The sequence below is a fragment of the Callorhinchus milii genome, unplaced genomic scaffold (assembly GCF_018977255.1).
Source record: "Callorhinchus milii isolate IMCB2004 unplaced genomic scaffold, IMCB_Cmil_1.0 Scaffold13, whole genome shotgun sequence".
NCBI classification, from domain to species: Eukaryota; Metazoa; Chordata; class Chondrichthyes; order Chimaeriformes; family Callorhinchidae; genus Callorhinchus; species Callorhinchus milii.
Genome location: NW_024704754.1, coordinates 14,313,236 through 14,601,593, shown reverse-complemented (window position 1 = coordinate 14,601,593; position 288,358 = coordinate 14,313,236). Strand labels below are relative to the sequence as shown.

Sequence of the window (288,358 nt, the reverse complement as noted above, 5' to 3'; positions counted from 1 at the left end):
CGTTTGATAAAGACACATTTACTGAAAAGGAAGTGTTCCATTTCCTCAAAACAATAACTTTATTTATTTAGCGCCCTTCACGCAAGGTAAGGTCCCATCCATCCTTCATACTGTTGATGTTACTACAACCACAAAATACAGCACAAAACCTTTTGTTAAATTAAAATACATTAAAATATGGAGAGAAATTTGAGGAAAAGTTTGGTATAATAAAATTAGTGTTAAATCTAGCAATCTTACCTAGCAGACTCTAGTGTGGTATCAATAGTCTTTAATATCAAAGATTCATTCTATTTGTTCCAGGTCCGCTTAAATGTTATCTCTTTCTTAGATCAGTGAAACTTTTTGCCCTGATGTGTTACTTCCTACAGAGCAAGATGCTGATTTGCAATGGTTTTACTCAGCGAGTGCAAATGGTAAAGTTAAGTTATACTGTGGGTCCAAAATTCCAGTCTGTTTAAAAAAAGTAAGATTGAGTAGAATGGTGTAAAATGCTTAAATTCGTTTTTAATTGGGAAGCGTTTTTTCTCAGTGATTCAACTCTGAGACGCTACCCTGCATGGAGGGTACATAAGTATGAGTTGTTGTTGTTTCCAAGTTAAGAAGATTTAATTTAAGAATGTATTCACAATAAATCGAAGTTTTAAGACAAAATGGCTAAGGCTAGGTGGAATTTTTAACCTGCTATGCACATAATACAGCGCTTCACAGAATCCTCTCTGTATGAGAACCAAAGTATTCAGCCTTTTTCAATTTCATTTCACTATTTCTCCCGTGTGGAAGTCAGGATTGGTCTCAATATAGCACCTGATCACTTCTGTGAGACGTCTCAAAGCGTTTCACAGAATATATTGTAAAGCGAATTGACTGTATATTTTGTGGGTGAAACGTGGCAGCCAATTGTGCACAGCAGTGTCCTGCAAACAGTCGTGGATTGGTCTCAATCACCCCAACTTTTATTCTGTCCTTTCAATGTACTTTCTTGCTACACACACCAATTGGATTATAGACATATTTCCAGGACCACAAACATCCCTCAAGACAATATTGACTGTGCTACCCTCCATAGTTTTGTGCTGTTTTTGTACCAGCAGATACTTTGTCTCTGGAATTGCTTATCAGATCTTTTTGTCTTATTCTCTCATTTCTGGATTATTATTTTTGTATAATGGTGCATTGCTTATTCTCTTAAATTCAAAATATTTTTACAGGTTAACACATCTTTCAGATTAAACGTTTTAAATGGTAAGGATTTATTTCGCTGGAAGTTGATTCAATGACAAGATGACATGAATTGAAGATTACAACTGGAGCATGAATGGGGGACTAAGTAAAACAATATGGTTTGAGTCCAGGATCCAGTAGCAAAAGAACAGTCTGCTAATCGACTCAAGGCCCACCCAATCCACTCAGACCCATCTATCTAAATCCTCATCACCCATTGGGGGTAATAAGTCCTTCAAAAATAAATAAAAATAATTTGGTCACTCAATCACGACTGTTTGTGGGACACTGCTGTGTGCAATTGGCTGTTGCGTTTCACCCACAAAATATACAATCAATTCACTTTACAATATATTCTGAGAAACGTTTTGAGACGTCTCACAGAAGTGATCAGGTGCTATATCAAATGCAAGGATTATTATTATTATTATTATTGCATTCTAGCTCCATTAAATCTATCTGTGATGTTTGAGCCACTCTGCAGAAACCCATAGTGGGAATATCCTTATTTATTTTATTTTAGCTTATTTTAGCCGGTTTATAATTACAATACAATAGTTGAGAAGGCACCTGATCACCAGCAGAGATTTGCTGTAGATTTTGCATCACATTCATCAGAGGACAAATAGACTAGGTTGCCTTACATCTACTGTCTGTAGTATTCAGAAAGATGGGCCATGTCTATCAACAGGTTGACAGATATGATCTGTTGACAGATATGGCCCATCTTTGTGAATCCATCCATCCTCATCACCCATTGCATTCTAGCTCCATTAAATCTCGCATTAAATCCAGCTGTGATGTTTGAGCCACTCTGCAGAAACCCACAGTGGGAATATCAAGACTGAAAGCTACAATATTTGTGTTGATTTATTTTTGAATTTCAACATATTACATAAATAACACCAGTTAACTATTTACAAATGTCACTTTGTAGGTTCAGTACTCATGAAATGTGTCTTTTTTTNAAAAGATACAAGTCTAATCTAAATACACTAAAATATAATAATAATCCTTGCAATTGATATAATAATAATAATTATAATTATAATTCTTGCAATTGATATAGCGCTTCATCATGTCTTCAGGACATCTCAAATCGCTTCACAGAATATACTGTAAAGTGAATTGACTGTATAAAGTGTAGGCGAAAATGGTGCCCATCATACCACTGAGAGGTCTCAAAGCATATAAAGCGATGTGACTGTGGGTGAACACGGTAACCAATTTATACACAGCAATGTCCCACAAAGAGCCATGGAATGAGGGATCAATTTTATTGGGGGAATTGTTTGCCAGGCCATCAGGAGCAATTTTCTTCTCTTTTTGAATAGTTCCATGGGATCTTGAACATTCACCTGGACAGCCAGATGGGACTTCAGTTTAACATCTCATCCAAAGGAGGACACCTCAAACAGTGCAGCACAACCCCAGCACTGCATTGGAGGGTCAGCCCGTTTCGCCCATAACATATACAGTGAATTCACTTCACATTGTGAAGTGCCTTGAAGACGTGATAAGGCGCTATATCAAATGCAAGGATTATCATATTACTATTATATCCTTCCAAAGTGAAAGGTCCCAAATGAAATGCAAACAATATTATTATTATTATTTTATTCCCCTAACAACAGGGATCATCCTCATTACTCTCCTTTGCATTGCTTCTACGGCCTAAGCAGCCTCAGTATTATGTGGTTGTAGGCTGACCATGCCCCAGCTCAGGCTCCCAGACAATTCCATGAAGTACTTAGAGCCATCCTCCTGACATAAAAGGAACCATCTAAATGTAAAATTGTTGTTGTTGTTCCTAACTTCTGGCTATACTTCAAGCAATTAAATATGCCTATTTAATTTCTATTCTAATAGCAACTTACAGCGTGCTAGGATTATTCTCCTTGGAGCAGAGGCGGTTAAGAGGAGACTTCATAGAAGTTTTCAAAATTATAAGGGGATTCGATAGGGTGAATAAGGAGAAACTATTTCCACTGGCGGGTGAGTCGGTAACCCGAGGACACCGATTTAGACTTGTTGTCAAAAGAAACAGAGAGGACGTGAGGAGAAATTTGTTCAGATCTGGAATGCATTGCCTGAAAAAGTGGTGGAAACTGATTCGATAAGAACTTTTAAGAGAGAAGTAGATAATTATTTGAGGAGACATGTTTGCAGGGCTATGGTGAGAGAGCGGGGAGTGGAATTGATTTGGAAAGCTCTTTTCGAAGAACTGGCACAGAAACGATGGGCTGAATGGCCTCCTTCTATGCTTTATAATTCTATGATTCTATGCCTGTTCAGTTGAATATTAAGGAACACATACACTGTTTGAAGGGGTTTCCTTCAACCCATTTGTGAAATCTAGGATCAATCAGTGAGGTGGATTTGTAGTGAAAAGGGAAGCAGCTACAGAGTGGGAGGATTCCAGGCTACACTGACCACCTTGGAGCCAGGTAGCAGAGAGGTCCAGGAACACAAAGCAGCAGAAGGAGACCTGGTTGTAGGGAGAGAGCGAATGTAATTTGTAATTTTGATGAGGGATGTCATCAAAATTACAAATGGGAGTGACAGGGTTATGGAGCATAATATAGGAGAGGATACAAGCTGCAAAGTTCTGGATAGTCTGAAATCTGTGTAGGCAGGAACTGGAGAGTCCAGCAAACTGGCCATTCAAATTGTCTAGTCTGGCTGTGACGAAGGTGTGATAAGAGTCTTAGTAGCTTGGAGGAGATTTGGTGGGCAGTTCAGAAATGAGAGATAGTGGAGGAACTATGAAGGACAACTGTTTATTCGTGTCTTAAATGTTTGTGACATTTAACCTTCTTACATCAAGAGAACCACTTTGTCTGGCTCGACAAAGGTTTAATATGCTTGACAATATTACCTTAGAATCTAAGGCTTAGATAAACACATAGCGAATGGCAGAGATCAGTGAATTATTGTATTCTATTATAGTGTCTTCAAAAGGGGAAGTTGGAGCCCACTGCATTTCTACTTTGGCCACTTCATCACTAATATCTACATTATAGCATGATTCTTCATGCTATCTGCCAGGCTACAATCCGTGCTTTCACAAATCGTTACAAGGATTGAACATCTGCTATTCACAAACAAGAAATCAGTATTCTAATAGCGACTTACAGTGTGTGATCACTTACAGGTTGTTTTTCATTAGAGGACGATCCCCAAAACTCTGGTGAAAGGTAAAAAGGCAAATTGACCTTTGCAGGGTTGGATCTGTGATTGTTTTCCTTCTTTTATCAGTTGTCTATGGAATTGTGTAGAGTTTCCTACACAATCTACCTCTGCCACCTCTCAGTGTCATCCAATGCATCACTCTTCATGTAAAATAATTTAATCTGAACTGTCTGCTCATCTTTTCTATTTTGAGTACATCTCCATCTCTGTCTCCAGTCTACTGTAACTTGCAGGACTTTTGTTGTGTTGGTAAAACAAATGAGGATTGTGTACCTCATGGTTTGAATATAAAGCAGAGTGAAAACTCATTCACTTCCTGCCCCTCGGTTTACTTTCCTTTGCTCAGGTAAGTTTTTCTGATCTCCTTGTTGGTTTCACACAACCTCACTGGTTCCTTATGAAGCAGATCAGAACAAAGCTTACTTTATACAAGATAGTCGCAGAGGAGAGACATTTGAATAAAAGATACCCTGAATGATGCAAATCTTTTCTTAAATGCAAAGTTTTGGACATGTCCATTCTTTCATTGTCAAGGTAAGGTATTTATTTGTACATGAAGATAAAAGTTCAGAGAGTGAGAATGGGCAAGCCTGTGGTGGTTCACAGAACATTGACTGCTTATATCATTGCTATGTATAAGTGACTGGTTTATTCAGATTTAATAGTTTCATAAGTAGAATCACAAGAGATTAATGAGAAAATCTCAAAGCTTCTGAGCAGCATTGATGTGGTAACTATCTTAATTCTGCTTCATCTGAAGTAATGCTGTGTGGGCACCATCTTCTGAGATCAATAGCAACATAATGAGAGTTGCAGAATTAAGTGAGTAACTCGAGAAGAGAGTGGATTTTGCATGTGTGCAGCTGCCACACATCCAGGCCACACAACACACTCTCCACTAACTACAGCTTCCATCCTAAATGTTCATCAAAAGACGCCCTGCAGGAAGATGGAGTTAGATGCTCTTTATTGCAGTTCATGTCTCTTGCCACATTTATCAGTAAAATTGGATTACCAGTTGGCAGCTGCAGGTAGACAAGGTTCTGCAGTGATTAAATATGCAGACTGGCTGCATTCATGGTGACAGACCTCTTCTTATTCCACTGTAAGCACCATCTGTTTGATAAGTGCTTTCAGCTTAGGCAATTTTATGTGGAGGGAAGCATGACAGAGCCGACTTTGAAAAGCAGCCATGCAAAATGTCAAGCGGTATTGTTGCAGCATCACCATCTTATCAGGAAAGCTATAAATACATTACTGTACAATGAACATGTTATTTGCTTGCAGAATAAGTAAAAGTTCCCGAGAATTGCAACGCACCATTCATCAATGATTAAGAGCAGTCCATGTTTTTCAATGTAAAGTGCATTAATATTAAGCTAATTCCCCTCACCGTCTTTATTCTTCTCAGTTTTCCCCTCTCAGAGCGTTTCCCCCAGGTTTATTCTCTCAGGCTGAAATGGATTTTGAAGGAGAGCTTGATCTGATCTGGCCCCTGAACTTGCTCATCTGGTTTCAAAGCTATTCTCTAAACAGATGACCAGAGATACAATGCTGCTGGGCTGCCTTGGTCCCATCAGTGGCTCATCCTCAAGCAAGTATGGCATACTGACGGAGCTTTACAGCAGCTCATAGTGGGACTTGAACCAACAATCCACTCCCTCCTAGGTATGAAAGATACCACTTCTGGACTGCTCCACAGTATAAACTTTTTCAGTCTTCCACTTACATTGGATGGATTTTGCCGCTGTTTTGAAACACCCATTTATCTAATTCCATATTATGAATTGGATCAGAAATACTGTAGCAAAGTAACCGTGAGCATTTATTGGCCCTCTGTAATATAAACTGTCCTGCAACTTTACATCAAAATGACGTATTACATAAATAAAGAATACTAAAATGTTTCCGATCTCTGCACTGTGAATTTCTGTGAAATAATAATCCTTGTCTTTGATATAACGCCTTTCACATCGGGAGGCGCTTCATGGGAGTTAATGTAAATTGCTGTGACTGCGCATTTGTAGGCGGACATCACAGCCAATTTGCACAGAGCAGTGTTCCACAAATAGCCATGGAGTGAAATGACCAATTTTATCTGGAGGATTGTTGACAGTGAAACCGGGAGAAACTCCCTTCTCTTTTCAAATAGTTCCATGAGGTCTTTAATTTCAACACAGATGGGATCTTAGTTTATTATCTCATCTGAAGGATGCGATTTCTGACAATGCAGTGTTCCCCTAAACCTGTATCATAGTATAGAGTATTCCCTAGACAGGGAATTCAAAGTCCCCTGTGTGAGGCTTTAACCACTGACTTAGATGGAGAATACGGCCAACTGAGCCAGGCTGATACTTTTAATATTTAATAGCCATCTGAATTATTTTATTGGCTTCTGTTGCAAAATAAACAATAAAACAAAATGTTTCAGGACCAGTGAAAGACCACAACACAAATCCAGGTAGATTTGTCTCAGTGGGATTTGAACTAGCTAAGTGTTTGTATCTTACCGCTTATACAGGTGCTTGTCTCAAACATGATACAATTCAAACCATCCCCTTGGCTGATACTCTAGTGCTTGAAAAGGGGAGAAAGACGAGAGCAGGTTCCTTCATCTATAACTTGTCTTCACAATCAATTGGACCGTAATGTGATTGCCTTCAATTCCTACTTTCAACAAGCCCATTGGTGGTGGAAACTCCAAAAACAAGATTATTGAGAGAAACACACGTTCTTCTAAACAAATCAGTCTGTGCTCATCAGCTTCATCCTCTCTCCACTCGGTTCTTCAACTGAGTGGGGAATCTAAGACTGGTGCTTCTCGCTTCTAGCATCTCCTTGTCAGAGCCTGCTCTCACCTGTCAAAGTGGATATTCCCAAGCTCACAAGTGAGGTACAGATAAAGAGATCCCATCAGTCCGTTTGATTTCATCGTTTTAGAATGCTCACCAGTCTGTCGTTAGCCTGAGAGCAGCAAGGCCTGCACAGTCAGGGGGTAAAGTGCAAATCTGTCCTCTGCGGAGAGAGCAGCCCCTGAACAAACACCGACTGCACAGGTTGGAGTGATACCATTGCCAGAGCTGCGGCAACAATAAACACGAAACAATTATTTGGACTACTTGCGCAGCATTTAAAATTGATTCCCTGGTCAAGATGCCATAAATGATTCATAATAAACACATTCAAATGGAAAGCGCAGCGTTTTAAAAAGTTACCTCATGTGTGACAGTGTTCATTTGAATTCAAACTATTTGGACAAATAAAAATGTACTGGAGTGGATAGTAGGCTTAAAATTAAAGGACACTTAAATTTGGAGGATACAGAGCGAGCGAGACTCTTATCAGTAATGATCTGTACTCACAAATAGCAACATGTTCGTCCGGTTTATCTATAAAGCTCCGTTATATTTAATTATTTAAATCCTTGATTTTCAACATTTATTCATTTGAAGTTTTTGCACTAAGCACCAAATGTTACGAACAGCATTTTAATGGAATAATTTTGCTTTGATCCCTGTAGCAGTCGCTGAATAATTTATCACAGGTTATTGCCTTAATTCAGGAGAGGAATTGAGCAATAAAGGCAGATGAAAACACTACAGTTGAAACACCTAAGGGCCTGCTGACTCCTTTGACATGGGTCTTTTGTTGGAATTATTTAGAGGTTATTAAGACGTGTCTTCAGAATTAAGAGCACACTGTAAAGCTTACGACAGCCATCTTAATTCTAAAGACAAAACATAATGACCCTTAACCTGCTGCCTCTTGGTTGGTCTGTACGTAGGCATCATAAAGGCTTTCACTGCTACAGCTAATATCTCCTGCTGGAGAATATCGTGTTTGGACAGGGCTTTTTCTCGAAACACTTTCAGGGTTCGTTAGTGATTCACAAAACTGTCTTGAACAAAAATATTCTAGGTCTGGAGGGTAGATTTTTGTCAAATTTCATGTATTTTCTCGGCGAAATGAATGCTGCATTTTTATTAATTTAAAAAAGAGTATCTGGAACAAAATTTGCCTATTTAAATTAAAAGTTTAATTCTTATCGTCAGCTGCGCTGGACCAAAACAATGAGCAGATGCAGTCGTTCAAGGAGAATTTGGTTCATTTACGAAACTTTTAAAGGAGACCTGTTTTATCAGGAGCAAAAAAGCTTTAGGTGCCATCTATCAGCTGAAATATCTCTAGTCCTAGAGTCTCAGGGGTGGGGAGGGGAGGGTTAGTGCTTCTCACAGGGAAGAGATTTGTGCCCATCAAAACTGTGTTCAATAAGTATAAATATCTATAAATATGCTATATGGTACAAGTGGGAGCAGTGTTCCATTCCAGCATTGGCATCCATCACTTATAGAAAAACAAAATTCAGTAAGAAATATGGAATCATAACATTTTACAGCACAAACTGAGCCCATTCAGCCCATCATGTCAAACTTCAACAGACTTCTTTGGAGAGACAAAAAAACAGCTAGGGTTGTTCTCTATCAAGAGATCTTCTATGGGGAGTTTTGTGTGTATGAATGTCAGGTGAGGACAGGATTGAACTCGTCTTTTAATTTGTCTCCCACATTTGAATAGCCTGCTGACACTCACTGTCAAAACAAAGACTTGAATTTTGGTGAAGGTACTGGAGAAGCTAAAAAAGGAGTCATATACCTCTGGGAAAGGAACTGAGGAGGGAGGGAGAGGGGAGAAATCCACAGAAGCGTATGTCTACACCACAATGCAATATTTGAATTAAAGGGTTAATCTTGCATGTCCATCAGATAAATCTCACGTCTTCATTCCCGTATGTGATTATTCTACAGTGTTTTGCCTCACTGTCCTCGCGATCCTGACTTCCTCGTGGCCCCAGCGACTTTATTTATAATTCCAGTAATAGATAGCTGGCAATGAGTTAAAGGCAGTAATTCAATTGAAGGGTTCTGATGACCTCCTAAACTGTGGGAGCAAGCTAGAGCACTTTATGAATGTCAGCAGAAGCCTCCATTTAATTAGTGCCTTAAACTCACTGACAGCTATTTGTTCTTTATAATATGCTTTATATCGAATAGTTCATTGAAACTTTTTTTTGTTTAACTTTTTATGCTGTGGTTCAGAGACAATGAAATCTAGTAAAACAGTAATGCAGATCATGATAGGTTAGCAGCACAATTAGATCTTAGGCAGGTGAGGCTCTAGTAATGAAGGTTTTTAACCAGGAACCCAGGGCTGCCGATCATTAAATGATCACAAGCTCAAGACTTTGGTCAGGAGAATAAGATGATGCGCTTAGCAACAGAATGCCAGAAGTAAGTCAACTCTCTGTGCTGGTCTCAGTAGACCCATTCCTGAGCCAGGTAGGACCCCAATACACTAAGGGTGTTTTTGATGACAGCCAAGCCAGCCTGGCTCATCTGCAGTATTTGGAGGAGCAGACCAGTCATTGGGAGCAGAGTTTTTTTTCACTCAGCTCATGTTGACCCCGCAAGCGAAAACCTTGATGGATACAGTGGTCCATCTGAACAAGCAGCAGCAAGCTTGCCAGGCAATGCTTTCAAACTGCAAAGCTTTACCCCCTAAAGTATACTCTGGGGTGCCCAAACCTTGGCTCTCACCAACTGGTACCTAAGCATCTGTGGAATTTGGTAAGCAGGGTGTATCCCTCAAGGGGTACATTCTATTTCAGACACAGGAAAATTTCCATGCATGAATGGTATACACATGTGGAACATCCAGTCTGGTTTGGATACCCCTAAGCATGATGATGGGTTTCCAGTCACTTGGCTGACCAAAAAGAACAATGAGCATCTAATAAGACTTTTTATAGAGGTTAATTTTCTACAATCTGATAAAATTCTCAATGTAGTTGATGAAGTGGGGGCTTATACTTTCACCCCTGTTCATAAATGAACAGTCAGTGTTTAATAGGAATAATAGAAATGAGAAATAAAATATCGCAGAAGGTGGATTATTTAAATTTACCCCATTAAAAAGATTTTTTAATGTAAACTTTTTTTAAAAACTTTTCAGAGAGACTTTGCAGATACGTAGCATCTCTTGTCTAGGGCTGTTGTTTGTCAAAATGAAAACTTATTCTTAAATCTTGGAGCAAAACTGACCATGTGGGAAATTAAAGCACTTCACCCAGTGGCCTGCAGGGCAAAATGAGCTGGGATAATAACTCTGGCCTTTGCTTCCCATTTGTACCAGAGCAAAGACCTTGTAGATGCTACATTTGCATTGGAGTCATAGCATGTTACAACAATAATTTCATTTCACCAAGCAGGGAGAAGGAGGGAGAGAGAGGTGACCGCAGACACAGGTAAAGATGTGAATTTTCAGAAGACTGTTCAAGACAGATAGAGAGGGTTTCAGGCCAAGGAATTGCAGAAAATAAAGGCATAATAGATGGAAAGCTCAACTACCGATGGTGGGCTGGAGGGAATGAGGAATGTGCAACAGGCCTTGGTTAGCTGAGTAAAGGTGGATCAAGAGAATGAAATGGGAGATGATTACAGTGGTCGTGGGGAGGAATGAGAGCAAGTAGGAATTTTTACTTGAGGGTGAGATCGTGAAGTCGATCTGCGGAGAGAAACATACAGTGGAGTCTGGTGAGGATAGGATGATGGACAGGCAAAGCTGAGTGCAGATAAAGAATTGAGCAGACAAATTGTTGATGGATTGGAGCTTTTGGATGGCAGAGTTGGGGAGGCCGATGGGGAAGACTTTAGAAAATATACTAATAAGGATTTTTCTACATTGTGTGTAAGATAAGGGATGAAAGGGATGAAATTGTGGTGAAAATGAAGAAAAATGGTTGTCAGAGACTGAATGTAAAGAAACAAGGAGAGCAACCAGGATGGTTGAGATAATCAGAGGTAAGAACGTATTGGCAGGAGCTAAAAAGGATGGCTTCTGTTTCATCCATTTTGAGCTGAAGGAAGCTTAGGTCATCCAGGACTTATGTCTGACAGACATGCAGTCAGAACATCAGTGGACCAGGAATACAAGAAGGAAGCAGAGAGGTAGATTTAAGTGTCATCAGTACGCATGTGAAGCACCATAGATATGATTCATTTCAGTCTGCTTATGTGTTTTGAAGGGGAAATTCAATCTGTTCCAAAAATTTACGAGATCATGACTGATTTTTAAATCCTATTTCTTATCCTTTATTCCATTCACTTTAATATCAAAAATGTCTATCTATTCCCTTTTAAACTAGCCAATTGATTCTGCTTCTCAGCTTTTTGGGCCAACAGATTTTCAATGTTTTACTATTCTCTGTGAGGAATTGTTGAGGCAAACATTGAAATATTCCTTAAGGCATTCCTTGTTTTAACTGTCTCCAAGGTGATATGTTTGGTAACAGGTTGTTGGAATCAAGCCAGCCCTCTGTGGTGGTCTTGGTGTTCCTGTTCCTGAGTAAGTGCACAGTATTCCAGGGCTGATGATAGCACACCTATCCTGGCTCATTGGCAGGACCTGGAAAGGCAGACCAGTCACTGGGAGCATGGACTCTTCCCACTCAGCTCCCATGTTAAGCCTGCAATCAAAAGCACTGTCAGGTAGGATTGTCATAGCTGGACAAGCAGTGGGATAGCTTGCTTGCCAGATAGCAATATCCATGGCAAGCTATGAGGTTTTAGCTGGTTGGACTCCAGCAGTTCTCTATCGTATACCCTTGGCTCTTGTCAACCTGCACCTAATACTTTCCGGAATTAGGTAAGCAGGTTGTGTCAATTGTAAACAGAGACACAACTTCTCAAGTTGCATTTCGTAACTCAAATCCCTCATTGTTGGTAATATCTGAGTGAATCTACACTGAAGCCTTTCCATTGCTTTTACATTCATATTGTACTGAGCCATGGTTGCAGAGCAAGGCTGGCAATCTAAGGCCAGCTCTGTGCCCAATGGCCACAGACTCCAGCAATTAGTAATTTTGTAATTCCTATTTGCCAAGCAGACAGGAATCGTGCATCTGTCTGCCTTCTTCACTGGTCATTGGATCTGTGATAATAGACGGCTGGTGGCAAGTTGTCGGCAGGAATTCCTGACAGACAGCAGCATTTCTGGACATGGGTAGAGCCCAGAGTTTGAAAGTGATTCAAACTAAAATGTGATTATTCTCCAGAAAATAGCTTGATTATCTGATAAACATGCAGGGCACTGATCATGGTGGATGTGGTGAATATGTAACCCAAGTGAAAGCATTGGCAATAGGTGAGTAGAACTGTAGCATTACCAAGAATCTTTAGCTTGATCCAAATCTCTGCTGTATCAACGGTTTAGGATAGACTCTAAGAATGTATTACCTGCCTGCCTGATAAAGATCTCATGGCACTATTCAAAAAGAGAATGAAGTTTCTGTCAGTGTCCGGCCCAACAATAATGCCCCACCTGAAATTGATCGTTCACTTCATGGCTATTTGGATTATAACTGATACTCAATACTATATTCTTTACTGGTACTGTGATTCAGGAAGAATAACAATAAGTTGATTATTTTTACTAGTATAAAGGGCGGATGAGCCAATGCCACCTCGGAGAATCTAAACTTGTCTGGGTCGTGGGATTAGCTAGCTGGGTCAGAGCCAAATAGTGCATTACGCCACCATTAGTGGGTATGGCATTCAACAAGCAAAAATAAAATGCAACCGCGTCACCAGTAAATCTGGTTACAAACAATGCTATTGTTCCCCCTCCAATATGCACATACACCACATACATGTAGGCACATTTGTACACATTTGTATATATCTATTTGAACATACATGCACCATAGGCACAAGTGAACATGCATATTGTTCTGTAAAAATTCACAATTCTGCTCAGGAAGAATAAGCAGCATTTCCACATTACAATATATAACCAACCCTCATGATTTGTAACTGAAAAGTAAAGCTTATTTGTTGATTGGGATTGGGATGGACGAGTTCTTGGAGGAGCAAACGCCGACATGAAAAAAATGAGCCAAGTGGCCTCTTACATTATCATACATTTATTTCTATAGCAGATAGTGGCTCTGCCATTTGGTATATAGAGAACAGATTTGTGCCTATGTATCCTTTGTGGAGAGCTGATGAGTGGATGGGTTTGGTACACAATATTGCCATTCCCTCTGCCAACAAACTTTGAGAAGTAAACAAAAGCATTATAAAAATAGAGAAAAAAACATGTTCAAGACCTTATAAAATATGTTTATACTGTAGGTGCAATGTGATGTGCAAGGTGAAATGTACAATGTACATAGTCAGCTATGTAAATGGATAATTTACTTGATCCACAATGCCTCACTTCACTCTATAAGCACCTCTTATAGTTTACCTTGTGTCTTGCTTGCTTACAAAATAGTTATTCAGCTACGTGGCTCTCCCCCTTTGGTTAGCAGTGTACCAAACTATAACACTTCCAGTTTAAGCCAATTAAAGTCAATGTTACACAGTCAAACTCTCTCCAGAAGCTGCAATCATCCCTATTATTTTCAGTAAAGCTGATATATTGCAGGCCGTGTCCAAATATAAGGCTCAATTTTCTTGTTCATATTATATAGAATATTGTTCTCTTGTTGTGCTTCAGAAGGGTTTCTGCACATGTTTTTAAAAAGCCTTTAACCGTGGGCGACAACAGACTGAGATATGACTATTATTGTCTCCTCGCAACTCCATCTGCTGCCTTATAACATGAAAACCAATTACTGTGTGTCGTCTTTTCTTCCAACAGTCCATTTTGATTGGTTTGTCACATGGTCTGAGAGGGATTGCCTTTAGTCTGAACATGAAAACCTAGCTACGCCATGCCGTAACCTTGTCATGGCACTACAGCAACAGAATTAAACAAAGGTGCTGCCACTGCTCTCTCAACTGAATGCCACCACACTGTAGGGAAGGAAAAAATGGCATTAACCAGTGTTATTCTACGGGTCAGTTGTGGTGCCCTCAGATGCAAGCAGTAAAGTCTCCTAGTGCTCTACACTTCTACAAACATATATTATGTAAGCAGGTTGCGTCCCTCCAGGGAGAGAGTGTGCATTCCATTCCAACAATCTATCTCTGGGATTTCCATGTGTAGATGGGACGGTGATAGGTTTCCACAAGTTTCACACACCTGACTGACACCCCTCCAAAAAAATGCAAACATATACACTCATTGGTTGGTGAGTTGGTATCTAGAGAGCGTAAATTAAAGGTTATTACCAAAGAAAAGGGAGGGTGTGTTTTGTTTTCACACAGATTGTATTGGATCGTGCTCTTCTGGAAATTAGACATACGAAAGTATAAATGTGTGTGAGGGAAAAGAGTTGGACTAAAGTAATAGCTCTTTCATAGAGGTGGCACAGACACCAGAGGTCAAATGGTTTCCTGTGCTGAAAACATCCATGATTTTACACACCATGTGTTCAACACTCAGCCCTATCCTCAGGCCAGTTGATCTCTCCTATTATTTTGCATGTTAATAGTGCAACCGGGCTGTGGGAAATGTAGTCGATCTATCTGGAGATGCACTGAGATGGGAAATGATGAGCACACACAGTTTTCCTTAAAATGTATATTAAATCTTTGCGTGAAATTTGGACCATCTGTAACAACAAAGTTATCTGTCCCTTCTGGATTGTATATTTCTGTGTGGTAGCTGGGGGGAATGTAACACAGGGGACCAGTATGTAGGGACCAGAAGAAAGTCACCAGCTGTGATGATTGTGTGTGTTTTTTTGGGGTCAGCCGGGTGTGTATCTGACACATGTGGAAACTCATCACCGTGCTCAAAATATCCAAACCAAGCTGAGATTTTCATGCATCCCACCTACACATGGAAATCCCAGAGATAGAACGCTGAAATGCAATGCACACTCTCTCCCTGGAGGGATGCATCCTGCTCACCTAATTCCAGAAAGTATTAAGACTCAGGTTGGCAAGAGCAAGGATTGGGGACCCCAGAGTGTGATTGTGCCAGTCTATGACTTTTTATGATTTTTTAGAGTGATCCACTGCTGGATCAGGCCAGCCTCCTCTACCTGGACAGAGAACCATGACTGCTCCAGTTATTACTTCTCTCCCATGAAAATAAAGTTGCTGTATATACTGTATGCATCACAACTCAATATTGTGCGGACAAAATTCCCAGGAGTTTTTTTGTTGTCTTTTATATATTATCCCTTAAGAGTTGTGCTTCCGAACATATTTTTTCTACGAGGAGAAAAACTAAGGACTGAATAATTTAATAGCCATGGAAGCAGAGCAATGGAAACAAAGCTACACTTTGCCTTTACCAGCAGGTGGCAAGACAGAACACAGACAAAACTGTTCTGATCCAGAAACCATTGCCTGAGAAAGCTTCTGAAACTGCCTGTTCAATCATTGTCAGTGAGCGAGGGTGTCTGAATAAGCTGAAATTACTGGTCCATTGCTAAGTGCATTGGAACACCAGTGTTTAGCCCAGACTGTAGCTGGACTCACTAACTGTTCCCTGTGCTCCTTGGAGACCAGTATTTTCATAATTGTATCGACAAGCACAAAGATGAATATGATAAATGTCATTTATTTAGATTAGACAGGATTTAATGTGTTGTGCCTTCTGGCCAGAATAAGCAAAATCAATTCAATATAACGCATATGTGTATAAAGTCCTTCTGTGCAATGCACAGTTAGTAAGTACTTTAAAAAGAACAAATACAACTTATTTTGGGGGTAGAAAAGGATAGTTATAAGGAGTGGCTCCCAAGATTGACATAACATTATATCTTTAGTGTTAAAGATCATGCTGCATGTGTAGTGTTTAAAACTAAAACCATCCCTCTTACGAGTAGACACTGTTCTACAGATTAAATCAATTTTTAATTTTTACTTATAAATTCATTCTACCATCATAAATCTAATGAGCCTAGTTATTCAATCAGCTTGGTGGCTTTATAATACCAGCCATTATTGTACATCTAATGCTTTGTATCCAGATAACAAAAAAATTATAGTTAAATAGAGATTACAGCACAGAAGAAGCTATTTGTCGCTTCAGGCTTACTGGTGCCACTGGAACTACCCTTTATCCGGTCATTCCTAAACCCTTTTATATTTTCATTCTTCAAGTGTGTATCTAACTCCCTTGTGAATGATGTATTTGACTCAGATTTGATAGCCTTCTTGCTGATTCATCCAGTAGGTGAAATAATCTGTCGCTATTAGCACTCTTGAACCCTTCCATAAATTTGAAGACTTCAATTGAATCTCTTCTTAATCTTCTCTGGTCCAGTTGGTTGAATATAACTGAGTATAACTGAGTAACAAAAAGATGAGAAATGTAAGTGGTTGAGTAAACATGGATTGATTGGAAAATCCAAAGAAATACTTTTTAGGCAATTTTTTTTTGCAATTGGATTGTTTCCTTCTCCTTCACTCAATTTCTTTAAAGATAAGTGTAAAGGTCATCCACCTGTAAAGTGGTTTCGCCCACAGTCAATTCACTTTGCAGTATATTCTATGAAGTGCTTTGAGAATTCTTGAAGACGTAATGAGGTGCTATATCAAATGCAAGGATTATTATTATTATAAGAAGCTTCCCTCAGTACTGGACTACTGGGTTGAGTTGAAGGACACAAGGTAGTTTAGAGTTGAGAGATTAAATACCTGGAACTGTTTTACTTTTCCCAGTTGGCCAGCATGGCACAGGCAGAACAAGTAATGCTTTTATAGTTTTGGTAACAGTTTCAGCTTTGATTTTTCCAACTCAACAATATGCAGGAATATGTGAGAAAGCAAAGTGAAAATTTGTAAAATGAATTTTTGCAGCTTTATAGCATTCTAACACATCAACAACAACAAGATTCCATTTATAGAACGTCTTTCACGTCGGGAGGACGTCTCAAGGCGTTGTACAGTTGGGTCAGGACCCGAGCAGGGGGGAAATGGTCAGGGTGAGGGGCGGGAAGGGAGGGGACGAGGAGGGGGTAGAGAGTCGAGAGGGGAGTTGAAGGCACGGTCAAAGAGAAAGGTCTTGAGACCGGCCTTGAAGGAGGAAAGGTTTGAAAGTATTTTACAAGAGAGTACTATCATTGTGTTGGTTCCTTTTGCAAGCAACAATGGCAGTCATTTACACAAGGAATGAAATGAATGAATAAATAACGTGGAGAGTTGTTGGCTGGGATTTTAGAAGAAACTTCTCTTTTCCATAGCATTAATGGCTACCCAAAAAACAAAACAATGACCACCTGAACAGGCAGACAGGACTTCAATTCAACATCTCATCCAGGTAATGCAACAGAATATTCAGTTTGAAGAAGCAAGAGTGACACAACTGAATAATGCATTGATGGTATTGGAGGGGTGGAGCACAGGTTCATATTCCACACATGATAAATCTTATCAGGTTTGACTGTTTTCCATGAGGTGAAAACAGAGCAGACTGCACAGCAGCTTGATCATCATCTGAAAGAGAAAGATCTGTTAATGTTTCAGGTGCGACCCAATTTTCACAGATCAAGACTGGTTCTGTTTCAGTTTTCGAGCAATTTTCTTTTCTGTCTCTACTTCTCAAGTGGTTCTGAAAGCGTAGCATTTAACTCACCAGGGTAGACACTTCACATTTCTGTTAAGAGTGTTGCTGTTCCAGACAAGTGACTACATGCAACAAAATTAGTATTAAAGATGTGTTTAATAATAGTAATAATTCAACAGCCAAGTGACCATAAAGTAACATCAAGATCAGCCCTTCTGTAAAATTAGACTGTCACTAATGTCTAGCATTTGACCTTCCCACAAGGGCACCCAATAAAAATCTCCATGATCTTTCAGCATTTAGCTCATAGCTTGCCTGATCTCTCAAAGCACTGTTTCTGCAGGAACCATTGGAGAGTTATTAAAAATAATAAATCTCTGATGTTTTCCATGGAAACAGTGGAGTGAGAGGTCACATCTCAAAATCTGTGGCCGGTACTGAGAGGCAATGTAGAAAATGACGGAGACAAACCCATGGACACGCCACAAATGAAGGTGGTACTCTGCGTTTGGAATCGGGGAGGGGAGAATACAACAATAATAATAATGATAATCCTTGTATTTGATATAGCGCCTTATTACGTATTCGAGACGTCTCAAAGCGCTTCACATAATATACTGTAAACTGAATTGACTGTATATTTTGTGGGCGAAACGCGGCACAACTTGCATGTATAGGGCACTCTTCAGGCAGGGAAGTGACTCAGAGTGTTTCAGTATAAATATCATATAAATGTATTTTCCGGAAGTAAAGAAATAAATGTAGACCAGGCTCACATTATGTACCTTAAAGACATGAGCAATCACACCATTCGTTCGTAATAACTCCATGCCATCTCACATTATGCTTTCTACAATAAATAGCCTCATAGACTATACAGCCCAGAACAGGCCATTCAGACCAACTGGGCCATGACAGTTTTTAGATCCTATGCACCTCTACCCTCCTAATATCTACTTCCTCTACTCCTCTCATATCCCTTGATTCCTTCTCCCTCCTTCAGCCTGCCAAACAGCTCTTAAACAAAATACATATCATCAATACATATCATTCTTGGAACCTCCTCATCTGGTCTTGAAATTTCTACCTCCACCTTGAGTGGATCATTAGTATTGAGATATTACCCATGTGAAGAGCACTATATCAATGCAGGTTATTGTGGTTGTATCATCCATGAACACATATTGTTTTTTATGGTTCTATTCTGACATTTCTCTGTGTTTCTATCCCTCAGCTTTGGCAAAGTGTCAAGCACAATACATTCCAGTTAATGTTGTATTTTCTCAAATATGTTTTGTATATATATATATATACACATATTGATTTACAAGATTAATGATTCTGCTGACAACAATGTCAGTTAAGGTCATACATCTCATTTAAAAAACTTGTTCAACCTTAACAAAATAATATATAACCATTGATAAACTGATAAATTGGACATAATGTAGTATCATTGGATCTTACATGGTATACATTTTGATGTAGATTTGGTCAGAAATTATTTGTCCAATGATGAAGAATGAGAAATATTTATTTTTGCAGTACTTGAGAGACATTTTGCTCTTATAAATCTTTGTGCTTCATAAGATCAGTTTTGGTGAAGAACAGCCTTTAGCTCATTTGATCTCATCCTACTGTCTTCTCAGTAAACTATCAAGTTGTTTCTTAAATCCTAGTGTTCTGGCCTCTATCACTTTCTGGTAACTCATTCCAATTATTGATTATCCTATGTGTAAATAAATACTTCTTGGTATCTAACCTAAAATTAATCATCGAGTCCATGAACTTGTGCCATCTTGTTAAGCCTTGGCAAATCTGAAGGTACTGTTAACTTTCTGAATTCCATAAGCATCTCCTACACTCTATAATCTCATTCTGAAATACCCCCTTTTCAAGGATGAAGAGCTCTTGCTTATCAAATCATAGGTCCTTCCTCCAACACAGGTAACTCTTTGTTGCTCACCTCTGCACTAACTCCAGGCTTGGGAGATCCCTTAAGTTGCAGCCACCAGAATTCTACAGAATTGGAGCCAGCTCAGCTCCCAAAAGACTCCACTTACTTCTCCCTTCCCACCACCCACCGAGGGCAGCAACCAGGTGGTCATTTGACATCTGATAAGTGCAGGTTTCAGTCCTCACTAGGTGAATAGCAAGTACCGAGAACTCCCTGAGCAGCACAACTCATCATGATATGCTTGTTAAATTCATAAATTCATAAACACAGTATATGGGCCAATGCATATCTCATTGTATGCTTGCTGATTGAATGCGCCTGTTCAGAAGTGCTGATAAAAGGCAGTCATTAGGACACTTAATGAATTTGTAACATTGCTTTGACTAGGTTTGATTAAGTATACTCTATGCACTTGATCGCATGTGCCTTGTCAGTAATGGTTAGGGATAGTTTGCTGATCGAAAAGATCAAAAAGAAAAGTGAATCATTTGGCCTGTAAAAAGATAGTGTAAAAGGAAGCAGATCAAGTGATAGTTCAGTCTGTCTCTCTTTATTGTCTCATGTATCTGACAACTTAGATATTGGCTAAATGATAACTTGCCTGCATTCCGTTTTCATAAGAGAGCTGAGGAGCACATTACCAGGCAGCACTGGGCAGCGTGAAAGGTATCTATCGCTTGACATGCCCTTTGCCTGCACTGACTTAGCTGCTATAGGAGTAAATATTGTGACATGCACTGCAGGCAAGAATGAAGCCGCAGGAAAAGTTAAAGTGAGCTAATTGGTCTCACCACATTAAAGGAGCTCATTGTGAGAGTGCAGCTGAGCACAGAAATACCTGTCAGTCATCTGGGCTGTTTCATTGGCTCTATTATATAAACTGGAGAAAGGCAGAGTGCAGGGAACGGCAGTAGAGAATGGAGCAGGATGTGGGTCCCTGATATCACTACAACAGCTGCCTCTTAAGAGAATTTTGTTTTTTTCACTTAAAGTTGATTGCAACAAGTCTCTCTCACAGAGAGAATGGGAACAGGAACTTTTGTAGTATTGTTGAGATACAACGATGCCAATACTAAATTTGGTTGTTTCTGAACTATTCAAAGGAAGGACTGAGGCCTTGATCACATGTGCCTTGTCAGTAATGAGGAGAAACAACCACTAACAATCCAGCCAGTCCAGCCTCCCCTTTATGTCTGAGCATTACTTGCCCCTTGCATTGATCAGGCATCAGTTATTTGCTTATCCCTCAACAGCATGGGCAGGCTCTCAGTGTGAGCTGTTCTGCTATATCTGATATGGTCCACATGGTGTTGATAACAATACTGAGTATATGATGGCACTCTACGCTATAATGGTACCACTGTGCACACTGTGAAGACTGCACTTCGCTGGACTGCTTTTAAGCTTATTCAACAAATGGCTTGGCATCTCAATCTTAACATGATCATATTAATCGCCTCCTGGTGTGGGACTAAGCCTTACAGAGTGGAAGACTGCAGTTTCAATCCCTGGTCTGTATTGAGTTAGTGTATTTCACCCAGGGCAGGAGTTTAGCTACAAATGGCTTTTGTTGCATTGGGCTATGGAAAGGGCACCCACTTCTGATCATTGTCCATATGCCTGCTACAAAGTGTGGCCACTGGTTGGGAATAGGATTGGGCAATGTTGTGATGCAATCTGAAGTTCAATTGCCTGGCAAAAACACACACATAAATAATAGTTACTTCGGCAATTGCAACATGCCCCACATGTCTGTTCCCAGCAATTGCTATATGCAATTGGCTGCCGCGTTTCGCCCACAAAATATACAGTTAATTCACTTTACAGTATATTCTGTAAAGTGTTTTGAGACGTCTCAAAAACATGATAAGGTGCTATAATAATAATTCTTACATTTGGTATATCAAATGCAAGGATTATTATTATTAATTCCATAATATAATCAGACTTGTTATTTGTAAAGAACAAATAGCAGTCATTTACCTTGCTGCAGGTAAATCATAAGGTTACAAGACTGGGAACTGAGAATATATCCTGAATGGTGGATGTTCCCAGGAACTGGGGGATTCATCAACACCCTTGAAACTTTGTGTGTGACCCAGATGGGTGACTGCCATTCGAATATCAAGAGGGATTTTAAGAAGCAGAGAGGGTAGAGCACAGGATGTTTTACAGGGTTTCTTTCTGCTTGGATAACTATTGGAGTAGGTGCAATAAAGTATGACTAAATTAATCCATGGGATTAGGACCCAAACTATGCGGAAGATTGTAGGAACTGGCGATGATTGACAGCACTCCCAGATCCTAATCAAAATAGACTAATTAGATTTCAAAACCTTATTCAATAGGGTCAAAAGATACACAAAGTGTTATGGTCTCAATCTCAGAAGAAGAAAGAGAACAAACAGTTTAGAGTAACTGATTTCCACAGGGGATGGCCAACATGTGAAACAGTTAGTACAAAATGGCATTAGGGGCAGTTTCAAGAGGGGAACTGAAGAAGATTGGGGGTGATGTGAGATACGGAGAGACAATGTTTGAAAATAAACCTTGGACAGTGGACTGTAGTGAAATTGAGGAGATCCTTTGCAATTTCTACTGTCACCCGCTCCCCACCTCCCCCTCCAGCCTCTAACTATTCCTCCCTCCACACTTTTGACCCTGTCTTTCCCTCTTCTCTCACATCTAGCATTTCCCAAATAGAGCCCACCACCTGCTCCATTGACCCCATCCTTATCCCTCTCCTTACCTCCCAGCTCCACCTCCTTGCCTCCCTATTAACAAACATCATCAATCTATCTCTGTCCACTGGCACCATCCCACTCCCTTAAAAATAGCCATCATCACCCTCACTCTCAAAAAACCTCAATTTTAAAGACTTCCAAGGTCTTGCTCCTCCATACCACTGTGACCTATTTAAATGTTACCAACTGTCCATTTCCTCCACTCTGTGGGCACTGGCCTGCTCCTTGTCCCCAGCCCTGCCCGCTCCAACAACGGCAGTAAGGCATTCAGCTTTTCTGCCCCCACCCTCTGGAACTCCATCCCGGAGCCCCTCCGCCTTATCCCCTCCCTTGCCTCCTTCAAGGCCCATCTCAAGACCTTCCTCTTTGATTGCACCTTCGATCAGCTTCCTACCTCCACCCCTCTTACCTCCCACCCCTAGCTCATGCGCAAACACTTCACTGTCCAGTGCCTTGGGACTTCCTCCCGACATGAAAGGTGCCATATGTTTAAAACTGCTATATGCAATTTGTTGTTGTTGTGGTCTTTTCTGGTCTTGCGTATTCTTGTGTTCTTTTAAACATCTGTTATATGTTGCAAATACCTTTTCTTTTCCAACGAAAAGAACAAAAACGACACTGTTCTATGTTGACAGACTCACCAAATAGATAGTCTGAAAATATATGGTGCAACTGAAATATATATTTTCTCTTGAAAGGATATATTATTGTATTAATTAAACAATATTGATCTAGCCAGGTGAACTAAATCAATAAATTGTTCTGTCCCTCAGCCAGTCCATCAATTCACTCATCAAATTCAGGGTGACCAGTTACTAGCTTGAATTAAGGATCTGAGCTTTGCTACAATGCTAGCCTGGGGGTCCTTCATTTGTGTTCCTGCAGATGTACCGCCGACTAAACATTGCCATCAATGCCTCATAGCTTTGCCGCCCACCTCTGCAATCTCCTGCATCCCTATTCCCTTGACCGCTCCCCCTGCCCTGCCACCAACTCTGGTCTGGTTTATGACTCCCACTTGTTCTATCAGGGTCTTGGGATGTCCTCTGATGTGAAAGGTGCTGTACAAATGTAATTTTGTTTTGTATATTTTGCGTTGTACCCGACCATTGGTGGCCAAGTTTTCAGCCACTTGTCCTTTGGAACTCTCTTACCATATCTCTTCACCTCACTTCGCCTTTCAGCTTTCCAAACCTGCCCCAAGACCTGTTGGCTGGACTCGTGACTGCAGCTTTGGCCACATGTCCACTATCACCCTATCTCCCTCCCAGCTTAGGCTCCCATTCTGTCTTCAAAAGGACATATCCAATATTTAAAAGATGCTGCGTAAGTTCAAGTTGTTGTATCTCCAGCCTGGTCTGACTGATCAAGCGGTAAATGAGAGAGATGTATCCCTTTAACTGCATTGAGAAAGACAGTGAGTATATTTAAAATTGTAGGACTTGGAAAAACTTATTTAGCTTTTTGTCTAAAGCGCCTTAGAACTCCCCTTGACGTGAAAGACGCTATACAAATGTGATTTTGTAATTTTGTATTTTGTAAAATTTCTCTGATTTTGAAAATTTATGACATTAATAATAAATAATGTCTTTCTTTCCCGCTTATGCAATTGACTGTCTTCTCCGCAAAATATTCATTGTGTTTTTATATATTGTAGGTCACAGAGGCTGAACTTTGATTCATTCTCACGAAATGGAATTTTGCTTTCCAGAGAAAAACGCAAATGATTTTTATTAGGAAATTTATAATTCTTTCTTTCCCATTCAGTGTATGTGTATATGTGTTTGTGGGAGATTGTGCATCCCTGTATATGATGTGTATGCCAGTCAACCATATGTCTTTGTGTGTGAATTTGTGTCATGTGTGTGTGTATGTGTGTGTGAGGACGTGTATCTTTGTGTGTATGTGTGTGTGAGGATGTGTATCTTTGTGTGTGTCTGTGTTAGCTGATTATGTATGTCTCACTATTTGCCATGGTGTGCGTGTGAGTGTGTACCTCTGTATGTGCGTGTTCATGTTTTGTTATCTTGAAGTACATATGAGTGAGACAAATGATACTCAAACATCATTAAGCTAATAAGGTTTTTCATAAAGCGATTAGCTTTGTATGTTACTCACGGCTGAAACGATTCTGTGTATTGTCTCAAACTAAAGCCAATGCAAGGAGGCTGTTAGTTCCACTTCAGACCGTCTGCAATGTCCTTCCTTCTGTGATTGATTCAGATGCTTTTCTGAAATGAAATTGTAAGGAAAATATTTTTGAAACTTGCAGCATAAGTACATCAGAGGAGCTCTCTACAGCTTGGTGTTATTGAGGTCCTGTCACTCAGATTCTCCTGTTTAACAAAGGTTAGAGGTCAGGCACATCACTGCTGAAACTCTCCCGTGGATCATGTTGCTTGGCTTATGCTGCCTATTTTAATGTTGTCACCTGTCAACATGTTGGAGTTCCCTTAGATTTGCATTAGATGTAATAGATTGAATGTGTTTTCTTTCCTCCTCTATAAACCCCAGTTCATGTGAGCTAGAACATAGGCAATAACACAGGTGAAAATCATTCAATGGTTTAATGTTAAGTTTACATAAAATCTTGATTAGACTCCATTTGCAGAATTGTATTCAGTTCCGGTCACCACACCACAAGATGAATATTACAGAGATTTACTAGAGATCAGTGGATTCAGCTATGAAGAAAGATTGGATAGGGTAGAGGTTTTCTCTCTGAAAGATATGTTTATTATAATTATAATAATAATAGTAATCCTTGCATTTGATATATAACGTTGAGACGTTTTCAAAGCACTTCACAGACTATATTTTATAGTGGATTGACTGTGTATTTTGTGGGCGAAATGCAGTAGCCAATTGCACATATCAGTGTCCAACAAACAGTTGTGGATTGAGTGACCAAATTTTTTTTTGGAGGGAGTATATAAGATTTTAATAGGATTGCACACCCAGATCAATACGTCTGGAAGCACCAAGACAGCAGAACAGGAGGACATAGGTTTAGTGTTGAAAAGGGCAATTTCAGAATTATCAAAAAGAAGTATTTCTTTAACCAGAGGGTAATTAATACATTACCAGGAAGGCTGGTTGAGGCCAGGACCGATTTAAAAAAATATGCCTTGATGGGAGGATGGATAGAGAAATGAGCTGGGAGCAATGATTAGATAAGATGGAGGTCGTCGGGTGTATCTGGAAGGATGAGATCAAATGGGCCGATTGTTTCATCTGAACTTCTTTTGTGAAGATTATTTTTCATCTCAATCCTAAACAATTTTATCCTAAGCTGCTGAATGTATGATTCTTTATGCAACCTTAATACTGATGGTTCCATCTGACTAGCAAAGCTCGCAACAGTTTGAGGTGTTATTTATTTATCTTGAGATCATAGCCACAATATCCTTCACTACAATGGTAAGGCATTGGAAGACAAGCGACCGATATGTGACAGAGAAATTTCAGACTTCTGATGGTGGTTACCCACATATCTTACTTTTCCATCCAAAATAATGCTGGCCTTTGAATCACTGAGAATACTTTTTTTTTTATCTTGATAGGTATTACTCTCTGTGTACATTACTTAGGCCCAATACCTAAGTCTTTTTGTGGAGCTAAATAACTCTTGTAATGCATGTAATTTCTGCTTTTCATTTCTATCATTGTTATATTGCTCTGTACGATGAATGTGTGACTGTAACACTTCATGTATAGGGCAACCCCATTATGAAAAAGCTTCACTAGAGTGTGGGTTTGTTTAAAACATGGGAACTACTGTGACAGATGTGCCACACACCTCGAACAACAACTTCAACAACAAGTTGCATTTATATAGCACTCTTCACATGAGGTAGCGTCCCTGGCCTCCAGGATCCAGTGCAGACTGGCCGACTTCAGCACACACATACGCAGAGCACAGAAAGTTAACGGTTAAGTCAGAAGCAGAAGGCGATGTCAGCAGCAACAACAGCAGGAAATTGTATTTGTATAGTGCCTTTCACGTCAGGAGGACGTCCCAAGGCGCTGGAAACAACCTGATGACCAGGAAGTGGGGCGAGGGGCCAATTATTTTATAACACGGTGTCTAATTGTTTGGATCTGAGTCACAGAGTTGCTTTGTAGGAATAGACTATTTCCACTTGTCAGCAGATAAGGAATGAGAAAGCACAACTTAAAAATAATCACAAGGTTTTAAAGGGGTGGTTAGAAAACATTTCTTTCTACAACAATTGTTTAGATTATGGAATGCCCTACACAACAAGTTCATAAAGCAGATTCCATATATGAGTTCAAAGGACATTAGATGTTCAAAAAGAGGAATATTGAAGAGTATGAGGGTGAGCAGAAGACTGGGATAACAGCCAGTAGATGTGTGTGACTAACAGTTTGTGTGGTGGATGTGCACATGATTGTTAGGTAACGGCATTCATTTGTACTTAGAGACGCGAATGGGATTTGTTGTAAGGAAGATGCTTCAATATCAGATGACTGACGGCCAGATGGCAGGTAATTCATGACTTTCCTGCCTCACTGAAGGGGTTAATTGGATGACAAGTTAGTTTAAGCTGGGGCATTGTTGACACTCACTCCTATTCCATTGACAACCTTTCTTTTTCTCTGCCATAGGTAACTAGATCCTATCCCTCAGGAAGATCCCCACAGATCAGGTTTATCCACTGAAACTCAAGGGCATCACCATCTGCTTCACAGTGCTGAAGGCATCTCTTTGTGGAAACTGTGTCAGCTTTGGTGTTTTTGAGCTGTACTTGGACAATGCATTACAGACCTTTCTAAAAAATGCTGCTGTCAGGGTCTCACAGTGACCTGTTGGTAAGTGGCTCTGTATCCTAAAGCTCTTCCTCTAGCATCAGTGATATTACGACAGTGTGCTGATATAGATCTTTAAAGATAAATGGCTGATAGTGTTCGTTGGTCATGTTTCTGGTATCTGACTGACCAGAATTTATGCATTTCTGGCTGGTATGTCAGACGCTAAAGCTACTCTGCTTTCAGCCATTGTAGTCCTTGTTTTCAATCTGTGGTGTCCAGCACATAAGGGTTTATTATCTGTGGATGTACAGTTAGTCAGGCAGGAAATTTTAAGTGTTTTCAATTTGCTTTTTTTTAAAAAGAAAAGGGAAGCGTCATTTTAATCATGGCCCCTTTTATTTGTATTTTATTTAAAAATTGTTACTTTTCCAATTTCCAATGGCAATAAAAAATCAAACACAACAAAAGTTGGAAGGGAAACTAGAATCTTATAAATGCAATAGATAATAGACAATAATTATATATTAAAAAGCATAAAATACCATAAATATAAATATATTATATATAAATACATTCTTAAAGGAGGGAAGAGAAATGTCTAGAGGTGGAAACAAGTTGCAAGACCTAAGGTGGACAATATTCTGTGACGAGACAACAGAAAGGAGTGGCTAAGATACCTAAAGGGAGGGAGATCAGGGAAGGTACCTCAAGCAGGTGTGAAGACAGGAGTTCATATACTCCAGGTCAATCAAGAGTCCAAATGTCACCCATTTGGTAAACCAATTCTACTGCAAGAGCACTCTAAGGTTCATTGGAAAAACCTTCAACATCCATCAGCTCCCAAGCACAAAACTGTAAAAATAGTTCTGGAGAATTTGTTCTGAGCCAAGCAGTGAGAATGAACTGTTTATTCTCAATGGGTCAAACATATCTCTGAGCTACAAATGACAATTTTTTAAAAAAGTACTCATTCGACAATAATAAAAATAATCCTTACACTTGATATAGCATCTTTCATGTCAGGAGGATGTCCCAAAATATGCTGCAAAGTGGACTGACTGGGCAAATGCAACAGCCAATTCTGCGCATAGCAATGTCCCGCTTATGGCCATGGAGTGAATGATCTCGTTTTAACATCTCATCCGAATGACAGCACCTCCGACAATGCAGCACAACCACAGCACTGCATTGGAGTGTCAGCTTAGACTATATGGATTTCAAGTCCCAAAGTGGGACTGAAACCACAACCTTTGGAGTCAGAAGAAGGAGTGTTACTAACTGAACCAGGCTGACTCACTAACACATCAAAGAACTGTCTAGCAGCTGAGCAATATGGACCAGGAAAATCCCAAATTCGAGGCTCTGTTTGTGCCAATCTCAGCTGGAACAGCTGTGTGTATTACAATTGGCATTCATCGATTTCAGGAATCCAAAATCAACCACAGTTCTAGCTCCTGATCGCTGTCCATAGTTATCCAAAGAGAGGTTACTATCCATCCCTGCTGGATGGTCCACATATGTGGGTAAGTGTGAACATCAGTTGAGGACAGGATCAGTTGCTAAGATTGACCTTAATAAGCAGATTGACCTTTCATTCCCTTTCTACTGGGTGTGGCAACTCATCTAAGTGACATTCTTAACAACATGTATTGCCACCAATTTGCTTATTGAGGCATTCCAATCGAGATTGGAGGAGATAGGACAAGAATGTCAATGGATAAAAGACAAAGAGCAGCAGAGCTGTGATTGGAGAGATGTGGATTACCCATCTAAACACTCAGATGACATGAGTTCATGACTCAAACATTACACTGTGAGTGGAGAGAAGGTTAGTAACAAAACCATTGATATTTACAGCACAGAAGGAGATTATTCAACAACAATTTGCACTTCTGATGTGAAAGGCGCTATACAAATGTAATTTGTTGTTGCTGTTACATAGAGTTTACAGTATATCCTGTTGAGTGCTTTAGAATGTCCTCCTGACATAAAAATCACTATACCAAATATAAGGAATATTACCTATCACATAGGGAGAATGTCTCAAAGTATTTTGCGAAGATGGAATCGGAGCCCAAATTGGGAGAGAAATTTTGGGTGGAGGGGGGGGATAGGGGGCAGTTGCATTCAAAGAGTGACACAGGTTTTGAAAGCAGAGAGGGAGGGAGTGAAGAAGTGGAGAGATTTTAGGATGAGTCCTAGGGGCAGATCAAAGTGACAGACTCCTCACTCACTCTTGCCAACTTGTACTCAATACCTTTCTAGATTAGGTGAGCAGTGTGGATCTCTCGAAGTAACGACAAATGGAAATTCCCATGCATATGTGAAAAATCTGATAGATATTAGTGGATGGAGAGTTGAATTATCAGCATTGGAATTTAGGAGCTTATTGGTGTAGGAAATTCATGAAATGATGGCAGGGAATCAGAAGATGAACCATCGCTGCATCACACAGAGGCGGATTTGAATGGAATATAAACAACATGACGTTAGTACATTATTGCACAATAGGATCTTGTTAAGAAATTAAGTAAGCATCAGCTCTCACTACCCATAATCCTGAGAAGAAAGATATGTAAAGATGGGGCAGAGATGGGGGAGAGGAAAATGATTGTAAATTAAAATCTTTAAAAAATCTAATTATTGAGCCATTGACTGCATGATACAGAATATAATAGGGGTAATTAATAACATTGGTGAAACATGCCTCTCTGGATAAGGTTTAGGTAGTTAAATTGACCTAAAGCTTTGGCATACATTATTCATCATTTTTCCACAAACCTCTTAGATTGTGATTAATTAAAAAAAGGATAAATGACTGAGGCTCAAAAGATTGGGATATTAGTGCTTGGCCCCAATGGAAACTGCTTTTCTCAGCTAATTGGGTTTTTATGTTTCTTTTGAGAACATATTTTGCACAGATATGTTTAAATAAATCCAAGGACCTTGATTGTTCATCGGAAAAAGCCTTAAATCCACAGTGAATAATTAACATCCGGATGCACTGGAAACACATTCAGCACATTGAGAGAAGCAGAATTAGTAAGCAGTGTTTTGGAGGCCTGCACTGAGACCAAGAGTGATCTTGATGGATGGGACCAGAATGAAAGGCAGGCAGTAATAACCTCTTGCCTCCAGCATTACTTTGGGTGAATAATCAGAACACACAGTGATGGGATTGGAGAGAAGGGTTAGAGATCTCTAAACAGTACAGATCTCATCGAATTCTAGCAGACATAACATTCACTGAAATTAATGAATGGCAGCACAATTCTCCTGATGTACCTGGAATGTTATCTTAATCAATTAAACTGTGAAAGGGTAAAGTATTACTGGCATCTACAATTTAATACATTAAAGGTAATTTGTCTTAATTGTAGAAATACTGTATTATAGCCTCAAGTGCCTTGAAGGCCACATTTACAACAGATGATAAATTTTATAAGGTGCTTTATTTCATTATAGAAACAACTTTTGAATATATCCTACTTTCTATTTCGCCTTAATATTCATTTTAATTTCATGGAAGGTAGTTTTAAAAGACTTTTGAGAATAGCCCTGTATGGTTTAAGGAGTGATGATATCATCTCTTCAATAGACTTAATAAAGAAATACTCTGTGGTGTATTCCTCCAGTTTCCACTTTGTATTGTTAATGAAGCTAATTTATTTTTACTTACAAGAACAAGCACTCCTCTACAATATAACTGGTTTTAACTGGTTTATGGCATAATTAACTGGGTTGGTTCCTTGTCATCTTATCAGCCATGAAAGCCATTGATGGCAAACACTTTAAGAGGCCAAACAGAATGTGAATTATAAATATATATATAATAGATATACTGTTTGAAAAATGCCATAAAATAATTACATGGCTCAGTAAATTCATTGTGCTGACTTGGGAGCTGGTCTCGAATGTCCCAGGTTTCATATCAAATTTGTGTTAACTGATCTCTCCTGGTGACAGAGGTGTGAACACAGAACTGGTAATATATTAATAATAATAATCCTTGCATTTGATATAGTGCCTTATCAGGTCTTCGAGACATCTCAAAGTGCTTCACAGAATATACTGTAAAGTGATTTGACTGTATATTTTGTGGGCGAAATGCAACAGTCAATTGCACACAGCAGCATCCCACAAACAGTTGTGGATTGAGTGATCAAATTATTTTTATTTATTTTTAAGGAATTAATACCCTGGCAAAGTGATCTGCCAATTGACTAATAATAGGTTCCTACTTATTGCTAGATAAACAGAGGTGTGAAGTAAGGAAACATGCCTAACGCTTCTCCCTGCCCAGGAATCAAACCCAGGGCTTATCGCTTGCCAGACGAATGCTCTAACCACTAAGCTACAGGACTCCACAATGAGTCAGAGTCCCCATTAGACCTTTCTGAATTTTGTTTTGATTTCACATTCACCTTCCTTTCATTGCAGATATTACACTGGCAATCAGCTGTGGGTTTGCTACTAAGGTGCCATTTTACGAGCAAGAACCATATGAACTTAGGATCTGGTGTTGGTGTCGGCATCAAGTCCTGGATGAGAGCTAACTTTCTTCAGTTGAACATCAACCGAGACTCTTCTGATTGGCTCTCGTCAGCACCTCCACACCTCAGGCGCTGACAGTATCACCATCTGTGGATGCACACTCCACCTTGCTAAGCCAGTCCAGAACCTTGGCATCTTATTTGACTCTCAACTATCCTTTCTACCCCACATCTGTGCCATGACCCGCTCTGCCTTCCCCCACCTCCGCAACATCACCCGGCTCCACAGTGCAGTCTCACACCACAGACCACCGAAACCCTCATATACGCATTCATGACATCGAGGCTTACATCGAGTATACAAGCTCCTTGCTTGTTGGCCTCCCCAAATCTTCCCTCCATAGGCTGCAGATCATTCAGAACTCTGCAGCCTGTGTCCTCTCCCACACCAGACTCCATGACCCTATCACCCCCATCTTCGCCCAACTCCACTGGCTTCCCATCACACAGAGGATACAGTTCAAGATCCTGATCCTCACCTCCATGGTCTTGCTCCCCACTACCTCTGCAACCTCCTAATCCTCTACCATCCTGCCCACTCCCTCTGCTCAGCGGGCTCCAGCCTGCTTCACGCCCCCACCTCACCCGCACCACCATTGGCAGGCGGACCTTCAGCCACTCTGCCCCAACCCTCTGGAACTCCATCCATAGTACCTCTGCCTCGACCCCTCCCTTACCTCCTTCAAGACCCATCTCAAGACCCTGCTCTTCGACTGTGCTTTCAATCACCCTGCTTCCCCACTTGCCCTCCACCCTCCACAATCCCAACCCCCAGCTCGGGTCCAAAACTTTCAGTCTTGGGACATCCTCCTGACGTGAAAGACGCTATATAAATGTAATTTTGTTAGTGGTGGTGAATTAACATTGTGTAACAGAAAGAACTGAACCTGTATTCTGGAATGAAATGTTATCAATAATATTTATAATACATTTGGTTTAGAGACTTTCACATTGGGATGATGTCCCAGAGCTCTTCGTTGGGTATACTGTAAAGTGCAGTAACTGATTTGTGGGCGGATATTGCAGCCAATTTGCACACGGCAATGTCCAACTAACAGCCATAAAGTGTATGACTAATTTTATTTTTTCTAATGCCCTTTTCTTTTCAGATAGTGCCATGAGATCTTTATCACCCACCTGAACAGGCAGGACCTCGGTTTTAAAGTCTTAGCCAGAGGGCTACCAAAAATCAGAGCATGTGGAATTGTGAGAGAGATAGCAGGATGGATTGAGGATGGTTAGAAAAATGAAAGCAAAGGGTAGGAGTTGAGGACAGCATTTCAACAACAACAACTTTCATTTATATAGCATCCTTCATGCAGGGTAGCAATCCGGAGCGCTCTGTCTGGCAAGAGGTAGAAAGTAGTATTCGGTAGGATGTCTATTGTTCACTATATCTATAAATAATTTTGAATTCAGGTATAGGAAACGTGGTGTCAGAATTTACCACTGGGGAATGATAAATAGTGAAGGGGATTGCAGAAGAATGCAAAATGGAGAATGCAACAATATCATTTTCTTGATTGAATATTTCTTGAATTGAACGGGCACAAGGCCCTTGGTTTGGCCTGCATTGGCTTAGACTATGTGAATTCAAGTCCTATCGTGGGGATTGAACCGACAACAACACCAACTTGCATTTATATAGCACCCATCACACCGGACAGTGTTTCGTAGCTCTTAATACAATCCACGACCCACTCTCAGACGTGAGAGTGCTACCATTGAGCCAGGCAATGTACCCATTTTACATCCTAATTTAATATCCATTATCTCTCTATTGGGTGTATTCTTAACAACCCAACGTCACAACAAGCAATAGAGTTGTGCAGATGAGCGGGGTTGCTAGGTTACTTGGGACACAATTTGATCACTTGTTCTTCGTAAGCATGTGCACAAATAGATTTTTTTTAACAAGTAGCACCCAAATAAGTTTTATGTACAGTGTAGGTTAGAAACAGAAATAGAATTGACAGAGGTAGATAGAGATTAAACTAGAAACAACATTGATTCGGAGTGAGAAAGAATATGAGCAGCATAGGTTAGTCTCACACAGGTTTGGGAAATTGAACAGGATTTTTTGGTCTCTAAACTTTGACAGAGAGGTGCTTACTAATATTTCTCCTGGTACTTTGTAATTATTTGTACTGTTGATACATAGTAATATCGCAGTAAATTCAGGTTGGAGTAGGTCATCTAATTCGATGGCCATACAATATCTGAGAAGATTCCTTCTACAAATACATCTCCAAATCTAATCATCTCAATTATTTTGTTGACAGGAGCTTGTCTAGTTTGTTTCCAAAACCTTTTACACTCCTCTGTGATCCAATCCTGTTTTAAATTGTTACAATGCAATTCTGTGGAAGTTCACAACAACAAGCTTAAATGGGAAAGAAATCAGAGACGCAGTCCTAAATTTCTCTCAGCTGCTCTCCATCAAGTACTTTCACACTTTGAATAAAATGTTGTTGTCCAGACCTTTATAGTCTTTCAAGGACATAATCATATGCCAAGAAATAATAAATAAATATGGAACAGGAAATTGTTTGTTCCTCACTGGAGAATTGAATTTTGACCCATTGATGAGAAATACTGGAAAATATTGACATGTGTGGACAAAACTTATTGTGTCTATTTCTTTTACACCTTTTGAATATAAGATGTTTTAAAATGTTGAGCTGCCTGTACACCTATTATAATGGTTTGGTCTTTGTACTCTTCCCTGGAAGTGGCTAAGTCACAACTAGCCCATGGTATCCTCTCCAGTGTTTATAGTGACGGGGCCTTCGAATGTCTGCAATTTAATCAAAATAACAAGTGATTGACAGGTACTGAATGGCCACTCAGAAAAAATTGTTCTTAATAGGTGCCCTCATGTACAGCCTTCTGTACCAGTATGTTTCTGTGCATTTCCTTCCAATGTGTTTATTTGGCTTATTAGAGCCAAGCCATTGAACAAGAGCCTGCATGACACTTTATCTCGCCATCTCACCTGAACCCTGCATTAGTTTGGTTCTGAGTAATTGATAGTTGGCTGTTGATGATAGTTTCTACACCCTTCATGTGTTTATCAGCACTCATGGATCCATTCTCATATAGCATGAGAATTCCCACCACTCCTTACTTGTATGACCGGTTAAAATAACATAATTAAGGACAAAACACAAAATACTGCAGATGCTGGAAATCTGAAACAGAAACAGAAGTCGCTGGGGACCCTCAGCAGGTCAGGCAGCATCTATGGAGAAAGGAAAGTGAGTCAATGTTTCGGGTCCATGACCCTTCGTCAGAACGAAGTAATGAAGGACAGATTGTTGCCAGCTCGAGTATAAGTTTAAAGATTATTGAAAGCCTATAATTAAAATAATAAAAATATGAAAGGCTTATCCATTAATGCTTGAACTAAAGCAAGCCTATCAGTAACGAGAGCACAACTCCTGAGAGTTCACTGGAAAAATGTATCACCTCTTGTGATCCTGAGCCATATAACTCTAAGGTTAGTCTGTGCTAAGTTACCCGATAAGATTAGAAGTTGGGAGCTCCATTTAGTTTCAAGGTCTGGGCTCAGCAAATTGGATTCATCACAGATCACTGCATAATTTTTACATATGAGTGCACTGACATTTTGCATAGTGTTTGGAGAAACACTATCAGATGTGCTGCGAGGTAGGGCTGTTTTTTTTCAGATGAAACATTCAACCCAAATTGTACAAATTGTACAAGTGAGAGACCTGAGTTCAATTCCAGGCAGGTCAGGGCGAAACCTTGGGCAAGTTTCCTTACTCCACACGCCTAATAATAATCCCTCCAAAACCGAAAACAATAATAAATTGGTCATTTTCAATCCATATGACTGTTTGTGGGACATTGCTGTGCGCAATTGGCTGCCGCGTTCGCCCACAAATATACAGTCAATTCACTTTACAGTGCGTTCTGTGAAGCGCTTTGGGACGTCCTCCCGACATGAAAAGCGCTATATCAAATGCAAGGATTATTATTACATTATTACATTCACCTAGAGATACAAAATCACAAGTAAAAATCATATGAAGCACTTTGAGATGATTCAATGTAATCAATTGCTATAGCAACTGCAAGGATAATTATTATTATTGGATCTTATCTGTCTGTTTTCAGATTCGTAAAGTGCCCATGAAACTATTGAAAAAGGAAAGGGAGCTTCCCTCATCTTGGCCAACAATCCTCCAGATTATTAAGTCATTCATCTCATTGTGTTTAAAATTTTAAACGGCCTTGAAAAAGTAAACCCAGAACAATATTCTGGAGGGGAGATCAGATGGGCCGAAGGGTCTTATTCATCCAAACTAGTCTTGTGATCTTGTGTTGGCTGTTTGTGCTACATTCTGGGTGCAAAAATGGTGGTACCAAAATCAGTCACTCGACCTAATAGTCGTGAGCTATAATATATTTTAATTTGATTAGGTTCTATGAAAAAAGAAGTCTTTCTAATAGTAACCTGGGTAAAAGCTGCTGGCATCTGTAGTATCGTAGCACTTCAAGGTGAAGTGGGAGAAAATTTGGTGGAATGAACAATAAGATTAATTGAAATAAGAAAATACTAGAAGCATCTCTGAAGCACTTCATTGACTGTTAATATCATATCAGTTCTCAATTTTTAAATGTAGGTATTTAAAATATAATTTGAAAGAGGAAAAACATATATTTTACTGCATGATTATTCTTTCATTATTTAACTTTTAAAACTGATGGAAAAACCTCTTTACCAGAAAATGGATTGATCTAATCGCCAAGTACCGTATAGTCCAGCAAATTCCCTCCGGTCTCGCCCTGGCCCGTATGCCCTGTTACGCTTCAGTGCAAACATGATAACAATCAGAATTCTCTTTTGAATTTCTGGTGAGCTTTCAGACTGCCACAAAAAGAATGCTCCAACAATTCTCAACTGGAATTGGTGAATCATATTGCCATCTGTGCCTGTTTATGGGACATTGCTGTGCACAACTTGCTTTTCACGTTCCTCCCCCACAAAATACCTGCACTTTACAGAAATTCCTGTAAAGCGATTTGAGATGTCTCAATGGTATGATAAGCAACAACAAAATTACATTTGTAAAGCGCCTTTCACATCGGGAGGATGTCCCAAGGCACTAGACAAGCACTATATCAAATGCAAGGATTATTATTATTATTATTGTCTGATAGAACAATGTCGGAAGCTCTGGAAGCTGTTTCATTCTCTTTTTGCCCCGTGCCTCCTGTCTCAGTCACAATTCCCTTATAGAGGACAAGCAAGTAAGAGAGAGATTTTATATTCCTCTCAGCTTGCAAATATTTCAAACCTTAAATATCATATTAAATCATCTCCTTGTTCACATTATAATTATCTCCAATTTTGCATAGAAGAGTTTACTTTTCAGAGGGTAATTATTTTCTTAGGTTTGGCATACTAAACCTCCAAGCTTAGTTTTGTCAGGGCCTTGCTATCATGTTTTATACATAACAAACAGTACAGTGAAGAGTGTGTGAGGTTATGCAGCTAACCTTTTAAAGTATTGTGTGTTTGCTCCATTAAATACCGTCAGGCTGAGGCAGGGACGTGATTAGCAGGCATGCATACTGCTATATACGTTCTCTGATTATTGTAGATAATACTGTAATGCAAAGATCCTTCCCATTAAGCCACACTGCAAGGTTCTACCTTCTGTGTAAACCAGCTTAATGTAAGAATAGTGTTGATTTAACTGTATTCACGATCAAGTTCATTCCGATGCATTTGGTTGAAATATGCAGGTTCCTGTATTAGTGTCCAACAGGATGTTTTCCTTTGAGGTTGTTTTTTTAGCACAATGGGTGAGTGAACATGGTTTAACCCTTTGAGAGTATGTTGAGCTTTCCAAATAATACAACACATGTGAATATTTTCATTTCACTTATTTCATGAATGTAAAGGGAACTGAGTATTGGCCGATACTAATGCAACTCCCAGCACTAAGGGACACAACTCGCTCTCTATTCACATCTGTGCACAACAAAAAAANCGGAACAACAAAATGTTGATCTCAAGTAATAATATTCCTTACATTTATTTCTTTTCACGTCAGGATAACATCTTGGGACAAAGGATTTACTGTAAAGTGTAGTGACTGTGTATATGGCAGAATCATCTGTAATTAGAATAAATGATCATAGGATAGGTTTGATGAAGGAAACCCTTCGAATCATTTTATCGCATACTCACATGTTTGTCTTTCCAAAATGGCATTAAGCTGTTTCTTAAATTTCCAGGGGTCTGACATCTAATCTGATATCTTTAGATAATTATTTGAAGAGAACAAGTTTGCAGGGGTATAGGGTTGACTTGGGTAGCTCTTTTCAAAGATTTGGCACAGACACAATGGGTGGAATGGCCTCCTTCTGTGCTGTATAATTCTATGATCTAACACCCTTCCTAATACCAAATTCCTGCTGTTGACTACCCTCTGTGTAAAGAAATACTTCCCAAAGTCTGTACTAAACATCCCATTGAATCCGTGTGACCTGCTGCCTTGGCTTATCTCTATACATAATTTTGGAAGAGGTCAAATTACAGGCTCAAACTGTACAAATGATGTGACTTGGGTGGAGGCAGAGAGAAAAAATTTGGGTGGCATCTACATACATGAGAAGTTGACCGCTTGTCTGTGGATGATGTCATCGAGGAGGAGCATGTAAATATTGAAGACGACCAAGGACTGAGCCCTGAGGAACGTCGCACAAGATGGTGCGAGGGCTGGAGGAGAAGCCATTCATGGACACAAAGTGGAAATGATGGGAAAGGTAAGAATTGAACTATGCAAGGACAGGACCATGAAGATTGAGCTGAGAAGAGAGGTGGCGGAGGAGGTTAACAGTGTAGAAGCAGCAAGAGGTCAATGAGGATGAGGAGACAGAGCGGGCCCTGTTCACAGGTGGACACAATTTATCAATTGTGGGCATCGGGGAAATCCAGTTGGAAGATTTCATAGAGGGAGCGGCAGGAGAGGAAGAAGCACAACTGGGAAGCAATGACTCATTCCAGGATCTTGGGAAGAAAAGATTGAAGATGGGACCATAGTTAGAGAGCAGGGAAGATTTTTTGAGTAGTGTATGTTAATGGCTGTTTTTAAGATGGTGGGAATGGTGTCAGTGGACAAGGAGAGGTTGATGGTGTCTCCCATGCCGTGTTGATTGATTGATTGATTATCACCTAATTCCATTTTAGAACTTATTTTCTTTCAACCACAGTTTTTATGAGGGAGTCCCTCGCCTTAACAGCCTTCTCTGTATATATTAGAGCCCATTCCTAACTCTATGCAACTCTTCCTAACTCTATGTTTTCTCTTGAGGTTAAATCATATTTTTAGTCTTATGCTGTTATCTGCTGTTCATCGCTGAAATCTCAGCACCCAATCTCAGCACTAGTCCAAATCCCTGACTGTCCAGTGCCTTGGAACATCCTCCAAAGTGAAAGCCACAATACAAATGTAATTTTGTAGTGTGGGGGAAGGTCCCTAAACTCTCTTTATTTATGCCATGGATGGAACATCGGTTCCTTGAAAGATAAAAGGTTAAAATCAAAATAAAACCCAAGTGATTCTTCTATGGGCAGAAGAATCATGTTTCATAGTAACCACACAACTGTTACTTGTAACTCTGGGAAAAATGAAGAAATCACCGAAGATTGTTCACAGGAGAGGGATCGCATTTCAGAAAGGTTAGCTTGTAGACACAACACTGCTTATCAGAGATCTGAAAAACAATTTGCACGTCTACTGTTGTATCCATGCTTTTGCAATCCAGGCTGCTAGATTCGTGCTGCAGGTCAGATGCCTGACGCCAACTCTGTGGTAACCATAAAACTGATCTATAGTTCATTATGTCAAACAGTGTCCTGTGCACACTTCCTTTCATGCTGGTGTGTCTTTGGAACCAAAATCTATCCACTATATTTGTAAGTGTTGAAATTGTGCTCAATAATATGTAAATTGCAGGCTGATCTCTGGCATATTCCTGTGGAGTCCTGCAGCTTAGTGGTTATAGCACTCGCCTCGCAAGCGAGAAGACCTGGGTTCAATTCCCGGCAGGGCGAAACGTTGGGCAAATTTCCTTACTCCACATGCCTCTATTTATCTAGTAGTAAGTAGGAACCAGGTTGTTAGTCGATTGGCAGATCGCTTTTTCAGGAGTAATAATTCCTTCAAAGTAAATAAAAATAGTTTGGTCACTCAATCCACGACTGTTTGTGGGACACTGCTGAGTGTAATTGGCTGCTGCTTTTCGCCCAGAAAATATACGGTCAATTCACTTTACAGTATATTCTGTGAAGCGCTTTGAGATGTCTTGAAGACGTGATAAGGTGCTATATCAAATGCAAGCTTTATTATTATTATATTCCATCACTCATGATTTACAAACAGAACATGTTATACAAAACAGTTTCTCCTGGTGATTCTGGTCAAGAATAACATTGGTTGGTCATTCACTTCATGGCAGTTTGTGGGATATTCCTGTGTACAAATTAGCTGCTGCATTTGCCTTCAAATACAATCACTACACTTCCCAGTAAATCCTGTGAAGTGTTTTGAGATGTCTCGACAACATGGTATATCAAAAACAAGGATTATTATAACCTTTAATATTTCCTCTTTTTCAAGTTTCAAGTTCTGTTTAACCTAACATTTAGTTTTTTTTAATCTTGGGAGAATTAAGCTTGACATGAAGACACAAATAATTCCTTATTTCTGTCCAAAGCTACAAACTACCATATTGCCGGTGTCACGTTCTCCTTCCAATATGCCCATGCAACCTCCTAGAACAGTATTAAATGCCCTTGGATCCTGCAATGTTTCTGCAGACAGAAACCCTATACAATTGTGAAATAAAGTACAAAGCCCACAGTCGCGACAGTGGACAGGCAGATTGGGAGTCCAAGACTCATTACAGAGACATAATAAGTCCTCTTTATTCCTACTCCCATTATCAGATATAACAATCTTGGAAATTCAGGGTTTTCTTCACAAATCCAACTGTAAATTTGTAAATTTACAGGTTTGGAAAGAAAACCTTGAATTTACAAGATTGTTATATCTGATAATAGGAGTGGAATAAAGAGGACAAATTGTGGGGCCCATTCAAATCAGCAGCAATGATTAATCCTTTCTAGGTGAAACATTCAGCATTGATTGATTAAATGCTGAACCTTTCCATTTCCAGCACCTTTTCTTTATTCTAATATTGTTACTACTAATCAATATCAACTGTAAGGGTTGGAAAGGACAGAAGGGTTGAAACACGCGCTGGATCCCTGGTGTCCTCAGTCCTTTAAGCACTTTTGATTTATAGGTTAATATCCAGCATAGGCCCTTAATAAGGTCATATTAAAGGGAAAAAATTAAACTGTAAGTTACATCAATCAAAACTTGTTTGAAAGTAGACATTTTAATTTTGTTTCCTGCATTGCTGAGGCCGGTAGTGAATTGCCCAGTGTTTCTTATACTTCTGCTGCATCTTTGAGACATCTCGAAGACGTGATAAGGTGCTATCTCAAATGCAAGGACTATTATTGTTAGCTTGTTAAAACACCAACCACCCCGCCGTCGACATGAAGCCCCCATCATGTGACGTAAATGTTTTTCTCAATGAGAATCATGGCGGTATCCTGGCAAACATTAAATTGTCATAACAATGGCATCACTCCAACTAGTTGCTAAGCCTTGACACAAGAAGACAAAAGGTCGGATTGAAAATTGGCAGCACTTTGAGGTTCACTAACCTGATTTGTGCATCAACCAAACCGACAGCATTTTTTCCCCCACTGAAGCTTGCTAATTGTATGGCTGAAAAGTCCATCCTTCTTTTCAGCGTGGGTTGATGTAATCTCAGATGATTGCAGTCACTCTTTTCCTGTGTGCTTGTCACATCAATAGGCTCCAGATTACTGGTGCATGGAAGAGTGAATCTCAGGAGAACATTTTCCAGAACTTGTTTTTTCCTATCAATCAATGAAAGAAAACATCAGATAAACTATCTGGTTGAACAGTCGAGATGCTATCAACTTGGAACTGAGTGTGGTTTGCACACACCTCCACTGAAATTGGAAAAATAGGTAACATGGGAGCAATTTTCAGGCCTTCCTGATATTGGGCCTGAAATTGCACCAATTGGAATCTTGTCTCAGAATTCAAGATCATCTAGAATAGTGAAAAATGCTTCAAGTCAGACTGCAGAAGATCAGCTTCCAAATTAAAACTGAATTTAAGAATTTAAATTAAACTTACAATACATAAAAGTTTCATTTACACTATTTTAAAGCAAAAAGGAGTTTCTCCTTATGTTCTGGCCAACGATCTGCAAATAAAATTGTTCATTCACTTCATGGCCGTTTTGTGGGACATTGCTGTGTGCAAATTGTCTGGTGTGTTCACCCACAGAATGCTCTTCTAAAGGGTTCCCACCTATTGGTTTTCAACTGGCCTGGCCATTTTGTGTACTGCCTTGTAAGGACTTAATATTTTTTTTACACACACCCCCCCAAACATGCATGCCTTTTCCAAGAAGGCCACCTCTGCTCTCATCACCATTACAGGTCATGGTTTTACCAAGATGTCTGCCCCCTCCCTCCTTCCCCACCATGTATTACTCACTCTGCCTATTACCAAGATAGCCATCCTCCCCTCACCACCATTGCGGATGATGGAGCCTGTAGGGCCTCCCCCAGGGTGCCAGTGACTGTTTTTTTTTTAAATCCCGGAAGTGGCAACCCTACTGTACAGTATGCCAGGATTGAAGACAACACAGAATGGGTGCAAAACATTCTACAGGGGGAAGGGAAACATCCAGATCTCATGGTCCATGTTGGAATCGATGACGTAGGGAAAAAAGAGCTGAGATCCTACAGGGATCAGAAGCTAGGGCAAAAGTTAAACAGTAGGACCTCAAAGATCTCTGGATTACTCCCAGTGCTGCGTGCAAATGAGTATCAAAACAGCAGATCCAACATATGAATACATGGCTGAAGAAATGGTGCTCAAAGGAGGGTTTCAGGTTCCTGGAACATTGGGACCACTTCTGGGGCAGGTGGAACCTGTACAAGGTGGATGGGTTACACCTGATTAGGGCTGGGACCAATGTCCTCGCAGCGAGGTTAACTAGTGCTGTTGGGAAAGGTTTAAACTAATTTTGAGGGGGAAAAGGAATCAGGATGTAGCATCAGGGAGGATAAAAAAGTTGCATAGAGGGCTGTAGGCTTAAGTTTCCACATGGGGATATGATGTGTGGCAATACAGAGACTTGGCTCAAACAAGGTCAGGAATAGGAGCTGAATATTCCTGGCTACAATGTACTCAAGAGGGATAGGGAAGGAAAAAAAGGAGGGTGGGTGTCAATATTGATTAAAGACATGGAAACGGCCCTGGAAAAGGACAATGTGCTAGAGGCTCCAAAAACAGAATCTATTTGGTTAGAATTAAGGAGCAGAAAAGGAGTTGTTACTATGTTAGCTGTATAATATAGACCACCAAATAGCAGGAAGGCGATAGACGAGTAAATCGGCAAGCAGATTTCAGAAAGATGCAAAACCAATAGAGTAGTGATACTGGGGGGCTTCAATTATCCTAATGTAGACTGGCAAAATAACAGTGCAAAGAGCAAGGAGGGGGAAGGATTCCTGAAATGTGTGCAGGATAACTTTCTGGATCAGTATGTTTCCAGCACAATAAGGAAGGAAGTAGTGTTGGATCTAGTTCTGGGGAATGAAGTGGGGCAATTGGAGTAGGTTTCAGTCGGAGAGCATCTGGACAACAGTGATCACAACATCATTTGGTTTAGAGTACTTATGAAAAGGGACAAGGAACAATCAAAGGTGAAGATACTCAACTGGAAGCGAGCTAATTTCAATGAGTTAAAAAGGGACCTAGCCAAGGTGGACTGGAAAGAAAGATTGACAGGTAAAATAGCTAACAACCAACGGAACCCTTCAAAGAGGAGGTAGATCGGGGACAGAACAAATACATTCCCTGAATTTTATTCTGAAAGTACAGAGGAGAACTGAAAAGGGAAATAAGAGGGACAAAGAGATTATATGAGGAAAGATTAGCAGGTAACATAAAAGGAAACACTAAGATATTTTATAAGCATATAAAGAATAAAAGGTTAGTTAAAGGTAGGGTGGGTCCAATTAAGGACCAAAGAGGAAATCTTCTTGTGGAGGCAGAGGGCATGGCTGATGTACGGAATGAGTACTTTGCATCTGTCTTCACAAAAGAAGAGGATGCAGTCAATGCCACAGTATCGGAGGAGAGGGTAGAGAAATTGGATACGATAAGAATAAACCGAGGAGGTACTAAAAAGATTGATAAGTCACTGGGTCCAGATGGCATGCATCCTAGGTTATTGCGGTAAGTAAGGGTGGAAATAACTGAGTTTCTGGCCGCAATTTTTCAATCCTCCTTGGACACCGGGGTGGTGCCAGAGTACTGGAGGGTTGCAAATGTTACTTCCCTGAACAAAAAGGGGCAGAAGGATGAACCCGGGAACTACAGGCCAGACAGCTTAACGTCAATAGTCGAGATAATTCTAGAGACTATAACCTGGGACAAAATAAATTTTCACTTAGAAAAATATAGGTTAATAAAGGACAGCCAACACAGATTTGTTAAAGGCAAATCATGTCTAACAAACCTGATAGTTTTTTGATGAAGTAGTTGGTGTAGTTTATATGAATTTTCAAAAGGTATTTGATGAAGTGCCACATAAGAGACTTGTAACCAAAATAGAAGCCCACGTATTAAAGGGACACTGGCAGCATGGATATAGAACAGGCTGGAAGACAGAAAGCAGAGAGTGGTGGTGAACGGTTATTTCTCTGACTGGAGGGAAGTGTGCAGTGGTGTTCCCCAGGGGTCAGTATTGGGACCACTTCTGTTTTTGATCTTTATAAATCACCCGGACTTGGGTATTGGGAGTACAATCTCCAAGTTTGCAGGTGATACTAAGCTAGGAAAAGTAGTAAACGGTGAGGAGGATAGTAGCAGACTGCAAGGCGACATAGACAGGCTGGTAACATGGGCAGACACGTGGCAGATGAAGTTTAATGTGGAGAAATGCGAAGTGATACATTGTGAGAGGAAGAATGAGGAGAGGCAATATAAACTAAGTTGTACAATCTTAAAGGGGGTGAAGGAACAGTAAGACCTGGAGGTTCATATAAGTAAATTTTTGAGGTGACAGGACAGGTAAATAAAGCTGTTAAAAAAGCAAACAGGATACTAGGTTTTATAAATAGGGGCATAGAATACAAAAGTCAGAAGTTATGATGAACCTTTATAAAACACTGGTTAGGCCTCAGCTAGAGATTGTGTTCAGTTCTGGGCACTACACTTTAAGAAGGATATCAAGGCATTGGAGAGGGTGCAAAGGAGACTTACCAGGAATGGTACCAGGAATGAGGGAGTTCAGTTGTCAAGAGAGGCTGGAGAAGCCGGGATTATTCTCCTTGGAACAGAGAAGGTTAAGAGGAGACTTAATAGAAGTTTTCAAAATTATGAGGGGATTCGTTAGGGTGAACAAGGAGAAACTATTTCCACTGGCGGGTGGGTCGGTAACCTGAGGGCACCTATATGAAATAGTTGTTAAAAGAAACAGAGGAGAGATGAGGAGAAATTTTTTCACACGAGTTGTTCAGATCTGGAATGCATTGCTTGAAAAGGTGGTGGAATTCAATAACAACTTTTAAGAGAGAAGTAGATAATTATTCGGTGAAGACAAGTTTGCAGGGCTATGGGGAGAGTGCGGGGGAGTGGGATTGATTTGGATAGCTCTTTTCAAAGAGCCACCACAGACATGTTGGCCCGAATGGCCTCCTTCTGGATTGTATAATTCTATGATTTTATGATTTCCTGTGAAGACATCCTCCTCACGTGAAAGGCACTATATTAAATGCAAAGATTATTATTACTGTTATTGCCCTTGGGCTAAAAATTCCATCAGGATATCCGGCATATAGTGTGTGTGTGTGTATATATATATATATATACACAAACCTGAAAGGAAACACCATAGTAATCAAATCTTTGAAGTTATTAGGCACAAGAGCTACCAGTTTGTAGACACCAGAGTGTATTTTACATAGAAACTTTCAGCCCTTCAAGCCTGTTCGACCATTCTATTAGATCATGAGTACCTCAACTCCATTTACCCATTTTTTCTCCATATTCCTTGATACCCTTTCCTAACAAATATCTGTCAACCTCAGTCTTGAAAATTCCAATTGACCCAGCATCCACAGCCTTTGGGGGGAAATAACGCTTTGTGTGAAAATATTGGGTTACTGCTCAATCAGGAAATGGACCAAGATTGCCACAGAGTGTTGACTCGATTCTGACATTCCATTGCCAAATATGACATCTTGGAGCTAACTCAGCTCCCCCTTACCTCCCCCACCAAGGATGATAGTCACATGTTGATCATTAGAGATCCAACAAGATCAGGCTGTCTCCCACGCCCCCTTAATCAGAAACATGGAAGTCTCATCGAGTGTGCAGCAACGTTGTGGGCATTTACTCTTAACAGCCAGCAAATTAGGGTTGTGCCTGTTGTTATCTATTAGAGGACTAATAGTCTGGCCAAACGTCTCCAGTGTTGCATCTCAAAAATAAGATTAAGACGATAATCTGGGAGTGGGCAATTTGCTCGTGGTTTTTAAAGCTCCATAGACTTTGTTTATTTAATTGTTGAAATCAATAGAACTCCAAATAATAAGTAGTTCTAGCAAAACAAAATCACGATTTTTAATCCATTTTGCTTTTTAGAAGCTGGAATGGAAAGTTTAATGTGTGCAAGTGAAATTGATCGCTTCCCATCTCTGCCCTTGTACTTTTCTAAATCATCATGTTTGTGTTCTGCACTCCAGTGGAATACATCTCTGATATCCAGTTTATAAACTTCTCAGTCAAATTTGACTACACCACATGCTCTGGTATCTCACTGAGGGAAGTAGTTTGAGATCCAAGAACAATCAGTATTTCTGCAAATCATTCTTTCCAATAGTCTTATAACATGATTTTATGATCAAACTCAAATTATTTCAAATTGATTTCAACGTATGTACACCAGAAACATTCTATGTCTCTGTGGGGAATTCTAATTAATTAAATGGTCTCCCATTGTGTAGCATTTTCAGAAACAACCCATCACAAGCACTCACATTGCACAGAACACATTGTGAGAGACAACATCCACCCCCAAGAGACTGCAGTCCACCCCCCATTACACTCCACACAACAACAACAAGTTTCCATTTATTGAGCGCCTTTCACGTCGGGAGGACGTCCCAAGGCACTGTACAGTTGGGTCAGGACCCGAGCATTGGGGGGAAATGGTCAGAGTGAGGGGAGGGAAGGGAGGGAGCGAGGAGGGGGTAGAGAGTCGAGAGGGGAGCTGAAGGCACAGTCAAAGAGAAAGGTCTTGAGTCCGGCCTTGAAGGAGGAAAGGGAGGAAGCGGCGAAGGCACTGGGGATAGAGTTCCAGAGCCTCGGGCTGAGAGGCTGAAGGCCCGGCCACCGATGGTAGGGCGGTTGGGGCGGGGGATGTGGAGTAGACCAGAGCCAGAGGAACGGAGGGTATGGGCAGGTAGGTAGGGGGATAGTAGGTCGGAGAGGTAGGAGGGAGCGAGGCCGTGAATGGCCTTGTAGGTGAGACACACCCCCAGACACTACACTCTCCCCACAGCGACTGCACTCCCCCAGAGACTACCCTTCCCCCCTCCCCCCCACAGATTACACTCCCCCCCACCTCCCGAAACTACACTCCCTCTCTGAGACTGCACTCCTCCCTCCCCCAGGGACTACACTTCCTCCCCCAGAGACTACACTCCCGACCCCCTGACTACACTCCCCCCACCCACCGAGACTACACTCCCCCACCCCGAGACTACAACCCTCCCCAGAGACTACACTCCCACCCCACCATAGACTGCACTCCCCCCCATCATAGACTACACTCCTTCCCCCGAGACTACACCTCCCCCAGAAACTACATTCCCTCAGAGACTACACCCTCCCACCCCCCAAGAGGCTACACTCCCCCTCACAGAGTACACTCTGCCCCCCCAAAGACTACACTCCACACCCCGAGCACAATACTCAATTTCCCCCCTCTCTGACACACTTCATATGACATTGTTTTTCAGTATTTAGGACCGAGTTTAAGATTAGATTAAGACTGTACTGACTGGTCTCTAGGATCACAGAGCTGACCTGGTGAACGTATTTTCAAAAAAAAATGTTTTCAAGAAAATATATTTTATATCGTTTCACACTGTTTCATCTGAACTCCCCCCACTTTCAGTGCCCAGATTGTAGATTATTCTCTCCTGGGAATGGAGACAGATGGGCGCATGGAGATTGAAGCCCGATCACAAACTGGTACCCTTTTCTGGTTTTGATGGTGGAGATGGGAAGGGGTAAAGATTAAAGCTGAGGAATGACTGATTTAACAGGTCCAAGTGTCACCGCTGATCAGCCCCAATCATGTTTCTCCTGGTGAAGCACTACTGGACCATTCTCAGTCTGATTGCTGTCTGTCAATCTGTATCAATGAGCCTGTTTAATCCACGGGCTACAAAAGTATTGAGAGATTGACAGAACTTTGTCATTAAAGCATTCAAGACCTGAGCAAGGTATTCCTTTGGCCCTAATTTCTCAGCAGTAATCACTTAAGGCATTACAAGCAGTCCTTTATGGTGAGTGCTTGCTTTTAGAGTATTCAATTATTAATAACATTGGTCTCTTGTAGTCAGCATAAATATGATTAGAATTAGTGCTCGACATGTCATACTGAGCGCCTCTTGTGTCAGCTATTCAGGGCAGCTTTACCTGACATCATCTCCCGAGGTCAATGATAACTTTGACCTTTTCCCTCACACAGTTTTTCTCAGTCTCCGAAGCTCTTTTCAATTGATTTGAAATTTTGACTCTTCCCTTTTATGAGGCAGTAAAATTGATAATTATTCAGATGGGAGCTGAACACTGAGTGAAAAATCAATGGCACCAGCTCTCTGTTGTGTATAGAATTACTTCGGAGACACTGGATGGAATGGATGTCCAAGGTAAAAGCAGCAGGCAGGGATTATGGAGAGGATTAGCCGGACAGCATTGAAAGGTTGGGGGCAGCTTTGAGCCATGAGGAGCAGGCCAACAGGGGGGTAATTACCAGTAATGATATGACTCATTGATCATCTGTTTACATCTGAATGCCATCAGGTTATAAATCTTAGCGAGATGGAAGCTCAGCCACACTGGTTACCAGCATTATGAGTCTGTTTGTTTGCTGAGATTTGTTTTTTTTAAAAAAAGTTTTGCTATTGATTATTCATTGGTTAGCCATCAAATGTTTTAAAGACAATTAGTCTCTAATGAACACCCTATCTGCAAATAACAAGGGCTGCGCCTTTCAGGACTTTAATGCCTCATAAGTAATGTACAGCCATTATTAAGGTAAGAGTTAACAGCTGTAGAAAGGAGAATTTGATGACTAATATAACACCACATGGTTTACTGAAAATGTGTCAGCTTCTTAATACCCCTGTGTGCTTTGTCTGCCTTTTTTTGTAGCGGTGGGGAGGGCACAGTTAAGCTTCCTGGCTGACTTGTACCTCTTTATATTACAGATTGTTTGCAAAAACAAACCTGCCTCTGTAGAGTTAGCAAAAAAAGAGGGTGCAGTTAGTGAAACAGAACTAGAAGCAATTGGGAAGTTAGGAGCAACAACAACAATTTATATTTACATTGGCAATTGTTGAGGGGATATCTCAAAGGATCTCACACAACTGACTCGGAGTCCAAGATAGGGAAAGGAGGGAAGGAGAAAAGAAATCGTAAAGCATGGATTGAAGATTGGAGAGGGGCAGGCAGAGTGACAGCAGGATGGAGATCCAGTGAAAGGGGTAGATCACTGAAAGCTCATCCACCGATTAAGACTAAACTCAACAGGCTTAAACATCCCGATTTATTCTGCCTCTGTAGCTTTCTGGTCCAGTGTGTTATCCTTTGGATAAAAACATGTAGCAAAGAAATGAGTTCTGCATCATTGCCTTCATGAAAGCCATGCCAAGATTGAATACAGGTTGGAAAAGGAACCATTTCATAATGCTAATAATAATAATCCTTGCATTTCATATAGCACTTTTCACGTCTTCTAGACATCTCAAAGCGCTTCTCAGAATATACTGTAAAGTGATTTGACTGATATTTGTGGGCGTAAATCTCACCAAAGGTGTTAAAGATCAGAATTCCATTCAATAATTATCCATTGTTTTTGGATATGAACTTCCTCTCTCCATTCTCTTTCCATCTTAGCACATTAGTTTGTCCTAATGTCGCTCGTATTTGTCATCTTTGTTCCCACTAACTGTTTCCCAAGGTACATCAAATCCACTTTGGATCTCTTATGAAATATCACACATTTTCTATTTTGCAAAATTGAATATTTGTCCAAAAGGAAAATCTCATGAAATAAATTAAAAATCTATAATACTCACAGCAGAAATAATGCATCTAGTGTTTAGACATTGTGGAGTCCTGTAGCTTAGTGGTTAGAGCACTTGCTTTACAAGCAAGAGGACCTGGATTCAATACCCAGGCAGGGCAAATCGTTGGGCAAGTTTCCTTGCTCCACATGCCTCTGTTTACCTAGCAGTAACTAGAAACCCAGTTGCTAGCCAATTGGCAGATCATTTTCCGGGGGTAATAAATCCCTTAAAAAAAAGTGGTCACTCAGTCCACGACAGTTTGTGGGACAATGCTGTGCTCAACTGTCTGCCGCGTTTCGCCCACAAAATATAGTCAATTCACTTTACAGTACGTTCTGTGAAGCACTTTGAGATGTCTTGAAGATGTGATAAGTCGCTATATCAAATGCAAGGATTATATTATTATTGATTTTAACTTATTTTTTCAACAGCAATAACAAATTACATTCATGTCGGAAGGATGTTCCAAGGCACCGCCCAATTAAACGTTTGCACCCGAGTTGATCTGAGTTTGATCCTTGCGGAGGGAGTGGACAGGTTGGTCTGGTGTTAATAGGTTGCAGAGGGACTATGGAGAAGCAAGACAGGGAGGGCTTTAAAAGTGAGAATGAGGATTTTAAACTGGATTCCCCTGAGGGATGGGAAGCCAGTGCAGCTGGGCGAGGATGGGGGTGAATGGTTCACAGAGGAGGAGACAAAGTACAGGAGGAGACAAAATGCTGCAGAGGTTTGAATTTTTTTGCTTTGTTTTTTTCCAGCTAAAACCACAGCTTGCCATTGAAAGCACTGGCCTAGCAAGCTTTCTCGCTGCATATCTGGGCTAGATTGGCTCGATTCTGACATTCCGTTGCCAAACATGTAAGATCCCACTTACCTACCCCCACCCACACCCCTCACCGGAGGACAGCTACTATTTGGTTAACTTCTCAATAATAGAATTCAAGCTTTGAACTAAATTAATTACATTAAAAGATTTCAATGAGAAACTAGTGAGCTCGATTATTTCCCTTTCACCTGGTACCGGAGGTAACCTTATTGGAGCGAGAAACAGTGAGAAGGATATGAGCCGACTGCAGGAAGACATAGACAGAATGGTAAAATGGGCAGACACATGGCAGATGAGTTTCAATGTAGAGAAATGCGCAGTAATGCATTTTGGTAGAAAGAATGAGGGGAGGCAATATAGGCAATACAATCTTAAGAGGGGTAAAAGAACAGAGAGACCTGGGGTGCAAGTAAATGAATCCTTGAAGGTGGCAGGACAGGTAGATAAACCTGTAAAAGGGCAAATGGGATTCTAGGCTTTATAAATAGGCTTTATAAATAAGTAGAGTACAAGAGACAGGAGGTTATGATTAACTTATATGAAACACTGGTTAGGCCTCAGTTAGAATACTGCGCCCTGTTCTGGGCACCACACTATACGAAGGATGTTAAGGTATTGGAAAGGATGCAGAGGAGATTTACGAGGATGGTATCAGGAATGAGGGACCTTGATTATGAGGAAACAACAACAACAAGATTCCATTTATAGAGCGCCTTTCACGTCGGGAGGACGTCCCAAGGCGCTGTATAGTTGGGTCAGGACCCGAGCAGCGGGGAAGTGGTCAGGGTGAGGGGAAGGAAGGGAGGGAGCGAGGAGGGGGTAGAGAGTCGAGAGGGGAGCTGAAGGCTAGAGGGGCTGGGATTATTCTCATTGGAGCAAAGAAGGTTACGAGGAGACCTAATAGAGACCTAATAGAGACCTAATTTAGTTCAAAGCTTGAATTCTATTATTGAGAAGTTAACCAACTAGTAACTGTCCTCCAGTGTGGGTGGGGGTAGGTAAGTGGGATCTTACATGTTTGGCAATGGAATGTCAGAATCGAGCCAATCTTCTGTTTCGGGTTTGATAGTCCATCTCCTGAGCCAGCTCAGCTGTAGTCTCTGGGGTGGTGGGGTGGTGGAGTGCGGATGACAGCCCAGCCAGCCTGGCTCATTGGCAGGACTTGGAAGGGCAGACCAGTCACTGGGGGCAGGCGTTCTTCCCACTCAGTTCCTGTTAACCAAAGCCCTGAAGGGTAGGGGGATCTAGCCAGATATGCAGCGAGAAAGCTTGCTAGGCCAGTGCTTTCAATGGCAAGCTATGTGGTTTTAGCTGGAAAAAAACTGTCTTCAAAATCATGAGGGGATTTGATAGGTTAGAAAGGGAAAAACTGTTTCCACTGGTGGGTGTGTCGGTGACTCGAGGTCACAGATTCAAAATAGTCTCTAAAAGAAGCAGAGGGGAGGTGAGAAGAAATTTTTTCACGCAGCGAGTTGTTCGAATCTGGAACACATTGCCTGAAAGGGTGGTCGAGGCCGATTCGATAACTACTTTTAAAAATGCGGTGGACGGGTATTTGAGGAGGACGGGTTTGCAGGGTTATGGGGAAAGGGCGGGGGAGTGGGATTGACATTACTTGCTCTATTCAAAGAGCCGGCACAGACTCGATGGGCCGAATGGCCTCTTTTTGTGCTGTACAATTCTATGATTCAATGATTCTATGGACTGATGGGAACATTGCCTCCTCTTGCTCTGTTTCCTTTAAGAGCACTTTAGTACTATTTTTAGAGAAACTTAAGTGAATGTCAAAGATCCATAGTGTAGGAGAATGTATGTAACTCACAAGCTCTTACACTTATTATGTTCTCTAATTGAAGGTTACAACTATTCATCAGGGTGAAGGGAAAGAATAGTGGTTTGGAACAGCCACAGTGTAAGACACAGGTACATTGATAAAAAAACAGGGAATTTGGATTAGTGTAGACAGTTCCAGGGTGGAACTAACACCAGATATCCCAGTTGACTCATCACTCACTCGTCAAAACAGTAAAAGGCAGCAATAAACAAGGCAAACAAATGCTAGGCTATATTGCTAAATCAGATGAACTTAGATCCCCAGACCTTATAGTCAGACAGCATAATGCTGGTCAGACCACACCTACAACACACCATACAGTTCTCGTCATCACAATATAAGGGGGCTGCCCAGATCCTAGAGGAAGGCAGAGAAGAGCAATGAGGATGATCCCCGGAGTTAGAGGAGTGCGCTATGAGTAGCAATTAGACAAGCTGAGTTCTTCAGACTTCAGATATAGTGCCTCATCACACTGTCGAGATGTCTCAAGGTCTTCTCGGGATATAAGTGAACAGACTGAGTGACTGTTTATGTCAACATCTGCACCTTGTCCATTCAATTGCAGATGATAAATAGTTAACAGGAGAATTGCAATCAATTTGAAAATCTTCCTGCATTATTCAAAGTAACGCACCTATTAACGCATGTATACGTAGTGAATTTATTTAAATACATCAGAGATACTGTTGTCCACATTCTGAAGGATCCTCACACAACACGAGGGCTTCTGATTTTTGGTTTTAACTCAAACCACCACCCGCCCCACCCCGATCCACAAAAATGAAATCAGTGTTTATCCAATAAATACCACAAAACCCCATTCTGATGCCGACCGACTCTCTCCAACTCCCCTCCGTGTGCGCAGGTGTGTATGAATCTTCGTATTGCAAGTAAGTAATAAGAGGGCATTTGCTTCGCAAGCGAGAGACCCGGGTTCAATTCCTGGGCAGGGCAAAACTTTGTGCAAGTTTCCTTATTCCACACACCTCTGTTTACTTAGCAGTGAGTAGGAACCCGGTTGTTAGTCGATTGGCGGATCGCTTTTCCAGGGATAATAATCCCTCCAAAGTTTTTTAAAACAATAAAATAATAATAAAGTAGTCACTCAATCCACGATTGTTTGTGGGGGCACTGCTGTGCGCAATTGGCTGTCGCGTTTCGCCCACAAAATATACAGTCAATCCACTTTACAGTATATGTTGTGAAGTGCTTTGAGACGTCTCAACGACGTGATAAGGTGCTACATCAAATGCAAGAATTACTATTATATTATTAAATGAAAGCCTTGAAAAACACTGATATTTTTAGAACTCCAAAAAATTGCTAAAAAATAAACCCTGAAAATTTTAAAATTCCATAAAACAGAACCCAGATTTTTAAAACACTCTGATAACATGTAACGCATTGGCGTTTGAGTTTTTCATCATGAGAAAGGACTTGAACTGGATAATGTGGTACTGGACTCATTTAAAGGAGGGAGGGAGGGAGGATGTGCTTATAGCACCTATCAAGTTAAAACAGTTCAAAGCAGTTAACAGTAATTGCTCCATTATAGTGTAGTACCTGTTTTTGTAGGCAATTTTGCACTCAGCAAAGTCCTGCAGTACTGATCATACAATATTGCCAATATTGTTCCCATCTTAGAGCAGGTTCGCTCAGACCAGGTGCATTCCAAAATTATGCCAGGTTATGGCACAGATCATTGATAGAACAACAACAACAACTTGGATTTATACAGCGCCCTCCACGCTATATCTGTGTGTAGTGCACAAGTAACATCAGCAATGACCAGACTATCCTGGGAGAACTGATCAACACCTTTTTGTAGTCCACATCCTTATAATATGCGGTCTACAGACACAAACCATTGATTTATAACATGATTAGTGTGCATTCATATGGTAACTTTATCTGAGTTTGTTTTTAGAAAAACAATACAGTAATTCCTGAAATAATCAAAATGTCTTATTTTAGCAATGTTACAAAAGTCTGACACATTTTATACTCCTGATGAAATTCCTTCTTTCCTTCTGCAGTATATATACACACATTAGGGCTGTTGGTTTTCAAGGACTAGTTTTTTAGTCCACTTCCCTCTCCCACCACCACTACCCGCCCAAGCTCAGGCTCCCACTCAGCTTTCTGAAGTGCTTTAAGGCTTCCTCCTGACATGAAAAGTATTACAGTATTTTAAATGTAAATAATGTTTTTGTTTGTGGGATTAATCGTTGCTTCTACTGGGCTGCAAATGTACGTCTGAAATCATGCCAGCATTAGCTAGTAATATCCCACACAAGCCCTTATACATAGAGGCCAGTATCTGTGATCTGAAGTGTATTCATGGGGTGATTTAGTAGTTGACTGTATTTGTACACTGAAATAGACAGAGCCCATTAATGTTCCTGAATACTATATTTGTAATAAAGGGGGAAATCGTCCAGCATTTCCATTACTCTCCTATGTGTCAGACTCTATTCACTTCCAATCTGAAACATTTTCTGTGCCGAGAGGGCAGATGTCTGAGTCTCTGCATTGTAATTTTTTGGAGATATCCAGTCTTATTAATTGTACTCATACTTGTTATATAAATGAGTTAATTGACAAATATCCATTTCATCCACTTATGTGCTTCTTACATGGTTGTTCAGCTCTCGTTTCCAAAGGAGGGAGATAATGGCCTGAATGGGAAGGAGTGTGTGCGGATTGCTGGTGCAGTGGCCATGCCTCGAGGCCAGGCAGCTGGTGTGTGTCAGTCTGGCTGCATTCTGTAGACTTAATGGAGGGCGGAGGGGGAGCCCGTGGGGTCAGGCTCTGGTCAGGTGGGTGGATACACAGTGAGAAAGGGGTGAACGGAGAAAACATTGCAGTCACAACCTCAATGCAGCTGGCACCTGCTGCTGGTACACAGTGTGATGGGGGCAAGGGTCATAAAGGCATTTATTCAGAAGCCAACCCAAACCTGAAGTGGCTCGTAGATTAATCAGGATGAACTAATTTCATTTTGTTATGTTAAAAGTGATCTGGCTTGTGCTTTTCATGCCGTGTTTACTGTGTCATTTTAGCCAGCGGGGCTGTTGCATATTAAACATGGCAGCGTGCATTCCACTTTCACCTCCATCCAGCCTGTGTCTGCTAACTGCTCACCACTATTCGCACGTACACACTTGTGCGGGGTGACATGACAGAGCAGACGATAGCATTGTGTGTTTGGTTCTGCATATGAGCCAGGAAATCAGCCACAATATATATGGCGTTAAAACTCATCCTCCCCGATGACACCACCCAGTGGAAAGTTGTAGGTTCAGGTCTTACTCTGTACTGAGGGAGATGATCTGAGTGGAGGCTACAACTGGTGCTACGATTGGCATGAACAACTTTATATTAGAAAGGTGATAAAATTAGCCCGCGTTTTCCCCTCTGATTGCCTGGCCCCATTTCCTTCTGGGTGTGTGTGTTTGTGGACATAATATTCCTGGCATTTGATATCTTATCTCATCATCGAGACATCTCAAAGTATGTCACAGGATATACTGTAAAGTGAATTGACTGTGTATTGTGTGGATGAATGCAGCAGCCAAGATTTGTAAGTGGAACAAAGGAATGTCCCACAGCCATATGATCAATTTTATTCGGGGGATTTTTGGCCTCCCTTCTCTTTTCAAGTATTTCTATGGGATCCTTAACGTCCACCTGAACAGGAAGATGGGACTTCAGTTTAACGTCTCATCCAAAACACGCACCTCCAAAATTGAATCACACCTACGTGATTCCAAGTCCGATGTGGGGCTTGAAGCCACAACCTTCTGACTCGGAGGCAAGAGTCCTACCACTGAACTAGTAGGGAACCGGGTTGTGTTCAGCAGTGATGCCCCAATAGTTGATTGCTCTAACAATACTCACTGTCATAGGTCACACATGAATAATGGCCACTTGGGAGGTCCTGGAGGGAAAATTAGGAATTGCACCCTAACAGAGTAAGATATGTTGCCTCTGCAAATCAGACCTCAAATTCCATAGTGTAAAGTGTAAGCAATTATGGTTCGTATCCAAGCTGGGGATGGGAGACTGGGGGGAAGGTGTGTGGAAAAAGTTGACTGAAAGTGCAGTTAAAGAGGTAAGTCTTGAGATACAACAACAACAACCTACATTTATGTAGTGCCTCTCATGCACGGCAGCTTCCAAAGCTCCAGAGCGAGACAGACCTCGAACGAGTCAGAGGAACTCTAGGATGGAGTTCCAGAGAATGTGGCAGATAGGGTGAAAGTCTGCCTTTCTATTATGGAGCGGGTAGGGCATGGGGACATAAAACAGACTGGTATCCGCTGAGCAAAGGGAGTGGCCAGGTAGGTGGAGTGTTTGAAGAGGAATCCTGAATAAAAGCTGGGAGCAAAATTGATGATTTTAGGCTCAAGTCCCGACCAAACATAAATACAACAACAACAACCTGCATTTATATAGCGCCCTTCACACCAGACAGCATCTCAGAATGCTTGAGCTCTAAATGCTTTGCTGTTGGCCTTCTCTGGAAGTCGGGGGGTGATGTACAAATAATGTGAGGTTGAAATCCAGCAACATTCCCTGTTGACACTTGACTTCAAGCGCCAATATCCACAGTCTAAAAGCCGCAATAATATTACTTTTTTCCTCCTATTACATCTTCAGTAAAGTTTCTCAAACAGTTATGTTAAAAGTAACGTAATTCTGAAATGATCCACAGAAGCTGATTTCCCAAGCTATAATCACAGTATGAAAATGCAAAGCAATAACATATCATTAGCTGTCAATATGGCTTAGTTGGAGGCACTCTCTCCTATGGGTCTGAAGGTTGTGGGTTCAATCCCCACATTTGGACTTTAAGCTCATAGTCTACGCTAATGCTCCGCTCCAGGGGCGGGAGAGCACTCTATTGTCAGAGGTGCCATAGACGGTGAGATGGTAAGATAGTGTCTCAAAAGACGAGATAAGGTGCTGTATCAAATGCAAGGATTATTATTATTCAACATAAGTCATATCAGTCAGGTACACAATATTTTATATGATTTACGCAAAGTCCGAGTTACAGCAAACTATATGTCGTATAAATCTGATTTAATCAATACTTTTCTCTGGGCACGTGTAATTCAATGCAGCCGTAAGTGCCCATGCGGTGGCCGGTCAAGACTGTTTTCTGCGATTCAATGTGTCTTGACCCGTCGCTACATTGGAATCACGTTGAATTGCGGGAAATGAAGCTCTTCTACGTGGGAAATGAAGCTCTTTGATGGGCCAGGGTGTAATTTCCTGCAATTCAATGTAGCCCATAAGTGGAAGTAGTGGGGGGTAAGGGTGCAGTGTTATGAGTTAATAGATAGTAAATACAACTAGTGCAAAGAAATCTTAAATGGTTTTGATAGGAAACTGAATGGGACTTGGGTGCATAGATGACTTAGGTGATTATACGATTTATAAAGATAAGACTTATGTGACTTTTACTGCATTTGAATATTGAAAGAGTACTGGATAAGACATAATGTATGCCAGCAATAAATGTTCAAAGTGAAATTGGTGTGCACAGTCAACAGAATAGTGTATTTTTTCTTGTCGTCACCCCTCACCCCCCCACCACACACACACAAAGGGTCGAATTTCCCAGCAGCAACAGACCTGCTGTAATAATGTATTTTATATCTATAAACCAAGCCCTGTCTTTGAGATTGCTGAAGAATAGGAACAAATTGGAATGACTCCCCTTGAGAACGAATTTCTTTTTAAATATAGTAATACTATATTTGGTTGGAGGAAGGTGGAAGTATCTATATGCTCTTCATTCCATTTAAAAATGTTGCAGATTGAACTTCAGATACAGCAAATTGGTAATTGCATAGTAGCAATGCTTATCATGGAGTCCTGTAGCTTGGTGGTTGGAGCACTCGCCTCTCAAGCGAAAGACCGGGTTTGATTCCCGGCAGGGCAAAACCTTGCACAAGTTTCCTTACTCCACACGCCGAATAATAATCCTTCAAGAAAAAACAAACAAGCAATAATAAATTAGTCACTGCAATCCACGGCTGTTTGTGGGACAGTGCTGTGCGCAATTGGGTGCCGCGTTTCACCCACAAATATACAGTCAATTCACTTTACAGTTTATTCTGTGAAGCGCTTTGAGACGTCCTCCCGACGTGAAAAGCGCTATATCAAATGCAAGGATTATTATTATTATTATCTAGAAGATGTGAAAAGCGCTATATCAAATGCAAGGACTATTATTATTATAGTGAAGTTTGCTCAGATAAACATTAAAGATTCCATTACACTTTGAGAAGAGAAAGGGAGTTTCTCCCAGTGTCATGGCTAACAATCCTCCAAGTGAAAAATATTGGTTATTCACTTCAAAGGTATTTGTGGGACATTGTTGTGTGTGGGTCGGATGGCTGGTTTGCCTACTATTGACTGACACTACTTTGAGACATTATAGGCGCTGTATCAAATGCAATTATTATTGTTATGTATCAGAAATCTCATTCTGTTGTCTGATCATTTATTTTTGAAGTGCTTTATTACACTGGGATCAGGAACTCCTTCCACTTGGCTCCTGTTAACGCTGCAAAGCAAAACCTGAATGGATAGGATGCTCCTAGCTGGACAAGCAGCAGGAAGCTTGCCAGACATGCTCTCAATGGCAAAGCATTTGTTGTCAGCAGGTTAACAGACGTGAGAGTGCAACTAGCTGAGCCAAATAAAGTAAATGTAATTTCAATAGAACTTTCTGTATTGCATGTGGGGCTTAATCCATAACATTCTTAATAAATAATAATCTTGCATTAGATATAGTGGCTTTCACGTCAGTAGGACAAAATACAGACTTGCAGCACTTTTCAGTATAGCCACTGTATTTTGAAGGTAAGAAGCATTAGAGAAAATTAATCATTTATGAAAATTACAAGGGAGAATAAAACAAACGGGTTCTCTAGGGAGCATCTATCCCTACTTTTTGGGTAAGTTCAGTCAACATTTGTAAGTCCCTTAGGTCAGGGTATCAAGGGATATGGGGCAAGAGCAGGTAATTGCAGTTGAGGTACAGATCAGCCATGATCTTATAGAATGGTGGAACAGGCTCGAGGGGCTGAAAGGCCTAGTCCTGTTTCTATGTTTCTATGTAAGAGTCAGAGCTCCTATAGAAAGAAGAATTATATCTGGTTTATATCTGATCACCTGCCAATTACTCAGACGATAGTGTGATAATAAGCCTCACAGGCCAGGAAGGACCCACGTACAATCGCCAGGCTATCCTGAGACAGCGAGGCCACAGTTGGGGTTGCAGTTGAACTCAGCATGTTGCACTTGATTATTGAATGATCCCACTTATGGATGATTGTCTTACCTTGAAATAAAGTTTGCGATCACTGCACTGACAGTTGTGGGTTCAAGCCCCCTATTACTAAATTCTTTAACACAACATTGTTTTTTCATTCTTAATCCCGATCACTGACTTAGATTTCTACCATCATGTAAACAGTGGCTGATAATGGAGCTATGCAATAGATAAATTTACATCATCTCCAGTGCCTTTTTAAAAATGACATTATCGATGACATAGCCTATATTTGTATGAGTAAATACCCTTCTGGGTAGTGTTTTGTTACATGTATTAAGTAGCAAGTTACTTGCTTTCTCTTTCTCTTTAAACGGGTTTCATAGCGCAAAACAATCACTTCTAATTACTCCTTAAGGTATTGGTCTTATCACGTGATATATATTTTTAACCCTGTCCAGTCCAGCTCAAACCAAAAATGTGCTTTGAAAATGTAAGACTGACTTCTGCAAAAAATACTAGTGCAATATTTATTACCAATAAAGTGAAGTATTTTACTTGTTGGCATGTGTTGACAATTGCTAAGATCTTGATTGAGTCAATATAAATTATAGATTATGGGTCAAATCCTGCTCTTAGCACCCCATTACAGAAAGGGCAGTGGACCTATGGAAAAGGTATAGCAGAGGTTCACTATGATGAAACCTAGGATGAAATTTTTTATCCTGAATGATGTGTTTTCCCATGTATCAGATACCCGTCTTTGGAAAGATTTGAGAAGTTTTTGCTTAAGATTAAAACGATTAAAGAGGGGAACTACAGACATTAAAATAATTCTAAATGTTTTTGATAGGGTAGAGAAAAAGAGAGAGAAAACCAAAAACAGGCTTAGCCCAGATCAGTTTGTAGTACTTTCTCATCTGAGTCAGAAGGTTGTGGGTTCAAGTCCCACATCGGGATTTGTAACTCATTTAGTCTAAGATGATACTCCAAATGCAGTCCTTGGGGAGTGCTGCGTTGGAGGTTCTGTCCTGTAAAGGAGATGTTAACTCAAAGTCCCGTCTGCTTGTTCAGGTGATGTGCTATTCCATGGAACTATTTGAAAAGAGAAGTTTCTCCCAGTGTTCTAACCATCAGCGCCCCAAATAAAACTGATCTTTCATTTCATGGCTTAATGGGACGAGGCTGTGTGCAAATTGGTTACCAAATTTCTTACAAATTGCAGACAGTACACTTTACAGATCCTATGAAGCACTTGAGACATCCTCCCAGTGCGAAAAAGGGCTATAAAAAAGGAAGGATTATGAAATAGAGACAGTATTTCCACTTATATTCGGTCTCAAACAAATGGGGCAAATTTGAGAATTATCAGAAGGGAAAAAAGGTAGGTAAGACATTTTACAAGGGTGGTGTTAAAGTGCTGAATGCTTTCACAATCAATATTTAAACTGAACTCAACAGGATTTCAAAGCAAATTGCATAAATATTTGAAGAAGAATATTAAGGTTATGGGTTATTAAGGAATTGGTGATAGCACAGCTGGTCCTCTGATAATGTAAACATTTTATGAATCTATAAATATCTGGAATGTCAGGCAAACTGTACATGAAACAGGTGACTTGTCAAGTGGGGAAAAAGAAGTCTGGTTACAAAAATATCTGAACATCTTCTTATGTTGTTAAACCATCTCAAAATATTTCACTGGATATTTACTGTGAGATGTGTATTCATTTTATAGTGATTATAAGTGTGAACTGTGTATTTTGTAGACAAATGCACTAGCCAATTTGCACCCAGCAATGTTTCACAAATACCCATGAAGTGGCCAGGACGTCAGTAGAACCTCTCTTTTCCTTTCAAATAGTGCCACCGGATCTTTAATCACCACCTAAACAGGCAGATGGGATCTCTAACATTTTATTTGAAAGTCGGTACCTCCACTAATGCAATGCTCCCCCAAAGCTGCACTGAAATATTAGCCTAGATGAAGTCCAAGTCCCAGCAACGGCTTCAACCCGTAACTTTCTGATTCAGAGGTGATAGTGCTATCAACTGGACCAGGCTGACAAACCTGAGAGGGTTTTAGCAACATATTATTGAGATTAATAGTTTACCCCCATGGACACACGGATGAATGTCTCAGACAATGAGGGTCGCAAAGCAGGGAGGAAATAATATAATAAAAAATCTTTGCATTTGGTATAACTCATCATGATGTTGAGATGTCTCAAAGTGCTTCAAGATTTCACTGCAAAGTGTAGTGACTGTGTATTTGTAGGTCAAAATGGCAGCCAATTTGCATGCAGCATTGTCCCAGAAATAGCCATGAAGTGAATATTGAATTTGATCTGAGGGATTGTGATTGGGACATAGAGAGAGGCTCCTTTATCTCAGTGGGTGGGGTGGGGGGAAGAGGAGATTGAGGGTGTTTAACAAAAGGATTGTCATGGGTACATTTTTAAGAGCATTTTAAAGGCAGGGAGAGAAGGAACAAGTAGGAGCTGCAAATTTGGGGAGAGAGTTCCAGAAAGCTGTGATTTTGTGGATAAAGTTTGGCTACCAATACTGGAATGGAGGAAGCGAGAAACCTTGAATAGACCAGAGTTGGAAAGATGAAGAAAGAATATAGAGAGCAGAATAGAGCTAGAGAGATTACAGTTGGGTCAAGATCCTGAATGCGTCATGATGAGTATCTTGAAGTCAGTCGAGCAAGGTTTTGAGAATCAGTGAAGCCTGGCAAAGATTGGGTCATGGGCATGCATGTGCAGGAGAGAATATGAGTTGCAGAATTTTTAATGAATTGGAGCAAATGTTGGGTGATGTTCATAGATCAAGCTCAAAGGATAGCTTTCACTCCCTGTTACAGCTGGAAATTAATTGTTCCCTTAATCTTTACCTTGGTGCAATACAAGGAAAGAACTCTGTGCACTGCTGGTACCAATGTTAAAGGCCAGAAAAGAAGGAAGCACCTGCTTAGTGGCCCGTCTTGTTGAACATGTGTGTGTGTGTGTGTGGAGAGAGTTAAAGGCTGTAATTCAGTTTGAGAGGGATGTTGATGTTCATAAATCATGACATCATTAGAAGTCCTCAATGGTTTGAAACCTTGTAATGTTTCCTGCATTATCCATTACTCTGCGTGATACTTGATATATATATATAGTTAAAGGGCTTTCGTCATCATGCTCACTCACTCCCATTTGTAAACGGAAACTGCAACGATGCGGACTTTCCCATCAACGTGTTTTCAGCAACGGAATATTTGGAGTGGGCTGTTCGTGGAACATGCGCAAACATCACCAAAACCACAATCTTCGGATGTTTCGAACAAATAGTCATTGTAATTGATACATGAACTGCTTTCCTGAAACAAAAACAGAAGTTGCTGGGTCGCTGAAGCAAAAACAGAAGTCTCTCCCAGCGACTTCTGTTTTTGTTTCAGATTTCCAGCATCTGCAATATTTTGTGTTTTGTTCCCGGGATGCAGCATGGTTTTCTGCATTCTAAACATCAAATCAACCAGAGAAATACTGAGATGGTGTCATTATGTGAAGTGTGTGGGTGGGGTGGGGTTGGGTGTGGGCAATGCCTTTTTTATTAATTTACTTCTCAATGATTGGAATTGATGTATAGATCAGCTATGAGCTAATAGGATGACAAAATAGGCTCGAGTGGCTGAATGACCAATTCCTGTTCCTATGTTTGCTATTATGCTGATATTTTATAGCCATTATCAGTGATATTATTCAGCAATATTCTCTTTCTTACTAAAATATCTACTCCATAATTTTTGGAAATCTAGATGCATTTGGAAACAGTAATAGTTTCAGGCCTCGCTTATCTATCAGGAATCTATTTTGAGGCAAACATCAATAATTTGCATTTACATAACACCCTTCATATAGGATAATTTAGTGATTCACAAGGACAGGTAGGAAAAGGGGAGGAGGAGGAAAGGGAGATGGTTTAAGAGGTAGGTTGTTAAGCAAGATTTAAGACAGATAGAGAGGGCGCGAGACATTGGGGGCAGAAGGAGTGAGTTCTGATGGCTTCTATCTTGTCCAACTTGAGCTGCATCTCTCTCTGGATGCCTTCGCACACATCCAGAGAGAGACAGCACTCACAGACACAAAGAGAGAGAGAGAGAGACACACACACATAGAGAAAGCCATTCACATACAGACAAAGGAGAGAGACAAATACACACACCCAGAGAGATATGCTCAAAGACACAAAGGGAGAGAGACACACACATATGGAGATACACATACACCCAGACAGAGAAGAGAGAGACACACACACAGACAATCTCAGCAGTGGTGCCCGGGCACCAAGCAAACTTCATTTTTACAGGTATCTCAGAGGGTTTTAGAGGATTCTGTGGAAAAATCATAGGCGCGCTTTCTAATGGCTCAGATCATAACCTATCATATGTAGTGGCAACATCCTCCAGTTATCTAGAATAGCTCTGGCAGCCTGAAGCTGCTAACATTTGTAACACGATACCTCTATCACTCACATGATAATTCATTCATTGAGGAGTTCCAATAATGTCATGATTTATGATCAGCGATCTCTGAAAATGGATTGTAGCCATTAACTCCCTTGAGACATGTCCAATGGCTTCAGAAGGGGTAGATCTTGTCTTCACCAACCTTATGGACTTTTTTTTCAAAGATGTCACATTCCAAATTGACTGTAAAATGTAGTGTGCCCAGACTTCTAAAGTACTACATGAGAGATTGCTTCACAAACTGATGCCATTGAGTAACAATACAAAATACAACAGGAAATTACATTTGTGTAGCGCCTTTCACGTCAGGAGGATATCCCAATCGGCAAGGGCAAAGATCTATTTCAAGACTTATATCATTCCCCTGCCCCCTCTGGATTCCATCCCCAGCTCAGGTGTCCTGCCAGCAGTATTGAGCACTTTGAGCCTTCTTCCCTCATGAAAGGTGTTATATAAATGTATATTGTATTGTATAACAAGGATATGGATTCAGAATTGACAAAAAGGGGTTTTGCAGGTCCTAGAGGCATTGCAAAGGAAAGCAGCGGAGGTGATCCTCAGTGTTAGGGGAAGCGAAATGTGCATTATGCAGAGTAAAATGCAGCAACAAGCTGGAAAAATGAATTGGATGATTGAAAGGCCTAACTAGCAAATGAAGGTTTTTGTAAATGTGATTCCGATAACTGAAGTTTTTATTCCGCAGATAGCAGCATCGCTTATCTGTTCACGTGCCCAAAACAATTAAATTGACCCTGTGAGATTGCATCTGCTTTTATCATGATTCCTCTAAAAGCTATCTTATATTACGCTTGGACAAATTGTGAATTATCATGTGAGTAATGTAAGTGTAAGGTCACAAATGTTAGCAGTTCAGGCAAACTGAGAAATTGCTGCTGGTGCCACTATAGGTAACATTTCAGTCTACAGGGGAGTAGCATCCATTACAGACATTTGATTTTATAGTACTTCAAATCCTATAAACTGCATATGTCATAATACACAGGTTGTGGATTTGAAATCATTCTAATGACCAAGACACAATGCAAGGAATGAGGGAAACAGAATAATCTGCATGGAAAGAGCCATTTGGCCATCATGTCTTGCCACTGCTACCTGTTTTCTGAATCACTTTAATTAATCTCACTTTCTAGCTCTTTCCCCAAATTTCTGTTTGGATTTAAAGCTCAGACATACCGGGAGCTAGATATCACATTGCTGCTGTTCGGCAAATTCTAAGGTACATCTAAATTATGATGAAACATTACTTGGAGTCCTGTAGCTTAGTGGTTGACCACTCGCCTCGCAAGCGAGAGGACCTGGGTCGATTCTTGACAAGGCGAAACGTTGGGCAGGTTTTCTTACTTTGCACGCCTCTGTTTACCTAGAGGTAAGTAGAACATGTTTGTTAGTCGAATGGCTGACTGCTTTTCTGGAGATAATAAACTCTCAAAAAAAAATGTTGTCACTCAATCCATGACTGTTTCAAGTGGGAATTGGATTGATTTGGAATGTATGAAAAGCATGTTGGACAAAATAACAGCTGGTATAAAGAGGACTTGCATTGTGGGAGGGTTCATTGGTTTGGGCTGTGTATGTGTTTGAGTAAGATAAACTTATACCTTGGGCAGAAAGAATGAACTTGCGTTTTCATCACACCTTATCGTGTTAATGTTTAAAGTGCTTCAAAGTAATTTCTGCAAGTGTAGTAACCTCTAACAATCCACAATATCTATTCATTACAAAAATTAGTTTCCCCCACAAAATATACAGTCAATTCACTTTACAATATATTCTGTGAAGCGCTTTAAGACGTCTCGAAGACGTGATAAGGCGCTTTGTCAAATGCAAGGATTATTATTAAAGGGACTTTTACTAATATCAGTGCATGTAAGGCTGCCATCACACTGTTCGAAATCTGGTGTATGTTACAGTTTATAAGTGTGAAATGATAGTGTGTGTGATGAATTAGATTTGTGGCTGAGCCATGCCTGTGACCTGTAGCAGACAGCCCCGGCTACGCAGGATGGTATGGCAGACGGATCAGGGAGCCTAATTAGACAACGCCAAGCTCAAAAGTATATTTAATGGAGGAGCATGCAAAGGAAAATTAGATTCTCTTGGATGGGGGCAAAAAAAGATTGAATCTGACACCACATATGTCACTAATTTGGCATCGTTTCTGATCATCAGGAGATTCTCTGGCCAGCATGTGGCTTTCCCTTTGTCAGCAGAACATTAACCCTTTCTGAGTTACATTTTCTCAAGCTGTTTTTTATTAAAACATTTGCACAATATCTCGGATATTTTATGTGTGTCAAGATTTATATATTGTTATTTATATTGTTAATATTTTATTGTTGCTGTCCATTGCAATGAAACTTACAACCTCCCTTGACCCAGGGGGAGGAAAGTGTTCCTGGATCTGTCAGTCGGCTGTGTGTTAATGACTGAAAATGGATGTTCATAAAATAATAATACTTTGCATTACATAATAATAATAATCCTTGCGTTTGATGTAGCGCCTTATCACATCTTCGAGACGTCTCACAGCGCTTCACAGAATATACTATAAAGTGAATTGACTGTATGTTTTGTGGGTGAAATCCAGCAACCAAATGGACTTTCAATGAAAATAAACCCCTCAAAGTGCTTTATAAAATAAAATTCAGGAGAAATGAAAGTACATGTTATAAAGGCCAATCTGCACTGGTGATGTCTAATAAGCAACAATGAGGTGAGTGGCCAATTAATGAGATATCTGCCATTTCACAGTCAACAATTGAGCACTGAAACATGAGAGCAGAACTTCAGAGCCAAAGCACCTGAGGATATAAATGTATGACACTGAACCATAAGTGTACACACATTGCAGATGGGATCAAATATTTTAAGATATGGTAAATGTCCATACTATCAAAGCAATAAGATAGCTGCATTGTAACAAGCTCTGAAAGCTCAACATTGAACATTATTGTGAAAGATTAGGAGAAGTGTGGCTACTGTGACAAAGTGTTCCCTAACCCTAAAATGCACCGATTTCAAATGAGATTGTTTAATTAAGGAATCCCTAGGTACTGTATATCATGCCAATTCAATAGACATAATCTATTTTCAGAGCAGACGTACTTCCGGTTAGCAGGACTACTCACTGTTTGAAAGACAGCACCTCTGTTTGAAGTCAACACGTTTTAGATGCCCAAAAATTCAGTCGTAGTGGATTTGGAAAAAGTTACTCTTGAATGGAATTTTATTTGGGTCATTGTTTTGGAATAAGAGATGATTTGTTGACTGAATCCTAGTCTTCAACTTTCAATAGCCTCTGCCTCTATGTTAGTAATAATAATAATAATAATAATCTTTAAGTGTTGTATCACCACATGCTTCAACAGAGACACTTGTGTGGAAGTGTTTAATGTGAATTCTTAATGGTGTCCAGTGTAATTTCTTTCTTTTAGATCAGCTACCTATTATCCAAACAGAGTCCATAAATTATTTTAACAGAGAATTAGTTAAGTGCTTGAAGAGAAGGAATTTTATGTAGATATATAAACAGGAAGGAGTGAGGACTATCATGTTTCCTCTGAGGAGAAGCTCCGCTTCTCACCCCCACCTCCAACCACTTCATAATATTCATAATGTAATACTACACAGCTCGCCAGTTACTTCATAGAATCGTAGAATTATAGAATATTACAGCACAGAAGGAGGCCATTCGGCCCATCGTGCCAAACTTGACTTAGTTGATAGGGCTCACACTGCCATAAGCTTATGGGTTCAACCCCCAAATCAGTACTTAGTTCACATTCTGGGCTATTCAGTGAGGTACTGGGGGAGCACCAGAGTGTCAGAGGTGCTGTTTTTCGAGTGAGGCATAAAACCGAGGTCTCATCTACCTGCCATTCAAGATTATATTACTCTATTGGAAACAACAATGATGTCTTTTTTAAACAATTTTGTCCAACGATCTTCCAGATAAATTAATCGTTCTCTTCCTAGCTGTTGGTGCATTCTTGCTCTGCACAAAATGGCTGCCGTGTTTGCCTATAAATACAGTCACTACTTGTAAATTACCCGTGAAGTGCTTGGAGACATTTTGACATAGAAACGGAAACATTACAGTGCAGAAACAGGCATGCTACTATTTTGAGCTATCAAATTTAATCTTGCTCTCCTCACTCCCAATACCTATTAATATTCTTCCTCTTCAAGTATGCAATTCTTGTGGACTGTGATTCAACTCTGATTTTAAAAGAACTTTGAGACTCTGATCCAACACTTGTGCTTCCAGTTGGAAGAGTGAAGCTCAGTGCAGCTGTTTGTGTTAATGAACATCACTGTGACAGTGATGGAGACTTTTGCTCTGAGTGGGATAGAGTTGCATTGTTCTGTGGGCAGAACCTGCAGCTCCCATTCCTCATCCTGCACCGAGCGATTACAAGGTTACACAGGGCCAGGCGGCTGTTACATTGATCAACTTTTGATCTGTGCCTCATCTCAATTTTAAAAGAACAACGTTCTTTTGGTATCTTCATAAAATTCACTTTTTTTTAAAAAATCACTTACATAAATAAGTTCATTTACAGTGCCTTTTAATAAATGTTGCTGATTGTTCGGAACTTGAGGGTTTGGTTGTAGCTGTACAGTGCTGGCTTCTCAAGGGTGAATCTCGACACTATTACCAACACATGAATTATTTGCTCTCGTTCTGCACGCTTTGACTTTTCCTGACCAGAGGTTAGAAGGATGATCTGTTCTATCAGTTACCGAACGAACGCTTGTGTCTTAACCTGTCAGACTATTTTGGTTTTAAAATGTAACCATGTACAGAATGATTACATTTTCTTACATTCAGTCTTAATTGTAAATAGGTGTCAATAGTGAAGAGAACGTGTGAATAATGATAATAATAATCCTTGCAATTAATATAGCGCCTTACCACATCTTCGAGACGTCTCAAAGCGCTTCACAGAATATACTGTAAAGTGAATTGACTGTATATTTTGTGGGCGAAACGCAGCAGCCAATTGCTCACAGCAGTGTCCCACAAACAGTCAAGGATTGAGTGACCAAATTATTATTTTTTTTGAAGGAATTATTTGTCCTAGAAAAGCGATCCACCAATCAACAAACAAACGGGTTCCACCTAAACAGAGGAATGGAGTAAGGAAACTTGCCCAACATTTCGCCCTGCCGGGAACCAAACCCATTGTGGGTATGAGGTGAGTGGTGAATATACCCGGAAATCAAGAAATGTTTACATAACCTGAGTCTTCGAGCAAGACTGAGCGTCCATCAGAAACACATGTCAGAGACTGTGTCAGTGCCTGTATAAGTGTGCCCATGGCACTCTGGCACAGTGCACAATAAACCGTGAGGAGTTTTCAGACAATGTCATCTTCAATCAATATAAGCCAAGGTCAGAGTTCGAGCTAAGAGGTCACAGCAGGAAAAGTGAGTAGCAGACGACATAATACCCAAAGTGCTTATTGTGACTACTACTTTAGGAAAATAGAGTGTTTAAGATGGAAATGTAGCACATCATTCCGGTTTCCAAGCTCCACACACAAGCACTGGAACTGAAGTACACACTGAACAGTTTGATTCATTATTTTTAAAGTCATTTTTTTTAAAGCAAACTTGGCATCTGGTGAATTTCTGTCTTAATCAAAGATCTCCTGAAATTACACGATTGGAAGCCTGAGATCGAGAGGCCTTATTATAATCATAATAATAATTATCCTTACATGTAATATATCGCCTTATCACATCTTCAGAAGGTTTCAAAGCGTTTCACAGAATATACTGAATTGACTGTACATTTTGTGGGCAAATTATTTCCCTGTTTGATCAGTTTCTAACAAGTCTTTTTCTTGCCTTCCACAATATTTGTGCCTCTTGCCAAGGAGAATGCTAGTTCCTAACTTAGTCACAATGGAAGGCAGAGAGCCATCCAGCAAACATTCTTAAAAGTTCCTGGGACCTAAGATGCGAAGATATTCTTCCGAATAAAATCCTCCCGTTTTTATTCACTAACTAATTTGAAGTTAAATACGGGAGACTCAAAGCAGCTATTCTGCAAGAAATGTGTGAAGAAGATTATGGCAGGAAATGCTTTGAATGAGTATTTGGTCCATCAAATCTCCAGGTGCTACTTGATGCTCTGGAGGCATCTGTGGTAATCTCAGTTCTCCTGCTCTTTTCAAATTGTGCCTTTGGAGTTTTCCATTTCCACTGGAGTTCTCCATTCTTTGGCTCAATCCTCATTGCATCCATTTTAGCTCAGAGATATCTTCTCTGATTCCACTCTCTTGCTCTTGTCTCCTTGTGTCTGTACTGGTGTTAGCTTCCCCTTTGTAGCTTACCACAGTAGTGCCACTTCAGCCCTCTTTCTCCATTATGTTTGGTATCTACAGCAAAATGAGCAATGGGAAGTTACAGAGGTGGAATAGAATCCCAAGTGCAGCACAAAGGCACAGAAAGAAGCAACAAAGAAGTAAAGAGACTGGGTTTAAATTGTTGTGTATAACACAATTCATTGAGAGAATTTGAAGTCACGTCTAGGCTGACACTCTAATGCATGCAGGGCTGAGGGAGGAATTGCTTTGTCAGAAATGCCGTCCTTCAAATAAGCCATTAAACCGAGGCCCCATCTGCCTATTGAACATTAGGGGAACAGTAAAGATCATATGACAATATTTGAAGAAAAGGGAGTTTCTTCTGGTGTCTTGGTCAACAATACCCAGATAAAAATTGGTTATTCATTTCATGTCTGTTTGTGAGACATTGCTATGTGTAATTGACTGCCATATTTGGCTACAAATACAGTACTACAAATGCAAATATGCCTGCAAAACACTTCAAAACATTTTTCACATGGTCAGGTGCTATATAAAATACAAATATTGTTAATATTATAATAGGATTCCCTAACAAAGAGTTTCCTAAATGGGGAATCATCCTGGCAACTGGAAACATTTCACTCCAATCCACAAGAGTGTCACTCCCAATGCAATCTACTTCCAGAGTGATTTCCTACTGGCAGTCAGGAATGCTAACGGGATTTCTTATTAAGAAATATTCAAATGAAATCTTCAAGAGTAAAGTATTAAATGTTATGTAGGGAATCTGATCTGTGAGTACCGGACAGGACGGTGCAGAGAGAGAGCATTACTCTGTACATAACCCGTGCTGTACATTTCCCAGCAAATACCTCTCATACCTTTATGAGCAGAAACAAAATTGCCAAAAAATGTATTTTTAAAACTGCACAAATCCTTTGACATATTACTGGCTCTATACTGGGGATCTATAATGGACTCTGGGTCACAGCATCATATTTCTTCAATTATTGATGTTTTGAAATATAACCTAATTATCTGATCGGATGCCTGTCTATAATGAGACCTGAACTCACCTGATGATTGCCTAGATATTATTCCCTTTTAAGCTTATTATTGTCATAACTAGCCATGATGCTGATATAGTGTAATGATAGAGGAAGCTTCAGATTACATTTGGTGACTGTAATCCTTGTCTTAATCCTCTGATATTAGTGTCGGTGTCGGACTCTTCTAAATTCGCATGTGCACTATTCCTCAACTAGGAATTTCCTGCATCAAATTATGGCAAATTTTCTCACCCATTGACCTCCCCTCCTTTTCAGGAAGCAGCTGACCCATCTTTTGGTACAGTTCCACTTTTGCCAGACATCATTCAGTACTTTGTCCAAGTGGCCATTCTTTGTGGGATTCTATAAACTATGTTTTGGTGGATAGGTAAGAATAGAAGGGATATAACAATTGGTAGAGAAATCCCAATATTTACAATCATTGTTTCAATTGGCATTCCCGTGGCTTAGATCAGGACATTGTGGGGTTTCAACAGTAGCTGATCTGGTTGAGCTGCTCTGTGGATCTGACTGAGATTTAGGTAAGCAAGGGCGACTTAAAGCCAACACGAATTAAGAAACAAATTTGCAGGTATTCCTTCTTGTGCTAATGAGGAAGACTGGAAATTTACCCCAGTATATCTAATGCCTGTCCCAGTAGCATGCACGCAGACAAATGAACAAGACATTATGGTGAAAATGCTCTTTTAAAATTTGAACAAATTACATGTTTAATATCCCTCTTCATTGTTACATTGCTGTGTTCAGGAGCAATATCTGAAGACATTGTACTCTGGGAGGAAAGGAGGGGGGAAGGAGCATTGCAAGCAAAAACAAACATGGTGTTTGAAATGTAAATGCTTTTAAGATAAATTATTTCCCTCCAAACACCAAAAGAAATAGCAGAGGTAAATTACTGGAAAAACTGAAGATGATAGAAGAGGGCAATAAATAAATACGCTGTGAGATGGCTCATCAGTCACTTCTCCTGAATGACCCAGTTTTGTCACACTGAAATCTGATGCCATTAACTGTATTTGTATCATGATGATTTGCATCACAGTGCAATGAAAAAGAGCACTACTTTTAAAATGATTAAGTGTGAGACCGAGGACAGGCACTGTTGTGCAATGCAATGTGACATGGCATTATCGTACTTTATGAATAACTGCAATCTTTCACATAGTTGGCAAAAAACTCCTCATTTTCACCGCGCACTAAACAATAAATCATTTTGCAGAGTATGAAACTATCCTACTCTTGCATCCTTCATTCCATCTATGTAACACATCTCCAATTGTTTTTACAAAGGGAATCATACCCCTTTGTCACTCACGAACTGTGCAATAATTTGTCATTTCTCAGAAAGTCAATCCAGTGATCTACTGGCTCTGTGTCATAACAGCACAAAGCCGGAAAATGGGGAAATCATTGTGGACAATTACCAGGAATGATAAGTGGGCCTCAAATAGTTTATTCACTACACAATGTTTAAATATTAAATCCTGCCCTAATCCACTGTGGTACCACACCAGCAATGCTGCTCCAACAACAATAACAACAACAGCTTGTATTTATATAGCACCCTTCGTGCCGCTCCAACACAATCTAATCAATTATAATAATAATCCTTGCATTTGAGATAGTGCCTTTCACATCAGGAGGACATCAATTCACTTTACAGTATATTCTGTGAAACGCTTTGAGACATCTCAAAAACATATCAAATGCAAGAATTATTATTATTATCTCAAAGGGTTTATTGTAAGGTGGAGTGACTGTATATTTTGTAGGTTTATTTCTGGGAATGCCGCAGCAGAATCCCACAGATCAATGTGACTCATACTCATTCATTGCCACGATCCAATATTTACTAAATCTGTTGTGAATGCCATGTTTTTGGCACAGTTTTTTCTCCTTCATCAATCCCCAGAATCAACTTACGAGTTCTGGTGTGGAGAAAACATATTGTTCAGAGAAGAGGTTGTTACTGAGCGAACTCAGCCTTTCTTTTTCTTTTGACATTTAATGAAATCATGGGAATCCTATATTCATCCAATCAACAACTCACCAATGGAACCAATGCAATAAGTTGATTTAAAATCATTAAAATTGCAGCACATTCGGAGGATCTGGTGCTACCTCATTCACTGCTAATCCTTGCCCTTTCCTCTTGCTTTCTTCATCCTCTTTTATAAACTTCCTTGTCAAATATTTGACCAATTCTCCTTTAAATATTATGGTCTCAGTCGCAGTGGACACTTGTGGTAAAGTATTTCATATTCTCAAAGTCCTTGTGTGAAAATATTGCTTCTACCCTGCCCTTAACTCTTTCCAGTAACAATACTGAATTTATACCCCCTAGTTATCAAATTACCAAACAGTGGGAATAACTTTTCACATTCCATCTTCTTAAACTTTTTAAGAAATCAAAATGTGTTAACCTCGTGATAATAAAAGAATCCTTATTTTTGATATAGCACCTCATCATGTCTTCAAGACGTCTCAAAGTGCTTCACAGAATATACTGTAAAGTGAATTGACTATATTTTGAGGGCGAAACAAATCACTTCCACTAAGAACATACCCAATTTGCTAGCCTATCCTTCTAATGAAAATCCATTCATCCTTTGTATTGGCTGTGTGAACCTATGCCATGCCTTTGATCTCCTTTCTAAAATGAGATGCTCAGAACTGCACCCATACGGCAACTGTGGCCTGACATCTTGCATAAGTGAAGGGAATATCCAGGCTCATGCTTAACATTGCTGTCAGTGGGATCTGTCCGTGGGTTGCCTTTGCCTTTTAATTCTCCTGCACTGTGCATCTGGTGTAGTTTCTTGCCAAATGGGCTGCAACTGGATATAGGGAGCAGGAAGCAGCTGACAGCACAATTTAAACTCAATCAGTGGTGGGTGAAGATGATAATTTGTAAAGTGTGGTAGAGATCTGAGAAAGAGGATTCATAAAAGGCAGGTGAATGGGACTAAACTGATACAATAGTTCTTTCAGGGCCAGCACAGGGTTGAGGGATCAAATGACCTCCTTCCTTGCTGTAAATTTCAATGGTTCTATCTGAGGTATGATAATTATAGCCACGGTGCTGTTGATAGCACTCTTGCCTGTGAGTCAGAAGTTTGTGAGTTGTGTATTTCTGTGTGCAATTGGCTGCTGCATTTCGCCCACAAAATATTCAGTCAATTTACTTTACAGTATATTCTGTGAAGCCCTTCGAGGTGTCTCGAAGACGTGATAAGGCGCTGTATCAAATGCAAAGATTATTATTATTATTGTTGTTTTTGTTTCTGAGGCAGAAGAAATATTACAATGGAACGAAACCTTAAATTAATTCTGTCCTCGTCTTGCATCATACAAGTGGCGAATGTCAGAACTGACTCAGCCCAACGCTCTGAAATAAACATTCCATCAAAGAATGAAACTTCTTACTCGGTATTGAATCAATGGATCACAATGAACGATGTCACTCCAGGAAGCCTGTGGGTTGTTGGTGGCACAAATTGGCTATTATGCTTGCCTACCTAAAATTCTAGCATTCATGTTTGATTATTTCTAGATCATGATTGAATGAGACATTACTTTGTTCCTGTTTACCTTGTGATGCAGTTTAAGACCTCCACAATGCACCCCACTCTGACCCTATTTTTTTTTAAAAAAGTGCATTTTCCCCTATTTTATATTTCTTCATCAAGCAATGAATTAGCAAAAACAACAACTTATATTTAAATCGCACCCTTCAGCGACTCAGAGAGCTTATGCTTATTTAGCTGCTTACCTCATTCTTTGTAAGCCGTTGCTGGCATAAAATAGCTGTTGTGGTGTTTGCCTCCATAACAGCATTCACTCCAGTGAATGAAGGGGGTAAATTCAGAAACATTATTTCAGTGAGTGAGTAGTAAATGTATCGGACAGGCTGCCTAGGGAGACAGTGGAAGCAGAAAGTGTTGTTGTTTCAAGATCAAATTAGATAGATTTTTCTTAATAATATCTCAACAACAAGAAGAACTTGTACTTATATAGCGCCCTCCACACAGGGTAGTGTCTCAGAGTGCTTGTATCTCGTAATACAATATATAGTTTGGGACACGACATATCAAGTGATTGCCAAGTGATGGTGGAAGGAGAACTAGATGGACCTTGGTCTTCTTTCGCCTAGCAAATTCTTATGTTCTTATGTTCATTTTTTAATTCTTAATAATATTCCTTGCCTTTGGTACAGCGCCTTATCACGTCGGAAGGACGTCTCAAAGCACTTCACAAATTAACTGTGAAATGGAGTGACTGTGTACATGTAGGCAAATGCGGCAGCCCAATTGCGCGCAGCAATGTTCGCTCAAACACCCATGAGACAAATGACCAATTTTTTTCAATTTGAGGGATTGTTGTCCAGGACACCAGGAGAAACTCCCTTCTCTTTTCGAATAGTGCCAAGGGTTCTTTAACTTTCACCTGAACAGGCAGATGGGACTCGGTTTAATATCTCATCCAAAGGAAGTGAAAAGCAGTTTGAGACATTTATTTTATGTCAAAGATTCTGGATAAATACAAAATGTTGTAGGAACTTTAACCATCTAAATACATAAAAGCAAGCCTTGCAGGGCATCAAGTCTACCCTGATGTTTTTCTCAAGATCAGTCTAATCTCGCTTTACTGCTTGCTCAAATGTGTTCTTTCAAACTATGTAAATACCTTCCAAAATATATATTTTTGGCAGAGTATTTTACCTTCTGCACAAAGAAATATTTTCCAAATTATCCTTTAATTCTTTTTGTGATTATTTTAAACATGTTCTTGGCTCCTGGTGACCAGGGAAATAATCTATTACTATCTTACCCAGCTTGTAGAAATACGGGATAGAATACTTCAATAAATGCAAGTCATATGTTATCATACTTGCACTCTGACTTGTGTTTTGCTCTGTGTGGAGAAGATGCCATTGTATTGATCCAACTATTACTAACACAAGATTGCAGTGCAATCCTGTTCCAATTCCAAGTATTCTTTTGACATTTGGAGCAGGTTGCCTCGATGATTAAGGTTTTAATAAAGCCACAGCATTTCTGCCTCAGAAATTGAAGGACTGTATAAGATGCTTTCCCTCTCTAATAAAATTGCGACAACCAATTGCCGGATTCCACCTGCCTAACTCCTGCCTGCATTCCATCAACCATCAGAGCTTCTTATTCACAACTCACTGGGGGATACTGAAAAATAAGTGCGGGATTGGAAATTAATTTGGCTGAAGACAGGGCACATTACAGGCACTGTCAGAATGGTAAAAGTTTATATTTCAATTTAGCAGCAAGCTTAGGGTTGGTTGCACACAAAGCAAAAGTGCAGCTCCGTGGTTTAGTCAGGCTGCACATCAGACTAGCTTTGTTCATTGTAGTGAAGGGGTTAAAAAAGTTGGCAAATTGTACAGTGGAGTTTTGTTCAGTCAGGTAAGGGTTATCACAAGGATTGGATTGACACCAGCTTTCACCGATGTGGTTGGCATTCACCGCTGGCTGTACAAAGCGTTGGGACCTCACCCCCATACAGTTGAACATATATTTCACACAGTGGCCTCCACTGATTCCAAGTGTAGAAGAATTAAAATAAATCATTATCCAAGCACAGTTAATTTGCCTTCATCCAAATGAGAGAACCACAGGGAGCTTGCCTTTAAGTCGGTTGTACCATTTTATTCAGAGGGTGGTCAACAGCTGCAATGCACTAAATACAACACCAAAAATTTATATAGGGCCCTTCACCCGGGATAGTGTTCTGGACACTTGTCAGTGGCGGAGTCTGACCCTGAGCCAAGGGGAGAGGGAGCGGGGGAGTTGACCGTAAGCACAATCAAAAAGGAAAGTCTTTAGGTGGGATTTGAAAGTGGGGAGGGAGTGGGGATGGTAGAGCGATTGAAGGAGAGAGTTTCAGAGTTTCAGAGGGCAGTGGCTGAAGGCATGGCCACTAATTGTGGAGCGGTGGGGACGAGGGACGAACAGGAGACTGGAGCCAGCCAAGCGGAGGCAGCAGATGGGGGAGTAGGGGTTAAGCAAATCGGGTAGACAGGGAGGTACGTGGGCATGAAGGGATTTGAAAGCGAGGGAGAGGATCTTGGAATCAATCCGTTCAGTAATTGGGAGCTAGTGGAGCCTGTCTCCCAATAACTAGGAAGGGTGGCTTAAACCATTCAAGCTCATTTTTCAGTGCAGGTCCCAGACAGTGATCAGGAATCTCTGGCTGATCTTCCCTTCGCTAGCTTGAGCACTGAAGCCAACAATAATATCAAAGCCCGTTTGTGGATCAAGTATAGTACAGGTTAAATACAGACTAAAGATCCCATTGCATGATTCCATTCAACACTGCAGGTCACACATCACGTATAAAGAATTTCAAGGCCATTCCATATGCTGTGTTTGCTGATGCTTGCTACCCGCAGGATGTATTTACGGCAAGTCCATCCTTCTGCTCTTTCCCCAAACTCATAAATATGTTTTGTTCTAATATTGATCTGCTTTCTTCATAGTCACTGTTATGAACTTAACAGCCATTGACATTCAGCAATTTCTTTTCTGATTACAGTGAGTTAATAGAAACATAGAAACACAGAAACAGGAGTAGGCCATTCAGCCCCTCGAGTCTGTTCCGCCATTCTATAAGATCATGTCTGATCTGTGCCTCAACTCCAATTACCCCCCCACCCCCCTTGGCCCATATCCCTTAGTACCCTGACCTAACAAGTATTGAGCAGCAGTTAGACACGTGACGAGCAGTAAGCACAACACAGACACATTTTAGTTATGCTGTCAACTAAGACCAGAGGCAGGTAACGAGGTTTATAGCAGTTTGTATTGAGGTGTACAGTCCTGTGAGCTGTAAAGGGACCACAGGGACAAGATTCGTATTTTCAGATTACCCAATAAGAAAGAACAGCCCGTTGAAACCTAAACAGATACACTGAGGCTCTTTTGTAAAATACAGTCACAAGAGTTTTGTGACTCTTTCCCTTCCCCCTCTGTTGCAGGTTTACAGAGGACGTTTCAGCGTTCAGATGGGATAAGATTGTGATGTTATGGAACACAGCAGTCCCTCTACAAACACCATGGATATGATGTCAAGCTAACACTTGACACTACCTGCAGAGCAAGGACAGACAGAATTGGATTGTTCAAAGCAATGTATTTTCTCATTGCAACTGATATATGACTGTCCATCTGTTACAGTTGCAATCTGGAGAAATGTGAGACTAAATTACTGTACTAATAACTCAATATATAGAAATTCAGGTTCAAGTTCATGATTGACACCAGTATCTATGGTGCTAATATTGTTCCACTGACTAACCTTGGTGTGTGCTGTAAACTTAACTCCTTCAATGTTCATTCGTTCAAGACTACATTATATCTTTAAAACAAATTTTTCAAATAGGTAAAGGCAAAATATAGACTTTAATTGATAGGCTAATAAAAATGTCTAGTCAGTAGCCCGTCTACAGTACATGTCACAAGATCACAAGATTGGTTCAGATGAAGAAGGCCCTTCTGTTGATCTGCTTTCATCCCTCCAGAACCCCCGCTGTCATTTCTTCCATCATCTCATCAAGCTTAAATGAGTAGGTTGTCCGAGCCTCAACCACCCTTCCCGGCAACCTTCCAGTCACTGCAATACAATACAAGTTTAGAATTATATAGTGTTTTTCACGTTGAGAGGATATCCTAAGATTCATAACGATTCTTACTTGGCACTGAGCTGGGGATGGGAGCTGAGTGGGGTAGGGAGGGGAAATATGACCAAATGTTCGATCATAGAGGTAGATGTTGAGATGTTGCCAACCTGCTGCTCACATGCCATTAGAAATCAACGGATCTGAACATGTTATGTGGTGATCACAGATCATCTATCTGTGGGATAGATGAGGAAAGGTTTATTTTGAACATGTGGACACAGAGCAACCATCTTCAGCAGCAGCTGTGATTTAAAGGGAGGGATGCGCTGGAGTTACCGCTCAAAACTCCTTTGGATTGAAAATCCTCCTATTCTTACAATTGTAAATTGCCTCAGAGTTTTGGAAAAAGTCTTAAATGTTATGGCTTTTTGTGACCCTTAAGTGATTTTTGCAGCATACTTCACTAAACACACAGACACTGGCCTACAGCTGTATGCCACCTTCTATACGTCAGATCTAACATTTTGCAGCTAATCCAGTCCACGATCACTTTTCATGCACAGCTAATGTCATTTCGCCCTCAGGTCCCTTGTTATGAAACTAGCATCCCATTAGCCTTTTGATTGCTTTCTGTACCTGTGAAGCAGATTTTATTGCTATGTGTTTGGACCCTAAATCTATTTGTTCATCTACTCCCAGTGCATTAATAGAAGGTCTCGTGAGATTATTAGTCACTTGTGGCAAATGAAACAATACTTGATTTTGATGTGGCCATCAACCATTCAACAAGAATAGAGGCTGTTTTGTTTATTCCCTGAAGCTGAGCTGGTAAGCACGGTGACTGCAACATTCACCCTTATTAAGAACCTTAATAAGGGTGAAATATGAAATATGGCTTGAGCCCTATAACCAACTATAGTGGAGTCCTGTAGCTCAGTGGTTAGAGCACTCGCTTTGCAAGTGAGAGACCTGAGTTCAATTCCAGGCAGAGGGCGAAACCTTGGGCAGGTTTCCTTACTCCACACAGAGCCTAATAATAATCCCTCCAAAACCAAAGCCAATAATAAATTGGTCATTTTCAATCTACGACTGTTTGTGGGACATTGCTGTGCGCAATTGGCTGCCGCGTTCACCCACTAATATACAGTCAATTCACTTTACAGTGTGTTCTGTGAAGCGCTTTGGGACGTCCTCCCGACGTGAAAAGCGTTATATCAAATGCAAGGATTATTATTATTATTATTATAGTAAGAGTGATTAGGTGGGCTTACAATAGTCAGTGTGCTCCAGGAACACTTTCTATACGATCTTGTCTGTGAGGAGGAATTCTTCGGTCACAAATCCTATTTCTCTTGTGCAGCACAATCCTTCATACGTATGTCATTTGAATGACATGGTGTTTGGTGTGCGGTTGCAGCAGAGCTGCAGCTGGTAAGAAATGTTGTACATTTTATAAACTTTTTATTTTATTTACAAGGTTGCTATATTGTCCATGTGGCACCTGCCTGTTATGCAAGTGCACATTGATTACAATAAAGAGACAAGGGCAGACGAAAGCCCTCTGTAAAGGAATATTACATTAAAATGAAAAGTCACTATATCGCATAAGGTAGATGTAAATAAGTGCATAGCATGGACTAGCATGAGACAGAACCCACAAACAGGTAATGGAGTACTGTATTGAATATTGTAGACTCATATTGTCATGATTGGGGGTCCATCCTATTCTTTTTAGCATTACATCAATGGCTAACTGTGCACAATAGGAGAGGACATTAAATAATTGCAGTGTCATTACCCAATGCTGCCTCCTCCTTAATGTTAAACGTACTCTCATCAGCAGGTGTCGCCTTGTATGCTCAATTATTGAGTGATGTGCTGGTATCTTGCAGATACTTAGTGGTTGCACTACCTTCTTTTGTGCCCAAAACAGGCATGAGTAGTGCCCTTGTCTCCTCAGCCAATGCAGTCAAATGCAAAGTCACTGCAAGTTTTGGCCACAAAATATACAGTAATTCACTTTACAGTATAGTCTATGAAGCGCTTTGAGACGTCTCAAAGACATGATAAGGCGCTATGTCAAATGCAAGGATTTTTATTAAGTATTCTCTATGGCCAAGCAAATTTGTTTCACTCGCAACTCTTGTTCCACCAGGGGAATAATAATAATAGTTGCATTTACTATAGTCTCTTTCACATCAGGACAACCTCTTCAAGTGCTTCACAGGTACACCGTATAATCTAGTGATTGTATTGGTCAATACAATTTGTTTTGTTTTACTGCAATAAACTCAGTATTAAAAGTGACCAATAAAAGTTTTTCAAATTATAAAGTGGGCAGGGGGAGGGTGGGGAGTAGCAGTGGGTGAGGGGGGACAGTTGATAAAATTGATCCAGATAAATTAGGCACAAGAATGGAGGGTTCAAAAACTAAATGGGAATATCGGGGGGAGCTGTTTCTGGGAAAGAGTAGAGGAGTGGGACAAATCAGATAGTCTAACTTCAGATGTAAATACTTGTGTCAGGCAGCATCTCTGTGTCCAAAAATACTGCAAAAGGTGAATGGTTGTCACTGGGTTGAGGGCAATGGATGGGGAGCAGTGATTGCACATGTAACATGGAGTGACCTACTGGATTGAAGTTTGAATCACTTTCACTACAATTCATAGAACATTTTGCTTGCTTATATACTTTGTGGTCTATTTTTTAACCTTTCTTACTAAAGATGTAGATGTATTTCAAATCAATGGGTAAATCCTATTTTGCCCAGTTGGTTGTGTCCAAGGAAGCTCTTTGTACTGAAAGCTGGAGCCCGACAAAGCTTGCAAAGTGCTTTGACTAATGGGTTTGTTAATGGATAACATAGCCCACTTCATCAAACTGCATATATAATTTCTTAATAGCTAGATACTGGATGATTAAAAGTAGTGGGTGATTTATATTAATGAGCTGAAAGGTGTTCCTTCTGTGTGATTGATATATTGTAGAATAAATTCTGAGATTCTGATTGTCTGCTCGACAGCCATTAATCCCTGATAGATTTTGGGGGATTGAAGAACTGTCAATTCAGCATAAAAGAGCACAAAAGACAGGTCGATTTGTTTACCTTGTGAGAAGTCATCTGAATTCCTTCAATCCACAAAGTGGGGAATTGGAACAAAATAACCCAGAATTTTCAAAAAAGGAATTTAAGGAGACTAGAATGTTAAAACAAGGAAGTGCCACAGCAGTTTATGACAATTTACAATTATATGGATCTTTTCACATCAGAAGGACATCTCTGGCACTTCTAGCTGTAACACAATTGACTAGGGTGCCTTCAGCTCCCCTCTCGACTCTTTAACCCCTCCTCACTCCCTCCCTTCCCTCCCCTCACCCTGACCATTTCCCCCCTGCTCGGGTCCCGACCCAACTGTCCAGCGCCTTGGGACAGCCTCCCGACGTGAAAGGCGCTCTATAAATGCAATCTTGTTGTTATTGTTGTTGTAGGTTCCCGAGCTTGGAGGAGGAGCTCATGGCTCATGAGGTGTGTAGGAACGGTGTCCAAAAGAAAGCAAAAAGAGATAGAACTAAAGATTTTGAAGGAAGGAGACAAGGCAAAGGGACATTTGGGTTGAGTTCATAGAGTGGAGGTATAATGGCTAAGATCATATCAGGAGGGCATGTCAAAGCGCTTTACACACCTTTGGTCTTGCACTATTCTCTTCATGCCTCTATCTCTTATTGATTCCCTCCCTACAACATTATAGGGCAGAGCGGTTAGAACTGAAGTCTTGAAGTATTTCTTCACACAGAAGGTTGTGAAGATACGCAGTGCTCTGCCCAAGAAGCTGTGGAGGTAAAATCATCAGTGGGGTCAGGATTAAAAGATCTGCCAAGACCTGGAACAGGCTTGATGGCTGAATGGCCTCCTCTTTTTCTAATTTCCGATGTTTCTAGGAAGAGACAATGCAATGGGGTGTGATTTTAAACCTACCAGCTCACTCCACAATACAACTCATTTCTCAGAACTATTAGTGTGAAAAATGTCTTTGGGTCTCACTTCTAACCAGCCTAGTTCACAAGAAATCCCAAGAGTGATTTGGATGCAGAATCCCAAGCTACCATCTTCCCATTATACCATTACACTGCGCTTCAAATGAGTCCAGCATCCTGGCCTCAAACACGCTTCCTACACCCATTGTAGCTGTTAATTACCCCCTGTCTAAAAGAATATTTCCTGGTATCAGTCCTGAAGTTGACCTTCTCCTGTGACCTCTTATCCTGCTGTCTTCATATATCACGAAAAGTATTATACTTTCTCAATCCCATTCAGCATTTTAAATACTTGTATCTCCATCAGGTACTTCTGAGATGTCTCATTGCAATCTTAAGGAGCAGTAACTTTTCAAGTCATTTCTTATAGCTCATTCCACTTATACTTGGTATAATTTTAAGGTTCTAGTGCAAAATAACCTGTTAATGTATAATTGGTATTTGATAACTCATCTGACAGGGCGGAGAGGGCTGGTGAGGGATGGGCATTATGTTGTGGGAGGTGTCGAGGTTCTGTGTGAACTATTATTTCAATTTTGTAAACTTTATTATTTTACTTGCCTTGGGAGAAAAGTTGAATTGTTTGCAGCTCCTACAGAGATTACAGCAATTAATACGCATGCATTGATCTTTCCACTTTAACGACTTGAATGAATATTTTTAATATATATTTAAATTTATATAATGGAATGCACAGCTTTTATTGGACATGTTATTGTAGTTTAATCTCCGCATATGAGAATGTTGTTCCCCTGAATATTTACATGTCAGAAATAAAGCGGGTTGTAGCACTTTCCAAACACCATTATTGAGTGAGATTAATATTTAATTTGTGCCTTAAACTGTTACATGCCAGTGTTTCTGAATCATCTTATCCTCACTAATCATATGTCTCTGCCTTTACTTGCCAATGAATGAATTGAGTGACTTGAATAAATTCTGATGAATTTAAGATAATCACAAAAAGGATGGAAGTGGAGATTAGACAAAAAATATTTATACCTTCTGTTTAGAATATGTAATTCTCTGACACAAACCATTGTTGACGCAAAATCCAGAATTTATTTTAAAAAGGAATTAGATTCATGCTTGAAGATGAGAAAATGTGTGTGAGCAGGAAAGTGGGATTCAATTCAACACTAGCGTAGACTTGATGGGCTGAATGATCTGTTTCTGTCCTGTAAAATCTATGATTCTATGCTTCTATAATTCTAAGAATATGTATCTGTTAATTATGTCTATACAGGGAGTCTTGTGGCTCAGTGGTTAGAGCACTCGCCTCTCAAGCGAGAGACCTGGTTCGATTCCCGGTAGGGCAAAACCTTGGGCAAGTTTCCTTACTCCACATTCCTGATGATAAACCCTCGAGAAAGAAAAACAATAATAATTTGGTCACTCAATCCATGACTGTTTGTGGGACACTGCTGTGTGCAATTGGCTGCCGCGTTTTGCCCACAAAATATAGTCAATTCACTTTACAGTGTATTCGGTGAACCCTTTGAGATGTTTAGAAGATGTGAAAAGCAATATATCAAATGCAAGGATTATTATTCATTATTTTATATCATATTTATTTATATATTTTTATTTATGCATATGTAATACACATCTCCGTCCCTCTAGTTTCAATTTTTTTTTAGAAATTCCAGTGTCACACAGACAGCTGGCTGTGACACAATTTACTTATATTTACTTTGATTTGGTGTCTGCTTGGAATTGAATTAAAGTTCTCACTTCCTTCCCAGCTCTCCATCCAAGCATTTGTAACCACTCACTCACTCACTCACTCACTCACTCACTCACTCACTCACTCACTCACTCACTCACTCACTCACTCACTCACTCACTCACTCACTCACTCACTCACTCACTCACTCACTCACTCACTCACAGTAAGGAAGTAATTATATGAAGATATGGTTGGGAAATTGAATTTAAATATCTGGCATGAGCTAAGAAATTAGAGGAAAATGTTCTACAGGTCAAATGGCCTCCTCCTGTTCTTTGTTACTCCAGTCTCAGCATCCATACAGAACCTCACCCAGTGGCTAAGCCTCCTCTACTCTGTTTCTATTGCCTATCGTGGCTGAATTGATGTCTGTCCATCACGATAACCGAGTTGTGGCAACATACAAAGTTCTAAGTCACTAGGACTCAAGGTTATTAAGGATGTGCTGGACGCACAGTGAGGAGTAAATATTGTAGAGTAAAACATCTCCACATGAAGTAACTTCCCATGTATAGACATAACTAAATTTTCGTTGGCCAGTAGTATTCATATTTTTGTGCAGTATAGAGTTAGACTCAGAGAAAGAGATAGAATAAATATAGAGATAGAGAACAGCACAGAGAAAAAAGGGTTACAATGTTGGAGGCGCTAAAGATAGACAGAGGGGAAACACAGCAACGGAGGCTAGCCTCAAAGTGGATTGGGACTGAGGGACATCACTGTGAACAATTCAGCTACTGCATTTCGCCCCAAAAATACAGTCACTGCCTTTTATTCGGATGCCACTTAAGCCGGTCGAAACATCCATCCTCAATGTGACCCACTTCAGCAGCTTCCACAAATTCTTTAAAGCACTTTGAGATGTCCTCCTGACATGAATGACACTATTCCAAATGTATGAATTAAATGTAAGAATGACAACCAATAGAAACAGCATAAAACAAAAACAGACCCCTTCCGAAACCTAGAGAACTGAGATATAGCGCACAATAATACCCAGGTCGGAGCAGCTAATGTGTCACAGTTCAAGGGTTAAACCTGGGATCTTTCTCATCTGCATGACTCACTGCCAACCATGTGATCCATTTATCCCGTTTCCAGTGAAGGATATAATTTCTTGGTACCCAGCCAAATAGATTTTCCTGAATGCGAGTGGTGGTGGTGGGTTGGGGTGGGTGGGGGGGGGTTACTTTTTGATGGCACAGTATTATGTGAGGCAACCAGTGAGGTCATTATCATTGTTACACTGAAATCGTTTTAGCATCACTTTAAAAGAAAGCAGCCAGAGGCTTCAACAGTCAAATCGTTTATCTGCTGAATTATTTACAAGACTTGGATCATGCATGATCTGTGGATTTGCTATCAGCTGCAAATAAGATGAAGTGAAGAGGAAAAAATGGAATGGGTCCCTGTTTTGTCTATTCCAACTGGGACAGACAGACATGTTGTTTATGCTACTACTAACCCAGAGGAGAGGCTTTTGTACACTTACTGAAGGAAAGTTGACCCAACAAATCCTACAGTTGTCCGTAATTTCACTAATCAGGCTCCTTCGAGTAAAATAGGCAGTTTGATCTTGTAGGATTGTAAGTGTAATTTTAAAATAGGGGATAGGACATTGTTGTGCATGAATTGTCTACCGCCTTTCCTGTATAACCTACAGTTACTATATTTTATAGTATGTCCTATAAAGCGCTTTAGGACAGTCTTCCGACATGAAATGCTTTATGCCAAATATAAGGATTATTATCATTGTTACGTAAAATCATTTGAAGTACTTTGAGACGTGCACCAATCTGAAAGGCACTATATCAAATGCAAGGACTTGTTTTACACTGTATAGATTCAAGCAAGAACAAAGGTGAGAATGAATAATAGTTGATAGTAAGAACTGCAGTTCAGTAGTAACACTGATGGGTGTGAATTACCAATTTATATAAATACATACATAACAGCTACATACTAAATTCAGACATGTTTGTGTGTAAAGGATTAAAGGATTATTGGATTTTAATGCTATCATTATGCTTCACCCATATAGACAGAGGTACACTCTTTATAGGGGTGCACAGGTTACAGGACAATACTTGTATGAAGAATGCAATATAAATGCAAGTTGTTTTGTTGTTGTTATAAGTAAACTCACAGGTAAAATCCTCACAGGTGCATACACTCCTCAGATGTAGACACAAAGTACTGTCCATATAGATACACTTCTGACAAATAAATTCTTCACAGATACACTACTCACAGGTACACTCCTCATAGGTATAGACTTAACTGCACTCCTCACAAATATAAACAGGTACACCTTCACAATCTAGTCCCCACAGATACCCTCCTACACAAGTTCAAGTATGATCTTCACAGGTATGTTTTTCAAAGATCCTAAAAAGTGCAAGAGTCCTGTAGCTCAGTGGTTAGAGCACTCGCCTTGCAAACGAGACACCTGGGTTCAATTCCAGGCACAGGGCGAAACCTTGGGCAAGTTTTCTTACTCCACGCATCTAATGATAATCCCTCCAAAAAACAAAACAATAATAAATTGGTCATTTTCAATCCACGGCTGTTTGTGGGACATTGCTGTGCGTAATTGTCTGTTGCGTTTTGCCCACAAATATTACAGTCAATTCACTTTACAGCATATTCTGTGAAGCGCTTTGAGACGTCTAGAAGACGTGACAAGCGCTGTATAAAATGCAAGGATTATTATTATTACTACTTATAGATATAATCACAGCTATATTCTTTACAGGATTAGACACAAGTACACTATTCCCTGACACAGGTGCATTATTCACAGGTAGAAACACAAGTACATTCTACACAGATATATTATTTTCAAGTATAGACACGGGTACAGATATAGGTAAACTTTTCCCAGTTATAGATACAGGAACACTCGTCATGGGTATAGACACAGTATATTCTCCACAGGTATATAGACAGTTACAATCTTCACAGTTATATACATGGTGCATTGTGAGTTAGTACTCCAAGGCAGCGCTGGTGACAGACCAGCCAGGACTTAGGGAGCAGACAGTCACTGGGACAAGAGATTTTTCCTACTCAAACTCTGTTAACCCTGTAATCCAAAGACCTAAACCAGTGGTGGCCAACCTGTGGCCCATAGGCCAAAAATGTCCTGTAAGACCATCAAGATGTGCTCCCCCCACCCCACCACCACCCACCCCCTAACATTTGCATGAGGCCAGGTAAGTCCATGCTCGATCAGTGGTGTGTTTTCATTTTTTTCTTGATTGAATATTTCTTGATTGATGGCATAATCGAGAAATATTCAATCAACAACATTCATTTTGTTGGCTGACCATAAAGGATGGTCCTAACTGGACAAACAGTGGGAAGCTTGCAGTCTATGACCTCCTACCCCACTCCTCAGCTCTCCGCCTCTGTTCAGCTAATTTGGGCTTGCTGGGCTTCCCCTGCCCTATCTGCACCACTATCAAGCCTTCAGTTTTCCTATCAAATACTATTCCTACTAACTTCTGCAACTCCCTCCATCTACCATTCCAACACGCTCTTTCTTGAGCCTTGCCTAAAATCTTAACTCTTCAAATGTGCTTATGACCATCTCAACCGAAACACCCTCCCTTATCAGGTGTCCATCTCTGTAAAGTGTTTTGAGACATTACACTAGGATGGTCACAGATATAAATGCAAATCATGTTTGCTGTTGACAATACTCTGGAAGACAAGCTATACAATTTCAGCTGGTTAAACTCCAGCAACACACACTTTCGGTTTCCAAGCCCTGGCTCGTGCAAACCATGGACTAGATTTAGATAAGCAGGGTGTGTCCTACAGGGAGAGAGTGCCTGTTCCATTCCCCATGTGCCATCCAGGTTGACAAAATACGCCTGATAAAACACACTGCAACCAGCTAAAGAGGTATAGATACAGGTTTGCTCTTTACGAGCACTTACAGTCAGAATCCGAAATGAGTGACCAATTTATTATTATTATTTTGTCTCAAAGTGCTTCACATGTTGCACTATAAAATGCAGTGACTGTGTGTTAAAACAAGATATTAGAAGGGAAAATATGCGGCATGTGATTTGATAAATATCGCCGGATTGGATAAGTATCTGATTATAAATGCCCATATGCTCTTTCCAAGTGTACTTTCCCCTCATGCTTTTCCCACAAGGATACACTTTTCAGGTGTTTTCACATTGACCAGACTGTGCTAACCCTGCAAACAATCCCAGTTACAGGGGGGTTACCTGTTGGAGCTGTGTGACCAGGCAGAGGGGACGAGGTGTGGTCTGTGCAGTGTATTTTCTTAAATCCAATCTAGACCCAGGGTTCTGGGTGGCATTGAAGGCTATTAAATGTCTATATTGAACGAAAGCTATTCATTTGCTGCTGATTTTCATCTTTTAATACGGTACAAACGCTTCCCTGTAGCTCACTGCGTGGAGAATGGAGCTCGAATATCAAGTAAAAAGGCACAGCATCGCTTAAATCGAGTCTTTGTGAATTTTTGACAAGTATTTGGGCTTCAATGCCTGTCCTTATGAGCCACTAAGTTGCTTAAAGGCGTCTCTGTCATGTTGTTACGCTACGAAAGAAATCAATGTCTTCAAATTGTGTTAATACAGCACTAAAACTCTGTCATTGGGGTGTGACTGGATAGAGACAGTCCGCTGCAAATTAGTTACATATATAAATACCACTTTTTTTAATATTAAAGTTTATGTGCTATGAAAGCATTATAATATTGCAGTGTTTTCTGACAATATAGTGCTCCTGCAATAACAGCCATACCTTAAAGGAAAAGGAAATGTCTGTGCAAACATTTTCACTTAATAATAATCTTTGCATTTGATACAATTCCTTATCACGTCTTCTTAGACGTCTCAAAGCGCTGTCCCTGAGTATGTATATGTGTGTGTAAATGTACCAGTGTGGGCGTCCGAGTTTGTGCATGTACGCCAGTGTGTGCGTGTGTGTACGCTGTCTGGGTTATGTGTGTGCGGGTCAGTGTACATGTGCCAATGTGTGGGCAGGTCTGCATATGTGTACGGCTCTGTGTATGTGTGAGTCTGTGTGTGTATGTGTGTGTGGGGGCTGTGTGTAGCGGGGGGGGGCTGTGTGTGGTGTGTGGGGGGGGGGGCTCTGTGTTTGTGTATGGGGGGGGGTGTGTGTGTGTGTGGGGGGGGGTGTGTGTGTGGGGGGGGGGGGGGTGTGTGGTGTGTGTGGGGGGGGTGTGTGTGGGGGGGGGGCTGTGTGTGTGTGGGGGGGGGGGGGGGGGGGGGGCTGTGTGTGTGGGTGTGGGGGGGGGCTGTGTGTGTGTGTGGGGGGGGCTGTGGTGTGGGGGGGGGCTGTGTGTGGGGGGGGGCTGTGTGTGTGTGTGTGGGGGGGCTGTGTGTGTGTGGGGGGGGGGCTGTGGTGTGTGGGGGGGCTGTGTGTGTGGGGGGGGCTGTGTGTGGGGGGGGCTGTGTGTGTGTGGGGGGGGGCTGTGTGTGTGTGGGGGGGGCTGTGTGTGGGGGGGGGGCTGTGTGTGTGGGGGGGGGCTGTGTGTGTGTGGGGGGGGCTGTGTGTGTGTGGGAGGGGGGCTGTGTGTGTGTGTGGGGGGGGCTGTGTGTGTGTGGGGGGGGGGCTGTGTGTGTGTGTGGGGGGGGCTGTGTGTGTGGGGGGGGGGCTGTGTGTGTGTGTGTGGGGGGGCTGTGTGTGTGTGGGGGGGGCTGTGTGTGTGTGGGGGGGGGGGGGGGGGGGCTGTGTGTGTGTGGGGGGGGGGCTGTGTGTGTGGGGGGGGGCTGTGTGTGTGGGGGGGGCTGTGTGTGTGTGGGGGGGGGCTGTGTGTGTGTGGGGGGGGGCTGTGTGTGTGGGGGGGGGGGCTGTGTGTGTGTGGGGGGGGGCTGTGTGTGTGTGTGGGGGGGGCTGTGTGGGGGGGGGGCTGTGTGTGGGGGGGGGGGCTGTGTGTGTGTGTGGGGGGCTGTGTGTGTGTGGGGGGGGCTGTGTGGTGTGGGGGGCTGTGTGGTGTGGGGGGGCTGTGTGTGTGGGGGGGGGGGCTGTGTGTGTGTGGGGGGGGGCTGTGTGTGTGTGGGGGGGGGGCTGTGTGTGTGGGGGGGGCTGTGTGTGTGTGGGGGGGGGGCTGTGTGTGTGTGTGGGGGGGGGCTGTGTGTGTGGGGGGGGGCTGTGTGTGGGGGGCTGTGTGTGGGGGGGGGCTGTGTGTGTGGGGGGGGGGGGCTGTGTGTGGGGGGGGGCTGTGTGTGTGGGGGGGGGCTGTGTGTGTGTGTGTGGGGGGGGGCTGTGTGTGTGTGGGGGGGGGCTGTGTGTGTGTGGGGGGGGGCTGTGTGTGTGTGGGGGGGGGCTGTGTGTGTGTGTGGGGGGGGGGCTGTGTGTGTGTGTGGGGGGGGGCTGTGTGTGTGGGGGGGGGGGCTGTGTGTGTGGGGGGGCTGTGGTGTGTGGGGGGGGCTGTGTGTGTGTGTGGGGGGGGTCTGTGTGTGTGGGGGGGGGCTGTATGTATGTGTGTGGGGGGGGGGCTGTGTGTGTGTGGGGGGGGGGCTGTATGTGTGTGTGGGGGGGGGGCTGTGTGTGTGTGGGTGGGGGGGGGAGCTGTGTGTGTTGGGGGGGGGGGCTGTGTGTGTGTGGGGGGGGGGGGGCTGTGTGTGTGTGGGGGGGGCTGTGTGTGTGTGGGGGGGGGCTGTGGTGTGGTGTGGGGGCTGTGTGTGGGGTGGGTGGGGCTGTGTGGTGGGGGGGGGGGGGTCTGTGTGTGGGGGGGGGGTGGGGGGTGTATTTGAGATGTTGTGGGTGACTGCCTTTGCTCTCTCTCTGGTCGCTCTGTTTCTCCAACATTTGCCCCTAAACTTTATTGCAGATGTGTCCCTTTTTATGCGGTGAATCAGTCAGTGTTTCATCCATCAAAGAACCCACTGGACAAAACCGTCCCGGTCCAACCCATCCCGAGACGTCGGGTTTGACACTGCAGTTGCAAACGCCTGAATTCTTGGCGGAAAAAAAAAGGAGAAAAAAAAAACACACATATTATTGGACAGACAAAGTTTCCGATCCCTTCGAACAACAGCACAAGAGATGGTTTTATTCGCCACTTTCATAAACCACGACGTCGTGGAAGGGTTTTTTTTTATTTGCAAATGCACCAGAAACCCCCCCCACCACCACCCCCTCCCCCCAGTGTGAGTTTTAATGCTCTGTCACTATTATTCGCTAAAATGCCCCGTGAATTAAATGCCGCACAAATGTCACGTTGTTTTGCTGAATTAAGGCAATTCCAGTCGCGTGGAAAATCCACTGCTCTTTGGGTTTGAAAACGCGAGTGAGCAAAGCCGGGGATGTGACATCTGTCAACACCTTCACCAAGCGAGCATTTACCAAATAATACAGATATCATTTTAAATATATTCTAATAAAAACATACTAAAGTCGGTTCAATATACTATTACTTACCACCCTTTTCATATTGTCCTATAGCTGACAGTTTAGGATTCGTTTAAAAGCGCATCATTTATTATTCAAACACAGCTTTGCATATCTCTCCTAACCGTCTGCTGTTGCTGATGTGAGATTTTACACACGGAAAATTAATAATAACAGACACACGCAATAAAAACACAGCCCCGGGCACAAGATCTACCATTATGCATATGCTGGTCTCTGCTCGCTTCAATTATCTGTAACAAAACGTCTTCCTATTCAGCGCTGAATTTAGCCTTTCCTGTGTCTGTCTGTCTCCCTGTCTCCTGTCTCTCTGCCTTTCTCTCTCTCTCTCTCTCTCTCTCTCTTTCTCTCTTTCTCTCTCTGTGAAACAACAAAAAAAGGCAGTTTGAGTCTGGCTATTGCCTGGGGCTGGGGATGGGGATGGGGATGGGGATGGGGATGGGACACCGGCTGCTCACACCCAATGTGCTGGTGCCTGAAAATCCAATTAGCTGAAGCACATTGAAACTAAAAACTAATGACCTGACGCTTTAGACACGCGAAAAGCAAGCGGATCAAATGAAATTAGCCCTCGTTCCCTCCTTCAATAGGATGTTCTGCATCACGAATTGTTATTTAAAGCGAAGATTTCTCGAAATGTGTGTGTGTGGGGGGGGGGGGGGGGGTGGGGGGGTGTTCAAAAAGAACGGCCTCCAGAGTTTTATATTCTCTTTCATATGTGTGTATCTCTCTCTCTCGCCAGACTCTTGTGTTTTTTCTCTTGGTATCCTTTATTTTATATACAGTACATATATATTATCAGTATCATATATATATATATCATACAGGATGACCAAGAAGTCGTGACACCATTTGTTATTTAAGTAATAATGTACCAATTAATTATTTTAATTTTAAAAATATCATTTCTTTAAGACGTATTAGACATTGCGATGGTATCACGACTTTTTGGTCATCCTGTATATAATATATACATAATATATAAAATATACAATATATAAAATATATAAGATGTAATATATAAAATATATAAGATGTAATATGTAAGATATGTATTAGCTTAAGTTAAATGAATTGTTTTGATCGGGTATTTTTGTTGTAGTGAGCGCAGAGGGGAAACAAGGGCTTTTAATAATTCAGAGCAAACGGGGTATAAAGTTTCCGAGCGCAGGTTATTCTTGCAGATTGTCTTATCGATTTGTTGTTGAGTATCTGAAAGGAAATCACAGCAAAGGTGGGTGCAAAGCGGGTGGTGGGTGTAATAATGGACACTGTCTGAGCCGCACTGAGAGCTGAAGTCAGTGTTAGACAGCACTTTAAGGCGACTGCTTTATGTGACCCATTGGAGTCCAGCGTTGTATGTCTCAGCGCTGTCTGTCTATCTGATCCACTGTGGCACTGTTTGTGGATCACCAAAGGAGAAAGTGGGAGAGAGGTGTGGAGATTGAGGAGAGAAAAAGGCAATGAGCAATGTCCCCAAACAGGTGCACACAACCCCCTACTCCGCAGCTCTGCTCTGTCTGAACACTGAGTTCCTTTCTGGTGGCATTCGGTTTCGTTTATTCTTGTCTTTATTTTTCGTTCAAGAGAGAGGTTTTCTCAGGGCCGCTGTGGTGAAACAGTCAGTGAAATCTCTATCCCTTACTATCCTGGTCCACACAGCGCCGGCAGATGTCCCCCTCAAAACTTTGTTCTCTCTTTTTGCTGGCGATTAATATTCTTTTATTTAGAGAGAGTTCAATCGGGGATATTTTACATTCAGGAGCGGAAATTAATAGTTAAATCATTTTTGCTTTCGATGGAATTATGAAGATGTTATTTATTTCAGTTGTTAGGGACAAGTAAATCGGAATAACAAACTCCCTCCCCTCACAAAGTGATGTTATGTCCCAGTGTTTGGGTGTAGTTGAGGGAAGCTATAAAGTATGCAATGTGTTTTAATCGACTTTCATTTTTCTGTCATGCCAGAACCACATCTATAATACATTATATATAATATATATGTATGCGTGCGTGTATAATGTAACCTATAACAGTATAATTAATCATACAATACAAATAATCTAATCCATAATAATGATAATATAATCTCTGATGGTATATGATAATGTGATGGCATGATAAATAATAATGAAAGTATCATATATTATAATTTAATATAGAATGATAATGTAATTTATAATGGACCATGATTATGTAAAGGTGCAATCAGCTCTCACAAGAGGTATTCGAATCACCTTTTGGGATTGTGGTGTATTTTGCGGGTCAGGAAGATGAGCGGAGCTGTGGGTTAGTGAGACTGGGGCTCAGGTCGGAGAGACAGGCAAACAGGGGATGAGTGTCCCTTTACAAACAGTCTCACCCCCCCCCCCCCCTCCACCCCAACACCCCCAACAACCCCCTCCACCCCCACCCCCACAAATTGCCAGCCCTGGGGAAACACCAACCAGGGAAGTTCGTTGTGTTGAAAAGGATCCATTTGGGGAGGAATTGTTGAATGCAGGAAAAAAAATAAAAAGCAGAGCATTTGGAGATAAATCTCTTGCAACTGTTCACCTATCAATGTGTTTCCCCCCCCCCACCCCCCACCCACCACCCACCACCCCCCACCCACCCCCACCCCTCCCCGTGCCTTCGCCCTTCAGAGCCCCTGTGTTATTGTTGGTATCAACAGACTTTGCTAAACAATTCACACTCAGGAAAGACATCTCTGCAGCTCTGTAAATAAAATAGTGAGTGCGGCGCCGCTGGCATCTCTTTTGACTAAACGTGCTTAATGTATGTTAAATATTATGGCTCGGTTGGGACATTTTAAAAAGAATAATGGGCAAAAAATGAAATCCATCCTTATAGGTCAGCAACCGATCACTTTAATGTCGGCTCAAACTGTATACAGTAAGTGCGTGGTTTCGAAATGCACAGCAACACGACATCAACTGACTTTGAACCGATTGAACTAAATAAATTAAAGTCTTTTTTCTTTAAAAAGTGATTCGCATATATAAAAAAAGAACACCGCAGCTTTATATTTTTGTATAAAGGCAATTATATGAATACTTGGAAAAAAACACGTATGCTTCTTGTTTGTGCAATTGATGTCCAATTAATGTACAATTACACGTATTAATATATATGTTTGGATGAAGCTACCTGATGCGGGTCAATGCCTGTACCTGGGTGTGTGCTCGCAGTGTCAATTCATTTGCTGTTATTTAGAGTCGTGTTTGATGAAGGAGTGTGGAAGGATTTGATGGGTTGTTTTTTTTTTGGGCGGGGGGGGGGGTCAGTCGGAAACCCATCACCGTGGCATAAGAGTATCCAAACCAAGCTGAGAATTCCATGCATCCCACCTACACATGGAAATTCCAGAGACAGGGATAAATATAAGAGTCCTCACTGCCTGTCTCTCCTCTATGGGAGACAGACTCCATCAGGCAGTGTGAGGACAGCAGATCACAGTCTGAGCTGCTTGAAAGCCACTGTCGTTCAGTGGACAAGTGCTGTGGGCTCAATCTATTCACATGTTCCCACTAAAACCTTTCCCCCGTTAGAACAATAATAAACGTTTATTTTAACGGTGGGGGGGAACAAATATGTAGTTGTTAATTCGCGTGCGTGAAATGTTCACTTTTTTTTCCACGTAATTCTGCAACGCCGGACCATTTGAAATGCATTGCCTGTCGCCATGTCATAGTATTTGTGTTAAAAAAAATCCTGATAGCGTCTGCACCGGGTGTGACATTTGTTCCCCCGATAAGCACAGTCTTCACTGTACATCTCTCCGAAGAATCTCTCAGCAAAAAGCCATTAGGAATAAATAAGAGACAGTCAGAGAGAGATGCCCTCTATGTCTCTGGCTGATGTAGTCGCTGTGAGACCCCCCCCCCCCACCCCCCTTTGCCCTGGGGCTGCAGATCCATCATGTGTGAAGGCCGACCTGACTGGGGAGGCAGAGAGACGGTCAAGTTGCCTTTCCTTTTAAACGTTAAACGAAATGAACAAACTCTTTCGTCTCGTATTCGAAATAAAGCAGGATGTGTGAAAAGATGGGGCGGGTGTTCGCCTTCCTCGGAATATCTCCCAGCAAAGTGCACCCCCTCAGTGCCAGAGCCACTGAACTATTTTGTAGGAATGTCTTGTGAAAGGAGTTTGGGCTCAGGGCTCAGTCGCTTCTCTTCTCGCTGATGTGTGTCTGCGACCTGATGTATGTCGGTTGGTGTAGAAATAAACCTCCCTACAATTTGTTATCATCCTCCCTAAATATTGCTGAATATTGTGTCTGTAACACCTGGAGTTACAGTATACAGAGGCCTGGATTGATGTCCTTAGGGTGTTATGTTTCATGCTTAAAAATGCAGGTTTAAATCACAATAGCTACAATACGTATGAATACAGTAGTTTTTAAATAATATTGATGAAATAAATGAGTATGGATGCACAATGCGTTAATTTCGTCTAGAAACGGAAGCTTTAGTGCCTTCTTCTTTAACAAGATTAAACTCTGGTGTTTAATCGTAGATTGTGAGGTTAGTTAGAGCCGGAACGAGCAGCTCTGATCATCTGGGGAGAAAATACCACACATCTTTCTGATGGTGGATGTGGATTTTCTGCATATAACACATCAAATTCTGGAGAGAAAAATCCGAATTAAATGTCTAAACTAACGTTATATGTGAAGGGGGAGTTACTGAGCAATTCCTGCCAGAATACAAGGGGCTTTCGCCCACATGTGCATATTTCTGGGGATTTCCTTAAAGTACCGAATCTCAGTTATTTGCTTTAGTGTTTTCTTTCCGAGTGATTGGGAATATCACACTTCGTGGCTTTAAAAGTCCTGACATTTCTGCCACTTAGCCAACCAAGCCCCAGCAATCACCACATTACAGAGATGGCTTTTGAAGCAGGGCCTGTTTTGTGCTGTTTTATTGCCGTCATTTAAATTATTCAGCATGTTTGTGTAATTGAATAGGAAGCTTCTGAGAAACTAATAACCTGTATCTCGTTATTGTTTTTTTATAAAATCACTGAATGGGTCTAACACATGCTGATAAAATGATGATTTTATTAATGCAAAATTGTATTCCCTCTTTTCATTTTCCTTTATAAAGAGCTAAGTAAATGTACGGCTAAACGATTGCAGGCTAACCTTATTTGATTTTTAACACTTATACTTCATATTGGGGGTCGCTAGGGAGTGTTGCCAAATTCCGGTATGTCTTTAATAAACCATTTTTTTGGTCCCCCCCTCCAAAAAAAAACACACACACACAGAATAAATCAGTTTCCAGACCCAGAAATGTGTGTGATGGCGATGTTTTAATGTGCAGAACTGTATTCCGTCTATTTATCTCTCTGAGTTCCATCTAAAGCTGATTAGAATTAAAGATGAGGAACGAACCATCCGTCTGAATTACTTTCGATTGAATTTCATGGCGAGGCACTTACTAAACACACGGTGTTACGTTTCTTCTGGAGATCGGTTATACAAAAAAAAAACAAATTAGAAAGAGACCTTTGGATATATAAAACTGACCTGTGATCCTGCCTGTAATTGCAACTCTGGTACTAACGTTTAAGAAATTAACCACAATAACAATTACGAAGCCGAGTGCTGTTTTTTTTTTATATTTAAATTTCGCTTATATCTGAATTTAAAGAAAGTGTAGTTCGGGCAATGCTGCCTTTCGGAGCTTTAATTTTCGATTAAAAAAAAGCTATTAAGGGGGCAACACACCACAGAGATGAGGCGCATTGAGTTTAAACCTCTACGTTGTAAAACCAATGATTCCCTCTGCACTGATGGGTTTTTTTTTTACCTCTTATATTTATGCGCTGTGTTAAATAATAGTTGAATGTAGTGTGTGTGGTGTTTTTTTTTTGCTGTTTTAAGGGGCTGGCATCGAATTATTTCTTTTTGTTTGAAAAATCCTGACAAATCCACACGGTCCCTTAAACCCTCCTTTGCTGTGGATTTGCCAGGCGCCGGCCAATCACGGTGTGGGCTGAGCCGGTTGGGAGCTGGTTTGGAGGAAGGCGACTTGGGGCTGTGCGGGACTGGGCTCAAAGTGATGAAGCTTCCTCTCGTTGCCCATCAGCACTGCCCAACCTGACCCAAGTCCGGCTTATGGATGTGTCTTAGTGGCAAGGCGCTTTGTCCAAGGTCCAGCTCGTAGCACCAGGAGAAAGGTTTTTGTTTTGACAAAAAAAAAAGCACCAAAGTCGCCTTGTGTGTCGAGCATGGATCAGCCCGGGAGCACTCAGACACAGCCTCAGCACGAACCCATCAGCTTCGGGATCGATCAGATTTTGAGTAGTTCCGACCAGGAGAGCTGTCTCCAGCCCAGCAGCAGGATATCAGAGCCTGGCTACTTGGGGAGTCCCATCAACGGCACATACTCTTCTCTCGCATCCGCCTTCCCGGGTATTGGGGCATACGAGGACCCGACCGGTCTGCCCGGATCTTACAGTGTTAACCTGAGTATGAATGTGAACGGCCTGGCGTCGGCTGGTGTGATCAGGGTCCCCGCACACCGACCCATTCCCCACGGCCCAGTGGGCAGCGGCATGCCCACCATGCCAGCCATGCCCAGCATCGGCAGTGTGGCCGGACTCAACAGCCTCAACTTCCCCTGGATGGAGAGCAGTCGGCGCTTTGCCAAGGACAGACTGGCAGGTACAGAGCGGAGGGTGGGACCGAGCCCCGGACACAGCACTCACGGGCCCACAGTTCACATGATTTTATTATTGCAGTTGTTATCGATATAAAATAAACCAATGTAACGGCTAGACTTTTTTTTCCAAATGATTTTTTACACGAAATCTATCTATCTATCTATCTATCTATCTATCTATCTATCTATCTATCTATCTATCTATCTATCTATCTATCTATCTATCTATCTATCTATCTATCTATCTATCTATCTATCTATCTATCTATCTATCTATCTATCTATCTATCTATCTATCTATCTATCTATCTATCTATCTATCTATCTATCTATCTATCTATCTATCTATCTATCTATCTATCTATCTATCTATCTATCTATCTATCTATCTATCTATCTATCTATCTATCTATCTATCTATCTATCTATCTATCTATCTATCTATCTATCTATCTATCTATCTATCTATCTATCTATCTATCTATCTATCTATCTATCTATCTTACACGATATATGCATATGTAGAAGAAAGAGCTCGAGTCCGAATTAACAAGTGTTTAAATATTGTGTTTCCTGTAATGTAATTTCTGGCACAATTAGAACCGCGACAATTCGACGTTTTTTTGTTCTTTCTCTGTAATTATCGCGCAGAGATAAGTAGAATAAATGTGTGTTTTCCCCGCTGTTTTCTGCAACTTCGCAGTCACGTTCTGCAGTTTATAGTTTCTTTTTTTTTTAATTGGAAAAGCTGACAGGTGTTAGTTACCCGGTGAGGTTCCCACTTTGTTGCCTGTGATTTTTTTCCTGGAATACAGGAAAGGAATTTCCTTTTAATTATTTCTAAAATAAGGTTACAAATATAAGATCGCATTGCCCGAAATATAATGTTTCTGAGCCTGACATGAGGGAACCCCCAACTGTTTCAATTGCTCTCAGAATGGGCGGAAAAGAACATCCAGCAATAAAACTAACCGATCTGCCATTCACCTTTTTCAGATTATTCTTTTTCTCATGTTTTGATTATTTTCTGAGCGGATGTTTTACATTCTAGACAAAGCGAGCTTTCTTTTTTTTTACACACACACACACACACAAAAGACGTTTAAAATAACCCCAGTAACGTGATATAGTGCATCAGTATATCGATGCAGTTAAAAAACAACGTATTCGTGTTTTCTAACAAACAAAAATCGCCGGCACTCGATTTAATTTGGGGCGATTTTGCAGAAATCGACGATAATGTGGTTCAATAATGCGGCCTTTTGTGTAGTATAATCATGGGCCAGCTAATTGCACACGAGAAGGAGCTTTCAGGTGCGTTAAATGTGCCCCATCAGGTGAGAATCCTCTGTCCTTATAGCCCTGATCTGGTCCGACTCCACTTGTAGCTTCACTCCAGCCTTGTCCTTGTTCCGCCTAAACTGAGACACAGTCACTCAGTCACCTGCTCTCGGTGAATGCCACCAAGTGTCTCAGTGAGTTGTATCATAAGTGAATAAAAACTGTCTAAAAAGCAAATTTAAACTGACCACAGTGACCAGCAAACTGTGAGTGCTGCAGAGCCCTGGTCAGAGCTGTCATTGTATCATCGGTAAATAAATACCCCCTGTAACTGAGTGGGTTACAGATATCCTGTCCCTGTGCCCCTGGCACTGGGGCTCTGGGCTGAGAGTCAGACCTGGGCGTTTATAAACACCCAGTCACTTCCCAAATACATGTACAAACGCTTCTCCCGCTGACAAGTAGCAGAAATTTCAAACGAAATGCACCTGAAATGTCACAATAAAAATATAATAAATATTGCCTTTCATTTAAAGTGAGTGTGAGATGCTCAAAACTTGTTGTCAGTTTGAGTCACCGCTAACCTGTGAAGCCAGCGACTGTGTGTGTGTGTGTGGGTGTGTGTGTGTGGGTGTGTGTGTGTGGTGTGTGTGTGGGTATGTGGGTGGGTGTCTGTCACCCTGCTTAGGCCGTTCTCGTGTGATAGTTTTATCCATAATCTCCAGGTCATAATAACACAAGTATGTTTCAGTATTAAACCAAACAAATTATTTCCTTATGTATATATGTGTGTGTTTATATTTTTTAAAACATTGCTGTAGTCCTGGCACAGATTTGGTGGCTGAAGAGTTTCCTACGGTGTTAAAATGGTCTGTCTGTGATAAGGGTGGTTTTACAGTGGTGACCAGCAGTGGTTGACTTTGCTCTGTTGTGTGTTTCCCCTATGAAGCGGCTCTCACGCCGTTCACAGTGACCAGGAGGATCGGGCACCCGTACCAGAACAGAACCCCTCCCAAGAGGAAGAAACCTCGTACCTCCTTCACCCGTATCCAGATCTGCGAGTTGGAGAAAAGGTTTCACCGTCAGAAATACCTGGCGTCGGCCGAGAGGGCCGCCCTGGCCAAGTCCCTCAAAATGACAGACGCTCAGGTGAAGACCTGGTTCCAGAACAGGAGGACCAAGTGGAGGTGAGCACAGCGCACTTCAGTGTATCACTGTAATAATAATAATAATATTAATTTGGTCACTCAATCCACGACTGTTTGTGGGGACGCTGCTGTGCGCAATCGGCTGCCGCGTTTCGCCCACAAAACATACAGTCAATTCACTTTACATTATATTCTGTGAAGCGCTTTGAGACGTCTCGAAGATGTGATGAAGGCGCTATATCAAATGCAATGACTATATAATAATAATAATAAAAATAAAATAATAACACGTAAAACACGCTTTATAGTTTACCTTCTAAGAAAGACTTAAAGCCTGAGATTTCTTCCAAATATTTAGCCACTCGGAATGTAATTGTATTTAGAAAAGTAGGACTCAAAGGTCTGAAGTGTGTGTGTCCCACTCAGTGTCCTGGAGTGTACGTGTTTCTGATACAGCAACAAAAATAGCCTTTGGCAGAGAGGCAACTGCTGAGGTTAAATGTAAAATAACATTATTTCCTTAATGGAGTAACTTCTAATGTGTTATTGTTATTGTGCTGCGAGGCATCGCTGGGAAGGTCATTCCCGGCCCCTGAATGTGGAGTTAGTTGGGTTCCTAACCCGTGATGATGATGTGTTTTAGTTTCTTGTGGGGAAATAAAAGCTTCGTTGAGAAACGGGGAGAGTGAGAGAATGAGGGAGAGAAAGAGAGAGAGAAAGAGAGGGAGGCAACGGAGAAGAGAGCGTGGAATAGAAGAGAAGAGAGGAGAAAAAGGGAGGAGAGAGAAAAGATATCTAAAAAATGGAGAAGGGAAGAAAGGAGAGTGAGAAGAGGGAGAAGGGAGGAGAGAAAGAGCGAGAGAGCGATGAGAGTGAGATAAATGTAACCGGTGGTGATGGGGTTTCGGTGAAGGTGTTTGAGTGTCGCCTCCTGTCCCCGTGTGTCTGACTGTCTGTCACACTGACCACACGCACTGACTCTGTTTTGGGTTATTCTGCACTTTATTTGTTTCTTTTTTGGTTTGTGCCATTTTACTTTTATTTAATTATTGAGTCGGGCGGCGCTGCCACTAACTCAGCGTTTACACCCCAACTCCGTTTTAATTAACTTTTCACAAGTAATGATCGCTTATTTGACTGTTATACACAATTAATTGTCGCTGCTTTGAAATAGGAGTGTGTGTGTGTGTGTGTGTGTGTCTGTGTGGATATTAGACGCCTATATTCTCTTAGGGTCGGGACACACGAACCAAACTCGCACTTTCCCGAGAATTTCACTCCAATAATTTAATGTGAATGAAAGAAACGATTGACACCATTATAACTTATCAGTCGTGAAGGACGATACCCCTCATTGTGTGAGAAGGGCGGCCCAGGGGTCCTCCCCATCTTTATAAACCCTCCCTGACACACGCGTGTACATGTACCACAGTTCTTACCAACAGAATTCAGTCTGTATCTGTGCGTAAATTTTTTTTTGTTATGAACGAAATGTACAACAACTGTCTCGTGGTTAAAATGCATCACTATAAGTGTGCAAGTGATTTCTGTGGAGCTCTCGTGTTTGGGGAGTAAATCTGAACAGTGGGCCACAGAGGCACCAGGAGAGGCGCAACTCTTAATGCTTAAAGACTGCAATGGATAGAGAGAGCTGCGAAAATATAATTCACAAACAGATATTTTTTTTATTGCAGAAGGAGAATCTATTTAGACATATAGAGCTACTTGTGCATGCTGGATTGACATTAATGACTCGTTAGTGGGGAATGACCCGCTTACACTGGTCTGTCAGGGGTAATAGATTCTGGACAAGATGAGAGCGCATGTAATAACATCACTCCGGCGGCGGCGGCGGCTTTATTGAGTAATCTGTTACTGCAGCTCAGTGTGTGTGTGTGTGTGTGTGTGTGTGTATGTGTGTGTGTGTGTGTGTGTATGTGTGTGTGTGTGTGTATATGTGTGTGTGTATGTATGTGTGTGTGTGTGTATGTGTGTGTATGTATGTGTGTGTATGTATGTGTGTATGTATGTGTGTGTGTGTATTTGTGTGTGTCTGTATGTGTGTGTGTGTATGTATGTGTGTGTGTGTATGTATGTGTGTGTGTGTATTTGTGTGTGTATGTATGTGTGTATGTATGTGTGTATGTGTGTGTGTGTGTGTGCACCACAATCTAAATAAACCCTTTCTTTTCTGATCTTGTGTTTGACATTTTGAATCTGATCCACGGCAATTTGTGACCTGGAAATGTACTTTTGATGCCTCTCTCCAGTTTGGATGTAACAGGCGTTTTTTTTTCGTAAAAGTGCTGAACGAGATGTAAACGTGCAGTTTAAACCTTAACTCGGGACAGGATTGGATTTTGTTGTGTGTGTGGCTCGGAGGAGACTGCCACAATGCAGACAATTTAACCCGTGTCTTACCCGAACAAAGTCCGAGCAGAATAATATACAGAGAGATCCAAAAAATCTTATTTTTCAGCCACCCTATTATCTAAAAAAAATCATTTCTTCCAGATTTATTAGTCATTGTCATGGTATCACGACTTTTGGTCACCCTGAACAATATATACAGATTATGTGTAGTTATATATATATCATATGTATATTATATATTATATGTAGTTATATATATATATACACACAACGGAAAAAAAATTTAAAGCATTTTATTTCCGATTTGACAATGAGCAAATATTTTTTTCCCACAGAATGCATCTATAAGAAAGAACAGTGGGCAATGGATTACTTTAATTATATGTAAATATTTATAGCCGAAATGAATTTATTTTTGTAGCGGTACATGGGTATAATTCACGCAATTTACATAAGGATATGGAAATTACATATTTGCACGAATACATTTCTATCATAGCTATATATTTCACATAATATACTCAAAAACAATATATTCCACGTATAGACGATATATAATTCACGTACTGTACAGATACAGACAATATATATTTAACATACACACATATTTTACAACACACATAAAATATTTTAATATCTTGCAAATGAGAAAACTGTGGTAAAGGTTCTCGTCACCCTGTGTGTTTGGTGCATTTGATCTGGTGACTGTGTGTATGTGTGTGTGTGTGTCTTATTCACGATGTGCATTATCAGCAGATTATTTTACCTGCAGAGATTTTAATGCCAATACATTACAATGTAGAGGACACACGATAAGAAGTACGTGTGTGGGGTTTGCGAGGGCGGATTGGTTAACAGATCGCTTTTGAAAAGGTTCAGTCTCTAACTTAATCAGTTAGGGGGGGTGGGTGGGGGGTGGGGTGGGGGGGTGGGGGGATCTCTCTCGCACCAGAGGGCATTACTGTGTGCCAGGGGCGAGTTTAAACGATTAGCGGCTGATATTGTCCGACATATACAATCAGCCTTTATGGTGAGCAGATAACCCGACGTGTTACCTGAACACGATTCGGAGATTCCCAAATTTAGCCGTATTCGTTGTTCCCATATTTCCGCAAAAAGGTTTTCTTCTCCGTGTTCAGCAATCGCTGCCCCGGGTTCAGTGTTTGCCGTCTATTGTTGTATCAGTGGCGCAGAGCAACGGGGCAGAGCATTGGAGATCTCTTTCATTTATTTAGCAATCACTTCCACAGCGAGACTTGAACCCATGTCCGTTCCTCCTGTTGTCTTTGGACAGGGAGACAGATACTGTGACTGGTGGTTCGGGATAAACAAAAGGTTATTGCTCGAGGTGTTGCCTCTCGACGTTGTCCTGCTGGCAAGTGGAGCTGTTGTAACACAACACTGCCATTGCAAATGCTACTACGCCTTTTTAAAAAATTTTTTTTTTAATAAAATGGTCTTGGAAAAGGATAAAAGCCGAGTTGCATTGTCAAAGGTTGAAAGGTGTAAAGCGATACTTGAAAGATTGTGAGCAAAATTGTGAGACCAGCATTAAACCAGCCAGAGCCACCCCATTCCCAACAGCTCCAACGCAAATAACAAACATGAACCACATCCGTTGGTTATAATTTTTGTGAATGTTGTGTTAAAATCATTGTAATTGTGCCAGACAAAGCTTATTGGTGTTACCCGCACCCAGAGGCTGTCGGGGTGGTTGGGGAGCGTTTTTCTAGGGGTTTAGTCAGTGTAACCTGTGGTTAAACAGGTTTCCGAGAGTATCTTTGGGCTCACGAATTAAATAGTTTATCAGAATAATTATCTCTAGATATTTCGGGCACTGCGGGACCACACCTGAAACCCTTAACGTTCACGCAAACGTGAAATGCAACATATATAGGAATTGTTTGTGGTATTTATTTATGTTTCAATACATTCACAGTTTAAATCCCGAAGAGGCCGTCTAATAAACAGCCAGAATGTAGGCGATGGGCCAAGTGGAAGGACCAGGTCGCTGTGTGTCTGTGATTTCCGAATCAGTAAAATAAATGGCACATTTTCCAGGATGTGTTCCCTGGTCCCAGTTCTCAGCCACTGGTCATAGCATAGCCTCCGACCTGACAGTGGTGGTGTTGGAGTGAGGAGGGAGGGAGGGGGACACTCAGAGACTGTGCAAGTTTGTTACAGGGCTTTGCTTGATCCGTGTAACCTATTATTATAACACAAATACATTTTCATTTATCATTTCCACACAGAGCCACTGTGAAAATCTACATCCTAGTGAATTAAACGTGTGCAGCCCACACAAGATGCCCAATTAGGCCACAATAATAAAATGACCAAAAAGTACATCAATTCGGTTGAAACGATTTGAATTACGACTTTACTCGATTCCAGATTCAAAGTATTTTTTTTTACACACACGAGAGTCAGTCTGTGTGTCACAAATGGGACATGTTGGAAGTCGCTGGTGCAGTTACAGGATTGTGTCAATACGGCACTTGGGCGATAAATAGACTTCAGTACACATCTGACTTTTCATTTTGAATTCTGTTTCACTGGAGGAAGAATAATATACCGAACTGTTCTCTCATTCACTTGAACACGTTCCTGGTGAAAACCATTGCCTTCCAAAACAGCCCCTTTTCTGCAGGGAAATAGATTTCCCTCTGCACAATTTCCAAATTAAATCCACATTAATTCACGCAGCCACAAGTCTTAGTACTGCCTTTTATTTTTCATATCAATGTAACGAACACACGACGTCGACACAGGATGTGTCATGTCATAAATAATCATCCTTGCATTTGATATAGCGCCTGATCACGTTGTCGAGGCGTCTCGAAGTGCCTCACAAGATGCACCGTGAAGTGGAGTGACTGTGTATTTTGTGTGGGGAAGCGCGGCAGTCGGTTAAGCACAGTAGTGTCCCACAAACATCCAATCAGCGAATGATCCATTTTATTTGGGAGATGTATTGTCCAAGACATCGAAAGCAACTCCCTTCTCTTTTGGAACAGTGCTATTGGGATCTTTAATGTCCACCTGAACAGGCGGAAGGGGCCTCAACATCTTTTGTTTGACTGCTGAAATCTGTTTATTGGCTTCTCTAAGCACCTTTCCCAGCCTTTCCCTACCCCCTTGTACACACATATATATATAGAAGTATAGCAATTTTCAACATAAAGGCTATTGGACCCACTGTCCTTGCCCTGCTCTCTCTGTTGCCTACTATCTCTTCATCATTAATTTAATTTTCCAGCCCTTTCCCATCCTCCCTCATATTTGTGCTACTCAAGTAAATTGATCATTCTTTTTTCTTCCCCCACTTCACTGGCTGAAAAATAAATTAGACGCTTAAAGAGAAATCATTATAACACGCATATATTTTTTTTTCTGCTTAGAGCTACTGTGAAAATCTACACCTGATGAATTAAATGCGCAGAATTGTTGGGAAGTAAATCAACGAATACACCTTTTTGCTGGAGGATGGGGGGATTCTATACAATGGGAAGAAGTGAGATTGATTGGTTTCCATCATGATTTGGGCCTTCAATCTTGATTAAAGATCCTGCTAATATCCGGTGGAAAAGTGGATTTAAACTTGTTCGACGTTATCATTTATTTAGAATTAGTTAGGCTGCCTAAGAGGGTTACCTGTTCTGGGATTGCAGTGGAAGAATAAGTCCCTTTAATAACAATCCTTGCATTCGATATAGTGCTTTACATAGACGTCTCAAAGTGCTTCACTGGAATACACTGGAAAGTGAATGAACTGTATATTGTGGGCAAAAACTCGGCAGCCAATTGTGCACAGCAGTGTCCCTCCCACACACAGTCATGGATTGAGCCACCACATTGCTGTTGTTATTTTTTTGGAAGGGATTAATACCCCCTGAAAAGCGACCCCCCCCCCCATTACAGGGGCGTGTGGAGTGGAGTGGAGTGGAGTGAGGACACTTGCCAAACTTGCCCTGGGAGTGGACCTCAGGTCCTCTCCCTTTGCGAGGCGAGTGCTCCCACCACTGAGCTCCAGGAATCATGAGTGACAACCCACGCCGGACCTTATAAGTCATGGAGCAATAGAAGAGAATAGTTATTAATAACACTCAGGGCTGAACGACCAGAATAACGGAGTCTCCCTCTCTCTCTCTCTCGCTCTCTTTCTCTCTCTCTCTCCCTCTCTCTCTCTCTCTCTCTAACGCTTGTTGTTTCTTCCTTTGGGTGCAGGCGACAGACTGCAGAGGAGAGAGAAGCAGAGAGACAGCAGGCCAACAGATTGATGCTGCAATTGCAGCACGATGCTTTTCAGAAATCCTTAAGCGAATCCATCCAGCCCGACCCCCTGTGTCTGCACAACTCTTCCCTGTACGCACTGCAGAACCTGCAGCCCTGGGCAGAGGATGGCTCCAAGATTACAACCGTCACCTCGTTAGTATGAGCCCGGGGGGTGGGTGGGTGGGGGGGGGGGGGGGGGGGTCGGCCACCGACCGAATGCACCAGAACTCTCCAAAATTTTTCTTTCTTTTTTTAATAATATATTAAACAATCCTAAGACAGAAATCCCTGGCCACAGGACGAGCACCACCGGATTAAAGCTGCTTGAACCAGCGCCTTCGTGGTGTGGACAGAAGATGCGCATTTACAGGATATCCAGAGCCCAATGCAAAGGAGAAATCACCAACGCGGAATGTCTCATATAAATATATTGTATTATTTTGGGGGGTGGGGTCTGTCTGGAGGTGTATCTGCATCAGCGGCTCCACGGTCAGGGCTTCAGGTTCCAACACATTGGACACCGAGTGGGAATCATTGGCCGTTTGTGTTCCATGTAATTTTTTTGTCAACAAAAAAAAACTCAGGAAAGAATTTAAAACATTTTTCTTTCTTGTGAAATGCTGGTTGCATTCACTGCACAAAACCCATATTCGTGGATGGGGAGGAGGGGGGGGGGGGGGGGGGGGGGGGGGGGGGGGGGGTGGGATGGGGGGGGGGTGAAGGAGGGGAGCCCAATACATGCTAAACTGTAGGTGGGAGAGGATGGGTGTGTGTGTGAGATGGACTGTGACTGTCTGGGATTACAGCTTTCCCAAATAACCAGCCTCCTTTTCCATCACCCTACTGACTCTACTGACAGTCCCCCCCCAACATACACACACACACACACACACACACACACATACTAAACACACCCAAATACCCCGAAATACAGCTGACTTTGTGTCGGCTGATGAGCCATTCAGATCACACACACACACACACACACACACACTGGGTGAGACCTGGGGCGGTGAATCCAGTGAGGACGTGGACCTACACAAGTTGTATTTATTCCTTTTAGAAATTTAACTTAAAAACGCCCTTTATTTCCCGTTTTCTCTCGCAGTTCGTTATCGAAACATATTTTCGTTGTTTGTTTCCCTTCTTATTTTCCAAGTGGATTGGAACGATCCATTGAAGACACTTATTGGTGACCTGTGTGTGAGGGACAGACCCCGTGATGTACAGGAAGCATGCGACTGAGATTTTTTTTTTCTAAATGTATGGATTCACATATAAATCCACCATTTAAGACCTTCCTTTATGGTAAAATAATGTATATAACAAACGCTGTACACTTATTAATTTGTACTTACGAAAGTGTGTAAATAAAAGTCTGTTTTCTTTAGAAAATCCGATTGATGCTCCTGACTTGCACAGACATATAGCACTGCACAGTCCACACGCTGAAATATATTGAGAGTTTCTCTGGGCTGACAGTTTAATGCCAACGTTAGTGATAACAGTGAGTCCTGGAAAATCCCAGTCTGAATATATCATTAATATTGAGCGATCATGAAATGGTAAGATTGCTGATTCTCTCCTATTGATTGGCAGGGCTGGGTATGGATGGGAGGCAAATTGTGAGCCTTGACTGTTAGTTAAATACTGTCTATTAAAAGGATTCTCGCTGTTTGTAGATTAATCTGCTGTCCTCTTATTAAAACACTTTAAGCACTAAATTGACGAGTTGTAGGTCACGGCTCTTTTGTACAGAGAAACACATTCGTGTTCGTTTCATTCAAAAGAAACTAATCTCTAACTGATACTTGATAATAGATATGATTCAGCAGTAACGTAAGTGTACAGCAGATTAATCTACAAATAATGCAACTGCTATCTCTTCATGGATGTCGTTTTCTCATTCCCATCCCTTTCCCCATTTTTCTTAATGTGCTGTTGCACTGACCAGTGATCAGTGATCGGTCACTCCTGGTTAGAACATCTCTGTGAGATGTTTCCTCTTAGGAAATATCGTTTTTTTTTTGTTTTGTTTTCTATTGGAGACCGAGTGGGGGAATAAAATACACAGAGAAGCCAGTTGTCCAGCAGCACTGTATCAGGATGCTGAATACCAGATTGCAAAGCCCAGATTCACTGAGGATTGCTTTCTGGTTCAGGGATTAGTTTGTTTTCCTGACAGCTGATTTCGATAACTTTGGGCATTTATCAACGAGTCGGTTTGGGTTTGCATTGGAATGGCTGAGAATACGGTACCCCATTGACATTAAAGTGAATCTCAATTTTAAACCAATCTTGCATTTCTAAAAAATGCAAATTATATCGAATAATGAATGCGCCTTTACTTTTTTTAAAAAAAATAGACTTTCTAATTCGGATTCTCAACCCAATATATCTCTAAATAATGTGTTTAAATACTAATGAGGGATTTTAATTTTCGGTCGACGGTGTTTTAAAAAAATATATCTTTATTACTTTACGTTACTGATAACTAATATCCATCTATCAATCTGTCAACTGGAGATTATTTTCTTTTTAAATGAAACCAACACAGATGTGTTCGTCTGTATCTCTGTACAGCGTCTCTGTATCTTTGTACGTGGGAACATGAGCAGAATACTCAACCTTATGAAGGATTGAGAAAAGCCACTGAACAGTCAAACACGATTTAATAACTTTCAGATAAATACTCCCCAGGTGACATCAAGTCTCCCACCAGAGGAACCACACAAGTGAACAAAGTTAGACTGTCACTTGAACTTAATAAAACAATTTTCCATTTAACATGCTGGAGCTGTGAGATCTTCCCTATCAATGCTTTTGCTGGACCCTTGTATTTAAATGAATACATAAAATACTAAATACAGGTCATTGATGCAGTTCTCAGGTCCATCTGCCCACTGTACCTCATACAATTGACAATATAAATAAAGACAGAAGTCTCTGAGAAGACTCAGCGGGTCAGGCAACATCTATGGAGAGAGGAAAGTGCATTAACCCATTCACTTTCCTCTCTCCAGAGATGCCCCCCTGACCCGCTGAGTCTTCCCAGAGACTTCTGTTTTTATTTCAGATTTTCAGCATCTGCAGTATTTTGCCTTTTGATTTTTAGCAACATAAAGCCACTGTATTTCAAAAAGAACCACACAACAGCTACACCTCAGGAAACTGTCCAATTTATATCTCTATATAGGCTTATTTTATGTTGGTGTTTACTAGTCCAGAATGGTGGAGTTTTGTGAAACGTGTTATTATAGTTTACAATGGCTGTAACCGCCTCAAACTCCAACGCCAATACTCTTTAATCACATAGAAACCTATCTATCTATCTATCTATCTATCTATCTATCTATCTATCTATCTATCTATCTATCTATCTATCTATCTATCTATCTATCTATCTATCTATCTATCTATCTATCTATCTATCTATCTATCTATCTATCTATCTATCTATCTATCTATCTATCTATCTAGATTAAAGCCAATCATTTAAATTGCCTTTAATATTGTGAAATCTTGTTAAAATAAAGTATTCTGTACTGTAAAATGCAAAGTAATGAAAAACGAAATTCGGAAAGGGAGGAATTAATTCTGCATATGGTTGCCTTTTATATGCCTTGCATTTGAAAAATGTTCTCATAGCTGTCAAATGCCAAATAAAGGATTAAAGAAACTGATATTGGGTGAAGGAGGTGGAGTGAGAGACATAGCAAAACTGAAAGCGTAGTATTCTATTAAAATAAATAGTACAAAGATACAACATTTAGATTTAACAATTGCATTTACATATAATGAGACACTCACTTCCTTCCATCCATCAAGATTTTGTCTAAATACCAGAAATGCAAGTGCACAAAGGTTTTAACAAAGAGAGCCTGATGAGCAGAAATTAAAACACTATGTTATATATGAGAGGAGGCTATTAATCAAAAAAGGTCTATTACCAGATTAATAAGTATAACTGCAAGAGATTTGCTTTATCTCTTACTTTGCATTTAGCAATCCACTTTATTGATGATGAGAAAAGCAGCTTTGCTGATCCCATGGGCCCTCCTTTTATTCTGAAGCTGACATTAATGTCTCAGCCTTTTCATCCAACTTTCAAACTAAACTTTCTATAGAATAAGCTGAAAGCCATTTCTTTGAAGTCCTAATGTGGAACATTGTCATGTCGTTAAAAGCATCAAGAAGATTTTATGTTAAAAGCAGTTCTAAATTATGGTCCCATTTATTATTTTTTGTGTCCAAAGCCAGTTGTTAATGACTGTTATAATTCACATTTTTCGAAACTCCCTTGTACCTCAGGGTGCCAGTGATTAACGCAGAAACATTTAAATGCATTTTAAAAGAACCTATTATTGCCATTATGTGCTGGGAAATGTCAAATATTCTTGGCTATTAGTAACAGAAGTTGAGGTAAAGTACTGGATATTTTCCCAGTACTATAACTGCCTTGATCCCTTCCAGTTAAAATGGCAATATCCAATTTAAAAGGCATTTAAAAATATTCTGCTTTTTAAACACTGTGATTTGAAAGAAGTTAAATGAAATTGTACTCTGAAACTTAATTTACACGTGCCATCATGTCTAGTGTGTTTTAAAAAAAAAAATTCTAATTGAGCTCAGTTACTGAGAGGATGGTTCCCAGCAGCAGTGAGGGTCAGCCTGTCACTGTCTCCAGACTCCACTAACACTCGCCATTAAGGAAAACTGAGACAGGAGGTCGCAATGCATGGTTTGGGATTGTATAGCTGCCACCAGGATCGGAATTTAACTGCTGTACTGAGGTGTGTGGACTCCCCAAAATCCACTCACAATTTAGAGCGCCTACACAAAAGGTACTTTATAAGCCAAACACTGTCCTCAATTAATAGTGGGAACAAGACACTTGAATACAATTGCAGGTTACGGTAGCCAAATCAGCCAAAATAAGTCTTTCTTTAAAAGATTTTTTAAAAAAAAAGCAAAACAAGATGCCAAAGCATGAATATAAGATTTTTCCAAAATGCTGCAAAATCTTAAATTTTAATACAAACTTAAGGCTAAGACCCAGAGAATTGCAGGCCTCTAATATCTGCAATACAGTTACTGGAAAAATGTTATAAACTCGGTTATATTCTAAAATATTATATTTTGCTTCCTTCTGATCTGGTGATTACCCGGGGAGTCAGTGTCTCAGACATTACTATCACTAACAAAGCCATCTTGGACTACTACTTCATCTCCCTTTCTGCCACCCAACCCACATTCATCTCCTACTACCCCTGGAAAATAAATCCTCCAGCCCCACTGCCCTGGAGCCATCTGAACTTGTGTCCCTCTGGGCTTCCTCCCTCCTCGGTTACTCTACTCCACGTCTCCCTCTCCACCACACTTGATGCTCTTGCCCCCTCACCTCCCGAATGCCTCCTATTCACGCAATTCATCCTGGTACACCAGCCTCATCTCCGCTCCCTCAAGGCCAGGTTGCATGCCGTTGCACACATCTGGCTCAAACCCAATCTGACGGTCCATTGGCACATTAAAACCTACTGCTCCACCCTCACCTCCCCTAAATCGTCCTTCTATTCCAACTGTGAGGAGATGCTGGACTTCCTCGAAACCAAAATCGAGGGGATCCGCCCAGCTGCCTATGCCCTCCCAACTCTACCCCCTCCCCATCTCTCTCTCACACCCAGCCCCTACACAACCGTCCCTCCACACCTTTGACCCTGTCTCCCCCTCCTTTCTCACCACCATCATGACCAAAATGAAGCCCACCAGCTGCTCCCTCAACTCCATCCCTGCCCCTCTTCTTACTTCCCATCTCCACCTCCTTACCCCTCTATTCACAGATATCATAAATCTCTCCTGTTCCTACCCCCTTAAAAACAGCTGTCATCACCCCCTCCTCAAAAAACCTTTCCTGCACTCATCCCTGCTCTCCAATCACTGCTTGATCTCCAAACTCCCTTTCCCTTCCAAGGTCCTAGAATGAGTCATTGCTTCCAAGCTTTGTTTCTTCTTCTCCCACCACTCCCTCTATGAACCCCTCCAATTGTGACAAATTACATTTTGTCCATCTGTGACCAGTTCCCTCTGCCTCCGCATCCTCCTAGACCTCTCTGCTGCCTTCGACAATGTTGACCACTCTATTCCCTTCCGCCGCCTCTCCTCTCAGCTCAAGCAACTTGTGTATAGTCACGACCCACAAACAGCTCTGAATGAACAATTTGCAGGGCACCGGCAGATTCTTCCTTCTCTTTTTGAATCGTGCCGTGTAAAGGCCATGCCTCTAAACATCCACCTGAACTGGCATACAAGACCTTGGTTTACCATCTCATTCGAAGAATGGCACCTCTGACAATGCAGCACTCCCCAGCACTGCTCTGAAATGTCAGAACAATGAGTTCAAAGTCCCAACATGGGACTCACAACCTTCTGACTTGGATATAAAACCGAGGTCAGATTACTGCCAACTGACACCTGTGCGTATGTTGTGGGAGATGCATGTGTATGGATGTCAGACGGAAACAGGATCAAACTAAATACTGAAATGGATGATTCTTGCAAATGTTTGCTGCCCTTAAAGAGATAACACATGCACTGGAGTGGCTTCCTCACCTGAGGATATTTCCTGATGAAGTTTAGCAGTGAACACACCTATGATTGTAAATGATTGTCGCCCTCTAGTGGATTCCATAGAACAGTGACTGAAATGCACAAACCCCCCACAGAGGCCTCTGGTGAGGAAGGGTACAATTTCATTTTTCAAAAGTACTGCAAAAAATACTTTGAACTTGAAATACTCCCAACTGTCAAGGTCTTCTATAAATTCAACATTACCTCTCTGCTTTTGTAATTTGTGCTCTGGGTATAAAACCAAAGATTCCAGTCACCTTTTTCTAGTCTTATCTATCTGCGTTGCTACCTTTAACAGTCTATGTATTTGCAAATCAAGGTCCTTCTGCTCTTTTACTCCATTCAACATTTTATCATTTGAGGTGCATTCCTTCCCCTATTCTTGCTTCCAAAATGTACAACTTCATAAATTGTTAGCATTAAGCTGTGGAATCGTTGCCAGTTTGGGCAGATTTGTATCGCTCGTTTAGATGCCTTTAAGAGGAAACTAGACCTTCACGTGAGGGAGAAGGGAACATAAGTGTTGGGAGGGAGTAAGGAGTGGGTGGAGACCTATGTGGAGGAAATTCTGCACTTGGAATACTGTGTGCAGTTCTGGTCACCGAAATACGAAAAGGATATTGCCGCGATTGAGAGTATACAGAGGAGGGCAACCAAAATGATTGAGTGGATGGGGTTATGGACTATGAGGAGTGATTAGATAAACAGAGCACTTTCACACTGGAGAAAGAGGTTGAGGGGCCGATAAGATTACGGTCTTTAAGATTCTTAAGGGACTAGATAATACAGACCACGATAAGCTGTTTTATCTTGTACCAAAAAGTAGAACTAGAGGGCACGGCCTGCAATTGAAGGGCGGTAATTTCAGAACAAATTTGCGGAAACACTACTTCACTGAGCAAGTGGCAAACTTATGAAACAGGCTCTCTAGTGGAAGCAGAAAATGTCAATTGTTTCAAAAACAAATTAGATAGATATCTGCTAGAAAATAATATCTCAGGATACAGCATACAGTTTGGGACACAACACGTCAAGCAACTGCCAGGATGGTGGAAGGCAAACTAGATGGACATTGATCTTCTTTTGCCCAGCAAATTCTTATGTTCTTATATAAACACCGGCATGGACTAGTTGGTCCTTGGTCAAGGTCACAAATGATATTTTGTCCACCTGTAACCAGGATTCTCTCTATCTCCTCGTCTTCTTTGATCTCTCTGTTGCCTTTGACACATTCTATCCTTCTCCATTCACCTCTCAGCTAAATCTTCACGATCCGCCCTTGTCTGGTTTCCATGAATGTCTTCTCCTCCAGCCCACGTACTGTCACACGCGGCATTCCTCCGGAATCTGGACTTGGTCCTCTCCTCTTCAATATCTATATGCTCCTGCTTAGTGACATCATCTGCAGACACGGGGTTAACTTTTACATGTATACAGATGACACCCAACTCTATCTCCCTCGATTCCAGGATCACTGCTGTCTGACAGATTGTCTGTCAGACATTAAATGCTGAATGAGAGCTAACTTTCTCCAGTTAAATGTCAATGAGACCGAGGCACTCCTGATTGGCTCCAGTCAGTGCCTCCACAACCTGGGCGCTAACAACATCAGCATTTCTGGATGTACTCGGCACCTCACTGAGCTAGAGTGGAACATTGGCATCTTGTTTGACCCTCACCTGTCCTTCAAACCCCTCGTCGATCCCATGACCCACTCTGCCTTCCCACATCTCTGCCACATCGCACAACCCCACCACTGCCTCTCCCCTCAGGCTGCCAAGACCCTCATCCACACAATCATCACATCTAGGCTTGCCTACACTAATTTGTTAGTGATAGTAATTTGGAACTTATCCCACAGCCCCTTTGCGTCGCCCGCTCTCTTGCCTCCTTCAATACCCCTCCCAAGACCTTCCTCTTCAACTGTGCCTTCGGTCACCCTTCTACCCCTAACCTCCCTGTCCTTCACTCCTCCTGATCCCAACCCCCAGCTCGGGTGCACATCCTTGATTGTCCTGCGCTTTAGGATGTGACAGGAGCTATACAAACGTAATTTGCTGTTGTTGTTGGGCTAAATGACCTGTTTCTGTGCTAAACAATCTATGTGAACTGTTCAATTTACCTTAATGCCCTTAAATAAAGCCACAGAGTTACAGCATTGACTGAAACTGCTTAGCCTATTCATCCAATTCATCCCTGCGCTGGCTGCCTAAACGATCTTTTTTTTTAGATCCATTTTCCAGCCTTTTCCCCATCCCTATTATAATTTCTCCTTTTCAGATATTCATCTAATTTCTTTTTAATGACTATGGTGGATTCTGCCTGAAATTAGTCAGTTCTAGATAGGACAATATAAGCTAGTGTTCTAAGAGTCGCTAATGAGAAGGAACAGATTGGATATCATTACCAAGAGCAAAGGGAGAAGGTTTGATAAGTTACTTTACATAGAGGATTGGTAGGCTGCATGACATGGTGTCAAGTGTGGCTCAGTTCGTAGCACTCAAGGCCTCTGAGTTACAATAATAATAATCCTTGCATTTGATATAACGCTTTTCACGTCGGGAGGACGTCCCAAAGCGCTTCACAGAATACACTGTAAAGTGAATTGACTGTATATTTGTGGGCGAACACGGCAGCCAATTGCGCACAGCAATGTCCCACAAACAGTCGTAGATTGAAAATGACCAATTTATTATTGGCTTTGGTTTTGGAGGGATTATTATTAGGCTCTGTGTGGAATAAGGAAACTTGCCCAAGGTTTTGTCCTGCCTGGAATTGAACTCAGGTCTCTCACTTGCAAAGCGAGTGCTCTAACCACTGAGCTACAGGACTCCACGAAGTTGTATTCCCCACATTGCGACATTCAGCTTGAGGCCAGTTGTGGCAAACCTTATGGCAAGGAAGTAAAATAAATGGCTAGACCAGGAAAAATCCAACCAGGTGTCAACCCTAAATGGGCTAAAGGCCCCCTTCACCCAAACTATTCTGGTGGATAAGGGCTCATGTGCACTTTCAGCTCTAGAGTAACAGTAGTAACTGTGAAGCCTCACTCACAAACCCCCACACCCAGCATGGCTCATCTCACTGATTTCCAAGATTGATAAGAATAGTCAATTATAATAATAATAATAATCCTTGCATTTGATACAGCGCTTTTCACGTCGGGAGGACGTCCCAAAGCGCTTCACAGAACACACTGTAAAGTGAATTGACTGTATATTTGTGGGCGAACGCGGCAGCCAATTGTGCACAGCAATGTCCCACAAACAGTCGTAGATTGAAAATGACCAATTTATTATTGTTTTTGGTTTTGGAGGGATTATTATTAGGCTCTGTGTGGAGTAAGGAAACTTGCCCAAGGTTTCGCTGCCTGGAATTGAACTCAGGTCTCTCACTTGCAAAGCGAGTGTTCTAACCACTGAGCTACAGGACTCCACTCACTCCATTAATGAGGTGATGGCCAGCTCGACAGAGGGCTGACTCGATTCCGATATTCCATTGTCAAGCATGTCACCTTGGAGCCAGTTCGGCTTAAGGAGATCCCGCTTACCGTCCCCTGACCCCAACCCCCCCACCCAGGGGGAGGATAGTCCAGAGGGAAAAGCTGTTAATGTGGTAAAAAGGTGTTCACTTTACAGTATATTCTGTGAAGGGCTTTGAGACCTCTCAAAAACGTGATAAGGCGCTGTATCAAATGCGAGAATTATTATTATTATAAATAATATTTGCTGTAAGTGGCACAGGCTGATTGACAGGTGGCCTATGATTGACAGGTGATCTGTGGGCGAAGCTGATCCTAGAAGGCTGACCGACAGATGGCCTGTGATTAACAGGTGGCCTGTGATTGACAGGTGGCCTGTGATTGACAGGTGGCCTGTGATTGATAGGTGGCCTGTGATTGACAGGTGGCCTGTGATTGACAGGTGGCCTGTGATTGACAGGTGGCCTGTGATTGACAGGTGATCAAAACAGCCATTATCACCCCGATCTTGAAGAAACCTTCCCTTGACCCATCACAGCTATCTTGTTACTGGCCCATCTCAAACCTCCCTTTCCTATCCAAGGTCCTTGAGAGAGCCATCGTCTCCCAGGTTGGCTCTTTCCCCTCCTCCCACTCCCGCCATGAACCCCTCCAATCCTGACCATGTGTGACCAGGCTCCCCATATCTCCTCATCCTCCTCAATCTCTCCGCTGCCTTTGACACCGTGGACCACTCAATCCTCCTCCAACGCCTCTCCTCCCACCTCAACCTTCAAGATTCTGTCCTTGACTGGTTCAGGTCCTGCCTTTCACACCTCGTCCACTTTGTTGTAGCAAACGGCTTCTCCTCCAGCCCCCGCACCATCTTGTGCAGTGTTCCTCAGGGCTCTGTCCTCGGTCCCCTCCTCTTCACCCTCTACATGCTCCCCATTGGTGATATCATCCGCAGACATGGGGTAAATTTCCACATGTATGCGGATAACACCCAACTCTATCTCTCTGCCTCCACCCTCAACTCCAGGACTACTGACGTCCTGACTGACTGCCTGTCCGACCTCAAGTCCTGGACGAGGGCCAACTTTCTCCAACTCAACATCAGCAAGACCGAGGCCCTCCTGATTGGCTCGCACCAGCGCCTCCGCACCTCAGGCGTTGGCAGCATCAGCCTCCATGGCTGCACACTCAACCTCACTAAGCCAGTCAGGAACCTGGGTGTCTCGTTTGACCCTGATCTGTTCTTTCTCTCCCACATCTGCGTCATGACCGGCGCTGCCTACCACCACCTCTGCAACATTGCCAGACTCCGCCATTGCCTCACCCCTCAGGCTGCTGAAACCCTCACCCACGCATTCGTCACATCAAGGCTCGACTACGGGAACTCCCTCCTCATCGGCCTTCCCAACTCTTCCCTTCACAAGCTGCAGATCATCCAAAACTCTGCAGCTCGTGTACTCTCGCGCACCAGGCTCCGTAACCCCATCACTCCCACCCTCACCCGACTCCACCGGCTCCCCATCCCCCGGAGGATCGAGTTCAAGATCCTCGTCCTCACCTTTAAGGCCACCCATGGCCTCGCCCCCTCCTACCTCTCTGACCTGCGGACTCCCTACCAACCTGCCCACTCCCTCCATTCATCGGGCTCCAGTTTGCTCCATGTCTCCCGCCCGACCCGCCCGACCAACGGTGGCTTTCAGCCTCTCCGCCCCCACACTCTGGAACTCCATCCCACGGTCCCTCCGCCTCGCTTCCTCCCTCGCCTCCTTCGAGGCCGGTCTCAAGACCCTCCTCTTGGATCGTGTCTTTGGTCTCCCTCCCACCTCTCTGCCCTCCCTCACCCCTACCCCACCCCACCCCTCCCCTCCCCCATGCTCGGGCCCCGACACTTGACTGTGAAAGGCGCTCTATACATGTCATTTTGTTGCTGTTGTTGTTGTCTGTGATTGACAGGTGGCCCGTGATTGACAGGCGGCCTGTGATTGACAGGCGGCCTGTGATTGACAGGCGGCCTGTGGGCGGGGCTGATCCCAGCTGGGCCTGTGATTGGTGGACGCGGCGTGGGCGGGGCTGCTGAAGAGCCTGAGCGGATGTCGCGAGAGCGGGCGGGGGTTCCGCTCAGTCAGCGGCTGGAATCCGAGAGAGATGGAGGACATGAGCGCAGTGGAGAGTATGGAGGCCCTGCGGCCTCAGAGCTTCCTTTTCGGTGAGCGCGGCGGCCGGGCCGGGCCGGGCGGGCGCGGCCGAGGGCAGTCGGCTCTCCCCGCAGGCGGGGGGGGGGACGACGCAGAGCCTTCAGCCTCGCGGCCTACTTTCGAGGCGCCGCCTGCAGTCAGCCTCGCGCTGGAGTTTCCCCTTGAGCGGCCCCCAACGCCGCCTTCCTCTCCTCTCCTCTCGCCTCCCCTCCCCTCCCCCACCCGCTGGCCATGTGGCGGCAGGTACTGTGTGCTGCGAGGCTCGAGGCCTCCCCCACCGACCCGCCCGCCCGCCGGCGCCGGTACCGCGCGGTCTGTCCTTTCTGAGGGAATTCGCTGCCGCCACGTGGTCGGCCGCGGGCTCGGGAGCTGGGAAACAGGCCTGAGGCTGGGACTCAGCCACGTGCTGCCCCCCCCCCCCCCCACACACACACACCCCACACACACACACACACCTCATCGACTTTTTTTTCTCCTTTAAACATCGAGCAGCTTCTTTGTTCCCCGCAGCAGCGGCAGCAGCGGCGGCGGCGCCTTTTGGTAATGTTTTTAGAGGAGGTTTTCTGAGCTAAGAGCGCATCTCTCGATGAACCTTTCTGAAGTCGGGTTTCTTTCTCTCTCTCTCTCTCTCCCCCTTTTTTTTTCCCCCACAAGGCTGCGAACTGAAGGAGAAGAAGGACTACACGTTGGATGTGGGCGGTGATGACAACGAGCATCAGCTTTCTCTCAGAACAGTGAGTTCCCTTTAGCTCCACGTGGTTGGGTTAAGGACCTCTCCTGTTGGGAAGGGAAGCAAAGGGGTGGGTTCTAGGGGCACAGATTGGTATTTTTATTGCAACGTACCTGTGTACTAAAAGATGAATTAGTCGGTAATCCCCTTTTCCCCCCCCAAAAAAAAAATAAAATTCTAGAGTGGAATGTTTTAAGCAGTTCACACCACGAGGGATGATGGGTCTGGCTATATTTTGTTGGCTGGTCCCCAAGTAGCTGTTCAGTGTTCAAGTCTGGGTACAAATCGCATACTTTCAGTTGATATTGTAATGAAATTAATTTTGCAGGTCAGCCTTGGTGTTGGTGCAAGTGATGGTTTGCATCTTGTAGAAGCAGAAGCCTTGGATTATGAAGGAACTCCGACCAAGGTTGTGTTGGCAGCATTGAAGATGTCTGTACAGCCCACAGTAGGTGCACTTTTTTTGGTCTGACATGTGGCAACGAGCCACCATGCTTTAAGATTAACCAGAGTTCCATGCTCACCTCCTACACATTTTGGAATGGAACGTGCACTCCTCTCTTGCCCCAAATGAATGCATCCTCTGATTAGGGATGCATGCCTGATTCCAGAGAATGTTACAGATAGTATTTGCTAATTTAATTGTTTTTACAATGGAATCCGCTTTAGGCATGCACATTGAGACGCTCCGTTTTGTCCAGCTGAAGCGGTGTCCAATGTTAACTAAAGTTCTCTTCCCGCCCAACAGAGGAACAGTGTGCTGGTGGATGGGTGGGGGAATAATTAGGGACTGTGCAGCTTTTCATGATTGAAATTCTCTTATTAACCAAAGCCCTAACAAGTAGGGTGGTCCCAGCTAATCAACGGCAAGCTCAGTGGCTTCTGCTGGTTACACTCCAGCAGTATTCCCAACACACTCTGGAGTCTCCAAGTGCCTAATACTCTCTGGAATTGGTTGAGCACGTAGATCCCTCCAAGGAGTGTGCATTCTAGTCAAGGAAATTTTTACATATAGGAGATGTGCATATCTGGTTCGAATGATGGGTACTAAAATCAGAGATAATTTGGAACTCCAGGAAGTTTGCTCTGGAGTGCTTTAATTATAGTGTTAGGTTTTGACATATGTCAAACACCTAATTACTACAACAACAAAATTACATTTGTATAGTGCCTTTCACGTCGGGAGGATGTCCCAACGCGCTGGACAGTCAGAGTTTCGGACCGAGTTTTAATTAATAAGTCAATGGCGCATCATGTCCTAGAAGCAGTTGGGTTTCCTTTTGCCAACTTGTATCTGCATGTGGCGGGAAGGAAGTCCTTGTTTGTATTCTTACCATTTATGTTTTCTCTTTATTACAGGTTAGTTTGGGGGGATTTGAAATTACACCTCCAGTAACTTTCAGACTGAAGTCTGGCACAGGTCCAGTTTATATCAGTGGGCAGCACCTGATTGGTAAGTGGGACCCTATGCGCATATACTGCAAGATTGAACACCATAGTTACTTGTATGCATTTTGTTTTTAACCCCAGCTTGCCTTGGCATCTCATTCACACGAGTTGTCTCATTGTTAACTTAAATAACCATCCCTGATAACGTGAGACAACAACAAAATTACATTTGTATGGCGCCTTTCATGTCCGGGGACATCCCAAGGCCCTGGACAATCAGACTTTCGGACTCGTCCAATGTACATTCTAATAACCTTTTAATAGCATCATACTTGTATACCACATTGGCGATGATTTACGTAATCCAGCATCTTAACTGCCCAATATTAAGAGAGAATGCCATTCCATAATTTTATGGTGTATTATGCCCTTTAGCATTGGATGAGGACTTGTCTTCTGATGAAGAAGAGGATGACAGCATGTTGGAAAACTCTTCACAGAAACAGGGAGTGAAACGGCCACCACCTCTTCAAGGATCCAAAACAATGCAGGTATAGGAAGAGGCTGTTGAACCAAAACTGAACTTGAAAGGAATGCCTTTCTCTTACCATGTACAAATTGCTAATGCAATAGGGCATGGGGCTATCAGTCTGATTCAGTTGGTAGGACTCTCGTCTCTGCATCAGGTTGTGGGTTCAGCTCCATGTTGGGAATTGGAACCCCCTAATCACTGACTGACACTGATGCAGTGCTGGGGGTGTGCACCATTGTGCTGTCCTTCGGATGAGACAAACTGCTGCTTCCCCATGTTCAGGTATTCAGAACAGGAAGGGAGTTTCTCCCTGTGTTCTGGCCAACACAGAATTTACTTGATGGCTGTTTGTGGGACACTTGTGTACAAATTGCCTGCTGCGTTTGCCATCAATTATCAGTTATTCAGTTTTGCATTTACGTCGCCTGAAGCGTCCTCTTGATGTGAGAAGCACTGTATTAAGTGGAAGGATAATGAACCCCTACATTGTGTTGGTAGGCGTTTTTTGTACATCTAGGTGTAAAATTACACTACAGGTAGTTATGCCTTGGGGTAGGTTCATTACAATTTGCAATGCTCTATGATGTGGGTGGTCGTCTTTCTCTCTCTCTCCCCCCCCCCCCCCCCCTTACTGGTGTATAGTTGTGTGTCAGCAAAACATATAAGATCTCTACATTTTTAGAAAAAAATGAAGATGGAGGTGGAAGAGGAGGACGACGATGAGGAAGATGATGATGAGTAAGTAGTTGTGTACATTGTTGCGTCTTAACGTTTCTACTAACTGCAACGCCACACTGAAGTGATCCATATGTTTTAATATTGGGTTCCTAGCTTATATTGTAGCAATCCTGCACTGAGAAACTTGGTGTGAATTTGTGAATTGTAGGGATGATGATGACGACGATGAGGACATTGATGACGATGAGGAAGAGGAGGAAGAAAAGACTCCTGCAAAAAAGGTGAGCTCAGCCTTGCAGAGATTAATTGGGATGGATAGAAGTTAATGTAATGGCCTTTCCTTTTGAATACATGAATACCAGTTCTGTATCTTTTTTTCACCCTCTTTCTCTCTTTCCAACCACCACCCACACAATCTCAATTCAGGTTCAACAGGAACACCCTCACATGCCCTCCACTAGAACTAGTTACTGACTAAAAAAGTGTACTAATCTAGAAATGTTTCAATGGCTTGCCTAGAGTTGTATTGGCTAGAAATGAGATCAGAAAACTTGAGTTGTGTGAATGTGAAAAGGGAGATGGGTATATGGGAATTAAGGGGAACAGAACTATTCTCACCAGGATTGTAGTGAGGGTTCCTTGGTGTTTTGTTTTAAGCTACATGGTGATCTATCTGTCATTGGAATATTGGTAATAAAGTATATGGCAGTCTTGGGATTCGCGGGCTTAGGTAGTCAGCAGAACTTCGAGGAACAGGGATTCTTCCCACTCAGCTCTTGTTGAGATCCACAAACCTTTGCCCTTGCCAACATGTGTCTTATACTTTCTGGAGTTAGATAACTAGAATATATCTCTGAAGGGAGAGTCTGAACACATTTAAATGAGCATATATGGAACTCTGTAGCTTCTTTTTAATACTTTTAAGCATGGTGATGGGTTTCTGTATGTTAGTCACCTAACTAAACAAAAAAGACTGCAGAAGAGGTGGAGAAATTAAATCAAAGTAACAATTCAATAAAATGATGGTCAGGCAGAGTGGCCTTGACCATCAGTGCAGAACCTCCGTGTCTTGCTCGATTCCCAACAATCCTTTACACCTGGCATCTGCTCTGACAAGCTCAGCCTTACCCCCCCCCCACCTCCGCCTCTGAAATATAGCCCACCACTGCCTCTCCTCATGTGAGATCCTAATTCATACATTTAGGCTTGACCGCAGCAATGCTGTTTCCTACACAAGCTGCATTTCAATCTCTCCATGGTCTTGCCCGATTTACTTCTACAACCTCCCAAAATCGTACTGGCCCCTCCCTTTGCTCAGTGGGCTCCAGCCTGCTTCTTGCACCCCTGCCCTAACTACCCCACCCCCCACCATCAGGGGTCAGGCTGTCAGCTTCTGCCCGCACACTCAGGATTTTTGTCCAATTGTTCCTTCCAGCTTGCTCCTTCCCTGGTCTCCTTCAAGGTCCGTATTGAGTCTCACCTCTTCATCGTTTAACTTCGGTTGTCTTTCCCCTCCCCACCCCCAATTTGGGTCCCGGGCCAGGAATATTATGTGCATTGGGACGTCCTCAATGTGGAAGGTGCTTGTATAAATATAAAATTGTATTCATTGTGACTTATATAAGTGAGTAACCAGCTGACTGGGATCCCACCATTTTGACATCCTGCGTAAATTGCTTTTACAGCCTGTGCAGAAACCACCAGCAAAGGGCACTCCAGGGATGAAAGCAACTCCAAATCAGAATGGGAAAGCTTCAAATAAGTCCACACCTGCACAGAACAAACCTGCAAAGGTAATTCTGGTGTGTTGAGCAGAATTGGATTGTGGTCAATTTAATAGATTCATTTGTCATCAGTAGTTGGCAATTTAATAGATTCTGATTTAAATATCTTTCAGTTGGCTACAGGGTAATGCGTTTTCTTAATGTTTCAGGCCCCAGGTTTAAACAAGAGACACCAGACCCCCAAAACACCCAAAGCAGTGCTATCTGTTGAGGAAATCAAAGCGAAACTGAAGTCTTCAGTAGAGAAGGTAAGCAGATGGGGGGATGTTTGCAGTTCACTGATTCTTGTACAGAACAATTTTTTAGTGAATCATTTTGATTAGAACAGTGGATGTCTTGTAGTCATCATATGAGAGATTTGTATGGACATTTGTCTTTACTAACTTAAGTATGTTTCCATCTCCACAGGGGTCTGGCCTACCCAAGATGGAACAGAAATTTACCAATTTCATTAAGCATGGTTTCAGGGTAGAGGATCCCAAGGTGAGCATTAGCTGTGTGTGCATGTTGTTCTCTATTGCTGCACATTCATGTATTATTTGCTTTAATTGTAACTTAGCCTTTCAAATCCCCTTCTACCTCTGTAATCCTGTAGCTTTTGTGTCTGGTGGAGTCCTGTAACTCAGTGGTTAGAGCATTCGCTTTGCAAGCGAGAGACCTGGGTTCGATTCCCGGCAGGGTGAAAACTTGGGCAAGTTTCCTTACTCCACATACCTGATGATAATCCCTCAAGAAAAAAAAAAAAATAGGTCACTTCATTCCATGGCTGATTGTGCGACACTGCTGTGTGCAAATGGCTGCCGCGTTTCAGCCACAAATATAGTCAATTCACATTTCAGTCTTGTTCTGTGAAGCGCTTTGAGAGGTCTAGAAGATGTGAATAGCGCTATATCAAATGCAAATATTAATATTAATCTTCCATGTCTGATTCAAATGTTGCATTTCAGCAGAATGACTGAAATGACTATTTGTTTGTGAATACGTCAACCAATTTGCACACGGCAATGTCTTGCAAACAACCAAGAAGTGAGTGACTAAATTCATCTGGGAAAGTTTTAATGTCCCAGATTTTACTTCACCATATGATGGAGGGTACATCTGAGAATGCAGTGTTCACCCAGCCATGTGCTGCAGTGTGAGCCTAGACCAAATTCAGTCATCTACTTTTTCCTTTTGTCTCGCCGTTGCCGGTTGATCTGTCATTCTCTGGAACTCCATTCCAAAATTTATAAAGCAATGCTGCACCTGAACTACTAGGATGTGGTGGGATTTTATGGTATGAATGAGCGCACTGTCAAATGTTGGCATGCGATTTCAGGAAAGTTAAACTTTCAACATTTTAACTTTCAGGTGGTCAGTGATCTATGGACCTGGAGGCAATCAATGAAAGATTCAAAATAAGTACGTTAAGAAGCAAGTTTGTCATCCAACTGCTTTTCTGTAAGATTGAAGATCCTCTCCCACGACTGGAATCTTAATTGGAACCCTTTCAATGTTTCTGGTGAACTCAATGAATTAGTAAGGCTAGTTGCATGCCTACAAAGGTGTGAATTCTGTGAAGACCATGCCAATAATGTTTATTTACTTTTAAAACAATGCAGTGGGCGTGCACGTACATTCGTCCAGAGGAGGTGTGGATTTATTCACATTGTGTTGAGTAGTTTGGTCTAGATTTCCTCAGTCCATCTTATTTTTCTTTGCACGGTTTTAAAAATTCTTGACTAATGTTATTCCACTCGTGTGTTACAATAACTTGTGGAGACGGTTTAAGTGAAGGCGTTGTCTCTATTTTGATACAAATAAACGTTCATACAAAATCTTTGTGGGTATCCTAGAATAAAATGCATTCTTCTCCGTTATCCCAAACTTTGTTGCTTCATTAGCTTTGCTGTGAACTTGGATATATTTTCCATTTGAAAATGCCCCGGTGTGAAGGGTGGTCTATAAATTCAAATTGTTTGAATCAGGGTGGTCAACCTTTTTGGCGTCTGGCTGGATGCCAGATTTGAGAAAACATCCATGGGCCACATAAGTGATATTTTTGTGTTTCCCTTCCAGAAGCGTAACTCGTAGGAATCGTATAAAAATTTTATGTTTTAAATTGTGCAACTATTACTTAATTTTGATAATTTTAGTTGCATTGCAAACTTTAAATGGGCCATGTAAAAATTCATACAGATTGCAAACAATAATCAGTGCAAGCCTGTTAATCCGGACACGTTAGGGGCATCTGTTTTGTCCGGTTTAAGGGTTATCCGAGATCAACTAAAATTCCCGTCCAGCAGAGGAGTGCCGCAGATAGCGTATAATAATATGTAATAATGTTTCACTTGAAGCAACATTAACTTACCAAACACTAAGTATTTTAACCTAGGAGTTCAAATTTAAAATACTCATACAAATTCAGTGAAAGATATTTAATTTTGTTTGGCTGCAAAATACCTTCTCCCCAGCAGAGAAGTGGCAGTGGCTGGTCCCATGGGAAGGGGACCAATTAATGGTGATTGACAGCCTTGAGGCACTTGTGAGTATTTGTGCACCACCCATTCACGAGTGGATCCAGCTCCGAGGAGCTTTCACCTCCCTGTTTCTCTGCCTACTCACTGATTGACAGCCCAACCTCAGCTGCTTGTGAATGGCTGGAGTCTGCTGTCAATCAATCCTCAACTCCTCCATCTCCATCCTGGAGCCCCTAGTGGTTGAATGGAACTGCTCGAGACATTCAACGGCGATCAGCACAGCATTTTGACTGGATTAACCAGATTTTGTCCGAATCAACCAGCATATTTAAACCTGGTAAGAATACAAATGAATCAGGGCCAGGCGTTTTGTTCGATTTACCTGAAGTCTGCCTAAAGCAGATTCCATTATTAATGTCAATGATTGCAAGAGTAATTGAATCCAGAGTGAACCACGAAAGTAATAAATGAACTAAAATCCACATGATAGTCCTAACAATGAATGTCTGGGGGATGTCCCCAAGTGCTGGACAGTCGAGGGTTTGCACTTGAGCTGATGCTGGAGTCAGGTTAAGTACAAGCCATTGTTAGCAGAGGAAGGCCTTGAAGGAAGCAAGATAGAGAGGCTCTGGGATGGAGTTCAAAGGCTAGGGGCAGAATGGCTAAAGGTCTGACCTCCGATGGTGGAGTGGGCAGGGCGAGGGATGTGGCAAGGCTGTTTCAACTTGTCGAGAATAGTAGAACCAGAGGACACGGCCTGCGTTTGAAGGGGTAAATTCAGAACAAATCTATGCAAACACTCTTAGTGAGCGAATAGTGAACCTGTGGAACAGGCTCCCTAAGGAGAGGGTTGAAGCAGGAAGTATTGATTCTTTCAAACAGTTTTCTTTTAGGAAATAACATTATGGGATATAGTACATAGGTACAATATGCGACTCACGAAGATGGAAGGTGAACTAGATGGACTTTTTTTTGTCTAGCATTTCTTAGGTTGAGTGGGTAGGGAGGTCATGGTTAGGGCGGAGCAAGACCATGGCTAGCTTTAAAGTTGAATACCAGGACTTTTAATTCTCTGGGGGTTCAGGAGCCAGTGAACTAGGCGAAAATGGGGGTGCAGGAGAGGACACGAGTTCTGAATAATCTGCAGCTTGTAGAGGGAGGAGTTGAGCATAATAATAATCCTTGCATTTTTCACGTCTTCTAGATGTCTCAAAAGCGCTTCACAGAATTTATTGTAAAATGACTATTTGTGGGCAAAACGCGACAGCCAATTGGCTTCCCTCAAACAGTTGTGGATTGAGTAACCAAATTTTTTTCTTGAGGGATTAATATTAAGCATGTGGAGCAAGGAAACTTGCCTAAGGTTTCGCCCTGCTGAGAAATGAACCCAGGTCTCTCGCTTGCAAAGTGAGTGCTCTAACCACTGAGAAGACTAGCAAACAGGGAGTTGGCATAGTCGAGCTGGGATGTTACGAAAGCGTTGATCCATAATATATGCGTCAAGTAAATTTTTATGTATTAAAATCAAACAAGATATCAAGTCAACTTATAGAGTCTGGAATTGCAAGGCACTGAGAACACAGCGGGCTCCACTCAGCCATGTGTTGGTAGCCTGGCATAGGGCAAGGAGCTGGGCATAGATCCAAGAGTGTGATTGCAGATGTTGAAATCAGGCATCTGCAGATTGAAGGCCAGGGATATTGAGCCTGGGGACTGGTGGGGGTGGGGGGTGCTACAAGGACGCGGGAAACAGGATACTGGGTGCGGAAATGGTTCACAGGCTGAATGCAATTACCCCCGGGCTCCCAGTTGGGCCACCCTGAAAGACAGGTGGAATATATAGTGACGAGCAATGGTTGTCCGCTAAAACTTCTAATCAAAAGGTAGGTACAAAGAGCTGAAAATCTGAGCCAAATAAATTTTGTGCACAACTATTTCCTTTCATCAAGGCTGGTATCAGAAAAATCCTATAGAAGATGGATGTGGTGATGTGTATTAGGTTTCCACAATTGTCTCCATATAAATGTTGGGCACATCACTGCTTGCTTCCGGCCAATCTGAGAACCACCCATTGATTCCCACCCTCCCCTATTTCCGTCAGTTATCCTTCTATCCACTCAACTGCATTGACCTGCAATTTGATATTCATTTCTTATGCATTACGTTATTGAAAGTTTTCTAAAAGTCATGTTTAATAGCATTTGCTGTACTGCTATTAACATGTAAAATTGCAGTAAAGGATAGTGACCATAGGCACCTGGCAGGAAATTTGAGGTTTTATGAATGAGTGACCAATTTTGTCAGCGCAACATTTTGTAGAGTATCATAGCCTCCGACTGGTAGGTGTACAATGTTGTCCACTCCTTGCATAACAATATATCCCCCTATCTGACATTTTCTGTAAAAGGCTTCCAGAATGGAACACAATATTCCTTACTACCCTAAAGAAGCAATTCAAAGTTTCATCCACTGTATTTCACTCATCTATGCTGTTACTTCCTCAAAATAAATTAGACGATTCAAAGCCAAATGGACATGCCTGAATCTTGTCAGTTTATTTCTCATATTTAAAAAAAAATGCAATTTATAAAGCTCCTTGCAGGGCAGGAGGACATCTCAAATCGCTTAAGACTATTGGCTGTGCACTTGAGCTGGGAGTGGAACCTGAAGAGGGCGAGGAGGGAGAAAGATGACCAAAAGAATAGTCAAAGAGGTACGTCTTTGCCACTATCATGAGGCTAACTGTTCCAGATTTGCCCGTATTGAACAATGGCATGTAATTTGCTGCACTCTATTCCCTTACAATGGTTCCTACTTAAGTATTTCTGAAAATTTTAGTCAGTGCTCCCATAGTTGTTCTTTAACTGCCTTCCGTTGCCTCCTTCAAGACCCGTCTCAAGACCCTTCTCTTTGACCATGCCTTCAGTCACCCTCCCACCACTACCCTCCACCCCTCCTGATCCCAACCACCAGCTTGGGTACGGACCCCGGATTGTCCAGCTCTTTGGGACGTCCTCCTGACGTGAAAGGCGCTATCCAAATGTAATTTGTTGTTGATGAAAACCTTTCTGCCTTGGAAATGTTCTCACTTTTTGTTTGCTTCCTCATTGATAGCTATACCTAACAACTGTTAATTACCACCTCTCCCGGTACCTCATCTCCCTTTACTGAAACCAAAAGTACAAAAATACATTGCATGTACTCCATTTCCTTGTTCACAAAACTAACTGGTCCACATTTGCCCTGATTCCCGTTTGTATCCCTCTGCATTATCCAACCTTGTATCAGTTTCTCCCTGACCTGACCAGCAGGTGGCACTGGGAGATTGCAGCCATTTAACAATCCGTGCCTTTGATATAGCTCTACAGTATCACTTCAAAATGTCTCCAAGCCTGTGAGTTCAGTAACTAACAGTATATTTAGTAGCTAGTTTATGACCAGCGAAGTTCCAAGGTCCACTATAGAGTGAATGCCAATTTTACTAAGAGTCTCCTTCCCACTGTTTTCAAGCAGCACCAAGGGATCTTCGACCAAGACAGACAAGACCATAATCTCATCCAAAGGATAACCTCTCTGATTATGCATCACTTTACCCCAGAGTATGAGCTCAGGCTCCTAATTTGGGACTTGAACCTACAACCTGACGCAGACGTGAACAACATGAGTTCTGGCTGCATGAGCAATTATTTCTCAACTTTTGAGTTGTGTTTTTCATTCTGTTATACATTCATAAACTTAAATTTGATATAGTGCCTTATCACATTGGTGACCTGTCTCAAACCGCTTCACGGGATATACTGTAACATAGTGTGCGTGTCTACACTGTGGACAAGTATGGCAGCCAATAAATATTTTTATACAGCGCCTTTCACATCTGGAGGATGCTCCAAAGTGTTTCACAGTGCTGGATCGGTGCAGGTGCTGAGAGGGTTGGGAGTTGAAAGATAACTAAGCTCAGTCAAAGAGAAACGTTTCGAAAGTCGCCTTGAAAGTGGGGAGGGGGGGGCAGCAATTCGGAGGGATATTGGTGAATGGAATTCCACAGAGTAGGGGCACATTTTCTGAAAGTCTGCCAATCAATAGTGAGGCAGATAAGGTGGAGGCTGGTTGTAATTGACCCTATCTCGGTAACCTCTATCAATCTGACAACTGCCTTTGCTCAGCGAGCGTGGGCCTGCACCATGGGCCCCCACCCTACGCATCCCATCATCAGCAACTTTTATTTTTATGCATTCTGGCCCCGATGTGTGGATTTCCATCTTTTTGTCCCTCCGACTCGTTCATTCTCTCCCCTCTTTGAAGGTACATTTCAAAATGTAGCTCTTTAACCGTGCTTTCAGTCATCTTTCCCCTCACAACCCCCAGACTATCACCTGGAGTTCAGGTGTCCATCCAGCACTGTAAAGCACTTTGAGAGGTTCTCTGGACGTGAGAAGTACTACATTACTATAAATTGTATTACAGTGGAATCAACGGTTCACAATGTTTCATAATCGTTTTATTGGTAAGGCTACTTTACATAACTCCACTAACAATGTTACAATTCTTCATTGCATTTCTCAAAACGCTTGAAAGGTAATTGATGTTAAAATGGTAATTGATGTCTCTTTTGTATTGAAGGAATGTGAAGGAAATAATAGAAGGAAATCAAATTCATTGTAAACAGAATCAAAGCATCACAAGTTTTAGTATCTAGTTTCAGTTATTGAATTGCTCTCAGTAGGTGCTTACTATTTTAAAAAGGAATTACTTATTCCACCTGCACATTCTCTAGTCCATAATGCATGTGATGGCTTCTTAAAGATAAAAACGACTGCCCAGATCAGACAATAGAAACCCAGGATACATTATTTAAAATCTCATCATTATAATAAGCATCAATGATCTCTATTTTGGTCAGCTGAGTCCTTGACACATGCAGAAACCCATCACCAGAGGGAACAGGCAGAAACAGTAAATTTCCTCTTTATAACTATTTATTCCTTAAGAATGCACATTAGTCATTAATACCTCTCAGTTTAGTAAGGTTAAACATCATATAAAATATATTCTAACGTCTTGGGACGTCCTCCCGACGTGAAAGGCGCTCTATAAATGGAATCTTGTTGTTGTTGTATAAGATCTGCCTTGTCCTTTCATTGATGTCCTCTCACAGGAAGTGACACGGCGGGCAACCAGCTTGACTGTATGATATATAATCATTTCTTCCTCACTTTTATACCCATGTTATCCACCACCTTTCACTCCGTCCCACATGTCCTTAGCTGGATATTTTGTTTCCTATTATGGCAATGTATATGCATCAGCACTTAAAGCCCAGGTGTGCACAAGTTCCTGTTTTTGCCAATTTATCTCATGAGAGTTTAGTTCCGTCCTATTTCTGTTAGCACTGATGTAATTTATTAATAAACCCTTGACATTCTGTAGTCTTTTGCATAATCTTACAGCAATATGGCACAGCCATAACATAATCTTATTATTCTCACAACAGGACCTTTGCTCAATGATCTCTTAGGTTGTCAATTAAAATGTTTTAATTCTGCAGATTACTAAAAATAATATATGCAGATTGCAATGCAAAGAGTCCAGTAAAAGATACAAAAAAAAATTATAAGTTTACCAGTGGTTCGAAATGTAGTCTTAGGTTCTCACAGATAAAAAGTTCTTTGGATTTCTTAGCCAACCTTCACATTATTTGAATAACAGAGTGAAATCTGTTTCCCACTGAAACTAGACCTATTGAATTCACAGAAATAGCAACAGGAAATATCAAATCTAGTGGAAACAGTTTGTTAACTGTAAACAGTGTAAACTTTATTTAACTTTCATTGTGAAGTAAACTTCCTGAGATCTCCACAGCAATATATTGGATCAAAGGTCCCCCTGGGAGAGACAGATACAGACACACATGGACTCAGGTCAAGCAGCAAGGACACTGTTCAAACAGCAAGATCAAGGTTGCACACCCAATAAAAGCACATCTGGCAAGCTTTCCCACTGCTTGTCCAGTTAGGACCACCCCACCTGTTAGGGCTTTTGGCTTGCAGGGTTAACAGGAGCCAAGTTTGAATATCCCTGCCTCAAGTGACTGGTCTGCCCTTCCAAATCCTGCCAATGAGGAAGGCTGACTGAACTGTCTTCAACAGTGCCCTGGAGTACTGTGGACCCGTTTGGCTCAGGAACCAGACAACCGAAACTGTCACAGAGGGCAGGCTTGATTCTGATATTCCAGAATCCAAAATGTTGGATGTCAAATTACGACCTAATTACTGTCCTCCTCGGGGGAGAGGTAAGCAGAGTCTCCTTGGAAACTCTGTTTGCATCTCCCCCAAGGAGGACAGTCATTAGCTCATAATTTGACATCCAACATTTTCCATACATCAAGGTCCCACACAGAGCTATGAGATTTAGGTAACAATTTACATTGATACCACAACAACTTGCACTTATATAGTGCCCGCCACACAGGGTAGTGTCTCAGAGCGCTTAATAGTGGCGGAACCTGACTCCGAGCCAGGAAGGTGATCGTAACATGGTCAAAAAGGAAGGTTTTCAGGCTTGAGTTGAAAAGGGGAGAGAGAGGGGGCAAGGCAGAGGGATTGAGTGAGAGTGTTCCAGAATTTCGTGGCTGAATGTGCGACCTCCAATGGTGGAGCAGAGGGTGCGAGGGTCAAGCAGGAGGCCGGTACCAGTCAAGCTCAGTGGTTAGAGCACTCGCTTTGCAAGCGAGAGACCTGAGTTCAATTCCAGGCAGGGCGAAACCTTGGGCAAGTTTCCTTACTCCACACACCTAATAATAATCCCTCGAAAAAAACAAAACAATAATAAATTGGTAATTTTCAATCTACAACTGTTTGTGGGATATTGCTGTGCGCACTTGGCTGCCGCGTTCGCCCACAAATATACAGTCAATTCACTTTACAATATATTCTGTGAAGCGCTTTGGGACGTCTAGATGTGAAAAGCGCTATATCAAATGCAAGTATTATTACAAGGCAGAGGTGCCTGGTGGTGGATTGGGGAGTGAGGAGGTTGGAGAGTTAGGGAGGTGCCAGGGAATGATGGGATTTAAACACGAGTGTGAGGATCTTGAAGTCAATCCGTTCGGTGATGGAGAGCCAGTGGGGCCTGGCCAGAACTGATGAGATGGGGTACGGAGTTTGGTCTGGGTAAATATCCAGTAGAACTCTGAATGAATAGATTTTTGGAATAGTGGAGCTGGGGAGACCGATGAGGAGTGTGTTTGAGTAATACAGTGTCTTTCATGTTGGGAGGTCTTCTTATTGTAATATTATAAGGGATTAATGGGTACCCAAGTTCGGGTGGGGGGGGGGGGCTTTGGAAAGTGGTCCTGATGGTGATGGGGGGTAAAAATGGCTGAAAGCCCAAATAAGTTTTAAAAGGGGCTTTGAAAGCATGAGAGAAGGTTCAAGGTGGAGGACTCTGGAATGGAATTTCAGAGAGTGGGGTAAGAATAGTGAAAGCTTGACCACTGATGTTGGGGTGGATGAGAAGGGAACACAAAGCAGAATATTCCTCTCTTTTCTAAATATATTTTGAGATCCTTTTGTCCACAGGCAGATTGGGTCTCAATTTAAAGTCACATTTCAGCACAGAAGTCACACAATGTAACACCCTCTTCGGTGATGTACTGCCTATGAGCTGAGCTCTGAAAATGGGGCTTGAACTTATCAACTTTCATGTCTCAGAGGTGGAAGTTCTACAACTGAGACAAACTCGGTAGGGAGTTTTCTCCTATTGTTCTGCTTATCATTTCTCCCTCATTCAACTTCATTGCTCTGCTTGCCGGTTTCCTCAACTCTGCTGATGGGACTCAAAGTCCATCCAAAACTTCACTGCCTGTCCTAACAAATTCCAACTCTTCCCCCCCCCCCCTTGACAGGCTCCATTAACTTTTTCTCACAAAACGGATCGATTTCAAAACCACAAAGACATTCTTTTTAATCTATTGCAAGGAAATTTCAGTATTTTTTTCCAACCAAATTTTTCCCAGTCTATATTGGGTCCACAAGGGCTCTCTATTACTTTTACCAAGTTATAGAATCATACAATGCAAAATTACATTTGTATAGTACCTTTCATGTTGGGAGAACATCCCAAGCCACTGGACAGTCGGGAATTTGGACTGTCCAGTGCAAATTTAATAGAATACTACAAAATAATAGTTACTATTCTTAATATGTGCTTGGCAGCGAGTGTCATAAGTTTTTCAACTGTGGTAAATTCACTTGTCCACCTTATAGTTACACATGAATAAGTAAGTCGTAAAGCTTAGTGTAAAGACAGCATTCTCAATGGCAATTTACGTTTATGAAAATGTAGCTGGCTGAGCTCCAGCAGTACTCTGAACACTCTGGGGTCACCAAGCCAACCTAATACTCTCTGGAATTAGGTGGGTGGAGTGCATGCCTTCGGGGAGAGAGTGCACATTCCTTTCAAAATGTAGCCGCATACATATATGTGGAACTCTCAGTCTGGTTTGAATACTCTCAAGTGGGTGATGATAATAATAATAATTGTTCATATGTTCATTGCACTATCAGTCAAAGCACCTTGGGAACCAGTTGATTATTAATAATAATAAACCTTGCATTTGATTTAGCGCCTCATCATTTCTTCGAGCCGTCTCAAAGGCTTCGCAGAATATAGTGTAAAGTGAATTGACTGTATATTTTGCGGACGAAACGCGGCGGCCAATTGTGCGCAGCGACGTCCCACAAACAGTTGTGGACTTGAGTGACCAAATTATTATTATTTCGAAGGAATTACCACCACCGGAAAAACAATCCGCCAATCCACTAATGAACCGGGTGTCAACTTACTGCTGGGTAAACAGAGGCCTGTGGAGTAGGGAAACTTGCCCAACCTTTCTCTCTGCCAGGAACCGATCCCAGGCCTTTCGCTTGTGAGGCGAGTGCTCCAACCACTGAGCTGCACAACTCCACTTGATAGGGTCCAGGTGTGCAACACCTGGCTTGAGCCAAACAATTCTCATCAATGTTACCTTGTTAAAGTGCTTGCCGTTTGAGTCTCTTTGAAAGCTGCTAATAATGACCTTTTAAAACTACAAACGCAACTTGTGGCTGCAAACCCAGACTCTCCTTTACCAAGATGGCCGCCTGGTGGCACCTCAGCCGCGAGAAAGACCAACCCCCCTCCCCACCCCGAGCTGCCACTGACGTCAGCACCGGCGACGGTTGGCGGGGCGCGACGTCAGACGTAAGGGTTCAGCCTGTGAATTGCATCGGTCCGACGTGCTGACATCAGACGCAAAGGGACGTCTCTCCGTAAAAGGCGGTGGCGCCCTCACCTGGCGACGTCAGCGGCAGGCTGTACCAGCGGGGACGCTCCGCGACGTGGTTGCGTCACACGCCGGTTCGCGGTCAAACTCGGGCTTCGCTTCAGTCGCTTCGCAGAGTCGCGCCGCCGCCCCCCCCCCCACCCTCCTCCCCGGAGCCGCCATGGAGCCCGACTCGGTAATTGAGGACAAGACCATAGAGCTGATGGTGAGTGAGCGCTCGGGGGAGCTCGGGCTGCCCGCCCTAAGGCACCCAGGGTCGGCCTAGCCTGGCAGGAGGAGCGCCAGGCCCGCGCCCGGCCTCCCCGGGACCGGCTCCGCGGCCGCCGGGCAGGCGGCGAATGAAGGCAGAGAGTGGGCCCCGGTGCGTCCTCTCGAGGAGACGTGTGGCCCGTGGCCAGGACTGCAGATGGGGACCAGCCAGTGGTTTTGGTGCAGAGCTGCGCTCGGGGTTTCACAGGGACGAACATGGAGGGGGTGGTTGGCGCATAAGGCAGTCAGTCCCACGCCATTTCAGTCCCTGGCCATCCTCTGGCAGCTTAGTCTGGGGCCTGGTCCCCGGCTACGCTGTCAGAGGTCACTTGCATCACTGCCTGCCCCTAATGGTGGGGTATTGTCGCCCTCCCTGGGACCTCTGGCCAAACCTGTCCCTTGTTACCAGTAATACACCACAGATGTTCAGTGGAGGCGTCTGGATATCTGGCCAGAGACCTGCTGTTTAATATCGTTTGTGTATCATTTGTTTTCAAAATGTGTGACTACCCCTGGAAGGGGGGGGGGTGTGGGGTGGGTGGGCAGAAAGAAAGGTAACAGAGAGAGCTGGGAAATCTCAGCAGGTCAAGGCAGCATCTACGGGGAAAGGAGAGTGAGTCAACGGGAGTTGGAACACTGGCAAAAGGGGTCGTGGACCCGAAACGTTGGCTCACTTTCCTTTCTCCATAGACCATGTCTGATCTGCTGAGTTTTCCCAGCTCTCACTGCTTTCGTTTCAGGTTTCCGGCATCTGCGGTATTGTGTTTTGAGAAAGAAAGGTAAGTTGGATCTCGTTGGAGCTGAGCTGATCCATTCACTTGGTAGAAGGATGTTGCAATTCGGATACGTGATTCACTGTGCTGGACTTGGGAGTCAAGGTTCCTGAGCCAGATAGATCTGCAGTCCTCTAAGGCACTCTGATAACTGACCATCCAGCTGGCGGGGTTTGGATGGGCAGATTGGTCACTGGGATTAACCTTGCAAATCAAAGCCTCAATAATGGGTGTATCTAGTTGGGTAGAAACGTGTGAGACAATGCACACAATGGCAATATATGTTGTGCCAGCTGATTTAACAGTTGCCCCAGCGAACATTTTGGGGCTGCTAAGCCTAAGCTCTTGCCAACCCAATACTTCCGGGAATTCAATAAAATTGGTGCCAAGAAGAGAATGCACATTTCGTTCCCAATACAGGGTAATTTCCAAGTGTAGTTTGCATTCATATGTGGATATACATCTGGTCTGGGTATGTCAGACATCACCTGGCTAATTTACGAAAAGTGAGTCCCCTCAAAGCACTTCACACATTGAGCTGTTTTATTAAAGTGACTGTTAGGCAGACAGCTAAGCTATGCAAGAAATGTCCTAGTAAGAATTAACCAGTATTTTGTTAATTTTAAGAGGAATGTTGGACTGGATACTTACAAATGGGTAAAAAGTCCTATTTACCTCATGTGCGTTGGTCAGTTATAGAGGCACTGCTTTAGCTGAAATTCCTTCTATAACAATCAAAAATACCAGCAATGAACAAAATCAACAATGCTTCACCCACTATTCATTCTACAATTGATTTTTTTCTCATGGGTATTGCCTTTTGAAATCTAGCTCTTGTATGTAACATTGTGTGGTGTGTTAATATACAAACGCAAAGGGAAAGCATTTCATAGTGTATAGGCTATGGTACAATTGTGAATTTCTTATTGTTTCTCAGTATATTTTCTGCAAGCAATCCGATGTTTTGATCAACTGCTACTTATTACTGGAAGAGATAAACGCATCATCAAACACAAGATGAATGTAACAAACACTGAGGCAGATGAGAATGGGAGATTATCATGTGTGAAACAACAGGCAGAAGCTGTTCTACCACCCTGTAGTGTGTGTTTAACCAGAATTATGGTATTTTTAGCTGTCAAATAGGGTAATACACTTGAGGTAATTGCTACTTTATTTATCCAACAATCCAACTATTGACACAGCAGAGTAATTTTGTAGTTAAATGTATTTTTTCTTACTTTTTCTAATTTCTTTTTTCAAACCTGAGAGTGTAGAGTGTGCAGTGAAAGCTACAAGAGTAGGTGGAAAGCTCAGGCTTCTGTATACTGAAGGTCTAGTTTAGAATGTCACCCCATTGAAAAATATTAAAGTTGAATATTGAGGAATCTTATTCTGTTTAACATTTGAGTAACTGAACTGTGTGAACTGGGCTTTAGACTTTTGTATGTTTTTGGTTTGGGCTGAAGTGATTACATTGCATAATATTGCCTCATCTTGCAGACACATTACCATGTCAGCAGTTTGATTTGACTGATAAGGGCAAATGTTTCATGTAAAAAGCAGTAATGTGAAGGAAGATGCAGAGTTGCTTAGGATAATGGAAAGTAAAATGGATATTTGGGCAGTATGATGGAGAAAATGCAGGAAAATGGGATTTAAAAATAATAATTCTTGCATTTGATATAGCATCTTGTCATATTGTCGATGCAGCTTAAAGTGTTTCACTACCCCTCTGACCTCCTCTCTCCTTAAAACAGTACCCATTGCCTTCGTTCCTCCGGGTCTGGCCTCTCCTCGTCCCCTGAGTCCTCTGCTCCACCCTCGGCGGCCGTGCCTTCAGCCACTATGCCCCGAGGCTCTGGAACTCCCTTCCTCACTCCCTTTGCTTAGCTCCCTCCCTTCCTATATTCAGGTCTCTGCTGAAGACCTTTTCAACTGCGCCTTTGGTCACCTTCCTCCCTCTCTCCTTGGCTAGGTCCCGGAATCCGTTAATGTGAAGCGCTCTGAGACGCAATCCGGCATAGAGGGCGGTATATAAACCCAAGTTGTTATTGTAAAGTGCAGGAACTGTTATTTTGTTGGTGAATCTGGCAACCAGTTTGCATACAACAATGTCCCATTACAGCCATATGGCCAGAATATAGGAACTGAAGTAGGCCATTCAGCCTATCAAATCTGTACCATCATTTCCTAGCTTATTTTTGGAAATAAAATCCTGTAGCTTAGTGGTTAGAGCACTTGCCTCGCAAGCGAGAGACCTGGGTACGATTCCCGGCAGGGCAAAATGTTGGGCAAGTTTCCTTACTCCATGCGCCTCTGTTTACCTAGCAGTGAGTAGGAACCCGGTTATTAGTCGATTTGCAGCTTTTCTGGGGAATAATTCCTTCAAAGAAAAATAATAAATTGGTCACTTCAATCCATGACTGTTTGTGGGACTCTGCTGTGTGCAATTGGCTGCTGCGATTTGGCCACAAAATATATTATGGCTGATCTGAAACTCAATTCCACCTTCCTGTCCTCTCTCCATATTCTTTGATATACCCCTGTCTATCAAATATTTATCTATTTGCCTTTAAATTCTTCAGTTGGCTGTCACCACCTCCTTCTGGGGGAGTGAATTCCATAATCCCATCAACCGCTCGGGGGTGGGGGGGGAATCCTGTTTCACTTTTAAACAGTTTAGCCTCAAATTTAAGAGTATGGACTTCAGTCCTCAACTTTCTCGCCAGAGGAAACAATGGCTACCAATTGAGCCAGGCTGACACTTAAAAGATTTGTTATGGTTTCAATAAGATAGTGGAACATACTTGACAGACTGAGTGGCATCCCTGTTGCTAAGGTTTTTGCATTTTGTTGTCTATTAAATTGAAATCCTACAAAAAACTTCAAGTAATTTTTGTTGAGTGGAGTAGCTGGTTTTCCGCTGAATGTGACAGAAATTTATGCCAGCAAGGTCCCACACAGGGATTCGCCATTTAGTCTGTTTGTTATCTAGGGGACCAGGAGCACATCTCATCCGAAATACAGCGTCTCAAACAATGTAATGCTCAGTACTGTCTGCAGCGACTCAGACATTTCCTGTCAAATTGTCCCTCAGGAACGGTTATTTCAGTTAAATGCAACTTCTCATGCATTTAAAAACTGTAAAAGCCCTCAGTTCTGCTGCATGTCCCTCTTTCCACCATTGATTGCCAAGCTTTCAGTCACTAGACCCTTGCTCTCTGGAACCCTTTCCTAAAATCAATTTGCAAAACTAAGTTTTCCTTGTTTTCTTTCCTTCCTTTTGTTCCAAGCTTTTCTAAAAAATCTATCGCTTTGACCTGGTCTTCAGCCGGCTCCCTCCTTACCCAAATAGTGGGTGTGATGGAGGTCTGAGACATGTAGATCCATAAGATCATAGGTATATTAATAGTAATCATTGGATTTGATACATTGCCGTATCAGGTTTTCGAGACGTTTCAAAGTGCTTCACAGAATATATTGTAAAGTGTAATGACTGTATTTTGTGGGTGAAACACAGCAGCCAATTGCGCACAGCAGTGTCCCACAAACAATCGTGGATTGAGTAATCATATTATTATTATGGAGGGATTATTACCCCCGAAAAACGATCCGCCAATTGACTAACAAACGGGTTCCTACTTACTGCTGGGTACACAGAGGCATGTGTGAGTTGTGTGGAGTAAGGAAACTTATCTAAGCTTGCGCCCTAACCCACCTGGGAATCAAACCCAGGTCCTCTCACAGGGGAGTGCTCTACCCGAGCTACAGGGGAGAGGTTCTCACTGGTGCTACACCTTTACAGGATGGAATGGAGAACAAAGAACCCAATAAATAAAGCACATATGCAACAAATATACTAAAGAAAACTAGTAAAAGGAAAACCAGAAAGAATGCATTTTTATAGAAATTCACAGATAATTGTCAAGTATAGTGACTGTTTTTAAGCAAACCTGGCAATCGTTTGAGCAAGCCTGGGCCCACAAACAGCCATGTGGTAAGTGATCAATTTATCTGGAGAATTGATGGCTCGGTCTCCGGAAGAATTTCCAGAACAAAAAGCAAAAGGAATGGCAGAAAGGCAAAGACTGTTACTGTAGTAAGCGTACTAATGGGGATTCATATTGGGGTGAAGTGCCATATTTACCACACGTCCTCTAGTAACTCACCCAAGTGGTCATTCTTCATGCGGGAGCCTTACCAATGAATGGCTGCATGCTATTGGCGGGCGGGCCTTCCAGCACTCTGTCCCCACCCTCTGGAACTCCATCCCTCAGTCCCTCTGCCTCGCCCCCTCCCTTGCCACCTTCAAGACCTATCTCAACACCCTCCTAATCGACCATGACTTCGATCTCCCTGCTTCCCTCCCCGACCTCCCAGCTTGGGTCCGTAACTCTGTCGACAGCGCCTTGGGACGTCCTACAAATGTAATTTTGTTATTGATTAATTGTGAGAGGAATCAACTTGAGTCCGATTCTTCACGCGTTCATCATTTGCATTTTTATAGTTTGGGCCACTGGCTTGTGATTAGGAAAGGAAACCCTAGCTCGTGTCTGTTTCCGTCAAGTTTCTTTAAGTGTCTGAGATGTGCTTTGGCATCTTGTATGTGATGTTATGACATGGCTTGCTACTGATTCTGCCAGGAGCAATAGCTGGCAGCAAAAGTGAAGGGCAACTGGTGGTAAATACAGTAAAGCTACACATAGGGTGGCCTCAAATGGTCTGGGTCTTATTCTAGTGAGTCTGAGGCAACAACCACCCAGGCCTCTCTACCTAAGCCCAGCGTTTTCTAGAAGAATCCAGTTTACTACCAACTTTTGACTAGGAAGGTAATTTCTTTAATTAGAAGCAACTCTCATTAGTGACTGAGAGCACTCGTTTTTTTCACTGTTTGACCAACCTGATTTTAAAATAAAGTGGCAATTTTGGGTGACCACCAAATACAATTCTGGAAATGATCAATACAATGATCATTTAACTCAGAACTCTGATTTTTGTATTGCATGGTAGAGGCCAATGTACAAGACTGATTCCAAAGGGCTGTGGGACCTGGTGTTTTGCTTAATACTGTTGACATTTGGATCAAAAGAAGCTTTTAATATGAATTTAAGTCCATAATATTTAATTATATTTAAGCCAAACTCGGGAAAAGGATTTTTTTTGTAAATGGAAGGCTTGTAATGGAGTTTGGTGCAGATTGTAACCTTGGCTGAATGCAATAGGTGTGTTGAGATGTATCTTTAGTGAAAGGGTGACAAACATGTGGAATAACCTGTCGAGGTAATTGAACAAGGAACTATAAAGAATTACAAATAGGAAGTAGACCCACCCGTTTGTGGCAATGAAAAGCATTCAGGATAGTAGGTGATGAGATAATTATGTTGAAGGTATGTTTTGAAAATTGGATGTTTTCTGTTATATTGCACATGATGTATAATGTAACTTTTTCTACTTGTGAGTTACACTGATTTCCTTTTGTGTGACAAATTTCTTAACTTCACATGTATTATTTATTATTGTTATTGTTTAATAATTTTAATATATAATATTTTTGTGTTCAATGTTAACCGCACAACATGGAAAGTACCCGGTTTTGACTGCTTTTTGGGTTTTAGTTTGCAGGATTGAGAACATGTCTACACCTCCAATTTTGCCTTGTGTTATAACTGTACACCTGCACTAACCTTATCAAGTGAGTCACTTCAGAGCCTGTTGATACCATTATATGTTGACACCATTTTGAGTGTATCAGTTTAAGTGTGGTTACATAAGTAAGCCTATTGCTAACACTAAACTAGTTGGTTAGTTGTCATACCCAATGCCGTTTGTTCTGTTATGTTGTGAGGGTCTGTGTTTACTTGTTGGCCATTAGGATGAGAGGTTTGGGTGGAAGATTTCATTGAATTTTCTTAAAGTGTAAAAGCAATGGCTTATTCAGTGGCTAACGATGAAGCTTTTAGTCTGTAAATGACTGGTTGTGCTTCAATTAATAATCCAAACGATGAAGCTACAATAAAATATAGAAAAGATGAGAGGTTATAACTATCATAGTAATTTCTTGCATATGTACCTTACAATAATCTTACCCATTTATTCTTACCACTCTTCCTGGAAGTCCTCATTCTTAAACAATTTGAACAATGCCCTCTTTGCCGGTTTCCCCAACTCCACTATCCACAAAATCCAGCTGATCCAAAACTCTGCCACTCACATATTCACCCTCACTAAACTCAGTACCCCCATCGCACCAGTTCTAGCCAGGCTCCACGGCTCCCTGTCACCAGACAAATCGATTTCAAGATCCTCACACTTGTCTTCAAATCCCTTCATGCCCTGGCACCTCCCTACCTCTCCGACCTGCTTACTCCCCAAACCACAACCCGCTGCCTTTGCTCGACTGGCTCCGGCCTTCTGCACGTCCCTTGGGTCCTCCGTTCCATTATCGGTGTCTGTGCTTTCAGCCACTACGCTCCTAAACTCTGGAATGCGCCTCCACTATCCCTCTGCCTTGCCACCTCCTTTCCCAGCTTCAGATCCTCTTCGACCGTGCCTACAGTCACCTTCTCCCGGCTCGGTGTTGTGCTCTGCCACTGTCAAGCGCTCTGGGGTGCTACACTGTGTGAGGGATGCTATATAAATGCAAGTTGTTATTGAATTTCACACCTCTGTACCCTCAAATTAGTGTTCATTAGTATGAAATTAATTAACTTGTTCTATAATGGGGAAAATGTATTGCATGTAAGCTGTATATGGCCGTGGGCATGCAGGTGCTCACAGATTAATGTCCTGATAAAGGATTAAATCATGCTGAGGTTTCTTGCAATATCTGTAGCAAAAGGAAGCAGAATGGGTAGAGTTGGGAGAAATAGGGCTCCAATGAGACAGAAATGTGGAGGCTGCCCTCATTTCTTTGGGTAAGCGCACTTCATTGGTGTGTTGTTGAAATGTATATTCAGCAAGGTTTAAAGTTCAATCACTGGCTTTTGCTTCATTAGTTAAATTTAGCAAGGGAAGTGGTGAGTCATTAAAATTGCTCTTAGTGTTTTTGGGTGTGATGGGGGGGGAAGTAGAGAGGCAGTGTGGTTGGGAGTGAAAGGGAAATTAACTAGAGTTCCTGCTTCTTACCACCATCTGTGAATTGCTGGAAATTGTCCATGAGTGAAAGTTGCATGAGGATTGAGTCTTGATGTGATTCCTTCTCTGGTTGATTTATCTATATTTATGTATCTAAGATCAGAGTTAGATTATTGAAGGGCTGCTGGTTCCCATTTACCTCATCATCATGTTAATTTTCATCAGAGAAAATTGGGTAGGTAGAAAGAGCTTGGTAAAAGGGTGTTATTCTGAACACAGCGGATATTTGTGTGATGTGCTTCTGTGAATCCAATCTCTTCTCCCCTCACCTGCCCTGTTTCTGGAACTGCTTGTGAACTGACTTGCGATTTGTGATCAGCTTGGTTCAGATGATAGCACTCTCACCTCTGAGTCATAAGGTTGTGGTTTCATGCTCCACTTTGAATCTAGATTGACAATGCAATGCTGGGGATGAGTGTGCTACATTGCTGTAGGTGTTGTCCTTTGGACGAGATGTTAAACTGAGGCCCTGACTGCCTGTCCAGGTGAATGCTAAAGGCCCCAAGGCAACATTTGAAACGTGAAGCGAGTTTCTCCTGTGTTCTGGCCAGCAAACCCTAAATAAAATTGGTCACTCACGCTGTGACTATTTGTGATAAATTGCTGCGTGCAAATTGGTTGCCTCGTTCACCTACAGAATACGCAATTTACGGTATGTCCTGTGAAGCCCGATGAGACATCTTGACAACATAAGGCGCTTTATCAAATGCAAATGCATTCTTAGAATCTACAACCGCCAATGAGTTCTGTCTCTCCAATTCTCCAGTAGTTGTTGCTGGTCAGCATTAGAACTGGGAAGAAAATAAATATTGTATATACCCTGATAGAAATGGAGAAATTATAGGGTGCTCAGTGTACAGTGCAATAATGTGAGGCTTAGGATGCTACTGTTGCACCAGCAGGTCACCTTGTCATCACATGCTTCTCACTGAGATCAGAAACATGTGCCTCGTCATCAGTTACTGCTGCTACTTGGATTTCAGTATGGCTTAATGTATATATGAATTTTTTTAAAACCAAATCCAATTTGAATTGTTGAAGAACCCAGATCCCATGTCTGGAGGGAACGTTTGCTGCTCATTGTCACGTAATGGTGGGAGCAAATGGGAGTGATGAATTCGAATTGTTACACTGTATTAAAATATTAGCTTAAAGGGAAAGGAATAGGTGGCGGGATGCCAGTGTTTGTCAGTTTGTTTTGAAGAAAGTTACTGTATAGTTTTAGAAAAATTGCTTTAAAGGTTTAAGTAAAAATGTTAATTTTTGAATAATGTTGTGGAGCCCTTTGACTTTGGTCTCTGCCAGTTCCATTGCTCTGTGTGTCCTGCACTGCCTTGATACGCACAGGTGCAGTGTGATGTCAAATCTCACTGAGAGATGAACTGGAGCCATCTGTTCATGGTGCAGGAGAGGTAGTATCCTGATTGATAACAACTTACATTTACATACCACCTTTGATATCAGGAGGACATCGTGAAGGGTTTCACAAAACTGATTGGGAGCATGAGCTCTTCGGGTGGGGAAGGTGCCTGGGAAGAGAAATGTAGCTGAAAGTGCTGTCAAAAGAGAGAGGCTTTAAGGCAGGTTTTGAAAAGTGGAGGTTGGGGGACAAAACTCCTTTCCCCAGCTCCGGGAAGGTGTTCCAGAGCACGGCTGAAGGTTTGCCTACCAATGTTGGGCTACTTGATGCAGGCACCTGGCTGACCGAAAAAGAAAACATATACTTTAGTAACTAGAAGATGAATTAATGATAATTACTAAAACAAATTAGATTATAATTTATTTTACATAGAGGGTTATTGTGACCTAGAGGGCCCTCACAAAAATGATGCTGAAAGTAGAGTCCATAATATTTAAAGTACAAATATTTTTTGGTCAGCTGGGTCTTTTTTGGTTGTTTTGGGTGTCTGACACATGTGGAAATCCATCACCATGCTTAAGAGTGTCCAAACCAGACTGAGCGTTGCATGCATGCCACCTATTTATAGAAATTCCCGTGTTTGGAATGAAATGTGCACTCTCTCCCCGGAGGGACAATCCTGCATACCTAATTTTGGAGAGTATTAGGTACAGGTTGGCAAGACCAAGGCTTGGTGACCCCAAAGTGGGTGTTTTGGTACTGCTGGAGTCTAACCAGCTAAAAGCACAGAGTTCACCATTGAAAACACTGTCTGGCGAGTTTACTGCTGCTTGACCAGCTAGGACCACCCTAACGGTTGGGGTTGACTTGATTCTGACGAACTGTCGCCAAGCATGTCACCTTGGAGCCAGTTCTGCTCCAAGGAGACTTGCGTCTACAATCCCTTGGATAAAAAAGAATATTATAAGGTATGGGAAGGATTGGGGAGTTCAACAATGAATAGCTCTTTCAGAGCTGGCCCAGATACAATGTGTTGAATTGTTTTGTATGCTGTAAAATCCTGTGCTGTTTGTTTAAATTTTTAATTATTTTGAAGTCGTATGTTCTTAGACAATAATTATCCATAATGAAATGCAAAGTACATTCCTCAGTAATAGAGTGTAACAGGAACCATCGAGTGAACCCTATTTTTAAGTGACTTCTACCCCAGCAGAGAAGGACATGAGAAATATATTTTTGTCTACAATATTACCTGACGTTCTGACAAAAAGTACTGATGTTACAGGTTTCCATTCAGATATGGCTGGAGGGGGGGGGAGAATTCTGGGGTTGAAAGATTGAAATTTGCAGAGTCTACTACTTCTACATGTTTCAGCATCAGAATCAAGGCCTTGTAGATTGGGTTAGGGTTGCAGATTGAATTTATGCTACTATTGGAAATGGGGTGTAACTGTTTATGCTCCAGCAGACTAACAGTGGAAACAAGATGCAGTAATTTTCAGTGACCTGGTTGAATGACTGACAAACTTTCTTGCTGAATCTGGTCTAATAATTGGGTGCTTTCTGTCCTTCAGCTTCCAATGTTTGATTCTGCCATTGATGGTTCTGGTGACAATTTTCTGGTGCAACATTTATTTCCAAACACAGGTGAACCTCAATGGCTGGGGCCAAGTTCTCACTAACTATTGGCAGGGCAAGAGGTAGATGAACACAATATTCTGATGAGAATTGTATCAGAATCCTGTATGATTTGACATATTAAGCAATCGAAGAAAATTATTTGATAAGGTGAGTTCTCGACCTTTAGACACATGGTTTATGGCAGTCCAACCTTTTGGTTGTTGAGGGCTGGATGCCAGATTTGAGAAAGTTTTGCGGGCCACAAGCAATATTTTCATGTTACAGAAACGTAAACAGTAAGAATTGTATAGAAATCCTGAGTTTTACATTGTGTAACCGTATTGCTTAATTTCACAATTTTAGTTACAATGCAAACTTGAAATAGACAATGGAAAAATTCATCCAAATTTTAAAACCATACAGCCAGTGACGAGGAATCTGTCTCTGTGTATGTCTGTCTCTATCTGCTTGTTGACTCTGTCTCTATCTTTTCCTCTCTCCCTGTGAGTGTCTCTGTCTGTCTGTGTGTGTGGCTTTGTCTCTGTCAGTGTTTCTCTATGTCTGTGTGTGTCTCTTTCTACCTGTGTCAATCTGCTTCTCTTGTGTGTGTTTGTCTCTCTGTGTGTGTCTGTATCTCAATAGTAAAGGCATTTTCACCTACATTTGCATTTGAATTTAATGCTGACTTACAGTTGAAGAAAAAATACTTTTATTTTTGGTAGTAATGTAGATTATGTTGTATAGTGCAGGATCCCCATAGCAGGTTTAATTTAGATCAAATTTGAATTTTCCCAAAGTAACCCTTCAACCTACCCATACAACAAATGGTACAAATTTTCACAGTATTTGTCAAACTTGTCTTTTTTTTAAAAAAAAGGAATTGACTAAATATATGGCAGTATCTTGCAAGTTACTGAGGACCAAAGGGATTTGGTAGTGCAGGGACACATGTCATTGACAGTGGCATCGCAAAGTGTCAAAGGCTAAAAATAAAGCTGATAGCATACAGGATTTTATACACTGTGCGTGGAATTCAAAAACAATGCAATAATACTAAGGTTTGTACAAATCGCTGGTTAAGCTCAACTGGAGTACTCGCCCAGTATTGGGCATCTTGCTTCAAGAAAGATGTTAAGGCTTTAGAGGGGGTGTAGAGGAGGTTTTCGAAATGATTCTGGGATGAAAGGCAAGAGTCATGATGAGAGATTGGTGAAGCCGGGTCTGTTTTCATTGGAGGAGAGAAGGTTGAGGGGGTATATAAAATAGAGGAGTTTTGACAGGGTAAATGGGGAGATGTTGTTTCTTTTGATGGGGGAAGTCAGTGACTTGGGGACATAGTTATAAGACAGCCACAAGAAACATGAGGCTTTTTTCACTCAGACATATGGGAAGTGGAATGCCCTGCCGAGTAGGGTGGTGGAGTCCGTTGTAACTTTCACGAGGGAAGTAGACAGGCATATGAGAGAGGGGTGTGTGGATAAGACGGGTGATGGGGACTGAGTTCAACTCTGCTCTGTTTGATGGTGAGCACTTGATGGGCCAAATGTGATGTAGATTTCTATGTGTCCTGTTGCAAAGCGACAGCAGATAAGATATGTACAAATAAGCATAGGAAGTTTGGAAGTCCTTCTGTTTGTGTAATCAAGAAAGAAACTTGCACAGTATGTGGAGGGCCAGGTTATCACATCTGTGCTGGTGTTTTTCTTCACTTGAGCCATTTAATCTATTCCCATTAATTTGCTTACACCCATTAAACTTCAATATTTCTCTTTATTTTAAATATCTTTTGAATTCATTTTTAAAAGAATTTATGAGCTCTCCCTCAACTATCATTTGTGGCAGAGTTCCATACTTCAGTCACTCACTGGAGGACCAAAACGCCTAGAGACCTAATTAAAGAGGTAAGTCCTGTTTGTATGTGTCCTTTGATTCTGAGAAAAACATTGATTGATTTCCAAAGAACCCAGTTGAAGATGCAGGTGTCTGACGTGCCTTGAATAATGCAACTACAAGGATTATTATAAAGTCTGACTATTAATACCATGGCAAAGACTGGATTCCTAAAATCAATAGGTCAGGTTTGTAGTGAGTGGGAGAAGGGAAGAGGCAATTAAACTGAAATGGGTGAATGGAATACTGCTTTTCTCAGGGGGATAGGATCAGGACGTCGGGCCACCTTCAGAGATTTAATGTATATAATACCCCGCACAGTCTATGAAGCTGCCATTCTAGTACAGTGCTGGAGATGTGTTGCATTGTCAGATGTACTATCCTTCGGATGGGCCATTAAACTGAGTTTGCCGTCTGCCTGTTCAGATGAATGTTAAAGATCGCATTGTATAATTCGAAAAAGAATGAAGTTTCTCCCTCCCTCTATGCTGGCCAACAAATCCCCAAATAAAATTGGTCACTCACTCCATGGCTGTTTGAGGACATTGCGGTGTGCAAACTGGCTGCCATGTTTTGCCACAAAAGACACAGTCAACCCACTTTACAGTATAACCTGTGAAGTGCTTTGAGACGTTTTGACGACCTGATAAGGGGCTATATCAAAACGGAAGGATTATTATTATAGTTTCAACCATGACCATTCCCATCGTAGACAAACCCAGGACTGATTCGAGAGACTTGAGGTCGATACCTTCAGAAAGTTTATTGAAAATACCCTGACTGAGTTGTCTTTCAAAATAAAGACTTGTCAGATAAAATAATAATTTTGTTCCAGGCACACCGGACTGATGTTATGCAAACATGAGGTGGATTGCTGTGTGCATCTTGTGGAAAGGAATGTTTATTGAAGGATCTTTATTTAGGGTGGTGGATTGAAACTTGCTTGTCCAAACGGTTCAGTTTTGCTGTTTACAACAAGCTAAAGATTTTACTCTTCTTTAACCATGGGTTGGATGACTGAAACATTTTTTGTTCAAGTTGAATATTATGACCTTCCAAGAAGGCTGTTGAGAGCAACTGGAAAGATGCTTGGATTCTGGTAAATGAGAAAACAGCTAAAACAAGTGTTCTCAATGTATCTATTCATGTTTTCAGAACCATTTAAACAGTTGTTTAAAATACTAGTTCCCTTTTTAAGATGTAAGAATTCTGCGTTTCTTGAAGACACTGCATTACGGTAAACACTTCCCTTTTGCCAGTTTAACAGCTGATATACTGTGTAATTGTGAAATATTTATATCAGCAAAACAAAAAGTCTCGGCCCTTCATTTAATGGGATTGTCAGACATCCAATATTTTTTTAAAGAAAACTAATTGACTCTTTTCCTCCTGAAGATGCTAATTTATACTTGAATGATGTAATATAGGACACTTAATGCTGCCTGGTTGAGAACTCATAAACTGTATAGACCGAGAATTAAATGTCACTGGAACATGGCTGATATTTTTATTGACATAAAAGATTTTTGAAAAGTCTGGTTACACTTACAAATGATAGCCCTTTAAATTAGGAACTACATCAACAATATAATAATCCTTGCATTTGATATAATGCATTTCAGGTATTCTAGATGTCTCAAAGAGCTTCACAGAAAATACTGCACTTATTATTCTAATGTACATATTATAGTATCTCAGAGTGCTTTACAGTGGCTTGGCTCGATGCTGAGCTGGAAAGGGAAGGACGGTGACCGAAGGCAGTGTTGAAGAGGAAAGTCTTCGGGTGTGATTTGAAGACCAGCAAAGAGAGGAATTGAGGCAAGGAGTTCTAGGGATTTGGGACATAGTGGCTGGAAGCACGTTTGCCAGTTGTGGATCAGAGAGGTTGAGGGATGTGCAGAAGACCTGAGGCAGCTGAGTGAAGGCAGTGGGTAGAGCAGTGTGGTTTGAGCACACCTCACCCCTCAAACTCTTGTTCATGCCTTCATCACCTCCAGGCTTGACTATGCAAATGCTCCGCTTGTCAGCCTTCCCAACTCCTCCCTCCACAGGCTGCAGATAATCCAGAACTCTGCAGCCCATGTCCTCTCCCACACCAAACTCCGTGACCCCATCTCCCCAATTCTTACCCGACTCCATTGACTCCCTATCCTTTAGAGGATCCAGTTCAAGATCCTGGTCCTCACATACAAAGCCCTCCGTGGCCTCACCCCACCCTACCTCTGTGACCCCCTACCAACCCACCTGCGCCCTCCACTCAGCCGGCTCTGGCCTGCTCCACGTCCTCCGACCCACCCACCCCACCGTTGGCAGGAGAGCCTTCAGCCACTCTGCCCCCAACCTCTGGAATTCCATCCCCCAAACACTCTGCCTCACCCCCTCCTTAGCCTCATTCAAGACCCTCCTCTTCGACCATGCCATCGGCTACCTCCTTTCCCCTCCCCTCACTTCTCCCTCCTTGACCCCAGCTTGGGTCTGAAATGCTGTACACTGTCCAGCGCCTTAGGACGTCCTCCCGACGTGAAAAGCGCTATATCAAATGCAAGGATTATTATTATTATTATTAAGGCGCAATATAAATATAATCTTGTTGTTGTTGTCAGGAGGTGCTGAAGGCATGGAGAGATTTGAAGGTGAGAGTATTGAAGGGTGCAGAGTTCAGAACGGGTGAGGATACAGGTGGTGGTGTGTTGAATTGATTGGATTTCATGAATAGTGGTGCTGGGGATACCGGCAAGGAGGGCATTGGAAAGATTGAGGTGGGAGGTGAAGAATACGTGGTAAGGGTTTCAGCTGTGTTTGGTATGAAGTAGAGTCTCACGTGGAGGAAAGTGGTCCTGATCACAGACCAGATGTCAAGTACAGAGGACAGCTGGGGCATTGAAACTGACCCCTGGGTTGTGCACTGATTCACTGAGACTGAGGGATAGATTAGGGAGGTGAATGAGGTTAGATGACATTGACGGAATCCAAGAAGGATGGCTTCCATCTTGTCAACATTCAGTTGCAAAATGTTGGTGCTCAATCCAGGCCTTGATATCTCACAAGCAAGCAGACGGTGGATCTCGAGGCATGGCTGGAGGAGGAAAAGTAGATTTGGATGTCAACTGCATGCATGTGGAAGTTGACCCCACCTTTGTAGATAACAACACCTAACGTGTAAATAGTCTGCTGACACTCAATGTTGAGTCCTATGAGGTACCAGCATGCGCATGTGGAATTCTAGCCAGCACAAGTCACTTTCCAAACAGATTGAAGGAGGGAAAATGAATACCAAATGCTTGTCTGCTCATGTTTTGGTTATAAACTCAAGTCCTGGTGCGGGGCCTGAGTTTTGAGTTAAGTATGCTACCAATGAGCTCAACTGATTCGCAAGATGCTTTGACCAATCTGAAATGAACATATGAATGTGCAGGACTGGAAAAGACCGTTTTGGTCTGCCTATGCCAGAGTTACTTTTAGAATACTTTCATGTCTCACATTCTTCATTAGATTTCTTATCCATGTACATATTAAATCTCTAAATTGTTGACACAATCTGCCTCATTGAATATTTATGATGGTTCAGGGTCATAAATTTTCATGCAATCGCAATGGATTGTGCTTGTCTGACGATTTATAGTAAAGGTAAATTTGTTCAATTTATATGGTGCATTTAGTTATGCACAAACTTCCAAGTGCGAAAATAGTGAAGTTAACGAGACTGAAAAAAAATCTGTTGTGTGTTATTCTACCCTGTCTTTGTAAAGTTATATCTACTATTCACTTCTCTTCTGAGCTTGAGGTAGTGCCCTTGTTGGACAGTCTACTTCATTAAGCATATTGGATCTTTGTAGTGAAGTGATGTGGCCACAAATTATTTATGCCTGGTTGTTGGGATCATTTGAAATTAAAACAGTGAGAACAACACAGTAATCCAACATTAACTCTGGTTTCTGAAAATTGTTTCTGTTGAGTGCCACAAAGATCAAGGTACTGAGCTCACGTAAAAAGTTTCAGTATTGCTTAAAATGCATGATGTTGGCCTTGTTAAATTGTATTGTAACTGCTGACTTTACTGTTGCTTACTCTAGATTCCATTTAAGAAAAGATTGCGATAAAATAGCTAAAAGTTTAAAAACCACAACAAAGGTTTAAGAAATATTTTGTATATAAAAAAAAGTGAGAAATTCCCAGTAAAAACCTGTTTAGTTCTCAAAGTGATCAGAGAAGCATGACCGGACGTCTCGAAGGAGTGATGAGGTGCTATATCAAATGCAAGAATTACTGTTATAAAAGTTTTTAAAAAAACAAGCAAGAGTTTACAAACATTTATATAACAACTACAACAGTTTGGGGTTCTCCATTTTAAAAAGCTGTTCCATTTTTACAAAGAGAAGCGTGTGGTTTTAGTTTTCTCTCCTTGAATTTTCTACTCTTGAGGTGTAACACGTGCTATACACCAGTTCTAAGTGCAAGGAAGAGAGAACCTCATAGATGAGCCCTACCCAGTGATTAGGAATTTGATTCCAAGCTGATTTAGCTTTCCCCCTTCCTCCCAAATTGAGTTCAGTTACAGCCACGATTGCTGCTCTGGCTGAGATTAGCTGGATCAGCACAGACCAGGAATCAACCTTCCACTCTAACAACAACTTTCATTCATGCAGAGTGCCTCATGCACGGTAGAGTCCCAGAGCACTTGATCTGTATAGCTTTGTTCAGCACTGACAGATGAGTATCATCTGAACTACTGGGAAGCATTAACAAACTAATTGTAACCACAAATTAGCGGGTTGAGGCTACAAGGGTCACAACACTCCTGGATTAGGAAGAGGGAAAATTGGCTATGGTCAGCTCCTGATTACTATTTAGAGACCCCTGCTGGAAAGTGCGTGTATCTGGAGGTTAGGCTCAGTTGCAATGGCCTTTGCGCTCATATAATCTGCCAGCAGTGTGCGCCCTTGCACATCAGTCACTTTTGTCATATTTCCCTATGGCGATGCATTTAACTTTTTATGTTGTATTTGGCATTTCTATACAACAGTGAATGTAAACTTGGCATTTGAGGCTTTGTTTTTATCAAAACATTGCTGGCAGACATTTATGTGCCTATATCCATATATTTCTGTACCTAGCACTTTCAAAAGTAAACGTTGTCCAGTGCTAAACGTGCGTTTCTTTGATAACGCATCTGTGTAGCACGATTATACATATTGCTATTCACTGTAAAATCATTAGTGAGAACTAATTAATGTCTCAAAGAGTGATAAGGCACTATATCAAATGCAAGGATTATATTAACTAGAATAATGATGATTCAGCTTTTGATGCTAAAGCATGCAGGAGTCTCTGATTATAACCTTCACTTGAAGCACTTTGGTGATGCACAACAATTCCGAGAAAAATATTTCTTGACATTCATTATACATTACTGTTAAATTTTAACCTCTTGTCTGAATGCCACCTAAGCCTTGTGCTTTTAATACTAACAAGTAAAGCTACCTACTTAATGTGATCGTGTCCAGCTTCTAACTGCTTCTCTTCCTTCCTCTTGTTATCCTGCAGTGTTCTGTACCCACGTCTTTGTGGCTAGGCTGCTCCAACCTGGTAGAGAGCATGTGCGCACTGAGATGCCTGCACAGCATGCCCAGTGTCAGATGTCTCCAGGTGCCTATCTTCTTTACTTACTGTGTGTGGTGTGTGTGGTATGTGTTTTCATATGGTTCTGTGGCAATGTATCTGTTACCCTCTGAGTACTCTTTGCAATCTTCCATTCAGTCTTTTTCTGCTATAGTCAGAAGATTGATGTTTGTGGTGTCAGTTCCAAAGACCTAACTAGATTTTATGTTTTAGTTTAGAAAGTACAAAATTTTAAATTCCGCTGAATTCTCAACCACCACTGCTAATTGTGCCATTAACATAGAGTTATTTGAAATCCCAATATGCGATTTATAATCTTGATTACTGCAAATACATTATTCATTTCATTGTCAAGTTAATGTTGCTTATAACTAGTGTGTAGGTGCCAGAAAAGGCCAGAAGTGCAACGAGATATCTCTTCTTCAATCTTCCTCCCACTTTTCCACTTCCTGCCTGTCCAAATCACCCTACTCTTGAATTGGTTCATGAATCATACAAGTAGCATGTTTTCTGTTGTGTGCTGAGATGTAATGGAATATTTGATAATTGGTAATTTCCAAAGTACTTTGGCATGAGATGAAGTTTAATATGCTATAATTAGCATTATTCCCCCTCCTTCGCGTGCACATTTTCCAGTTTATTGCAATTTGTTAAAATGCTCCAATATATAATAATCCTTGCATTTGGTGTAGCGCCTTATCGCGTCGAAGGACATCTCAAAGTGATTCACAGGATTTACTGTGAAATGGAGTGTATGTGTAGGAAAACACGGCAGCGCAATTGAACATACAGTGTCCCACAAATAACCATGAAATGATTGATTAATTTTATTTGGGGAATTTTTGGCCAGGACACTGGGAGAAATTCTCTTCTCTTTTCTAATCGTGCCATGGGATCTTAAATCCACCTGAACTGGCAGACCTCTGTTTAATGTCTCATCCCAAGGAAGACACACCCAGCACTGCATTGGAGTGTCAGTTTAGACCATGTGAGTTCAAGTCCTGTCGTGGGATTTGAATCCACAACCTATAGTCCTAGGTGACTCTACTAATGTGTTCAGAAGGCAGTGGGCAGTGTAACTGGGGGCTGGAAGTGAGGCATGGTCTAAACTGATATGCGGACCTTATTATAAGAATAATATCCTTGCAATTGATATAGCGCCTTATCCCGTCTCCAAGCGCTTCATAGAATATATGTTAAAGTGGTTTGATTGTATATTTTGTAGGCGATAGGCGGCAGCCAATTGCACACAGCAGTGTCCCACAAACTGCCTTGGATTGAGTGACCACATTTTTTTGTGAGGTATTATTACCCCCGGAAAGTGATCCACCAATCAACTAACAAAAGGGTTCCTGTTAAAGCATTTTCTCATATTACTCAGAATAAGAATGGAACAAATTATGAAATCTTTCCCGCTCTCCTCCAATATCTTTCAAGATTGGTTAACTGTATTCTAAATTCGGTGTTCTCCATATAAAATACCACTTAACTACTCAAGCTTCAGTTGACTAATCGGAGAAAAAGCAGCAACCCAATGTCTCGTGTTCTCCTCTTCCATCCCGAAGTTGCAGCTGGAGTAAATACAAAGAAAGGAAACGTGGTACCATGGCTGCTGAAGGAAGTGCTGTGATCACCTTATAGCTTTTGAACTTTTGGGTTTGTTGGTATCTTGAAACCTTGAAGATTTATTTGCTTTTAATTGTCATTGCAGAAGGATGAGGGATGGGTGCTGGTGGCTTTTGTGATAGCATTTATCCGTACCTCGTCTTTGTTTGCTCTTACGGTTTGTTCTACTGCGAGGGTACAGATCCTTCCATATCTGCCTTTTCATAACTAGAGGGAATGATGCGCTGTCAGGATCCATCCATTCTGTCCTTTTCACTTGTGGCAGAACATTTATTTGGTTTGACATAGCATAAATTTACCAGGTTATAACTGGAGGGAGAGGAGGCCGAGAATAAGCATTTCCAAAAATCTATGTTTTTTCAAAGTACCATTCGCTCTTACGTGAAATTGAATTGTTTGATTTTGAAGACATTGAGAGTCTAAATATTCCAGAATAGACCTCTGCTTTCAAGTCTAAATATATCTTTTGTAACTTTCCAGTACTCAGAGGTTTACACTTGTTATAGTGTTAAATTCCATTTGTTTTATTTATATAATGTGTGTGTGTATTTGTGGCTTGTTAAAATATAAATTTGTTCAGTTTAGACTTCATATAAAAAGTTGACCATTTGATGTAACTGCACATGGCATGTGTTTTCATATATGCTGGTGTTTACCAGGTTAGCATCCTATCTGGTGTGGAGTGTGTTTCTTGGATTTTAGATCTGTCTAGAACCATTGATATCTGCTTGTTTTGTACTGTTTCAAGAGCCATAATTGAACAATATAATTCTCAAGTTTGCACTGAAGTGGGAAATGAGTTTCAATTTGGCTGAGAATTTTGGAGTTCGTACTTGGTAACTTGCAAAATCTCTGAATTGACCAGTTTCTAAATCATTAAAATTGACAGGCATGGAGAACAAGTTTAGCCTTTTCTGTTTCTTCCTGGCTATGCTAAACATTTGCCAAAAAATGAAATTTACTGCATCTTATTCCTAGCCTATAAGATCCAGGGAAACCACAAAATGATTATAATACAGTGGAAGCCGCCTTGATCAGCGCCAATTAGTAAATTGGACAAAATACTCGGCCCCACTTCTATTGTACTCTTACCCGTTTTAAATATGCCGGTTAATTTGTACGACAATACGGTTAATCCGGGAAAAAGTGCTGTGCTGGTCGCTGCTGAATGTACTCACTCATGCCTTCTGTGTTCCGAGCGCCTCCAGGATGGAGACTGAAGGAGTCAAATTGTGATTGATTGACGGCTAGAGCTGTTAGTGAATGGATGAAGCCCATCCATTCACATGCAGCTCCAAGGCTGTCAATCACCTCGGAACCGCCGCTAATCGGTCCGCTTCCCATCCATTAGAAACGGCAATGGGAGGGAGAAGGTTCCACCACTGCTCCTTGCTGGGCGGGAAGAGGTCATGGAACTTTGGTGAACCTCAGATGACGCGTAAGGCAGACAAATGTCTGCTCCCGATGTGTACGGCTTAATTGTCTTCCACTGTGAAAATAATTTTTGCATTTGATATAGCGCCATATCACACTGTTGAGACGTCACAAATCTCTTTACAGAATTCACTGTAAAGTAAATTGACTATTTTGTGGGTGAAATGTTCATCGAGGCTCCCTTATTTCTCCAAAGCTAACAGTGAAGCTCCAGCCTGGAGGAAAGATGTATTGTTATATCTGGAATTTTTTCTTTGAAGTTCTTGTTTAGAGAGAATCAATCCATTGCATTTAAGGATCTCTGTATCCTCATTGAAATGCAAGTTCTCAATGAAACTTCCACATAGTTATAGCTTTCTACTATATTATGAAATGACATTGGAATGACTTGTTAGATTGCTGAATCCAGATCTTGTTTTTTTTTTAATCCTTGCATTTGATATAGCCGCTTTCACGTCAGGAAGAAAGGACTTCAAAGCACTTCACAGATTTACCCAATTGCACACAGCAATGCCCCACAAATAGCAACGAAAAAATGACCAATTTTATTTGGGGGATTGTTGGCTAGGATACTCAAGGTGTTAAACGATGTGATAATTCTCAGAGGAGCAGATTCATTGACTGGCTGTGTGGGACGCAATGCTTCTAAGTCAGTGGTGGCAAACCTGTGGCCCATGGGCAGTAAGTTGCCGAAGGGGGCCATCAGGAAGTGGCCTCTCCTGAGTATTTGCACGAGTCTGTGTGGTAAGTCCTAGTTTATTTAGGGAATAAATCAAGAACATATATTTTGTTGACCACAACTGCTCTCAGCAAACCCAAACCCACGCTTAACTGGGTGTGTTCTAATGAAGTGGAGTTGTAGCGGCCATTATTTAGGCAGAGCTGGAGGTGCCTTGCCCTGAGATGAGGAGAGTCAAGCCCTATTTTGGCATTTTGTAAGGCTAAGAGCACCTCTGAAGATTGTGAGGATTTTGCATGGATCCCACTTATTTGATCTCCTGCACCAGTCACTTGGGAGTAACCAGCCCCTCCTTCCTTTTAATGAGACCCCAGTTAATCTTCACAAAGCCGCTCTGAAGCTTTCCCATAGGAGGATGGGTAAAGTCCGTGAGTTCTAGAATACAATACATATTACATTTGTATAGTGCCTTTCACGTCGGCAGGCGCTGAGTTAGAAGTTGAGTAAAACATTCGGGACTTCAACAATTAACTGTAGATTGTCAGAGTCATTGGCATTTTCTGAAATCCTGACAGTGAGGGAAGTTGGGTGTGGTCTGAACGCTTAATAAATCCTTGGATATCAGTGAGCTGCAACAAGCAGATCCTCCAAGGCCAGGAAGGAAGTAATGAGTCAGAGCTGTGTGGCATGAAGTAAAATGTGTAACCGAAATGAATACTTTGCATCATCTGCATTTAATTTCATAGATTCCGTGTGATGTAAATCAGCTACAGATACATATTTCCTAAGTACTGTTTGTTTCAGAGAGTGAGTGGCAACGAAAATAATTTTCAATTCTCATATAAATTAAGTTGTCTTTTACCATTCATCATTTTCTTTCCCCCCCCCCTCATTCCTTGAAAGGGTAGACTCTTTCCTAGGCTATGGTTGCACGAGTACCAGGCATCCACTCATACCTCGTCCAAGTGGCTATTCTTAATGTGAGTCTGTGTCAACAGGACATTCACCAAGACATTCAGATTGGGAGGTAAGGGGAAGGAAAGAGGGCAAGGACAGGTTGTGAGTGGATTCGGCCTGCTCTCAAAATGACTTTGGTAACTACAGATCAAATGATCAAATGCTGTAGAAAGACCTAAATGGTTGCACAAACATTTTACCTCCTTGTCTGTCTGAAGTTGATTGAAACACAGAAGTGGTTGATGGCATGCAGGAAGCCACACCTAAAATCAAGTGAGGACTTGCATTGATAAGAAAATTATATACATTTCTGGGAAAGCATCCTGTGGGAAGAGGAGTCTTTTTAAAAAAAACCTTTAGTGTAATTGTAGTTACTTTTTCATTTTATCTTTGAGCCTCATCTTCTGGGCCTCCATTTGGGTTTTATAAATTGGAAACCTTAATTTCAGAAGGATATTTACTTGAACCTGGCCTAGGAAATGGGGTTCATTGCACTTTATTAACCAGACCAAATGCCCTCCATTCTTCTAGGAAGAAATTGGTAATTTTTTTATGACTGATCCATTATGAAGGTTTCTCTGGTGCTCTAATTCTCTCGTAATTATCTAATAATTTGCAATAATGCAGCAGCAGGGATCAGTGCTAACTCAATCTAGGCTGCAGATCCTAAACTCAAGTGGGACATTCTTCATTTGTGAACCTCAAAATTGAATGTGTTCAGTTTATTAAACCATGAAGAAGATCATAGTAGTACTTACCCCATTTTCATCAAGTCCACAAATACACTTTCCAATGATAAATCTTCTCTTCAATCTGCAGCTCTAGCCCTCACCTCTTGGCTATTGCTGAAAGCTGTGTCCTTCCAGTTCTTCATGCCGGACGATGTCTCAGAGTGCTTAAAGAATTGTGTAATAATTCTAACACTTTATATAAGATTTTCATGTCACATGGTGTGTAACATCAAGCCCTGAGGGGGGGGGAATGTACATTTCCAAAAATAGGGACTGTCTCTTGGAATTTTTTATTTAATCTGTATTTTCTTTCTGACTGAAATGTATCCTAAAGTCAACTTTGGTTGCCTACAGAATGTACAGTCAATTCACTTTATAGTACTTCCACGGAACACCTTGAGACATCTCGGAAGACTTGGTGAGGCTTTATATCAAACAAGGATTATTATTTATTATTATACAGTCACTGCAATAAATCCTTTGAAATGCTTTGAGACATTCCTCTGATGTGAAAGGTGCAATATCAAATGTAAGAATTGTAGCCAAGCATTTTTTGCTGCTGGGAGCTATATGCTGCATTTGAGAAACAGTTGCATAAGTGATATATTATCTTGATTATCCAGTCTTTCTCTTTGACCGAGCCTTCAGCTCCCCTCTCGACTCTCTTCCCCCTCCTCGCTCCCTCCCTTCCCTCCCCTCACCCTGACCATTTCCCCCCTCCTCGCTCTCTCCCCTCCCCTGACCATTTCCCCCCTGCTCGGGTCATGACCCAACTGTGCAGCGCCTTGGGACGTCCTCCTGACGTGAAAGGCGCTTTATAAATGGAATCTTGTTGTTGTTGTTGTTGTCTTGTTGCCAGACAAAACCTGAACCCCTGGTGACCAATTCCTGATTGGTTCAGGCCTGTTTGTCGCCTGTATCTGCTCATCAGACAATATAGCTTTCCTGTAGGAGGATGCGTTAAAGATCCCATGGCACTATTCGAAAAAAGAAGACACACTCTCCCAGTATCCTGGCCAACAGTCACACAAATAAAATTGGTCATTTGTTTCATGGTGGTTTGTGCAAATTGGTTACTGCATTTGGCCACAAGGTATACACAGTTAAAGCACTTTACATTATCTCCTGTGAACCACTTGGGGTGTCCTCCTCACTTAAAAGGAGAACTTAAAAGGTGCTATACCAAATGTAAGGATTATTATTAACCTTGTTTCCAAACAAAACCTTGTATTGCTCAAGGCTGAGGCTTTTATTTGGCATAGCGATTACATGTTATTGTGCAAGATGATATTTTTAAAGTTAGATTTTGTCATAAGTTCTGCTTCTCCACCCCTTCCAAAATGGGAACCTTTGGAGTTCCTTTACACCCTGTGTTTATGAAGTCAAGGAACAATCTTTGTTCCTTTTTCATTTTTACTCCTTCCCTAATGCATGAGCTAAACTGGGTGTGGTGTTAATGTTTCGATTGTTTTTTGTAGAATTTTGTTTTGTGGATTTGCTTATACAAAAATAGCAATAACAACAAATTACATTTGTATCTCGCTTTTCATATTGGAAGAACGTCCCAAGGTGCTGGACAGTCAGGGATTTGGACCCGAGCAGGGGGGTGGGGATCAGGAGGAGAGGAGGGCAGAGCGAGTAGGGAAAGGAGGATGGCCGAAGGCGCAGTCGAAGAGGAGGGTCTTGAGACATGCCTTGAAGGAGGCAAGGAAGGGAGCAAGGCGAAGGGACTGCGATGGAGTTCCAAAGAGTGGGGGCAGAGAGGCTGAAGGCCCAACCTAGATGGGGCGGGCCAGGCACGAGACATGGAGCAGGACAGAGCCTGCTGAGTGGAGGGAGCGGACAGATTGACGTGGCGTTAGCAGGTCACAGAGGTAGGAGGGAGCAAGGCTGTGGACAGCCTTGAAGGTGAGGATGAGGATTTTCAACTCTGTTCTCTCGGGGATGTGGAGCCTGGTGGTGGTGATAGAGTTATGGAGCCTGATGCAGGAGAGGACACGAGCCGCAGAGTTCTAGATGATCTGCAGCTTGTGGAGGGAAGAGTTGGGAAGGCCGACAAGCAGGGAGTTGGCGTAGTCGAGCTTAGATGTAATAAATGTTGCATGAGACGGTGCAGGGGCTGGAATAGAAGCCCTTTGTGGAGAAAAGTGGAGAACGTATGAAAGATAGGATCTGAACCAATCAAGGACAGGACCATGAAGGTTGAGAGAGGCGAGGCGGTGGAGGAGGATCGAGTGGTCGACAATGTCAAAGGCAGTAGGGAGGACGAGGAGACAGAGCGTGCCCTGGTCGCAGATAAACAACATCCTGGTTGTAATGCTTGAAATCAAGTCGAAGTAGAGTCCTGTAGCTTAGTGGTTAGAGCACTCGCTTTGCAAGCGAGAGACCTGAGTTCAATTCCAGGCAGGGCGAAACCTTGGGCAAGTTTCCTTACTCCACACGCCTGATAATAATCCCTCCAAAAAAACAAAACAATAATAAATTGATCATTTTCAATCTACGACTATTTGTGGGACATTGCTGTGCACAATTGGCTGCCGCGTTCGCCCACAAATATACAGTCAGTTCACTTTACAGTATTTTCTGTGAAGCGCTGTGAGACATCTAGAAGACGTGAAAAGCATTATATCAAATGCAAGGATTATTATTATTAAGTATTTGTCTTCCAAGTGTTAATAGCTGAATTTACTGTGACATTTGCTGTTTCACCATTTTGACCCCACTTTTGGCAGTTGGTCAACTATCCCAGAGAGCATTTCCATGCTCTAAGTGCCGCTATAATTGTATGATATATTATAATTGTTTGCAGAACAGTTCTGACACAAATTCACAAGCACATTTGCCTGTATGACATTCACTTCTAATTATTCTCATTCTCTACAAAGCTCTTCAAGCTGTTTATTTTATATGAAAGGCGCTAAATAAATGTTTAGTTGTTTCTATCCAGACAACTCTACTCACTGTAGGGTCTGTAATAGCGCACAATGGAAACTTACTATTAAGGGCAACCAACAATGTGGCCTATTCTGCCCTTATTAATGCCCTCTTAGCTGGGGATTTCAGTTGGTACCTGTTTCAAATGCAAACAAAAACACTAAAAAACTGACCTAAATAATAGTGTCACTCATTACTGATTTAGTCCACAAGATATTGTTGTAAAGATTTGAGTTAAGTTTGAGGTCCAAGGGCAGAGCCATTGTTCTGGTTTTCTTTTTCCTCCCACTCACCCCCCCCAAAAAAAAAACTTTGAGCCTCAGGATGAATCAGTCCTATGATTTAAGATTATTGCTGGAGAGGAAAAGCAGTAAGTGTGTGATTTATATATTTTGATAAAGCCACTGACACTTATCTACCGTGTCACTCTCTTGTTCTCAAAGATTTACAAAGAATGTGCATCACGAAAACGGGCCACTCAACCCAACCACTCCTTGCTGGTGTTTGGACTCCGCATGAGTCGAGTTTATACTCCCGTTCCTTACTCCCTCCCATTTCATTTCAGCTGTATAGAGCCTTAAATTTAGAAGGTTGAGGGGTGATCTGATTGAGATGTTTAAAATGGTAAAGGGTTTGATAGGGTAGATACAGAGAAACTATTTCCTCTGGTGGGGGAATCCAGAACAAGGGGGCATCATCTTAAAATTAGAGCTAGGTCATTTAAGAGTGAAATCAGGAGGCATTTGTTCACCAAAGGGTAGAGGAAATCTGGATCTCTTCCCCCAAAAGGATGCTGGGGGGAGAGTGAGGTGGATAGATTTGTGTGAGGTAAAGGTATCAAGAGATATGGGGCAAAGGTGGGTATTCAGAGTACAAATCACCCATAATCTGGGTGGAGTCCTGTAGCTCACTGGTTAGAGCACTCGCCTTGCAAGCGAGACACCTGGGCTTAATTCCAGGCAGAGGGCGAAACTTTAGGTAAGTTTCCTTACTCCACACAACTAATAATGATCCCTCCAAAACAATAATACATTGGTCATTTTCAATCCACGACTGTTTGTGGGACACTGCTGTGTGCAATTGGCTGCCGGGTTTTGCCCACAAATATACAGTCAATTCATTTTACAGTCTATTCTGTGAAGCACTTTGAGATGTCGAGAGGATGTGAAAAGCGCTATATCACAATGTAAGGATTATTATTATAATCTAATTGAATGGCGGAACAGGCTTGAGGGGCTGAACGGTCTACTCCTGTTCCTATACCCTTCTACTCCCCTTTCCCTCGTGAAGGTCTGGTTTCCTCCATAGTGCATCTATACTATTTGAATCAACTACCAGTTCTGGCAGCAAGTTCCACAATCTCTCTACCCTCTTCGAGAAGTGGTCTCGCATTCCAGAAATTATCTACTATATATTCTATGGATTTTTCTTCTAACTGCATCAGTAATGATAACATTAATGCTGCAGGGTGTGTGGAGTAAAGTTAGGCTGCTTTGTACATGAAAAACTGAATCAAACAAATGTTTCACATTCCTCTAAAGAGGTATTTTATCGCTAGTCCTAACTGGTCCCTGGCTTGCAAGCATGAATTTCATTGTGTAAATACAGGCACATGTTCTAACATAGCTACAGAGTTCTGCAAGAGATCATAAGGTGGCTGAAGAAGTGAAGTCTGCTATGGTACAGACTAGAAAGCAGGGAAAGTTATTTGTGTCTCTGAAACCAGAGGGAGGAATTGCCCTATACACTGGATTGAATGAACTGCACTGAAGATCTCCCATAGCAACCACAAGCATAAAATGAAACTGCTTGAGGAGAATCTGCATCCATGGGTAGTATGATGAATAGTTGCCAAGACAGTGGGAGTTGATCAGTGCTGCTGCCGTGTATAACAGTAGTTTATCAGTTGGCACTGTGTTTTTGGATATCCTGGTCGAACTTCAAAGGATAGATTTATAATAATCCTGATCTCCTGACACCACTTCCTATTTCCAATGACATTTCGTAATGGGGGTGGAGGGGGAATTTACAAATGCAGTGAAATACTCCGTCCTCCTGACGTGGAAGGCATTATACAAATGTAATTTGTTGTTGCTTCATATTTGCTCCCTTTATTTGATTCATTTTATGGGGATGGTGGAAGAAATTACATCACTCCTGGAATAGCCAAGCTTCAAGTTCCACATTAGAAAGATAGATTTTAATGTTGATGGCCAACACTAGAATTCTGCAACTATGTGAAATTAACCAATCTAATGCTATGGTGCACTGCCACTAAGTGAAGATTTAATGAGAAATGAAATCCAATGAGATTACAGGGAGTCCATTCAGTGTGAAGGAGAGAATAGCATAGATTTATGAGGATGTTACCAGGGATGAATGAGTGCAGCTACCAAAAAAGATATAACAGACTGGAGCTAGTCTTTCTAGAGTTGAGAGGATTGGCAGTACTTTCATCTCTGTGAGTAAGACATTGTGAGTTCAAGCCCTGTTCAGATGGGCGTTAAAGATTTCAAAACACTACTCAATAAGAGAAGGGAGTCTCTCTTGGTAGCCTTGCCAACAGATCCCGAGATAAAGTTGATCATTTACTTCATAGCTGTTTGTGGGACAATGCAGTACCCACTTTTGGCTTCCACTTTGGTTACAAATATCCATTCTAATTTCACTTCACAGTAAAATCATGTGAAGCGCTTTGAGAAGTCTCGACTTGATGAGGCGCAATATCAAAATACAAATAATAATAGTACAGATGTGTTTAAGGTTGTCAAAAGATTCCATAAGTTGGAAAACTCCTGCGATTGTCATGTCCTTTCTTCCCTTTCCCTTTCTGAACTCTTCTTGCTGTAAATTATTTGGGATAAGTAAGCAGGTCTGTCTCTCAGAGAGTATTCACTCTGGATAGGTAGAAACCATATAAATGTGGAATTCTCAGTACTGCTTTGGGGAATATAATATAATAATAATCCTTGCATTTGATATAGCGCTTTTCACGTCGGGAGGATGTCTCAAAGCACTTCACAGAACACACTGTAAAGTGAATTGACTGTATATTTGTGGGCGAACGCGGCAGCCAATTGCGCACAGCAATGTCCCACAAACAGTCGTAGATTGAAAATGACCAATTTATTATTGTTTTTGGTTTTGGAGGGATTATTATTAGGCTCTGTGTGGAGTAAGGAAACTTGCCCAAGGTTTCGCCCTCTGCCTGGAATTGATCTCAGGTCTCTCACTTGCAAAGCGAGTGCTTTAACCACTGAGCTACAAGACTCCACTTGAGCATGGAGATGAGTTTCTGCATGTGTCATACCTAGCTGACCAAAAATTCTCAAAGAAATTAAAGCACAGTAATATTCTCAAAACAGCCAGGAAGGGAATGACAAATTTTAACTGAAGGATTTTGATCAGGACACCATAAGAAACGCCCTTTCTTTGAATAGTGTCATAGGATTGTTAACCTGACCATAGAGATGAGACCTCAGTTTTACATCTCTCATCTGAAGGATGGGTTTTCTGACCAATCAAATGTAGGGTTTAAACTGAGCCTTATTCTTCAACACTATTTTTATAAGTTGAGGTATTAAAATCTTCAATGATTTAAAATGCTGTTTTTTTAGCCAACTGCCAAATAATGAGGAGGAAGCTTCTGACTGCTTGGTCGGTGGTGAGAATAACATGTTCTTTAGCACAGCAGTATGCTGCGGAACATCGCTTAAATATGCAACAGATGTATTGGATTCAGATATTGGATTGATTACATTTTAAATATAATTCAAAAATGTGTGGCTTTGCAGTGTCCGGTCTGCTCAAATGATACAACAGGAATTCATAAACCCAGGGTACTTTGTTTTGCTTCAAGTACTGACCCTTAAATTCTAACCCTCTGTAAACTTTTCTTGAAAACAGTTTCAATTTATATAATAATCTTTGCATTTGATATTGTGCCTTTCACACAGCAGAAAGTCCCAAACCACTTCAGAGGATATACTGTGGAGTTACTATATATTTTTTGGGCGAACCCAGCAGCCAATTTCCCACAAAACTATCGAATGAGTGACCAATTTTATTTTAGGGCATTGTTGGCCAGGACACCGGGAGAAACTCCCTTCTCTTTGAATAGTGCCATGGGATCTTTCATGTCCATCTGAACAGGCAGACAGGACCTCAGTTTAATGTGTCATCCAAAGAACTGCACCTCCAACAATGCACCACACCTCCAGCATTCATTGGCGTGTCAGCTTGGACTATATCAGTTCCAAGCCTCATTGAGGTGATTTTGGAGGTGAGAATACTACCATCTGAGCCAAGCCGATAAACATGGAGCCTTTCACTTCAGGAGGACATCTCAAAGTGCTTCACACAGCTGACCTGGGATTGGGGTGGGGGGAGCAAGAAAGATCTTTAAGATTAAGATCTTTTCAAGGCGGGGAAAAGGTGGAGGAACTCTGGAATGGTGTTCCAGAAAGTTGGGACAGAGTGTTTGAAAGTTAATCTACCAATGGTCCTGGAATCCAGGGTAGAGGCAAAGCGATAGTGTCATCTGCAAAGGTATGGGATTGGACCCCCGTGTCTAAGGTTGATGTCGTCAATGGAGTAGATAGATGGTGAAAAGGAGAGAACTAAGAAGGCTAGAGCTCTGAGGAATGCTGCATGTGACTGCAGTATTTGGAGGGTGCCGATGGAAATGTACACTTGTAAATCGGGAAGGGAAAGAAATTAACTACATCCCATTCAGGATGAGTGAAAATTGGTGCAAGAAAAAATTGTAGGGCAAGCCCCTGCATAAAAATCAAGACTTCCACAACAGATAGCGTTTGAATATTTAATTTTTAATTGAAACTTTGATTGCATTGCGGATTTAGTTTGGAAGTCATGCTGCATGCCGGTAGGTGTGTGAATTATAATGTAGCTTTCGACTGAGATGTCCTTGTTTAAAGATGGTCATTGAAATGTGTAAATTAGATTTAATAAATACCTGAGCTCCACTTTCATCACATACCAAGAGGAAGTGGGAAGAGAGACTGGTATCCAGGGTGATCATCATTTAATTAGGAACAAATTATAGAGAACCAACAGGTAGTGAGTAAGTGTTTGTACAGTTTCAACCTCAGCTTTGAAATTGCTCCCTGGCATTGTGCATTTTAGGTCCGGATTTCATTACACTGTTTTTAATCAAAACTGAGTTGTGTCTCACATGGATTATTAAGCACTGTTACAATCAAAATTCATTAATTGTGTAGCAGATTTCCACGGTGTACATTTCAAATGGCATTTCTTATTGACTGTGTGCCACATAAAGTAATTGTTTAAGATAGTTTTATATCCCAACCAGTATTTATCCAACACATAATTTTGGGGGAGTTAGCCGGGTGTTAGCACACGTGGAAAATCATCACTGTGCTTAAGAATATCCAAACCAAACAGAGTTTTGTGTGTCCCAGCTCTCTGTGGAAATTCCTGAGATTTATTTGAATAGAATGTTCACTCGCTCCCTAGAGGGATGCATATTGTTTACTTAATTCTAGAGAGTATTAGACACAGGTCGGCAAGAGTCAAAGCTTGGGGACTCCGGAGTGTGTACTGTGTACTGCTGGAGGCGAGTCAGCTAAAGCCACATACCTTGTCATTGAAAGCCCTGGCTGCAAAGCTTTCCCACTGCTTGTTCACCTTGTTCTTTAGAGCTTTGGTTTGCATGCTTAATGGGAGATGAATGGGAATAGTCCATGCCCCCGGTGACTGGTTGGCCCTTCTAAGTCTTGCCGATGAGCCAGGCTGTCTGTCGTCGGCACTGCCGATCCGCCTGGCTCAGAAACTGAGAATGCCACAGAGGATGGCTTGATTCTGGCATTCCATTGCCAAGCGTAACACCTTGGAGCTAGTTCATTTCAAGGAGACCTGTCTTACCTTCAACCCCACCCTCAGGAAGATAGTCACTAGTTGGTCATTTGACATCCAACAAGCACGGGATATGCAATGCATTGTTCCGTTATCACCCTTAGGAATGCTACTTTGTTCCTTTGCAGACTGCAGAATAAAATGAACGGTCCTTGGTTACGTGGCCATTGTGACTCGTTTTGTTGCTATAGAGACTGGTGATAAACACAGCAAGAAGGGCAATATGACTGAATTTCCGAGGAGCATGAGGTTTTTGTACTAAATCTATGGATATTACGATTCTGTACGCAGTGTAGTTGATTTTTCATGTAAATGAAATGTTCTTTTTCATGTAAATCATTGACCTTTTGTGAAGCTATTGTCACTACATTTTTTGATGCGTTTTCTTTAATATAATTATACAGTATTTGATAATTGCATGAGGATTGAGAGTAGTAGTTTTCGTTCACGTTAATAAAATATAGGATATGAACCTGAATTAACAAGATAGTAAATCAAAAGATGAATTAAAATCTGATGCTGGGTTATGTAAACAACATACTTAACTGCAGTCTTGGCTTCCTCTGCTCGTGCAAGCTAGCTTTTACCACTTGAGCCACTTGTAGGGGTTGTAATCCCAGGAATCCCGATGCTTGGATCCCGAAAGGCAATTGGTGCCCCCAAACTCCTGGGATTCTTTGAAGAGAATCCCGGGATTTGGGGATTGTATAAAGGCCAGGCCCAAGGGGAGGGCAGGACTTGTCAGAAGCGGGCCACACATTGCTATGAGGACAAGCCAGTAGGAGCGGACGGGTGGGTGTGTAAACCTTCCGGGCGCCCGCCTCGCACAGAAATGTTCTCTCTCAGGTATCCCGCTGTTGCGGAGAACAACCACAGGCGGCCCGGATAAGGTAATTTGTGGGATCCCAGGATTTGGGGCATCCTGGAATTCCGAAAGAGCACTGGGATTGCAACTCCTAGTCACTTGGTGTAAAAATCCCAAGTAAATTTTACACCAGTACAAACTGTGCACTGACTTTGTATTTTATGACCACTCCCATTTAGTTAAGTCTGCATCTCTGCAGTGCAGTACACTGTCCTCAAGAAAAATGTACTCATGCTACAATTACCTTCTTAAAGGCAGAATTCCATAAGATGAGTGCATTAAGCAGAATGCAATCAACTATTCAACCCTGACCGTATTTTCTAAATGGCGTGAGATGAAGCATTGCAATATGGTGGGTTTGGTGTCTGATACTATATCTGACCCATAATGATCTTAAATAACTGTATCCCATCGTTCCCTGAGTTTGTTAGCTGGGTCAAGGGTTTCATTCAATTTAAAATTGAACTTGCATTGAATTGTGCGTAAACAGGAATTAAATTTCAATTAGATTTCTTATCTGGTAACTAACTTGGTTCTTCTAAATTACCCTGGATAGTTTCAGAATTTGTTGCCAAACTGGGTGAATTATTGCCTTTTATTAATAGTTCTTTAGATTGGCAAGGTAGAATTAGTAGACTGCAACAGTTGCAGCAGATATTCTGGGATGTCAGTGGTGCTCAATGAGCAGATCTGATCTGAATCCTTCTCCAGATCTCTTTATATGCATTTTTATTTGTTGCTGTCATGCTGAGACCACCTCCACCAGGTGGTTTTGACAGCTCAGCCTCTGTGTCATTCTCATGTCTCAAACCTGATATACACTGCTGTTTTGCAGTGTTGCGCAAAGTGCACGAAAAGAGGCACATTAGTGTAAGAGGATGATTTGCTTATTGTTGCCAATGAAGAAGAATCCCTTGATTTTTCAGGTAATTCTTCAGTTCAGTTAACACAAAGAATGCAAAGCCCGCATCTGCTTCCTATTACTTGGCTGCATGATCATTGTTTTTAAACTGTAATTATTAAAAAAACATTCCATGGCTGTATTGGAAAAGCAAAGGGGGTATCTCCTGGTGTCCTAGCCAATCCTCCTCCAAATTAATTGAGAACGAGGAAGAGTTGAGTGTTAGATTGAACCATGAGCAGTACCCTTCTGAATTTTTGAACAGAATTGTGAAGTTCAACAACAGTACTGGCACTTTTACGGCAATGCCTGAGGCAAAGTTCACAATTACTTGTGAAGCTCCTTGAGACATTTTGTCAGAAGACTTTAAAATATCCAAGTTTTTTTTCGTAATCTGTGAGGATTTGCATTTCATGAACTATAATTGAGGTGGTATATCCAGGACTCTTGTAGAAGCTTCACATTTGCTGGCAGCAGCTGCATTTACTATAAATATGGCTGCTGCCATCAAATGTGAAGTTTCATTGCCCATTGAGTCTTTTCCACCGGTTATTTAACTATGACAGGTCTTTTAATCCCAATAGTTTGCCCTTTGGCATACCCCTAAATACATCTATTACTCAAGTATATTTTACAATTGTTTTTGAGATTTCTATTGTTTCCAGAATATGAAGGAATAACTAAGAGGTGGTTAGTGCCCTACAATAGTTTAATTCTACTCTTCAGTTCCTGCTCCCATCTTTTAGACTTTGCACCAACACACACACCCACTCTCCTCTCACTTTCCAAGTGATTGATTCTTTACTGATCCACAATTCTGTGACAATGTGGCACTGGGATGGTGAGATACGTCACATTCATGCTTCCTTTATTGGTCATGGTTCAATCTAACATTCAACTCTTCCTCCTTCTCCCTGCCCCACTCACAAAACATAATTTTAAGTTATTGGAGTTATCTAGTTGGGGACCTTTCAAAACAAATGACTACTGGGATTCTGTTGCAGGAGTCATGATCGCAAAACTGCAGCTCTTTGGAGGCTTGCTTGTCATTCATTGGAAGTTTCTTTATATCTTTCCTCTTAGGGACCAGATCATTCACAGGACTTCTGTGGCAGTAACCACAGATGTTTATCCAATTACTGACTAAGGAACTTGGTGTTTTGGAAACGATTTTAGAAGTAGATGAAATCAGGCAACGAATTTGCACTCAGCAATGTCCCACTTATAGCCATGAAGTAAGTGAAAGATTAATTTTATCCGGGAAATTATTGGCTTATACACTGGGAATAATCCTTCTATTTTCATTAGAACCATAGAATCTTAAATGTCCATCTGAACAGGCAGACAGGATCTCGGTTAGTCTCATCTGAAGATGTATCAGTGTCCGCTTAGGCTGTTGAATTCAAAGTCTCAACATGATGCCTGAACCCACAACTATCTGATTCAGAAGTGAGAGGCCAGTCATTGTGGTCTGTCCTTAATAGAAGTATGTGCTCATCAAATGATACGGAGGGAATCTGACTTAGTTGTTGATATCTCGGTATAATTTCTACACACTAAGCAGCCAGTAGTTTCAGTTAGTGATGCCTCCTGTTACTGGCATCACTGCAGTAGAAGGCCAATGTGACCTTTGGAAAAGTTCTGTTAATGGTGTGGTGCAATCTGTTTGTGTCTTATTTTGGGGGTATTAAAATTAGGTTATTAACTTTGGAGTTTTTATATTGACAATTGCTTATTTCTTTGGTTGGGGCAGCAGAGTTCAGAAAGCCCTGCTAATTTATTCTGTGATATGATTAATGTGGTAATATGAAATAGAGAAGCTATTTCCTCTGGTGGGGAAGGCCAGAATAAGGGGGCATAATCTTAAAATTAGAGCTATGCCATTTTAGGAGTGAAAATAGGAATCGCTTTTTCACACGAAGGATAGTGGAAATCTGGTACTCTCTCCCCCAAAAGGCTATGGATGCTAGATCAATTTAATTTTTCAAGACTGAGGTCAAGCAATTTTTGTTAGGTATGGGTACCAGGAATATGGAGCAAGGCGGGTAAATGGAGTTGAAGTACAGACAATCTAATAGAGTTGCATCGTCTAATAGAATGCCAGAACAGGCTCGTCGGGCTAAGTGGCTGCTCCTGTTCCTATGTGTCTATGTTTCCTTTATGAGGCTGAGTTGTACTATTGCAACAATAATTTTAATTTCTTTCATAGTTCACAACACAGGAGGCTTTGTAAACCCATCACCCCCGTGGATTATCCTTAAGATCCTCGACCTTTTTAAATGTCTATATGGCCTTTCCCTACCTCAGAATTTCCTGTGGCTCCAGTTTCCTCTCCCCTGTCCATTCCTTCCCTTCCACCAACTCTGGCATGCTTCATGTTGCCAACCACTCTGCCCACCATCAATGGGAGAGCTGTCACCTATGCTAGAGTTCTCTTCCCAAGTCTCTCCATCTTGTCCCAGCCCTCTTGGCTTTTAACACCTATGTTTCTTTCACAGCACCTTCCTTCCCCCCCACCCCTTATCCCTCCTAACACACAAAGATGAAAACTAGAACATTCCCAAGCTGCATATGGCTCAGTTACTTCACTGAATAAATGCACAGCCATCAGGAAATCGTGGAGTCCTGTAGCTCAGTGGTTAGAGCACTCGCTTTGCAAGCGAGAGACCAGAGTTCAATTCCAGGCAGAGGGCGAAACCTTGGGCAAGTTTCCTCACTCCACACAGAGCCTAATAATAATCCCTCCAAAACCAAAAACAATAATAAATTGGTCATTTTCAATCTACGACTGTTTGTGGGACATTGCTGTGCACAATTGGCTGCCGCGTTCGCCCACAAATATACAGTCAATTCACTTTACAGTGTGTTCTGTGAAGCGCTTTGGGACGTCCTCCCGACGTGAAAAGCGCTATATCAAATGGAAGGATTATTATTATTATTATTTTAATAAAACACATATGCAATTATATAGCACCTTTCACATTGCAAGAACATCTCATTCCTTTATGAAGACCGAGCAGGAGCCTGAGATGGGTGTTTCTCTCTACTTCCCTCCCCCCGCCACACACCTTGTGATTGGACATTGGATTCAATGCATTTAATTTTACTGTTATTATTTGTTGATGTGTTCAGAATCTTTGGTTAAAAGGAGTGCTTTAGGTGCACTGACATGCTTTATGCTTAATCTCGTAAAGAGGAAACTAAAATATGTATAAAGTGGGTTGGCCCACCTATTCAGAAAGTGCTGTGCTGCAGAGGAGATAGCTACTGATGCCGAACGTGTATTGACCACCCTCAGACGGCCATTATACTATGCAAGTAGTTATCAGACATTGGCCCTTTCTTTATTGCTCAGCGAGTTCTGATTATTCAGTGTGTGCTGACTCATCCCTTCTAACCCTCAGTCTGCAGCTAAAGGCGGCCGGCAATCATTACGACAAAATTGAAAAGCTTTTTACACTAAAATTTCATTGGATTTAAGTAAGTAACATATATTTTGTGGCAGGAGAACATGGATTAGTCTTGGGGTGGGTAAGAATTTAAAGATTGAAGGTAGGGAAGCCAGTGAGTGTACAGTGTCTGATTATACAGTATGTGCTGAGTTAATAGTTTGCTGCTGCACCATTGTAAGTGATAAAAAGCCAAATCCTGATGAATTCAGCTTTATGTAGCTGTATAGTTTTGGTTGTGGAGGAATGCATTAAGATTCTTCATGGGTAATGTGCACTGTCTGGAATTCAGAAGCCATCGCTGTGTGATGAATGGAGGCTGTAAAATCATCACTCCTCTTTTCTACGGGTATGCAGGTTGTAATAATTGTAATGTTTTTTTTTAGGATGACCAGGGCAATCTATTGATTGAAGAATCATTAATTTTTCAGATGATGCTGAAAAATTCTCTTTGCAAAAGTAGATGATTTGTAGCTGCTTGCACATCAGTGCAGACTCTGCATTGCTCCTCCTTGAGAGATGGCTGAGAGAACCTCCATAACCATTGAATATGTGGATCCTATTTAAATACAAGACAAGGAAAATGACTTGAAGAGAGTCCCAAAGGTGCCTGGTTCAGAATGACCAGATGCTTTTTTTTAAATCTTAATCTCAGTGCGTTCCTGGAAAAATGCAATTGTCTCTTTTTTAAAATTGGATCTCAGTATTGAATGCAATTCCTTGCAATCTGATAGTTTGAGTTCAGAATAGTTTCAGAGTGAGTATTGCATGAACAGTATTTATACCTTTAATCAACCCAGATGCAATTGACTCCAGTTATTTAAAAGCCCTCACACACCACCTTTTTTTCTTGGTGTAATTAGAGATAAAGTGCAAACAGCACATATCACTGAACAACTAAGATAGACCGCTTTCACTCTGCATTGGTTCACTTTTATTAATAATAATAATCCTTACATTAGATATAGCGCTTTCCCTATTGGGCTTGGCTATGATGCCCTATGCAGTTGATGAGTCGATGGCCCACTGACACTGCCATGGCTCACATATGAGCAATGGGCACTTTATTTGAGGTACTGGAGGGAGATTCATGTCTGTGGAACCCTACCTCAGCAATTGAAGGCTTGAGATTGAGAGCAGTGGCATATGCCATATAGAAAGAAAGAAAAAAATGGATAACCAAATTTAACAAAACTTGTTTGTATGAAATATTCACGGTATATTTGTAGGCTGATATCTGCAACAGCCCTATTGTGGATAACAATAACAACTTGCATTTATATAGCGCCCTTCACGCAGGGTAGCATAATAATAATAATAATAATAATCCTTGCATTTGATATAGCGCTTTTCACATCGGGAGGATGTCCCAAAGCGCTTCACAGAACACACTGTAAAGTGAATTGACTGTATATTTGTGGGTGAAGGCAGCAGCCAATTGCGCATAGCAATGTCCCACAAACAGTCGTAGATTGAAAATGACCAATTTATTATTGCTTTGGGTTTTGGAGGGATTATTATTAGGCGTGTGGCGTAAGGAAACTTGCCCAAGGTTTCGCCCTCTGCCTGGAATTGAACTCAGGTCTCGCTTGCAAAGCGAGTGCTCTAACCACTGAGCTACAGGACTCCAAAGATATAAAGTGCAGATAATGGATTGCACACATGTATGTGTATTTAAATCTCTTTCTTTGCCTTTTAACTGTTTATTTGTATGTCTCTCTTGGTGTCTCTCTCTGATCCATACTTATCTGGATCTTGTACATTGCCTCATGCTGCCAGTTGATTCCTGCTCCATTACTATTGTGATCTTGGATTTGCCATTGAGTGCTATTAAAAAAANTCTTAGCATCGTAGTCTGATTTTACTTCCATATTAGATAAATGTGGAAGTAAATGTAGTCTGTCTTCTGCTGTTTATCTGTTCTGTACTCCAGCTATAGACGATTGAACTTCTGTCGTGAGATTTCCTGATTTTCACACTTTCTCAGTTCGCTAATCTGCTCTAGAGTTTTCAATGCATTTTAATTTCTTGTTGTTGGAACCTTACACTTTAAGTCTGTGCATTTTGAGTGATTTTGTATAAATATCACTGAGGTACTTACTATTCGAATGTATTGCGACTCACTGAAGTTTGCAGTAAATGCCTTTTGCAAAAAGTGTTTTTCTGGTTTTCCCGAAGTGCATTGCCGTGTCAATGTTATTCCAAACATCTAAACTTCTGTATTTTTCTCTTTCTTCCTCCTTTTTTGAAAGAGCTTAACTCTGTTTTCACCAGTGTACAGTTCTTCCATAGCTAGGTGGGTGCTCTCTGGTACAGTATATTGCTACCAAATGGCTTTTACAGCGCCTTGGGTCGTCCTCCTGACGTGAAAGGCGCTTTATAAATGGAATCTTGTTGTTGTTGTTGTTGTTGTTGTTTTATGCATGTGAGAACCTTAACAGGGAGTGTTGGCAAGTTTTACTTTGGGTGCCAGGCGACAGATTCACAGACCAACAAATTGAGGGAGCAGGAACCCTGTCTGATATTTTTCTTCTAACACAGCGATTCTGAGGCAAACCGTAGCAAACTTCCCCTGAAAGAGATCAGGATTCAAAATTGTCAACTACGGGCTGCTGCAGCATGCACTAGGCAATGTGTTAGAAGGCTTTTAAAGATTATTTCCGGGTCAGGTGATTTAGGTGATGTGGGAAACATTCAGTGATGCAATTGCATGCTTTAGATTAGTGTCAATTTAAAACAAATGTGCTTTGTATGTGGAAAATCTTTTTGTCCATAAATTTATTTGGATGGTGTTGATCCTCGGTGAACATCCTATAAATAACTGCAGGGACCAAACAAGTCTTTCAAAACACAGCACAGCATTATGAAACGGTGAAATCCATCGAGCGAGAATGTTATTTTTCTTCTTGTTTATATATGGCAGAGGAAAGTTGGACAGAACTAGTACCCCCATTTGAGGACTACAGAGATGGTCTGAAGCATTGTTGAAACTCTTCTATAGAAGTCACATAAATCGATTCTGAAGTTGTATTGTATGGGTTTGCTACGCAGATAGATTAATGGTTCTGTTCACCACACTGCATTCTCTCTACTTGTGCACACGGAATGATTGCAAGCATGGGCCTGATGACATAAATAGCTGCAGATAGGTGTCTGGCAATGGGTTAGAAGGGAAAGAAGCAAATTTTGTGTAATTCGTACGCCTGTTGAATCCTAATTATATTACTGCTGTAAATATGATGCCAGATTATTTTCTGTTAATGATGTATAGTTGTTTTATTTTAATTTTAACTTTAAAACCATTGTAACTTTTAACTTTAAAAANTAGGAAGGTCTTGTGAGCTAGGAAAGGAAGAATAGTGTTTGAAAGGTGTAAGGCATCAGGTGGCTGATGTTGCAGTAACCATAAATTATGTAACCAGTTTGTTTCACTGAAAGTAATCTAGCACAATGACTGCATAATTCTCAAGGCTGTAGCATCTACACTCACTATCTAGTCCTGTTGTGTAGTAATTTATATTGTTAAACTTATTTAACAGTGTGGAGTCCTGTAGCTCAGCGGTTAGAGCACTCGCTTTGCAAGTGAGAGACCTGAGTTCAATTCCAGGCAGAGGGCGAAACCTTGGGCAAGTTTCCTTACTCCACACAGAGCCTAATAATAATCCCTCCAAAACCAAAAACAATAATAAATGGGTCATTTTCAATCTACGACTGTTTGTGGGACATTGCTGTGTGCAATTGGCTGCCGAGTTCGCCCACAACTATACAGTCAATTCACTTTACAGGGTCTTCTGTGAAGCGCTTTGGGACGTCCTCCTGACGTGAAAAGCGCTATATCAAATGCAAGGATTATTATTATTATTTCTTTGGGCACGTATGTGAAAACTGCTGCTTGATCAGTGATGGTTGGAGCTGGTGTAATGTGTGAACTGCAGAGAATGGCTGGCTGGGCATTGTAAAGTGTTAGAAAATGTGCGATGCATAAAATGCAAGGATTATTACAGCTGAAATTGAAACCTTCGAAACGCTTAAAATTTGAAATGTGCACAGAGAACTCTTCCCCACAGTCTCCCCCCACACACATAATAATAATGTGTGCGTGTGTGTGTGTGTGTGTGGGGGGGGGGAGGAGACTGTGGAGAAGAGTTCTCTGTACACATTTCAAATTTTAAGAGTTTCGAAGGTTTCAATTTCAGCTGTAATAATTCTTGCATTTTATGTATCTCCTTAATCACATAAAGTGTTTGAATGATCTCACGTGATTTGCTATAAAGGTTAGTAACTGTTTGTAGGCGAAGAGATCAGTTTGCACACAGAAATGTCTCACAAACTGCTATGAAGCGAATTATCACTTACCTTTTATTCTTGGCCAGAACACTGGGGGACACTTGCTCCCCTCCTCAAACAGTAGCGTGGGATCTTCCTTAATGCACTGCATTGATTGCCAGCCTGGCCAACGGTTTTCAAAGTGGGTTCGGGGGGGGCCTGGGGTGATCGAGGTGGCAATTGAAACAAACCGTTGCTGGCTGCTTGAGCCCTTACTCCCTCTGGATCAATTATAGCCCTTGCTCCCTGTGAACCAATCATGGCCCCTACCGTTTTGAGAGCCGACCATTACTTGCTGAAATCTGACCAGTGCGATGGGCGGTGAGAGGAGTGACGTAAACTGTCGTGCAGAACTCGGCATTCAGGGCTCCGAGTTTGTGTGATATCTACATTAACATTGTAAGCATGACTTATCATTTTTTAAATTCTTTCAAAATATTTGCAAGTAAAGGAAGGATCTCAGTTTCTATGGATCTTCACTCAAAATACCTAATCAGAAAGTTTGGGAACCACTGGCCTAAGCTATGAGCTCAAAGTCCTGACGTGGGGCTTGGATCCACTACAGTCAAAAATCGAGAGAAATTCTCAATTATTGTTCTCAATAATACAGCAGTATAGTATTTATTTACAGCACAATGTATACAGAAACATGTATGGGCCTTTGTTTGTCAACCAAATTAGCATCAGTTCAGTTTTAACTGTGTAGATTTGTAGGATAAGCATAGTGAAAATATTGACAATGGTTTTCTTTTGCCAAAGCAGTTTTTTTTAAAAATGTAATATTTCTAAGAAATAACTGTTGCTGCAACCAGGACACAAATTGTCCAGAATCTCACATTAAAAGTTTATGGAACTTCCTGAATTGCTTAGTAAGTAGTAAGTAAATGCAACATCCGACTGGTACTGCACTACAATATGCTGAGAGGTCTGGGTTTGAAATTTGGTAGGTGCATGCTCAGTGAAGATGCTACAATTGATGTCCATGCCACTGACAACCCAGGATACCGTCTCCTGATAAATTCAGGATGTTAAATATGTGCAACTGTCACGTAAGCTTCAGCAATGATGCTCCTTGTGGTTGATGGACCCATCACCACTTGCTTCATGGACTCACACTTGAAGAATGGGCAATTATAGGAGGAAGTGAAGAAGTCCTCCTGCTTGTGACTGTGGAGCTATCTTCGAATGAGCCTTAGATGCGTGGAGGAGAGAAGAGAGGGAGGGGTTAGGGTCACATTTTCAGGTTTCCTTGGTAGAGGAAGCAAGGATGTCTAGGGTTTCTAAACATTACTGGTACCCATTAATTCCTGGCTAGAAGAGATCTTGGTTGTGTCCTACTGGTACTGTTTCAAGGTGCAGAAAAAGTGGCCACTTAGTGAAGTGCAGAGCTTTTGATCCATGAAGATCAATCACACCTTGTGGCGTGAAAAGACAGGAATAGCAGGGAAATGGCCTTAACAACAATTTTGGCAGGGCCAGTTTGCCTCCTGTAAATTCAAATACATGCTGATTCCTTGTGTTAACATTCACTGACTAGTAAATCAAATGGCTCTTACGGAGAACATTGTCTTTGTCTTTCCCATTATTTTGTAGCGAGGAAAAAAATCTGTCACAGTTGAACTGCTCTTTTGATTTAAAAAAGGGTTCTAGTACTCTGCTCATTCTTTAAAAAAAGACTTGTTTTTTTATAGTAATGTATAGTGCTTTTTTTTAGGGAAAATGTATTTTTGGAAAGGAAGCCAATTTCCGCACTGCAAGGTTTCATAAACAAGCATGAGGTGCAACACTGGGGGAGTGATACATTTTCAAAAATGTTATCCTTGGGTTGAGAGGCAAAATTGAGGTCTGTCTGCCTTTTGACGTGGATGTAAATGAACCTTTGACATATTTGGAAAGCAAACTGGAATTTCTCAGTGTCCTGGTTAATTTGTTATGTACTTTATGATTGATTGTGGGCCTTTGCTGGTGCACTTAGTTGCCTTGTTTACCTACAAAACCAGTCACTAAGTTTTGACAATAATTAAGAAGAGCTTGAAGAACTTTCAACATGTTATGTGCTATAAAATTGCAAGTTCTTTTGTTTGACTAAGCAATGCTCTACTACCCGCCAGTATGTTTTATACTAAAAATGACATGTAAAATACTAACACGTCAAGCTTGTTGATACCCAATTGTATTGATAAAGTTGTGTAAAAGTTTGAGTTTATTTTTCTAAAACATTGAAGCCTTTTAAATACCTTTTAAATTTCACCAAACCATTGAGTGATTATTTACATCGTCTTTCTCTGAATATTGCAGAATACATCTGGTATGGAGGATCAGAATGAAGATGAGTCTCCAAAGAAGAATACAGTATGCCAGGTAAATGTTCTGTCCAGAAAATCTCGTAACCAATGTTTCACAAATATGGAATAAGGTTTGGTAGATATGCATTTTATTGTTAATTTTATTAGCAGTTCTACTAAGCAGCCTCTAGTAGTGTATTGGAGGCCAAGGTTATTCGAGACGTTGAATTCTTTCATTTGGCATATTTGGAAGCCAGTACAGCTAAGGGGTTGGCCAGGCTGGTTGCCATTCTCAGCGCGAGCGCAGGAGAGTTAATATCAGGCATGTGACATTCTGCTAGTCTACACAAGTATTACATATTTTGATTCCATGTTACATAGCCTGGATTATCAATTGTTATTTGATGTTGTTTCATGCTTATTAAGACCTCTTGTAAATTGTGTTTGCAAGGAATTCTCAAAGCCCTGTTATTTATAAGGTGGAAGCAATCTAGTCATTATGGCAGCATTAAATTGCAGTGTAAACGTATGCCATGCATATTCATCTGAATGCTTAGAAAGTGGGGGAGCCTGACTAGTATAATTTGGACTGCTAAGCCTGTCCAGAACGTTTAAATTTGATACCCACAAAGCGCACTTTCAAGGTAATGAACAGTAGAGAATTGTTAAAATATTTTTTATATTTGAGTTATTAATTCTTGCAGTCTATCTCAAAATACACCTCAAAGCATGAACATCGAGCTGGAATTCTTTTTTTCTCTTTCTCTCGTATCTTTCCCTTTGTGGAAATTCTTTTTGTGAGCATGGATGATGAGTGTTGAGTGGATATTACAGCTAAGGTTGATCCAAATTTCTAGAGTATGACTATAGTGTTGAAGAGAAATTCATGTTGGGGAGACATCTGAGTACTTCACAGGATGTACCTGCAGTGACTGTCTATTTTCTAGGTGAAAGTAGCAGCTAATTTGTGTACAGCAATGTTCCATAAATAGCCATGGTGTGATTGACTAATTTTATCTGGAACATTGTTGCCAGGATCATGAGAAACTTCCTTCTCTTTTTGAATAGAATGCAGACAGAACTTCAGTTTCACATCTTATCTAACTACACTCCTCATAACTTCTTGTTCTATCACCTGTGCTGATGATTTGTTCCCATGCCTCTCACCCTTTTGAATCAGCAAATGAATCTTTTAATTAGTGAGTATTCAAGGAATGAATCACAAACCAACAAAAATCCATGTGCTCCTGGGCCAGAAGGTGAATCACATGAAACTTGATCACACATAAACACCCAAATTGTTCACCAAATGCCTGTCCGCATCTACCATAAAAGCCTTTACCTAACTCAGGTACCTACATTTCTTGCTCTTATTTAGGCAACTGTCTGATCAGTGCACCTTCTTAGGAAAGAATTAGGAGTAAGTCTGAGTACCAGCTGCAAAACTGGCCTTTGGTCAGAGCCAGATTCTGCCATTCGGTCAGGCAGGTGATTTAATCTGGCCCGAGAAACATTTCCAACTATGGGCCACCCGCGCTCTCCCTCCCCAGCGAACCGACCTCTCAGGGCAGCGACAGGAGCCAGCGGTTAGGAGGACGCAGTGCGGGGAGTGGAAATAATGCCGGTCATTGCTGCAGTGTGTCGCTTGACCGGCAGTCAAAAGGTTGGACCATTGTGGCCTAGACTATATGTCATTTTGAACCAGGCCATTGCACATTTTTATAATGAGGGTGGAAAAAAGTGTTTTCATCTCTAATTTCAAGTGGTTTATGCCTATTTTTGAAGAATATCTAGAATAGATTTTTGGAAAAAAAAGTAGCATAGGTTCAATTATTTGTTGTCTAGAAACAATTTTGATTGATACTTGGAAACCTATAGCTAGTGTTAATTAACATGTATCAAGGTGGTGATGTCATTGGGATGAATCTGCAGTGATTCATTGGCCTTGAACATTGGTGGGGGAGCAATCAATCATGAAGCCAATACTTTTGTTTTATCATTAAATTTGGATAAGTATTAAAATAATCATAAGAGTTTTCATGATTAGACGCAGATTATATTACTACATTGATGTCATGAACGGCCGATGGAAAGTTACTATTCGGTCATTGTTTGCCATGAACTTTGGATATCTACAAACTACTTTTGGTTTGTTTACCTATTTACTGTTCATCTTTTGGGTATATCATTGATACCAATGATCTTACTTTGTTTGAGAAAAAGGCAAAGTTAGAATGAGAACACGGATAACTAAGAACTTCTTAGTAATAATAATAATGATGATAATAATCTTTGCATTTGATATAGGGCCTTATCACATCGTGAAGATGTCTCAAAGCTCTTCACAGGATATACTGTAAATTGAATTCAGTGTGTATTTTGTGGGCGATATGTGGTAGCTAACTGCGTACAACAGTGTCCCACAAACAGCCATGGATTGTGGGACCAAACATTTTTTTTAGAGGATTATTATCCTCGGAAAGCGATCTGCCAATACTGTACTCAATGGCCATTTTAGCCCCCATAATTTACTAACAACTGAGTTCCCACTTAGTGGTACATAAACTGAGCTGTGTGGAGTAAGGAAACTTGCCTAAGGTTTTTGCCCCATCTGGGCAAAATAAATAATAATGGAATTTCCTTTCATTAATTGTACTGTTCCTTTTGTTACTGTTCTATATAATAACTTGTATCTGTGTGCAAGCAGGATAATTTGGCTTGTGTTCATATTATATCAAATATAAGAATTATTACATGGTATAACCTAGGCCAATAGAAAAGTGCAGCCGCAATTTTTCCACGGAATCCGCTACAAACCCCACTCCGCTAAACCCCCCTCTGCTACAATCCCCCTGCTACAACGTCCCCCCCACTTCTGCTACAACCCCCTCTGCTACAAATGCCACCCCCCAACCCGCAACAAATGCCCCCCCCCACCCGCAACAAATGCCCCCCCCACCCGTGGCAAGCGCCCCCCCGCCCGTGGCAAGCGCCCCTCCCCCCCCCCGCCGTGGCAAGCGCCCCCCCCCCCCCCCCGCCCGCGGCAAATGCCCCCACTCCCCATCCGCGGCAAATGCCCCCCCTCCCCGCCCGCTGCAAACCAAAGGTGTCAATAAAATGTATTATCAATAGCAGCAAGCAACCCCCGCAATTGACCGCAAAATTTATCAAATTTTTCTGTAAAAATTTCCATGCATTTTTTAGCAAATATTTCCACAATTTTCTGTTGACCCTCAGAGTCACTGTGAAGTACTTTACCCTGTGAAGTGTGAAGTGCTTTGAAGCGTCTCGATGACACGATAAGGCGGTATATCAAATGTAAGGATTATTATCATTATTAACCTCATTTGTCAGATTGTCTGTCTGTATGATGTCTTCCTGATGCGAAAAGCGCTGTATCAAATGTAAGGATTATGCTGTGATCTGTTCATGTTAGTGTGGAGTGTTTTTTGAGACTATAAGGTATTGTTAAAAAGAAACCCAAGAAAACCTTAATCCACGACTGTTTGTGGGACACTCCTGTGCCCAATTGGCTGCCACATTTCGCCCAGGATTATTATTATTGTTATCTCATTCACTGAAAGCCTATTAAGCAGTGTTTTTCTCCTGCGGTACTGTTGCTCATCTGCAGTCTCTTAATTGAAATTAAGTACACTAGCAATTTAAATTTATAATCTAATTTGTGTTTGTAAATTAAGATTAAAATGCCGTTTTGTTTCATCTCAATTGAATATATTTTCTTTGTTCAGAGATATCCCATGTAAGTAATTTACTGATATTTGTGGCTGCCTCCTTGCAATTGTGCACATTGTGTGCAGTAATCTATACCGTCCACTTACTAAATATAAAGGATCATGCTGTTAATGCATGAATACCATGGCATCTATTCAGAGATGTACATCACTTGCATGGATGGGAAATGAGTGCATTCAAAAATAACAAAGTCTTAGAATGGGCCGTTTGAAGAGGAGTTGGCCCTGGTTGTGGATGGCAAATCGGAGTATGGAGATTGTGTCCCTATTTTGGAGGTTGCAGAAATCAGTGGTAGGGATCAAGGCAATAGTATAGAGCTGCCATTTTCAGGAGTCCTGGACAGACCAGGCAATCAGGAGCTGCTAGGCAGTGCACGCTTTCAAGATGGTGACCAATGGCTGATCAATTTCTATTATTTTCTCACTGCCCCCATCGTCCTCCCTTTTCTTCTCTTCCCAACTTCTTGACGAAGGTTCAAATGTGTCTGAAATGGAATGTACCCCTCCCCGGAGGCTTATGAAATGTAGTTATTGGGCAGTTCCTGGATTTCTTTCCCATTCACACTCTGTCCCATTCACATGAGTTTAGGAAGTGGTGTTGTCCAAACAAGTTATTTCTCTTATGAATTAATGTTAAATGCATATTGCAAACAACCTATCTCCTGAAACTACTAACACGGATGTGCCTTCCACTCAATGGGCACCGGCCTACTTCATGTTAACCGCCACACCTTCGCTGTTCAGGTTTTCAGTGTATCTTGCCCCAATCTTTGGAACTCCATCCTGGCATCCCTTTGACTTGCCCCTTCCCCTTGCCTCTTTCAAGGTATTCCACCACTCCCGACCTTCCTCTTTGACTGTGGTTTTGGCCATCTTTCCCCCACTCCCAGTTCGTGTAAACCTTAGACTATCTAGTACCTTGGGACTTTTTCCTGACGTGAAATGTGCTATATCAATGTAAATTTGCATGGTATCAGTCATTAAACCTCCTGTGTCTGTCTGTCTGTAAGAACTCTGCTTTGAAGATTGAGGAGCCTATCAAGAATCACTTTGTGTACTATCTTGAGTAAATTTACAGTTCCTGGTGCAGCAATCTCCCTGTGTAGGCAATTCTGCTGTGTTTTATTTCCCTTCTCCCAGTGATTTTGATTTTCAGTCTCATTTTTTTGTGCTGTATACTCCTGCCTCTCCTGTTACCTGACCTAGTTTCCCTGCCAGTACATTGTACAGGGCTGTACGTAATAAGCTCACCACCATGTTGGTTCCTGTGCCTGACCCAGGATGATCGGAGAGGCACAGTCCATTTGAGTGTAGCTGCAATAGCACTTTTACTGTTTTGTTATATCAAAAAAAAAGACGCCAACAACAGATATTGAACGCGTCAAACCAAGCTCTGGGTAGAGATTGCAGTTTTCGCTATTTAGGCCAAACTAGAGGTCAGCTCCATTAAGTAGAATTAATACGTTGTTTGAATTCTATATTAAGCCTATTTTCTATGTTACATCCTTTACCACTTTAAAAATATTGCTGTCTTCTGTCTAATATTTTCAAAAAGAATGAGTATATAGAATGTGTGGAATATTTCCTAAATGTTTATTTTCGCTGACTAATCGAATGCCTAATACTGTTTTTTGAGCAGAAGGCTGCTACAATAATAGCCTTGATCAAAGTGTTTAGTGTTAAAAGTATTGTATTGATTTGAGTTTGAAGTGTAATCTGATTATCCATTATATTTCATTTTTTCCTTTCCTCACTCCAACCAATGAACCCAGCTCACTAACGGACCTGCTTCTGTGATCGTCTCCCGGAAGCGGCCTTCGGGGAACTACGAAAAGGAGAAAGACTTGTGCATTAAATATTTTGACCAGTGGTCTGAATCTGATCAGGTGGAATTCGTGGAGCACCTAATCTCACGGATGTGCCACTATCAGCATGGACACATTAACTCTTACCTGAAGCCTATGTTGCAGCGGGACTTCATCACTGCATTGCCAGGTAGGATGCTGTCAAGTGTATTTGTCAATAGTGCTGATTGAGGATTGCTATTGTATAGGTAGACCTTAGACATGAAGATTGCTGTAATGATGGTTCCTGAGCCAGGAGGGTCTGTTGTACTCAGGGCACTGATGATGATAGCCTAGTCTGCCTGGCTCATCAGCAGGATTTGGAGGGGCAGACAGGTCATTGGGGGCAGGGATTCTTCCGACTCGGCTCCTGTTAACCCTGCAAGCCAAAGCCTTGACGAACAGGGTGGTCCTCGCTAGATAAGCAATAGGAAGCTGGACAAGCAGTAGGAAGCTTGCCAAACCATGCTTTCAATAGCTCGCAATGTAGTTTTAGCTGGTTAAACTCCAGCACTATCCCTAATAAACACTCTGGGATCCATAAGTCTTGATCCAAGGGGCACCTAATGCTCTCTGTAATTAAATAAATTAGTCATTTGCTTAATGGCTGTTTCTAATCCGGTTGCCATATTCAACAAATAAACAGCCACTACACTTCACAGTAGAATTCTGTGGAAGGCATATGCTTATGTTTTATGTATGGTAGATGTTCACAATTGCAGTATTTTATCACGTTTGCCTGTCAGTGCTTTTGTGGTGCTCAATGTTTTTTTATTAATAATCTTTCCATTTGACATAATGTCTTTAATAGCAACTCTTTGCTGTCAAGTGCAGTAACCAGTTTTAGGCAAACAAGGCAGCCATTTTGAGCACAGTGAGGTCCCACAAACAGCCATGGGGTATAAATAATCTATCTTCTCTATGATTAGTGTCACAGACCTTTTAATGTCTACCTGAGCCAAAGGAACCTCAGTTTAACATCTCATCCAATGTAAGACGCGCCCAACAATGTAACACTTCCCCCGTACTGCACTCAAGTATCAACCTTGGTGATGAGATAAAATCCCAATGTGTGCCTTGAGCCTGTAACCTCCTGATTCTGAGGCAAGAGGCTGCCATTTGAGCCAACCTGACTTATTCTCTAAACTGGTTAGAGGAATAAGTGCTATGAGATGTTACCTGCATGAATGTGCTATATAAATGCAAGTTGTTGTTGTCATAAACCAGGACCCATTTTCTCCCTGTAAATATTTTTATGTATTGAAAGGAGAAAGTCTGATCTTGATACAGTGTTTCTGAGATACTTCTGGAATGGCCTCAAGTGTTCGTTCATGTGAGAAGAGGACTGAATTGTTGCCAAGCTTTCTTCTCTTTGTTTTTATCTAGTATTGAATTGACGGGGGCAGGGGAAACGGGATAAAATATTACAAAATCTCATCCACATTGAGCACTTCTGGAATTGGGTAAATTCACGTTGTGTTTTTGGACTCTTTTTCCCCAAACTCCAGGACATACACTCTTCTTTCCATAAGACTGCCGCTTGCCATTTAGGTGTGGTATACACATAAACCGTTTTTCCTGATCCTCAAATCAAGTACTTTTCATGCTTACGTTACAAAAAANTCACCACAATACTTTTTGTGGGAGTTGAACTTTGGACACGCTTGATGGTGTACAGAGCTGCAGTTTAGCGATACCAGGAGCTGATTGTTTCTCTGCTGTTTGCTGGTATTTGTTCAAGATCCTGGTCCGCACCTTCAAAGCTCTTCATGGCCTTGCCCCCACCCGTAGCTCTGCGACCTCCTAATGCCCTACCAACCTGCCCGCACCCTCCACTCAGCGGGCTCCGGCCTGCTTCACATTCCCCTCCTCGCCTGACCCACCATTGGCGGGCAGGCCTTCAGCCACTCTGACCCCACCCTTTGGAACTCCATCCCGCAGTCCCTCTGCCTCGCCCCCTCCCTTGCCTCCTTCAAGACTCTCTTCAACCATACCTTCGATCACCCTGCTGCCCCCCACCCTCCCCAATCCCGACCCCCAGCTCGGGTCTGAAACACTGATTGTCCAGCTCCTTGGGATGTGAAAGGTGCCATACAAATGTAATTTTGTTGTTGTTTGCTGCGTCTGCATGAAGATGATAAATTCGCCCCAGCCTTCGTAGGGTAAGAAAAACAATGATCATTTACATGATACACTGGAGGGCAACCAGCACCTGTGGAACTGCACCCCAGGAAGAGGAGACCAGACAAGGAGCTGAGAGGGAACACAATTATCAATTTGACATAAAAACATTTAAAAACAAAAATGTGCTTTGAACAATAAGTCATCCTTCCTAGATTTCATCGTTCATTAAGGATGGTCCAACCTTTTGACCACTGAGGGCTGGATTCCCTATTTTAGAAATGTCCGTGGACTCCATAAAGCAATATTTTTGTTTGCTTTCCAGAAACATTACATTTACACAGCACCCTTTTCACGTTGGAAGAATATCACAAAGCGCTCGACACTGCTGGCTGGATACCTGAGCTTGGGGTGGGATCAAAGGAGGTAGGGATGGAGAGAGGGAAAGATACAATAACTTGTATTTAGATAGCTCCCCTCATGCAAGGTAGGGTCTCAGAGCTCTTGACAGTGGTGGAGCCTGATGCCGGGCCAGAAGGTGGGTGTTCTGACCGGAAGCACGGTCGAACAGGAAGGAGTTCTTCAGCTGCCACCTGAAGATGGGGAAGGAGGGGACAAAGCCGAGGGAATTGAGGGAGAGAGTTCCAGAGTTTGGGGATGAAAAGATGACTCGAAGGTCAGAGTCTTTATGTGCCTTGAAAAGAGGGAGGAAGCAAGCAAGTCAGGGACTCCAGAGAGCGGGGGCAAAATGGCGATGGTGGGGCAAATGAGGTGGAAGAACATGAAGCCTGGCAAAGGGAATGGCATGATTGGGAAATCGCACACCTGCGGTGGCTCACTATCTGGCAGAATGGGGCCTACAGGCCGCCAATTGGATCACCCTGCTTTAAGGTATCAAAGTGGTATTTAAATATATTCTCCCATTGCTCAAAATCTTTGTGTATTGGCCTGCAATGCACTAGGTGGCAGAATTGTATTACTTACCATTGAATGGTTTCACATTCTTTGCAGCTCCAACATGGAAGAGCATGTGATAAACTCAGTGTATGTCCAGCTAGGACTGTCCCAGTCATTACTGCTCTGATTTTCAGGGTTATGAAAATGCTTACTTACCTCTTTCCTCTTATGTTTTGAGAGACCTTACTGGAATTTGATTCAAGATCTTTGGCTGAACTATCTGGGATAATGTATTCAGAACCTCCGGTATACAACTCTTGTGTACTGTCTATCTACAGTGTACTGAATATACATCTGCAGTACAACAAAGTGCGGCACACTTTACTGTTCTACCGCTGACTGGCTGGCTTTTTGGCACAGCTACAGAAGAGTCTCTATGTCAGCAATGTCCCAACAACTGCTGGAAATACTTGAGATTGCATTTGTCGCTGACCAAGCAGTGATGTCAGCAGTTATGACCTGACAATATGAAGTGCTTACTGGCCACTTTCTGTAACTTGGCCTGTTATGGAGGGGTGGGTGGGCGGTGACATCTGATTTTTATGAACCTATTTCACTGTTACTAATGAGGTTCATTGCATGGTTGTATGAAATGCACATTCAACTGTTCTGGCAATTTACATTCTGTATTTTTGTAACAACATTTCAACTTTTATAGTGCTTTAGACGTTGGGAGAACAAAAGAGGACAGAAGGACAAACCTGGGAACTACAGGCCAGTCAGCCTAACATCAGTAGTGGGGAAACTCCTGGAGACTATAATCCAGGACAGAATAAATCTACACTTAGAAAAATATGGGTTAATTAGGGACAGCCAACATGGATTTGTTAAAGGCAAATCTTGTCTAACAAATCTAATAGAATTTTTCGATGAGGTAACGGAGAGGGTGGATAAATATCGTGCAGTTGGTGTAATTTATATGGACTTTCAAAAGGCATTTGACAAAGTGCCACATGAAAGACTTGTAAGAAAGATAGAAGCCCATGGTATAAAAGGGACAGTGGCAGCATGGATCCAGAACTGGCCGGGAGACAGAAAGCAGAGTCATGGTTAACGGCTGCTTTTCTGACTGGAGGGAAGTGTACAGTGGCGTCCCCCAGGGATCAGTATTAGGACCACTGCTCTTCTTAATATACATAAATGATCTGGACTTAGGTATAGCAATAATAATAATAATAATCCTTGCATTTGATATAGCGCTTTTCACGTCGGGAGGACGTCCCAAAACGCTTCACAGAACACACTGTAAAGTGAATTGACTGTATGTTTGTGGGCGAACGCGGCAGCCAATTGCGCACAGCAATGTCCCACAAACAGTCGTAGATTGAAAATGACCAATTTATTATTGTTTTTGTTTTTTTGGAGGGATTATTATTAGGTGTGTGGAGTAAGGAAACTTGCCCAAGGTTTTGCCCTGCCTGGAATTGATCTCAGTTCTCTCACTTGCAAAGCGAGTGCTCTAACCACTGAGCTACAGGACTCCACAGGCACTATTTCCAAGTTTCCAGACAACACAAACTTAGGTAGGATAGTAAACAGTGAGAAAGATAGGAGCCAACTGAAGGAAAACATAGACAGAATGGTAAAATGGGCAAACACATGGCAGATGAGTTTCAATGTGGAGAAATGCGAGGTAATGCATTTTGGTAGAAAGAATGAGGGGAGGCAATATAGGTTATGTGATACAATCTTAAGAGGGGTAAAAGAACAGAGAGACCTGGGGTGCAGGTAAATGAATCCTTGAAGGTGGCAGGACAGGTAGATAAAGCTGTAAAAGGGCAAATGGGATACTGGGCTTTATAAATAGGGGCATAGAGTACAAGAGTCAGGAGGTTATGATTAACCTATATAAAACACTGGTTAGGCCTCAGTTAGAATACTGCGCCCAGTTCTGGGTACCACACTAGAGGAAGGATGTTAAGGCATTGGAAAGAGTGCAGAGGAGATTTACGAAGATGGTACCAGGAATGAGGGACCTTGATTATGAGGAAAGACTAGAGAGGTTAGGATTATTCTCATTGGAGCAGAGAAGGTTACGAGGAGACCTAATAGAGGTCTTCAAAATCATGAGGGGATTTGATAGGTTAGAAAGGGAAAAACTGTTTCCACTGGTGGGTGTGTCGGTGACTCGAGGTCACAGATTCAAAATAGTCTTTAAAAGAAGCAGAGGGGAGGTGAGAAAAAATGTTTTCACGCAGTGAGTTTGAATCTGGAACGCATTGCCTGAAAGGGCGGTCGAGACCGATTCAATAACAACTTTTAAAAACGCGGTGGATGGGTATTTGAGGAGGACGGGTTTGCAGGGTTATGGGGAAAGGGCTGGGGAGTGGGATTGACATTAACTGCTCTATTCAAAGAGCCGCTACAAACTCGATGGGCCAAATGAACTCTTTTTGTGCTGTACGATTCTATGAACAAATCAAAATGCTTTACAAAGACTGAATGGGAGCCCAAGCTGGGAGGGAGCTATGGGGCTGAAGGGAGGTGAACAAAAGTGCAGTCAGAAAGGTTGGTCTTCAGGCGGCATTTAATAGCAGGTTAAGTGTGAGATGGAGGGGTATCAGGAGAGAGTGCCAGAGGTGGATTCCGATGGCAAGATGGAGCAAATGGTGGTGAGGGAAAGCAGTAGGTGGCAGAGTGGGGGGAGTAGGTTAGCGGATCACTGGGGCAAGGCCTGAAGGCAGTTGAAGGTGAGGACACAGACTTTAAATTGTTGCACTGGGGGAAAGAGACAGTGGAGCTGGAAGAATGAGTGATGGGCTCAAGAAGCCTCATATGAGAGAGAATACAAGCTTTGGAGTGATTTATGGTCTTGAGTTTGTGGAAAGTGGAGCTGGGGAAGACGACGAGCAGGGCTTTGGAAACGTTGAGCCTTAAGTGACAAAGGTTTCAGCTGTGAGATGGAGAGAGCGAATAGGAAGGCCATTGTCTTAGGAAAGTACAATAATAATAATCGTTGCATTTGATATAGAGCCTTATAACATCTTCTAGACGTCTCAAGGCGCTTCACAGAATATACAGTAAAGTGAATTGACTGTATACTTTGTGGGCGAAGCGCAGTAGCCAATTGTGCACAGCAGTGTCCCACAAACAGTCATGGATTGAGTGATTATATAATATATATATATGTTGATGTAGTTCACCCAAAGAGTAGAAGGAAAATTCAGCTAAAGAGAGGCAGCAATGTTAAATTTTGTGTGGTCTAGCCAGATCTGCCAGCAGTCCGTGAGCTCTGGGATGCTACCTCACGTGAAGGGTACTATATAAATGCAAGTTGATGTTGTTGAGGCCAGATTTGAGCCATGTATGTTCTGATGTATGTAATTTGATGATCAGAGATAACTATTGTATCATGGAGGCCTCAGGGAGCAAGAAGCAGTTTGAAATTTGGTTGTGGAGATGATATTGAAAGTGGACGTAAGGGAGGCATTGAGTAGCTCCATAGATGGGTTGAGGAGGAATAGAGGGGAAGATTTGAGGATGAAACAAAATTGTAATTGGCTTGGTGGCAGAAAGGTGGATAAGAGAGGTAAATGAAGTGATCAAATGGTCCGAGATAGCTTTGTTACGCCCGGCCTACCGAGACTGCCACACAGGGCTGGCCTGATTTCAGCATTCTGTTATCAAGCATGTCACCTTGGAACCAGTTCAGCTCCAAGGAGCTCCCACTTACCCCCTTTCTCCCTTCTCCGAGGATAGTGACTCATTAATCCCTTTGTTTCTTTATCCGGTTTGAGTAGATTCAACCTTTTGACCTGTGCATTGATTTGAATTAGGCACAGAAGTCATGTCAGGAGCTTGGCTTCATTTTGAGAACACCTCAGTCTAGTGCGCTTTTTAAATCTCGTTTGCATATTGAGCATTAAATGTTTCCTAAAATGAGCTGTACTAATGTTACAGAAGAAGCACAAACTATAAAAGGTATTCAACACTCTGGACTAATGGAAGTATTTTGACTTTTTAAAATCAGTATATTTGACAACTGTATGAGTAGATGGAAGAGTTTGACTGTGATACTTGCATTTTGCAAGGAACCCAGAAGATGGCAGCAACAACTGATGATTTTTCTTAAACCTTTTTTTCGCAGCACTGTGCATCTTGCACCAAGAACGAACCTAAGAAAGAACTTATATTTTTTTTGATTTTGCCTATAATGTTGAAATGTTTAAAAACGCTTTACGGTAATTGCAGTTAAGCGTAGTAACTGTTCTGTAGGTAAACACGACAGCCAATTTGTACACAGCTATGTGGTGAACAACCAATTTTATGCAGAGGTTTCTTGGCCAGGGCACCAGGAGAAACTACTTTCTTTTTGTAAGTCATCATAGGATCCACTTGGACGTGCAGGTAGGCCTTCCTTTGGTTTAACATCTCATCTGAATGATAGTTAATATTACTACAAAATATATACTTTCTGTCTTCCAAGAGGAGATGAATAAGGTTTGTTCAGGACACTACAGAGTTCAAGAGGACTAATCCTGGAGTAATGGATGTAATAACGTTTGAGCGGATGTCCCTCAGCAGTTACTACAGTGCATTTCAAAGTAGTCGTGTCCATAGCAGTTCATTCAGTCCCCTCAAGAGGACGCTGTTTAGTGTTTTTTAAAAAAATTGAATCAACATTGCATTAGATGTGGCTGAATGCTCTCTTCTCTCCCCTCCCCTTCAAAAGAAAGTAAGATGGTAGTTTAGCTAAATGCCTTTTGATTCACTAGTGCCTTTTGAAGACTTTTCCTGTTGACTGGTGGTAGTGAGTGATCTGCGTTGAAGTATGTCAGCGGACCGATCTGCCAGTTCTCTCGGATTTCCTGGAGACAGTCTAGCTATTCACCTTGCTGAAGGTGACCTACAGAGGATTTCAGTCTGCATCCCATGAGATTCCAGATCTCCTCTGTTCCCTACCACCTCCTCGATTAGCTCGTAAATGGATGCATTTTGGACTCATAAGTCTCATGAGTTTGGTGTATGATAGATAACTAAATGTATGTGGGATAGTGGAGACGTCTGTGCTCCCAAATGGCAGAGTGCATGGACTGACCAATAGGAGTTGTAGTTGAAATAAATATTCCAAAAGGCAATGTGTTGGAACATCAACATTAAGCAAATATTCTTGAAGGAAAATTGTGTGACTGGCCAGAATAAGCATCCGCATTTGAAATATTTTGTATCAATGAAAGCGTTTCTGATGCTGAATATTAGTAGACTACAGAAATGTTCAGAGCCATTTCTTAAATTACTGTTTCCTGTAGAAATTAATATTCCAAAAAATTTGGGGGCAAGACTAGTGCTTTGCTGTCTTTGAGACAAATATCTGCTGTTTATGAGCCAGTTTTTTTTAATGAAATAATTGTGTCATGCTATTTCTATCTGCCTCTGCAGTACTGAGGTGCAGAATAGATGTGCAAAGCCTGTTGAGGGTACTCGAGTGCAACGAAGAGGCAGACAACAATCTTACTTGGTGGCATAAGGGGACACTTTCCTTTTACCTGATGGATGCAGGATCAAATACAGGCACATCAAGGAGCTTGAAGCTTGATTCTTTTGTAAAATAGCTTTAGGCAGTCTCAACTCCGCTTCTAAAGGGCATAGCTAACATCAATATGGCCCTGACATAGCAATCTCACACCATGATGGATGATGTGCGAAATGGATGCATTCACACATCTAGAGGTGGATTTTATTGGAGCGGAGTTGAGTAAACTTCACTCTGCACTTGATAGTGTTCTACCTGGCTTGCAAGTGCTCGATGCTGACACCTGTATCAATCCTCTTTTAAACATGCCAATCAGTTCTCTGTACTGTTGCATTCCCAAAATGAATGAAAGTGTTCCTTTCCCAAAAGTGGAGTCTTGCGCCTTGATAAATGCAAGAAATTGCAAGATGTTATCTCAGGGTCTTCCTGTACTGAACCTTAACCCTGCTTCAGAAGAGGAAGAGAAGCAGAGGCTATCTATATTTTATTTATTTTTTACTATGTTTTGTGTATCCAGATGGGCTCTCTAAAATCAGGCACTCTCCGAGTCTTACTGATCTGAAAGACTTAATTACGTGAGACCTGTTCTGTATTGCTCGGCTGCCTTGATAGGACATACCTGAATAGCACTAAATAAATCCCGAGTTAATTGATGGGGTTAAATGTGCAGTAAATTGCGCTCGCCAGACACTTACTATGCTCCTTTGTGTTCAGCAGATTAGTGATAACATTTTGCTTCTAACTCCTTGCTTCCCTTGCTTTGTTGAATGTGGGAATGCCTCACGCAAACCCAGGATAAAATGTCATCCAAAAGGATTAAGTGGCACTCCCAGCACATCCCTGTCTTTTGTACCATCTGCCAGACAGCCCATCGGAAATGCAAAGGGAAGGACTTAGCAGAACAATCGGATACCTCTGTGCTGGAAAGCAAACAAAAAGACTTTGGGGCTGTATCTTTACTTTCATGTGGTTCACCTGCATTGCTGCTGGAAATTTGCTTTGATGGGGCAGTTGCTGCGCCATGATTCAGGTTTTGTCTGTCAGTTTGGAGTCCTTTATAAAGAAGAAATCCTTTCTGTGCTATATATGTCACTGATAAGAATCATTGGTAGTGGTATAAAGGAATGTTTAGGATCTTTATTGCTACTTTTACATTGCTAGTTTATCCGTGGACGCATCTAGTAATGTACTGTGTTTGGATCAGGCAAGACCTGACCCTGGAGTCAGATTTCCCATTGCCATCACATTTACTGCTGTTTGTAAAGTGAGGGATGGGATGAATGAGTATGCTCAGCGAAGAAAATCATACAACATCTCTCCTGGCTCTCTTTTTCACGATTTCACAGTTATTTAGGAAGGAGACATGACAAAACGATTCATCAGTAAAGTCTTGACGTCTTGTGAAAATTGTGGGAAAAAGTTAAGATATTTGCACCAGTGCAGTAGTATATTGTTTGATTCATGCTGTGTCACAGACCATGTCCATAGACTGCATAAAACTGTCACATCAGAGCATCAGTGTAAAAGTGGTAATGAGAGGCAGAGGTGATATAGAAGTAAATGGACTTGCAAGGTATTTGAATTAACCTGAATAGAACAAGAAGAAGCTTAGAAGTTTTTTAAAAATCTTAAAAGGGATTAGAGGTTAGAATATTCATACATACGCACACAGCATTGAATGTATGAAGCAATCTTCCAATAAAAATCAGCTGATGCTCCATTGCCTTTGCAGAAGTAGATTCAGCCTAAGACCAGCAATTACTCCATGAGACGCATTGATCTCTGTGATGCCGGGTTCAGGAGAAGGATTTGTGCTGGGAAGAAGGCTAGGTATTCTGTAGATTTTACTCCACTTTCTTTAGAATTCAGTGCTCCCCAGGAGATGATAAATGGAGAAGTTTTTGATGTGCTCTGACATATCCTCCTGATATGTGAGGAAGCAATGTAACTGGCTGGTTAACGTCAGCAGTACCCAACTCACACTCTGGGGTCCCCAAACCTTGGGTCTTGCCAGCCCGCGCCTAATACTCTGGAATTAGGTGTGTCCCTCCAAGGAGAGAGTGCATTCTTTTCCAGACATGGGAAAATTTTATGTCACATGTTTCACATATGTGAAATACTCAAACCTGGTGATGGGCTTCGATGTGTGGTAGACACTGGCTGACCCAAAGAAATATAAACTGTTGATGTGGTAGATTTTGTGTAGCTGTGGAAAGAGTGTGGGCTTTTCACCTGTACTTTTTGTAATAGCTAAGACAAATCCTACAGTCCCGTTATAAAACCTTGTCAGTTGTGCAGAGCTTCACTTCTTGTCCACACATGTACACAGTTCACACACTGGAGATCTTTGCATCTTTTCTTGATGAGAACATTTCTGCAACACAAGCCAGTTTTAACCCCATTTTGGATCCAAAACATTAGACAGCGCATCACTGCACTTGCCCACACAAATAAACTGTCACGTTGTTTTATTTGACAACAGAAGACACTATCAAATGCAAGAATTATTATTGTAAAGGTTCCGAAATCTAAATGATTGCCAGTTTTGATGTCAGGTCATCATTAACACAGGAAGCACCTATGCTCAACCAGCATATGTTATAATGGGGGTTGCTCTGTTATAACAAGTTATCTTTTAATATTTTATAGTACCTTGTTACGTTGAAACTTTTGAGCATTTTACAGTGATTTCTGTCCAATGCAATGACTGTATTTGTTTGCTAACATAGCAGCAGTATGTGTATATATAGCAGTATATGTGCAACAAAGTCCCATAAACAACCATAAGGTAAATGATCTTCAACCACATATAATTTTATAATGGACTATGGTACAAACTTTATCGTAGAATGGCCATTGAGACTTTGTCTTGTGAAACTGGGACTTGAATTTTCAGGCCACAGTTTAGACCCCTTTTCACACTTCTTTGTACCAGGTGCGAATAACGCTATCTGTGCGGTCTCTTAACCATTTTGGGCACCAATTTTAGCAAATTACCAGATAAAACACAAAAAAGCGTTCTGAGCACGAGCTGTTTGACGACAATTGGAAATATCTGCAGCTAGAATTTCGAAATGCGGGCCAACATCCTGACACTCAGCACAGCTGCACAGCCTCCTCTCACCTGCTGTTTAATCCCACGTCTGCCTTGAGCAACCCAAGCGAACACACAGCTCCCATAGCGTGGAGGCGGCACAGCTCTGCAATCACATACTGCTCTGCGCTTCTTTACTGCTGAAGCACAATTACCAGAGCTTTAAAGTGAAGAAGACCAAGATCATCTGAAAAAACTGTTATGACTCCCCAATTGTACTGCAGTACGCTGGAGGAAAATTGTGTTTTAGATAATTAGCTTGAGTATCAATCAGTATGTATCCTCTTCTCTTCTCCCCGCAACCTGTCCCAACTCCATGGTATTGCAATAGTCTTCTTGGCTGCTAGAGAAGGACCACAATCTAAAATGGTGGAAAGATTTCACGAAGTATAATAGTCTCTACTTTTTTATTTTGTAAATGCAAAACTAAAATATGATCCATGGCATGTTTTGGAGTGAACTTGGCAGCACGGCAGTAAACATTTAAAACTGGCATCCAATTTACAACCTGTGACTGGGTTAGTTGTGCTGTTGACCTGCAATCTGTTGATAGAGATGTTGAAGTGGGGAATATCAATTCTGAGTGGAACATGCCATCAAGCGCATGCATTCTGATCATTTATCTCTTATCCAGGACTCTTACAATCATAGAATTATACAGCACAGAAAGAGGCCATTCGGTCCATCGTGTCTGTGCCAGTTCTTTGAAAAGAACTATTCAATTCCACTCCTTCGCTCTCTCCCCAGAGCCCTGCAAACTTGTCCTCCCCAAATAATTATCTACTTCTCTCTTAAAAGCTGTTATCGAATCAGCATCCACCACCCTTTCAGGCAATGTATTCCAGATCCGAACAACTCGCTGTGTGAAAAATTTCTTCTCGCTTCCGCTCTGTTTCTTTTAACAACTATTTTAATTCGGTGTCCTCGGGTTACCGACCCACCCGCCAGTGGAAATAGTTTCTCCTTGTTTACCCTATGGAATCCCCTCAAAATTTGGAAACTTCTATTAAGTCTCCTCTTAACCGTGTCTTCTCCAAGGAGAATAATCCTAGGTTCTCTAGCCTCCTTATAAGTGAAGTCCCTCATGCACCTGGTAAATCTCCTTTGCATCCTCTCCAATGCTTTGACATCCTTCTTAAAGTGTGGTACCCAGAACTGAGCACAGTAGTCTAGCTGAGCTTAACCAGTGTTTTATAAAGGTTCATCATAACTTCCTGACTTTTGTATTCTGTGCCACTATTTATAAATAGCCTGACCTGCTAAGCTTTCCCAACGACTTCTGTTTTTGTCCCCTAGTTTCCCGTTGCTTTTTTAACAGCTTTATCTACTTGTCCTGCCACCTTCAAAGATTTACTTATATGAATCCCCAGGTCTCTCTGTTCCTTCACCCCCTTTAAGATTCTACTATCTAGCTTCAATTGCCTCTCCTCATTCTTCCTTGCAAAATGCATCAATTCACATTTCTCCACATCAACTTAATCTGCCACGTGTCTGCCCATGTTACCAGTCTGCCTATGTCCATTTGCAGTCTGCTACTATCCTTCTCACTGTTTACTACTTTTCCTAGCTTAGTATCATCTACAAACTTGGAGATTGTACTCCCAATACCCAAGTCCGGGTGATTTAAATAGATCAAAACCAGCAGTGGTCCTAATACTGACCCCTGGGGTACACCACTGCACACTTTCCTCCAGTCAGAGAAATAACCGTTCACCACCACTCTGCTTTTCGTCTCCCAGACAGTTCTATATCCACGCTGCCACTGGCCCTTTACTACCCTGAGCTTCTATTTTGCTTACAAGTCTCTTTTGCAGTACTTTATCAAACACCTTTTGAAAATCCATATAAACTACATCAACTGCACTACCTTCATCCATTACTTCATCAAAAAACTCTTATCAGGTTTGTTAGACGTGATTTGCCTTTTACAAATCTGTGTTGTCTGTCCTTTATTAACAGCTTTATTTATTTTTCAAGGTGAAAATTAATTTTGGCCCGGATTATAGTCTATAAAAGTTTCCCCACTACTGACGTTAGGCTGACTGGCCTATAGTTCCCGGGTTTATCCCTCTTTTTGTACAGGGGAATAACATTTGCAACCCTCCGGTCCTCTGGCACCACCCCAGTGACAAAGGAGGATTGAAAGATTGTGGCCAGATCCTCCGTTATTTCCACCCTTACTTCCCTCAGTAATCTAAGATGCATCCCATTCTGGACCGAGTGACGTATCTATCTTGAGCACCGACAACCTTTTTAGTACCCCCTCTCAGTTTATCTTATCCAGTTTCTCTTCCATCTCCTACGATACTGTCGCATTGGTTTTGTAAAGTACTCATTCAGTATGTCAGCCATGCCCTCTGCCTCCACAATATTTCCTCTTTGGTCCCTAATTGGACCCACCCTACCTTTGACTAACCTTTTATTCTTTATATGCTTCCAAATTCCTTAGGGTTCCCTTTTATGTTACCCCCTAATCTTTTTTCATACAATATCTTTGCCCCTCTTATTTCCTTTTTCAGTTCTCCTCAGTACTTTCTATATTCTATTTGATTATCTTCTGTAATTTGGACCTGATATTTATTATAAGCCTCCTTTTTCTGTTTTATTTTAATCCCAATTTCCTTAGTCATCCAGGGAGGTTTGGATGCCCTACCTTTCCACTTTGTAGGAATGTATTCAGCGCCTTGGGACGTCCTTCCTACGTGAAAAGCTCCATATAGACGTAATTTTGTTGTTGGATTTTTCTATCCCCGAACTATCTCTTCCTTGAAGGCTTCCCATTGCTCGTTAGCTGCCAATATCTGCCAATCTTTCTTTCCAGTCCACCTTGGCTAGGTCCCTTTTTAATTCACTGAAATTAGCTCTCTTCCAGTTGAGTATCTTCACCTTTGATTGCTACTTGCCCTTTCCATAAGTACTCTAAACCTAATGATGTTGTGATCACTGTTGTCCAGATGCTCTCCCACTGAAACCTGCACCACTTGCCCCACTTCATTCCTCAGAACTAGATCCAGCACTGCTGTCATCCTCGTTGCGCTGGAAACATACTAATCCAGAAAATTATCCTGCATACATTTCATGAATCTTTCCTCCTCCTTGCCCTTTCCACTGTTATTTTGTCAGTCTATGTTAGGATAGTTGAAGTCCCCCAATATCACTATTGGTTTTGCAGGTTTCTGAAATCTGCTTGCAGATTTGCTTGTCTATTTCCTTCCCACTATTTGGTGGTCTGTACTATACACCTAAAGGAGTAACAGCTCCTTTTCTGCTCCTTAACTCTAACCAATAGATTCTGTTTTCGGATCCTCAAGAACACCATCCCTTTCCAGGGCTGTAATAATGTCTTGAATCAATATTGCCACCCACCCCACCTCCTTTTTTTCCTTTCCTATCCCTCCTGAATACATTGTAGTCAGGAATTCCTGTCCTTGTTTGAGCCAGGTCTCTGTTATTGCCACTACATCATAACCCCATGTGGCAACTTGAGCCGCAGCTCCCCAATCTTATTTGTCACACTCCATGCATTTACGCACATGCAGTCCAAGACTGACTTAGTCTGTTCTGCATTTCTCTCCCATCTAATCCCTTCTTTTTCAGGATTACTCCTTATTACATTGCCATTCATCTCTCCCAGCCCTCTATGTAACTTGTTTGTCCTCTCTAATGCTACATCCTGATTCCCTTCCCCCTAGAAATTAGTTTAAACCCTTCCGCACAGCACAAGTTAACCTTCACATTAAACTTGATGCCCTTTTGAGGTGGACAAATGAATAGGTTCCATCAATGGGTCATGAGGAGAAACTTGTTTTATTATAGCGCCTATAGTGTGAAAATCTCTTAAAGCACTTCACAATAAATATTATATGTTGTGACTGTTTATTGTAGGCAAGCACGGTACATTTTCCACACAGTGAACTCTCCCAAAAAGCCATGAAGTAACTAACTTGGATTATTTATCTGGAGGATTATTGACCAGAACACCGGAAGAAATTCCCTTTAGGAGTAGTTTAATGTGATTTTTAATGTCCACAAAACAGATGAACTGAATTCAGTTTAATGTCTCTTCTGTAGGACAGCATTGCTGGCAATGCAGTGCTACCCCAGTACTGCACTGGAGAGTCAGCATAACCAAATCCTGACTTGTAAATTGATCCCACAATCTTCTGACCCAGGGGTAAGAGAAATAATAATATAATAATCGATGCATTTGATATAGCACCTTATTGTGCAGTTCTGTAGCTCAGTGGTTAGAGCACTTGCTTTGCAAGGGCGAAACCTGGGGCAACTTTCCTTACTCCATACGCTTAATAATAATCCCTCAAAAAAAAAGCAATAATAAATTAGTCACTTCAATGCACGACTGTTTGTGGGACACTGCTGTGCGCAATTGGCTGCCGCGTTTCGCCCACAAATATACAGTCAATTCACTTTACAGTATATTCTGTGAAGCACCTTGAGATGTCTAGAAGACGTGAAAAGTGCTATATCAAATGCAAGGATTATTATTATCATGTCTTCGAGACGTCTTAAAACGCTTCACAGAATATACTGTAAAGTGAATTGACTATAATTTGTGGGCAAAACACGACAGCCAATTGTGGACAGCAGTGTCTCACAAACAATTGTGGATTATCGTGGCCAATTTATTATTTTTTTTAAGGAATTATTACCCCTGGAAAAGTGATCCAATTGACTAACAACCAGATTCCTACTTACTGCTAGGTAAACAGAGGTGTGTGGAGTAAGGAAGCCTGTCTATCATTTCTCCCTGCCGGGAATTGAACCCGTTTCTTGCTTGCGAGGCGAGTGCTCTAACCACTGAGCTACATGAGTATTGCCAAATGAACAGGGCTGATACCTAGAAATGAATATTTTGTGTGGAAAAATGCTGAATTGTTTAAGCCGACTAATTCTCCAGGCAAAAACCTCACAAGACCTTTGAATCAGATAACTGAAGACTATGACACTCCCACCGTCAGTATATTTTATGCCATCTTGTAATCTATGATTAAGACTGTTGAACCCAGCAATATTCAGCTGAAACATAGAAACAGGAGTAGGCCATTCAGCCCCTCAAGCCTATTTCGCCATTCTATAAGATCATGGCTAATCTTTACCTCAACTCGATACCCTGACCTAATAAATATTCTATGTCTATGCGCTGCTCCTTTAATAATGAATTTACCAGGTTGAGTCTAGTTGGAGCCAATCCAGAGATTATACGAGTTTTTTGTCATTTGGGGTGTTTTGAGTAAAGCAAAGGGTGTGCGGAAAATAATAGTTTTATTATTTAACAATACCAGCACACTTCCAAGAGTAGTCTTCGTTTTAAGAATGTTGAAATTACTCTGAATAGCAAACCCCATGGCAGAAATAGGGGGGGAAACTATTAAAATAGTGTTTTAGCTCCACTTTTGCTAAAAAAAATGACCATTCATGTCTTGAGCACGCCAGCTGCCCATTTGAAGTCTAAACATGGAGAATGTGAAACCTGAAGGGTCAGAGTGACTTGTGGGTCTGAGATTTAGTGTATGTGACTCTTTACTGACCTCGGTTTCTCAATCTTAAAAACCCAAGTTTGCAAATTGCAACATACAATATACTAATTTGAAAATTTCACTACAGCTTCCACATTCGCGTGCAACTCCACAATCTCATAATTGCTCAAGGTTTTAATGCTGTCTTGAATTTCATAGAAATGCAATAAAAATAAGTTCTAATTCTGCTGCGATTGTGGAAGTTTAGCCTTATTCTGACGTTTAACTCCTCCACGATACTCTTACAACTGTTGTCTGGATTTAAGAGGACTTATTCTCAAACGGATGTAATTTGAGCAGTGTGCTTTTAAAAAGAAAATTTTTGCAATAAATTGCTGTTTAAAATGGTTGAAAATAAAGCTGATTAAAGATATCTAGCATTGAATTCAAGCTAAACACCTAGACGTTACCTACCAGCTGCAGAGGGACATTAAGACCTTTGGCTTCAGCACCATTTCCTCACAATTTAACAGCTGCTGAAAAAGCTATCGATCCCCATTCACTGCTGTAGTCATTGATTTGTTTTTTCTCTCTCTTTGGCTTTTTCTCTCTCTCTCTTTGTCTCTCTTTGTTTCTTTCTCTCTATTTCTCCCTATTCTTACTCTATTACTGGTGGTATGAACATGAAGATAATCTCTGTGGGAGCTCTTTCTCCCTTTTTGGTAGATGGACTGTTAGAATCAGCAGAATATTTTCTCGTCCAAGTAGTAGTGAAGAGTGATGGAGTTTGAAATGTCTTTGGGACTCACACATATATGGATTGCATGGAATTGTGTCTCGTTAAAAGGAGTGTTAATAGGAGGGGGCCAAAGGATGCAATCGAGACTGGATTTCAAATCAAATGTTAATTTTTAAATAATATTCACTGCTTGTATTTACTTCCAGTCAAATGTACAGATTACCATGTATCCTGTATTCACCCCACATCTGACTCACACATTGTACAAGCGCTTCTCAGAAGCTTGTGGGTTCAAACCCCATGTCGGGAAACGTACAGGCTAGGTTCATAATCCATTGTAGTGTTGGGAAGCACTGGCTTGTTACAAGTCCTGTGTTTTGGATGAGATGTTGAACTAAGGTCCAGTCTGTTCAGGCAGCCATTAAAGATCCCATGACTGCATTCAAAAAGAGAAAATATGTTCTCCTGGTGTCCTAGTCAATAATCCAGCAAATGAGTTGGTCATTAACCGCATAATAATAATAATAATTACATTTGCTATAGTGCTTTTCAAAAATTGGGAGGATATCTCAAAATGTTTCACAGAATTTATTGTAAGATGTAGTGACTATTATAGGTCAATTAGGCTGGCAATTTGTGCATAGCAATATTCCAATTAATAGCCATGAAATGAATGACCAATTTTATCTGGGGGATGTTGGCCAGGACACCAAGAGAAACTGATCTGAACGGTGCTGCATCAAATTTAAGGAATATTATTAATCAATTCTGCACTGGTATTTTTCACCACGACAACCACCTGGTCTAATTTACTGCTTGGTTAAACTCCTGCTTGATCTTCATAATTTTGTTTTAAGCACACATCCATCTAATTCCCTTTGATGTTTCAGTTTGTGGCAGGGATTCGGTGTTCCAACTACCTTCCGTTGGGACTTTTTTTAAAACTCTTCCCCACCCCCTTAATTATTTTTCTCATTTTTTAAAAATTATTTTTCTCTTAAATTTGCTTTGGGTGAGGATAGGGTCCATTCAGCCTTGGTGACTATCCTGCTGAGAGACCTCTACTCCTGAGGCTCACACATGAGGAATGGTTGCTTGGGCTGTTGTAGAAAAAGATGAGGTTGGTGCGTGCCTTCCTGATGAGCTAAGTGCACATTTTCATTTGTATCTCGAAAACTTGTTGCAGTTTCAATCCTAACACAATGAAAATATCATGGATGTGTTGTCTTTCTTCCTCCTTGGTGAGGTTGTGTTTTTTGGACGGCAAATGAATGCACAGAATAGCAACAGTAAAAAGGAGTTATTCTGTCTGTGTCTAGGTTGTTAGGTGTGCATTTATAAATGTTTCCTTGATTTTTTTTCTATTTACAGCACAAGGATTGGACCACATAGCAGAGAATATACTGTCGTACCTCGATGCCAAATCACTGTGTGCTGCAGAGGTGGTGTGTAAAGAATGGCAACGGGTAATTGGTGAGGGAATGCTATGGAAGAAGCTGATTGAGAGGATGGTGCGCACAGATCCACTTTGGAAGGGACTTGCAGAAAGACGAGGGTGGTGAGTTTTCTTCACTAAGATGAGTTGTTTTACATTTCCATCAAATAACCTGCTCTGCTCCCTTAATGGCCTTTCACATAAAAATGTTTTAAAATGCTTGCACTAAGCTGCACAGTGCAAAAGGCTATAAAGTTAGTTCATTATCTGCCATGTTCATTTTAGCCAAAGCGACAGTACAAATCAGCCTTTGCTCCCCTGGGTTCAGAATGGGATCAGCCAACCAGGCTTTCCACTAAAAAATTCTGCTTGACTTGCGTTTGGACCAAAACTTTTGTCAAATTAAGAGTCCATAGCACTGCTGATGGCAGCACAGACAGCCTGGCTCATTGGTAGGACTCAGAGTGCAGACCAATTACTAGAGGAAAGGATTCATCCCATCAGCTCCTAAAAATATAAAATAATCCTTGGATTTGATATAGCGATTTTCACATCTTCAAGATGTCTCAAAGCACTTCGCAGAGTATAGTGTAAAGTAAATTGACAATATACTTGTGGACGAAATGCAACAGCCAATTGTCCCACAAACGGTCGTGGATTGAAGTTCACCAATTTATTCCTTTTTTTCTTGAGGGATTATTATCAGGCGTGTGGATTAAGGAAAGTTGCCCAAGGTTTCGCCCTGCTGGGAATCGAACCCAGGTCGCTCGTGAGGCGAGTGCTCTAGCCACTGAGTTACAGGACTCTACAGTTTAACAGCTCCAGTTAATCCTGCAAGCCAAAACCCTAATGGGTAGGGAGGTCCTAGCTGGTAAAGCAGCAGGAAGGTTTGCCAGACAGTGCTCTCAGTGGGCAAACTGTACCGGTTTTAGCTGTTTAAACTCCAGCAGTAACTCAGGCATACTCTGGGGCCCCCAAGCCTCTGTTCTTGCCCACCTACGCCTAATATTTCTGAAATTGGGTGACCCAAGATGCTTCCCTCCAGGAAGAGAATGTGCATTCAATTCTAACACACAGGAATTTCCATGTGTAGGTGGGGTGCAAGGTCTGTTTGGCTTGAATGCTCTTATGCACAATGATGGGTTTCCTCACATGTCAGGCATCCCGCTAAACCAAACAAATTACTTGCACTGACAATTCTGAAGAAGATGCCCTTGAAAAGGTGACCAGGCAGACTTGCGGCAGGAAAACGGAGGATTTCACTTCTGTCGATGCGAGCACCATGATTACTTGCAGTTTCTGTTCAATGCAGAACTCAAACCTTTTAATACCAGTGTTTGGGAGAAAGGGAAAACTTGGTTATGAGCTCAACTTAATATTCCTAGTGATTTTTATCATTGTTGATATCGATTTATCTGTGTCCTTCCTCCCAGGGAGCAGTACTTGTTTAAAAACAGACCTGCTGATGGCCCACCAAATTCATTTCATAGAGGATTGTACCCAAAGATTATTCAGGATATAGAGGTAAGGTTTAACTTGAGTTCAGTTAAGGATGAGACGTGATTTTTATAGAATTTTACTGAAATTTATTAGTATTTTAAATTCCTTATTCCTTGATCATTCTGCTGAAGCTTTAGCTTCCTGTTCACATCTTGATTCCCACTCCATCGCAATCATTGTCTAAGCATATGGACTGATTGATGCAATTAAAAGTAGCCAGATGTTCACTGCTGTATAGGTACATAAACCAATAGCCTAATTTCACTGGTGAGTTAAAAAATAAGTGTTCTGTGAAGAGAGAGAACTTAGTGACTGCTTGTGCTATCACAACAGGCACTCATTTTGGATCAGTTGTCAACAGCAAAAAGAAATCTTAATTAAAGCAAGTGAACAGTAGACCCCTCATTGCTCTTGAAATTTGGTATGTTTTGGCCCAACGACGTTATCCATATTGTACAAAAGTTAACATTAGCTTTTTATTATAAAGGAGTATTATTGATTGTGAAGTTAAAATATATATATCGCAATGTAATATTGAATTTGTTTTCTAAATGTAATAAAACACAGCAGCCTTAGACCTTGCTTAAAAAACACCTGAGCCCGAGAAAAAGGAACTGATGTAATTCAGCTTTACCCAACATGTTTGAAAATACATGCCCAATATTCTGTTTATTTAGTTTTGGTTTACTTACCCATATGGCAGTGAATGACTGTCTGCTTTTTAATTGCTTCAGTCAAGTCCGTGTGCGGCCCGCAGTTATTTTCATTTTTTTTCTGCTAAAAGTAACATTCAGGGGAGAAGGAGTAATTGAATACAAGTCTGTAAATATACCATTGATAAGTCACTTCAGTGTGAAGTGGACAGGCTGGTTTGACTCAGTTGTTCATCTGATATCTTTTCAACTGACTGCTTTAGTCTGCAGCTTGGAGTACTGCTCTCACGTTAGTTTAGCTGTCCACAGTTCAAGTGGTCAGCTGGACCTATTTAATGCTTACTCTGTCAGTGCATTTATGCTTCCCCCCCCCCCACGCACACACACACCCATGAACATGTTGAATGTAAATCTCTCAGTTGCTTAGTTAACAGCCAGTGATCGAATGTAACAAATGGTCAGCAATTAATGTCATAGTACTTGTCTTAAATCTCTGGATATTTTGAACTTTGAAGACGAATGGCCTAAATCTCCCCTATATTCCTTCCTCCTCTGTTGCTTCACGATGCTTTAGCAGAGAGAGCCTGGTCCTTGCCACACATGAGCTTACCGGCTGCAAGCTTGTGTGAGTGGCCCGCTCTGCCTTTTTTTTCTTGCTAGTACTCTCTGTAGAGACTGCTTAGCCTCAGCTTGGCATCCTGACAATGATGGTGGGTGAGTTCAGTAAATACACTCTGCTATTCTACTGTCTTGTCTTGTTTAAATATTGCTTTGCACACCTGGGCCAGTAATATGCATTTCCAAAGGACATTTCCAAGATTAAAAGCACATTAACATTATTTGGATATTGCCCAGAGAGACCAGTTAGCAAGACAGTATAGACATCCTCCTGAGTGTCCTGAATCATTCAAAATTCAAATGGCTGCGTTAGTTCCAGGATTGTGCCTTCAAAATAAAACAAATAGTCTTCATCACTTGAAAAGTCTCCATCGCCATTTGTCATTTTCCTGATCTCGCCCCTTTTCACTTAAAATAACCCAGCCGTTCTCTGAAGGGGAATCTGAAATTTATTGTCCTGTCAAAGTTAAGTTGGCTTCCCTTAAAGTTTAGGTACAAGCTGACACATTTGATCCAGAGAGACGTACCTTCTAAAGAATACATCTTTTATGATGTGGATAAACCATAAAGGTTTGATGTGGTTCAGAAATGTTAACTGAGGTCTTTTTGGCTACAGGGGAGACATTCCTCCGCTACAAAAAAAATGTATTACGTAAAGGCTGGTGTTTTTCTTTTCAAAGGCAAGTTGTACAATTTTTCCAGCTGCTTTCAGTGTTTTGAAAACTGAAGTAAGGGTGTGTCTGTGTTTGCAAGGATAGCATTATCAGGAGCAAAGGAGTAAAATATACTCCTTATTCTGTCAAGAAACCAAAACTTTCACAGGAACCTTTCCACGTTCTATACGTTTTAACAGAAATTTCCCATTTCTCCAAGATCACTTTGTGTGTAGCTGAAGGTATTTTTGTAACTGAAACATTGTTTTTTTTTGCCATAATAATCTCTTCCTGTATATAAAACAATTGTTCTTATGCTGTGAACCATCCAGTCGGATACAAACTTAGATTATTCTCTCAATTCCACCCCCTCCATTCCTATAGCTCACTTTACTGCACCCCCTGTGTGTGTGTTTTTGGGCAGGGGAAGAAGGGAACATGCTACATGCCATTCTCCCAATGTCACTTGACTGATCACAGAGAATATTGGTTTGATTGTTTTGGCTTTCCTGCTGAAGTAGGCTTTCCTCTGGGAAGAATAGTGGGATCAGTTTTTCTTTTTGTCGGATCCCGCCCAGAGTTAATACCAGTGCTTCTTCACACAATGCTGGTTGAGTGAGTTCTACTGTCCCTCACTTTCTGCTGCCATTTGTACCAGTTTCAGTACTTTGCCTTTTATACCAGTTTCATGTCGCCACAGAAGCAAGGAAGTCCCATCCCCCGGGTTTCCAAAACTTTGCCTTTGATAGAATTTTTTCTTTGCTATGATGGATCCTCCCTAGAGTCAACTTCATACTACAAGTAAAATTATCACCATTTTACTGACTGGATTGGGGATCATCTTGATCGATCGCCCAATCTTGTCACTGGAGTTTTATTCAGCCTTGTGTTTGTCACTCCAATCATGCAAAGCAGTCTTTTTCATTTTAACATTTATCTGAGAATTTCTGAATCCATTGAAAAATGTGATTAATGTTTAAAATTGTGTAAAAGAGACACACTCTCAGTGATTATATAAAATGTGTTTCAGACTCTCCTTGCCTCTTTACTTGGAAGATGATGAAATCAGAATATTAAAGATTTAATAATTATAGTGACACTCTTTGTACGTACATCTGGTAGACATTTACAGCAGCCACAAACGACTAATGAAGTAAATGGCTAATGTATCTGGAGGATTGTTGGTCAGAATACTGAGAGAAACTCCTTTCTCTTTTCACCTGGACCGACCCAGACTTCAGGTTAATGCCTCGCGCACAAGACAATGAGACTATCCCCCATTGTTGCATTGGAATGTCAGTCCAGACTCGGCTCAAGTCCTTGAACTCGCAACCATCTGACCCTAATTGGGGCACGTATGGATTTAGTACTCCTGGGTGGACTGAAGTTAGGATGAAAGGGATTTTGAAATGTCTGCGTTTGAGTGTTAAGATTCTTCCCTCCTAACCTGCCCACCCAGCATCGATTTCTTCATCCTAAACTAATGTTATTTCTTTGTTCTGACATCTGTGTTCACTCCTTTGCCAATCTAAATTCTGTCTTTTTTTTAAAAAAAAGTTTTCCTTTGTGGAGAGATTACCAGCGCCTTGTTCATTTACAGTTCAGCTGCAATTTTCAGCTTCTCAAAAACTTCACAAAATTTCCCAAAGTGCTCAAAGACGACAGTGAGTCACAAGATTAAAATGTGCACCTGTGTTGCTGCTATTCACTGGTAAATCAGTGATCCATTCTGAAATCTCTCTACCCGTTCATCAAACCTTTTCTGGTGATTTTAAAAACAAACTTGCTGCATTGATGTAAGAATTGCACAATGGTTGGAACATTTAAATAATGTCAGAAAGGAATTGGAAGATTTTGTATGCATTCCCCATGTGTCTCTTTGGGCTGCGCCAAGGCATTTAAATAATACTAGTGTCTGTGGAATTGGACAGTGAATTGCCCTCTTCTATTGTTTCTCTAGATCTGTAGCCTCAGCAGATTAATCCTGCGCCTTAATTCCAAACTAAAGGTTAAAGCTTCAGGTGTACCTGGCATTGTCCTGATTTTATATATTGTGATTATATTGCAAATAATATATATTTATATTTGTAAAAACATATGAAAATGTATTTTGACATTTTTGCAGTTCTGAACTCCTTAACCTTCCTTGCCTATCTCTAAGACTCACCAAACCTGAACTGAACCTTGATGTCAGGTTCCACCCTCAGTTATCCCCGGGGTGGATGTTCTGGAAGGATGAGATTGGATAGGCTTTTAAGGGCATTCTTCATCCGAACCGATCTTGTGAGATTTTCCAAATCAAAACCAAATCACATCGTCAACACAAATGTGCGCACAGTTGCCTAATCGTTGCTGATATGCTCCCATTACAATTAGGTTATTGTAGAGCAATACTCTTTGAAAGGTTAGAATCTAATTTACTTAAATGAAATGTATTTAAAACCATAAGGTAACTTTTGAGCTAGCTTTTCTCATAGCATATTTGCGATTTTTGATGAGGAGTTTAGTACTGATTCCATTCATGCTTTCTCGGATATAATGTAAAATGATTTTCACACAAAAAATGAATTTAATGAATGAATTTATAATAATAATCCTTGCCTTTGATATAGCCCCTTATCATGTCATTGAGCCACCTCAAAGCGCTTTGCAGTATATACTGTAAAATGAATTGACAGTATTATGCGGGTGAAATGCAGCCACCAATTATGCGCAACAATGCCCCACAAACAGCCATGGAGTGAGTGACCAATTTTATTTAGAGAATTTATTGGTCAGGTCACTGAAATTCCCTTCTCTTTTCAAATAGTGTCTTTAACATCCACCTGAACAGGTAGATGGGACATCTGTTTACATCACATCTGAAGGACAGCACCTCCGACAATGCTTGATGGAGATTCTGCCGCCACCCCCACCCCCTCCCTCAGCACTGCAATGGAGTGTCAGCTTAGACTGATTCCAAGTCTTGACGTGGGGCTTGAACTCAAACTTGAGCCAGAAGCGAGACTGGTACCACTGCTCCAGGCTGACATTCTCAACTGAATTTAGCTAATCATGCATCATCATTCATAAATGAGCAATCAAAACACTTAGTGCACTGATATTTCACTCTCCGAATTGAGTTTCCAGTTTTCAAAGAAATATTGAACTACTAGCTGTTATTCCTTTTGTGTAGCTGTATTGCTACCCGTCTAGGCTGATGTTCCAGTCTTAACGGTAGGGCAGGGCTGCATTATTAGAAATGGTGTCTTTTGGATGAGATGTTAAACTAAGATCCTAACTGGACATTAAAGATCCCGTGACCAGCTATTTAAAAAGAGAAGGGAGATTTTCCTGATGTCCTGGCCTACAATCCCCCAGGTAAAATGAGTCATTCCGGATTATAACTTGTCAATCTTCATTGTGTGATTGAGTAGCCGGAACATACTTACAAGCATCCTGCTATTTGACAAATGAGGAACCGGTTGGATCTTTGCCAGATTTTGATCTTCAATCTTGTCCCTCAGTAATCCCACTAGTTTTCCTTTTTCCAAGACAGTATATACATACAGAATTAAATAAAGACACATCCGAGTTTTGCAAGGTGCACAGGAAATTCAGTGTACAGAGGGCTTGACCTGCACACTGAAGACTGGAAAATGCAGCAGATGGATTTTCTCAGTGCAATTTTAATTAACTGATTAGTTCACCTGAGGGGAAGTGTACATCATGAGGGGCTTGTAACATATTTAACTGAAACTGCATTTTTATTCCCTCTTCTCTCACCCACAAATGTTTGCCGGAGAAATGCATGATGGTTGTGGGCTAACTGCGAGTGGCTGGAAGAGCCCAGCTGCATGATAGCATCTGGTTGCTGGCCGCTGAGCCACATTTTGACTAGCCTGCATATTAATTGTATAAGGTCCCTTCTATCCTCTGTTATCACCCATTGTGACAGCTCCACCCATTTATTGGTCATGGAGTGGCATTGGGTATAGTGCCTAACTATGGAGTTTGTTATAATAATCCTTGCATTTAATATAGCACCTTATCACTTTGTCAAGATTTCTCAAAGCACTTCACATGATTTACTGTAAAGTGTTCTGACTTCAGGCTTCTGACTGATGTAGACTGCAAGAGTTAACCTCTTGCCTCAGACCTGACAACACCAAATCTGTTTTCACAAACTACACATTCAAAGTTTGGACAGTGAAATTTGACAATTAACATATCTGTAACACATTTTCTAATATATTCTGCTTCACTGAAACAAATTGAATGGATAGTTACATATTCAAATTCCAGCCTCTGCTGACTCATCTCATCTCAACTGATTTACAAAATAATAATAATAAAAAATTATTATTAATAATAATAATATTTGGCTTAAATTCTTCAAGATTTGGAAAGGAGGGGAGAAACAGCTTGAGTTCCTGCTCCTATTGACTATCCATGGACCCTGCAAGTCGGTGGTGGGTTGGGACAGGACTACTTTCAGCTGTGATGAACCACACCAGTAAGCCTACAAACAGCCTTACTGTTAAGGCTAACACATGAATAATGGCGACTGATGAGGTACCAGTTAAATTCATGAATTCATGAAGCCTTACCCCAGTAGAAGTAGAAGTTGTTTTTTGAAAAAAACATTCAAGAGAAGAGAGAAGTAACTTGGTGAAATGAGGGCGTTGGGGGTTGCAGGAGTCCTGTAGCTCAGTGGTTAGAGCACTTGCCTCACAAGCGAGAGACCCAGGTTTGATTCCCAGCAGGGTGAAACTTTGGGCAAGTTTCCTTACTCCACACGCCTGATAATAATCCCTCAAGAAAAAAAACAATAATAAAATTGTTCATTTCAATCCACGACTGTTTGTGGGACACTGCTGTGCGCAATTGGCTGCCGCGTTTCTCCCACAAATATACAGTCAATTCACTTTACAGTATATTCTGTGAAGCGCTTTGAGACGACTAGTAGACGTGAAAAGCGCTGTATCAAATGCAAGGATTATTATTATTATCTAGCCAAGCAGGAAATAAATAGGTGGAGAAATTTGAAAGGAGGGTCAATTATTATACTTTATTTAAAAAANTGTATTTCCAACTCTTTTACGTTGCCTTGTGTTACACATCACATGACCGAGTGACTAATCTACCCTCTAATTGCCTTTTAATTGATCCAGCTTGGTCTGGATGCAGCTTTCCTTATACAACAACAAAATTACATTTGTATAGTGCCTTTTACATCGAGAGAACATCCCAAGGGGCTGAAACGCTGCTACTTACAAGCAGTTTTCTCTCACCAAATCCTCAGTGATGTTACATAGGTATTAACTGAAACAAGATCAAGAATGTGTTCTCATTCATTTGCTTGTCTTCTCTATTCAACTCTGACTTGTACCCCTACACCTCACCTGCCTTCTGCTAGGGCTTTGATATGCTGATGAATGGTGTAGCAGTGAGGAAAATGGTTTACCTCTGTTGATGATCTATTGTGTTTGTAAAGCAGGATGCAGTCTATGAAAGTCTTATAAATGTTCTGAATATTACTCCTGGTTTTGTTTTGCAGACTATAGAATCTAATTGGAGGTGTGGGCGACACAATCTCCAGAGAATCCAGTGTCGGTCAGAAAACAGCAAAGGGGTTTACTGCCTGCAGTATGATGATGACAAAATAATCAGTGGTCTTCGAGATAACTCAATCAAAGTGAGTAACGAGAGTTGCCGATGATGTTAACCATTTCACTCAACAGGCACCCTAGCAGCTCAAAATACAATGGATGCTTTTTAAAAAAAAACTGCAGCCAGTGTTTCATTGATGCTTCACCTTCGCTTGTGTTCCAATGTACTGTAAGAGAGCCTCTACCAATGTCAATTGTATTGATTCGCACATGTATGTGCATTAGCATAGTAATAGCCAGCTTCACTCAATACTATATTAACTACTGGAGGCTATTTTTAATCTTAATTCTCAGAACAGTTATAGCATGGAAGGAGGCCATTTGGCCAATTATATCAAAAGCTCACCCTTGCACTGGAACACCCATCACCATGCTTGAGAGTATCCAAACCGAACAGAGTTCCATGCATCCCACTTATACATGGAAATTCCACAGAAGTTTATTGGAATGGAATATGCACTCTCTCCCTTGACAGACGCATCATGTTTACCTAATTCCAGAAAGTATTAGGTGCAGATTGGCAAGAGCCAAGGCTTGGAGACCCTAGTGTGCGTTGGAGTACGGCTGGAGTCTAACTATCCGAAACTGCATAGCTTGCCATTGAGAGCACTGCCTGGTAAGCTTTCCACTGCTTATCCAGGTAGAACCACTCTACCCTAGTATTAGGAGTTTGGCTTGAAGGGCTAATGGGAGCTGAGTGGGAAGAATCTCTGCTCCCAGTGACTAGTCTGCCCCCTCCCAAGTCCTGCCAATGAGCCTGGCTGCTGTCATCAGCATTTCTCTGGAGTACCTCAGACCTGCCTGGCTCAGTAACTGCTACCAAGATCGCCACAGATAGTGGGCTCGATTGTGACATTCCATTGCCAGGCATGTCACCATGCAGACACTTCAGCTCTAAGGAGACCTTACTTAACGTCTCCCCCTCTTCTCTCCACCCACCCGCCGCCCCCCGGTCCCTAGTTAGTCATTTGAGATCCATCAAACTCTCACTAGGTGGACGTTAGGTACCAGGAACTCCCTGCGAGCGTCCTGGTTGGCAACACAGCTTAGCATGAAACGCGTGAGACCACTGTCACCGTCTTACCGTTCACAGCTCGGACACACATCCCTTCCCGTTGAGCAATGATTCCACCAGTTTGCAGTGCGGAGGTTAAGCCACAGGTGCTCACCTCTCTATAGGCCAATCAAAGTGGATTCCAGGCACTGGATGTACAAATATGTGATCACAAACTTGGACTCCAGGTAACACTTTCCAGCAGCCGTCGCCAAAGCCTTAGTTTCCTCATCAGCTATCTGACGGACATCTGCCATGCAATGTGCCAGCCACCTTGATGTTCTCAAGGTACAAGTCCAATACCACTGCCAGGTTTACTCAGCACCAGCTGCTTAATCCAGGTCCTCGTGTGGAAGGTCTTGGCAAATAGACGTGCCTGCTGTGAAGCCACCTTTCCCTGCAGGGTGCTTGATGACAGGCCAGTGTAGGTCGGAGCCCTCATTACCTGCAGCCGATTCCCGTGTTTACCACAAATCCAACTCACTGCTTGATCCTGGACTTTCCAAATGATCTGGAGGAAGCCTCTCTGCTGGAGCCATAAAGGAATACTGTTTGTACACAGGTCTTGTATGCCACAAGCTTGACCTGCACTGGGACTTTGCTGCCTCTGCACTATCCTTCAGGAAAGTGTCCAGGCTAAAGTTATTTTCCACCACAACCTCAGGTACCTACCTATAAGGATCAACAGTTAGGACTGATGATGAAGCCATCTACTTTGGCTCCCGTTGACATCTTCTGTCCTGCAGTTCTGACCTCCTCAATCTACCCGATCTGTCCTTAAAACTCTCTGAACCCGTGCGCAACTTAGGCGTCAGGTTCAATCCCCAGTTGTCCTTCTTTCTCCACATCCGGTCCCTGGCCAGGACCGCTTTCCTGCACCTCCACCACATTGCCCGTCTCCGACAATATCTCACTCCACAAGCTGCCGAAACCCTTGTCCACGCCTTTGTCACCTCTCGGCTGACTACCCAAGCACCCACCTCGCCGATCTCCCCTCTTCCACTATTCACAAAATTCAACTCATCCAAAACTCCGCCGCCCGCATTCTCACCCGCACTAAACTCCGCACCCCGATTACCCCAGTCCTTGCCAAACTCCAGTGGCTCCCTGTCACAGAGCGGATCAACTTCAAGATCCTCCCTCTAGTGTTTAAATCCCTCCACGCCTTGGCACCCCCCTATCTCTCCAACCTCATCTCTCTTCACAGCAGTACCCGCTGCCTCAGCTATACTGGCCCCGGCCTCCTCCTTTCCCTTCAAATCCTCCACTCCACCATCAGCATCTGTGCCTTCAGCCACTATACCCCGAAGCTATGGAACTCTCTCCCTCAGTCTCTTCACCTTGACATCTCTTTCCCCATTTTCAGGTTGGGCCTGAAGACCTTCCTCTTCGATCGTGCTAAGGTCACCTTTGAGGAGGAATTTTCTCCCTGGGTCCTGGCTGACAGTAATGCAGATTAAATTGCTCAATGCTGCTTGTGAGACCTTGCTGTGCATAAGCTAGCTGCTACAGTACCTACAGCCATTTGACTTGACAGTAATTTTTGAAGTGTTTCAAAGGGATAAATAAAGTAAAAATTTGATTTCTCTCATTTTGGGTTGTAGATTGAGTTCTATGGCTTTACACAACATTTTTCACATAGACAGTTTTTTTTTAGCAGTAGTATTTATTTGGACTTGATTGGTTTCTACAGATTTGGGACAAACAGACACTGGAATGTTTGACAGTTCTTACGGGTCACACAGGTTCGGTGCTGTGCCTGCAGTATGATGAGAGAGTTATTGTTACTGGATCTTCGGATTCAACAGTAAGGTAAGGAATCAATGAAAATCAGCAGCCTGTTTAAAGAGACTTTTTTTTGTTGGTGTCTTGTACACAATAGGAGCAAAAAAGGATAACTGATTTGGTGGTGTGTTCCGACACAATTCACATCTTCACTTGGATTTGCAGAACTTTCATGGAGGCTTTGCCCTCAATAATTTGTAGATGTCAGGCTAAGGGGTAATTATCCTCATAGCACTGCTGTAGGTACACACTCTTGTGAATTGTGATGAGAAACTACTTAATTCCAAGGTAAGGCCAGAATCAAATTTGCCTAATATTAATGCACTTCGCCAGGCTTCTGCTGTTGTTATTCTGTTGTAAAGGTTGGGAATTGTTTTTATCTGATTAATTGTAAGAAGCATTTAATAATTCTTTCTATTTATTGCTTAGGGTTTGGGATGTAAATACAGGAGATGTTCTGAATACATTAATTCACCACAATGAGGCAGTATTGCACCTTCGCTTCTGCAATGGACTAATGGTCACGTGTTCGAAGGACCGATCTATAGCAGTGTGGGATATGGCTTCGCCAACGGACATCACTCTGCGACGGGTGTTGGTTGGTCATCGGGCTGCGGTTAATGTGGTGGACTTTGATGACAAGTACATTGTGTCAGCATCAGGTGACCGAACAATCAAGGTGAGTTTGGTTTTATTCCTTGTTGCTTCACATCAGCCTTTGATTTGTTATTGATGAATCTAAGACAGATGGGTGGGTGGGGAATAATAATAATAATAATCCTTGCATTTGATATACATATAAGATAGCCAATAGATCTTAAAGGTGAGATTCAGTAGAACTTCTTTATGTAAAGGGTGGTAAGAATATAGGACTCACTGTCAGAAGATGAGATTGAAGCAGAAGTAATTAACGTATTTAAACAACGAATTGCATTTATGCAGAGCCTTTCAGATTTGGAGGACGAACCAAGGCGCTGGGCAGTCAAGGGTCGAAGAAGAAATTTTATTAAATTAAATTTAAGAAGAAACTTGATGCCTAAGGGCTAAAGGAGTGGAGATTGGGTCATGCAGTATAAATGCTGTTTAGCCTAATAGCCTGTTTCTGTGCTTTAGCATTCTGTCACTTGAGTTTTTGTAATGTGCTCAAATAAAACTTATCCACATGAATAAGAACCACATTTGGCTTTTAAAATAAATCTGATGGACCTAGACCCAGGTCCTCTGAGCAATTGGTAAAAGTTATTTTTTTAACAAGGAGAGGGCAGATTTCAGTGCTCCCCCTCCCAAGCAAATAAACAAGCTGAAATTAATATTAAGTTTTTTTTTAAAAAAGCACTCACAAGGCCCAAATCCTATGCTGGACACACTGTGGCTGTCCTATTCCCATCCCATCACTTGTTCTGCCCTTCCCACTTTTTAGGGCTGAATCGCGTGTCCCTCAGTCCGATTGCTATCACCACAACATCTTGCACTGGAGTTTCCCTATTGTCAGCTGTGTGCACATCACCCTATAAAATGCCCAATCCTTCTTCAACAAGCTCTTACCATCCGTGACCTCATTTTGGATGAACGCGTTGATTTGGTCCCACCTTTCATTTTCTCAACCTTCCTGTCCTCTCTGCAACTCACTGAACCTTGAGGTTCAGTTCTAACATCTTTCTTCCCTCACATCCAGGCTTTGATCTTTGCTGCATCACCCGCCTCCATTCCTATGTCACCCTTTCCTGTCAAAACCCTTATTCGTTCCTTCGTCACCTCCAGGCTAAACTTTTCAAATGCCCTCCTCTCGAGTCTCCCCAGTTACTCCGTCCATAAGCTCAGTCTCATCCAAAACTCCGCAGCCCACATCCTGAAATCTGCATGTCAGTATTTTGTGGTCGTGTCTGACACAATCGGAAACCCATCACCATGCTTAAGAGTATCGAAACCAAACTCCAGAATCCCACCTACAAATGGAAATTCCAGAGATATTTACGATGTAAAATATATAAAGTCCTCGGCATTACTCTACATGAAGGACGTGATATAAATGCAAGTACGTGATTATTGTAGGGCTTAAAATTTGCCAGTGTTAAATTTGCTCAACTCGCCTCCTTCAAGGTCTGAGTCTGAATATTCAGAGCCTGAGTGTAGAGAAGGTGACGCCGCCTGCTGATGTTTATGAGAACGTTCCTAGATACCTGTTCAGACATCCTCCAAATTGTACCACGTAATTCCACTTTGTCATAGTTCATTTGAGTGCTTCTTTGGAGAATTTAAAATGAGCAGCTGTGTATGTGATGCAGTTTGAACCACAACATTTGACATGGCCTTTCCTTGTTCCTTTCCAGACCTAACTTTTCTTTGCATTAATCCCTGCAGGTGTGGAGCACAAGTACATGTGAGTTTGTGCGCACATTGAATGGCCACAAACGTGGAATAGCGTGTCTACAGTATCGGGATCGATTGGTTGTCAGTGGCTCGTCAGACAACACCATAAGGTAGAGTGGCATCGGATTTATCCCAGGGTTTAAAACAGTTACAGTGGTGTTTGTTTCCTTATCAGTAGTCTTATTGCTTTCTCCTTTCCTGGACGCATCCTGCTTCCCAGAATTAAGTAAGCAGGATGCATCCCTCCAGAAAGAGAGTGGGCATTCCATTCGAACAATATATCTTTGGGATTTCCATTTTTGGTGGGTTGCGTGCAAATCTCAGTTTGGTTTGGATTCTTTTAACCATGGTGATGAGTTTCTGTACGTGTCAGACATCCGGCTGACCAAAAAAAAATGCATTTTCCCATACACTGTCTCACAATTAGTAAAGTCAACAATTGTGCCATTGATGCATGTGGTGTGACAGATATTTTTAGCTGTGTAAACTTTTAACACAAATGACTGGACTCTTTTCCACCCTCTCCCTGCGATAGGCCACGTAAACTCCTCGGGTAAATAATTGTTATGTTTGGTACTGTACAAGAAAGTAGAAAAATTCCAAATGAACAACCCAGGGTTTGTGTAATAAAGCCTGAGTCCAATCTGATGACCAGAGTTTTTCAAAATAAATTATTGTGCAACTGCACAAATATCCTGGAAAGCTGGAAGAAAATTATCATGCTATCAGTAAGTGTCACTAACTAGTTGAAATTAGTGAATTTAATTTATTGAACCTTTAATATTTGTTCCTGTTGCAGGTTGTGGGACATAGAATGTGGAGCCTGTCTGAGAGTGTTGGAAGGACACGAGGAGTTAGTTCGATGCATTCGATTTGACAACAAGAGGATTGTGAGTGGAGCTTACGACGGGTATGTCTCCCTATCAATGAATTGGACAACTTTCAGTTTACATTCGAGTCGCTGAAGGCTTATTTATTTTGACCTATAAATATTTCAATAAATATTATTTTGTCTCAACAATAAGCGGTGACCTTTTCACTGTTTTCTCTCTAGTAAAATCAAAGTTTGGGATCTTCAAGCTGCTCTAGATCCACGTGCCCCTGCGAGTACTTTGTGTCTACGCACCTTGGTGGTATGTATCCCAAACCACAGATGGCTCTCAAGGTGTGCATTGCAGAAAGCTGTGAAAGGACACAGGAACAAGTGGTTTTCAATGTACAATAATGCTCCATTTCAATTTTGAAAATCCATTTTTACATTTGAGTATCATAATCCAATCAATGATAATAACCCCTGTATTTGATATAGAGCCTTATCACATCGTTGAGGCGCTTCTGAGCACTTCACAGGATACACTGTAAAGTGGTTTGAGTATGAGTTTTGTAGGCGAACTGCGGCAGCCAGTTTGCGCACAGCAACATTAGAATGTTTGAGCAACATCTTATTTCACCAGCACAAAATTGTATGGAAATGTTAATGTCTTGTTGCTCAATTTGCCACTGTATTTTATTCCAGTCTTAAGTCCTACTGCATGCATTTTTATCTGTGTTCATTCCGCACTCTTCTGTCAGTGAAGGTGTGTAACATCCATCCAAGCAATCCTAGAATAAATTCAGCTATCCTTTTGTGAGGACATGTCTGGATAAAATTCCATGTGAGCCATCTAAAACATCTAATGAATAAGTCTGCATTTTGTTCTGTTGGAAATGCTGACTGTGCGCAAATCTCCCCCTACCTAAGCATGATCCAGCTTATAACAGTAACCCTGGCATTTAATATAGCACCTGTAAGGTGTTTCACAAGTGTTTCTGTGAAATGTGATAATTTGAAGGTGAACATACTACAACCTCACAGGACATTTAGTCAATGGTGATGGGGCCCAAGAAGATAGCGATGTTATAAGAATGGACCCATTGGAGTGACGATATGATTTCGCTCTCTTCTGGAACCCACTTGTCATGGCTAACGTTGAGAGTTTGTCTCACTTTTCCCACATTCAAAACATCAAAATCTATAATGGTTAACGTTATAATCTTTATGATTATTTTTTGAGATTTTGTTTAATCAGTCTGGGGAGAGAGGTTGACTTTTGAGTGTATTTTATCCAACATACCCTGAGTAATAAGCTGTGATTGAGTGGAAATGTTTCCACATATTGGCTTCCTGTTATTGTGTGTTATTAATGGTGTATTGACTTGTCTATAGGAACACTCTGGACGGGTATTCCGACTGCAGTTCGACGAGTTTCAAATCATCAGCAGTTCCCACGATGACACCATTCTCATCTGGGATTTCCTGAATGTGCCGCCAAACAACCAGAATGACACCCGCTCTCCATCGAGGACGTACACTTACATCTCCAGATAACAGATCACACACATGCTACCTGTAACAGGTAATAGGGCTAATCCACCTAGCTGTCTAACACCCTTATGTGCTTAAATCCCACCATGTGCTTCCTTGACCCCACCGCCACCTCGCCTAACCATCCAGCTTCACTTCCTTGCCGCATGCAAACAGACATTGTCGGTCTTTTCCTCTCGATTAGTTTCCACTTGTTTCAGAATCACAGATGTGAAATAGTCGAAGATAGGTTTAAAATAGAAAGCTGTAGTGGTGGACATAGCCTCATTGAGGAAGTCAGTTTCCACTGACACAATGGGGGTGAGGCGGGGGAGAGCAACTAATGGGATTGAAGCAGGTGGCTCTAGTGGGACAGCATGTACCTTTATGCCGGTCCAAAATAGCCTGTTATGCTGTTATCTTCACAATCGTTTCTTCTCAGCCCAGTTGCTGGTGAGCGTAGGCTTCTTAAAATTCTATCCCCTCTTTCCTTCCCCCATCACCTGCAACTGTTTGTCATGCAACCAAAGAGTGAGGGGATCGCAGCATGCAAGGAGGCTGGTTCTTCCTGTTTGCAATGTGATTAACTTTGTGGGGTGGCGCAGAGAAGGCAGTGAGCAGAGTGAACCTGACTTATCAGCTTCATACATTCTAGCTTCTCTGAACGTGAAGTGCTCTGGGCAGTACACTGCATGAAGCACGCTATGTAACTGCAAGTCCAACTCCTCCCTCCACAGGCTGCAGATCATCCAGAACTCATCCGTGTCTTCTCCCGCACCAGGCTCCATGACCCTATCACCCCCATCCTCGCCCAATTCCATTGGCTTCTCATCACACAGAGGATACATTTCAAGTTCCTGGTCCTCACCTCCACGGTCTTGGTCCCCCCTACCCCTCCGACCTCCTAACCCCCTACCACCCTCTGCTCAGCGGGCTCCAGCCCTACTTCACATCCCCCACCTTGCTCGCCTCACTATCGGGGGGTGGGTCTTCCGCCACTCTGCACCCACCCTTTGGAACTCCATCCCTCTGTCTCGCCCCCTCCCTCAACACCTTCAAGACCCACCTCAAGACCCTCCTCTTTGACCGTGCTTTTGATCTCCCTGCTTGCCCCCCTGCCCTCCACCCATCCTGACCCTCAGCTCAGGTCCATAACTCACTCTGTCCAGCGCCTTGGGATGTCCTCCCAACATGAAAGGCTCTATACACATGTAATTTTGTTATTGTTGTTGAAATGTGCTGGAATCTTTATTTGGTTTGATTCACATTCAGAGTAGCTATGAAGCAAGGATTACATGGGAAGTGATTCTGGCTTGTGAATTGCATTCCAGCTGAAACTGATGCAAGTTCTGGTGGGAGCTATATATTTTTCATAGAAAATTGATCTTCAGTTTCAACACTTTTAGGTCATCCCCTACCCATTAACTCTCTCGCTCAGAAAATTGATGGGGTTTTTTTTCAACACTTTTGGCTAGGGCAAAATATTCTTTCCTTGCTGTTGGATTCATCTTGATTGTTGTAATCTGATTAAAATTGTTACCATATGATAACACGGTTACCTGTAACCTTTCATCTTATAATCAGAAAAGTGTGCTTTTATATGAAATTGTAAAGTTATTAGTCGTTGTATCCTAAAATTGATGAACATGTTCACCTCTCAACATGTTTTATTGTAATGACATTGAATGATACTGATATTTAAAATGCCATCACACCCCCACCCCCCGAACCTCAATGACCGTTCTCTCTCATTCCACTATCCTTCCTCTCTCTTTCCCTGTTGTTTTTATGCGGCCATCAATGATGGAAGTGCCTGCATATTTGTGGATCCTTTGAAACGTAATTTAAATTAGTTTGCTACTTTAGTGGGAAGTTTTATCTCCAAAGGATTTTACTGATCACATGTTTTTAGATCATCAATCACACTGCTCACTGTGGAGAGAGATGCTGTCACAACACTAATTTACTCTGGTTTGTTCTTTTTAATTCATTAATCTTTGCTCTCTCATGCAAACATTCAGTTTCCATGTGTTACTGGGGAGGATTCACTCCCTATCCAGGAGCTTCTGCATTTGATATCAATACCCTTTTTGCCCCTGAGTGTTGTGTGTTTGTGGTTTGATGCAAGTTTGGCTACTCTGTTTTGTGATTCAACCGCACTGAGGGAGAAGGTGTTGGCTGACTGTTTCTTCTGCCTTTAAATTTTGTACAAGATGTACTTGAGCTATTCCAATCTGTCAGCCGTCCCTGTGCGCCACATGGCATTGTGCCGCTTTCCCCTTGAGTCCTCGGTTTGTATCTGCTGCTCAGACTCCCCACCCACCCTGCAGGAATACATGGATTGCTGCAGTAGAATAGATCCCCACTATCCCACCAGTATCCTACTTCTGTTTCACTGATTTTGTTTGACGTTGAACCAAACTTTGTATCTAACAAAGTTTTAGTATGGCATCCTAGCGTTCGTCGGATGAGGGTTGACTGTATTCTTTTTCTTTTTGGTTACAGTCCTGTAAGTATGGAACCCAGCCCACTTTAATTATCAGCCAAAAATAAGTTCAAAGAATCGAGTGCAGCCAACAAAAATAATAGTAAAATGCATTATTTTACCACAGGCTTACAAAAATGTAGGTCTTATCCCACCTGGCATCTTGTCTTTGATCTCCTCGGCACTGAATTTCTTTCATAGTCAGTAATAAACAAATACATTTTCCACCGCATCATCTTCAAAGACAAGCTGGTGTGGTGCCAGTCTGCCCATTGTGACATGGTCCTGGCCTTAAAACTATTGTGTATGAAACTGGGTGCCACTAACCTGCCAGTGGAACAGGCTGTACAACGGGCAATGATCATTCTACCACAAAAACTTACAATAATTTTTATTTAATAAAATAATATCATTTATATCACAAAAATGGAGCTCACTGCCAGAAGCTGTCGTTGAAACAAAAGGTATCAACATATTTAAGTGGAAACTTGATGCGTACATGAAAGAGAAAGGAATAGAGAAAATAGGAGGGGTGGAATATAAACAACTGGCACAGATTGCTTGTGCCGAATAGCTGGTTCAGTGCCATATCATTCTATGTAAAAGGAAGTAATTTAGTCCATGGAGCCAATGTTGTTGCTGGTCTATTCATCCATTGGTGTTAAAGACCCTAACCCCAATTCCCTAGACTCCCCAAAGTTCTTTTTATCTAGACTTGGTGAACAGTGAGCAGATATCTGGAAAAGAATGCTGTGCTAAACTTTGCTCTCTCATGCAAACATCCATGTACTGGAGTAGAGTCCATACAGTGCTCATAAATCAACATGGAGTCCTGTAGCTCATTGGTTAGAACATTTGCCTCGCAAGCGAGAGACCTGGGTTTGATTCCCAGGCAGGGCAAACTGTTCGGCAAGTTTCCTTATTCCATGCCTCATATCATTGTGGTGAATACAGAGTCTCAGCTGATACTTAAGTGTAATCCTGGGTGACCATGGCATTGTCAGAGGGCCATTTTTGGATTAGACTTTAAACCAAGGTCCTATTTGCCTGTTCTTCAGATGAAAGTTAATGACCTCATAACATTCGCTGACGATCATAAAATGGTCATTCACCTCGTGGCTGTTGGCGAGTCTTTATGCAAAAGGACTCCCACTTTTGCTTACGACATCTTTGGAAAAGTTACTATACATGATGGTGATTAATGTTTCAACATGCTGTAAAAACTCACATTTTCTTCCAAGTTCTTTACTATATACAATTGTAAAGGGAAGGTTTAAAATAAACACTGGGAAGTAATTCTTTACACAGACTAGTTAAGAACTGGATTAGGTTTGCAAGAAGGATATTTGAGGATAGGACAGCAGATTCATTTTAGAAACTAGGTGGTGATATATTGGAAAGATGATAGTGTGGGTATTCTGGAAGGATGAGATCAAATGGACCCAAAAGGGTCATCCAAGCCACTTGTGATTTTGTTAGCCTCTTACACTTGGCTTATTTGATCTGCTTAAAAAGTATTTCTTTAGGCTAACGTGGCTCAGACTGCCAACTTACAGGCTTGTTTCTGGCTGGCTTCAATAACTGCTTAACCATCAACCAAAAGCCAATAGTTGCAAGCTTGTAACTGAATCTTTCTGTGGCCAGGTTAGTGGTTCATACCCTGGGTTGGCCTGTTTTGTCAGCAGGAAATTGGCATCATGCTGACATAGGCACAAGGTGTAAATCTCTTCGTGTGGTAATAGAATACTGTGTGCGTCAGGCTTGTTGTTCAGCACATGAAGTAAATCTGGACCAGGCCCCCAGGGCTCAGTTGGTAGAGCTACGGTTACTGCTGAGACCTATACTTTGGGGTTGGTCCTAGGTTCAATCCTCTGCTGAATTAGCTAATTTATAAACCAGGGTTGTGGTGGAGGTGGCACAATTGACCTGTAGGTGAAAAGTAACAAGCTTGTTCCTGATTGCTATTCAGTCATTGACCTTTGATAAGCAGTGCTTTTATGTAGAGATTGAATGAGGACAGAATCTGAGATGGTGTAATTTCCTCCTTTTTTCTACCCCCCAATATTCTGATGATACTCAGATGATACACAATTCACGACCTGAAGTCAGCACTTTAGTGGCGATGGGGCATTTGGATTTGCATTATCTAAGACTAGTCGCAGTCTCTGTTACTTGTCTATTAAATGAACAGGTTTTGGTACTGACCATTAATTTCAACTCAAATATGTGGTCTGATTCTGGTCTCCTGCTTGTTCCGCACTCCCTCTGCCTCACCGATCCTTTAGTCAGTAGGCCTCTGTTCTCTGGAACTTTCTACCAATCCCTTTGCCTGGGTTTCTCCCTGCTTTCGCAACTCTCTTAAAATGTATCTTCAAATCCCTACTCTCGCCCTGTTTGGAGATTTCCTTTGATTGGGCAGTACTTTGTTCTGTGAAAACAACAATTTGCATTTATACAGGGCCTTTCACTCAAGTAAAGTCCAGGAGCATTTAACAAGAGCATGGTTTGACACCGAGCGGGAAAGGGAGGGGAGGTGACTGAAGGCAAGGTCAAAGAGGAAAGTTCAGGTGTGATTTGAAGATTGTCAAAAAGGGGGCAAGGATTGAGGCAAGGAAAAAGAGGTTGCTTTATACAATTGTAAATTTTAATTGTTTTCTTTATTTTCTTGCACAGGGCCTGGAATTACTACTGGATATTAGGCTACCGCATCGCAGCCTGAAGATGCTCAATGAGCCATGATAGTTGTGGCGACCTGATTTCTGTAGCTGCAGACAGATCAGAGGCAGCAAGATATCAGTGTATCATGCCTCGTTCTTTTTCTCTCTTCTTTCACTCTTTTTTCCTCTCAGAACTCTGAAGTGACATTTACTGAACTGTAAACTTAACGTTAACGAGCCTAGCCGTCTGCCATGCTTAACACAAATCTGGGTTTCCCAAAGCTGAGTGTTTCGCAAATGGATTGTTCAGACAACTGGGTCTTCAGTCTGAAGAAAGGACTTGGCATTCTCAATATCGCTTTGCACTTTGTCCAGAGAAATGCTATGAAGAAAATTCATTTGTTGAACATTTTTGGGTGCCATATCGTTTTAGCAAAAGGAGCAGAATTTTACCAAACGCTTTGATATGTGTAGAAAGTATCATTCTGCCAAAGCCCGTAAAAAGGTACTCAATTCTGGCAGCCTTTCATTGCTTCTCCTGCCCCCCCCTGCCCCTCTGCGCACCTCATCAAATGACTTACGGATGCATATCGGATCTAGGAAAACAAGAATTCCTGAAGACTTTTTGAAAAAGGTTTTTTCTCTTTTTTTTATACATTATACTAAGGTAGAGCAGTTGATAGAAGGTGGTAGCTGCTTACAAATTAAGATTACATGCAATTCGAGCTGTCGAATGTAGCTAGTTGTATATATCGTCGTGTCTTGACTGTATAGTAACCTATTTGAACCTTCATGTGTTTTTCTTAATGTTCTTTGAAATAAATAAAGTAACAGGCTACACTTGCACTAACTGTGAAAAGCATGTATTTATGTGTCATCTGCTGTGCCCCTTTCAGACCAATATCAGTCTTTTCTAAAAAAAAATCTATAGGTCCAGCAAATGATTTTCCCTCACTCATATTACTTCAGTGCCCGATTCAGATTTGTAGACAAAAAAGCTTGACTAGCTTTTTGATTATTCAGTAAACCTTTCTGCCCTTACAGCAGCGTGCCTCCCATTGAATTTGAATTGTTCTATTTTAAAACCTCTGTTTTGGTTATGTGCAAATATTTGTCACGGTAACTATTGAATCTCTTTCTCTCTCCCTTCTTTCTCCCGCCACCTCTACCCCATCCTCGATTCTTGTATTAATTATTTGTGAGTTTGTATGAGTTAGTTTCTCCTCGTGTATTGCTGCACACGGTAATGGTCCCGCTGATCGTAAGACTCGGGCTGTGCCAATCTCTAGATACATCTGGCCAATTCCTCTTTCTCTTTAAACTCGTCAAGCCCATTACTGGCATACAATTGGTAAGATGAAACGTAAAGCTTGTTTTTTCTCTTTAAATGATTGGCTTGCACCCACCTTTTAATCTGTATAGCATTTGTCTGCAGTTAATGTATGTACTGAATACTATAAACTAGAATGAAAACCTGACTATAATGCTGTGGCCTCACCTGAACTATATTCTACTCTCGCCATCCCAACCCCCCATAAAGAGATTCAACTGCTTGTGTTTCTCACTTCGACATAACATCTGGTCCAAAGAAGACCTTTTGTCTTTGTGTAAATGTATATTTTGTATAGCTTAATTTAAAGATCTGTTTCTGAGTCCTGTGCCCAGTGTGTCACTGTGAAGCAATTTTCCAGTTGGCAGCTGTGGAACGATATGTAAAGAATGCGAGAACTAAGGATTAAGGAGTGTTTTGGCATTGGTTGTATTTGCAAGTATGTGTCCTCACAGCTGTAAACACTGTTGGGGACAGTACGACTGACACTGAGAGCACTGGAAGGCAATGATTTATCATGTACTTCTGAACCCTGCCTACTTTCCAGTTTAAATGCAAAGTACGTTGTCTGGACAGTTCACCAAGACTTAAATGTACAGATATTGTTTATTGGTTATAGCTCTTACTGTGGAATGTGCTTAATAAATATTTCAGTTTCAAAATATTTAGCTGGCTGAAAATGATCACTTGTTGCAGACGCCTCATGAGATCAGATCCCAGAGGCTGTGGAAGCAGAAGCAAATCAATGGCATAGTGGACTGTGTAGTGAGCTTCCGAAACTTCTCTACCCTTTCACACATTGTTTGAAATGGGGAACCAGTGCACCACATACCATGATGAATCCCTACTGATCAATGGCGGGGTGAACTGTACTGGCAGTAGAGTTCGATGATGGCTCTCTCATTGTGCTTTGGAGGATGTGACATTGTCAATCTTTTTGCAAGTGATTTGCCCCTCAAAATTAGTTTGAGAAGGTCTTTCCAGTTTTAATCATTTTTCTCTACTTTTTTCAATGACCAATTTTAAAAAGTGTTGTGGTTGCTGCTTTTTCCATTTACGTATGACAGATGTTTGCTATGGATTATAGAATGGGACAGAATCCTTTTGCTATTCAAAGCCCAGTTTCGAGACTTTTAAACCTCCCTTATCGTGGATTCCATTGCACCTAATGTTCCTCCGGTTTCATATCTCCACTGATGAATTCTGCCCTCTCTCACCTCATCAGATCAGATTCTCTTGCCTCAGCAACACAAAAATGGTTGTAAATGGTACAATATTCATCAACTCCACCTTTACCCATTCCTATAATATACAGATTTCTATTCAGCTTTTTTGGAGAGAATATATATATTTACATGGTGCCTTTCACATTGGGTGGACATCTCAAAACGCTTCACAGGTTTAATCCCCTGATGTAGCACGAGTGCTCAATATGGACCTAGCGGGGTGGTGGGTAAGAGAAACCTGAGTAAATCCAATAGTGCGCCCAAAGAGTTCAGGAGTGATACAGGGAGCTCCGGGTATCAACGGAATCCTATTCTCTGCTAATATTGCTGTATTTGAACTCAAGTAAATGAAAGCATCCTAAAAATGTAAAGCATTGACATGTTCATGAATCTGCTAGTTCAAATTGCTTAGCAGAATGATAGAAATATAGATACATAGAAACAGGAGTAGGCTATTCAGCCCCTTGAGCCTGTTTTGCCATTTTATAAGATCATGGCTGATCTATACCTCAAGTCCAATTACCCGCCCTTACCCCATATCCCTTAATACCCTGTCCTGTCAAATATTTATCTACTTCCATCTTGAAACCATCTACGTGTATGACAGTTTTAAGTGGTATATTAGTGATTGATATCCAAACTCACAACATTTTATCACAATCGTAGAAACGTGGGAACAGGAGAAACACAAGAACATTCAGCCTATCAAATGTGCTCTAATTTATTAGATCATGGCAGATCTTTTGATCCCAATCCCCATCCTTTACTTAGTGCACTTACTTCCCAAATGGTGTATCTACCATTTAAATATCCTAATTGATTCTGTCTTTACAGCCTCCTGAGGTAGTGCAATCCACTTTCTCACAACATTCTGTTTTCTGCTTTAGCTTGTAACAACCTTAGCTTTAATTTTAAGGTGGCAAACCAAAAGAAAAAGTATCTAGCTTGTCAATTATTCTCATTATTGTAAGCGCCCCTCTCAAGCTCTCATACCTAAATCGTCTTTACCCTATGTATGAATCCAGTGAATTGTCATTGAATGCCCTCCAAGGCATCCTTCATATGATTGGCTGACCAAAATTAAATATGCCCAGCCCCATATAACTGCAGTAGTATTTTACTTTCATATTCAATGTTCCTGTAAAGCCCAGAATCCAATTACCGTTTTTGATTGCTTTCAGCACTTTTGCATTGTAGCCTTAAACCTCTTTGTTCATCTTAACCCTCCTGGTACTATTCCTCAGGCAGGTTTACTCCATCGATGGATAATTAACACACTGCTACGTAAGATATGAAACAGAGTTACTTTAGAACCTGTGGTAAAAGTTTGATGTCCATCCTGGGTTACAAATCAATAGGGGACTTACCCAGAAGTAAAATCTTGCACATTCCAACCTGAGGTGAGCTACATGTTAACATTAAATAAATCAGGGTTGTGAAAATAGAGGTTTAAACCACTCCGCAACTGGCAATGTGGAGTGAGGCCAATTCAAAACGCGAACTGGAAGGCATTCAATTATTTTTGAACCATTTACTTTTTTGTGTTCATGCACGGCATCCCATAAGATCAACTCTGATAAGGCTTGAATACAATGATTGTCTGAGAATTGTTTCTACTCGAAAGATCAATTTCTACAAGATGGTGACATTACTAGGCAGACATTCTTGCCAACATGGAGTGAGATGAATTTATTTTGTCCCGTAGTATTATCTGCATGTCAGTTCATACATAACTGGGTATCTCGTACTTCCTGTCTTCTCCAATGCTTACTTTTGTAAAAGCTGAAGCCACAGCCCCGTGAATCTTTTCTCAATATAAGATCAGTAAGTCGTTCATTTGGTAACTGATTGCTGAGTTAGCAGACATCAGCCCAAAGCAGCAGTTGGAGCTACAATTGGCCTCAGCATCTGTAATGCTTGTGAAAGGTTCTCTAATCAAACAGGTTTCCTGCTTTTGATTACTATACTTTGATGCCCTGACTGTAATGTGTACTTGTTGAATTAGAACTGGATTGGTCACAGCTGTAATGCTTCCTAAAGTGCATAGCCTGTCAACATTTGCTGTATTCGCTCGCACCTAGTGACTGTCCACTTGTGTAGCTCTCCAATTCTACTCCTGCGTGAAGGACAATTTTTACACAGAGGAGGTACTTTTTTATCCGAAAATTAATTAGTCACTGGAACGGATTATCAGGAAAGGTGACAGAGGTTAAGACCCATTTAAGAATCCACTTGCTGTAATGGAAATATCATAGTATTCTGCATAGTATTCTGGAAAGATGAGACCAAATGAGTGCAAGGCCTTCACCCAAACCTATCTTTGTGAGCCTTTAGGGTTATTGAGGGGGGTACTGCATCCTTGCTGTGGTTTTATATCATTTATATCATCAGGCACATGGTGCACGTTTTCTTTCTAGTTATCTTTAAGGTAGCTAGTAGTATTTAGAAGCTAAGTAAATTTACTTTTTTGATCACACAATAGGATTTGGTTGCTTCCTTTCAGAAACATTATGTGACACGTGTCTATTTGAATATGCTTTGTATGTTATACTAGATTGAACATTGCAGAATTAATATTTCCAAACAAAGAATGTGAAATGCCAGCGATTTTCTGTTGGAAAATATTAAAACGATATATAATTGACCAGCTTGTTGGCATACCCAGTCTATAGAGGCTACATGTTCTATAACAAATTGAATAAATAAATAATTGAATAAATTACGTCAAAATCCCACTACACCTTTCTCCTGACAAATCATTTATTCTGAGAACTGAATTGTATGTTTTTTCTAATTTCCCAACAGTTGATCCCTCTCTTGAACATCCTAATCTCCAGATTTGTTTTGGCATCTCTTTGTATATTGTTCACTTGTATCAAAATCGTAATGTTAGGCTCTAACCATTACATAGAGTCTGATGACTTGCTTTTGAGAAGGGGAGTTTCTTCTGGTGTCGAGGGAAACAATTCTCCAGTCAAATTGGTCATTCCCTGATGTTTGACGACCTCGCTGTGCACAAAATGGTTACCAATTTGTTGACAAATACAGTCACTGCACTTAACGATAGTTACATTTTTGTTAAAAATGGTCACTTCAATCCACGGCTGTTTGTGGGGCACTGCTGTGCTCAATTGGCTGCCGCGTTTCGCCCACAAAATATACAGTCAATTCACTTCAGAGTATATTCTTTGAAATACTTTCGAGATGCCTCGAAGTGATAAGGCGCGCAAATGCAAGGATTATGATTATATTATCACCTGTGAAGTTCTGAGAGTTGTTTCTATGTTGCATGCTCTATATCGAATACAAATAGTATTTAAATGGGAATAGTATGGGATAATTGATAATATTTCAATGTGGATACTAAACAGGGAGAGGAAGGATTTGAGGCTGTTGACCAAAGTAATGGTCAAGGGTCAGCTATTGATTCTAGGACAGAGGAATGACGAGTGGATCAGAGTTACAGGAGAATGGTTATAGAGGTGACTGTAAATGTGGAGTTGAGATATCATGAAGGGGGTTAGAGGCTAGGATGAAAATCTTAGAAGTTTAATCACTAGAGAACAGGGAGCAAGTGGAGTCTGGTGAGGATGGGGTGAACTGTGCAGAGCCTGGTGCAGGAGAGAATACAGACTCTGGAGTTTTGGATGAGCTGGAGATTATTTCAATTCACCAAGAAGAAAGAGCAATCAGTAAATCACTTAAGTTTGAGAAGGAAATTATAAGAATGGGCAAATGCACCAGAAATGATCAGCCTATCCAAAATCTCCACTTTTTGATACCCACTGATGCATTAAAAAGACTCCTAAATACAGTGATTGTTGGGTTAGAGAATAGACCCTATTGTCATCATGTAGAAATGCCAAACAGTGACACGAGAGGTCTGTGAAGGGAAAATTTAGACACCGGAAAGTATTTTTTAATAAACCAGATGCCCTGCAACAGATGGCCTGGTTCAGGATCCATTTCACAAAATAGACAATTGTTAGAGATTCAAAATGCATGTAGTTTGAAACAGAGATTACGAGAAGCTCGGGAACAAAGTACTGACTACTTTAGCCATTGGTGTTCAGAGCTCCGTGGTGTCTCAGTAAATCAATGCTTTTCCTGGTGTCACTGAATCATATTGACCAGGATTAACTCTTGGTGTGGGTTGAGTCAGATGAGATGACAGTGGATGGAGGCTTGACCCCGCTTGCCATGGTGTCATTGGGCACGATGGCTAGATTGGGTTTCATCTTGGCTGAATAATCTTCATATGCTTTTGGGTTTGTATCTAGAACAGCCATATATGCCTGGGGTCCTAGAAAAATGCTGCCACCTGCAGAAATCCAGCCCAGCTTGAATAATAATAATAATCCTTGCATTTGATATAGCGCTTTTCACGTCGGGAGGACGTCCCAAAGCGCTTCACAGAACACACTGTAAAGTGAATTGACTGTATATTTGTGGGTGAACGCGGCAGCCAGTTGCGCACAGCAGTGTCCCACAAACAGTCGTAGATTGAAAATGACCAATTTATTGTTTTCGTTTTTTTTGGAGGGATTATTATTAGGCTCTGTGTGGAGTAAGGAAACTTCCCCAAGGTTTCGCCCTCTGCCTGGAATTGAACTCGGGTCTCTCGCTTGCAAAGTGAGTGCTCTAACCACTGAGCTACAGGACTCCACCAATGAATCTGCACCAATGAGAGAGGGAGGGAAGGAGAAAATTACCATGGTCAATATCTGCTAATACAGTCAATCCTGAGTATAACGAAGCCTGCTTACAACAAACCTCCGGTTTTAACAATCCCAATGGCAAGACCAATTTTTTTTCCCCCGATAGAAATCTGTCCTATTACAGCGATCACTTAACCACAATCATTCCTACCAGTCGGACCCAGATACAACAATGGAATTCTGCACCCAAGCTGCTGGCCAGGCTTGGCATTAGTCCAATGGAGTAGCTTTTGATTGGCATTGATTTTGAGGCGCAGACTTGCCCTCGATTGGTCCTTTGATCCAAGCATCTGATTGCCGGTGGGTATGCCAACCTCTTATTGGAGCTGTGGGGGGAATGGGGCAGACGGCTGTCAGCTAAAGGTGAAGCGAGAAGACGACAGCTGCTCTGTACGCACTCAAGGTTCAGCGCTCACACAGCAGGTCTGGAGTAGTCCTTGGATTGCTAGTGAGTTATTACAAAGTATCCGGGAGTGCACTTCTTTGACGGCCAATGTCTACCATAATGAAGGTATAACCGTTTTCTCTGCCGGTCCCAAGGGATTCGTTATAATAAGGTTTGACTGTAATTAAGCACTGAAATCAGTCTCAGTGGACTAGCTATTTAAGGATTTACCGAGGCTGAAAAAAGCAGTGATTAATAATAATAATCCTTGCATTTGATATTAGTGCTTTATCACGACACTGAGCCATCTCAAAGCACTTCACAGAATATACTGTTAAAGTGGATTAGCTGGGTATTTTGTGGGCAAACATGGCAGCCAGTTGCGCACAGGATTGACAATGGGATTGATAATTTGTGGCTCATTTGCTAACGGAGAATCCTGCCAGTTTTGGCCCTCTCTCTTTCATTGGTGCAGATTCAAGCTGGGCTGGCTTTCTGCAGGTGGCAGCATTTCTCCAGTTAACTCCATGGATCAATCACACAGTTGCTGTAGTTGGTAGAAATTGCAGCACAGAAGAAGGCTGTTCATTCCATCGTTTCAACAACTTCTTGCATGTAGTTCATCATTCAGGAAGAAAAACTTCTCAAAGGACTTTTCAGAGACTGAGTGGGAGCCAGAGATTGGTGGTTGGGAAGGAATAGCAGGAAGTGACCGAAGTGCAGTCAGAAGTAGGAGTTTAGGAGGGTTTTGAAAGCAGTGAGTGAGAGCTTGAGGTGGAAGGATTTTGGGAGATTTCAAGCGAGCGAGGGCAAAGTAGCTTTTTAACTGCTGATGATGGAGTGGAGGGTGCAGGGATGTGAAGCAAGTCTGAGAGCAGAGAGAGTAAGTGGAGAAATAGGACTGCAAGAGATCACAGAGGAGGGGAGGCAATGGTGTACAGCCAAATGAAGTCTTGGAAGTTTGCTGGGGAAAAGGAAGCCAGCAGAATCTGGAAAGAATGTGGGGTGATTGGCCCATGGAGCCTAGTACAGGAAATGATGAGGGCTGTAGAGTTATAGCTAATCTAGAGTTTCAGTGGAGGAGACTGGCATGAAGAGGAGAAATCAAGGCTGGAGCTGTCAAAGATGCAAAAGTTTGATTGTCTGCAATGCTGTACTCTGTCCAGCATTTGGAACGTCCTCCCTACGTGAAAGGCGCTATACAATTGTAATCTTGTTGTTGTTGGTGCCTTTTGTTTGGTCAGTGAGATGTCAAGATCGATTTCAAGATCCTCTCACGTTTTCAAATCACTTCATTCCCTCGCACCTCCCTACCTATCGAACTTACTTACTCTTACCCCAATCCACCACCCGCTGCCTCCGCTCGGCTGGCTCCGGCCTCCTATTTATCCCTTGTGCCCTCCGTTCCACCATCGGTGGCCGTGCCTTAAGCTACTACTTCCCGAAGCTCTTGAACTCTCTCCCCCAATCCCTCCGACTTGCCCCCTCCCTCTCCATGTTCAAATCCCACCTAAAGACCTTCCTTTTTGATTGTGCTTACGGTGACCTCCCCCTCCCTCTCCCCCAGGCTCGTTGTCAGACTCCGCCACTGTGAAGAGCTCTGGGACGCTACCCTGTGTAAAGGGGGCTATATAAATGCAAGTTGTTGTGTCTGACACTTGAGGAAACCTATCACCATGCTTAAAATCAAGCCAGACAGAGTTCCAGATATTTCTCTGTATTCGGAATAGAAATGCCACTCTTTCTAATGCTTTCTGTTTACCTAATTCCAGAGAGTATTCGGTGCAGGTTGGCGAGTGCCAAACCTTTGAAAGTGTGCTTTGGCTTATTGCCTGAGCTTAATCAGCTAAAGCTGCATAGCTTACTATTGAAAGCACTGTATATCAAGCTTCCCACTGCTTATCAACTCGGACCATCCTACCGGTTATGGCTTTTAGATTGCAAGTATAACAAGGAGCTGAGTGGAAAGAATCCTTGCTCTCGGTGTTGAGGGTTTGATCTGTGTAGGAGTGAGGTAGGGAAGGAGAGGGACGATATAAAAGAGATGGAGAGAAGCACCAGATGAAAGGCTTAAAGGAAAGTCAAGTGTTGCACAAACTGGCTCTGTGAGCAAGAGTGAAGTGAGGGCTGCAATACAGTCAGAATGTGGCTCTCTAAAGGAGCTCCTACTCATTTGGTCACCTTTTCCTGCTGTTTCGCGATACTCTATAAGATATTGCCCACAAAATGTACACAATCATACCACTTTAGTGAAGCACTTTGAGACATCTCAACGATATAATAAGGCGCTATATTAATTGCAAGAATTATTCTCTATCAAATATCCATCCAAATCTTTTTTTNAAAAGCCATGATAGATTTTGCTTCAATCAAAATATTTGGCAGGGCATTCCAATTCCCCAAAATCTTCTGTGAAAATAATTCTGTCTTGTGTTTTTGATAATCTTAAACACAAATCCTGAAGTTACTGAATCAGTGAATCTTTAAATGAATTAAATTAATCAAAACCCAATAGTCTGCCAATAGGATAATCATCAGTTTGCTTGGTGTCAAAGTAACGATACCCAGTGAGGCAAAAGAAAGATATAAAGAACACAATATTAAGATGTGCTTGTTTCAGCTACTTCAGAAAAGTTCTGGAAGAGATGGACACGATGTTTGAACACATGATTCCCTGGTAGTGTCACTTAGCTGCTATTAGTGAATCCTATTGCAATCCCCTATTGTTTTCAAACCCAATGTGTCTTAATCCTATTTAATCCTTTGCCCAAGTGGCTATTATTGTGTGATGTTTGGCAGTGAACGTTGGCAGCCTGTTGTCAACACTGCCACTCTGGATCCTGTACTCACCTGATGTCCACACACGTGCACTTTCTAGCACGGATATCTCAGAACAGTGATCAGGAGCAGGAATATTGGTTGATTTTCCCACCTCCCTAACCCAGAGTGCAGCTGTCCTGAATGATTGAGATCAGGTAACTCAGCACAGACAGCAAATTCAAAACGCTACCTTTCCAGTCTGTACAACTGAAGTACTTTGCGGCTAAACATGCCAAGTTATCGGATAGGTGGGGGGGGGGGGGGGGGGGGGGGGGGGGGGGGGGGGGGGGGGGGGGGGGGGGGGGGGGAGGTAGAGAGAGATCACCCAACATTTTTTTTGCCCAAAGTGGCCAACAAACAGCAAAATAAATCTTAAATATTCAGCTGTGTCTACCTTTCTCACATCTGCATTTCAAAAAAAAAAGTTAAAAAATGTTGTGGTGCTGAGCAGCGACTTGTTAATGCAGTTTCCCAGACTACCTTTTCCTTTCACAGGCTTAACAATTTCTGCTAAAATAACAAACAGGCACCCCCGAGAATATCTTGAAACTGACCGTCAGGTGCCAAAAAATGTGGAAGTTTGGCTCTTTCTTCGGTGTTTTCCCTTTTACAAACATCTGCACAAACAGACCCTGGCCAGGCTTGTGCCTCAGGAATGTGGAGATACAGTAAAAGGAGATAATTTATTTTTCCACCAAGCAATGAGACACTTTTTTTTATTATATTGACTTCGCCGAAGATTTTGTTTCGAAAATGTATCTTCGTCTGCGAGAGAGAGAAAGAAAGAGAGCGAGAGAGAGAGAGAGAGAGAGAATGGAATTGGCTTGAATTTTCCTCTTCAGTTTCTCTGCTTTTATTTTTGTGATACTGAGGACTGAGTAGGTCATTTTGAGGTCATTGCTGTTGGTGTTTTTAGTATGTTGCATCTGTGTAAGAAAAGCTACCGCAGTTCCTACTCTCCCCCTCTCTCTCTCTCTCTCTCTCCAAATGCGCTCAGGTTATGGCTATGGTTGCTGATTTATAACCTGGGAACCCGACCAGAGGCAAATGGGAAAATAATTCATTGGAATTGACTCGATTGCAAGATTCTTAAAAACAAATACACAGGAATGTTGAATCGGCAGAGTGCGAATGTGCCAGCTTGGGATTCTAGCCTCTGGGTCAGTAGGTTGTGGGTTCAAGCCCCATATTGGGATTGGAGCTCATAGACTTGACTGACACTCCAATAGTGAGGCTGTGTTGCATAGTCAAAGGTGCCATCCATTGGATGAGACTTTAAATCACAGATCACAAGAGAGGTTTGGATGAAAAATGCTCTTCAGCTCATCTGATCTTGTAACTTGTTCCGGTCATGAATTACGCTCTGGATAAAGCAATATTTATTAGTATCTATCTTGAAATTTCCCTTTAACCCTAAACCTGTGTCATCCTATTCTGTCTCAATACATCCAAAAGTATTATTCTGGGTTTACTTTCTCAATCCCATTTAACATCTTGGTGTATATATTATATATAATGTGTAAACCACTTAAGAAAAACTTCTTGGAATCTCATTCGGTAATAACGTACAGCCCAGTATTATGTGTGCTTTGTTTATTGCTGCCACACATATTTTGACATGAATCAACAGAGTGCCCATAGATCTTTTTCAGCTTTCCTCTGAGCTGTGACAGTTGTATCTCTTCCATACATTTATCTGTATTGAACTTCATTTGCCAATCATCAGCTTATGTGAACATCATATCAACTTCTGTTTCTTAGTTCTTTGTTGTAATTTGTTGTTGTTGTTGTCTGAATCCACAGCTCCCAGAAAGCTGTGTTAAGTGCATTGACACAACCTTCCACCGTGAAAGTGCTTTATCAATGTTTTGACCTAGTTCCCCTAACAACGTACTTTTGCTACCTTCTGTTCAGTCAATTTCAAGTCCATGTCCATGTCTCGCCCTTGATACTCTGTGGTATCAGTTTGTGAAGGAATGTTTCATGTAGTGCTTTGTTAAACACCTTTTGGAAGTCCAGATACACTGCATCACATAGCTTTCAAAATTAATTTGGGGCTGCCACCTTCTCAACAAAATGTAAGAGGTTGGACACACAAGATCTAGCCCTTCGGAATCCACGTTGGCTGTCAGTTATTAGATTATTTGTATACAAGTGATCTTCCATTTTCTTTCTGAAACCATTGGAACCTCTTGAGTGGTGATTGAGTCCGTCATAATGTCTGTATGTGTTGCGTAAATCTCTTTCCTCGTCTCCCTAAGTAGTCTGGGGTGCATCCATCTGTCCTGGGTGGGGTGGAGGGGCGATCGCTGTTGGTTTTTAGTCCCTTGATCTTATCTAGAAAATCAGCCTCACAAAGTATCAAACTTCATAGTACTGACCAGGAACAGTATGGAGTCCACATGTTGCAGCTATATTCTCATCAGTAACAGAATACATAACAACAACAACTTGCATTTATATAGTGCCCTTCATGCCAGACGGCATCTCGGAGCAGTGGTGATAGGCTCCTCGAGTCCCAAACTGCTCCTTTCTCTCAGGCAAATAAATAAACACACCTGTGTTTACCTGGCAGTAAGTAGGAACCCGGTTGTGAGTCGATTGGCGGATCGCTTTTCCAGGGTGTAATAATTCCTTCAAAAAATAGTACTAATAATGTGGTCACTCAATCTATGACTGTTTGTGGGATACTGCTGTGTGCAATTGGGTGCCGTGTTTTGCCCATAAAATATACAGTCACTACACTTTACAGTATATTCTGTGAAGCGCTTTGAGATGTCTCAATGACGTGATAAGGTGCTATATCAATTGCAAGGATTATTATTGTTGTTGGGTGGGGAATCAGAGGCTTGAGCAATGCCTCTGCTCCTGTCGAGGTTTGGGTAATGTTGGGTTCTCCACGCTGTGCCCCTCCACTGCCTCGTGTTCTAGTAAAATTTTCCTTTCTGCAGTATGATAGACCCAAATTTTTCAGAGATGCAATAGTGCATGTGTGTTTTAAAGCAGTACCATCTACAACATAAATTTAGCATTTATGGTTTCTTATCACGTTGTCAAAAGGTCTCATAGTGCTTCACAGGATTTCCTGTAAAGTGTAGTGAATGCACATGGCGGCTCTTGTGTTGGAGTGTCAGCCTAAACAATGAGCTCACAACCCGATCGACGTCTTGTGTGGCTGTATAGCCTGGCACTGGGTATGTCTGTGCTGACCAGTACTGGGGTCATTCCACTTTGTGATTGCAAATTAGGAATTGCAGATTTAAGCCACTGGAACACATGTTCACAGGCAGGAACGTGTCTGTTTTCTACCATGGAGGATCCTGGATACATCAGGTTTGTGCACTGGAAATCAAGGCAAAGTAACGTGTGAGGATGAATTGGACGGTGCGAGCGAGCATTGTTCTGAACACTGGCTTGAGGAAAGCTAGTTCATGGTTATTGGAGCTCAGCTGCTCCTATGTGTAATAATCATTCCTGAATTGGAGTGGGAATTTAGGTGGAACTGGATTTGCAGGTGTTGGGTTCAGAATAAGGTGCAGAATATTTGGGAACTTGACCTGTAACATGTGCAATGGTTTCAACGTGAATAAAAACTTCAAAGAATGTAGTGATGCTACGTTCTGCTTTAATTCACTTTCCAGGAGTCAAGCAGCAAGTAGAGATTAAGGTTATTGAGCAGAGGTCATTGTTCCCCAGAAATGTACCTGGCAATGTGGTTGAGCCAAAGGGCCTATAACCTGGTGAAGGGGAGGGAAAGGTAAAGGGGAGGTGTGACAGAGTTCCAATGTGAGGAGCTTCTTCTGATCTGTTGTGATTAAAAGTGAGACCAGCAAACAACTGCAATTGTGACATCTGAGGATTGAGGGATCTGCAATGTTAGAGCGATAATAATCCATACATTTGATATAGCGCCTCTCACATCAGAAGGATATCCCAAAGTGCTTCACAGGATTTGGCAGCAAATTTGCACACAGCAATGTCCAGAAACAGAGACAAAGTGAATAACCAATTTTATTTGGGGAATTGATTGTTAGCCAATATGGTGGGAGAGAGCAACTCACTTCTCTTTTTTAACAATGCCATGGGATCTTCAAAGTCCTTCTGAACAGGCATATGGGACCTTTATTTAACATCTTATCTGAAGAATGGCAGTTTCAACAAGGCAACACTCCCCAGCACAGCACTGAGGTGTCAGCATGGACACTCATATCTGAGTTCCAAGTCCCATCTTGAGCTATGAGGAATGATCAGAGAAGGCACATCTCGGGCTTTGTAGGGGTATTTAAGATGCTTGAGTGGAATTAAGAAAGAATACTTTCAGAGAGCGCAGGTTCAGAAGTGTGAAGGGCAAGTTTGGGGCAGAGACCAGGAAGTATTTCTTTACACAAATATGATCAGCAGGTCGCACCATATCAACTCACTGTCCCACTTGTGATCTCTAATTACCTGAATGCAAAACAATTTGTTTTAACTATAAGCAGTGTGGGTGCCACATTACCTCGGGTAGCAGTTGACGCAGCAGGGGACAGCCAGAAGAGGGCACTATCCTGCAGCTCTCACAGAAGGGCTCCATGCAAGATCCAGAGTCATCCTGGGGTACACTCAACAGAGACACCCTTGGTATGTATGCACGTGTAACACAAACATGAACCTGGTCATGTGTGAGGACCCCCACGTCACGGAGATTTCATCTCGAAGACGTGATAAGGCGCTTTATTCAAATGCAAGGATTGTTTTATTATTGCTATTGTTATTATAATTGAATCTAAAGCAAACCTAACATCATTTTGTCTGGAGTCAAACGCAGTGTACAATGTCCTACCAGATTCTGGATTTGTCCAGCCAGACATTTCACAGATTTTTTACTCCCTCTCTCCCCCCCCATCCTTCCTCCCTGAAGACTCAGTCTGTAGGATAGTTTCACGGGCACCAACCATCCTCCAACCTATTGGCCATTCTTCATACTTTAGCCGTGATGATGAGTGTTGTTAGAATATTTGGCTGCAGGGTATCAGAGCCTAGATCATATCCTCATTCAACATGATCTGATCTCTGATGACCTGCAGCAAACCTGTCAACAGAAAGGTCCCTGAATGATATCAGGAATGAGTATGATTCTCCCAACTCTCAAACCCAGCAAGACTGAAGCCAACTATAATTCCTATATTGCTGCCCAGCCTGAGATCAGAAACATAGCACACTCCAGGAATTATACCTGCAAACTCACCTTGTAAGGCTGTTCCTGTTGGACTGAGCTTTCCATTGGGTTCGTTTGCACTAACACAAACTCTGGTAAGTATTAGCTAACTCTGGGACTGGCATGTAAACTCTTTCTCCTGCCTGCACCATCATACATACACATTCTGACTTACACGCGCAGTCGTGTTTACAATGGTTCACATACACAATCCCTCGTGCATACCCATTACCTCTGACACACTCATTCTCTTGTGCACACTCATACAACAATAAAGGAAATGCTGAACAGAAAGTAATTAAAAAATGCACTAGGGGGCACCAGACATCAAAACAAAACTCAGGTGTGTTTGAGAATCTTTGAATTACCGATTCATAAATCAATGCGATTTGAAGGCTAATGATTTTTCCACCTGAACCTGGAGTATCTTAATTTTTCACCTGTTATCTCCATCTTTTCCCTCTCGTGATAGGACCAGTCTTTGGTAGAATGATGTGTGATTTTTTCTTGTTCTGTCCAGATTTTACTTCTCTGCTGGAGAGACGACTCTTCCTGGCTGATGGTCTCACAAAGGTCCAGATTGTCTCCGAATCTTTGTCTGAATCATTATTCCTCATCCAGGAGTCTGCTCCAGTGTCATGATCTGCCACTGTCAAGCACTCTGGGACGCTACCCTGCATGAGGGGTGCTATATAAATGCAAGTTGTTCTCTGGATGGTGAGCATTAGTGGACTGTTTCACTGGTAGGTGTTGTATGTTATTTTCTTTTGCGAAATGAGATGAAGGGACAAGGACTCTCGTACAGGGCACTATCAAGTCTGAGAAGAGATAGATCAGGAAATGGTGGTTAGGTGAAGCCAAGTTTATCCTGTATATTGTAAGAAGATATAAACACTAAGGGAGGTAAGCTAACTTCCTGGACTTGCTTTCTGGGATAATGAATTAGAGGAGTGTGCTGAGTTTTAACCTCGATATACAGAATGATCCATAAGAATGGCCAGAGGTAGAAGAGAAATGACCAGCGTAGATAAAGTAGAGTGAGAGGCAACAGAGTTTGTAATGGAGAGATGTTGGAGGTTAGAGGCTATTTTAATATTTGTATTCGCCTACAAATGCACAATCACTACACGTTTTAGTAAAATTAGGAGACAGAAATGTGAAAGGCACTATATTAAATCCAAGGGCGATCATTATTATTAATTTGCTCCTCGCTGGTCTCCCCAGCTCCAACCGTTCCATTCCTCTATCCCTCTACCTTGCCTCCTCTTTCCTTGTTTTCAGATTATATCTGAAGATCTTCCTCTTCGACTGCGCATATAGTCATCTCCCCCTGTTTGGCGTCAAACAGGGAGTTTGTAGCTCAGTGGAGTCCTGTAGCTCAGTGGTTAGAGCACTCGCTTTGCAAGCGAGAGACCTGAGTTCATTTCCAGGCAGGGCGAAACCTTGGGCAAGTTTCCTTACTCCACACGCCTAATAATAATCCTCCAAAAACCAAAACAATAATTAAAATTGGTCATTTTCAATCTACGACTGTTTGTGGACATTGCTGTGCGCAATTGGCTGCCGCGTTCGCCCACAAATATACAGTCAATTCACTTTACAGTGTCTTCTGTGAAGCGCTTTGGGACGTCCTCCCGACATGAAAAGCGCTATATCAAATGCAAGGATTATTATTTATTATTATTATAAGCTCTGCTACTGTTAAGCACTCCAAGATAATATCCCACATGAAGGGCATTATACAAATACAAGTTGTTTGTTCTAATCATAAATACCATCTTACCTGTAACCTGGGACTGAGGTTCAATCTTGTTCACTGGCGACCAGCAGATTACCTGTCTTTTGCTGTGTAGTTTCCTAATTAGCCATGTCTCATACGACCAATCTCTCCAACCCCAACCCAACGCACAGTGTACAGTGAAGATTATACATTTCTGGCCAACAATCCCCAGGTAAATGTCGTCATTCAATTCATAGCTGTTTGTGGGGCCTGAGTGTGTGCAAATTGGCTGCTTGTTCCCCTACAAAATACAGTCCCTACACTTTACATTAATTCTGTGAAATGCTTTGACATGTCGTCCCTATGTGAAAGGCACTACTGTATATCAAATGCAAGGAATATTATTATAATGCAGGGCCTGAGTTTTTGGACCCAAGCGACTGTTATAACAAGGACATTTTGCATTTACAGCCAAGTATAACTGTAGCGATGCTGTTGGGTAAAATATACCAGCAGAGTATCCTCAGCAGATAATTTACCGTTTGGAATAATTTCTTTGTGCCAGCTGTTGTGTAGGCTGACCTATGCTAAAAATCATTGACTGAACTGATTGTACGTGTGCAGTTCATGTAACAAATAATCAGATGCAAGAGAGCCACCCTGTTGGAGAGAGTGAAAAGAAGAGTGACTGAATTAATCCATGGGACTAGGCATCTGCGTCAAGAGGAGATACTACATGAGCTGGGAATGTTCACATTGGAGAGGACATGATGGAGGATTGATTTGTCATCAGGATCCTAAAGGATTCAGATAAATTAACTCCAAAATCAATCAATATGATCAAATGGTAATCCAGCAAGGAATAGCAGAATCAAACTTGAAAGACAGCGAGTGAATAGGCCATTTAAATGTAACTGCTTTATGCAGAAGGTAGTTATCGTGTGGTACAGTATTCCCAGGGAGGTGGTGAGACTGATAGTGTGGACACTTTTCAAAGAGAATTGGATGAGATTTTTGATGTTAAAGGGAATTGAGGGATGTGAGATATGTGACTTGAGGATTGAGAATAGAACTGTCTTCTTTCCCACTTAGAACTTTCCTGTGACCACAAGCTCCTCCATGGGCTTCTGCATAGACTCAACCTCCAGTGAAGAGACTACATCTCCAATAGCAAGTAGGAACTCTTTCACATCAATGTAACAATAGGTGACGCGAGCAAAAGGCCCATCTTTGAAGGCATCGGCCTCAGAATAAATAAATATATTGAGTGTTCAATTGGTGGATTCCTGAGTTTATATCTCTGGTGAAACTGGTTGTACAATTTCTCTTCCATCTTCTCTGCCCACGGCTTTCACACATTTCCCCAAACTAAACTATTCCCTCTGTTCAGCGGGCTCCAGCCTGCTTCACATCCCCCACCTCGCCCGCCCCACCATTGCCGGGCGGACCTTCAGCCACTCTGCCCCCACCCTCTGGAACTCCCTCCCACAATCCTTCCACCTCACCCCCCCCCAAAATACAGTCTTGCCTCCTTCAAGACCCATCTCAAGACCCTCCTCTCCGACTGTGCCTTTTATCACCCTCCTTCCCCACCTGCCCTCCACCCTCCCCGATCCTGATCCCCAGCTTGGGTCCGAAACACTGATTTTCCAGCGCCTTGGAATGTCCTCCTGATGTGAAAGGTACTATACAAATGTAATTCTGTTGTTGTTGCTTACCCAATCCTCAAGTGTAATTAGCTGACGTGTTTCAGCCACAAAATACAGTCAATTCAATTTACAATATATTCTGTGAAGCGCTTTGAGCCATGATGAGGAGCTTTGCTAAAATGCAAAGATTATTATTATTGTTATTGTACTCTAATTTTCTCTCTTTCTCACTTTGGCAGGGATCTCCATAGTATATGGAGTATCCACACTAGACGCCGTCCGGCGTGGAGGGCGCTATATAAATCCAAGTTACTGTTGTTGTATATGAAGTGCTTTGAGCCATTTATCCTCCATGAACCGTACTGTACAAGTTGTTTTGTCCAAAGGGTCACTTCCACACAGCTGCTGTGATGGTGGGGGTGGGTGCAATGGGGGGGATGAAGAGTGAAGAACGCTCAAGCAGCACAGAGCAGCTTTGAGGCACTCCCCCCATCCCACAGCCATAAACCCTCGAAAAACTTTTTAGAAATATTTTAATAAAGTCATTGCTCATTATGTTAAAGTCCTTTCCAGAGCTCAGCTGCTCTGGATCTGGGCCACTTTGCTTCAGATTCTTGAAGTGCCTTAATCCAACATTTCGACACCCAGATGTTACTGTTATTTTCTGGAGATCTGTTGGCATAGCTAATTCCCCAGGGTTTGTGATCTTCATTCCTGGAACTTTGCAGGTGGCAGGTTGCAGACTTTTTAAAGCGGATAAGCTATAACTTAGCACAGAGAGCGAGTTTGCTACACAGGGTATGTATGTGTTGGAGAGCAATGATTTAAATCAGGTTGGCTGATGTACAGCTAGAACATAACATTGACACGTTAGGCCGAAAGCCCATTCTTCTGTCCTATAAATTTCTATAACTGCTGATCTCCCTTCACCCTGTTTCTACCCTCACTTTGGGGTGTTGATATTCAGGATGGGCACAATTTCTTGGGCACTGTTAGACTCTGCTAACTTGTAAGTGGCCATTCTTGACACACAAGTCTAGATAGTGAGCGCTGGTGAACTATACATTGTGGTGGACGGGTGCGGGAAAGTTATGAAGGCTAAAACGTCAGTCGTGATTTACCAGATATATGGTCAGGTGTCTGGGATCTGTTCAGTTAAACATTAGTTTAAACATTAGTACCCGAGCTGTGAGTTTACTGTTTCTGGTAGCCAACTGTAAGTGGAATGTGGCGCCAAGAGTTAAATCCAATTGTGTCTTGACAGCAGAGAAATGGAAACATCAACCACTTAGCAGAATCCAGTGCGTTACCGCCATCAAGTTGGTGTTAAAGGTAGATCTGGGCTTCCTCAGCAGGTAAATCACAAGATCAATTCCAATGCAGAAAGCCCTTCGGCCCATTTGATCTCAACCTTCCAGAATACCCACTTCCATCAAGGCATCAAGCTGTTTCTTAAATAAGTCGAGGTCCTGGCCTCAACCACCCTTCCTGGAAACCAATTTTTTGGTGTTCATTGCCCTTGGGTAAAGAATACTTCCTGGTGTCTGTCCTGGAATTGCCCTTTGTAGGTGCAATGGATGCAAGATCACTGTCCAGTGCAATGGGATGTCCTCCCAATGTGAAAGGCATTATATTAATGTATGTTGTTTCCAATCATGAACGGGTGCCCTCTTGTTCTGCTGTCTTGGCATATTTGAAAGTATTGTTCTGGGTTTACTTTTTCATTCCTATTTAATATCTTCCAGATCACTATACGTTCCGCTCTTTTCAAGGCTGAAGAGCTCCAGCTTATCCATTGTTTATAGCTTATTCCTCCTGCACTGTCGTGGCCAGAACTGTATAGATTTCTAGCTGTGGTCTGACAGCTTAAGTATGGCTTCTGGAATCAGCACCCACTATTGTGGCAATCTCGTCTAGTATCCTGTTTGCCTTGTTAATTGTTTTAACCTGGTGAGTGATGAGTCCACTAACACACTGGGTCTCTTTAGCTTCCCTCTTGGCAAATTCTATCAGTGGTGTGTGCATATGCCTTTTCCTATTCTTAGTTCCTGTATCTGTACTGGATTTCAGTTGCTGATGTGCAACCCCTATCAAACTCTCTTTGCAAGATTGTTGTTATAATGATAATTAAATAATAATAATAATCCTTGCATTTGATTTAGCCCTTTATCATGTCTTTGAGATGTCTCAAAGCGTTTTTGTTGTGTTTTCTGATTCCACAGACTCTCCCCACCTCCCAATGTGCTGGCAATCTAAACAATATTTTACACTGAATCTGTGAATCCAGATTATTAATGTATACATGGAGGGCTTAGTATAGATGCCTAAGGCACCACACTTAACAGCCCCCCCCACCCCCCACTTAGACCTAAATCCCCTCACAACTATCGTCTGCTTCCTTATCTTCAAACAATTTCAAATCCATGTTCATATCTTACCCTTGATAAGACATCAGTCCGTGCGAAAGACTTTCATGCCACCGTGGGAGGTGCTCAGTGTGATGTGATATCCAAATCATTCAGAATAGGAGGATCACAGGCTCACTGCCTGCTCCTTTAGTTGATCTCAGCTGGGACGGTGTTGAGAAGATGCTAGAATTGAGGTTTGCACTGGAAAGTGTGTGGGTGTTGCGTAAGGGCAGGAGTGGGACTCAGCCCTTCACGCTTCGGGATTTCACCCGGCATGAAGGGCACTATATAAATACATGTTGTTGTTGTGATGTCCCTCACAGGAGCCAGGCCTGTGAATCCAGTTAAGGGTGGTAAAAGAGGTTTCACCATTACCCAACTTCTCATAACTGTGCACGGGTGGGGGTGACAAGGGTGGCACGTGCGGGTTGGGGCACGGGAGGGGGTGGAGCACGGGCAGGGGTGGGCACAGTGAGGCGGAGGAAGGAAGAGGTGGTGTGCAAGTGTGATGGTGGTGGAGTACGTGAATTGGTGTATATGGGAATTATAGATGTTTAGCGCACAGAAGGAGACCATTTGGTCCATCCATCCTGTCTCTGCTGATGCCCAGCTGCCACTGTTAAAATCCAGATTTCGATGTGCGATTGCACATTGCCTTTGCTTATTCTGTAACTTTTGCGATTGCCCAAAGATGTTACATTCCCACACTTTCCACACCACGTTGGTGTTACCTACTTTAATCTGATTCCTCTCCACTTTCCTCGCACCCATTCATATTTTTCCTTCTGAATTTATCTGATTCCTTTTTAAATGCTTTAATGATCTCAGATTTAATGGTGGTTGTGGCAAAGGACGATCTGCAGAGTAAGAGTAACCTTTTTTTTAAAACCGGTAATAATTCTCAGTTTGTGTTCCTTGTTACTGTCTCACTGATCAGTGAAATGGTCTCTCTGTATTACACTTTGTCAGTTTGAAGACCTTTATTATTGTGGAGTCCTGTAGCTCAGTGGTTAGAGCACTCGCCTCGCAAGCGAGAGACCTGGGTTCGATTTCCAGGGGGGAAAAACCTTGGACACGCTTCCTTACTCCACATGCCTGATGATAATCCTTCAAGAAAAAAAAATTTGATCACTTCAATCCACAAGTGTTTGTGGGACACTACTGTGTTCAATTAACTGCCGCGTTTCGCCCACAAATATACAGTCAATTAATTCACTTTCCAGTATATTCTGTGAAGCGCTTTGAGACGTCTAGAAGACGTGAAAAGTGCTATATCAAATGCAAGGATTATTATTATTTATTATTAGTTATTAATTCTTCTCTGTTACATCTCTTTGCTCCAGTGAAAACAGGCTTGACTTTTCAAGTCTCCCCACAAAACTTTATCCTTGTTCCCTTGATAACAATTATTTTAAGCAAAAATGTGGTCACTCAATCCACGACTGTTTTTGGTACACTGCTGTGCGCAATTGGCTGCCACGTTTCGCCCACACAACAGTCACTTTACAGTATTTTCCATGAAGCGCTTTGAGATGTCTAGAAGACGAGATAAGATGATATATTAAATGCAAGGATTATTATTATTATTATAAACCCGAGGTGAAACTCCACGGTACCACTCCTTAGCTTGTCTTATAATGGGAATCCAGAACTGATCGGCCTAACCAATGCTGTGTACAGTATCTTGTCAGAGTTCTATATCCGTGACATCCTTTAGCAGGCTTTGTGAAGTCCACTTTGAACCTCTATCACTCCTGCCATCTTTACCTGCGTCGCAGTTATCCAGATTTTACGGAATTTTGGAAGTACTTAAAAGCCTTATCCTTGTTTACTCGAAATTGGGGAAAGCTCTAAATCGCACACACTCAAAGGGAAAAGATCAAGAGGCACTGATAAAAGGTTGGAGCTGATTACAGCACGCAGCATCTGAGCGAGTCAAAGGAGTGTCTCTTTGTGAGTAAGACATTAATCTTTTGTTTACAGGAAGTACACAGGCCAGAACTTTGAAGCATTTTCTTCTGTCAGATATTGAAGACTGTCAGCCCATAAGGTTTGTTCCCGAGTACAGATACAGTAAGCTGCTGGCTGCATCATCTGAATGTACCTGCACAGAGGGCAGCCATGGCATGAGGTGTATCAGGCGTGGTCTGTCATTCTTCTGCATTTTCTCTTTTTACCCTCCCCCCCCCCACCCTCCAGCTTGAGATATCATAAATACTCCTCCATATCTCTGAACTTTATCTTCATCAAGGTAAAGATTAGCATTGGGCCACCAGAATCATACCAACGATCCCAGGTCAACTATAGCACAGGTTAGATATTCAGTAAAGCTCCCTCTACCTATCCCATCACTCCTAGGTCAGCTGCAACATAGGTTAAATATAGAATAAAGTTCCCTCTGCACTTTCTCATTGTGTCAGTATCATGTTTAGTAGATTGCTTCCTTGTGCACTAATGTGAATTTAATCTCCCCACAATCAGAGCAACAACAACTTACATTTGCGGGCGGGCAAACACCTTGGAGCACTAAGAATGAGAGCTGAAATGAGTGCAAAATCTGAATTTGTACCGATCTAAGTGACACTGGCTCCCAATCCCTTCTCCCTCCAATCCCTTCCCTATGTTGGGTACCCCACTAGTTTATACATGTTCTCCTTGAGTTTTTCACAATTAGCATTACAATTTGTAATGCCTTACTTTTTTGATGTTGAAGCAAATTTTGATAGTTGCTTCAAATCCTACAACTGTGTCATTAATGCATATAGAATTGTATTTTGGTCAGCCGGGTGTCTGATACATGGGAACACCTACCATCAGGTGTAAGAGTAACTGAACAAATTACTGAGTGTTCACATACGTGTGGAAATTTTGCTTTGTTTTGAATGGAGTATACACTTTCTCTGTAAGGGATCCATTCTGCTCACCCAATCCCACAAAGTTTGATGGAGCCAAGGCTTGTGGATCCCAGATTGTGAATTGGGGAGCTTCTAGAGCTTCACCAGCTAAAACTCTGCAACTTGTCAATTTAAACACCGACCAGCAAACTTTCCCCTGCTTGTCCAGTGAGCGCCATCTTACCTGGTGGCTTGAAGGAGGTTTACAGTTGCGTGGAAAGAATCCCTGCCCTAAGTTACTTGTCCAATTTGCCTGGCCCTGCTGTTGAGCCAAGCTGGCTGACTAGTTCATCATTAACCGTGCCCTGGAATACCGTGAGCTTGGCTGTCTTAGGAATTGGAGTACCCAGGCTGACACAGAGGGTTAACTCAAATCCCATTACCAGGCATGTCACCTTGGAGCTCGCTCATCCTCAGGATGACTGTCATCCTCAGGATGACTAGTAACTGTCCTCACTTGGCTCCCCCAAGGAGGACAGTTACTAGTTTGTCATTAGAAATCTGACAAATGCAGGTTTGGCTCTTGCTGCAATAAATAAAGCAGTTCAAATACGTACCGCTGTGGACACCACTCATTGCATCTTCCCAGTCTGAGAAACTTCATTTTAATCCTATTTTTTCCTTTCTGCTCCTCAACCACTTTTTTCCTAGCAGGCACATTCCCCTTACATCTATATGTAATTATCTTTGTCACAAGCCTCCTATGAGATACTTTATCAAGTTATTTTTGAAAATGACTAAGGAAATTGCACTTCTTCTATCTATCCATTTTTTTTCAAAAGGTTACCTTTAAATCATTCCGTTATGATAAGGCATAGGAATACTATAAAAGTTATTTCTTTCGTAATAAGCATTAAATCCTTTCATGGTCTCATTCCACCCAAGCTCTGCTATGTTCCACAATCTCCATTTTATAATCTCCCCAGTATATTCGACTGTTCAGTCATCATGTCCGCAATTCTAGCATCAGTGGCCAAGCCTTCAGGTATGATGCCCCTGCCCTCTATAACGCTCTCCCCAAATACCTTCAACTTGACTTTATCTCCGTCTTCAGCTTCTCTGCCCCACACTTTAGAACTCCATTCCCGAGTCCCTTCATCTTACCTTATCTCTTGCCTCCTCCAGAGCACATCTCAAGACCCTTCTTCTTGACCACACGTTCGGTCACCCCCCCCTACTCTCCCTGCCCTCCACCATCCTTGATACCAACCTCATATTCAGGTCCAAATCCCTGACTGTCCAGAGCGTTAGGACATCCTCTCGACATGAAAGGCGCTTTCCAAAAGTAATTTGTTGTTGTCTTCAAAACCTTCTTAAAAATGTCTTTCACCATATCTTCATCCTCTCCTCCCTACTTGGTCATTCTCAGCGTTATTTAAAAGCCTTCATCCTGATGAGAGCAATTATATAAGTCCAAGTTGTCATTCGTTGTCATTTATAATATATCATGGGAAGAAATACTTCTATAATAATAATCCTTGCATTTGATATAGCGCTTTTCTCATCTTCTTGACATCTCAAAGCGCTTCACAGAATAAACTGTAAAGTGAATTGACTATATATTTGTGGGGTAACACGGCAGCCAATTGTGCACAGCAGTGTCCCACAAACAGTCGTGGATTGAAAATGACCAATTTATTATTGTTTTGTTTTGGAGGATTATTATTAGGTGTGTGGAGTGAGGAAACTTGCCCAAGGTTTCGCCCTGCCATGGAATTGAACCCAGGTGTCTCGCTTGCAAGGCGAGTGCTCTAACCACTGAGCTACAGGACTCGACAATGAAGGTTGCAGTTAGATTATTATATTTTATTGTATTATATCATTCTACTTTATATGATATTATTATACTTTATATAATAAGAGATCCCTTTATTAGTCTTTATTAGTATAAGATAGATGTATCTCTCTAGAAAGGTGTGTGATTTTCTCTGTCGCTAATTTGTTGCAGAATATCAGGCGTACCTCATATTTTGGGGCTTAATTAAAGCTTTTTTTAAATATAGCTCATCAATGATGGGAATTCTATGGGAATAGGTGTGATTTCATCTCCTTCACACAGTATGGGTTGACACGGCTGGTGATGAAGCTACTTCTTTTGTTGGTTGCTGCAGAGTTGCTGCGGCAGTGATTAACAGAAGCTGTCTCGTGCTGTAAATATGCTGACACCAGTGACTTTGATCCTTCACTTTGCTGTTTGAAAACACTCAGCACAATTGCTTTGCCTTGAGAGCCCACAATGAGCTGTTGACCTCTGTGTTATTTTATTCTCTGTCTAACTTGCCCTTGTCAGAAATCCCCTCCACGCAGCACTTTGTATTGTTAAATCTTGTTTGATTTGTTTGCTGTAGTGCATGGCCAGAATCGAAGAGTGAGCAGCAGACGCAGAGCACTTCATGAGCTCCCCCTGTGGCTCAGTTGGTTAGTGTAAATATTAAACCCTTAGAGGGTTAAAAGAATGGAGTTTCTCCTCCAGATAGATTCGCCATCCACCTTGCTGCGCGCAAATTTTCTGCTCCGTTTGCACAGAGCGACTACATTTGACAGCAATTTCTTGTGAAGCACTTGATGTGTTTTGATGTTCTGGGCATTGTATCAAATTATTAAAACTATTCCTAACATGTAGATCTCACACACATGCCTTTCTGCATGGAGGTCAAACACATAGGTCAGTGGGGACTCTGGAGACACCAGCAATGCTCTCAGTTAAATGAAGAGGTTTATATTAAAGAGGCATTTCTGACAAAAGTCTTCTCCCTTGTATATAATGAATGTTGCATTGCCCTAATACAGTGTCGCCCAGGACATGAATATTCTCTCCTGGTGTCAGATTCCCTCCCCTCCCTGGAGTAGACAGTGGTAACAATTGGTTCCCTTCATCATTAATGTTTCGCTGTGATTATGCTGCTGGAAATGAAGCCATGCGACTCATGATGATGGAGGGAATTGGAGCAGGTAGGCCTGATTGAAACTTCCCGCAGCATGTCAAACTGTTATAAAGATTAAACTTCACCGTCTTCTGCAGCCTCTCGCAAATGTAGCTTAGCTCGTAACAACATATGGGGTAAGAGCTCAGCTGATTTGCTTTCATACCTCGTGGGTGCAGAATGCAATGCTTTACGATTTTTCACTTCCCACATATTCAGCAGCAAATTGCTGTCAGAATCACAACAGCACGGTATTAAGTGCAGCTCTGTACAAAGTAGTATTCCCACTGGTGGGGCTCAGCACTTAGAAGGTCTTGACACTAGATTGAGACCTAATATAAACAATATTGGGTGTCAATCTAAATTATTTATTACAGCCACTTGATCTCAATGCTGAAGCTGCCTTTTTTTCCTGAGAGAAAGAATTTGTATTTTTATAGCATCTCAGTGTGTCAAAAGGTCTCAAAACATTTCACACGTAATTACTTTTTGAAGCCAAATGTTGCACTTGTTGTGCATGGAAGGGCCCATAAACAGCTATGACTTGAATAACCGATTCACTTGGACGATCGTTGGTGAGAATGATTCCTGTAATGATTCTCATGATTCTTATCTCAAACAATGTAACACTTCAACCTTAAACCCACACCGGTTCTCCCAGAATCCCTTTTTAGACTTCCTAGTTTTGTTTCATTGGTTCCCAGTTAATTGTTTATTTCCTGTTAAAGCGTTATGCTCACACTCGTGTTCAAATCCGTTCACTCCCTGACACGTCCCTACCTCTCCGACCACCCCAATTCCCTGCCCTGCGCCTCTGCTCGACTGGCTCCGGCCTCCTGCTCGTCCCTCACACCCTCCGACCCACCATCGGAGGTCGCACTTTTAGCCACTACGCCCCGAAACTCTGGGACACTCCCTCAATCCCTCCACCTCGCCCTCTCTTTCCCTTTTATCAAGTACCACCTGAAAACCTTTGTGGAGGACGCTATATAAGTGCAAGTTGTTGTCCAACATTTTTAGTTTTTTTTTCTCCTCTTCTGTGCCTTCAATCAATCGTTGAGGTTATTTTACTGTCCTTCCATACCTGGTGGTTATTTGTTTCCTCCACCCTTCTTTGCCAGATCTCCCATCACGTTAGATGTTCTCTTTTCCATCTTTAACCGAATATGACCTTGGATATTTATCCTTTTTTCCAAATTTCTCCTTTTGTCCTAATAACCCTCTGTTTTTAGGTCTTTCTTTCTGAAACATATTCTTACCCCTTTTGGTGAAAGTACTCTGGTTCATTCTGTAGTTTCCCTCCATATCTGTTCTGCTGTACCTGTGGTCTCAACTCATCTTCCGTGATAAATAAGTCAGCTGTCGTGACTTTAGTATTTGTGCCTTGTTCCTATAAGCTAGTATTGCTAGGTGTTTATCTGCCTTTGAGTTGTCTCCATTCCCGTACATTTGCTTTACAGTTTGTATCGCCCACTCCACCAAACCATGGAGTTCTGTAGCTCACTGGTTAGAGCACTTGTCTCGCAAGCGAGAGACCTGGGTTGGATTCCCGACAGGGCAATACCTTGGGCAAGTTTCCTTATTCCACACACCTGATAATAATCCCTTAAGAAAAAAAATAATAATCATTTGGTCACTCAATCCATGATTGTTTGTGGGACACTGCTGTGCGCAATTGGCTGCCACATTTCACCCACAAATATACAGCCAATTCACTTTACAATATATTCTGTGAAGCGCTTTGAGACTTCTAGAAGATGTGAAAAGCACTATATCAAATGCAAGGATTATTATTCATTATTATACCATTGCTTTGAGGATGTTATTTTGTGTTCTATTTCCCACTGCCTTATGAATATCTTGTATTCCATTCTTGTAAATTGTCGCCCATTATCACTAATTGTTTCCTTTGGTATCCCACACTGGGCAAAAATGTTTTTGATCTTTTTTGAACGCTGCCGCGTTCGCCCACAAATATACAGTCAATTCACTTTACAGTATATTCTGTGAAGCGCTTTGGGACGTCTAGAAGACGTGAAAAGCGCTATATCAAATGCAAGGATTATTATTATTATCTTTCTCTTATGGTTTTGGATGCTGTGTCATTCAACTCCGTATATTTACTGTATCACGATGTATAGTTTACTATTATGGGGTACTCAAGCATTATATCAAAATATCTGTTCCTATCTTGGTTCAAGTTTTAATTGGTTTCTCATGACACATCATCGATTCATAACTTTCTGGGTTTTGGTATTATGTGCCTGTTTTGCACATTTCGATGTGCTCCTTCCTCTATCATCTTATTGATCCCTTTGCCTTTTCTATTCCCCAACGTCCTTCATATGTTTCTCAAGACTTTCTTCTTGTGATCATGGTTACTTTTTGTGGATCAATTTTTAACCCATCCTGGGTAATTGTGTCCCAAATACTTTAGTTCGGTTATAATAATAATAATCCTTGAATTTGATATAGCGCTTTATAATAATAATAAAAATCGCGTGTTTGAGATGTCTCAAAGCGCTTCACAGACTATACTGTAAAGTGAATTGTCTGTATATTTTGTGGGCGAAACACTGCAGCCGACTGTGCACAGCAGTGTCCCACAAACAGTCGTGGATTGAAGTGACCAATTCATTATTATTATTTTTGAAGGAATTATTACCCCTGGAAAACCAATCCGCCAACAACTGGTTCCCACTTACTGCTAGGTAAACAGAGAAGTGTGGAGTAAGGAAACTTGCCCAATATTTTGCCCTGTCGAGACTCGACAGGCCTGCGAGGTGAGTGCTTTAACATTTTTTTTTGTTGAATTTTATATTTTCCTCCAAACATTTTTCAGCACCTTCTCCAGACTTGCATCATGTTCCTTTCTTATTCGGACATATATCAGCATGTCATCAATATAGTTTATGACTCTTTGTATTCCTTCTATTATTTGCGACAGTTTTTTTCTGAAATACCTCCTGAGGCGATCTGATGTCGAATGGCATTCTCTGGAAGCAATATCTCCCGGATGATGCTGGAAATGTTGTCAAATACGCACTGTTGTCTGACAGTTGTCAATAATAGGATGAACAATCTAACGTCGAGAAAAATTGGAGTTTATACAACAGAGCATGAATATCCTCTAAAGTAGGTATCGCGTAATGTTCTCATTTTATTGCTTTGTTCAATTGTCGCAGGTCTAAACATACTCTTAATGATTTATCCAGTTTTTCTACAATTGCCAAGGCTCTTACCTAATCTGTGGGTTTCTCTATTTTTTNATTCTCTGGTCCCTTTCCATTTTACTTAATATTTATTTTAGTCTCTCTTTCAGTGCCTTTGGCACTCAAAGAGGATAAATTACTGTTTTTACTCTTTTAACCATATTTTTTATTTTGCTTTCTTCGGTCCTCTTATCCCCAAAATGTGTTGATATTTTTCCAGTATTTCTTCCATTTGCATTTGTTTGACATCTTCTGTATTCACACTCTAACTTCTTTTGAGCAGTCCCATTTTGATTAGGTCTTGCAGTTCAAGCAGAATATCAGATTTTACTTTCACAGTAAATCTTTACTGCCTTTGTACAACCACTTCTATAGCCAATATGCTCTCTCAATTTTTCCTTTGTTGGATGTTATTAGTTTGCCCTTTCCCAACTTGGCTTTATTCTCTTCTCCCAACTGTAGATACTCTTACAATTATATCACACTGACCTGAGCTCCTGTATGCAATTTGCACCATATCAATTTCCTTTCTTCTGTGAACCATAGCGATAACATCCACTCTTTGTTTTATCTTTCTGTAAGCACTCTCGCTTTATGATTTATATTGAATCATTATTATACTCATCTTCCTGTTCACACACTCTCGATACTTTAGCCCTGGCTATCCTCTGTATTTCATATTCCTCATCCGACCCATTCTAGCTTCATCTTCAAGTTAGTTCATCAATTTCCACATCCTTTTCTGCATTTCTCACAATGTCTCTCATGTGTGATTTGGACTTTTTTTCTACGCTTATTATCTGTAAAGCTGTTTGCAGTGTTAAAGTCTCCTGTTTCAGGAGCCTGTAGTGCTGTGCGCAATTGGCTGCCGCGTTTCGCCCACAAATTAACTTTACAGTCTATTCTGTGAAGCGCTTTGAGACGTCGAGAAGATGTGAAAAGCGCTATATCAAATGCAAGGATTATTATTATATTATTAATTTCTTAAAGGTTCACAATTGCATGTTTTACTTAATAATTGTAATACCACATAGTATTGGTGAAATGATTCTGTAGGCCCTCGCTTCCTTGTTCCAAAGTTATGCAATTCGTCACTCAATCCACAATTGTTTGTGGGACACTACTGTGCGCAATTGTAGCATCTTTGTCCTGCAGTGTCAGCTCAGACGATGGGGTTTGAACCTACAACATTTGTTCCAGGGATGAAAGTGCTAATAATTGAGCAAAACAAACTAACTACTTATTGCCTTATGTACTTTACCACAACATCTGCATGCCTGTTTTCAGTAGCAATGGGGAAAGTGAACAGTTAGCCTCCAATCATGGTTACTGATGTAGAAGAGTTCTTCCTCATGCTTCTAGAGACAGCACTGTGAGTCATGAGCAGTTCAAGAACTCTGTGACTTGGTCCATTAATTGGCTTTCTTTTTTTACTTGTTTATTATTCCCTTTCTCCAGATAAACCCTTTGAAGTAAATCTTGTATAACCATTCAGTAATGTCTCACCTATGTCAACAGCTTGAAAGAGAAATGTGAACCAAAGGCTGTAGTGAGTAAGAGGAAGGGAAGACTGAAGCACGAGAAAAAGATTGAGCGAAGCAGAATGAGTGAATTTTGATTTCAACATAGGATTCAGGGAGGAGCAAGAACCTCTCTGTCAGACAGATTGGGGAAAAAAGAGAAAACTTCTAAAATCCAATAATCAAAATGATTTTGGTAGAGTAGAGGAAGACTAGAAAAAACCGACTCTCAAGCTGCGGATGGAATCCTCAGGCGAACACTGTTGCCTCTAAGTCAGAATTTGGTGGTTCATACCCAACGTTTGAGTTCACAGTCTAGACTGACACACCAGTGCAATCCTGGGGAGTGCTGCATTGTAAGTGTCGTTCTTTTTAAGGTGAGATGTTAAACTGAGTTCTGTTTGTTGAAAAGAGAAGGCATTTCTCCTAATATCCCGGAAAACTATCCTCCAGATAAAATGTGATACCTTACTTTGTGGCTGTTTGTGGGACATTGTTGTGCACAAGCAGGATGTGGCTTTTACCTAAAAATACATCCTCACTGCACTACATAGTAAGTGTTGTGAAGCATTTTGTGACATTTTGACAGTGTGATAAATGCGATATCCAATGCATGTACAGTAGAATCCACTTTAGCTGGACAGCAGTTAAGCCCGGACACCGAGTAAATCAGAAAATGCACCCGGCCCCGATTCATTTGTATTCTTAACTGTTTAAATATGTTGGATATCTAAATAAAAATCTGGTTAATCCGGACAAAATGCTATGCTCATTGCTGGTGAGTCTGATCACTCCCACCTTCTGTGTCTCGAGTGAATCTGGGATGGAGTCAAGTTGCGATTGATTGACAGCAGACTCCAGCCATTCACAAGCGGATGAGGGCTGTCAATCAGTGAGGGGGCAGTGCAATGGGGAAGAAGCGAGGGAGAGAATGGGAGGAGTCAAATCGAGATTGATTGACAGCTGGAGCTGCTTGTGAATGGGGTGGAGTGCCCCAGGCCGTCAATCACCTTGGAGCTGCTGCTGATTGGCTCCTCTGCTAGGCGAGGAGAGGTAAGAGAAATTCAGTTAACCTTGGACGCCGCTTAAGATGGACAAAATGTCTGACTCCAAAGTGTCCGTCTTAGGCTTCCACTGTATTATTATATTTACTATGTAAAGAACAAACATACTTTGGCGAATTAACTCCAAGTTGGTGAGTTGGCAACTTGTCCTTCACCACTCCCTTTGCTCTCATGGGGTAAGAGACCATAACTGTGGGAGTTCACTGGACTAATTCTGTGCTATAACTGCACAACATCTTAAAACTGTTTTTCTGCCAACTTTTAATTGTCTTTTGGCGTCTTGACTCCCTGATGCTTATCACAAGGCTTCCACCTCGCACCACCTGTTGTACCATTTGTATAATATTAGTGAGCTAGGTTCCTAATTACAGATATTCAGTCCATCATGTTTGTGTTGGTGCTTATCTACTCAAATTGCATTCTCCAGCTCTTTCCCATCCTGTCTATGCTGGTGCTGCCTTGTGCAGGTATCTTCTCTGATTCCATTACTCTGCTCTTTCCTCATCGTGCCTGTGACACTGCAAGGCCCCACCGGGGAGCAATTTACTATAATACTCTATTCCTCCGCTCTTCCTTCTTACCCTTTTATATCTTCATTCTTCAGGCATAGACTCATGGACTGTATGAGACATTGGTCTCAGTGGGAGAGTGCATTGAAAATTCCAGTCCATTTATTCTTCAACATTTATTGTTTTTTTCCCTAAAGTTATGGCACAGTCTCTGAGTGCAGGATGCCACTTTGTGAATTAAACTGTAGAGACAATAGATTGCATATGCCTTTCTGCGTAGACAGAGCAAGAATGGTCCGCCTGAGCCAAAGAACGCTAGCCAGGCGCCTCTCAGTAACAAATGCTAACTCGCTAGACAAACATGAGCTGCCCAATGTGGCAGTGCCAGATCTGTACGATCTGTGACAACTGTATCTTTGTGATCCAAAGTAACAGTCCAAGCTTTCAAACAGAGGTAAGGTTTCCAGTGGGATATGAGGACAACTTCTATCTGAAACAACTTGCTCGCCAATCCATTGCTGGCTGGAGAACCTCAGCTCAGCGGTTAGAGCACTTGCCTTGCAAGCGAGAGACCTGGGTTCGATTCCCAGCAGGGTGAAACCTTGGGCAAGTTTCCTTACTCCACATGCCTGATAATATTCCCTCAAGTAAAAAAAACAATAATAATGTGATCACTCAATCCATGACTGTTTGTGGGACTCTGCTGTGCCAATTGGCTGCTGCGTTTCGCCCACAAATATACAACAACAAAATTACATTTGTACAGCACCTTTCACAGTCAATTCACTTTACGGTATATTCTGGGAGCACCTTGAGACGTCTAGAAGACATGAATAGCGCTATATCAAATGCAATGATTATTATTATTAGTTTGCTTTGATAAGCTGAAGCATTGTCAGCCTGGACCTTGAGTTTTTAAGCCTCAATGTGGAACTTGAACTCGCAAGCTTCTGATCCACAAGTAAGAGTGACACCAATTGAGCATAGCTGACAGAGATAGAGCAAGCTCCTGTGGGACGTTGCTGAGTGCAAATTGGCTGCTTTGTTTGCTACACAGTCACAATGAAACTACAATATCTTAATTTGTGTTGACAATAGGAATTTAGAGTTGTTCTGAATGTGCCACTCCTCTCAATGGTAAACCTGAGCAGGATGAAATGTTAAGCAAGTTTCCTTACTCCCCATGTCTCTGTTTACCCAGCAGTAAGTAGGATCCCGGTTGTTAGTCGATCAGCGGATCGCTTTACTGGGATAATAATCCCTTCAAAAATAAATAAAGATAATAATAATCATAATTTGGTCACTCAATCTACGACTGTGCGCTATTGGCTGCCGCTTTTTGCCCACGAAATATACAGTCAATTCACTTTCCAGTATATTCTGTCAAGCTCTTTGACACGTCTCAAACACGTGATAAGGTGCAATATCAAATGCAAGGCTTATTATTATTAGCTCTAGAATCCTGACACTGAATGCTCGAACTTACCAATAGAATATGTGGATCCTCTGTATAAGATATGTACTATAATATAAAAGAATCTCCACTTAGGTTCATTTGTTGAGAACTCAATGAGTAACTATAAAACGTGTGCTTTAGAGCGTTCAGTTACCAACTGAGCCATTGGGGAGCTCTTTCTGGTACTGGTTTTGAAGTGAGCGGATTATTACACTGCAATGGCGATTTGAAAAGCAGAAGCTTAAAGTTCTACATAATGTTAGCTCGTAAGATCATTCTGTCTTAAAGTTTAAGGTCGTGCAGATTTGTGAAAAATAGCGATTCTTAAACTTAGCCTCAATTTAGAATCTTTAAGAACTCTGCAAACTCGGCTTCCAAATAAAACCCGAATTTAAGAAGTTTCCACCATTCTAAGCGATATTCAATTCTAAGACGAAATGGTCTTGCAGGCGAAAACTAAGTGGTGGTTCAGTCCTCGAAGTGTTCAGTAACCCTATAATTGCATCCTTAGAGTAGAGCGTCATGGTACATTTCTTCCCTGTGTTGTATTTAATGATCAGATCCGATTGTGAAGCACAGACTGACATAGAACCACAATCCCACAAAGCATTTGAAGTTATATCAGGACAAATGAGGAAAAATATTGTGCTCAATGATTAAAGGGCCGGAAACGTTGAGCTATTTAGGAGGTGTTTAAGCAAACAAGTGCCACAAAGGAATACAAGAACAGGATATATATTAAATATTTATTCAACTACCTTTTGTAAATGAATGAAAGGGAAAATGATTAAAAACAGATATCAGTGGATGGAGAGACAAAAGCAGTATTCAGAATAATGCCTGGTCATTTAAGTAATACAACTGTGAATCTGTACATTAGTCCAAGTGCAAATGTTTTGGCGATAAAACAAAAACATTAATATTGTAACTGGGAGTTTGATTTTGAATCTTTTGTGTTGCTTTTGGCAATTCTTCTGTATTGAGCTGTTGTCTTTGGCCTTAGGTTTTCATGGGCTTGACTTTAAAAAGATCGCTAAGTGCTTTGGAGTGGCATTGATTTCTTTCATTAGCTCTGGGAAAATCAATGCATCGTACAATTATCTGTGAGTTTGCGTGAAAGCATGACTTTCAAACAATATGCTGGCATTGAAGTCAAATTGTTGGATTTGTCTGGTGGCTTGACACCCAGACATTACCTGGAAGAACCTCTGCACTGGAGGAGTCGCTTATTGCGTTACTGCAAGTGCTTCCCAGCTGTGTTCACTTTGCTTAAAAGGAAAAGAATATGATCATTGCTGGTCCAGCCTGTATACGTTGCAGTTTGAGCCAGCTCTGTGCTTCACTGGGCCTATTCTCCTTACGGTTCTTTCTCTCACTCTTTAGCAGCGAGTTGTGATAATATGCTTTATGTTGGTGGGTGACTGATAATAATCCTTGAATTTGATATAACGCCTTATTCACGTCTTCGAGATGTCTCAAAGCGCTTCACAGCACTTACTGTAAAGTGAATTGACTATATTTTGTGGGTGAAAATCGGCAGCCAATTGCATACAGCAGTGTCCCACAAACAGTCGTGGATTGAAGTGACCAATTTATTAATTTTTTTGAAGGGAATATTTCCCTAAGAAAAGTGATCTGCCAATCGCCTCACAACCGGGTTCCTACTTACTGCTAAGTAAACAGAGGTGTGTCGCTTATGGAAACTTGCCCAACACTTTTCCCTGCCAGGAATCGAACCCAGGTCTCTTGCCTGCGAGGTGAGTGCTCTAACCACTGAACTACAGGACTCCGAATTGAACTGGAAAGTTCTGAGTTGGAACTCAACCGGTCTGAAAAAGAAAATGGCAGGAGAATGGAGCTAAGTTGATATTTCTTCCAAGGCAGGATGAGCTGAAGGTTCTCTTTCTGAGCTGAGGTTTATGATGGAGCTCTGCTGATTTGTTGTTGTTCACCATAAAAACAAAGCGTTTACAATTGGAAATCATAATTCTCTCTCCTCTCAATTCTCAGGTTGTGAATAAAATTGGGATTTTGCCAAAGTTGTTTTGCTTTCCAATCTTTAACCAGACTTTTGGGGCCTTGTCTCAGCTGATAAATGTCAAGAAAGTGAATCACTGGTTACAGTAACAAACTGGAAATTGCTATGATGGCCCTCCAAACATACCAACCACTTGTCTATCTTGTACACCCACCAGTACTATTTACCAATACTAAGAAATACTGTTAAACTGGGGACTGAACTAATGATTTGTACTTGCACAGGAAGAGAGGAGTGTAGAATTGGATGAGATGGTTGAGCCAAATGACCTAAACATTCTATGAATGTAACAATGTAAGAATAGTCTCTACTTTCTGCTTATCTTCAGTGCTTAAACAGTAATCTTTGATTGACTCATAATATTAGACAGGACCTCGAGGAGAGTGTGTGAAGGATTTTGTTAATACAATGGGCCCCATTGTGGAATCTAGCCCCAAGTCAGGAATTTGAACACAATCTAGTCTGAAACTCCTACTGACAAATGCATTGTCCCATTGCAGAGAATCTGTCCTTTGAATGAGACATGAAACCTAGGTTGCAAGTGCCTATTCAGGTTGAAGTTAAAGATCTCATGATAATAATCCTTGCATTTTGATATTGCAGCTTATCACGTCTTCTAGACGTCTCAAAGAGCTTCACAGAATATACTGTAAAGTGACTGACTATATTTTGTGAGCAAAACGCAGCAGTCAATTGCACACAACAGTGTCTCACAAAGAGTCCTGGATTGAGCTATTACTATTCAATGATACTATTCGAAAAGAAAATAGAATTTCTCCTGGTATCCTGTCCAAATTATTATTATTATAAACCGCCAGATACAAATTGATGGTTCACCTCCTGACTGTTTGTGGGTCATTGCCATAAACAAATTAGCAGCTACGTTCTTCTACAAAATGTATAATCATTACACTTTACAGTACATCCTGTGAGGTACTTTGAAATATCCTCCCAATGTGAAAGGTGCTATAACAAATGCAAGGAATAACATTAATAGTATTGCAATTTATTACCACTACCCAAGATGAGAGTGGCTTCCCTCTTCTCCAGGGAGAGTTTTTACTGCTGACAGTAACATGCTGCCAGACACATCTCACTTCGGATATGGGTTAGCTGCATTCATTATTCATCTTCCTTCCTTCGCATTCTCCCCACCTTCCACCCACCAATTCACTTTTAATTTCTAACATTTATTAAGGATATTCCCAGCACAGTTTGCCTACGCAACACTCTATGTTGCATGTAAGCTTGTTATTAATTATAATTAATTACATCAATTCTTTAATGAATGAGTCTTCCCATTTGTTCATGATGTTATTCATTTAGATTGAATGTAAACTTCTGTATTTTAAAGAAACACTGAGTTTGTCTCCCAGTTTATCTTGCTTTACATTCATTTGGTGGAGGGCAGACGCGATCGAAGACGCGATCGAAGAGGAGGCAAGGGAGGGAGTGAGGCGAAGGGAATGTGGGATGGAGTTCCAAAGGGTAGGGTACATTTCAAAAAGCATTGGCGGCTTTCCATCACCTCACTTAAAGTAGTGTTGTTTTGGGTGTGAGCCTGGACAGTGAGTGTCTGTTATATAATCAAGATGGGGGTGGAGGTGACAGAAGGATCCTAGCCGAGGCTGATCATGTCCTCTGACCACCCACGTGTCACTTTCCAGCAGCAGGTCCCTGGGATAGCGATTAGGAATGGGAACCTTGGCTGATGTATTTCTCCGCTTAGGTAAGGGGCACTGAGATCAATTGTAGCATTAATTGCCGGGACCTTCCTAGTTTGTTTGGATAATAAAGAACTTTTTTTTTATAGAAATAGAACCCACGCACACAGAAATGTGCCATTAACAGCTGTAAGGCGAATGACAAATGTATCTGGAGGGTTGTTGACCATCTACCTGAAGAACAGGCAGAGGTTTAAGGTTTCTGCTGAAGAATGACACCTCTTACATTGCAGGCTAGACTCTGGTGCACCAGAGTGTATGATGAGACTGTTCTGCACTGGAGTGTCAGCCTAGACTGTGAGCTCATCCCTTTACATGGCTTCCGACCTTTGGGCATGCTAGTCAGACTGATACATTACCACACTGTCCAGAGGTGTTTGAGGCATTAGGGGAAGCCACTATTTCCTGTCTATCGCAAAGACCTAAGAGCCTTTCCTGTGTATCGTCAAGACTACACAATATCCACAAATAAATTGTACTTGTCAAGAAGCAGTCCGATTCTGGCACGGTGCAGAGAAGCTGTGTTGTGGGACCCATTTGCCGAGCTCATTCCCAGTCAGGACACAATGGCCTCTTATGTAAGTCTATAAACTTTGAAGAGTTAGAGCGTGGGCGACAGGACATTGCAGGTATATAGGAATGCCTGGGTGGCGGGGAGGGTTAAAAGTAAAGTCGTAATGACCAGACTCTGTAGTAGTCTGCCCCTGCTTTTGTCTGCCTCAAACAGGTGTGATTAGGGAATGCTAAAAGCATTCTTGTTCCTTTTCTTGTCGTTGAGAGGCTTTCAACTCTTAAAAGATGAAAGAAATGGGTGTTTTTTTCCCAGTTGGGAGATTTGCAGACCCCTACTTGGTTAAGGACATGTCCTTTCATTCTTGCTTCAATTGCACCAGAGACCAAAGATACAGCACAATGAGAGCTGGAATCACCTGACCAGCCCCACAATGGCCTCCACCTATTAACTGAAAATTAATACTCATGGTATTATTTTTCCCGAACTCTCTCCGGTCCCACTCGAAACTAAATTGGAACTGTGAAATCCTGCTGCTGCAATAGACCCTGGACTTCACAGTAACGTTTACTATGGAGAAGAAAGCTCCCACATTATTAATCCTTTCTAATCCACAACACCTCCCCCCCTCCACCTATCTCAAAAGGACATACATCAAAAACAATCCTTTGGGACAGGCAGAGTGTGTGGGAAAGAACATCTGCACAGCTACAGTATCCTGTTTATCTAATAATTTTGCTTCCGATGGATCTCAAGATGTTGCTTTGCTCAGCAACATTCAAGAAGGACGTTTTCTAATTCATAATCTTAGATTAAACATTTTACAAATAATTATGGTTAAAATATCTTTGTTAACTGTTTGTGTTTTGGGGTATAAATCCGATTATTAATCCATTATTAAAATGCAAGGGAACCCGATCGTACAAGGGAACTGGAGTAACATCAGCTCAGACCTGGATTTAGACTACAAGCTTCTGATACCTGAAATTCCACATTGTCTTACATTTTAAGACCATTTTGTCTTAAAATTTAAGACTGATTGCATAAATTTGAACTATAATACTGCTCCTTTTATGTGGTACTTTTATTGTTGTGAGCTCAGTGTTATTCTGCTTTAAGGGCAGAACTAAGATGATTTACCTAATTAGAAGATTAGCTATAGTATTACAGTATGTTTTTAAGATTATTAAAATTTAAAAATAAATAAGGGGCAGAAGATACCGTATTTGGAATTGAGTTAAGCAGTCAAAATTGGAAAACAGAAAGCAAAGGGTAAGAGGTCTTGTAAAATAGTTCTTTTTTCACTGGACCTGAGATGGTTAAGGGATGACCTGATTGAAGTCTTTGAGATGAAAGGAATCCTGGGTTCGATTCCCGGCAGGGTGAAATGTTGGGCAAGTTTCCTTACTCCACACGCCTGATAATAATCCCTCAAAAAAATAATAATAATAATTTGGTCACTCAATCCACAACTGTTTGTGGGACGCTGCTGTGTGCAATTGGCTGCCGCGTTTTGCCCCCAAATCTACAGTCAATTCAGTTTACAGTATATTCTGTGAAGGGTTTTAAGACGTCTAGAAGATGTGAAAAGTCCTATATCAAATGCAAGGATTATTGTTGGTATTATTATGATAGGATAAACAATGATAAATTATTCCTGCCAATCAGTAAGTCAGTAAGAAGAGGACATAAATTTAAGATGATCACAAAACAAATCCTTGCATAGGGAATGGTTTTAATGTATAAACCATTGGCTGGAGTGGAATTCATTCATTATTTTTAAAGGCAATAAATAGATCCTTGAGGAGGATTATTAAAATGGTGTGGGGAAGTTCGGTCTATAATACTAGTGCAGGTTTGATGAGCACATTAGCCAATTTCCATTCTGTAATCTACGATTGTGCTGAGAAAAGGTGAAGGGCTCTCTGGTCATGCTCATCTCTCTTCACAAGACGGCAAGACCCCAATGCAGGTCAGACTTGTGTCATACAAGTCTGTGTATGCAAACAGTGTGTGTGCAAACAGTCCTCCTTTGTAAATCTGAGCTCCTGGGGATGCAGTGGAGAGGCTTCCTCCAACCCATTTGCAAAGTCCAGGATCAGGCAGTGAGGTGGGTTTGTGGCAAACACGGGCAGCAGCTGCAGGGAGGGAGGGCTCCGGTCTACACTGACCTGTCACTAAGCACTTGTCAAACAACCCAGTAGTGACTATCCTCCGGGGAGGTAAGCGGGGTCTCCTTGGAGCTCCACTGGCTCCTCTGTAACAACAACAACAAGATTGCATTTATAGAGCGCCTTTCACGTCGGGAGGACGTCCCAAGGCGCTGGACAGTTGGGTCCCGCGCCTTGGGTAAATGGTCAGGGTGAGGGGAGGGAAGGGAGGGAGCGAGGAGGGCATAGAGAGTCGAGAGGGGAGCTGAAGGCATGGTTGAAGAGAAAGGTCTTGAGACCGGTCTTGAAGGAGGAAAGGGAGGAAGCGGCGAAGGCACTGGGGGATGGAGTTCCAGAGCCTGAGGGCTGAGAGGCTGAAAGCCCGGCCACCGATGGTAGGGCGGTTAGGGCGGGGGATGTGGAGCAGACACTGTAATACTGTAAATGACAAATACTGTAACAGTATTTGAAAAGAAAAATACATTTCCTCCAATGTCCTGACCAATTTTTTGAGCCAGAGTGTGGTCTCAATAATCCAGGATGCTGCTGATTCCGGCACAGCCATTCTGGCTCATCAGCAGGACCTGGAAGGGCAGACCAGTCACTGGGGGTAGGGAGTCATCCCACTCAGCTCCTGTTAACCCTGCAAAACAAAGCCCTAACCGGTAATGTGGTCCCAGCTGGAGAAGCAGCAGGAAAGCTTGCCAGACAGTGATATCAATAATAATCATAATCCTTGCATTCGAATATAGCGCCGTATCATGTCGTTGACACCTCTCAAAGCGCTTCACCAAACATACTATCAAGTGAATTGACTGTATATTTTGTGGAAAAAAACGCCAATTGCACAATGGCAAGCTTTGCGGTTTTAGACGGTTAGACTCCAGCAGTACTTTCCGGAATTAAATTAGCAGGATGCATCCCTCAAAGGAGAGAGTGCGCATTCTATACCAACAAACTATCTCTGAAAATTCCATGTGTAGGTGGGATGCTCAGTTCGGTTTGGATACTCTTAAGCATGGTGATGGGTTTCTGCGTGTTGCAGACACCCGGTTGACCCCCACTCCCCCCCCCCAAAGAAATTATGTGGATCTTTAGCATCCGCTCGATATGACCTCAGTTTAACATCTGATCCAAAGGACAGGATCTCTGACAGCATTCCTCCATGTTCCCCAATACTGCACCGAGCTGAACAGCCTAGATAATTAGCTCAAAGTTCCAGTGTGGGGCTTGAACCCACACCTTCTGACCCAGAGATGAGAATGCTGCCAACTGAGCCAGGTCAGGACGTACAATAATGCTTGCAGTTTAGAGAGCTGGGAACACCAGAATCCTGGTCATGGTCGTTCCAGCAAATTTCTGCTTGATCGTGGGGTTAGTGCTTGAAAGAGCATCCTCTAAAATCACTGCTATTTACAGCCAGTCTTCATGTCCAAGAACCTGTTTAGCAGAAAGCCAACACTGTGGCAACGGGCTGGCTTCATGAGATCTCCTGGGGGTCACATCATGCTGAGGGCAAAGGTCAATCCAATATTACTGAGTGTGGCAGTGATGAAAGCATTTAGCCCTGGTTGTCCCTACGTGTGTGTGCGCGCGTGTGTTGTGGGGTGGGAGGGAGAATTATTGTGCGGGCAGTGTTTATGTAGTGATGTAGATAGAGCTGCAGCTTACAGACTCGCAGTTCCACAATACACTTGCTGGGACCTCAGAGCTTTTGCTCTTGCTGACCTACACCTTGGATGTGCAATGGTGATGGGTTCCTGCAGGAGCCTGACCAGTTGACCGAAACAATAGATTTTGAGTTGCCACCAGGAATAGGCTTGCATCAGGAGGCAGTGACAAGCAGCATTGTGGTGTAACATTGCTTATCTACACATGTTCATCGAAGCTGAGATGTGGAAGTGAAATTGGGCAATGATGTCAGTGAAGTTAATTGTGCGCATGCGATCAGATTTGCAATTTAACCGAGCAGGCACAAGGTGGAGAGATCCGAAGCAAGTAAGTAGATGGATCGAGAATGTCACACAAACACGGACAGGTAGAGAGAGCAAGAGAGAGACACATACATATACACATAGTTACAGATACAGATAGAAGCAATCTATCTAATATCTTCACTGTTTTAATCTCTCCAATGGGGCCGGCTCAATTAGGACAGGTATCAGCCTCTATACTGTTCTCTGCTCCTGCTCGCTCTCCTCTGTCCCATAGAGGGCTTCTACAGTTCAAACATTCTAGTTGTGACCGGGTCACACCTAAAATATTAGCCTATCTTTTTCTTTTTCAGAAACTTCTTGACCTACTGTGAACATACAACACTTTGTTTTTTTTATTTCACTCATTAAGGATATTTACTTGAAAAGATAAACTGTTTTCAACTACAAAAAGCCTTGATTTTAATTGGGGATTAGTAAATAGAAAAGGCTTGATTGCTCAATTAGAACCAGATGTTGAAATTGCTGTTGCCTGATAGCACACTGTAAATGTGCTGAGCTTTTACTGAAGTTTGTTGAGCAAGCTACAGTTGTGTTGCTACTAAGAGGAGTGATGTTTTATGCAATTTTTACACCGTGTCAGCACCAGGCTGTTTTCACATCAGGTATGGTTTAGAGGTATCAACTCATGCCTCACTTCATGCAAAATTCTTTCAGGATTGCAACTGAATCAGTGAGTGTAAACACCAAATCAAAATAATTTATTTGGATTTCAAAAGATAATATTCCATATGTGAAGTTTTTAAAAGAAAAGGTTTCAGGCTCCTGGAATTGACAGAAAAGTTGTTATTTGAATTTATATTTGAATAATAATCATTGCATTTGATGCAATATTAATGTAGTAATAATGCATTTAATGTTGTCATATTAGAAATATAATACAAAATCAAACATCTAAAGGACATCATAGGTAACATTGAACCAGTAGGTAATTGCTGTCAAAGGGAATAATAATAATCATTGCATTTGATATAGCGCCTTATCATGTTGTCGATGTCTCGAAGCGCTTAGACTTTGTGATTCCGAGTCCTGAACCGACAACCATCTGACTCAGAGGCGGGAGTGCTACAACTGCGCCAGGCTAACACACTGTATTTGTAAGGAAATGTTGCAGCCAAGTTATACAAAGTAAAATCCCATAAATAGCTATAAGGAGAATGACTGACCAATTTATCAGGAGGATAGTTAGCAAGGAACCACGAGAAACCATTTCTCTTTTTGAATGGCACCGTTGTATCTGTTTGAGTCACGAAACCAAGACCCATTTGCTTGTTCGGGCAGAGGTTAAAGGTTCATTATTTGCTGTTTCTTCTTGCGCCTTGGCCAACAGTTCTCCAAATGAATTGATTATTCATTTAATGCTTTGGGATGTGCTGTGTGCAAATTGACTGCCACATTTGCCTACAGAAACGTAGTCACTACACTTGACAGAAATTACCCGTGAAGCACTTTAAGCTTTTGTACATTATAGCCACTATATCAATTGTGAGGACTATAATATTAATTCTGTAACGTTCACCTAAACAGGAAGTTAGGGCCTCGATTGAATGTCTCATCCCAAAGCATGTCACTTCCAACGATACATTGAAGTGTCAAACTGGATTATGATCTCGTTTTGAGGGTTTTGACCTGGACATGAGAGAGAGCTAACCAATGATCCAGCTTGTACCTAACTGACATCTACTGGTCACATGAAGCAATGGACCAGGTGACAAATTCAAAGGAGATTGATGCCACTGAAAGAGGTAAGGACCAACTAAGCACTGCTTTGCACAATTGGCTGCCGCATTTCGCACACAAAATGTACAAGCAATTTGATTTACAGTATATTCTGTGAAGCGCTTTGAGATGTCTCAAAGACGTGATAAGGCGCTACATAAAAATACAAGGATTATTATTAAGCAGCAAGTTGAAACTTAACCGTTTCGGTGACTCTGATGAGATGAGCGACTTGAGCCTGAATTGCTGACAACAAAATATTTGTGTTTGGAGAAGCGGATACCAAGAGCAAAAAAGCACCATGTCTGACTTTGGTAACTTGGCTAACCATCAATGATCAGCCAGAATAGGTTAGAGGAGTATTTATCATCCCAGTCTAGACCTCACTCTGTCACCTTCCATTCCTGTTTCCATTCCAGAGATTTATTCAGCTCCTTTCTGAAGGACTTCATCAAAATATCATCCATTTTTTTCCACTCCAGTTGCATTAATGACTCCAGGAGACATAAATCTTCAACTCTGAGTCTTGTTAATTCTGAAGCAGAATATCTTGTTCTGGAGAACTGTTTTATAGTTCTGAGGTTCTTAAGAAGGACAAAAAAGAAATATAAACAAAAACTGGAATATCTGATTCACTATTTATATTACTATTATTGAATTGCCATTATCCCATTCTGAACTGCCATTATTTCAACTCCAGCATTGAATATAATATCATTATAACTATTGTTTCTTAGTTTAACAAGTTATTTTCTGGCATGAGCAGGGTTAACAGCATGTTCTCTACAGTAATCAACAAAACTTTTTGGATGCCTTTGAAAGGATTTATTTGGGCACATGTGACATAAGCCGTTTAAGAATTGGCCAGGTTACCAAAGCATATCACTAGCATGATTCTCCATGTCAACACAGGGAGGACGAACAGGTAGGATGCTGCAACTGGAGAATGGGAAGAAATATGAGATGCCATTTTGGAGATACCTTGACCATAATTAATGTTGATCAAAATAAAAAAGACAAGAGAGGTTCTGATGTAGAGAGGATCGAGGTAAGGGAACTTATTACATTTATTATGTAATAAAAATAATCCTTATATTTTGTAAAGCGCCTTTAACATGGGAAGAACATCCCAAAGTATTTCACATGAAATACTTAAAGTGGAGCAACTGTGTGCTTTGTGGTCAAACGTGACTGCCAATTTGCATGCAGCAATGTCCCACAAGCAGCCATGAAGTGAATGATCAATTTTATGTAGAAGATTGTTGACCAGGACACCTGGAGAAACTCCCTTTTGTTTTTGAATAGTGCCATGGGATCTTCAATGCCCATCTGAACAGGCAGACAAGGCCTCGGTTTAACATCTTATATGAATATGATAAGCATTTTCTGTGTCAAAAGAGATTCCCAGGTGCGGGAGCAGAACATAAGTCTTGGGCAAACTTTTCATTGCATTAGGACATTTGAACCATTATACCAGAATTATCTTGGTCGCACATATCCCGGCAGTGTGAGTATTGTCACCACTTCTGCGCTGTGCTGTTATATAGGCTGCAAGTTCATGCTGTGAACATGTTCCTGGTAGTTTCTGCTTCCTTTGTTTGCTAAGTTAGTTCAACTTTGAGAACTTCTTGCTAACTTTTTTCTCCTACCGTGCTTGACGACTGAATACATAGAAGAGGCTGCTTGGTGGGAGGTAGCAGGGCGGCAAGACAAAAGGCATTTCTTAAAAAAGGGGAGGGAAACAAGGTCAGAAATTCGACACATTGGCTTTTCCCAATTCACTCAGCTTTGTCAAACCCTCCTCAGACTTGCAAAATCTTCAAAAGCGAGCAAATAATCTATTAAAGCCTGTCTTATTTCCCCATCAACTGGGTTGGGGCCTTGCTTTGTTGCACTCCCAGGCAGCCTATAATTTGAGAACAAAAGGACAATTTCACACTAGTTTCTGACTTCCCATTTTCAGATCCCGATGTTAAATTGTCCGTGGTGGCAGGATGATTAAAGCAAAAGGAAACAATGACAGAGCTGTGTTAGAAGTTAATGTAAATGCAGGTTTGCAGAGCCCAGAGTGCATGTTTACGGTGTAACATTATTGCTTTGAGGAACACGGAGCTTTTATCAATTCAGACTTGATGGGCCACACCAGTTCTCAAGCACAAGGAGGCCTGATGTGAAAGGGGAGTGTGAATGGATTTCCGAAGCACCTGGCTTTGTCACACAAATAGTCACATAATGTTCCAATGCACTAAATTAACCCCTTCCCTCTGTACACAGTAATGGCTCCTGTTATGGCCCATATCTATTCTGAGCACTTAGCTACAAAAGCTCCCTCTTATGGGAGCATTGGATGGTGCAGTGAACTCGCACATTGACCTCCCACCTCTGCAAATTGAGTCCAACCCAGGGTGATGGGAAGAACGTTTTGTGTCCTGTCTTGGCAGGGAATAACTTATGTGAAAGATTCTATCTTTATAATAATAATAATCCTTGCATTTGATATAGGGCCTTATCACATCTTCAATACATCTCAAAGCGCTTCACAGAATATACTGCACAGTGAATCGACTGTATATTTTGTGGGCGAAACAATATCTACACGCGTGCATATTTTATGCTTGTCTTTATCCGATATCCACAAACAGCACCTTTCTGCAGGGCTTATTTTGGGGGGTGGGGGAGAAGAGAGAGCATTTGATTTTCAGGAGTGAGAAATTTAGTTGATTTTTTTTAATATCATATTCTAGCCCAGAGGCATGAGATTGATTTCACAACTCTTTACTGCCACCTCAACCAAGATCAGCAAACCTATCTTAGATCAGACTTGGGCTATTGCTGATTTGCATGGCACAGTTTAGCCGAGGGAGCTTTAATGTGGTGCTGTATTGGCGAAGAGCACTGGATACTGACCAGTGCTGCCTGAAGTGGAAAATTGTTGCGTTTCCAACTCTTTGACATTCCTCAGTTTGAAGATCACCAAATTAAATTTCCATTTTTGTTCAGGCGTTATCTGAATTAACTCACAGTGGAGATTAGGCAAATTGCCTTTCTGATCGTCACATCATAGTGGTGACTCTGCATATTCTACCTCACCTCAAAGGCTGACTCATCCACGATTCATTTTCAACCTGTAGATCCAAACAAACTCAGATGTTAGCAGGTCATGTGTTAACTCACCATTTTAAATGTCTTCCCGTGGATCAAAAAAAAACAATGTCTTTTCCAAATAGCAAACAAAAACCATACACGCTAGTACAAAAGTTTTTCTGTCTTAAAACTATCTCTGTACAGGTTTCTTCTGCTGCTTTACCTGATTCCTGCAGAATGCTCTTGTCAGTTGCCCATTTTTTTTTAAGATGGAAGCTTCCACGTTTTTATTTCCCATTAAAAACACAATTTGTTGTTCGTGATATTTTATAATTCATTCCGTAGGATAATTATTTCCTGGTACTGTCCCAAATCTGTCCTTCACATCCCTGAACCAGTGATCCTTTGCTGCTGCTTTGGGTACCTGACAGTAATGTTCTGGGTTAACCTTCACTATGCCCTCCACGGCCTTGCTACTTCCTACCTCTGTGACCTGCTAATGCCATATCAACCTGTCCGCTCCTGCTGCTCAGCAGGCTCCGGCCTGCTCCAAGTCACCCGCCCGGCCTGCCCCACCCTTTGGAACTCCATCCCACAGTCCCTTCACCTTGCGCCCTCCATTGCTTCCTTCAAGGCATGTCTCAAGACTCTCCTCTTCGACCGTGCCTTAAGTGTCACCCTCCTACCCCTCCCTGGTCCCAACACCCCCCCACTGCTTGGGTCCAAATCCTTGACTGTCCAGCATCTTGAGATGTCCTCCCGAAGTGAAAAGTACTGTACAAATGTAATTTGTTGTTATATATAGCTCCGCAAGGTCCACTGTGAGATATGTCTATTCAATGCTTTGTTTATCTAATTACTCCTCATGGCTCATCCCTCTAACACTGGGGATCATCCTCTTTGCTCCACTTTGGACTGCCTGCTGGGTTGGGACAGGCCTTTATGTTGTCATGATCACAATTGCACAGAGAGCAGACCAGAGCTTGACAACAAGGTCTGACGATCTTTATTGATTAGGCAATTGTAGCCCAGCATCCTGTTTGCCTTGTTTATTGTAGCCTCACAAGTGGATACGGTGAGTGACAAGTCAAGTAACAGCCTTCTGTCTCCATCAGCTTCCTCCTTCGCATGTTCTATCCCATATATATGTCTCCTATTTTTACTTTCCAACTGGGAAGCGAACCAGTGCTTTAAGGGTTAATGGTGCTATTCACAATCCATTTCCGTGACAAAATTGCTTAGAGTAATAAGCCTAGGCACCTTGTATCAAAACAAGTCAAGTTTAATTAGAAACCTTTTTTCAGATGAATTACGAATCCTGCTACTGCTTAACCTCCTGATTTCTTTCACCGCTAAATGTCAGTTCACTTTCACACACACAAAAAAAAACAGCCTGTAATATTTTCCTTGCTTTTTCCACTTTTTTTTCTGATCATATTTCAAATATTCTTTAGTGAGTGCAACACTGCATTTGTCAAGCCAGCTGTTCTTTTCTCAAAGTGCTGCAGTTGTCATCTGAAAATAATTAAGGCCTTTGAACTGAAAATCTAATTTGGCCGATTACTCTGGCCAGAGAGAAATTAGCAGTGAAACAGCTGGCACACACAGTTCACCTGTGGAGTCCGGGGCCCTGTCAATTAACCCCTTAACCTTAAACTGTGTTTACCAGTTACTAAAGGTATATTAATTAGTGTAATAAAATACATTGTACAATATGCTAACTCTGACGTCAAATTACATAAAGAAATAAAGGCCACACTAAAAACACAGTACAAAGATGCAATTTCCCATTATTTGCCTGACGTGCTCAGATTAGTTTTATAACATGTCATTTCCTTTTGTGTAACCTTCACATTTTTTAAAAAAACAAGAAGTCTTAGATGTTACAGAAACATTCCTTCCTTGATCTATCCAAAATAATGAAAATGTGAAAATATTTTTTTATTTTTCTTTCTGCTTTTTTTGTTGCAGATCCAGAGAAATTCCTGTCTTTCTGAACCGCCAGTTTTTCCTAAGTTTTGCAGCTCAAACATCATGATGCTGAAGTAAATAAAACGATCACAGGAAAGGAGCTACTCTAGTCTCAGGATTTTTGTTATATTAATGTTAAATGAACAGTTAGGTTGCAAAACATTCTAAACAATTTGATGTTAAAGCCCTCATGCCACTAATTTCAAAAGAAAAGGACAATTCACCCAGCAATCATCCAGATAAATTAATCACTGGCTGTCGGTGATTTACAAAATGAGATATTTTTATATAATACAGCAAAATCAAATGTGAAGATAGTTCTTATTATTTATTTAACTCTGTAATTTTCTCAATTCTCTTTGTCATTCTAAACTATTAAAATAAATATGAAAAGTACAATTCCTATATATAAAAATATGCACTTGCTTTGTCATTACTTTTCCCACTGGAATAAGGTATCAACTTGGCTCAATTAGTAACGCTCTTGACTCAGGGTCAGAAATTAAGATCACCATCAAAAACAACAGCAAGGACAATAATATCTTGCAATACCAGGGTTGCAGTCTTTCAGATGAAAAGTTAAACTGAAGTGCCATTTGGCTGTTCTGGAGATTGCTAAAGATTCCGTGACACTATTTGAAAAGAGAAGGGAGTCCTTCCTGGCCAACAATCTTTCAGATAAATTGGTGGATTCACCTTAAGTAGGGTGACCAAGTTTTGTAAACCAAATCCGGACACATATATATAAAATAAATTGAACTCATCGCAATTCCTAATGCTGGCTTTACTGGAGAAGCTTATTGGATTATTTGCTGCATTTAATAATAATAATAATAACAATTTGGTCACTTAATCCACGACTGTTTGTGGGACACGGCTGTGCACAAAGTATACAGTCAATTCACTTTATATAATATTCCTTGAAGCGCTTTGAGAAGTCTCGATGATGTGATAAGGCTCTATATCAAATGCAAGGATTATTATTATTATATGCATAATCTCTGCCTTTTATGCCTACAAATGCACAGTTACTACTTTGATGTTATAGGAGCTATATCAAATGCCACGATTATTATCTCTTCCCTATTTATTTTGTAATTGTTAAAAGCTATTTTCAACCTAAAATATTCCAGCTCTCATCTAATACTGACTGTTTCTTAAAACTTTTTTTCAACTTAAATGTGAATAATGTTGAGTATTTTGATCCGAGAGATGTGGAAGAAAACAATTCCATGTCCTTGGGTACTGTCCTTTACCGAAGACAAATAGATAAATCACAAGCTCCCCCCACACTGCAAATACTGTAGCAACTGCTAATCTTATCCTCTGTCCACCTTCTCTCTGATTGACAACCCATCTCCACAACATTCCAGCCAATTCAGCTGCTTAACCGGCAAGAACATGCAGTCCTTCAATAGAACTTCTTCAATTACCTGCACAACTGAGAACTTGCCTTTTCACTGTAACCCTTTCAATGCAACGCAGCATTCCAGCATTTCTTTCCTTCAATGGGTGTAGAGAGGGGAATAATGCTTATTTTCCAACTGGAAATATGTCTTCAACCAGAGGCCTGTGAAAATGGGCAACATATTTGGCCCAAGGAGCAGAGAGGAGGACATTAGGATGTTTGAATGGTAGATGAATGCAAACATACAAATATACACATACAAAGGCATACATACATGACTGAATGTACACACACAAACACACACATATATATATACACACATACATACACAATACACAAAGACACACACATGCATACATACAAAATAAAAGTATTGAGGGGTTTGACAAATTTGGCTCAATGAGCTGGACTGCCTTTTCCTTTGTACCAGATGCTTCGTTTTACTTTCCTCTCCTGCCATTCCTTATTCTCACGAAGGAGCAAATAGGACTGTGCAATTTTGTAGTGCACCTCAGAGAGAAGTGGGACAGTATCTGATACATTTGGGAGAAGATTTATATAAAGGAATGCTAGAATGTAACACTGACACCACAACAACAACAAAATTACATTTATAGAGCGCTTTTCATGTTGAGAGAACATCCCAAAGTGCTGAACAGTCAGGTGTCGGGGCCCGAGCATGGGGGAGGGGTGAGGTAGGGTTCAGGGAAGGCAGAGAGGTGGGAGAGCGACCAAAGGCACAGTTGAAGAGAAAAGGCACAGTTGAAGAGAAGGGTCTTGAGACCGGCCTTGAAGGAGGCAATAATAATAATAATAATAATAATCCTTGCATTTGATATAGCGCTTTTCACGTCGGGAGGACGTCCCAAAGCGCTTCACAGAACACACTGTAAAGTGAATTGACTGTATATTTGTGGGCGAACGCGGCAGCCAATTGCGCACAGCAATGTCCCACAAACAGTCGTAGATTGAAAATGACCAATTTATTATTGTTTTTGGTTTCGGAGGGATTATTATTAGGCTCTGTGTAAGGAAACTTAAATTTCCTGTGTAAGGAAACTTGCCCAAGGTTTCGCCCTCTGCCTGGAATTGAACTCAGGTCTCTCACTTGCAAAGCGAGTGCTCTAACCACTGAGCTGCAGGACTCCAGGCAAGGGAGGAAGTGAGGCGAAGCGACCGTGGGATGGAGTTCCAGAGTGTGGGGGCAGAGAGGCTCAAAGCCACCGATAGTAGGGCGGATCAGTCGGGAGACATGAAGCACCCGGAGCCCACTGAACGGAGGAAGCGGACAGGTTGGTAGGAGGGGGCAAGGCCATGGAAAGTGAGGACGAGGATCTTGAACTCGATCCTCTGGAGGATAGGGAGTCAGTGGAGTCGGGTGAGGGTGCGAGTGATGGGGTAGTGGAGCCTGGTGCATGAGAGTACACGAGCTGCAGAGTTTTGGATGATCTGCAGCTTGTGAAGGGAAGAGTTGGGAAGGCCGATGAGGAGGGAGTTCCCACAATCGAGCCTTAATGTGACGAATGCAAACAACTATTGGAGCCAGGTCCATCTAGATTTACTGATCCTTGGTGTTCCCAAATTAACACCCAGAGGTGGAATTGAAATAAATTAACTGTACTGAGGTTTTTGACATGTGTTGACATAACTGGCCATATGCCATATGTATGCACCAATACGCTTTGACATGTGTTGGTGCACACCTATGAATAATATATATTATATATATATAATATCATATACATTACTATACATTTTGTATAGTTCGCAGTGAGGCTACACTTGGAATATAGGGTAACATTTGTGGTATTCCTTAAAGTGTTCCATATTTTAAGGAATGCTTTAAGGAATCCCAGCAGGTGGCGCCCCTCTCCAGGTGACTGGTTTGCAATGGTTTTGGCCTCTCTAAACAGAGTGCCTCAAGGCACTGTATAAATACAAGTTGTTGTTGTGAGAGTAGTCTTAAGCAAAAAAGGAGCCTGGAACTCAAACCCAGCACCACCTGTTCTTAAAGTATTCCTTAAATATGATCCAGCCATCGAAAGCCAAGAAGGTTATACGAATTGGACTATGAGCACTGAACCAGAGGGCAGAGGTGACAAGCTCAAGAAAAATAGGAAATTAAAATGATCGCTGATCACCAGACAGGTTATAATAATAATAATACTTGCAATTTGATATAGCGCCTTATCACGTCGTTGAGACGTCTCAAAGCCCTTCACAGGATATACTGCAAAGTGAATTGACAGTCCTGGTCCTCTCGCTTGCGAGGCGTGTGCTCTAACCACTACATTAGTTTGAAGAAGAACATTTGTCGTCAATCTTGTAGATTGCCTATCTGACTTTTCCCATTAGAGCATCAAAATCTTTCTTAAATGAGTTGGGTGTCCTGTTCTCAACTACCTATCTTAGTAATCTGTTCTGGTTGTATTTAATCTCTGTGTGAAAAAAATATTTCCTAACATTTCCTGGTGTCTGTCCTCCACAAACCTCAACCTGTGCCTTCTCGTCTTGCTGACGTAGCATATCTAAAAATATTATTCTGGTTTCACCTTCTTTATCTCATTTAGTATCATATATACATCTGTAAGCCTTCTCTGTCCACCTCAACCCCCCAAAAGAGAAAAAGTTTCTGATTAAGACTGAAGAGCCCTAGTTTGTATAGTTGTTCCTCACAGCTCATCCATCTGACTCTGGGGTTCAGCCATATTGTTATCCTCCATCATACTCCCTTAATTGTATATGTATGGCACAAGATAGCTGTGCATCTGTGTGGAGTAACTTTTGTGTGTCTGAATCCAGGACTGTTTTTTTGTGTATGTGGTTCAACTCTTATTAGTTTTACAGTTGTCTTCAGTCTGGGATGAAATGTAAAAAGCATAGGTTTGAATATATTGGATTTATGAGTATGATCTCAGCAGATTGAGGCTGGCTGGGAGCTCTGCTTTGATCATTAACTTGCACTTTACGACTGGTGACTGTAACATGCTGGCTATTGTGAAAATCTGTCTTCTCCTTTGATTTTGATTTTTACACATTGTGAATTGTTTTACAGAGTTTAGTAAGTGCTGAGAACTTGCTGATCTTCGGGAACTAAAGAGGTTAGGAACATGCATCAGTGTCAGGTCAGCATTGTATGTGTATTGTATATTTTTTAAACAGTTTTCTCACTTCTCCTGAAAATTCTGCCTTGTCCTGTTGTGTGGCTAGGCAGTAAGTGTAACCAGGTTATGTACGTTGGGGGTTTTCTGCTGTAATGAGTGGAATTGATTAACTTGATGACTTAATTAATCATGGGATCATCTGTCAGACAAGTCCAGTGTATTTATGGGTGGATTTCCAGTCTTTCGGATAATTCAATTGAGGAAGCTAATAATAATTATAGTTCTTGCATTTGGTATAGCACCTTTCACATCAGAAGGATGACCCAAAGCACTTCACAGGATTTCTTGTAAATTGGAGTGATTGTAGGCAAACACGGCAGCCCCAGTTCACAAAACAATATCCTAGAAACAGCCATGCAACAAGTGATCAGTTTTATTTGGGGGGATTGTTGGACAAGACACCGAGAGAAATCCCTTGATTTTTCGAGTCGTGTCATGTTCACCTGAGCAGGCAGACAACACCTTGCTTTGACATCTCATCCAAAGGCCAGCACAAACAACACACCACCAGCACTGCATTGGAGCATCAGCCTAGACTATACGAGTTCAAGTCTCAATTGGGGGAGTGGGGCTTGACCCCACAACCTTCTGACTCAGAAGTGAGTGCTACGAACCCAGCCAGAATGACACACTCAGGTTAGAGGCTTCTGCTGATTTTCCTAAAGAATACAAATGACATCCACTCTTGATTTCAGTTTGATCCACTTGCCTATCAGACATCAACGCCTGGATGAATCGCAATTTACTGCAATAAAATATGGACAAGATGAATGAATTCTCAGCTTCCGCCAACATCTCCTTGGCCTCTTTCTCAACCTCACTGAACCAGGGTGCTACCGGAGAGTTTGATTCAACCTCAAATCTCCTGACTTTCTCACATTCAGTCCTGACCAAGACTGTGTTTCTTCATCTTCACCACGCTGCCCAACTCCTGCTCTGCCTTAAACCAATTCCAACCCATTGTATCTGTCTTTAAGTCCTGACCAAAAACAAACCTACCTCTTTGACTGCGCCTACAATCACCTGCGCCTACAATCTCCCTTGGATGGCATCAGGGTCCAAATCCTCCCAATGCGCAAAGTGCTATACAAATGTAATTTTGTATTGTATCTGATGCATTTATGTGACGTGCTCCATGACACTTTTCCAGGTTCTGGCTGGAAAAAGACCATTAGCCTAGAAATAGTTAGGCTGTGTAGGTAAGCTGGCTACAGCAGCTGGCTGGAATTATACAGGATTGGAAGAAACCCCCAAACTCAATGTTTTCTCTTTGTTTTGTTTAAATGAACTTTGAACATGAGAGAACAAAGTTGTTGTCCTTATATCTCTGCATCATTACAGGGACTGAGACCAATCCTGTCTTCCCCTGACATCCCCTCACAGGTTCTACTGGAATGCAATGATGAGTTTTCCTCTTTGAAAGGATTTCTGATCTGATGGGCAAATTCCATCTTTAGCGAGGCTACTGATAGTGAACTTATTTTTACAAATAGACCATCACTTTACAGCATTTTGCCTACAAAATATACAGCCAATTCACTTTACAGCATGCTCTCCGTGACCCCATCTCCCCCACACTCGCCCGACTCCACTGGCTCCCTATTCCTTCAGAGGATCCAGTTCAAGATCCTGGTCCTCACATACAAAGCCCTCCATGGCCTCGCCCCACCCTACCTTTGCGACCTCCTAACCCCCTACCAACCCACCCGTTCCCTCCGCTCAGCCAGCTCTGGCCTGCTCCACGTCCCCCAACCCATCCGCCCCACCATCGGCAGGAGAGCCTTCAGGCACTCTGCCCCCAACATCTGGAATTCCATCCCCCAGTCACTTCGCCCCTTCCTTAGCCTCCTTCAAGTCCCGACTCAAGACCCTCCTCTTCGACCATAGCATCGGCCACCCCCCTTTCCCTCCCCTCCATTCCCCCCGCCAACCCCAGCTCGGGTCTGAAATGCTGTACTCTGTCCAGCGCCTTGGGACATCCTCCCGACATGAAAGGCGCTATACAAATGTAATCTTGCTGTTGTTGTTTTTCTGTGAAGCGCTTTGAGATGTCTCGAAGACATGATAAGGTTCTATATCAAATGCAAGGATTATTGTTATTATCACCACAGCGAGTATGTGATTTTAATTGACGATAATAAGGTTTCTTCACTTTCTCAGCTCTCAGTATGATTCAGATTGTGCCCTGGTATTACACTGTATTACATGTGTCTTGAGGGTCTTGTCAAACTCTATACATTGATGTTTGGATTCTGAAACATAATATTAATATATAAATGGTGATAACACTCCCTCCTCAGAAGGGATGACCAGACTTCCTCTTTAAATGAAACAAAGTTACTCAACATTATCCAGCTTTACACAAATGCTCCAACATCTGGCTGTTAAACCAGCAAAATCTAAAGACAAAAGCTGGTTATAAGAGCAAGGCGTGAAATCTTCCTCAAACACTTCTTTAAAGGTAGAATCTGTTGCTGTTAACCTAACTCTTGGCAATAAATCCTGCCCCATTGTTCCTGCTGTGGTGAGCTATACTGAATCATGTCAAAACCTGAGGAAATGCAACAGTTTGTGCAAAAACAAAAGAACTGGGAAAAGAACTATGGGGAAAAGGTCCTCAACAAAGGAACAGAGAGGAGAATGAGGGGATATTGGCTGGGAATGCTCAGTAAATGCATCCTAGGAATGATCAAACGAGAGTTTCTAATGAAATTCAATGCACAAGACAACCTCACAGTAACTTGTTAAATTCTTTGATCTTCGACTTGCTCGCCTATGTCAAAGACCCAACCCCCACTCGCCTCCACCCACACACAACCGGAGAAGTGTTAGAATTGTGGATCTGTTACCTAATTAGTCACTGGGAAAGGAAAATGTTCTAAAACTAAACAAACAGTGAGCTGAGTATTGCGATGGATCATCAGTCCATCTCGCTCCACCCTCCCTTAACAACAAAGAACATCTCTTTACAACTCCCAGAGTAAACCAGGTCATCTGCTTGGCAACAGGAACTAGTGTCCATCCCATCCAGGGAGAGTTATTTTTTTTCCTTTAACCCCTTCTGGACTATTTTACAATCTCTGTATCAAGAGATTTGAAGATTGCATTTTCAGTGAAGCTTGTGAAGATTTGCTGCTTGAGTAACACATTTATTCCCCCACCTAAAGCAAACCATTCCCTATACTATCAGCCTGAACTCAGGTCTGGTCCACGTCCTTCACCCAGGAACTGGGACCTTGTTCTCCAGCTCCATTGCCACACACTTCCTTTCCATAGAAATCTACGGTGCAACTCATTGCAGTAGAGCAGTGGCTGGTGACTCCAGCAGTTACCCCAACGCACACTCTGGGGTCCCCAAGCCTTTGCTCTTGTCAACCTGCACCTAAAACTTCTGGAATTAGGTAACGAGGATGCATCTCTCCAGGGAGAGATTGCGCTTCCATTCCATCAATCTGTCTTTGGGATTTCCATGTGTAGAAGGGATGCATGGAAATCGCAGCTTGGTTTGGATACCCGTAAGCATGGTGATGGGTTTCTGTATGTGTCAGACACCCGGCTGACCCAAAAAGGTAAAAATGGCTTGGGATCTTTTTGACGGCTGAGGCAATCTGAGTTTGCCTAACCAAGCTATCTTGTTGCCATGGCAATGGGCCCTTTGCCGACGCACGATATCTTGGTCTCTCTCCTGCCGGTCTTGCTCTCACGCCAGTACTGCCTTGCTCCCAAAATTCTAGCTCAGCCAGTGCCTCACTTGCCTAATCTGATGAGCCACCATGGCATTAGTGGCAGTATTTGTTCCTCCAATAAAGTCATCTTTCTGCTTGCAATTCTCTGTTTTTTCCTTGTACACCCTCATACCCTTCTTCCCTTTTTCTCTTCAACCGTGCCTTCAGCTCCACTCTTGACTCTCTACCCCCTCCTCGCTCCCTCCCTTCCCTCCCCTCACCCTGACCATTTCCCCCCTGCTCGGGTCCCGACCCAACTGTCCAGCGCCTTGGGACGTCCTCCTGACGTGAAAGGCGCTCTATAAATGCAATCTTGTTGTTGTTGTTGTTCCACATTTGCTTATCTAGTTTCTAATTCTAAT

The 288,358-nt window shown here is 41.7% G+C and overlaps 3 protein-coding genes and 1 non-coding gene across 8 annotated transcripts; all 4 read left to right on the top strand.

The window, feature by feature from the left end:
• Positions 1 to 50,481: 50,481 nt before the first annotated feature.
• Positions 50,482 to 50,555, top strand: trnav-uac. Its single transcript has one exon. It is a non-coding gene; the product is annotated as a tRNA-Val (tRNA).
• Positions 50,556 to 99,201: 48,646 nt separating this feature from the next.
• Positions 99,202 to 110,186, top strand: LOC103177319 (T cell leukemia homeobox 3). Of its 2 annotated transcripts, XM_042339998.1 has the most exons (4): positions 99,202 to 99,818; positions 102,047 to 102,284; positions 108,846 to 109,046; positions 110,053 to 110,186. In XM_042339998.1, the coding sequence occupies exons 1-4, from the start codon at positions 99,383 to 99,385 to the stop codon at positions 110,087 to 110,089; spliced, it is 912 nt and encodes a 303-aa protein (XP_042195932.1). In that variant the 5' UTR covers positions 99,202 to 99,382; the 3' UTR covers positions 110,090 to 110,186. The 2 variants fall into 2 exon arrangements, with proteins under 2 accessions (XP_042195932.1, XP_042195933.1); XM_042339999.1 differs by lacking the exon at positions 110,053 to 110,186 and having other exon boundaries at positions 108,846 to 109,056.
• Positions 110,187 to 121,115: 10,929 nt separating this feature from the next.
• Positions 121,116 to 128,161, top strand: npm1 (nucleophosmin 1). The gene is given in 11 exon segments (NM_001292462.1): positions 121,116 to 121,201; positions 121,845 to 121,924; positions 122,249 to 122,368; positions 123,280 to 123,373; positions 123,745 to 123,860; positions 124,524 to 124,579; positions 124,728 to 124,800; positions 126,205 to 126,312; positions 126,453 to 126,551; positions 126,712 to 126,786; positions 127,654 to 128,161. Coding segments are annotated over 11 exon segments (933 nt in total). The 5' UTR covers positions 121,116 to 121,140; the 3' UTR covers positions 127,705 to 128,161.
• A 10,086-nt stretch (positions 128,162 to 138,247) lies between these two features.
• LOC103177316 (F-box/WD repeat-containing protein 11) lies at positions 138,248 to 231,470 on the top strand. Of its 4 annotated transcripts, XM_007891431.2 has the most exons (14): positions 138,269 to 138,289; positions 139,074 to 139,112; positions 182,828 to 182,890; positions 188,339 to 188,561; positions 207,643 to 207,829; positions 209,140 to 209,230; positions 216,670 to 216,807; positions 219,529 to 219,647; positions 220,050 to 220,299; positions 221,982 to 222,100; positions 222,790 to 222,900; positions 223,045 to 223,123; positions 224,197 to 224,386; positions 229,493 to 231,470. In XM_007891431.2, exons 3-13 carry the CDS (start codon positions 182,840 to 182,842, stop codon positions 224,356 to 224,358), a joined length of 1,530 nt encoding a protein of 509 aa, XP_007889622.1. In that variant the 5' UTR covers positions 138,269 to 138,289; positions 139,074 to 139,112; positions 182,828 to 182,839; the 3' UTR covers positions 224,359 to 224,386; positions 229,493 to 231,470. The 4 variants fall into 4 exon arrangements, with proteins under 4 accessions (XP_007889621.1, XP_007889622.1, XP_042195865.1 ...); XM_007891430.2 differs by lacking the exon at positions 139,074 to 139,112 and having other exon boundaries at positions 138,248 to 138,289; XM_042339931.1 differs by lacking the exon at positions 138,269 to 138,289 and having other exon boundaries at positions 139,046 to 139,112.
• Positions 231,471 to 288,358: the final 56,888 nt, after the last annotated feature.

Bases quoted from the DNA above. Each gene is read 5' to 3' on its own strand.
- LOC103177319 (XM_042339998.1), top strand. From the start codon at position 99,383: ATGGATCAGCCCGGGAGCACTCAGACACAGCCTCAGCACGAACCCATC. The intron at 102,285-108,845 runs GTGAGCACAGCG...CTTTGGGTGCAG, and splicing joins AACAGGAGGACCAAGTGGAG to GCGACAGACTGCAGAGGAGA. The intron at 109,047-110,052 runs GTTAGTATGAGC...TTATTTTCCAAG, and splicing joins AAGATTACAACCGTCACCTC to TGGATTGGAACGATCCATTG.
- LOC103177316 (XM_007891430.2), top strand. The intron at 182,891-188,338 runs GTAAATGTTCTG...CAATGAACCCAG, and splicing joins AGAAGAATACAGTATGCCAG to CTCACTAACGGACCTGCTTC. The intron at 207,830-209,139 runs GTGAGTTTTCTT...CCTTCCTCCCAG, and splicing joins CTTGCAGAAAGACGAGGGTG to GGAGCAGTACTTGTTTAAAA.